We start from the raw sequence: 288358 nt of genomic DNA on the forward strand, positions 1-288358 counted from the left end.
GTGGAGTAATCCTGCCTCATGGAGTCATCACGTTAAATGTCTTCATGTTTATGCTTAGTGTAGACTCCTTAAATCAGATGATCAATCCTTCACTCTGGCAGCAAGGCTTCGCTGGCGCATGGCCCAGAATCTTGGCCTGTGGTGTCATTGCCTCCCCAGAAGTTTGGCCCACTTCATGGCTTACTGGAAGTCCCAGATTACAGGGCGGGAATTGGTGTTGGTCAGTTGTGTTTCTTTACGGATTTGCAGATGCAATAACCACAATTCAAACTTTACACTGATTTTGTGACAAGGGTCAGCTACTGCTACTACTGCTGCTACTACAGCTACCACTACTAGTACTACTACTGCACTCATTTATTTCACAGCTATAGTTGTTTTTCAGATGATAATTTTACATACAAAATATATGATTAGTTTAATATACGTACAACGTAACAATTAAGTATTGTTATAGATTAAACTACCTGACAGCATAGAAAGCAGTTAAAACCAGCTCCACCCATCAGCTACAATATTAAAGTACTGCTTTCATGTTAATGCATTAATAATAATCTAAAAATCCATCAATCACTTCTCCGGTATCTGTGAACATCCTGAGTTTAGGTATTGAGACAGAGTAGTGGGAAACTACATCCTCCATACTGTGATCAGAACCACAGCCAGGATTTGGAGGTCTTGGATGCCAGGGTAAAAGAGATACTTTCTGCTCTCTGGCTTAATACTGACACATCCCTCAGCCTCGCCCAAGTACACTGTAAAATGACCGGGTTAGTTTTAAACTGTATTATTAGTGGTCCTATTATTTGGGCTTCTGTAGTTTAATGGTAGTAAAGCTGATGACAAAAGGAGAAAGACCATTTAGGCTCTGTTTGCCTCTTGGTCTGTGACTTATGTTTTTAATCACTGCTGCTCAATGACCATGAGAATAGCTGGCAGCGTCTAATAGAGAATAGCACACTATTATTATTATTATTATTATTATTATTATTATTTTTGGAATGCTAATGCTGTTTTTTAGTAGCCCCAAAAATTGTGTTTGTCGTGTTCGTGGGAACAGAACAGACACCTGGGCTGTTGCAAATCCATAGTTTCAAGGCTTGTCAACGTGTTGCGATAAAAGGAGTTTGAAGCAGCAGCAGAGTCCAGTCGCGATGGTGTTTCATGTTTTAGGAGCCACTCACATTGTCAGATAAGAGAATTTCCTGGAACTGATGAATAATTGAGTCTCCCCCGACGGTGGAAGCCAGACTTTGCATCTTTCTTTGAGAAAGGCTCTCCTCCACCAGCTTTCCCTAACTCTCACGCTCTTCCTTTTCACCATGCTGCAGAATTTACTATTCCTCTCTTCCAGTTTCACCATGGCAACGTGTGTCATCTTGCTTTATGTGCCGGAGAACATAATCTGGTTGTCTGAAGCAACTGTTGGTTGCTGAGCACATTGCTTGATTGGGTAGGAAAGCAGAGGGGAAAGCGTGGAGAAAAGAAGCGTGGGGGAAGTGGAACCCTTTAGGTAGGGCGAGTACTCCCCTGACCTATTTAGATCACAGCCTTTGTTACTGTTGCCTCAGGTCCTCCACTGAAATATCTCTCACCTTTTTTTAGAGTGCATCTCTCCTAATGGAAGTCCGTATCAGAACCTCGCTCCACATAACTACACATACGGCTCCTGATGAAAATTTGTCAAGATGTATCTATCTGTTAAAATGTAACGTGAATGTTGGGTACAATTTCTCTGATCTGTCCTGTCTGAATGTGTTTTGGTAGAGACACGCAGATTCTCCCACTGTAGATCATCAGATCTATGCAACCCTAATGGATGCCTGCTTTATTGATGCAGTGAACCTGTTTACAAATGATCAGCCTCACTGACTGTGGCTGGTGCTAATTGCTATCAATGATTAAGAGCCTGTTGGAAAAGGCGAATGCCCCTGACCCATCGACCGCCAGATATCTGACATGCAAATCCATAATGCATTCATTGGTACGCTTGTGGGGTTAACTAATCAGCCCATGACACTGATCTAAATGTGGGAATTTTGGTGCACATACAGTATTTGTCCTCGCAGCCAAATCAGATTGTGAGATACCGAGGATTGTCCCAGAATTGCCCCGTTCGTGGGAGTTATAGCTGTCTGTTGATTGGCGAGTGTCCTCAGTGGCAGAGAGATTACTGGGATTTTAATTCATCGGAGTGTTTTGGTTTTCAGCTCACAAAATCCAACGTTCAAGAAGCTACATTTTACAGCTTTTTCTGGCAAAAAGCTTTACTGACTCTGTACAGAATAAAAAAAAAAAGACTTAATCCTTCAGCTGAGGTGGCATAATACCTCTCAGCGGCTCACGCCTTTTACTATGAGACCTCGTTAGTCAGATACTGGGTTCAGTTGTTGCCTTTCAAAGCAGCCGTGGAAATGAGCATGAGACTTTTGCATAGCCGTGTTGATTGCAGAGGACTAATGCTGAGCAGCCCCCGAGTGGTTCTCATCCTGTCTGATGGAACAATATGAAATCAAAGCTGTGTGCTCCGAGCCCTTCGCAGAGCAAAAGTGTTGAGCATCAGGGAATGTCAGAACAGATTAAAAGCCTTTCCGCCCTGCTCCTCTTTCTCTTTTTCTCCCTCTTTGTCTCTCAAACTCCCTCCCTCCTTATCTCTTTTGCGACTTAGTTAGGCTATCTGCTTTCATCTGTCCTCTGCTCCATGCCTTCCCCTGGCTTCCCCTATTGCCCCCCCCTCTCCTCTCTCTGCGGGGCCTAAGATGGAGTGGTTCAGTCGCACAGAGCTCATAGTTAATTAGGCTTGGCCTTGTCACACATTGAGGGCTGGAGCCAGAGTTGTAGCTAAACCCAGTGGGGAGGCAAGGACAGAGATGGAGATCTAGAGCAGTTGGTGTCAATCTATGGCCTGCTGCTGACAAAGCTAGCTACCATTCCCCTGCTCTCTAAACCCTGTACAGAGGAAGACTTTATCCATGTGTTTGGCGAGCATTTATCACATTAGATTAGTATTACCTGTGACTCACTGTGCTGTTTCTAAAATTGTCATTATTGATATTACATATCAGTGTGGAGCTGAAATAATTGGTCGATTAATTAGTGCTGCATAGAAAGAAATTTAATCAGCACCCATTTTGATAATGGATTATTTTTAGTAATATTTCAAGTGGAAAATGCAAATCATTCTCTGGTTCTAACTTCTCCAATGTTAGGATTTGCTGTTTTTATTACGTTAATTAAAAATCTTTTTGGGGAATTTGGGCTAGACAAAACAAGACATTTGTAGACGTTGCCTTGACATTTTTGAGATTGAACGCCTGTTGGTTTCAACAAGTGAATAATCACTGACAAATCAATAAATGAAAAATAATTGTTAGTTACAGTCATAAATTCTTTTTTTTTAATTAGATTAAAAGAAATCGGGTGGGGTTAGCCATTTGCAGTTCTCTACAGTGATTTATTGTGTTTACTCACTAAAAGAGACTGGCATGCATCAGCAGCTCATTTGTGTCTTAGGGACCCTCGTTATTTATGGAATGGACCACCGGAGGAAAATAGGGGAGTGTCATGTCTTTTTATTCTTTGTTGAGGAGAGGGTCATCCAACATTTTTTAGTCCGGGGGTGTCACTCAACTTTTGTATTCATGAAACAGCAAAATTTCAAAGTGGCTTGTTTGGTGCATATTTTTCCATGTAGCACTTAGTCTCGGTCCTCCTTCGCTACCAGATGGGTCTGACCCATGAGTTTGGCTGTGGGGCACGGGGACCACTGCCCCCCTGGTGGCTGAAACGGGTAATTGCATTGTTTAAAAAATGAGTGGAATAGAATTACATCTGGCAAGATCAGATATTTTATAAATATCTTAAATAACACAAAACAACTAAATGGTAGTAGGTAATACATCTGATTTCATATACTGCTTTAGTAAAAAAAAAATATTTCCTGGCAGACGATGGGAGCAGCAGGACGTAAACAAAAATGACTGTTGCACTAGTCTGGACATCTTACCGTGCCAAGGTTACAGTAAAGGTTTCCTAAATGCCACATTTGATGTCAGCTTACTAATTGATTGCAGGTTTTGTGTAGATTTGGACTTACGTTTATTCCACTTTGTTCAAACGGCGAAGTGGAGGAAGCCTAGTGATGAGTCCATAGCAACCAGTTTGTGGGTTGAATGTTACCCAGAGTGCTTTGCTGAATGGTCTCAATGTTTTATTGTTTTATTTCATGTGATTACTAGTTTACTAGAGGAGTAACTTAGTATTTGAAGTAATGCAGTAATGCAGGAAGTGTGCATTTAGTTTCCATGCTTATTGTTTCCACAACAACATTAGCGAATAAATCTACTGAAAAGGCCACCACACCATAACAGAGGAGTGTGATGCGTCAGATGAGAAAGCAGAGGTTTAGTCTTGTATGTCATGGCTGTAAAAAAACAATGGGAATCTGTATATATTTGCCAAGCACAAACCAGTACAGAAGGTATTGATAAATTGTTAGGGGAGGGTCGTGCCTATTTTCCAAATTGTTTTGGAGGGTCATAGAAAAATGTTACTGGGGAGGATCTATTTTGGCTAAAGGTCCTAAAACTCCTCCGGTGGCCCCTTTTTAAATAAATAACAATTTGGTCCCTTATCCCCATTTTTCTTTTACATTTTTATTACTGAAAACATTTTTTAAACTGTGCTGGTTTCAAGAGGACCTTATTCACTGTACATTGTGGTGATCGTGATGTCTTATTTCAGCAGCTAACACACCAAGTTTACATTTCATGTGTGGGGATGTAAAACCCATCTACTGCTCATAGAGAATATGGGTAGAAATTGAGCTTTTAGCGTACAATACAATCGATGATTTTGCAAAAAGCACAAGTGTAATATGTGTCTTTTAGAAAAGAAACTTCTGTGTTGTCAACCATGTTTATGTTGCCCTTTGGAGCCGGGACTCTGCAGTATAATAGGGATCTGCATAGCCTCTCCTATGGATTGTGGTAGCCCGTGTGAAATATCCCCCAGCTTAACAGTGTGTACAGCTATTCAGATAGAGAACCATTTTCTCTCTGTCTCTCTCTCCCTCTCCCTCTGTATGTGCTTGACATAAAAAGAGAAAATCCTATTTCAGCCGTGACATTCTGCCTGTGTAGCAGAAACATACAGGGACTATACATCAAAGCAAGGCAGAGTGCACAGTGAGGGAAAGGAGGTTTAATGACGACGGTGGTCTGGAGTGATAATTTAGAGCCGCTAAGGAGTGCTGAAGTTATTATTCCAAGTATAAACCCTGCACCGAATCTATCATACGACTGTGCAGGGAATATGAAGCTGACGGTGTAATATTCATTTCTTTCCACATTGTACTGGCAGTTAATTCATGCTGGTGTGTAAATTGGTTAATCAATTTACCAGTGCTTCATATCTAAATGTAGATTTTGGCCTTTTGTCTCTTGGCAGGTTCCACGTACAGCGTTCTCTCCACTATGCCATCTGACTCAGAAAGCAGCAGCTCCCTCAGTAGCGTTGGTATGTATAACAATCCAAGATACCTGACATGCAAACACATAACAAAGAAAAAGAAAAATCGGCATGGCTGTGTTATAACTTGTGTGATCCTATTCACGATCATATTAGGGTACTTCTGCTGAGTTACAAAGTTCAGATATTTTCCATCTCTCTCTTCCTTTCCTATCTATCCACTGTCACTATATAATAAAGGGAAAAGCCCCAAAACAATAATCTTAAAAAGAATAATAATTCCATATTGGGGGGGAAAAAAGACACTCACCCAATATCTTCCTCTTTCCTTAAGGATACCATGCTTGGCTTTCCCTAGTTTTGACAAAGGTCCATAATGACTCAGCAGTGTTACATAAACCTCCAAAAGGGCCAAATGTTGATTTCCTGCCGTGGGTGCTCTTTTTAAATGAAGAAAACAACCCTGAAAATGACTCCTTAATGTTTTGTCAGAATATGTCTGTTTGACAAAGTGTCAAGTAGGGCTGCACAATTTATTGTTTTTTTATTGTCATCGCAATATATACATCGCAAAAGGCTGCGACATATCGCGAAAGACACTGACATTTTTTGTTGGTTGAAAGAAAATATCAGTAGAAAACGTCATTCTTTTTTAGTGGTGCCTTTTTATATTCAATTCAATGTTCAATTTGTTCAATAAAAGAATGTTGGACATGATTTCCTTTCATCTGTTTTAAATATAACAAGAAATGTGTTAAATAGAGTACTCTGTTCTGCTGCTTTCAGTATTCTGCTAAAATACTGAAAGCAGCAGAACTGAGCACACGGTTTATTTACTTTAAGTAATATCATTATCACGATATTTAACAACGTTATCGATATCGCATATTTTCCTCATATCGTGCAGCTCTAGTGTCAAGGACACAACGAAAGAGAATGCCCTTTTTATTTTAATTAGATTTTGTTAAAATCAATCGGGTGAATAATATCTGAGTCATTACATGTAGAATGGAACCGATCTTGTTGACACATGAGGCCAGGGAAAGGAAAAGTAAGTCTCCTTGAAAACAACCACTCATGTATTTATAAAGTATTTCAGTGGGGAGCTATTATTCCTGTACAAAGACTTCAGATACCCTGGGGTTCCAAACAAGAGTGCTTAAATGTAATCCAAGGATACATGGATACCTTCGTTTTAATCACACAGAAAGTACCAGAGATACAGTAAATCACTAAATCCAACCGGTCTTCCACCTTTTATTTTTTATGTCAGTGATTACATATTGAGTAGTCTTGTAAATCCAACATAATTGTTTTTTGCAAATGTACAGCAAATAGTCACGGAAAACCCCTAGCAGATTATATAACAGCCAGTTGCTGCCCTGAGCGTTGGACAGGACTAAACTCTTTTGCTTCCTAATGCTAAAGTTGGTTGCAAGGGTACTCTTTGTACCTTAACAAGTTATCTGTGTCCCTTTTTTGGTGTGTGTAATGGCATCTGGGCCAATGTACATATATTATGCACCTCCTGAATGATAGTATGCATTGCCAGGGAAACTTTTCCAGTGTGTTTTGATTACCTCCTGGTAATGTGCTGCTCACTGTTGCAGGTTCGCCCGTTAACGGTGAAGCATCCTCCCCACCCCCCGCCATTAACGACAACCGGCCATCCGGTGACAACCTGGACACCATCTTGTTCCAGCTCCGCCAGGTGACCAGGGAGAGGGATGAGCTCCGTAAGCGTCTGGCGTTGGCATCGCCTGGGACCACCTTCGATGACTGCAGGTGCAAATCTGGGCATGCCTGCCAAGTCATTGTTTTTACTGTTTTTTTTTTTATCCTTCTGGTAACACTTTTATTTGGCTGATGTCTATGAATCTGTCTACTATAATTATAGATTATTTTTTTGTTGCTTAAATGAAATGTTACAGATCCAACTATTGACTCTGAACTAAGATTCATAGCTGTCAGAGCTGCAAAGTTTATGACTGGTAATGTTTACTCTCTATAGATTGTTAGACACTGTGATGTCAGTGTCCTCACTTCTGGCTGCCATGTTTTCATCTATTAATTATCTGCTGTCTAGAATAATGTTGACTCTTAACTTGTAGAGAGCAGGCACTAATTACCAGATGGTTCTTGTGCAACAGATGATATGAAGGCTGTTTTTTTATGTTATTTACATTTAGTCAAACATTACATTCCTATCTAATGAATTGTCATGCAAGGGGAAGGCCCACTCTGTCTTTTACATGCTCCAATCTGAGCTGTATTCGGCCGCATTATAGTACAAGGCTGCTGGATAGTGTTGATTCCTTGCTGCTTTTCCCCTTAAGGCCAAATTCCAAACCCAGTCATGACTATGAGCGTCTCAAAAGTCAGTGCATGAGGGCCATGGCAGATCTGCAGTCTCTTCAGAACCAGCACACCAAAACGCTCAAGAGGTGCGAGGAGGCTGTAAAAGAGGCTGACTTCTACCAGTGAGTATTTCTACTGCTAAGTGTCATGGTTCCTTTTTTCCCCTTTCTCTTTGCTAATGAAGGACTCTTAGACCTTCAGTTTTAAATAGTTGCCTGCATTATGTCTAAATGCAATTAATGTACCCAGTTTGCTTAGATTTTCATACGAAAGCAGTGATGAATGTGTGTCGGGACTTATTATTGAAGTGCACATGTCGTAAGCGTAGGATGAACATTCTGCTACCTGCTGCTTTTCAGTGTAGAACTAATTACATTTTATTGCATTGTTTTACTGGAATTGTAGCGAATATTGGCATGGTGTTGCAATTAACCTAATTGAAAGAACATCCCTTGGAGCTACAGCTGGCTTTCACATTGAAAGGGAATTGGCACTCCAAAAAAACAAGGATGGTTTTAAAAGCTTTGAAATGGAGGCATTTACGTGATTGAATTATTCAGCCTAACAGCTCATAAGCTGAGGCAAAATTTCTGGAGCATGGAGACTGATCATACAGGGTATTAGCTGTTTTAGCTAATTATTATATTTTCTAACTTCTAAAAAGGTAAAGTTCCGGATAATGTCCCTCTCTTGAAAACTGTCCATAAATTAAATTGCCTTTGTAATTACTTTTTTTTTTTTTTTTTTTTTTTAAGTTTGACGCGTATCACTTGCAGAATTCCGCTGCTAGGTTTTAAGCTTCTGTTTACTTAATAACATCAAAGCTTGCTTGCTGTTACCTATATATTTGCATGTGCAATGTATCTCCCTGTATATACATGTGTTTACTCCTCCTGCGTGTCTGTGCGTTTCCTCTTCCAGCATGCTGCACAGCCGCATCTTGGGCGAACAGACCCAGCTGAAGGAGGAGATGGAGACACTCAGGAGGGACGACACTCAACTTGTCCGAGAGCACAACCACCTAAAACAGAGCTGTGAGGAGCTCAAACGACTGCACAGTCAGGACCAGAAAGAGTTGGCAGACCTCCGGCTGCAGCAACAGCAGGTACATTCCACACGCACAGCACAGACACGTGTGTGGGTGTGATCTGTATCTGCCCAGATGTTTTAAGGGCAGGAGTTGCCTTTTGGAGGTTTACTGATGTGGCACGGATGCTAGAGTAATTATACAAAAATTGTGTTCCTTTTGCTACAGCATCAGATATTTGTATTGTATTGTGCTGAGGTTTTCACCGCTTTATATTTGGAAATCCTAGATTGTGGAGCATCAAACAATATTTCCTTTCTTGTTCTTAGTTCTAAACAGCGCAAGGTTGCTGTGACCCTTGCTGGACTACTATGCAGTACTGTCTCACACAGCACCCGTGGGAACACTGCAGTTGTTAAGAGCACAGGGCAACCAAGCAGAGGGAAATGCATACAGAGCACTTCTGAGAAGGGCAAGTGCAGAAGAAAAGTGCTTTGGCTTGGGCAAAGGGCACGCTGACCCAACCCATGTAGCTACAAGATCAGTGTATACGCAGTGTATGCTGTGTGGACGAGGTCAATACAGCCCTCGGGTCTCAGCAACTCTGTCAGGATTTAGGAGGACTATATCAGCAAGACCTGCAGTAATGAGACATACAGACTCACAAAGAATTAGCAGTCCATTCTGAAGGACAGACTCACTACACATAAAACAGTTAATTGCAGGCTAGCCACTTGGTTTGACTTGCATACATTAATTCAGTTTTTAAAAATGCCTTTGTTTAAGCTGGCACAGGATTTGCTGTAAAAATAGAATCCTGCCTACACATTGATGCCATCTGCTGCTAAGGTGGGGCACAGCAAATACAGGTTTAGTTCCATTTCATTTGATGGCATCGACATTTTGAACACTATAAGTAGTTTTATAATGACATATTATATGACTTTTGTTGTCCTTACCAGGTAATGAGAGAGAAGGGCTCTTCAGAGGTGTTAAACAAACTGTATGACACAGCTATGGACAAGCTGGAGGGCGTGAAGAAGGAGTATGACGCCCTGAGCAAGCGCTACAGTGAGAAGGTGGCTAACCACAACACAGACCTGAGCCGCCTTGAGCAGGCCGAGGAGGAGAACCGAAGGCTGCAGAAGCAGATGGACGCGCTGCTCAAACAGCGAGACTCGGCCATGCACTACCAGCAGCAGTACTCCACCTCGATAAGGAGGTGAAAGCATTTATCACCTGCACACATTCAGAGAACAAGAACACATGAGATCAAACCGACCGCTGTCATATTCCAGGGAAAATAAACTTTATATTGATGTGTTGTAAATATTGTGGATCATGCCTGTGCGTGTTTCACAGGCTGGAATCAGTCTAGCAGAGGCGGTGATGACCCAGCACCTGTACACACACATAGGAACAAGCGCTATATGAGCTACACTCAAGCTGCAGCCAGCACATCATTTTATATGAGCATCTCGTAAAATAATTGTTCACCGAAACGCTCACCATCTTCCTCCACCCTCCCCAGGTTTGATTCAGTGCAGCAGGAACTGAACAAGTCCTCGGCGCAGAACAAGGAGCTGCAGAGAGAGATGGAGCGCCTGCAGTCGGAGGTGACACGCTACAAGAACTTGCAGCTGAAGGCAGCCAAGGACTGCGAGAAGTACAAGGAGGAGAGGGACTCTGTGTTCAACGAGTATCGTCTCATCATGAGTGAGAGGGACCAGGTGATCAAGGAGCTGGACAAGTTGCAGACAGAACTGGAGGCAGCCGAGGCCCGACTGAAAAACACCTCTTCAGAGAGAGTGGTTGCCAGTGAAGAGTTGGAGGCACTCCGGCAGGTATCAGACTCAAGAATGTATCAAATGTACACAATACACAATATCAGTTATATCTGATGCACTCTAAATATCCAGAGAGGTGACTGGCCAGCATGGAGGCTGAACATGAAGAGTATTGGTCCAAAAAACATCAGCACAACTGTTCTTATAAATCTATCTATCTATCTATCTATCTATCTATCTATCTATCTATCTATCTATCTATCTATCTATCTATCTATCTATCTATCTATCTATCTATCTATCTATCTATCTATCTATCTATCTATCTATCTATCTATCTATCTATCTTATACACACACACACATACAAATATTTTTAACAACAATAACATCAAACGGAACGTTTACTCACCAAATCTGATTTATATTATAGACATGTTGAATAATCATTCATTTAAAAAGCTTGGATATAAAGCATTTTGAAATAAAACTGCTTTTGTCCTTACTCATCAGTCACAGCTTCCCCAGGAGAGGTTTTTAGTGTGTCTGTTGGTGACTTGAGCCAGGCATCTACTTGTCAGTCAGTGGATCAAAGGCCGTTCTCTCCAGTGACACTGCACAAAAATAGTTCAGTTCCACCTTCTCCTATTTTGAAGAATATTTCTAAACACTCTGGTTGACAGACCAAAGAGATTCATAACTACTATTGGATTACTCTGCATTGGCCGCATCATTTTTTTCACATCGCATTAATGACTCACGGTGTTGAGATGCCCTCATTCTGTTTTGCACCCTTTGTTCCCCACAGGAGTTAAACTCGTCACTGGTGGACCGCGACAGGGCCATCTGCGAGAGGAACGAGCTGCTGGAGAAGTACTGCCACGAGGTGAAGGATAAGGCCGAGGCTCAGAAGGAGCTGAGTCAGGCCTGCAAGGACATCGAGATGGTACGGGAGGAGAGGGACGTGGCCCGCAAAGAGAGGACGGAGGCCATCATTCAAAGGGATCAGTTGCTCCGAGAGTACTATCAGGCCAGACAGGTAACAAACTGCACCTTAGATTTGACAGCATAAAGTCAAAGGTTAGACCCATGATAAAGAGCTTAGTGCATCCAGTGAGCTGTCAGTTGGTGGATTACAGTATTAAGCAGATTTATGTCACACCTCTGTCTGCCCACTAGATGGCCCTCTTAACAGTCATTCTGCTGGTCACATGTACTTAAACCTTTAAGACCTTAAAGATGAGCTGTGGTTTGTTTGAAAGTCACACATCTGCACAGTCTCTCCACCGTGTCTTTTTTCACACCAGACACTGTAAACTCTCCGATGTTGTTACATATGGAAATGCAGCATGTAGCACACTCGTCTTACGAATAATCTTATTCATGTATACTCAATGTTCTTAGAAACAAGACTCGGCCACCCTGGACATGGAACGAGCCAATAAGGAGATTGAGATGCTGAGGAAACAGTATGAGGCCATGTCCCAGGAACTGAAGGAGGCCACGCAGGAGGCGGAGGTGGCCAAATGTCGACGGGACTGGGCCTTTCAAGAGAGGGACAAAATAGTGGCAGAGAGGGAGAGCATAAGGTCAGTCAGTGTATGGGTTTGTTAAAGACTCCTGACAGAGTTGGGAGGCCACATACAGTGTCGTAGAGAATCGCTGGCTAATTACTGCTTCTCCCTATACGCTTCGCTCTTTATTCTTACTTTCGCCTCTTCTTCCCCAGGACTCTGTGTGATAACCTACGGCGGGAGAGGGACCGGGCAGTCAGCGATCTGGCCGATGCCCTGCGTAATCTCGACGATATGAGGAAACAGAAGAATGATGCGTTGCGAGAGCTCAAAGAACTAAAGTGAGTCTTCACTATGTTGCTGAATCCTCAGTTATTATAAAAATGATAGGAAACACTCACATAAGCAATCCAAGGAAAATCCTCCTGCATTTGAGCGAGCACAGAACAACATTGCCTCTACTCTGTCAACTTGTCTAGCTGTTGTACTTGGTGTGTGGCAGAGCGTGAACTGTGATATTCTGCCTTTGGAGACATCATGGAGCTCAGTTGTTTGTCTGGCGCCATTTGCACATGCCCAGATTAAAAGTGTAATCCCGAGAAGCGTTAGTGTTTTGGACACACATAAACATTTGGTTTCTCACTGGCCCGGTCACCCTGCATATGAATTTATATTGCATGTAAAAGTTCCCTCTGCTGGCTAAAGTGAATATGACAGCCATTTGTCAGTCAAAGCATTGATGGAGCATGCAGTATGCTGTGACTTTGAGACTTTCTTTCTCTATCCTCTGTAAAGAACAATGTAAGATTGGGGTTTTAATGTCACATCTACCCTCAAGGCATGCCTCAGTAGGACACCATATATCTTACTGACAGTTGGGCATTGTGTGTTCTACTTTTAGTTTTCTTATAAGTAAAGATAAGTTTGATTCCATAAACCACAAAACAGAAAGTGTGAGAAAGGACACAAGAAATACTTTTGGAAAGATAAGAGAAGTTTGAGCCCAATTCCAAATAAAAAGAAGGTCAAAACGTGTATAGTTTCTGACATAATTTCTTCTAAATGTTTGGCAATGCAATGCAACTAAATGGATTGGATTGGATTCTACATCCAGAGTGGTGCAACTTGTCATTTTATTCCAAACAGAAACATATTGTGCTTTTGGTAAGAAAAATATTTTCCAGTATAAAGACTGGCTGTGTGTGTGATCTCTCTGTTGTCTGCCCATCCATCCTCAAGTGACTGACCTTTGATTCTGTGTGCGATTTCTTCCTCCGTTAAGAGAGAAGATGGAGAGCCAGCTGGAGAAGGAGGCCCGGTTCTGTCAGCTAATGGCCCACAGCTCTCACGACTCAGCCATCGACACAGACTCCCTGGAGTGGGAGACAGAGGTGGTGGAGTTTGAGAAAAACAGGGTAAGATCAGTGCTCAGCTATTCTACTTGAGAGGGATTTGGTGACACACCAGTCTCCTGAGAGCCAGTAGAGCTCCAGAACGTAATGATATTGTAATAAGTTTGTCAAAATGAAGGAATTTACTGACATTAATATTATTGCCCTTACAGGACGACATGGATTTAAAGGCACTTGGGTTTGATATCGCTGAGGGGGTAAATGATCCGTATTTACCAGGAGATTGTGGTATATTTGTTACAAGAGTGGACAAAGGAAGTATCGCAGATGGAAGGTTAAGGTATGAGCTGCTTCAAGAAGCAAGTGTTCTTTTCTTGACTAACCGTTAAATCCCTCATTGTCCATCCTCTTGTGTCTCCAGAGTGAATGATTGGTTGTTGAAGATTAATGACATGGACCTGACCAATAAGGACAGAAAGCAGGTGGTGAAGGCCTTCCTTAATGGTGGCGGATTGATCAACATGGTAGTACGAAGAAGGAAGTCTCTGGGAGGAAGGCTCCTCACTCCTGTCCACATCAACCTCGTGGGACACCAAGGTAAATAGAATGCTAAATTACTTGGCTTGCTTTGTCTTCTCTCATTACTAAGCCTTGTGGCTGTTAGTGCTTCAGTGTTATTTCACGCTTTCCCATTTTCCCTCCTATCTCTCAGACAGTGGTATTGGTCTGGAGAGCGGTGTGTTTGTCACTGCCCTTGTCCAGGGCAGTCCAGCAGCCAGGGAAGGCTCTCTCACAGTTGGAGACAGACTTATCGCTGTGAGTCTTTTCTTAGCTTCTTTGAAATCCTTCTTTTTTTATACTCCTTCTCTCAACATCTACCACACTAACAGCTCACACCGGATCCTTTGGCTTTCTAATCCAGGCCTTGTTCCATTCCAGTATCCACACTCCAAACCCAGATAAAGTGGGATTTGGTCGTGAAATAGGAGGAAAGTCTCCTGCTTTTATTAAATCCTCAGAAGCTTGCAGCTCTAGAGGGCTAGGTGGAGCTGTCTTTAAACGCACAGCTTCAATATACTCACACAGAGAATGAAAGAGAGAAGACAAGTGACAGAAATGGAGCTATGCATCTCCATCTCTTATCTTTGAAAAGTTTGTGTTAAACTTAAGCATGAAACTTGTGCATTACCCTTGAATCCCAGAGCACTTGGATATCTCTGCTCACCATTTATCAGCAGAACAGTCTCCTCCATGTAGCCAGGGAAGTGATATGCCAGATGATAGCTCAGCTGCAAGCACAATTAGCAATGGTAAGTACAGATGATGCGTTAAGAGATCTTAATCCTGGAAGAGTATCGTATTTTATCATGCCCTTTTAAACGTTAATCACATTAGTGTATCGGGTTATATATAACTTATTAAATGCTTAATTGCGTTTGCCAAAAAAAGAGTCCAAAGTGCTGAATCTTCAATGAAATATGCATGGGATGCAATTGAATGTCAGTAGCTGAACTCCATGGCTCAGAGGTGAGCTCAGAGATGCTCGTTTGTTCTAGGTTAAAGCAGAAAGTTCTTTCCTGAACTTATTTCATGATGAATCTCATCCATAATATATGCTCTTCGATATCTCTGACTCCTCAAGTCGAGCCCATTGTGACGGAAATGTGAGTGTGAGGGTTTGTCAGACTGAAATGTGCTGGCCTAGATTTCTTGTGGTTTCCTTACTGCAGCAGTGAGACATATCAAAAGCCCCAGGCAATCTCATGTCCACGAGACATGGCACCTGTATGTGTTTGTAGATGTGCATCTATTTAATAAAACTGCCATCTCACACACACACACACACACACACACACACACACACACACACACACACACACACACACACACACACACACACACGTGAATATCAAAAAGAAAAACGTTGATTGCTTTGGTGTTGAAGGACCTGTCCTTATTTCCAATATCTTTCTCTACTCCCCAGATAAATGGCATTGCTCTGGATAACAAATCTGTGACAGAGTGTGAGGCTCTGTTGAGGAGCTGCAGGGACTCTCTTAGCCTCTCTCTCATGAAGGTGGGCCACTCTCTCTTTCGGAGCTCCTTTTCTACTTCACCTATGCTAACAACAGAGACCTTCTTTCTACTTTTTTATGTCCTACATAGCAGTTTTACATCTTCAATTGTGTGTGTGGTTTGTGAGAACTGGATTATCTGATGCATTGCCAATTAATTTACCAGTGTTATCACAACATTGCTTCATCTGTCCTCCCCACAGTTCTTCCCTCACAGCACGTCAGGCCAGAACATCTTTGAGAGTCTGCGTGAGTCTTCAGAGAAGTCCAATGGGCGCATTCACCTGTCTGAGATTCACTCCCGGAACAGCCGCAACCTGAAACACAACAGCTCGACACAGACTGACATATTCTGCCCTGATGTTGGAACCACCAGCACAAGTAGCATCTCTGGGGAGAGGAGGAAGGTCAGAGGAGAATCTGATGAGGTGTACAGTGACATCAGCAAGCCGTTCTCCACGGGGTCCCTCCATGCTACTAGCCTTCGGCCGGCCTCTGACTTGGGCACTGGCCGCTATGGCCCCAGTGCTTTCCAAGAGTGCTGTCCCTACACAAAGGCGCCTTCCTCCTTGCCCTTTGACCCTGTCTCTGCCTCAGACTGCATCACAATGGAGACAACCCTGGAGAAGAAGCACAGTGGGGGCACATGGCCCAAGATGATGGTGGGAGGTATGTCGGTTGCACCAGATAACACCAGTCCAGTCACAGCAGCAGCCCAGCTCTCCATCTACAAATCGCCCAAGCAGAGGAAGTCCATCTTCGACCCAGACACTTTCAAACGCCCCGAAACACCTTCCTCTAAGATGGAGTACATGGCAGCCAATCAGATTGCAGCAGTGGCCGCCGCTGCAACTTCCCACTCCCCGCAGCCTTCGAAGACAGAGTCCCTCTCCTCCTCATCAACCCCTACCCCAACCCCTCCAACCCCACCCACTCGCAGTGACTCCTTCAAGTTCAAACACAAACATCAAAGCAGCTCTGCCTCTGACTGCACGATCACCTCAGACGGCAAGGGAGAGGCTGCCATCTCCATGGCGGCGGGAGAGAGAAGCGAGCGAGAAAGAGACAGGAATGGAAACCACTATTTCCTGGACGGCAAGGTCCTGACCTCGAGGAAGTCATGCGATGAGGACATCGGCCGAACCAGAGGGGAGGAGCCAGAGGTGAAGAGGCCGCGCCCCAAATCTGCCCCCGCCCTTCGACGGAGGATGACCCCCCAGACCATCACTCTTCCCTCCTTCCAAGTATGTCCATTTAATGCTTAAACAATTGGATCTAGAGTCTTTATGTTGTGCCTTTGATTCGGAAAGTTTCCTTTGCATGATCCCTGTGCCAATTCAAGGCGAAGTTTGTTTAGAAGTTTTCTCTAATAAAGAGATGAGAACATGATGCATTTGAGAAATGTTTGAATCTAAAATGACCAACATTTCAAATTATCCCAGTGTGCCAAAGCATCCATTTTGTAATATAATTTACAGCCCCGTCACAGTTATGCCTCAGGGACTTGCCTCTTAGCCAGCGTGTCGAAGTGATTGATGCTTCTGTACTGGTACAGCTACCCAACCTAGGAGCTGAGTCAGTGCCCAGGGCTCAGACAGCCATTCCTGGGTGGCTACCTCTTCAGGCCCTGAAGAACACAGGAGAACGTAGTGGGGATAAATGTTCATTTTGCTATTATGGGATGTTCGTGCTGTCATTTTTCTCCTATGGTACTTGTCTCTAGCGAAGGGTAGAGGATTTCTCCCAAGACATAATGGTGTTTTGTTACCCTGCAGGGAAAATGGTAACCGTTTTGTTTCTGTCATCAATCACAGAGCTACTCTAACGATGAGCATTCACCAGAGCCCAGGGACATGCTGCGTTCCTCCCCCAGCCGCTCCCATAGGCACAGCGTCGGCTTTGTCCCCACAGTCTACAATGGCTCACTACCTCCTAGTAAGTTTCTCAGATGTTTACATAAATACGCTTAGATGCTCTGACTATAATCATAGTGGTCCCACCCACCCCATCCCCCCCACTAACATGGTGGTGTGTCTGTCTTCTGTCAGATTCAGTCCACCGGGGTCTGGCTCCTTGCCCCGCTGTGACAGCCGTGATGAGGAATCCAGTGTACACCGTGCGCAGTCACCGTGTTCATACCAGCAACTGTCCATCTGTCGCCTCCCAGATATGTCACCAGCACACCCACACCAGGTTACCTCCTTTTCACACTCACCGTTTCCTTGACACCTATTTTTTTTTTTTTTTTTAAATAGCGGTTTACATGTTTCATTGTCGGTTCAGTGTTTCTGATGGGGCCTGTTATGATTACTAATATTTCACAAAATTCACAAAAATCGCATTAACTAAAATTGGGTTAGGGTGGAAAAGAATTTTCCACTGTTGCGTTGCCTAAATATAGTGCAGTTGTGATTTAGCTCAGCCCATCAATTTAATTGGCGCTGAACTGTAAAATACCTTGCACATTCAAATAATTGTATAAGCATTGTAGTTTTTTGTTTGTGTAGCCCACAACACCAGGGTCGTCTGAGCCTGGACCTGAGCCAGCAGAAGCGCACAAGTGACTACTCTGAATCCTCATCGTCACGCAGCAGCAGAGCTTCACACGGTACAAACTCACTGCCCTCCAGCGCACGACTCGGTCAGTCTGACACTCATGCACGCACGCACACACATAAAGGTCATAGGCTCGGTGCCCTTTCTCTTTTAGCGTATTATGTCACAACATTCATTCCTGTATTATCTCATCCCCCTAGCAGGTTCCTCCAATAATGTCCAGTACCGCACAGAGAGGATCAAAATCCCTTCCACTCCCCGCTACCCTCGCTCCATGCTGGGGTCAGACAGAGGTAATGCACTCACTAGTTAAAAAAAAAAAAAAAAAACACTTCACACTCACCACATAAGTATTAAAACACCTAAAAGCCCCATAGATCATAATGCACATCAGCAGCTGTTGGGTCTAGCCATATTTTCTTTATTTTACTTCAGGCTTCATTTAACGTTGTCAGTCTTACTGAGTTTTAAGATCAATGTCTGATACATTTTTAAATTGAGATTTTACAGCACCGACAGAAAAGAACTTCGTATGTCATCCTCCGATGTGGAATTGTCAACACCTGAACTGCTGTAAGCAGTTTGTCTCTTTAGCCTTTGGTTAGCCCCAAATTTTGAATTTCTTTTTCTAAATGTGAATTCTGAATGGTCAGACAGTGTTCAGAGAAATAATGATTCCAGGTGTAAATAGTCTCCATGCAATTCAGCATCTGATTACCTAAACCTCCTCCTCAGATGGTTTTTAAACCATTGCACTGCTGTAAAAACAATGTGTTCCAACTTAGCTTCTTTCATTAAACTTAGCTTCAATATACAGATATAGAAACCAAAAGCTACTAACTGCTGACAGGCAGCTCAGGTAGCAATATCCTTGTAAGCGTGTCAGTAGGTTATTTGTGGATGTGTGACAAGTGAGATGAGCTGTTTATTGTCACAAACTTGCAATTGTAATCTGATTTCAATGTGTATTCCGGATGTGTATCTTCATGTGAGATGTACCTTTCTGCTCCTCCTGCCCTAAATCCAGGCTCCCTCTCACACTCTGAGTGTAGCAGTCCCAGTCTCATCACACCTCCGCATTCGCCACTCAATCTGGAGACTTCCTCGTTTGCCAGCAGCCAATCACAAGGCTCCATTTCCACTTTACCTCGGATCTCAGTCAGCCCTTTGCCAATAGGGGAGCGCAGGAAAGACAGGTATGACAAAAATGAGTGTTCACAGATAAATTAGCTGCCCAGTCGACTGCTGCTGAGTGAAAAATGTACATTGGCAAATTGAAAGTTGCCTATCACAGACGACCTGTACGGAATATTTATCAGTTGATTGTTATAAGTGTCTAGCTATGGCCATTGTTTTAGGACAGGAATACTGAGAAAATCACTCTGCGAATGGTGTGTGAATAATGGAGAGTATGATTATAAGGATCACTTGAAAAGCTGGTATGATATAACCTACGTCTGGCCTTAGGGATCCTCTTAGGCTATATCAAAAGGCGTCGCCAGGCAACCGGTCTATCCTGGTCAGAACTGTGCAATCTCTTATTGAAATGAGGATTGAAATCCTATTAAAACTCTTAATGATTTCATGGACGCTTCTTGTTGTTTCCAAAAAAGAAGCAGTGATGTGCTGCTTTGTTGGAATTGGATTTTCTTTTTTCCACCCTTTCTGTCCCATTTTGTATTGCCGACACCTCTCAGTCTTTGACACTGTTACTGTCTCTGTATGATATTTGTCCTCCATTCTGCTCTTTATCTTCCTCCCGCCTCTCTGCAACCTTTCCGCCTCCAGATCTCTTTACCGTAACCGATCTTTTCTAAGGATACCTCTGGCTGCAAGGCCGAGGTTCTCCTCTCTCAGGAGCCTCAGGTTCGTTCTTCCTCAAAGTGCTACAAACAAGGGAATGCTCCCACCCTTCCCCCAAGCTCACGTCGTTCACACGCTCCAGTGTAGTTGGGTAGATAATATAGAGTAGCAGAACAGTCTCGTAAAGTATACATGCACTATATAATGCAAAAGGAGGAGGAATTGGGATGTTTTTCACCCTTCACAAGTGCGCTGTTGAATTTTCAGATTGATACTACTTTGCATGCCACAATATCAGTGCCTTAGGAAACCCAAAAAATAATTAAAAATAGACCTGATTAGCTACACTTGCTGAACTTCAAAGGTTCAGTGTTCTGTTTATATGTCTGCACTTGTCTCTCTCCATGTTGGAAAACCCACTTGAGTCTCAGATATTGCATGCTGTGTCCATGACCCATGATGACGACATGGTCAACATGCATGTTTGTATTTTGGCCTTAAGCCAAGTCACCTTTCAGTTCACAGTATGTATGTTATGCAATGGTATTATTATTCAAGCCTCAAGCTTCTGGGTCATGGTCTTGTTTGTACACCACCACTTTGTTTACCTCTGTCCCTGGCTGCAAATCCATTCCTCTTATCTGCTTTCATGGAATTGTATGCCATGTCCGATGCCAACTTGTTATGAAGACGCACAGTTCATGCAAATCTCCTCCATGTGAAGGGATTTCCCTTGCCTGTGCTTTTATGATGTTGCACACAGTGTCTCTGTACTCTAAACCTGTCCAGGTTCTTTTGTAAGCCAGGTGTAAAGTGGCACTGGAGAGATCAATTTACAGGCCTGGAGGGAAATGTAAGCTCAGGCTCAAACATTCTTTAAACACAAATCAGTTTTTCGATTGATAGGGTTTACAATTTGGACCAGATATGATTTTGTAGAGCAAAAACCTAGGTAGCAAGCAACTCTCCAGAGCTGTAAATAAGTTGGTCAATCCAACTGTGATGTCCCCTAACCCCTTTCAACTTGCTCCTGCGTGGTACAGTGTAACTGTTTTTCTGGGATGCTATTCATTTATACACAAACCTCTTTCCCACCAGGCCATACTTGGAGGAGCCCCGCAATGTAATTGTGCACAAAGGCGCGGAGCCTCTGGGCATCTCCATCGTCGGTGGGGAGAACGGAGGGATCTTTGTTTCTAAAGTTACTGGAGGTAGCATCGCCCACCAGGCAGGATTGGAGTATGGAGACCAATTACTGGAGGTATAACCAACCTACTGTATGTCGGAGAGGTTGCGGCTTCAAGCAGCATCAATAAAGAATGCATTGCATTGAATCGTCGTAATACTAGTCGGATACTACTAATATGTGTTTGCTTATAATAATCAGAGTAGTTAAGAGAAAAAGAAAGCAATAGTAGGATTGTTTTTGAAGAAAACAAAGTATGTGAATATGTCCTACCAAAACCTTGTAGAGACTTACAACAAAAATCATAAATAATCCCAACTAGGCATGATTGCTTCTGAATTGCAAGTCGGACTACAGATGTTGCAAAGCAAATAATGGCTGCCTAGTCTCTTTTACAGAACATGTATGTACGCACTCTAAGACTTTAGAAATGGGTGTAAAACTAATGTCTTGTCAATTCTCATGGGTATCTTCTCTACCAAGTACTACTAATGACTTAACACCCTTAATAGACTGGGCACATACCGTGTTAATATCTCTGTTCTTGGAGTAAATCCACCACTCCTAAAACTCTCACTAATCACACTGTTCTTCCTTCATTAGTATAACGGCATCAACCTGCGGAACGCTACGGAGCAGCAAGCTCGACTCATCATCGGCCAGCAGTGTGACACCATCACCATTATGGCCCAGTACAACCCACACATGTACCAGCTGGGCATCCACTCCCGCTCCAGGTAACATGATGTTTCTTGTAGAAATGTCTGTAAATGTTCAGTGTGGCGTTAGCCCCAGGTGTGCTGCTCAGCTGCTTCCTAAATCGGTTCCAGTAAGTGTTTCAGTTTAAGAATAACATTTTAATATTGTTTTATATGGCCAGGTGTTCTTCAAATGCATTTATAGTTTGTTTGTTTGTTTGTTTGTTTGTTTGTTTGTTTGTTTTGTTTAGCAGAGAGGGCAGATCATCATTCATTGCATTCACACTTTCTTAGCTGAATGAACAATTGTTCATCTGTGTGCCTGGTATAAAGATGTATATAGCTACAGTATTGCTGTTTATCTTTTATATATTCACAGTATGCACGATTGTGATACTGATAGCGATATTTGAGAGTGACAAAATGTCAGCTTATATTGACTGATATTCTTTTTTAAATTCAGACACATAACATATACTGAGAAACAAAGACCTTTGAACGACATTTTAATGTGTATGTGGTTATTGTGACCAAAATATGTAGGTATTATTATTATTATTATTATTATTATTATGATTATTAGACATTTTACAGCAGAAAGATAAAGTTGCTCTCTGAGGGACAAAGTATGTAATGGAGAAGCTGTTTTTAATTCACCTTTCTCTTTGTTTTTCTACGGGTGCAGCTCCCGCTTGGAGCCAGTCAGTACTCACTCGACTCCCCAGGGGAGCGGAGCCGCCACCCCCGACAATCACTCCACCATCGATACACTCAGCGAACAGGACGAGGGCACGCTCACTCCTTCCTCCAAACAGACCACACCCACTACAAGTCCCAACAATTTCATCAGGTAAACCTCAACACAAACATTAATAAAAGGAAAACAACCCCTCCATAATAATAAGCTGGGAGTGAGAGAAATGCTTGCTCCATGCTACACCATTAGACAATTCTCTAACTGACCACTTGTTGTCCTGTAGAATGCCGTCTGAGGGCAGCAAGAAGGTGGATGAGCCGAGGCTTGTGACGGTGCGCAGGCCTGGGGTGGAGGTGGGAGTGACACTCTGCGGAGGGAACCTACTGGGCGTTTACATAGAGAGCCTGGATGAGGACAGTCCAGCCAGAGGCCCTGATGGGCTGCTTCCTGGGGACATCATTCTGGAGGTGTGGACTCTTGTCTTTTATTCAAACACACGCCTGAGCAACTGACCAACATACAGTGCAAAAAATTATGATTTATGTGGCTTTTTGATTGTCATATTAACATATACAATACTTGAGTACATAAAGTATTTGTATTCAGTCAGATATGTAACTGGAGAGAGATCTTTTTAAGTGGGAGTTAATACATTTCACAAATGGAAAAAGATGTGGATTTTTGTAAGACAGTAAAGACTTGTAGTTGTAATATCAGTTTGAAGTGATCTCAAAGCTAAACTCTTTATAATAAGATGTTCAAAGCTTTGTGTGCTTTTGTGACTTTAGACTCAAGTGCTGCCAGAAGACGTTGGGATTATTATTTTCCTGCCAGTCATTGTTCCTCATTGATCTTCTCCTCGTCTGCGTCCTCTCTCACTTCACGTTGGCGATCCATTCGGAGCACCGCAAACTCCTAACAGACAATTCGTGGCATGCTCCCACTTAGCTCTCTGCCACAAAGGGCCTGCTGTCTGAATTGCCATGCAGCTTTGTCATCAGGCCGCACAGCATCAGTCTGTTCACCAATCTCCCATCTTGTTTGTTTTCTTCCCCCCATACATGGCACAAATCAATACTGCGACAATTTAATACAGCTGAAAGCTTGGAGGAAATGTAGCGGTTTACTAGTGGACCAAATTCCTCTGCTGCTACTGAGTTTGTCTTTGTTTATCATGATGTGTAGTGAAGTTATCATTCTCATTACCTCTTGTCTTTCAGTACAACTCGGTGAATATGAAGAATAAGACGGCAGAAGAGGTTTACGTCGAGATGCTGAAGCCTGCAGAGACGGTCACATTCAAGGTGCAGCATCGGCCAGATGACTTCAGCACACTCAAAGATGTTCCAGGAGATGGCTTTTATATTAGGTACATGCATATATACACATTGCACATGCACACAGATCATTGTTGGGCATTTATGAGTAACAGCACTGTGAAAGGACCACACAAATTTTTCCCCAAGCAGCCTCATCTCTGTCCATGTTGCTATATATAGAACCACCACTGGAGCGACACTTGGACAAGCTGGAATCTTTCTCATCTAACCAATTATGTCCCAGATCCGCAGTGTGACTGCAATTCTGCTAATCAACCCACAAATTTAGGTTATCTATATCTCTCTACTCACTACGCACCAGACCCAACACCTAATCCATTTTAGTGCTCCGTGTTTTCCAGGCCATTAGAAATACACTGTATATGAGTGGAAAATGAAGCTAGTCACGTTTTATTGTTTACTGCTGGGGCGTGTTGCCACAGCTGCCACAGTCACTTGTCATATAGGCAAGTGGGCTTGTGATGTCATCCGCAGTAAATACAGCCTGCCTGGCAGTCACAGATATGCTGCTCTGGAATGACTCAAGAGGCTCCAGCAAGAGGCAAGCAAGGCCTATACCGTCAATTGATAAACATCCTCTATACTTTTCTTACCCTCCTTCTATCTCTATTCCTAATCGTGTTCTCTTCACACCTTTCTTGTCTAATACCTCAACTGCTCTCTCACTTCATTAACTTTATGCTCCTCTGCTCCCTCGTTCTGCCCTACTCTTCATAACTCCCCATCTATCTTTGTCTCTCCCTCTTACCAGAGCACTTTACGACCGGGTGGGGGAGGCTGAGGGGGACCTCAATTTCAAGAAGGATGACATCCTGTACGTGGATGAGTCTTTACCAAAGGGCAGCTTCGGGACATGGATGGCCTGGCAGCTAGATGAGAATGCACAGCAGATCCAGAGGGGGCAGATCCCCAGCAAGTACATGTGGGTGGAGAATGCAATGCCAGTTTACACACACATACATTTTTTTGAGCTAGAGGACCGTTTGGAACAGCTGTGACAACAATCTGTGCCACACTGCTTCAGTGTAGAAATCCTAATGTCACTCCTCTGCCATATGTGTTGGACTGTCTTTTTGCACTTACTGCACGATCATGTCGTCCTCTTATCGTGTGTCTCTGCAGACATGCATTGATGTTGCTAAACAATCAATAAAGATTTATTATTAAACAAATGTCCCTGAAACTGAAAACACAAGTACTACTTCTTATTCACTGATACACATGCTGCCTTTTTATGTGTGGCTCCTCTAACTGTGTGTGTGTGTGTGTGTGTGTGTGTTAGGATGGACCAAGAGTTTTACCGCAGACACAGTGTGACCGAAATGAAGGAAGACTCCAGTAAGACTCTCTCTGCAGCGGCCCGCAGATCCTTCTTCAGGAGAAAACAGAAACACAAACGCAGCAGCTCCAAAGACAGCAAAGAGATGGTGGCTCTGGACGCCATCAGCACAGACTCCATCCCCTTCCTTGATGGTGAGAAGAAACGTTTAGATGTTTTTGGATAAAAATAGCAGGAAGCATCAAAATGGCACCGTGCCGAAAAGGATATTTGATTGATATTGATTGTGTTCTTTGTGTCAGACTGTGTGAGCCTGGCATACCAGCGGGTCCAGAAGGTGGAGTGCACGTCTCCCCGACCGGTACTCATCCTTGGGCCGCTCACTGACGCCGTCAAGGAGATGCTGGTCAAAGATTCTCCTGGGAAGTTCTGCAGATGTTTACTGGGTGAGTTCACCTGATCCAGATGGTTGGCAGTCATACACATTATGGGCATACATTGTGCATCTACATTCTTAACAACCGTTGGATATTTTTGTTTCTTAAATTAGACTTTAGGGTTCTTCTTTTTCCATTTCTTTCTTTATTCTTGCCCTCTTTCTGTCATGTCTGCAGAGGTGATGAAGGCATCCCAGCAAGCCATCGAGCGGGGCGTCAAAGACTGCCTCTTCATCGACTACAAGCGCAGGAGTGGCCATTTTGACGTGACCACTGTTGCTTCTATAAAGGAAATAACCGATAAGGTATTAGCCGGTGCTTTTCTTTCTTGTCAGATTTTATCAGGAAAGATAAAGTGGCTTCAATTTGTCTTTAAATCTCTGCTCAAGATAAGCTATCACTATTGCAGATCTTTCTTAGATATTGATGAATGAAAAGCAAGATTACTACTCGTAACAGCAAGTGGCAATTGTCAAGCCTTTTGAAACACTGTGTTGAATTAGTTTGTTCTGTTTTCTTTTCTTTTTTTTTTATACAGGGCTGTCACTGTTTGCTCGACATTGCCCCGCACGCCATCGAAAGGCTCCACAGCGTTCACATTTATCCAATTGTTGTCTTCGTCCGTTACAAAAACGCAAAGCAGATCAAGTAAGTAGCATTTCTTTGAACCACATACACTGGGTGTGTGTGTGTGTGTGTCTGTGTGTCTCTGTGTGTGTGTGTGTGTGTCTCTGTGTGTGTGTGTGTGTGTGTGTGTGTGTGTGTGTGTGTGTGTCTGTGTGTGTGTGTGTGTGTGTGTGTGTCTGTGTGTGTGTGTGTGTGTGTGTCTCTGTATGGAGCATGATAAGCCTTCACACTCTACATCCTAACATGAACTCTTTGGCGGGTCTGTCAAAGCACCCCACCAGAAACTCTTGCATAATCCCAAACAGCTGGTGAAACATGTCTGTTTTTTTTCTTTCTTTCTTTTTCAAAATAAAGCCTCTCATTGCAAGTGCTGTATCCCCTCTTTACTTTGTATTTGTTGTATGTAATAACTATTTTTTATCAAGATTTATCAGACATTGTTGTCACATATTTAAATAAGTACTTCTGATAAACAATAGACATAGTTTGCCTAATTTGTGACTGATTTTCAGAAAAGATTTCTCTCCCAAGACCCTCACTGGCAAAATAAGTAACAGGTGAATTCTAAATTTGAGCATACACTTGTATCAGTATTGGATGCTCTAAATGATGGAAAGCTTAATTAGACACAATCAAAATATAGGGAAGATAAGTGGTCACTGGTGTTGGATTCATACCTCATATGTTTTGACTTTTTTTTTGTCACAGGGAGCAGAAAGATCCGGTTTATCTGCGGGATAAAGTCTCTCAAAAACATTCCAAGGAGCAATTTGAAAGTGCACAGAAGATAGAGCAAGAGTACAGCAAATTCTTCACAGGTTTGTATGCAATCGAAACGTCTAAAAACAACAACATAGACTACAGATAATATGCCCACTAGGGCTGGGCAATATATCGATATCGTGATATGAGACTGGATATCATTTTATATTTTGGATATCGTAATATCGTGATATGACATAAGTGTTGTCTTTTACTGGTTGTAAAGGATGCATTACAGTAAAGTGATGTACTTTTCTGAACTTACCAGACTGTTCTAGCTGTTCTATTATTTGCCTTTTCCCCACTTAGACATTATGTCCACATTACTGATGATTATTTATCTAAAATCTAAGTGTGAAGATATTTTGTTAAAGCACCAATTGTCAACCCTAGAATATCACCTCGATATCGAGGTATTTGGTCAAGAATATCGTGATATCTGATTTTCTCCCTAATGCCCAGCCCTAATGCCCACTATGTGTCAGTCAGTACTTTCTTTGCACTGTAATAAATGTTCCTTCTATTTTCAGGTATTGTCCAAGGCGGCACCCTGCCTTACATTTGCACTCAGATCATGACTATAGTTGATCAAGAACAAAGTAAAGTCCTGTGGACTCCACTCGGCTGCCCCTAGAGGAGACAGTCTGCCACTACAGCAAGCTGTGGCTTTCATCTCCATTCCCCAAACACTAATTAACCCTTTCACACTATACCAATAGGTACACTACAGTGAGCTAGTTATGTAAATTATTGATATTTTTTTATTCTGTCTTTGTCTTGATTTATAATCAGAGCCTCCTTTTTATTTCTGATGTGCTCCGGAGCAGGTTAGTAGCACTGGATCTCGACGTTAAAAGTTCAGTCAGTCTTCCCTAAGGGTTTCTCTGGTGGTGTATTTGTAATGCTGCATTGTAAGCGTCCGTTTACAGTCAAAAGACGAGTCTGACTTGGTGTTCAATATTTACTTGAATGCGTATGTCCTACCCCCCCATCGTGTACACAAACCTCAACACTAATGAAGTTCAGCCACCCCCTGACCCTCCCATGTACCAAATGACGTGTGGTTTCCCTACAATTATGCACCCATTTGACGACGACTGACAACTAATTGTGTTTGTGTTTGTGCGTGAGTGTGTGTGTGTGAGAGAGCGCGAAAACATTGACGCTGTTGTTCACAATTGTAATGACAATTTCAGTTGAATCATGGTTGTTTGCTAGCATGAATTTGATGCTATAGAAATGGAATGCCAGGATCAGACATCTCATTCCTTGTGGTGTTTCATCACAAAAGTGCATAAGCATCAAACCTCTTGAAGTATGTAGCTGTGGTCCTACTGAACCTGACTGCCAGCAGTGACGGCCACGAAAACTCAAAACACATTGATGTTTGCTCTATGCATTGTGTTTCTATAGTAGCCGGGTGTGTGGACAGTTTATGGAAGTGCCTTCGGAGAAGATGCCTGATCTGAAACCAGCCTCTGGTCACGTAGCCGGGACATTTAAGAGGATTTTTGAAAGTTTCTCTTCTAAGATCCAATGCATCATTTCACCCTTCATGGACTAGATGATTTAGAGGCTGATTTGAGACCAGTACAGTGTAGAGCGCATGACAATGGTGAGGTTTTGAGGGTAGGCCAAAGTGGCGGCCAACGGGTTAACTCCTCAGAATGCACTCCAGGGCTAGACAGACCACTGTGTAACTATCATTCTATCTCTTTAACATATATTTAACAACAATATAGAGTATAACATATACAGTATGCAGATACATCTGGAAAAAAAGAAACACATATATAAATATATATTACATGTATTTTCACTAGGTCATAGGCCTAGGAATGTCTGGCGATCAAGTCATGTCTTAGCAGGTATTAGCATGTTTTTTTTTTTTTAAGAATTTATTTTTGTTTTTATGTGGTTGGTTGTCAGTCACTTATCGATGTACTCATTAAAAGAGACACTATGAAGCAACATTTGCGGGTAAAATCATAAAGGATTTTCCTCTGATCTGTTTAAATGTAAGTGAATTTTCATTGTTATTTAATTGTATTTTTTATTCAGGAGGCAAGAAATATTGACAAAAATATTCTGCCTTTCCTCGAAACCATATCCTGTATGTAATTGTGCCAAAATCCACTAAGGCAACTTTATCCTTTTATTTCTGTTTTGCACTTGTTTATCTGTTAACCTTAAACATGTAACTGTTCCTAGGTTTGCAGTAGACTATGAATAGGTACTATCATTTCTACTGTAACTAATTCATGTTTTTATCTATCACATCAGTTCCTAACATTTCATTGATGGCCTTTTTTTCTTAATTAGAAAAAAGGATCACTTCTTATTTGAATTATTAAAAAGGGATCTATTCTTGCACAGTTTTTCAAAGAAAAATTGGTCCACAAGTTTGACTATCGGGCTAAATGAGTAAGCAGAAGCAAACTGTAATGTTACTATTTTTCTGAGTAGATAGCATATGTTAGAGAGAGAGCGGGATACAACGTGAAATGGTTTTATTTTTAGAAAGAGTCTAGATGCCAGGTACTGATTGAACTTTTCTTTTATTAAAGAGAATGTGATTTGTATGTTGGGACATTAACATGAGAATAAAACTCATTTTCTGTATCACAATATGTACTCAGTCTGTGAGTTTTTGGTAGTCGTAATACTGAAACAAATGTAATGATTAAATTCAGTTTTCTCCTCTCACACCCTGTTTGGTAACCACTCTGTCTTTGATTGTTCATACAATGTTGTTTCCCGACATCTTCTGCGTAATTCAGATTAATTTACAGTGTAATATTGTCGTAATATTCAGCACATACTTAACATTCCTACTGGTATTTAAATGAAGGTACTGCGAAACAATTATATTTTAGAGGAAAGGAGAAATTACTTAAACTGTACTTGCGGGGTAAGTACTGTACTAAGGTTTACCAAAAAAAGATTTAAAAGTTAGATAATTCTCAACATGCTGCTCTGTCTCCTTTTTATCTGGCTATGTTTTAAAGAAAAGGATGGAAGCAGAGCCAATGTTCTGTAAATGTCTCGCTGAAATGTGACAGTGTCCTTCAGAGATGTATACGGATGACAGTGAATCCATTTAGCTTAAAGCAGCAGTGAATAAAAAAGTGGCAGAAGAAATTGCCATCATTTTCTGAGTTGAGATAAGGTAGCGAGACAATATCTGCCAGGATGTCAGAGAGCAATAAAGATTTGGCCTTGCTTCAGCGTTAAAGAAGCAGCTGCACTCTTGGGTTTATATACACTTTTAAAGACACTGTGGCTCTATTTGTGCTTCAGCAGCACTACAATCATACATCATGTTTTGCACTTTGATGGTGACAGGTCAATGTATGCTGTCTTCACACTAGAACATTGAGTCCAATGTGCCCAAAAAGGATTTTGGTAATTATCTTGTTAATATAATGCAGGCATACTGTATGTATGAGTCACTTCAGTGACTTTATTTAATCTTATTGAGATCAAAAGCTCTTCAGCTGGTATAGAGCCTCGATGTCTGCAGTACAGAGATGGGTGATCTTCTGAGAGACGCTCTGGAGTGATTGTACAAAATATCATTGATGATGAATAATATGTTACCTAAAGCAATAAGTGTAATTCAGCAGTTTAAGCCTTATTTCATTTAAACGTGTTTGCATGTTACACCGCGTCTTTTTCACCTTTTATTAGCGGTACATACCACACCAATAAAGTTGGCACTTATTTAGTTTGCATGTACTGTATTCTTCATTGTCTGCGCTTGTCTAATTCTCCTTATCATATGATCTCTCTGATGTACGTCGTCTATCAGCAGCAGAATTTCTTTCCTGCTCCAGTTGAGTTTTCTTTTTGTTTCAATTTCAATCAATTTTCTACTATTTATATATTTGCTATATTGCTGCTAATTTCACATGTCCATTCCTATTGGAAATAATAAATGAATTCACACAAATATAAAGAACTTTTTTCAAAAATCATGTTTTTGCAGAAAAACTTATCAAATATAAAGATTTTCTTAAAAGACTGAACAATATGGCAGATTTAGGGTGAATCGTTCTTGCTCAGAAAGTGCATGTTAGTCATATAGTTAAACATAAGCTGTAAAGAGTATTAAGTGTCTTGATAAATGTGTTTTTATTTTTTACACTTAGCAAATACGTTTTTTACTCCAAACTTGAAGTCTAGAAGTCTGATGAATGTGTGCTCGGGCTTAGGAACATGATAAACATATAATTGGTCTACACTCCAAGAATAACTTACATTTCTGCAGCATTCTAGGATAGTTGTTTCCATGCAGTTGGACAGCCTGTAGCTATACCACATCTTGCTGGTTGATTGGGCGCCTTTAGCTTCAGGTTGTTTCCCCCGAGTGCCGCATCCGGGGTCACATGGTCCTCTAGCCAATGATGTCACAGTGGATGACTAGCCTTCAGCTGCCTGTCAGGTTCATTGGGGCAAGAGAGCACCCAGTGCCTAGCAAAACATCCACCGATGCCTCAAACTGCCTGCAACTCAGGCCTCATAGTTGCACATTGGTGAAAAAGCCAATGTGATCTCACCGAATGCTCTCCAGAGAATGTCACTCAATGTTTTGGTCATTAATTGCTTCACACTGATAGACTTTAGGTGCAGGTCTGCTATGTCATGCTCCAATTCTTAATGTCCTTCAAGTCTCCTCTTGCCTGTTTTAGAAAAGGGTAGGGTCTCCAGCCCTCCTGCTGAGGTGTCTGTTTCAAGACAGCTGCTGACAGCTCAACTGAACTTGAGAAGTCTCACGTATGACAGCGAAGGATCTTTGTAGTCCACACTGGCAAGCGGTGCCATTGAGATGAATTTGTCCGGTTCGGCCTTCTGCTGGTTCTTAAGCACGTTAACTCTAGCATCTCCAAACGTCCCGCGGGATTGCCACCTGACTGCTCTTGTGTTAATCTCCTCATCTGTCAGCACTGAGACCCTCTGGTTAAAGTTCTGCTCACCCATAGGAACCACCCGCCCAACAGCTGGCCTTTCATGGGGGGGATGGTCAATTTAAGTCCCTTCTTCTGTGGCCGGCAATAAATGCCAACAAGATTTATAATGACACATAACGTAAGAAACACGTGCTGCTGATGCTCTCACTTTCTGTGACCTCTTTGGGGGCGTATTGTTGCTTTGGAATTTGGATCTCAATTGGCTTTGTAAACAGAGTATGTTTGGAGTGTTTTTATCTAAGAATATGCATCATGAATTATATGCAGATCTATATTTGTCCATTCTGTGTGAATCAACAACATACATAAATGCAAATGCTCTCAAGAGAAGGCCTTTTGGATGTACGTGTCATTTACACCCCACCTGTTTCTTGAAAATAATACTGTACTTCTTTTTAATAAAGACGAGCATTAATGAAACATTCATCATCATGAGGCATTGGAAATCTCAGCTGTAATATATCCTGACCAGTATCACCTTGGTTCAAGCAGGAATGTACTATTTTTTATTTATTTATTTTAATGAAAATGTTGCAGTGTTGTGGACGGGTTAGCTCATTTGGTAGAGAAGGTGCACATACATAGAGGTTTAATCCTCGATGCAGTGGTCATGAGTTCAACTCCCACCTGTGGCCCTTTGCTGCTTGTCATTCCCCTCCCCTTTCATGTCTTCATCTGTCCTGTGGAAATAAAGGCCTAAAAATGCCCCAAACAATTATCTTGCGAATATGTTGCAGTGTTTGAAAAAATAAAAATGGTGGCGGTTTCTCCTGTTAGGTTGCTGTAGAGCAGCATCATTTGCCTTTGATGTGACAGTTCACCATTTTACCAGCAGGAGGACAAGTTCATAGCTGCTCTTCAAGGCCCATCCTGATAGTTATCTGGCTGCCGACCACTGCTGATCAGATGCTGTTCAGAGGTACCACAAGGCATAAATCAAACTTTACAGTGTACGTATATAGCAATAGAGTTGTATGTTAAATGTTTGCATTAGGGTCATTCTAAAGCAAATAAATGATGTGGAGGAAATATGGGAAAAAAGATAATTTAAAGACAATGATTCCGAGTTTGGTCTTTAGCTCCCCCCCTCGCAGGTTAAAGGATTATGTTACAGAAGCTATTCCTGTAGAAGCAGTACTATTTCCCAGATAATAAATTACCATCACAGAACATATATCACATGTCTTCGCCACACCTTACTCAGGCATGTTTACTTTTCAAATGATCTGTGCTTGAGATCAAGTGTCAACATTTCATTGGATATTTATATGGTAACTCCGAATGAAATTTGTTATTACAGTATGTTGCCTATACTTTAAATCATACAGAGTGCAGAAGGGATCACTTAATTGAATAATTCAGAAGGACTTTTGAGCTACAGATGAATGAGGGTTTCATGCAAAACACCTCCAAGAAGTCTGGAGCCTTGTGACACAGGTGGCTGTGTGCACCTGCCTGTTCTGGTGCTCAGGGGTCAGTGGTTATTAGGGGCCCCAAGCCAGCTGTTTCCCCATATCTTTTGGTCTGGCTGGCTACTTGAGGGGGCACCCGTATGCAACCATAAACTACTGTTAGTCATGCCTCGCCGTCATCACCAATCCCCACCTGTTTTTGACCTAATATGTGAGCTAAAAGTATAAGCATATTACAGTAATTGACCGGGAAGGACATTCATAACACTCCTGTGTGTGTGTGTGTGTGTGTGTGTGTGTGTGTGTGTGTGTGTGTGTGTGTGTGTGTGTGTGTGATGCCTTTTATTAACTGCATTTCACAAAATGAAAACAGGGACGCCTACCATCCATTGATGACAAGCCACAGACTCAGTTACTGACAAAAGGGAGCACTTTCCTTAATGAAAAGTCAGTACAATAACATCCCTACAGCAACTGACAGTGTTGTTGTCAACGATAAGTAACCTCACTTTATTGTCGTTTTATATCCACTGTCCTCACTACAATTACCATGGGGACTCATCGTTTCCTGTGATGTTTATATAGTCCGCTATAATGCTTAAATGTATCACTGATCGATATAGCTTGCTTTTCAAAGCCTCCTCGTCGTTGCGACTTGCGTCATTAGCGCGCACCAAAGACGCAAAGACGCAATTGTAGCCTACCTCTTTTATACACCCAAGCAGCGCAGACCGGTCGGCACTTGGAATAAACATCGTCGCGGTATTACTGCCCTCTGTCCATCTTTATTATTAGCGCTTCGCTCCGCCCTCCTACCTGTAAATCTCCCCACTCTCCTCTGGAGCGGATCTGACAGGCGCTCTCAGCTGGCCGCTCTGTGCCAGGGCTGCAGGGGATCGAATGGAGACAGTGACATCCACCCGAGCGCGAGTCCTTTTTACGCAGAATTGACAACTAAAACGCCCGCAAGATGATGTAGTCTTCAGAGACAGCTATTCAATGGCATAATTAATTGATCTCTTTTTGTTTTTCGTTTTGTTGCAAGCCGTTCACGGTCGATTGACGCCTAAAGAAAGTGAGAACGATCGATCGAAATCTCCGCCTGCTGATCGACAGGATCCCTGAATGGAAGACGACTAGAGAGGTCGCCTCGCCGACAACAGGCTGCAAACAATTTCACTGTCGTTGTGTTTACCATTACCCGAAATATCATTGGCAGCCTCGACGGCTGCAAACGACGCCGTCTTCACCATGGCTTTTGGCGTGAAAGAGCCAGAAAACCCCTCAGGCTAAGAAGCAGTGACAATTAGTAAATATATGCGGATTTAAATGCCTCTCTCCAAGGGCCACCGACCCGCTATTTTGGTCCGGTTCGCGTGTGCGGTGTCTCACGCTGTCACGAATAAACAATTCATAGGCTGCTAAAATACAGAAAGAGACTCCATCGGGTGGGTGAACATATTCTACAGTGAGGGGGGGATTTTTTTTCCAAGCAATATGGCTGGTGAGTGGGGCTGGGGACGCTGGCACAGGCTATCCAAGGCTCCTAAATGCTAGCTGAGGCAGATGGCACCGTTCCCCATGGAAGCGACAGCTCTATGAGGACAAGCAATATCATTAATAATATAAATCCGGACTCTTCAATCTTAATATCCAAGATGGAAGACGTTGTCATCCCGTTCTCGTCTGAGGTGCCCTGCGACAATAATGGACAGCGCATGTGGTGGGCATTCCTCGCCTCCTCCATGGTGACGTTTTTTGGGGGTCTCTTCATCATCCTGCTGTGGAGAACCCTCAAATATATGTGGACTGTTTGCTGCCACTGCAACGTCAAACACAAGGTATGGCTGCTAGTTTATCCACAAATAGTTTGTAGATGTAAAATGTCTTTAAACACCTCAAACATAACCCCTGGTGCCCATATTGTATTTTTCTGAGACACTGGCCTGACTTCTTGTTCTGTATTAGCCTTCATTGTGCAAGTGGCATGCCACTCAGCTGAGTTAGATGGCTTCTTCAACATCTGCACCCACCGAAACAAATATCATGTAGGCTGCCAATAATGCAGTAGCCTACCTTTTTGAATGTAACCCTTGAATATTATCCGTTGGCTTTGTTTACCAACTCGCACTCTTGAATGAAGGGGGTGGCGTTGCATGGTAGACACGGTGGGGATGAGAGGAGAGCAGTTCCTTCATTTTATTTTGCTTCAACGTACATCAAAGTATCCTCACGCCTCATCAGCTTTTTACTTTTTTACTTCTAATGCGAAACTAGACGTACATTAGTATGTATTGAATGTACATATGATCCTACACATTCCACCAGTGAGACCTAATGAAGGCTTCTCATGCAGACCCAACGACATTGAGGCTGTCCCTTTCATGGTATACAACAACTCTGCAATATTTCCCTGGAAACAGCATTCTTCCTCACAGCTTTCTGTTATTCTATTCTTAAATGTTTGCACTCACTGGTGCTTGGGATGTGTTTTTGCTGCACATTAAATGTCTTTGTGAAATCATGAAGGTAACCTGTCTGCAGGACTGATATATAAATAGTATTTAAAAAAGGGTGACTGCCCATTACTTTGCTTGGGGTGGCCTGCTTTAACGATGAATCATGGTTGATTCACGTCTATTAAATAAAGCCTGCTTGATACATGACTCACACACTTGTGTATAGTGCAAGTGGTCCCCTGGCTGAACAGAGGGGCAGTGAAAAGGTAATGTTGCTCAGAGTGTGAAAAAAATGGCCTAATGTGTTTTTATTGTCTGCTTGAAATGATAAAATAATTACAAATTATATGCAGAAAGAATCAGGTAATGGCAAGTTCCAGAATTAAGTAGAAAAGCGTTGAAAAGAGGATGTAGTGATGGACGGAAGAAAGAGAGAGCTATGGTGAGCGTCCTCGTCCTTGATAGGTTTGGGTTGTGTCCAATTCAAATGGATGAGCTGTGTCTGTCCTTTTGGTGGCCTTTGGCCTTTTCTGCCCGTTACTGTTTGTATTGATGTGAGACGGAGAATAGAGTCATCATCATAAACTGACAATAACAGCAGAAAATAGCCTTCAATGCTTTGCCTCGCTGAATGCTGTGAGATGAAAAAACTGTGTGTTTGGTTTTTAGAGCATTTTTATATTTAACAAAATTAGTTGGTGAAGGTTTTGTTTTACAGGTTTTGTGAAGACCTTTATATAACAGTGAAACACAGTTGATGTAAATGTGATTTTGCATGCATTATACATTTATGTATGTAATAGCTGAGAGATATTCTAATACTATGGTATTCATTTCAATCATATATCACACTCGCGTATATGCACAAAAAAACCATTGTAGATAATAGTTTAATAAAGCTGTGTTACAAAGTAGATCTAGATATAAGATATTACTGACACTACGCTGATTGTCTTAAGTTAAGGCTTTCTTCATTACTTTTGAATTGTCAGCTATTGGCTGCATATTGAAAAACACTAGAAGACATTTACATTATATCTGAGCTAAAATTCAAACAGGTCTCTGGGACTCAGATTATTAAGTATTATTTTGATAAAAAAAATCGCCCCATTTACACCTCTAACTTTACACTGAGAGATAATTCTGCCCAGTGTGCTATTTAGGCTTTTACTTGGCTGTCTGCCTCCTGTCATTTTGTTTTGCTCATGGATCCCAGTATCAGAAGTGGCACCAAACCATATGCCATCCTTCTTACTTTACATCATCTTGCTAGGAAAGTGATGAAAGTAAACCATGCAAATATAATGAGGTATCCATCTTGGGCCTGCTGGTTGGTATCTGGTTGCATCTCATCCCTTTATAAATGAGAAGAAACGGTGAAAAATAAAAAGCATGTGTTGCTGTGTGCGGAAGGCAGAGCTATCCCGTTAGGTGACTTTGACACTTGGCGGCCAGAGGGAAAAGGCTTGTTAGGAGTATTAAGAAGGGGAAACTGGATCTGTGCTCAGCTGACTAGTGCGGCCGGCTAAGTTGGCATGTGTCAGAAACAGGATGCATAGTTGGAGTGGCAGGGTGGTGGGCTTTCTCTGGCAGTACTGGGAACCTGGAATTAGAGGCAAGGAAATAGAGGTGGAAACTCAGAGAGAGACACAGGAGGAAGTGGAAACAGGGAGTGTGAGGGTGACGAAGGGTTTGAGAGGGGGTGTTGCATTGCATTGTGTCCTCCTGTGCTCTGCCATTGACAAACAGCTGTGTCCTAATTCTTTTAACTGGCCTTCTTCTCTAAGGGAGAGGCCATTGGTCATACTGGAAGAAGGAATGAGATAGATAGATGCAGCAAAGAAAAATGTGTGGGGGGGGGAAGCAACTTTTTCAGACTTTGGAATCTGGACTGTACAAAGACAGTAGTCTGATGGTGACCTGTACTGATCTTATTACTGCAAAACCAGTTAGTCCAAGGAAGTGGGTATAATCACCTTTTTATTTATATCTTTTTAAAACAAGACATTGCAATTGTATGGCAGACAACAAAACTATGTTCTATAGTTCTGGTGCCGTCTCCCGGGTGCACTAAAAAAAGCAACATAAAAAAGAAAAGAAAAAAAAACATATTGATTTTTCTAACACAGTGGCAACATTTATGGCATCATTTATCTGCTGGGTGTTTCACAGTGTTCACATGTCATTTTTAAGCCACATATCAACCACATTTGTAATTCGATATTCCCTACAGTACATCCCTCTGCAAACACCAGTTCTCAATCTGCCTGCATGTGCTTCATTATATCACTCTCTTTTCACAGTGCAGTCTCGAGACTTCACACATTCTAAATAAGGGATTTCCTACTAAGGAAAAGACTCACGCAAGACAATGCTAATTGCATATGTATGACTTACAGAAATGGAAGCACAACAACTCAGTGATGCTGAAGTGGAGAAAACCACTGCCAAGTTGCAAGGCTTGTTAGCATGTAAGCCTGCTCTATTTCCCCTTACCTATGGTCATGTAGTCTTGCTGAATTTGTAGAGTTTTTGTGCTGTTTTCTGTGCTGTGCTGCTTCACTGCTGTATGGTTATCTAACGGTCTAGTTATCTACTCTGCGTCATGCCACCTCCAGGAGTTCTTATATGATGCCTCTGTTATTTGGGATGCGTGGGAAGGAGGAGTATAGAGGCTTTGCGTTTGTGGCATCAATCTCTATTCAAACATGAATGGCTTTGTAAAGACATGGCTTTATTAAAAAAAAAATAAAAATACCTGACGTGGTCTGTTTGTAGGGCTGGGGAATGAACCGCATTGTTTTAAACGATTTAAACAAGTTTAGTTATCAAACTAAACTCACAAGTATAAATAACAAAAACTGTAAATCTGATAATTAATCTTGATAACGGATTTTAATGGAATGGAATTTTAGTTATTTGTGACATAGACGATGTCTAATTTGAAAACTTTTTTTTATTAGAGCTGACAGGAAAAGTTGATCATAAAATTATGGTCATAAACAGAGTAATTACTTTGGGGTTTGAACTAGTGGTCGGACAAAATAAGTGATTTGAAGATTTAAAGTTGGCATTTGGGAAATTGTGATTTTGAAATTTTTCTTTCACATTTTTATAATATTTTATAAATTAAATAATTAATAAAAAAAAATGATCAGCAGATTAACCAATATTGAAAATAGTCCTTGATTGCTTCCCTATTTTTTGACTTTGTGAACTGGTTAATTAGACAGCAGGTTAATATCAGCTGATGCTTTTAACAATAACTTATATTATGCACTTAGCCAATGTGCAAGATGATGTGACTGACAGGTTACCCTGATTTCCTCGCTTACTTAGTGATATTTTTATGTCAATATGATGTAGCTGAGGGTCGCCACTAGTTTGTGTTACTTTACACAAGAGAGGTGTGTAGACAGCTTCATCTTGAGGTGTTAAGGGGGAACAGTCTGCAGCTCTGCATCAGTAAGATGAAGAGCTGATAGGACACTTGTGACAGAGTGATAACTGACACCTGTCATAATGCCGTAAAGAGGGAGATGGATCGCCCTTAAAAGTACCTGGAGTGGTTATCGCACACATAAGCTGCAAACTGGTCTGAACTGACAATACTTCCAAACTACAAACTACACACTGTATTACTGGACATATATAAAATGAGGACTACAAAAATACACCTCCCTCTCACCCCCCTAAGGAGCAACATGGAGTGTTTTATGTGCACTTTAGAGCCAACAGCCGTCAGGATTGTACAATTGTTTCTGTCCAAACAGCTCAGCAAGAGGGTTGATGGCGCTACAGTACCTGCACCACCGGTACAATCTACAATTGATGCTTTCTCCTCTGCAAGTGTGGAAACACTCTCAATGCTTTAAACCATAAATTTTTTTGACACATCATATTTTGGCTTGTATACTTCTCTTTAACAAATATTTTTATTCTACTGCTATTTTCCCCTTCTTTCTGAGGTCATTTGTATTTAGCTCATGTTGTTTCTCAGGTTTGTTTGCTGCTGCACCAGCCCAGTGTCTCCATGGCAATAAATGGGATCATTAAAGTTTATCTTATCTAATGAGAATTTGATGTGCTGTGCCTTGGTTCTCCTCAGTGAAGGCCAGACACTGCTCCCATAATGCGACTAATAAAGAGATACGGCGAGGACACATCTGGTCTAGGCTCCGTTTTCTTTGACCCTAGTCAGTCTGCACAGTTCATGATGAAGCAAACATATTATCACCTAACACTTCATAGCTTTAAGTTTAAAGATGGAAAAGTAAATCTGTTTTTTGAACCAAAAGTTATGAATCCATCTTATGATCAACCATCTAATGAGATATGGCAGCCTTGGTGAATTTTAAATTATCACAAAAGCATTTCCATCATAGGAGATTGTTATCGATTTTTTTTATGCACGACAGCTTTGCTTTCACTGCAGAGCAATTAATCAAACCTGAGTTTGAAACCCGCCTCAGTGCTTGCATGTGTTACATAGGCGGACACATTTGTGTGACAAGGAAAAGCCGAATCTATGGCAGAGTGAATAAGGTATGCTGCTACACCCTTACCTTTTAAGTGGAATGGATTGTGGTGGTGCCTGCAAAGAGGAACTGTTGTGAGCCTGTGTACTCCTTTTTGCTTGGCAACAGACCAGCTGCATTTCGCCAGAGCAGCATAGAGCACACACCCTGACATCAGCTGTCGCTCTTGCTACCCTCAGCCTAACTTGGCTCAGCTTGGCCCACACTAGCTTATTGAAATGCAGAGCTAATTGAAGAAATAAAAAAGTGAAACGACCTAATGAGTTGAGCACCACTGGATAACACAAAACACCTGATAAAGACTTTCTGTGCACATACTATATATATGTATATATATATATATATATATATATATATATATATATATATATATATATATATATATATATATATATATATATATATATATATATATATATATATATATATATACACACACACACACACACACACACACACACACACACACACACACATCATCTTACTTTAAAAAAGTAATTAGTTACAGTTACAAATTACTTCTCCCAAAAAGTAATTGAGTTAGTAACTCAGTTACTACATTGTAAAAGTAATTAGTAATTAGTTAGAAAAGTAACTGACGTTATTTTTTATGTTCTATAACGCTATTACGTTCTATAACATCATTAACGTCAAAGCTTCATAAGATTCGAGTTGCTTGAGGCAGACGTGGACAAAGTCTTTTTTCCTGGACATAGCGTGCATGTTACATAAACAGTCTTGCCTTTAATTTCAATGTGCCGGTACTTCCACTTCGAGAACGCTACCTTTTGAATTTCCCTGGCTCGTCTCCATTGTCGCTGTCTTGAGTTTAGTGGTAGTCAGAGCGTGCAGTGAGACAGTGTGAGCAGGGCATTCATCCAAATTGTAGTAACACGCCACTTTACATTCTCAGTAACGATAACGGCGTTGCAACGATGGGAAAAGTAATTAATTAGATTACTCCGTTACTGAAAAAATAACGCCGTTAGTAACGCCGCTGTTATACTTAAACGCTGTTACTTCCAACACTGTATACATACACACACACACACACACACACACACACACACACACACACACACACAGATACACACTTCCTTAGTTTTCCATCTCATCTTAAGAATGTGTGTGTGTAGGAAGACTACTATGTTCTTGTGGCCAGTGGTTGACTTGCATGTGTCTTGTCATGTGTTGTTGACACTTGGTAGGAGTGAGCAGGCCTCACAGCTGTCCCAGGGCAAAGCGTGACCAGTTTCCACCACAGCACGCATGCCTGTCCCCAGCCCCTGTTATCAGGAGTGCGGCTGCATCTAAAGATGTTATTCAGTTTTATTAGTTTGTCGATTAACTGACTATCTATTTAGTCTATAAAATTTCAGAAAACAGTTTGTGACATCTTGAAATGGCTATTTGTGTCCTAACAACGGTCTAAAATCCAAAGTTTTTCAGTTGACAATGACACAAAACGGATGAAATCAGCGACACAGTCGATTAAATGTAAGCTTTTTCAAATGTGCTTTGTCCAATCATCATGATTAACTTTCTTTTCTCATACTCTAATATGGAATGTGTGAATCATAAATTATTCTTCAGTGGAGATCCTCTCTTTTCAAGGCCCTAATTCTCTGGGCCTGATTTGATGGCCATCTAGGGACAAGTGTAGTGTGCCATGCTGATGTATGGTAATCCACAGACAAGGAGAGGCTATATATCTGGCCAGACTATGTATATCATGAGGCAAACACAGAGGTCAACCCCCCTGTGTACCCAAACTGTGCTCCCCTGCTGTCATGCTGTTATGTCTTCTTTGGCCAGTCACCGGACTATTAAAAGGACTTCCATGCCCCAGGAACTATTTAAAGGGTTAAAGGTTAGAGGGAACGGTATACCTGGCTCCACATGGGGGAAGAGTGCTAGACTGGCATTCCCATCATTGGAAATGTGTGATAGGGTCTAAGCCACCTGATCCTTGCCGAGTCAAACTGGCAGTGGAAAATCATTTGCATATAGATCTGCTGGTTGAGACTGGCTTGGCTAAGCTGGCAAGGGAGTCTGCAGGAGGGAGATAGCTAGCTAGTGCCCCGCTAGCCAGCGGGATCATGGCTCATGGTTTCTAGTCTACCAGCTTTCTTCCTCAGCTGCTGTTGTCCTTAAACTACTTACAATCAGAGAGTGTGTGTGTGCACTCTCCCTATAGCCAGGCCATAGAAATCATCAAATGTAATGCTATTGCAGGAGTTTAAGCGATTAGAGAGAAGAGTTAAGATGAAGTTATTTTAAAAAGGCGTTAATAATCACACTTAGATATGTCTTTGGCATGTGGGTTTTCACAGGTATTTAAGCTGTGCTTTAAGAAGGTCAATGGCATGTCTTTTCCTTAGCTGCCAATGCTTCCACTGCATACTAGTCCTTAGTGCATATAGGCGTTACTTTTTCTTTTGCAGCTTAATTTTTATGCTCACATGCGTTTCTCAAATCTGCAAATGCTTGTGTTTTTGTATGTGAGAGTGACAGAAAAAAATGTGAGTAGCATTCTTGTCATTCATTGTTCAGTATTGTTTAGAGTCTACATGCACATGCAATGTTTTTCTACAGTCTTTTACTGCTGAGATTTTCTCATCATTTTATACATTAAACTCTGTATTCACATCAAGCCAAATAGCCAGATTTTAATTTAAGGTTTGTCATACAAAAGTGTTAAAATACAAGAAATGTCCCAACCTTCCATGCCATTGCACGGAAGCACAGCAACCAACCAGACAGGCCAGCACGTACACAGCCCTAGGACTAGTCTTTTCTGGTGCGGATTATCAGGCAGAGCCAGCCATCTCCCACTCTCTCCCTCATCTTCGCTTCACTCCCCTTAGCCCACCACCCACCCTCAGAAATCAAGGAAGCCATTGGAGCACTGATATGTGGACATCAGAACATGGTTAACGTTATAATTGTTGCTTTGAGCTGTGTGCACTGATGCACATAGGAGAGAGAGAGAGAGATGGAGACAGAGGGAGAGGGAGTGTGTAGAGGACACGGCAGTGACCTTCATAGATCTCAGCAGGCAGTGTTTCTGCCTCCTATTTAGAGATCAGCTCTCTCTCTTGGCAACATGAATGGCTCTGTGAGGCCGGCCCTGTAGGTGAATATACGAGCATATATAAGATCTCAGAGACAGATAGGAACGTGTTAAGATTATGCAGAACTGACACCACAACCACTGCCCTCAGCAGTCTGTCTCAATTAACCACCAAGGGGGCTAGGCTAATATGCTAATTGTTATTGTCCTAGCAGGCTAACAGCAGGCTCTCTGTGTACCAGCAATGTGCCTTCATAGCAACTATGCTACAAAGCTTAGATTGCACCTAATTTGGCAGCATTCCACTGTCTATTAGTTAAGTGAACACTAGGCACTAATAAAATGTTTTTTATTTTAATGGGGAAATACAAGTGCGACTGACAGTGAATGGCAGCCTACAAGCTGAACCCTGTTCAGCCAAAGTGAGCGGGCCTGCTACACAATGATTTTACCTCTTGACTTCTTCTGACATTTTCCAGAGAGGCTGTGTAGAATGAATAGTCCAGCTGTCAATTACAGCCTTGTTTGATGCCTGCAAAAGTGAAATCCCAGAAGGTGCTGTCTCACTCAGGTTCCTTCTGCTGGCATTGCTCTGAAAGCTGTAAAATGTTTCTAGACATTTACCAAGCGAGGCAAGCAAGACCAATTTCAGAGTGACATGAGCTTTGTAAGATGACGCGCATAGCGTTGAGCCCCAAATGACAGCATGTGTAGACATCATGTACAGATGATGCACAGAGTGCATGGGTTCATTGCTGAATGCCTCATTAAAGATGGATGATAATATAGAGAGCTGCCATGCTGCTCTCTCTCTGACAGCTTATGCCATTGAGATTAGGCAGCGCTATAAATGGTCAGTAGTTGGAAGACTATGAAGTTGCCTTGGGTTACCATTTGGTCTCTAGATATTTCTAATCTGTATTGATAGATATGATTTGCATGAATGGGAGCTATTTTAAACATCCTGGATGAACATTAGTGACAAACAATGCAGATACAAATGATCTTCTCCACTTTGATGTGCGTTGAGTGATGATATCAGTGATTGTCACAGATAGTTGAGCCCCATTATACACGATGAATATGAAATATTTGCATATTTGTATGAACTCGGTATGTACTTTTTATCATGTGTAATTGGCATCTGTTATAAAGCCATTTGTTATGGCTTCAGTGCCAGATGTGACGTCTCATTCTTTGGTCATGTTTTGTCTGATGGACTTGTATAAGGCTCGGATGTGTACATGTTGTCTGTTAACACATTCCTCCCTTTTCTTTTCATAGATTTAATTGCAGTGCCAGTTTTCTTGTTACATTGGAAATAGTGTGTTAATATGATATCAATTCAGTGGAGGTCATGTTACAGAAATGTGGCTCCATGGTAATTATTTGAAACATTTGAATTAAAAATAGATTGCAGCATTGTTGACACTCGGCTTTGAAATGTGGCAAATGTGAGAACACAATTGATTCTGAATAGTGGGCAGATATACACATGTATGATAAGCACTGTTGGGTCATTACTACTCACTATATTATTTTAATGGCATTTTTCCCTACCATTGTCAATTAGGATTCACCCTCCTGGGTGCTTCTGGGTAGTTTGTGGTCTGTGTTGAAATGTGTGGTTCAATTATGATGTTCACCAGGGATTAGCGCTAATATTCAGACAATGCAATGCTGTCTATGGTGCTCATCTGAGGAGTGGAATCCACTGGCCACGGTGACATGCAGCAGTTGTGCTCCATCTCAGTGTTTTGGCAGGATGTGTTAAACATAATGACGGTTGGTCTTAGCTATTCTTAAGCTTTTCAGCACCATGGAGAGCTCAGAAAGGGGGACAGAGCAAGCTTTTCATACACATGTAAGTGGCTATGTTGGTGCTTTAAAAGTGCTTTGCCTGACATTTCATACCTTTTTGTTTAAACAATCTTTAAACGATGGCAAAGTTTAAACTGGATTTTACATAATAGCTTGGTTCAAAATCTAATATTCTAAAATAGGTACATTTCCTTACATATCAACTTTTACAAACTCCATGGTTTCTCTATTCAACTTGAATTGCATGAACCACTAAAGATGTATATTTACTTGTCATTCTGTAGCTAAGGAAAATGTTGAGCAATATCATTTTACAGAGCAGCTCCCAGCTCTTTAACTAATGCTCAGGGAATGAACAATAAGTTGGAGTAGGGCTAAAGTAAAGGGTTTATCCCCTTGGGAGCATTTGCTCAGCAAATTTCATGGCAAACTGCTTATTAGATTATGCATATTAGATTACATTATGTGCAAAGTTGACATTTTGGTCTAATGGGTGCCACTGGGAGGAAGCTCTTGAGTGTTCAGAATCGACAGGATTCATTATTTGGGAAGCATAAATGCACGCAGTAAATGTCATGGATATAACATTTCTTGTGTAACTAGAAATTTTAGCTTGCATAAATCAAGCAGCCAAGACGTATGATGTCACTGAATCTTGTTTAAGATTATGAGCCCAAAAACAAATCTTTTCGTCTTTTGTGAGTATGTGCCTGAAAAACAAATTGAAGCCAGAAATGCTTCACTAGTCCCACTTGGACAAACTATACAAATATGAGATTTATGTTATGTTTTACGTGCTAGGGGGAGAAAAGGCTCAAAGGATTAGAAGAAACTGATGGCATTGGCAAACATATCTTGGTTTAATTTCCCCAACTCCAATGAATATCAGGAAAAATATGCTATTAGAGCCTGACTGATGATGATATGATACTTATTAACATACACCAATATTTTGATAAAAATCCCTTACATTTTGTTATTAAAGATTATGGTGATTTTATATTTGAAAAGAAAACATGTCTTCACTTGTCAAACTTAGTACTGTAAAGGCAACACCTTTTCTACATTGGTGCATACACATTTTTGTTACATCTCTTCTGACATTTCTTGTCAGCGAACATATATGACAATACAATATATGTCACTGAATTATTAGTCTGGCTTTAGACGCAACAGTAATGCATGGGAACAGTCCTAAGCGATCAGCTGAAAGCTTTGGCAATAGGCCTTCTTCATCGCAGACATTTTGACATGTCATATCGGGAAAAACACAGGTGTAATTAGTAATGGCTGCATTCAATTTAAATGTACTAGTCCCAGATTTTTGTTAATGTGCACGTTGGCTCACTGTTGGCGTACTGGGACAGAGCCTTGATTAATGTTATTAGTTCCACCTGTGCTTTTCCTGCCATGTCAAGTCAAATCTTCTGCTGTGAAAAAGGCCAACCACAAAATAGCAAAATCGGAGTTGGTAAAATGGAAAAATGTGATTATCAAAAACTGGTTGAACAGGATGACTTCTAATCATCTTATGTTTGGATCAATGCAGTATATACTTACATTAGGTGCTATATTAATAAAAGTTATTATTATTATTATTATTATTATTATTATTTGCCTATAAACAATCAGTGGCATTAGGACATACAAATATGATTTGAAAAAAATAACACAACCACTAATGATGCATGACAGCAAGGCTTATTTATTCTCTGTTTTAAACTGTTAAAACATAACATTAAAAGAACCCATGGGGCTAATGTGTGTTAATTTCCCCTGTGGGACAGGGCTGAGAGATTTTCAATGAAAACAACCAGGAGTGGTCAGAATCTCCGGCGTGAGTGGGTTGGCACAGAGTGGGTTGGCACATCTGCAGGAATAGGCAGTAATGGTCTTGTGGGAGTGGGCGATTGAAAGATCTTTCCCACGCAGACATTTAATTAAGACTTTAAAGGGGCATTAAGACTCAGAAACACACTCTTGAGTGCAGTCATGTTATGTTGTTATGTTTTGTCTTGAAGTGAGAAGAACACTTAGTGTAGATTCTAAATCCTTCTCTAAAATTGTTGCTGTTTAGAAATATTTATATTTCTAAAATATATATATATCTATCTATATATATATATATATATATATATATATATATATATATATATATATATATATATATATATATATATGGATGACTTCAGGTTTGTAAAGTAAGTGTAAGTAATGCCAATTACTTCAGACAGCAGTCTTAACCTTTAAATTCTAATCCTTAAGATTTCAGTCTGTAGCTTATCCTTTGCATTTCTTGTAATCATAAGTACCTAAGAACTTATTTTTCTAATTTGCATGATGAATGATATCCTGATTGAATGGGTGCTTGTGATGGGCAGTGTTGGTGGACAGAGGCTGGGTATTGTTGATTAGTTTTGCTGCCCTGTGCTCTGCTCTCTGAAAGGGGCTGGAATAGGAGACTGCTGAGCTTAGCAGCTGCTCTACTGCACATTGTCTCAACTGAACATGAGCAACAGAAGTATGCTGGCAAGTTTTCAAAAAGCCACAGGCTTTCACCATGTTTCTTTCCAGTCTATCCTCTTTAATCCCCCCCCTTTGTTGAATTTATATCCTTTCTTTTTGTTTATATATATTAGTTTTTTGAATGTTTATATGTATTATCTACTCCTTCTCTTTTTCCCTTTTATTACTTGCCCACCGTTCTCTTCATCTTCCTGTCTCTCTTTCCCCAGTCCCAAAGCATCTTCATCTGTCATTGTACTTCAGGTCTCCCATAAGTTCCCCCAAAGGAGCCACTGTCTGAGAATTTGGTAGCCAGAAAAAGCCGTCTCTGCTGGGAAGCTATTGTTGTTCATTTGGTCCTCTACCCTCAGGAATATAAACACAGGGGGCAGATCATATGTGATTTCACAAATGGCATGTGGACATTGTTAAAACCCTGGAAAAGACTTAACTAGTCACTCACAGAATTAGAAAGTATCACAAGAAAGGATTGAAGGGGAGGAAGATGACAGCAGGAAGGGAAAAAAATTGATGCAATCCTCGGCTGCCTGTTTATGACAATTTATGAGAACATGAATTGTCCTTTCCCTCATCATTTAATGGGTCATTTACCCTTCCCTTTTAAAGAATTGACCCCTGCTTATAGGGGATCAGAAATGGAAAACTGTGACTTAGGCGTGACCTAAGAAGGAGCCTTTCACCTGTCTTAAAAGGGGTCAGGGTTCAATTTGACAAGGGTCGCAGAAGAAATTCGCTGTTGGCATGTCCTTACATGACAGTCCACTGAACAGAACAAAGGTGGAGTGCCTTTTGAGGTGAAACCCTACCTATGCACTGCATTGCTGCCGTTTCCTCTACTTGTGGGACTAGTCCAGGCCTGCTAACATGGCTGCTCTGTAATTACTCCAACAGGCAGCCTCTGACCATCACTGCCACGCTCCCTGTCGATCAAAGCAACCCATTCTTGGTGAGGCGTGTTTGTGGGTGTGAGAAATACAGGGTTTATGCGATTTTAAAAATGCATGCTAGGCGATAAGAACAAAGACACACAAGAAAGGAAATACATCTCCTTGTTATAAATAGATAAACAGGATCTTTCTTAGCCTTGTTCAGCCTCCCAGAGTCTAGTCGTTACGTCCATTTCCACACTCCGGTCCTATAACACAAAGAAAGAGAGCTTTTTTGTTACACAGAAACTACTTTGGATACGGACATTTTGCACACACAAACATTTAATTAAACATTTAATTAACGCAAACATTCATAATTCATAATAACATTGATGAATTCATAATTCATCAATGTTATCCTGTGATGCTTTGAGTCACTCTTTTTAGAGCAGTGAAATACGGAGAGGAGAGGAGACTTGGAACAGCAGTGGGAAGCCAGTGGGCACAATGGCAGTGGCTGTGATGTATAGAGATTGCAATGCATAAGTTGATTTACTGCTCTCTCAGGGCCAGCCTTGTCCCTGCTGTTTTATTCACACATACAGCACACACACAGACACCCACACACCCCCCCCCAAGTACACACCATAAGCATTAGGAGTCTGACATTTAGGCTGTGCTGGGCACACAGGGGGTGGTTTGCTTTTCTACACAACCTGTGTCACAGTATGCACAGTATGCCAGACTTTTCCTTGTCTGGACCAGTTGCCCAGCAACCAGCGGAGAATCCAGGAGGTTACTGGTCCTGAAATTGAATCCGTGTATTCCCCAAAAAATTTTACTTTTTAACAAAATGTAAACTTAATAATACTAGTCATATTAACCTTGGATTACATGGCACAGGGCCTCTGCATGAAAAAAAATGTGCTACTTATATATAGTATCAGTCTGAATCGTGGTAGTACTGTAGTTCCTCTAACTTTCTGTCGTACGGTGGCCCTCACCTCATGATTGCTGGAGTCATTTATTGTGACACCGTGAAAGCAATAGCCATGTTGGAGGGCTTACCTCGGACATCAGCGGTTTGTGGGTCAATTAATTTGATTTGAAATGTTTTGAGTTCAAATTTCCAAAGCACTGTTATTACATGCCAAAATGTCATATAACATTTATGTAAATATAACAATTGTATATTTACATTCCCTTCTACATACACATATAGCCCTTAATCAGTTAGCCCTCTGTGATTTGAAGGCGAAAATGAGGCAATTAAATCTTTCCAACCAAAGGGTTTGGTTATTAGAAGTCGTTCCTGTCTGTCTCAACATTGTTCAGATAGGTGCTTTCTGTCCTCTCTGTTCTGGGAAAACAAAACGACATAGAATAGCTGGGAGCTCCTTTTGGTTTTTGAAAGGGATTCTACTCTTGTTTGTACCAGATATCGTTAAACCAGAAAATGACTGAAAATTACATTCTGTGTGTAATTTTAATTTTTATGTTATGTATTTATGGACGTCATTATACTGCATCAGTGGTTATCATTAATCTTTACACATACATTTCCTTTCCCATTCATTTAGGACTGTAATGATTTATATAAGCGTTTTAGCTCCACTGGTTGAATATCAATTCTTATCCCCATTCTTTATTTGGATCCCCATTAGCTGCCACTAAGGTAGCAGCTTCTCTTCCTGAAGTGCCGCTACTGCTCAGTGCAAGCATTAAATGGCTTGTACAGAGCTGCTGCAAATCTTCCTATGAGACACATATAATACAGCTAACGTGCTACAGGTGGAATCCCTCATGAATAATGGAGGCGCCAGCGTGTTGTTCATTTGTTGTGTGGACACAGATACTGTAGCTGCATTATTGATGGGACCAAGACTTAGCTGGGAGGTGGCATTCCTTACCCTGATATTCATAAATCAATAACAAATAATCCCTCAAGCGTTTTTTGTCAATCTACTGCGCATTATACATTTACAGCACTTTTGATCCTAATCCTTGCTGAATTTACTTTTGGTCATTTCCTAACCTGGTGATTTGTGTATTACTGAGGAAATACTTTTCCTCTTCTTTTCTAACATGGGAAGTAGGATGAAGATTGGTTGAAGGAAATCATTTGAGCTGTCATGACTGACATTAGTCGTACCTGTCTTTCCTTGTGACCGTCTTTCTAGTCTTTTCACTAGAAAGCAGACGAGGAGGGGGCCGTTGTCCCCACTAGCTTGACACTCTGCTGGAAATGATCTGAAAGACCCACGCATTCTGGGAACAACTACGCGATCAGTGCCGTCTCCTGGAACTACCCAGCAAAATTTGGCCCTAATCCTGCTTTAATAGTAAACAACAGCTGTAGGGCACCAGTGCGCTCTGATTAAGAAGGAAAATAAATGACCTCAGTGTTACTTCTTACCAGTGTGCTGTTCAGCCATTCAAATATACCTACTTCTTTCTTCCATGTTAGTAGTGGAAAAATATTCTGTCCTCTAGGTGATTGAATTGTGTACAAATACAAAAAATGGAGTGATTTGGCTGTAGCTTATTTTATCCACAATGTCTACTGCAGGCTAGGTAATGAACCATGTCTACTGTAACTACATTATATAAACAATCTCTGTATAGAATCACATTCTAGTGTGCCCATTACTCTTTCTGATAGACTATTTTACACTCTGAACACAGCTATATGTAATAGGATAAGCACAAAAAAATGACACTGAGGCTACACAGAGGCCTGTACCCCGCACATACAGTACATGCACACACAGGCCCGCCTTAACCTAATGTTAGGCCCCGGGGCTGAGAGGTTTTGTAGGCCCCCAATCCCCTCGATTTATTGAGTCTCATTTAAAAAAAGTGTAATATCTAGGTAATCTACATCACAAAATGCATTAGTTTCTTTCGAGACATACAACAGTGAGTTTTCCCTCTTTGAGCCAGAAAACACCATAATATTGTTATCAACATATCACTGAGCCCACTTGAGCATTAACACAAGACACTTCATTTAACAACCACACACAGCAACTTATGGTGATAATAAAACCAAAATGTGTGAAAGTATGATTTCAAACAATATTATGAAAAACATCACCAACCATCACCTGTCTGCACAAACATTGATAATAACTGATAACCGCATAAGCAAAGAACAGCAACAGATCAAAGTAGGAGCCTCTTCTCTGGCCTCAGCGGGCCCTGTGAAGCAATCAAATGCACCATAGATAGCAACATGGCCTAATGCCAGGTAACAAAAAGATAAAACTGAGCAACATTTATAGAATGTTTGCAGTATAAATGTGCATTTCTCTTAAAACAATGCACAACCACAACTATTTAAAACATGCACAAGCTATAAATACAGCACTTTCTTACCTTTTTAGATGTGCTTTTGTCTGGTCTTCTTTGAAGAAAAGGCCCTAATTATGTCCTTAAAATCCAAATCACGAAGGATGTCATGCTCAATCAGTGTGAGATGACTGACTTGGTCTTGCTGCATGCTTGATCGCAGTCTATCTCTGCTGTTATATTATATATTATATTATATTATATTGGCGTTCCGATGCCGACACGTCAGCATCTTTATTTTGACAGGACTCCGGTCCCATTTCCGCCCAATAAGCCCGCACTTTTGTGTTAATATTGTTTCCCCAGCAGCCCGGGTCACAGTTATATGGGTCATCTGACTCGTCTCCCCCTAACAGGTTTGCGGCCTGGTCCTCTCTCTGCTCCCCCCTCCTCCTTCCCTCTATTGCTGCGGGCGGTCCCCTGCTCCTCTCCAGCTACATCCACCTGCGCGGCCTGCGCCTCCTCCGCTCCCTCCGGTGTGTGGGATAGCGATCTTCCTCCGGTGCTGGGTCAGTAGCAGCTGATTTAAAAAAATCCGGTGAGCTTTGGGATGCTCTTTAGATCTTTTTCACGCGACTCCTTCTTAATATGTTTTTTTCTTTTCTGGGCACCACTCTCAAACGTCCTCCCTGACATTTTCCCCTTTAATGTCACTCAATCATAGAGGGACACACCCAAAAACTAACTAGAGACATTCTGGTAGCCTATGGCCTGTGGGCTTACCTTTGGGGCCACGTGGGTCACTCCTAATTTGGATCAATCCGCAGCCATGTAATGTGCGATTAGAGTGATTGACAGAAAACCTGACAAGTTACAAAACAATATGACCTTTTCAGCTCATCATGAACCTGGACATGGGAGGCCCTTGAACTTGGGAGGCCCCTGGGCTTCAGCCCAGGTAAGCCTGTGCAGCGGCCTTGTGCACACACATATACACATTTACACGTGCTAGACAGAGAGAGCCGGGTGTTTGGTTTCTTTCCTTTTGCGTAATGTTTTTTCAGGCATACTGGAGTCTTTGCGGTCTGTCATTGTTGAACTGGGGTTTAAAATAGACGGGGGTATTTGGAGGCAGCTTAGTTGCAACTGCAACACACGTGATTGAATTAGAGTGCTGTCAGTTGGGTCCATTATAGAGATACCTTGGATATTTTCCATCAGCATGTTGGTCGAGAGAGTGTCTCCTGTTACACTATTTTTCTTGGAGTGTTTAGCTACGCTATGCTGATCGGTTAGCACATGCTTCCTCACAATCTACTTATTTGGAACAATACTCACCAATAATAGGTATGATGAAATACAACTGGAGACCACAATTATTGTATGTCTAGTGTGCACAATATTTTTTGATTGTGTCCTACAGGAGAGTTTTCCAAGCAGGTAATGCTGTGTGAAAAGCTTAGGACAACATTTTGACTGATGGCACATTAAAGAGATCGACAACTGAAAGACCCTCAGAATGAATGACAAAGCATGTGAAGCATGCGGTCGGTCTATATTGGCTCAAGAGGTAGAGCACACATTTGCCAGTCACTGTGGTACGCTCAAGTATGATCACGTTAAAGCTCAGTACGATTTTTATGGCATTCTTAAGTTACCCCACCACAGCTCTGTCCTTGTCATTGATATTTCCTTGAGACTTGGCTGCTGTTGGTGACATTAGACCAATGCAGGAGAATGTATGTCTTGTAAAGCCCAGGCCGTGAGGATTGAGTGTGTACCAAGGTTGCACTTGGACTATTTTTCACCCTCCACTAAGCTAAAAATAACGTGATGGTATTTTGGTATTTTGCCACCTGCATTATTAGAACACCCTTCCTTTGCCCATCGCAGCACCTTTTGATATGAAAATAAAAGATTAGAAAAGGTGTAACCTTGATTTAATTGTGTTAAAAATATGTGAATTTTTATTTGTGTTAAAAGTGTGTATCTAGACTTGGAAATGTATTCTTAAATTTGTGAATGTGTGTCTGCATTTGGAAGTATGTTAGTAGTTGAGATTATTTTTCACACAATCTGTTCTCTCTGTGTTTAATTTTCCTGTGCTTCAATCAGTGTCCAGATATTTGTCTCGCTTTAGGCACAGATTTTGCAGTTGTAGTACCATAAAGCCAACTGCTAAACTGCTTTGTGCTGCCGTTCTTCCCGACTAATTTTTTGAATGGGAAAATTGCGCGTCATTTTCAGTTGTTGATCAGTTTACAAGAATATTTCAGAAATGCTGGCTGTGGTTCCAGTTAAAACAAATTCTAGCACACACTCTTCAAATCCAGATAGGATTTCTCCACAGTTAGACACATTTTATCACAGTTTTATTAATGAAACAGCAGGAAAAAATGATATATTAAATGCATTAATATAGTGAGTTAGAATAGCAGTAAAATCTATGCATGGGCACATGCAGAGCTGTATGTCTTTAAATGTCACATTGGCAATTGGCTGTTTACACAGTGAAAGTGTTCATGTATTTTCCATATCTGCTTATTTCTAGGAATTCATGAAGATGGAGATTGGATTATTGAGTGGGAGTTAGTGAAACACTGTGGACAGGCTAACAGTGCATCAACCATACAACACATGTGGACAGTATATTTTAATAATAACAAGATTAAAGCTATTCTCTAACTATTGCAGCTGCCATGTCAACTCCTTAACCAGATTATGTTTAGGTTGAAATTGCAGCAAATATAATCTGATCAACAGACCTACGGTGCATTACTTATCAGTCTTTTGAATTGCAGTACTGTGGTGTTATGAATCGCAGTACTATGGTGTTATTCTGTGCACGCACCAGGAAAACCACAGAATGAAAGGAGTGTATATAAACAGCAGCACAGCCAGCGGTGGATAAAACAATTAAAATTTTGAAGCAACAACAAAACAGCTGAACTCAACTGAACGGGAAGTAACAGAACTTGTGTTAAGGTGGTCTGCAAATACATTCACTCCCTTTATCTTCCCAAAAATGTAAATGAACTCAAAATGGCATCAACTGGCTTGACATTGTAATTAAGATATACATCAGTGTTTACATACTCTACTTTTCAAACTTTTGAATGATAACTTTTCTGATTACCCCACACAATCATTTATTGACTCTGGCCACATTTCTCCCACAGTTGTCTTGAATTGCACCTCCTCTCAGCTTGCCTTTGTGTCTTTTCCTCCCTGTTGCTCTGCTTCTGTCCCTCTCTCTACCCCCCTCCTCCAAACCTCCCTTCCCACACACTCTGTCTCACACACCTACTGTCTGCCTGCCAGGTCTCTGTTGCTAAGCGACAAGCAATGAGGGATGGACTGCTCTTATGAGAGCGACGTTTGTCCGTCATGATCTCATCCTTGCCTGTGCTGTATGCACAAACACTGGATTTCTCTTAATAGAGTTGTGTCGGATTTCTACGGAGAAAGCTTATTGCTGTTATGCATTTGAATTACATACGTTAGTATTTTTTTATGCTTGTAGTGAACCCATTAATAAAACAACTTCAATATTACATTTTAATTGAATAAATGTGTTAGCCTTAATTTTAAAAGGGGGGCATTGGCTTCCAACATGCTGGGATAATTATTGAACCAAACAAAAAAATACTTTATAGCCAGTGTGTGAGGATTGAAATTGTGCCTTACAGATTTTATTTATTTGACAAAGATATTTTGCCTAATATCAGTGGTTCAGTATAAAGCGTAGTAGCAGTATTTGGTAGTGTTAAACTGTTTCTATTATTTGGTCATAATGTTACAGTTTGAATCACATATTTCCTGAACACAGAAAAAAAATGACACATTTATTTTCAGGATAAGATAACTGAATTTATTGGAGGATTTAGGTAAAATGACCTAAATCATTTCTGTTGCAAAATAGAAAATGTTACACTTGGAGGGTGTCTTTTAATTATATTAAAATGTCTGCAGTATGCTGTAACCTGATTCTACTGCTTAACATGTTGAACCACTACTGCACCCTTCCCCATACCTTCCCTGATTCCTTCTCATGTTACCAAGCTGTGAATTTCCCTTTTGCCTCATCCCTTTTGATTAGTCCCTTGGGCTCTTACGGCCATTATTTTGACAAATAAGCCTGGTGCTCAGCGCTAAAAAGCACTTACAACAGTATTGATTAACAGTGGCTATTAGCTTGTGAAGATGAAAGGAAGACGTTCTAACAGTAAACCTTCACTGGCCATCCAGAGCCTGTTAAATAAACGCACTAAGGTTGAGGATTAGTGATGTGGATTTCCTCATGGCTGCATTGAAGAGAAGCTCATGAGCTGGAGGTTACTTCACTACAACAGGCATAATGCATCTAGATGAGTAGATTACAAAGGCTCTCTCTTAGCTATAAAGCCCAGATGAAGCTGGAATGTAAACTGTCTTCATTATGATGTAACAAACATTGTGTAATTCACATAAAACCCTTGCGTATATGTTCACTTGACAAAAAAAGAGGAAAAGCTGTCTATATTTGCAACCACTTAGCGTACCAGGATGTCAAGCCTCGTAATGGCCGCCCTTCCTTGTCCACATCAATGGGTACATTGTTGTTGTCATCTGCAAGGACAGCAAGAGATCATCTTAAAATGAAGAGCTTTGATGAGTTCTAGCTGCTTCATGATTAATCACTCACACACACGCACGCACATGCGCTCCTTGCTTGTTGCCCTCGTTGCTTCAGTATAATTTCATAAAGTAAATCCCTCTCTCATGCAAATGCAGCCATAACACATTCTGTGTGTCACCCCTGGTGACTTGTCCTTGGGTTTGTACAGTGTTTCAGTGATCAAGTGCACACTGTGTGGACAGAAGAGAGCTGATTCAGTCTTCACATCATCCCATGTGAAAGCTGTTGCCAGCTCTCACTCTAATGCACCCTGACAACACTTTTTATTTTTATGCTGAATCTTTGGTGTTGTTTATTTGAGCTCAACAGTGCAGCCTGTACCAAGCCTGCGAGGGTCAAATTGCTGACTCTGGGTAGGTGATTTTCTCCAACCCTACCCGCAAAAACCACCCCCACATCACAGCACCATCACAGGGTAAGCCTCTCTCTACCTCAGGCGAAAGGCAATCCCGCAATACTTTCTGTCAGCTCCTCAAATCCCAAACCTGTTCCAAACACAACAACGCCACTAAAAGGAACCGGCAGATCGCAGCGGAAACCAGAGCCGACGCATGTCTCACACCGAACACAAACAAACATGGTCCGACTTGGATACAGAGTGCTTCCTCTGAGCTCTGTGTGCCTTGTCTCTGGATGTTTCATTCTACAGTAAAAATCCTTTGATATGGTAAAGTTGAGCAGAGAGGATGCCTCAGTCCTCCCCAGCAGCCCACTTTACACTTGACATCACATAGGGGCTTAATGCTGTGCAATGAAGTCCAGTGTTCCTCTGAAGGCATTGGCAATGACCTTTCCTATAAACACACAGATTGGTTTGCTGCGCTGCCATCTTGCATAATTACACAGACTCTGTGTAGGCTTCAGAACATGTATACACACTTTCTGCAATGTTTCATCCAGACTCCATTCTCTCTTAATGAATCTTGTTAGCTGAGGTCAAAGTTCTTTTTGTCTGAGGTCACAGTACAGAAACAAAATCTTCACCGTGGAACACATTGGGGGCCTTGGTGTGGGCTGAACACAAGCCATAACAATCCCCAGGGTGTCCTCCACACATTTCCTTTTCCTAACCCCAGGGTTAAAACATACAAATTCTGTATGAAGGCGTGAGATCCAAATTTAAAATGATTAAATGTGCCTAGAGTTAGAAAATCATTTGCACTTACATTTGTTAGCCTCTGAGCTGTTCTTGAATCAAGGGCAAGTCTCTGAATCATTAGACTCAGATGACTGCCTTTTTTTTTACTGCCTTAAACAAGAACATTTCCCAAATAACATTGTTGACCCCTATATTGTGTAATGCAGTTTGAGGACCTAATTGACACATTCTCAGAAATTGGGAGAATCTAAATCCAGCTTCGTTTAATCCTCCTCATTAGGCAAATGTGTGCTGTTTTTGTACAACTACCAAACAATTAACCAGGGGGACTATTGATTAAAATTCAAACCCATTCCCTCTGCTGCTATTGTTTCACATCAAACGTGTGGCTTAAGCTTGTCTCAATAAATTCACGTAGTCCTGCATGCTGGCTGGCATCAGCGAGAGTTTTGAGAGTATTATTGCATCAGGAGAAGATAAAGGTAATGAGACCTGTCTCTCAAGCAGAGAAAGCCTAATCTCCTTGGTGTCTTCAGGCTTTTCTTAAGCTGGTGGAGTGGAAAGGAGAGCAGGAAGTGAAAAATAAATGGAGAGGAACGGAAAGAAACTAAAAGAAGAACAATGACATGCATGGACATGGATGGAGATAGAAGAGAATAAGAAAAAGAAGGAATGGGGAGATAGAAGGATATACCAAATTGTATCAAGGGGTTGATTTATGTTTAGGCACAGGCAGAACATTTAGGGGCACACACCTTAAATTGACCTGCAATGCAATTTTTCACATTTCCCCTATTTTAACTGTTTTACTAATAAATGCTTTGGGGATAACTACAGAAACTACAATGTGCTGTCTTATAGTTCACAGACACATTTTAATTGAATGGCGCTTAACAAATATACACACAAATGTAAAGAAAGTATTATTGTCAATTACATTATACATCATATACGGTCTCCCTCACTCCTCTCTGTATTTTTTGTTTACTCTGAAATAACAATCATAACTAAGGTTATTTAACTTCAATGGAAAGGGGAGTAGGATTTCTAACTATTTAACACAGAGTGTGGGAAATATTGAGTGATGAGGGAGCCAGAGGCATATGAGCTCACAACACTCACACAAGCACAAGTTTTTACGAGGTTAATAGTTATATAATTAGCAACATATATATATATATATATATATATATATATATATATATATATATATATACACACACACACCAGGGGGGCGGTGCCTGTTATTCCGAGGTGGCATGAACGCAGCATTACTCACGGACCCTCACACCCTCTCACACTTGAAATATAAGATAAAAAAGTAATCAAATTTGTGTGCGAGTAGTTTTAAAAATGACTCGCACTTGATCAAAAAATGGTTGCAAAATGAGAGGGGTTTGATTAAATGATGGGTTGGAAGGAGAGGACAAATCGAAAGATCATGAAGGAGGAAGAGACTGTCGGTGTGTGCATATTTAAGTGTATTGGCTACACTGTTTATTTCTGATGTATACAGGGGTGGAAACATTTTAGGAAAACCTTAAAGAATAATACTCATAAAAATTCAGGGAATACATCTCTCTGACACCAGTGTATCATTATAGACTTAAATGGAATTGCATTAGAGTGTACATGTCTGCAAGATTTGCACAGGTTACTAAATATACAACACTACTAACTTGTGCATAATACATAAGGCTACACATATGATACAAATTAACAATACATGCATTTGTCATGAAAATCATATGACCTGTTGTGGTTCTGGACTGATTTGTTTGTTGGTATAGTATATTCACATGGTATTTTCAGCATCTGTACCTAAAGCTACCACCCACACCTACCAGATTGCTGCCACAAAAAAAAAGTATCTGCCAGTCATACTGGATGTTGCTCTGTATAGAATGGGATCATTGATTGGTGCCGGTTAGACAGCATGGAGCCAATTAGGGCAATAGCCAATACCATCTTGTTTGTTTCCCGCTACTGGAAAACACCTAAACGGCCTGTTTTGCAGAAGGCAATGGGCCCCAGATTTCAACTGTCTGTTTGTACACTGAGTCGCTTATTTACAGAGAGCTCTCCGTCTGTCTGTGTTTAGGAGGAAAGCTCATTAAAGTGTTCTGAGGGCAAAAGGGGATCAGGGCTAAGAGAGGTCACTGCTTGATAAGAGTTGTTGCTTTCTGTGCTGCTGCCGCTACTTAAATACACTGAGGCAGTGTGGAAGAAACAAGACCATGGAGAAGAAAGGCTCATACTTTAAGTCTGTGCTTAAGGTTCATTAAGAGGGTCCACAAAACCTTATTTATAGATCTCCAAAAGACTTAGTGAAATAAATACTTGAAGTTGGTTCTTGTATTATATAATCTACCGTTACAACTACTACTACCAATACCAAGAAGAGTCTTATAAAATATGTAATTTTAGCATGGCCTCCACAGCTGAGTATCACTTAAATTGAAAATCTATCCCTGTTTAACTAATTCCTTAACTAATTTTTTTCACATCAGTAATATCCCAAATTGCACATCTGTCAACATAGTTAATATCATGAGTATGTATTTTGACTGCAGTCCTTAAGTTCTAAAATTGAGGAGTACAAATCTGCAATTTTTTTCTAAATTTGTTTTGACACATAAATAAAAGAATATCAGCATTCTTAAGCATTCTTGACACTGTCAATTGTAATGTAATTCATGTTGAACATTTAAATTGAAAAGTGCCATCAAAGAGTCAAGGTCAAGGGTTGACAGTCGGGGCAGCAATCCACTAAAAAACGGTTACAATGTGCCCTCAAAAAGCAGGGAAGACCCTACCTAGCTAGCTAGCTAGCAGACATGGATATACAGGGGCACCTGGGTAGCTCACCTGGTAGAGCATGCACCCCATGTACAGAGGCTCAGTCCTCACCGCAGCTACCGTGGCTTCGATTCCGACATGCAACCCTTTGCTGCATGCCGTTCACCTTTGTCTCCCCTTTCATGTCTAAGCTGTCCTATAAAATAAAGACCTAAAATGAAAATCTAAAAAAAATAAAACATGGATATACGACAATGCTGTTTATAAAATAATTTATTTACAATAACTTTAAAAAAATCCTTTCCAATTGTTTTTTGAGGAGGTAAACATTTGTTAGCGCTCAATGAAATTATGTTTTGAATTGTAAACATTGTATAACTCCTAACGGTACCGTTGAACCTTTTTCTTATTTCGGTCTATTAGCCAACATAATGAAAATGTATTCAAGAACCAGTATCTGACCAGTATTTTTTTGTTGAACAAGCTTTGGGCTTTTATTAAAAAAAAAAAAGAAATCATTATAAAGCTGCTTACCATGCTGCAATGTGGTTAAAACACATGCAGTATTGAAAAAAATGACCCTGTTTGTGTAGTGCCGTGTGCAGCTGGGAGCATGCTGCTGCTGATGGAGCTCTGTTAGCAGAGATATGAGTTCTGCCACTGGCTCCATGGTTAGGAGGTCCAGACAGGCTGCGAGCTTGGAGGCACACTATTACCTCCTGATTCATGGGTGTGGTAAGCGATGCAGACACAAACCGAGCCCCAGTTGAAATAGAAATTAATCATTGCCCTTAACCCACACATACAGTACTCTATATACACACAGACACACAGACAAAACTGTCCAGTGCCCTTGAATGAAGGAAAGTTCTGTTTGTTAGAGCAATAATAGAAAATAGAGTCAACCTTCAGGGTATACAGTAGCTGAACAGATAGAGGTTGTTGGTTCTAAGCAGTAAGAACATCACAAGGACAACGTCATTTTAAGGAACATCACAGTCACATTTAGTCCAAGCATGACAGACAATTACTCCAAAGGGTGCTGCTTGTCTTGAATGCTGCACATGTATATTCATCCGGTAACACCGATTCACATGTACATTGGACTGTTGTACAAAATGGTGGAAATTAGCCTCAGGTGATTGTGCCGCTGATGGCTACACAGGCTGGTGTCATTCAAGCATGTTGCTTTTTTTCATTCCACCTACTTTCTGAAAGGATAAAATGGCACGCAACCCAAAAATTCTAGATTATAGTTTGGCTCAGAACACATCTTGTTCTTTTACTTGAGTGTATGTAGAATAATCTCATTACACAAAGAAACAAAGGCATTCTGCAGGTAATGTATGTAAACTGGTGGGATAACCACTGCTTCTAGATGTTTTCCATGCCTGATTTATTAAATGGACCAAAAGCTTTTCCCTTCAAGTCAGACCTCATTTGCATAGGAAATAAGAATGTGAGCCTGTGTGTATCACCATAGTAACAAGCCATCTCTAGATTGGTTAAAAAAAAAAAATATATATATATATATAATATATAAATGACTCCTTTCAAGAATTAAACAATCAATTATTGCATGCGGAGTAGAATGTGATTTACGTGTGTGGTATGTAATGACTTCACATTAATGGTGCTTTCCCCCCCTACACAGTCATTTGTTACATTTGCACTCCTCCATCTACATTAAAGTAATTACGTTGTCTCTTTTCATGGTATTTGTGTCTGAGGCCATAAATATTTCCAATATCTGGTTTCTGTGGTGATTACAGGGGCAATTATCTGTACTTGCAGTCAAATACGGTTAGAAGCAAAGATCAGCAGAAGAGCTGACGGGCATCTCGTCAGAGGCGGAGTGGCTGATTGACAGCTTTTACCTTGTTTAGGGTGAATTATTAAGGTACAAATTCCAGTGGTGTGGTATCAGCCATCTCTCTGGGTCTCTAAAAGTAATGGAGAGTGCAAAGATAATTATGATATTGATTTTTGAGGTCTGAAACTCCTGTGGTGCCATTTATTGCTCCGCCACATAGTAAACTAAGTGAAAACTGCGGTTAGTGCTATTTTGTTTGTTCTCCGACTGTTAATGCTCCTACAGCTTTCAGCTGCCAAACAACTAGATCTACAGGGAATAGAGATACAGCCGTACATTAGCTCATTCTCCGTGGTCTTTAGTCAGGCTTTTTTACACCAGAAATGTTTCATCTTTCATTCAAGTTCTTCTATTATATAGCCTACATCTTTACATATGCCCTCATTTAAGCCACTGAGCTTTATCATCTTCAAATAATAGACAGCCAAAGACGTTACGGATGACAAGCGCAGACCTTTCAATCTCCCACAATTGACTTTGTCGTCTATTTTTATCCCCAACCACTGGGGCTTGAAATGTTGTATCAATGGAAGAGGTGCAGTACAGCATTATGAATCAACAAAAGATTTTTTTTTATCTTTCATTTCCCCTCCAGTCGTAAGTAACTCACACTAATGCAGATGTGTCTTTATTCTGTCCTCTTTTGTTTGAGCAGAGGGACATGAACCCATGTACGTCCTAGACAGCATGCACTGCCAGGCCTACATTATGCGTTTTCATATTGCTGTCTTATTGTTTCTCTTCGCTAGCCGAGAAGATATCACAATTGTGACAAAAAGCTTACTTGGAGTGCAGCCATTTTGATGAATGAGTTCCTGTCCTGTTGTCCAGATTGGGTATGTTGTCCAGTGGTGATGCATAGAGATGTAAACTGTTTGAATTGTCCTGTTTGCTGACATTGTTGATGTCAACTATTTAGTTCAGTGTGTCCACAAATCGTCTAATCCTCTGGCCTGCAGTGCTCAATAGGCTTGGCACAGAGGGATAGTACATGGCTGATTCTGGAGAAACTTTTCAACGACACCGATAGCTTTGGTGTCCTTGGTGAGACCAATGATCCAACTCTGATGTCGTACAGTATTTGTCTTTGGAAAGTTTGGACTTTTGGCTTGGCTGACCTCAATCTCATAGTTTCTTGGTGCACAATGCTGTGATTTGTAATTTTCTAAAAATGATTTAGCTCCATATAAACTCAACCCTGTGAGCATAAACTGTGTTCTTAGTATAGTATTCTATACCATATGTGCAGATTTGCCCTGCAGCTTCCCAGCCTCTGTAAATCACATGAGTGGTGATAGGAAAATTGTGTTTGATAGCGGTGACATGAATGGGTGGCGTCTGGAGCAGATTGCATTCTAAACTGTACCTGTGTAATCCCTAAATCAAACACATGGCAGCCTGGGTAAGCCCTTAACCTACGGATCAACAGGCTTTGGCCCGTAGAGTCCCATTATCTCAAATCAGAATACTCATCTTTATTTTTGCTCTTTGATCTCTATGTTTTAGCAGTACTATATTATATATTAACTCAATTTATTGTTGCAGAGAAACATCACTTCCTATGGCCTGACGGTAATTAGCCTGTACCATTTGCCCCTTTTTAGTTCTATATGATTCAGCAGGCATGACCTATACACAGAAATAGCAGCTTTTGGCGTTGTCAGATTCAGCGTTGCACCTGTGTATGTGAGCATGCGCATTAGTAGGCGATGTGAAGAGGTTCCTTATTCTTCCTTCCTCTTCCCTTTTGCTGTGACCCAGTGTAGATCTGTAACCCAGGGACACTGGGTAACTGTACCGGCATTAAAATAGCAAACAGGGGAACAGAGCGTGTTATGAGATTCACTAGTTTCACGTCTCCCTGGGTGAGGCTATAAATAGCCTCTCACAGTGGAATAGAGTTTTCCCCAGCGATGCGGACGAAAGCCAGAAGAACAGCTGCGCTTAAGCCAAGTCCTGTTAGATCAGCAGAGTCACATGGCCATGATCCTGTCTCTCTCTCTTGTCTTTTCTTTCTGTCTCACTCTCTGTCTCCTGTCTCTTACTCTCACTTTCCACTTTTGCTCCCAATCTGTCCCCACTGTCTGTCTTTCACCGTTTGTTTATCTCCCTGTCTTGTAGTATCTTTGTCTCTCTGTCACTGTCTTCCCCGTCCTGTCTCTCTGTCCTGTGTTTGCTCAGTTTTCCGTCTCTCTTGATTTCTTGTAATTTGTGTCTCTCTGTCACTATCTTTGTCCCCCCTTGTTTTATCGTGCCGTAAGTCTATTTTCTTTGCCTCCTCTGACTCTTTTTTGAGTGGGTGTCCTTCTTCGTCTCCCATAGCCTGTCTGTTTCTCCCTTTCCTGTAGATTTCTCACTGTTAGTCCCTCTTTTTGTTTTTTTTCCTCTGTCATGTTTTATATGTCTTTCTCATTATTACCAGCCCTCCCCTGTGTACTCTGCTAATTGGTACAATGCTAATATTAACAGTGTTCATCTGCGTTGTTATGAAAAGGTTTCTTGAAATAGGAGGTTGAACTACATACCTTTTCTAATAGAAATGTTAACAGGTTGTCACATCAACACCTTTCACATTAATGACTGAAAGTGTATAGTTTGCAAAATGTTGTATGTACTCTAAAAGAGTGCCGTGTTTCATTTCTCATATCACATTTGTATTTTTATTAATTAAAAAGTTGAATTCCTGCATGCTGTCAGCACTAATTTATTTGTTTATTGAAAAATATGAATGCACATCTATAACAACAATCAACAAATGAGTAAAATCACCAGAACCTGAGACAATTACTCCATCATTTCCGTTCATACTGGACAGGCAAAAAAGAGGTTAAAAAAATAGGACATTAGTAGATCAAACAAGAACCAGTGCAAGTATACTATTCAAACTAGAAATCATTTTCATACTCTGCATCTTAAAGGTATAATACTTTAAGATGTTGATTTCAGTCCTGGTTGATTTGGCTATACCAGTGGTGGTTATTGGTAGTAACAGCAAGTACGGTTTAATTCTACAGCAAACTTTAAGTATTATAGTAACCTTAAGTGTATCTGTTCAGCAAAACCACACACAATTCCCTCAATCCTTGTCATTGCTAATCTCAGTGACAAATGCATTGCATTTGACTGCTTCACAATACCGTGTTTGCAGTCAAACACTTTTAATGTGAACTTGCAGCAGCGGAAATGTTTGGTTTGCATTAGCAGTAACTTGAAAATGTGAACTCTGAAATGGCTGTGGAAGACTGAACGTGCTGATATCAATGAGTTAAAAAAATGAAATGTATTGCTGAATTACATAAAAGCATAATTTCCTGTGAATCTCTCGTGTGGTGATAGGCAATTTGAATCCAGCTCGGGAATGGCAGACTCCGCCACTAACAATCAAAAACACTATAGAAAGAATCAATTACAAAATGTAAAAACATTGAATGGCCATTACTAAAACAATCCTGACCATAACTAGTATAAAAAGGGTTTTTAAAATATTAAGGATTGTTCTTCAAAGACAAAAATTAAACATAGAACTGACAAGGTTTCAGCGTTTACTGCCTTTTTCTTACGATTTAAAGGACAAATCCGGCGCAAAATGAACCTAGGTCTTAATAACAACACGTGTACCGAGTCGACCATTTTCTGGGATATGTTTTCATGCTAATTGAATGTGACCAGTTTTAGCGCAAACCGCTAATGAGCTTATAATGCTAGTCGTCGGGGCACGGATAAAGTAAAAAGAAATTGCTATTTCTATACCAGAAACAAGGCACAGAATAGCACCACACTTCCACGGTAGCATAATGAGGGTCCCTACATGTAAACCGAAGCATTGAGAACTTTGTAAGTGTACAGACAGTTTATTAAATAGATAGTTTATAAAGACAGTACCGTTCACGAGCAGTCGAACGACGAATGCCGTGCTTGAGCTATGTTACTTGTTACTGGTTACACAGCGTTCGGCTTTTATTAAGAAATCTTTGCTTCCTTCATCATACAATTTTGAGTTTGGTTAAACACATTTACTAAACCCTGCTTCTGTCTCTCTCTGTCTCTCTCTCTCTCTCTCTCTCTCTGCCTGACTTTATCTCTCTCAGTTTGACATCACAGGTGTGTATATATAGCCAGCAGATGGATTCTCCCATGGCATTTGCTTCAGTGCTTCTCTCTCCCTCGGCTCAACGTCGGCCACTCAAATGAACTAGAAGCAATTCCTTGTTTACACTGTCTCTTCTGATCTGCCCAACCATCAGTTTGTGACTGCATCCATTATTCATGTGTTCCCCTCCACCACACGCACACACAGTAAAACATTACTGCTGCTCAATGTGTTATTGCCTCCATGTTCAAGGGTGTACCTGTGAGAATTGCTATTCCCATTTCAACCTGGCATCCTTGGGGGTCTAGACACAGAGTGTGCATTATACATAAAATCTTCTTCATATCTTGAAATCCTTGTAAAGTCCATGTCTAACTATGCAGTAGTCTGTCTTTAAAAAAGAAAAACTAATTCATGAAGACATTGTTTGGTGTTTCCATGATGTGATGTAGCACTAGCAAACCTGTCAGTCAGTTAGCAGTATTTACCCCAAAATTATTGTGACAGGACTAATGTCTAAAGGCGTAATTTGGAGTACACAGTAGCAAGGAGCGCTAGGAACAGGTACAGCTACTGTGAGACGTGACTTTAGTGACAAACAGTCTTGTGTGATGTGGTGTGTTCCTACTGCAGTGTGAAGTGTGAAGTTGATGGGGCCCTCTGGCTAAGAAGTAAATGCTGAGCACAGACTAGCACATACTATGCCACGACAACATGCCTGGAGTGCTATCGAGCAGGCACACAGCCAATCAGAGTGAAACTTTAGACATCTCTCTGCACTGTCACTCGCATGCATACACACTTTGAGTATTTGCAGCATGTGATGGCGAGACGCATGCTGGCTACGTAGTCAAGAGAGTACTGAAGAAGTATGGACGAGGGGTGGTGGGTGGTTGGGAGTTTAAGAGAAGACAGAATCTTAAGCCTGCAGCCTGCGTATTAAGTTAGACATATTTAACTATTTACAGCTGAGCATATTCTCCAGCTTTCAGGCAACACAATCTCATAAGTTTTGTGATATTAGCCTGAACATTGACATGTAGATGTTGTTTACATAAGCGTTTGGGGCACAAACTGAATCGTGTGGCAATCTTAAAATATGTGATTTATTTTTTTTCAAATAGAAAAAAATGTAAAAAAATGTAATAGTTATGATTTGGAAATAAATTAGTTAAAGTTAGGATTGCTTCCAGTTAATGGCAGCTGCCATTTATAATTGGGCACAGATTTTGTGTGACTTTTAAAGACAAAACTGAATACTTCATGATAGGTACTTTAAAAGTTTGTGAGTCTCCTAACACTAAGTTATTTAATGAGTATAAAAAGCATAAGTAACTTAATTATCTACCTCAGTACTGAGTGGCCCGACAGCAGGAGCAGATAATGATCTTATGACGAAGTCAGGCTTTTTTAGGGCCAGTTTATTGGCATTGTTATGGGGTTGGAATCAAATTAGGAAAATGGCAGCTGTGTCCATGCCGTATCATTATGAAATCTAATTTGACCAGACAATCCTCTTGAAATGGACAGAGCACTCTCTTGGGCTCATCTATTATAGCACTGATCTTTAGCCCTGCAAACATACTCAAGTTGCAATCTGGTTTGTTTTTATGTTGCATGTGGGCACATACAGTATTGGTCACCGAGTGGCTGGTTGGCCTTTGGTTGTGTACTCTTCCTGGAACGAAATGTTTCTTCTTCACAAACTTGCTGTAAACACAAATCTTTTTTACGTTGTCGTTTTTGAATGTTATGGGTTCATCCAAACAAACTGTAGCAATGTGATATGTACAGTACTGGGAAACAAATTTCAGTTTGTTAACATAGCACATAATCTGCTTTGATGGCTACTTGTCGTATGTCACTGTGAGGAGGGACAATGTAAAAATCTGTCCTAAGCGCTGCATGTGTACCCTAGTGAAATATGAGCTCCTTGGAAAAGAGCAATGGGCCGCCATCAAGAGGGTTGAAGTTATTGCAATCCCAAGGATTCTTTGTGGACGCCATTTGCGGGGCTTAACAGCATTGTTTTCTGAGGCTGGCGGTGACAAATACAAACCTTCACTATGCGTCTTTGTGCACGTAATGATTGTATGATTTTGTTGCCCTAAAGGTTGTAAAATCACAGGGAAATCTACTCATTCCCCTTTTCTGCCAGAAGGACAGGGAAGTTGAGTGCCTGCTCTTGTCAAATGAGGAGTGACTGAATGGCTGGAAAGGAACAGCTGCGTGCGGTGTTTGTGCCAAGCAATGCATGTCAATGAACTGCCATGCAACTCTGCTCACTCAGTCGGACACAAAAAGGAACGTTGAAAGGCCTGCATGAGAACACTTTTACTCTCTTAACCCTGCGGAACAATTAACTTCAAGAGACAAATTTGCAAAATGGGGAGAGGGAATTGACATTCTGTTGTTATATAACATAACGGCACTCAAATTGTTTAAACACACAGATTTAACATATAGCAGATGGATGCCATCATGGCGGGATGGCTGCAATCACAGTCATTTTTTGACCTCAGAGGTTGTAGCTTGTCTTGAATGTGGACGTGCATGAGCTCAGGAGTACTGAAGCGTTAGCCTTCCACTTAACAAGATATTGTTTTACAGTAAAGGCTGATACCAGTAATTTGTTTGTTTGTTGATTATATTCAGCAAACGGTGGTTACGCACTAAAGCTTTAAATGCCCCTTCAAGTTTGTGCCTTTTTATTTCTCCCCTGTATATTCTCCTTATCCCTAAAGCAGGCCATGTTCCTGTTTTCTACCTTTAATATGCTCACACAGATTTTTTTTCTATTCTAGGAGGCTCAGAAGGTGATCAATCCGGCAGCAGACAAACCAAAGGATGAGAAGGAGGAGGTCCCAATCAGCGAGGTGGGATGGATGACTTCAGTCAAAGACTGGGCTGGTGTCATGATCTCCGCTCAAACAATCACTGGCAGAGTTCTGGTAAGTTTTCCATGTTTTAGTGGATATAAATATCTCAACCCCCAAATCCAGACTCAAATCCTTTAGCACTTTTTTGACACTGATCATTTGCCCAACCACAATTAGTTAAGTGCAGCAGTTTGGTCTTTCCTCAGGCAAATGGGCTGCAACTGGTTTTCACACCCAAGTTGGCTCTTAAATTAATCCACTGTATAATCCATTGCCATGTACACATTTACTCACCTGTTTTATACAGGTCCCACTGGAGACATACTGTAGGGCCATTAATTTGATCCCCACAGAAGCTAGCAGATGCTCAGTCCTCACTGAATCTCAGTCAGCTATTTGGCTGGCACTGTCCAGCCTTCTTTCTGCTGCAATGGCCTATGCCCGGCACGTTGTAACTCACTCTGCTGTGCCTCAGCCAGCTGAACTGATGAATGTGTGTGTGTGTGTGTGTGTGTGTGTTTGCACACATGCTATTGTGTATGTGATGGGGAGATTTATTTGTTGAGTACGAGAGGTAGCATGGTGTTTGTGCAATAGGTAAGAGGCTGTCACCGTGGCTTTTTTTCTTGGTACGAATTACAGTCCCTCTCCCCTGCTGACCCACCTTTCTTTAGCTTCATCCCTCACTCTGCTGCCAGAATCTTTCCTGAGCTCTACAACTCTTTGCAAAATCCTGATGTATCTGCAACAGTCTAACTGAATATATATGATGCTGGGCTTATATTCAGCCTGTTCCCATATTGCTTGAGTTTTCATATTTCAACTTGAATAATTTAGTTCATTCTGTCCATTGATGGTGACAAGGAAAATTGTCTCAGGAATAGAAAAAGCAACTTCAATGACTTCAAGGATTCATATTCCAAAAGCACTGCTTGTAGTAAGGACACAGTTTGAGACTGTACAACACATTGTGAACATACGATACAATCTCAAAAGTCAAGGAGTCAGGAGAGAGAGAAATGGATCCAAACTAAAATACCAACACTGTCATTGTTAATGTTTGCTGGAATGTGGCAGTACTTTCTTCACGCCTGTTGAGAATAGCTGGGAGTTGAGGATTCAGGCCTTTCATGGTGATGAAGAATCCTGAAGGGAGCTGTCAATTTACAAAATTAGCCTCTCTTTCATCACTTCCCCACTCACACACTCCGCTGGCATGGACATAGCTCCCTCTCGCTTTCATCCTCTGCTCTGACTGAGTGCTCCCAATCTGCCGTGTGTGTGTGTGTGTGTGTGTGTGTGTGTGTGTGTGTGTGTGTGTGTGTGTGTGTGTGTGTGTGTGTGTGTGTGTGTGTGTGTGTGTGTGTGTGTGTGTGTGTGTGTGTGTGTGTGTGAATTGATTCCTGCATTAAAGCTACAGTAACAACGTATGTAATCCCATAATGTCCAACAAAAACAGTGAGGATCATAACCTATGAATGTAGATATTCGCCCTATCTCTCTGTGCAGTAGATTTGCACGGCATGGTGGGTACAGAAATAGGTCAGTCCTGCCATCTTTCTTAATGGAATCTTGGGTGGCAACCAGGGACCATCTGTTCACATGGTCTGCTCCCTAAACCCTGTGGTCATCCCTCTGCCTACCCATCCACCAACACACCGCATGGCACACTGCATATTGACCCCTGTCATCTGCAAATTCAACACATCTGTCTATCTCTGCAGTAGAGTAACGGCACATGCATTCTAACAGTGATTGTAACAAATCCAGTACAATCCAGATTCTACAGTAGAGCCTCTGACCGTAAGCACACTCTTCATTTGTACTCTTTCTCTCTTTGTACACCTTTGCCTGAGATTACCGCTCTCTTATCTCATTTTCACTATTTTCTAGCTTATGTGTAAGGACAGTTGCTTACTGTGTGTGTGTGTGTGTGTGTGTGTGTGTGTGTGTGTGTGTGTGTGTGTGTGTGTGTGTGTGTGTGTGTGTGTGTGTGTGTGTGTGTGTGTGTGTGTGTGTGTGTGTGTGTGTGTGTGTGTGTGTGTGTGTGTGTGTGTGTGAGTGTGTGTGTGTGTGTAACAGAGTTAGAGAGCGCAAGAGCAAAGAAACATAGAGACAGACACACCAACAAAGGGACAGACAGGCAGATGGAGAGTGAAACAGAGACTGGTTGTGAGAATCGGTGAATAGTACGGCACTGTTTGCATGAAAGGGATTTCTAGGCATAGAGATATCCCGGTATATCACCTACTGTGATTTGTTCTACTTCTGGTGGGGCTGATAATTCTGCCAAGCAGGCTGTGTTTGCTTACCTGCTCAGTCCAATGATATGCAGCACAATATGTACAGTAGCCTTCTGATGAGCACTCTGTGTAGGTGAATGAGTACTGTATCTCATGTGGGTGGAATTTGTACATTTGTGGATGCATGTATGCTAGCATTTCTCCACATATACAGTACATTTATGACAGCTTGTGTATCTTTCTAAGTGTGTGTGTGTGTGTGTGTGTGTGTGTGTGTGTGTGTGTGTGGGGGTGGGGGGGGGGGGGAGATTTTGTGGGACTCTTGCACTCCCAACAGTGCTTTACTGCAGATCAAAATTGCAATGAGTATCCGTATACACAGAACCTGGCTGGTAACTATGGCAACTGCTGTGTAATGGCGCTCAGTCATCTGACATTAGGGGGGTGCCTGGGCATAGCAGAGCAGAATCACACACAAGCACACAGGTAGGTTTAAAGCTTGATACAACCTCCATTCTATCCAGCTGGAAGAGCCAAAGCCAAAGCAGATTGAGACAGATAACCCTAAGGTAGGCAGAAAGGCAGAGCCCTCCATCCTCATTCATTAGTTTGGCTTGATGACTTCACTGCCAGGGAAAGATCAAGTTTTCCCCCAGGCTTATTGACTCACCAGACAAATCTAAATCCAACCGTGGCAGCAGCTTGGCCCAGGAGTCCCCCATATTGTTTCCCCATGCTGGGCCAAATTACCGGTGTGTGAAGAACAAGGCCTGCTTTGTTATTGGTGCCTAATGTGTCTTTGCCAAACTACTTGCTCTGATGAGAAAGCGATTACCATAAATGAACACACATCCACCCACGCTGCATAACCATTAAGACCAGACATGTGCTGCATGAGAATCGTTCTGATCATTAAAGGAGTCCCATTGCTGAGCTATAGGCTGTGAGAGCAGAAAGCTATTACTGCTCATGGCATTGCTCAGACCATGTAATAACCATAAACAAAGAGCAGCAGGTGCACACAGGCATGTGTGTGTGTGATAATGTACGTGTTCAATACATCTTTGTGCCTTATGTGGTTTCAAGAGACAAAGGTGCTGATAATACGTTGTTTCCTCAGACTGGTCGTATGTCAAAGTCCCCTGTCTTTGTGTGATCATACCCTCTGTAACCTACATGCATGAGCCCCTCCAACTACCATCAAACCTGGAGCCATATATCCCATTTCGATTAGGCTACGTGTCACCTTATGTGCCTTATAAAATACCGGGGGAAATGATTGATGTTAGCATGAGCCCGTGTTGCTCCTATGTGTGGCTCTTTAGCTTTTTGTATCAAATATTTATCACCTCACTCACACATGACATGCCTCCAGTGTGGTTTTCAGTTGACACCAAGCTCGGGGTCAAAGAAAAAAACATGAGGGGTAATGAACTTAAACATAATCACAACACGACTCTCTGCTGTTATCATAAAAAAGAGAAGAATAAAAACAAAATTTCTAACAAAAATCCAAATATTTAAATAACGGTTTTGTAAGAACTGTTTGGAAATTGATAGATACTGTAGGTGATACGGTCAGAAGGACCTATGCAGAGCAGGAAGCAAGTAAGCGACTAAGTGCCAGCTGCAGCTTTAAGAGGAAGTGTCTCTCAGAGGCCCACAAGACAGCTGTCCACACAAAGACACTGCATGTGGAACATAGGTGAATGGCAGAGCACCTCTGTTCTGACGGTAGATGGCTCATCGCTCTTCTGACAACCGTATCACCCCAGTTGCTTTGTAGAAAAACCTCATTAAGCACTCAAGGGCACAATGTCCGAGGAAATGACTAGTTGGACAGCTGGAAATATGAGAGGGCGGAATTCTTGCGCTGCATTGCCATAGCATCTGATCTAATTGATTACTGAATTAAAGCTACAGTAACAACGTATGTAATCCCATAATGTCCAACAAAAACAGCAAGGATCATAACCTGCGAATGTAGATATTCGCCCTATCTCTCTGTGCAGTAGATTTGTGTGGCATGGTGGGTACAGAAATAGGTCAGACACTTTCTGTGTGTGTGTGTGTGTGTGTGTGTGCTTGCAGGAAAGGTGAGGTTGTGCATATGTGGAAGGACACTGGGTATGTTCCATTGTGTTTCCAGGTGTCCTCCTCAAAAGATTCTCTCCGACCCACTGTGACTGCCTGCATGAAGAACAGCTGTCATATATGGTTTTCTACTTTTCAGACTGGCATTGTTTATGTTAGTGCAGTGTGTATCTACCCCTATGTATATGAACATTTATGTACTGACAGTTCTTTGGGCTTTCATAAGCATTTTTGTGTTTTTTTTAGAGCAGCCGTTCGGTACTGCCAGAGTCTGTTTGCATCCCTGAGTTTACCCATGAACGTATGGTTCTCCGTGTGTGTGTGTATGTGTCTGTGTGTGTCTGTGTGTCTGTGTTCGTGAGCATGCATGCATGTGTAAATGCATGTCTGTTTGCGTCTGCTTGGGCTGGCTAATTATGCTTTCCCATAGAGTGTGTGGAACGAATTTATTGCTGTCAGTAAACTTCTCAGCATGGATACAGCTGTCAACACAGCACCATCTCCAGCATCACACTTCTCTGTGACAATAGCTTCATCCCTTTGCATAAAGGTAACAGGCAGCATATGTCATATGCATTCAGTAGGATAAGACATCTTGCTCATTATATTGCATGATTGCAAGAGTCAGGATTTTATTACACAGTATTTTATCCATCCACGGGGAGCAGTATGTGTTACTGATGAATGAGGAATCTGTACAACAAACACATCCACCCACACACATACAGACACATATGCAAGTGCACTCTGAACTAGGACTTGGCAATGGTTGGCTGAAATCATCACAGCATTTCTAATATTTTTATATATTGATATACACCGTGATATGGCAAAGTCATGCAAAAATCATATGAATAATCAAATTAATGTTCAAAACAATGAACTATGTTCCACTGTTATGCAATACATGAGACCAAACTCTTTATGTATACAACAGAAATTTGTAAAACAATAACATCATATGGTCAAATTTTCATGAAATGATTCGGATGAATGTCAATATAACCATATGGAATTATCAGCCAGTCCTTCCCTGGACACATGATATACGCACATACATGGACACAAACACACTCAATTCCCATAGTGTCAGTCAAAAGTATCTGTCGAAGAAAGTGCCTGTCATGTTGACGTGAGAAATGAACAATCAATAGCCGCAGAGACCATCTCTCCATGAATCATCACACTCGCTTCACAACCCAATTTCTCTGTAAATTTATAGGAGTGGACACGGACAAATCTATACATTTTTCAGCTCTGTGTTCAGCATTCGTGACATGACACTTTGCTCCTTCAGTGTGTTCCTCCATAATGAAACTCGATTTCTGAGCCAGTGGGCTCCCATTCCCTGAACTTAAACTCAGTGCCCTCTGAATCCTCCAGGCTGTCTCCTTGCCTCCCTCCCATTTTCCCAGTTGTTGAATTTTAGCTAGCTGTACAGCTTATTCATTTTGTAATTTGCCATAATTTGTTGATGGCAATTCAATTGGCATTGACTTAAATCCTCTGAATGGTGATGAATAGCTGTTTATGCTGGAGGGACCACGGGGGACAAGCACTGCAGCAGAGGGAGTGAGATGGAGTGAGCAGAAGGAGAGAGAAGGGTGTGGTCCCGGCCAAAGTCTTATACTGGTGACTATACATGCATGTAGGAGAGCAGTAATACACAAAAACTAGGCATTAGTGAAAATGTTTTGTAGAGCATGAATTATATCTTTCAAAATATGAAATAAAAGTATTAACTCAGGATGACTGATTTAGTCATTGTTTGGCTTTTAGCCTCCCTTGCAGCATAGCTCCAGGGAAACCAATTCTGGTCTGTCGGTCTTTTGGTCGGTCCACCACTTTGGTCCAAACTTGCCATGCAATTCAGACATTCCACAGTAATAACTTTGATGATCCCCTGACTCCTCCTTTAGCGTTGCAAGAGATTTATGACTAAATACCTGCAAAACTAATGCCATTCCTATCAGCCTCGGCTGTACTTCATGTTTAGTGCTAGTAAACAAATGTTACCATGCTGACATGCTAAACTGAAATGGTGAATATACTGTAGTAAACCTAATACATGCTACCATCAGCATTTTAGCATGGTCATTGTGAGCATGATGGGAGCATGATTAAGTTGGCATTTAGCTCACAGCAACGCTGTGCCTAAGTACAGCCTTGTAGCATGGCTGTTGACTTTTAGTCTTGTTATAAAATGTATTATATATTTAGGTAAATGTTGCTTTGTTTTAATTTAAGCTTAATTCTGGTGGTTAGAGCAAACTAGAAAAATACCTGAACTTTTAGCCTTTATGTGTTTAAGACAGTTAAGTTACAAGTGCACATTTAGAATTCCTACAGCTTGGTAGTGAAAGTTATTTTTCTGGGTATTTTAAGAGATATTATAGTTAAGTGATTATGTTAAGTGTATGGCAAGTATGAGTACATGTGTACGTTCGTTTATGTAATGATAAATGTCTGTTTGTATGTTTTTATTGGTTTTGGTCTTTGATTTACTGCTACATGACACTGGATTTAGTGGTTCAGCTGTGTGAAGGCAGCCCTGCTGGCTTGCTTTTTCTGGGCTGCTGCCACAAAAGAAACATAAGTCGTGCACTGAGCGCTGGAGGAGTGAAGAGGCAGGAGTAGGAGGGGATGAGAGGGAAAGCAGGGTGTCATAGGAGGAAAGACGAGCAACAGGGAGCCCTGCCATCAAGCTGCATCGTTTCAACTTGTAGAAATTTACACACTGCTTTCTCACTTTGCAAGCAGACAGTGCTGCACATATTTAAATACAGGCAAAGCGTACAGTATTATAATATCCAGAAAACAGTCCACTTCAAATTATGTCACGTAAGTATAGAAGAAGATTGCAGAGTGTGTGAAACAATGACAGCTGCAGCTAGAGTTCCTTCACCAGATAAACCAGAAAAGACAGAGATAAAGATCAATTTGTATGCGAAATATGCACCAGGGCTAAAGGAAGTAGTTTGTATCACCTAATGGATTACAGTACACCATAGTGTAGTTATAGTTGAATGTCTTCCTTTGTTTCATTTAATTTATCAGTATCCCACTGCTTTTGAATTTGCAGCATACTAGGGAGAGTTTTACAACTCTGAAATGGTTGGTCTCACTTTGTCCTCATGAATGATTTTCCCTGCAGCCCTGCTTTAGGCCCATCATAACTCTGAGCCTTTCTGCGGGATGACTCACCATTGCTTGTTCTTTTTTTTGCCTATCTATTAAGCTATCCATTTGCCACCTGGGCCTCTATCGCTAAAGAGCCAGTGACCTACACCCGTCTTTTCTCACTGCAGCACCTGTGCCCTTGTCTGTCACACCCTCTCTCAAACTGTTCTGCAGAGGAAAAGGTCAAAAGAGTAGACATTCACTTATCTGGCTATCCGGCCTTCTCCTTATTACATCAAAGTCACCTGTGACTTACAAGGCAATGTGTCTGAGACACTGTGGCAACAGTACATGTTAATTTGTTTCCTTTAATCTGGGTGAAGAGAAACAACTCTGCATATTCAATCTAAAAAATACTCACTAATGAAATTATGCCTCTGTAACTAAAATGATTTAATAAAAAGTTCAAGTGTTTGTATTTCATAATTTGTTTGTCTGGTGGCATTTCCCTTGGAGTGTGTTGTAAACAAATCCAAAATCACTTAGTTAATTACAACAAACGCACCGTAGCTTTTAAAAATTTGTCCATGCTAAAATATTGCCTTCCTTGAATCTCGGCAAAGTGACTGCAGCAATGATATTCTGTTTACTTTTTACAATATGATTATTTATGCTCTGCTAAAACCTCAGGCTGAAGAGTGAAATGAGAGTCACATTAGAATGCAGGCCAGAGACAGACAGACAGACTGACAGACAGTTTGAGGCACACAGTCACTGAGCAATCAGTCAACAGGCAAATAGGCAAATGGACAGGCAGAAAATTGCATGCAGACAGAGAGAGACCTAAGTAGGCAGTTACGGAGGATGCATGTTTGTCATTTGGAGCCCCCTGTCACTTCAAAGAAAGCACTTTCCCCGTTTCATTTTTGTCACGGCTGCCTGGTATGGTCTCGGGGAGGAGTGCTGAGGGACTCAGTGCCTCTGGGATGACGCACACCTAATGGATCCGAGCTTGCAGCATCAGATTGATCCAACCGCATCTAACACCGCTGCCACTGCCAGGCACATTTCTTAAAGCTTTCCAAAAATAGGATTAGGGACAGAGGACATTACCAAGATTAGCAAAGAATGAAAATCCATTTGGTGGCAATACTGCTGATTAAACAGGAGTTTTATTTTATATTTCCCCTATAGACACAGAAGTGCATTATTGTAGCGCATAAGAAGGACAACCTCCGTTTTTATACTTTTATTTGGTAATGAAAGGGAAATTTGTTTTATACTGCATTTGCATATCAAGGCTGACGATTACATTCAGTATGTTTACTTGCTCTTAAGTAATCAGGTTACAGTTTGCTTACTACAGTAAGCTGATTTCTTAACTGTCATATAAATGAGAGCCTGGAAACCTGGGAAAGTAGCAGTGGAGTGGGTTCATGGAGGGAAAGATAATTACCCAGAGTGATGCAACCTCATATTTGGTAGCTTCCAGAGGTCTAAATAAGTTGGTTTCCACTAATGTCTCATCCTTGTCTACAAACACATCTTGTCCTACACCTTGGCTACCTGAATGAGCTAACATCTGCCCTTATGTCTGCTAATGTCTAGCTACGTACCTGCAGCACATTGAACACCTAACAGCGTGCAGATGTCAAAATAGATCACTAAATCAAGTGGTCCTTATTCCACAATAACCGCTAACAAAATGCTGCCTGTCTGGGGCTTGTAACCTAGCTTTACGTTGTGCCTCAGCGCCCTTGCTTTCTCAGCTGTCAATCAGATTGTGCACCAGCTCACCCACTCACAGGCTTGAACGCTAAAGGATCATTTCTCACATATCCCCAAATACCTTTATTTCCTACTCAACATGATTTCAGATTGCAAAAGGGGAAGACTAATTGTGATTTTAGTTGGTGGTTCCATAGTAGGCTACAAGCAAACGATAAATCAGCATCTGCAACTGAATGAATTAACCTGGACGTTCCTGGAGAAAGAAACAAAATACCTCCCAGCTCCATGCTGTAGATGTTGCTCTCTAACTCATTTTGTGCTCTGAGCTCTCTGGAGTGGGCTGAGCATTAAGTTTAATTTCCCAGTTGGGACTGATGAAGAATCACATTTTTTTTTTCAATTGCTCTGTTGGGCAGGAACTGCCTCTTCTTCTGTCTTACCATCTATACATCAGCAGGTCTGAGTCACACAGTGAGATAGTGTGTGGGAGTGAAAGGATCATTGGAGATGGGGCTGACTGCATCCCTACCTTCGGTTAAAGGGTGGACAGGTTATTATTGCAGCATCAGTGGTTGAAGATAGATGATATGGTTCTACTCCTCCTGAAACTGACCTAAGGGGCAACAAAAAGCAACTGTCACATAATGTTTAATATTAATGGTAAACACCTCTCTACTGAGCTGTGCAGAGCCTCAGAAGGTGAATGATTGCCAGTTTTCAATGTGTAGGCATTGCTAGATGCTTCATATTGTGATGTTTTTTTTGACCTTTCTATAACTCCTGTGACAGTATGAGGCCGGTCATAGATATGGTCTCGGGTTCGTTCTGAATATGCTGTTGTCACTCGTGTCATGTTTGCGCTTCTAATTGCTTATCAGAGGAGTCAGCACAGTGGGGACCATCTGCTAAGCTAGGTTTCAGATCCGTTTACCCCCACTGGGATTCTGTTTCCTGGAATGGGACGGCCATGCAGTGTCCCTAAAACACATCACCTCCACCAGCCCGCCGCTCACAATTTCCATGAGATCATCAGGGGACATTCACAGGTGATGTAGGAGGCACAGGAAGGAAGGGGAGGGGGATTATTGTATGAGAGTGCAGGTGAAAATGAGATATGGGGGGAAATGACAATGAGAAGAAATAAAAGCAGAAGAAAAAATCCTATTAGAATTGATCTTGATATAGATTTCAGCAGAGGCTGAAATGCATATTTGCTGAAGTTTGTTTCAATTTCAATATACTTGACTTGGTTTAATCATTTTGTGTTTAATCATCTAATAATGTCTAGCTTGCTTGTGAGTAACTCAGAGGAGTGGAGACATGTTTTGGCTTTGTTACTGAAGTTCTTTCATATAAGGAGCTACTGCGAGGTGCTAATTAAATGGGTTGTAGGTCTGACTTTGCCTCTGGCCCTAAATTGCATCAGTATTGAGTTCAAAGCCTCAATGCATCAAAGAAGGACCAGAAGCAGAACTCCTCTCCTTTCCTTTCCTTTCCTTTCCTTTCCTCTCCTCTCCTCTCCTCTCCTCTCCTCTCCTCTCCTCTCCTCTCCTCTCTTCTCTTCTCTTCTCTTCTCCTCTCCTCTCCTCGGACAGCAGTGAAACACATTTTGAAGTCTTAATTTCTTATCAGTATATCCCGCATACCAGGACACAGCTATATTTGACTGCATGCACAAACGCAAGTGCTTGCATGAGTAATGTGTACCATATATGAGTGCTTGTTTGCTCATTTTGATTATATTATGTGTTACGCACATGGCTGCACTTAATGTTGTGGTCAGGCACAATCAAAGTGAAGGTAGGGACAGATTATCCTTCAGGGTAAATCAATACTAATGTATAAAAGAATACCTTGACAGCTGCAACCAGGCTGAAAATGAAATGATTTGTTTATTCTATTTATTTGAATGTCTTTCAAAATAATCACATTGATAGATTTACAGCAAACAAGAAGCAGGGGAGAGCTCCACTATGGGGCTACTTAGATGAAGTAATGAAAGCATAAAACTCCTTCTGACAGAGGGGCTAAAAGGGCCGGACTGTTCTAGCCTCAGAAGACTGAATGATGTCTTTGTTTTGTGATCCCCTTTTATTACTTTGCTGCAGCTGTATGTGTCTCCCTGGCACATTGCATTCACAGTTATTCCCACAAGTGGCATATCACCGTGGCAACATCATATCTCTTATTCACAGGAATGAGCTGTCTGTCTCTCCACCATCCCTGGGTGCTTCTATACTTTGTATCCACTTTTTCAATGAGCTTAAAGTGCCAGGCCACTCAAATGATAAATTACAGTATTTTGGTTTTGTATTAAGGTGGAGGAAGATATCTCGGCTCGCATTAAGTTCCAAGTACAACCAAAACTATCTGTATGAGAAATATGTTCTTGGTGATTTGAGACTGTCCATTAGTCGTTTCAGCAAAATCTGAATGTTCAAGTGTTAAACCCTTCTAGTTATCGTAGGAACTATCACTCTTGTCTGCCAGGAGCAAAGGAGGAAACACAGTGTGACGTTAATATAGAGCCGGGCTATAAAGTCCACAGAGGGAGCAGGTCATGGTAGATGGGACTGGGTCAATAAAATGGACTTTAGACTTCAGACTTTAACACAGGAGACTGCTGTTCCATTTCCAATCAACAGTCAATGCTGGTTTCTTTTGACCATGACCAAGGTCCTTCCCTAACTGTAACCAAGTGGTTATTATTGTAATCATGACGATAAAGTTCTCCAGATCTTAGTAGCAATTTTAACCCAAACCACAATGTTTCCCTAATCTTAAAGGTATTGTGGAGGATTTTCCCGAATTTTAGAAAAGAACCGCCCTCTGTACTTTTTGAAAAAATGCACATGCGCAACACTCTGCCTGCTCCCGAGAGGGAACGCCTATTAAACGAGAGTGCACGAGAGTGCACTGTTTACAAGTTGTTGTCGGCATGGCTCATACAAGCCTACTTTCCAAAAGAAGATTTGCAATTTTTCACAAATTGAGATGTTTACCGTGTGTGCGTGGTGCGTGACTTGTGCCAGGGCTAGCATCACTAATAGCTTACATCAACTTTTACTAGCAGTGATTTGAAATGGATTTCTCCAAATAGCATGCCAAACTTTACCTGTGGAGTAGAAACTTCACGACTGAGGCACCAGAGGGAAGCCCAACCTGTGCTTTTAGCGCACGCCAGCGTGTGAAATATTCTCCCAAAAGCTTCAATGCTTCAATGAATGGCTGAAACCGTAGCTCAAGCTCACAACACATATACACCTGAAAGCTAGGGCCGTGCACGTACAACGGCCTTACGTAAACATATCACCAGAATGATTGACAACTAGGAGGACCAATAGTCTTGATGATCCACCCGGAAAAAGAAAATCCTCCACTATACCTTTAACCAAGTATTTTTTTTTAAAACTAAACCTAACCAGGTAGTTTTTGTGCCTAACCAATCGTGACCACAGCATTGTCAGATCATAAAACAGTTTAATTTTAAAAATGACTGTGTGTCTGTCCAACTTCATCAGATTAATTTTATTTAAACAGAGACAATGCACAAGTTAACATTAACCTTGTATAAGAACAAGGAGAGATACAGTACATTGTGCCAGGTTGTAGCACAAGTGCTATTTTCCTGCTTGTAGTCCCTTTACAAATCAGTAACAACTTAGGAAGAACAAAAGTAAAGACTGGGTGTTGCAGCCACAGTTCCTATTTGAATTTATGGACACTTACAACAGTTCTGCCTCAAACCCCTTTCTAACTCAGGAATGTATAGCCTATAAAAGCGCTTGAGATATGCGTGTACACAGCAGCTTTATGTGGCACTTTCAATCATACGTCAGAATGGAGCAGTGGATTGTAAAAAGCTCGTGACTGATATTAAAACTATAAAATCCTCAGTCTTAGGGGAGCCGTCTGCCTTCCAGGCAGCAGCAGCTGAACTTTTCACTGACAAGTGTGCTGGATATTAAATATTGATAAGGGTGTCAGTGCTAGTCAACAATCAATCAAACCAGCATACTATCATCAGAGGAAAGGTGAGAGGTGTACCTGATGGACACTGAAGTGGAGTTTGGCTCAATGCCTTCTTAATAAGGGTCAGGGCTCTGTGAGAAACAGCACAACATGTTAACTGACCTAATGTTTATTCAACATGTAAGTTTGTATTTAAAATGGACTTTCTGTAACTGAGAGAGTAAAATCCTATACTTAATGTTTCTGTTGGATTTGGATTAGCTATCGTTTTGCCAGGGAGCCTATTAATTATCTACTGAATGAATAACTGTATGACTTAAGTGGAATTAATAATGTATACCCCAAAAGGCAAAGAAACTGACACCATTAGCAAATTACCCTTCTGTTCCTCTCCTCTGCCATATCTCAAACTACAGAAGCATACCGAGGGCCCAGTAAGAAGGACTGAAATTGAATATAAAATATGTTGGCTTTGTTTTCAATATTATATGAGAGACTTCAGCTCCTCACAGTGGGCTTGTTTGGTGAAAGCAACTGCCAAAGTGTTTACTGTGTTACCTTCACCCCTCCTGCTGATGGGTGAAGGTATTGTGTTAAGGTCATTCATCGCAGGTTCCAGGCATCCGGCCACCTTATTGACTGAGCCAGACCGCTGTGTGTAGGGTTTGATCTGATGTGGCAGAGAGCAAACAGAGGACGGATACACTGAGATGCTCTACACTTTACACATAACCTGCCAACAAAAACAGAATACTAATACAACTTTTCCTGCTCTGTGGATCCCAGTCTCATCTTTCACCTTGCTGCGAGCAAGCTCTCTACCTTATCAGGACCCACTACATTGTTAGCGAGCAAAAGTGGGCTTTGGCACGGATGATAAACTTCTCATTAACCTTGAGGAAATTAAACGAAACTCTGATTTAATTAGATAAAGATCATGTCTCCGCTGCGTCTCCTCTGAGATGAAACCTACGCACCAGCGCGGGGGATCTCATGGTGATATATAAGGGTCGTTTTAAGAAAGAGAACCGAAAACAGGATGTGGTCCAGCAATATTGTTTTATCATTTAGATGGTAGTCAATCCATTTGCTTTATTGGAAGGGGAAGATGAAGCTTTTAATTCCATATTTGGCAGTGCCTGGCTGTTCCTCTGGCTGCCAAATGCAGAATGACATTATTTGGAGAAGGATGAAAGGTTCTGCTGAATTCTGCAATAGGCATCAGAGAAAGTAATTGCTCTGCATGCATTGTAATAGATGATGTTGGTGTGATAACGTTTTGATTTTATTAACTATGGCAGGGATGATTTATACTATGATTAAAGGCACATAATGGAATTGTGAGTCAGTAACCGGTGCCTGGACAACATTGTAGTGACCTGAATACATTATGACCTGCAGAGCAGATGGAGAATAAGCCACTTAAAGACAACCTTTTAGTATTCACACCGCAAACTTCCCTTTCTCCCCATTTTCTCACTGTAGATAGAGTGGTCATTTTTCATTGTTCTGATGGGAAATTGTACCAGTTATGTAAATGTCAAGCTGGCTATTGGTTGATACATGGCACAATTACCTTCCCAACAATAGTGAGATAAGATATCAAGGGAAAAATAAATTTGACAAAGGTGTTCACAAACCGCAGATTGTGTATTAATCGTTATATTGACTGATTATGATTATGACTAACACAGATGATGCCTTTTGGTTATGAAAATAGGATTTACACCTTTGACCTCTTATTTTTTCAGACCATCCACTCGTTTGTTTAACATTTTTCTTTCTTGTGCTTTCCATCAAACACTGCATCAACTACATTTATGCAGCTACTGTCTGAGTTTAAATAAAACAGCCGTAAAGGCACAAATCAATAGCAGCATGGGTGGCGGTAACAAGTAATAGTGCCCCTCAACTGCTCATGGGTTAGTTTGTGAAAAAACACCCGATAGGAACAGCCCCTTTCAGTGTCAGGCTGAAAGGATTCCCTGCATGGCAGAAGTCTGAGGAGAGGCCTTATGGGAGATCAAGTATTTTTTTTATATTTTTGTAAGGGGAAGAGTAGAGAAAATCTTAAGGATATGAGGCGAGCAAGGGTTCATGAATTAACCAAATGTTCAGTAGTGTTCCATAAGACTATATATTACTGAACTGTATTCATAAATTAGCTGCAGATAGTTAAAACATATTAACACACTACAGTATATACAGCATTTTAATGTAATGTTGACATATTTATTTGCATTGATGCTCAGAAGAGGTAATTATCTTTAAATTAGTTTCTGCGTGCGAAAATCGCCGGACGACACAATCTTCTGAACATAGCCATACTGAGAAATACAGAGAGAGTTTTGTGGAGCTGATACTCTTAGTTAGCTTTGTATCAACTCATTTGGCAATGGCTTGAATGTAACGGATGTTCATTGTTATCAAAAAGTTATGCACTAAAGCTTTAAAGTTTAACATAACAGTATTTCCTAATACCTACATAATTTGTATAACATGGTCTTGTTTCCACCAAGGATTGTTTTTCTTTTGAAATATAATTTTTTGGGCCTTTATTTCCATAGGACAGATGAAGACATGAAAGGGGAGAGAGAGGGGGAATGACATGCAGCAAAGTGTCGTAGGTTGGAGTCAAACCCGTGGCCGCTGTGTTGAGGAGTAAACCTTTCTATATGTGTGCCTGCTCTACCAACTGAGCTAACCCGGCCACTCCACCAAGGATTGTTCATGGCCCAGGACCATTGGGACATTTACCTGGGACAGTTGATTGGTTAGGCAGTGGTCCAAAGGGTCATTGTTTTGACTCAAAAATACATGACGCTGCATTGGCAGATTTCCCCAAAAAGGCTCATAACCATAGCACTTGCATTAACAAGTGTAGCCTCCTCCTACTAGAATTGGAAGTGCTGCAAAAATATATGTGACCTAATCCAGCTACTTTCTCCAGAAAATAACAACACTACAGGCAAATTAGAGCAAAGGGAATTTAGTGGTGGGTACTTGAAATTGTTAAATGAAAAGGAAAAGCGTCCATAATTCACCTGGGAAGTAACAGTTTGCTCAGCTGGAAAATGGTCAAGCAATGGTGTTGTGTTTGTAATGATATGATTCTGAGTAAGGCATATTAGGCTGGTTAATTTCGTAAAGGCCCTGACAGTAACTGCAACAACACATTTACTGCCCAAAGCAAGAGCTGTGGACACCTATTTTGTAAAAATGTTACCTCATCAACAACCCCTCATTTGGTATTTTGAAGAGTTGGATTAATGGTGAGATTAACAATGTTTTATTTTGACATTACTTGCACATAAGGGCTCAAATACAATAAATGCAACTAGGGCACATCCATATTTAGAATTTTATCTGGATTGTAAATTAAAAAAACAATTTACAATCAGTTCTTCTTCCTTGTCCCTTATTTTTTCTGAATTTCAGTCACTTTAATAATTTGCATCACTTTGCATCATGAACAGTCATGATCGGAATATATATATATATATTTGTTTTTTTATAATGTTATTGTCTTTTTAACAGTAAAACCAAAAATTGGGCCTGGGTGCTGTCCTTGTCATGTTCATCCTCCACTCATGAGGCAGTGGCTCAGTTGTTTGCAGTGACACCCTAGATACCCTGAGGCATGGGGACAAGTTTGTGGACCTGTGATATCCTGCAGTGAAAAGCCACACTTTACCCAGAGTTCCTTTGTCTGTGGTGTTATGTCACAGAGCGCCTCCACTGAACGTTAAATCTTTCATACATGGCTAACTGAGTTAGCATCGCTGTAACAGCTGAACAGTCGCACTTCACTAAAAATAATGTTGCCCTCCAGCCACCGTACATATGCATAATGGGCGTTATGGCAACTCAGTGCAGTGGCATCAGCTTTATATAAAGTCCCAATTTGAAATTCTGCACATATACTGCATTTTTCAAAAGGAACCATTTATAAGCTCACGTGTTGGATGTTGGGTGGAGAATGGATATGAATTGAAGAATTTCCCCTCTGCAGGCTAGTAATAGGCATCCTCTCCTCTTCTCTATGCTGGCATAATCCCAGTAGGGGGTCCTCCTTTCTGTCTCACGGATAAACACACAGAAACAAAGGTTGAAGACATACACACATGACATACACACACAAGGTAAAGACGCGTACATGTTGTGGCATTTAAGCTCTTGCTGTGCCTTAGAGGACATGCTCTAATATTCTCCATCCCTCCACTCCTCTTTCTCCTCAGCTGCTCTCATGCTCTCATTCTGTCTCTACCACAAGCCATTTTCTGCCACCTCTTAACGCTCCTCATTTCCCACAGGGGAACTATCTCTAATAGTCTCTCATCCCTCCATCTCCTGTCATCATCACCTCCATCTTTTTAATCTCCTAGCTCATTCTCTCCATCTCCTTTGTCCTTTTGGAATTTTCTGTGAACATTCAAGGCCATGGTCACACTGTTGGTCTCCTAGATAGGCGGCCCAGGATGCTGTAGAGGGTGACCTGTCCTTCTAGTATCTAGAGCATACCGTACATCTCACAAGGTCCATCTCTGTTAGGATGGTTTAATTCAGCAGTGACACATCTCTCATAGTGCACAAGTAGCAAAAATATCCTCTTTTCATGAATAAATGATGCCCAAGAAATAACCTTTAGAGGAGATTTATCAGACAGGTTGTCCTGTCCGTCTGTAACAGATCCCCACAGGCCTCCTCTTCATCTCTCATGGACAGATGCTCATTTGAGTAGCTGTCATCCTGTCAGACCTGAGAGGCTTACCTTCACATTGACCTCTCCACCGTCAATCACTGTTTCTGTTGTCTAGGTATAACAATATGTGGGCATCTGTCTCATAAAGGCCACGAGGGTTAAATGGAGCCAATTCCAGGGGTGCAGCATATGTGGTTGTATTTTGATTTATGAGACTGCATTTATTTTATTGCATTGATAATAATGCAAACATTGTGGGGGGCCTGCCAGTTTATATACAGTCATGTCTTGTTCTGTAAGATGAAATAATGCACTGTATGCTGTCTGAACAGATTGTAGTTTTTTTTTTTTAGAATAAGTTTAAGTCCCAGACAATTGAAAGCAATGCAATTGGCCTTAGCTGTGTTTCTTAAACCTCTTTACGTATTTCTTTACAAGTACATACATAATTAGAGCTACAACTAATGATTATTTTCATTGTCGATTAATGTGATAATTTTTTTTTTTAACTAAGTAATGAATCCTTTGGTCCGGTCCTGGGGGGTTTCAGGAGATATGCTTAACCTGAGCAGAGGGAACGTGTGGAGGTTTGTGGGGCGAGGAGTTCCTTGAGGTAGAGGGGAACATCACCATGGATGCACTGTTTGAGTTTGGAGATGTTTCTGAGGTGGAAGAAGGAGGTCTTGTAGAGATGTTTGATGTGCTCCTCAAAAGTCAGGTGAGAGTCCATTTTAACACCCAGGTTGGTGACCGATGTTAAAAAAAGAATATCCCGACCAGGGAAGGTGATGCTGGTAATGACGGATGACCGGACTTGGTGTGGGGTGCTGACTAGGATGGCTTCAGTCTTTACAATCATTCCACAAAAGAACCAAGTAGGCCTGCCTTGTTGCACAATCCACATTTTCTTTAAAACATGCCATTTTCAGCGTGAAGCTTGCTAGCTTGAAGTTTGTTGTTGTTTCTCGAAACTATGAACTGTTATTGATCCAGACTATAAAAATGTTAGTGAAAAATGCCCCATCACAATTTCTTAAATTACTTATTTCGTCCAACCAACATTCCAAAACCTGAAAATATTTATTGTACAATTAAGACTAAGGAAATCCGAAAATATTCAAATTTAAGAAGCTGAATTTAAGGAGAATTTTGGCATTTAAAAATAAAACTGACTCCATTGCCAACGTACGACTTATCAGTCAATCATTTAATCATTGCAGCTCTATTGTTTTTTTTAATACATCTACGTGGTGGGGCTTCATAAACATGCAAACCAGAACATAAACAATGGATGTCTGCTTCTTGTGTCTTGTTGGTTTGCACCTGTCCCGTTGAGGTTGCCAAAGTTCATTTAAATGCAGTCAGTGCTACAGTGTTACATTTCACACCATGCTTGTATTTTAACACATCAGGCATAGTCCCAGTAGTATCGCCTTTTAATTTTTTAGTGTCTGATTCAAATAAATGAAAAGCTTTCACACCATCTTTGCATAGACAAAGTTGCCCTTTACACTTTTAAGATCTGCTCTTAGAATCTTGATTGGCTCAATGCAGTCTCTGTCTGCAGAAATGTTTAATCATTTTCCAGATGATTCCACACACTATCCCAAAGAATTTGCTTCCATGCAGCTAAATCAATCCCTCTTGCCTTAGAGAGGAAAGTAGTTAGTGGTACCTGCCACAGTCGTCATGGCTGACAGTGGCAGGAAGAGAGCGACAGGAAGTTAATGGAGTGCAGGGACATGAGGAGAGTGGGACGTGGATTCTGTTATTCTCAGAGCAATCACTAGTCAGGATATCAGCACCAGTGTTGACACTGAACATCTATAATTTTTATATAAGGAATTAAAGGAAAATTCCGGTCAATTTCAACACATAGCTTGGTTGTTTGTAAATTTGGAGTGCTGTCAGTAGTGAGAAAAACGAAAACAATCGGTGTTGCCTACACCGTGTTATCCTCCTGCTAGCGTTAGCACCCAGGAGATTGAAACAGGGCAAGTTTTAAACATACTTTTAGCCTCTTAACATGTTCGAAATGTCATTACAAGTGCCTACCCTTGTGAAGTGATTCCTTCCGAGTGAACACAGTGAATCTGACTGCAGTAGATGTGAAAGAAATGTATAAAAGTTGTGCTAATTCAGCTCTGTTTAGTTCCGGTGTTGAGACGGCAAGACTTGAGACCGTCTACAAACTACAACACCGAAAAGAGATACAACAAAAATATTTATTAATTTAATGATTAAATAAGGTAGTGTCTCCAAACTTACCTCAATTATAACTTGTCTCTTGCAAGTTGTACTGCAGCACTTACTTTAGAAAATAAGCATATGCTTATTTTTGAAAATATTTTTGTATCTCTTTTCGGTGTTGTAGTTTGTAGACGGACCCAAAGCACTCGTCTTGTCGTCTTTTCTGACAATGTTTGTGATGGTCATCTGTGATTTATCACATTGTTTGTAGCTAAAGAAGCAAAATGTACGTTTAAAATTCTAAATCTTTTACCTCAATAGGTTCATGTTGTATAGGTTAATTTGTTTGTGAAGCAGAGCCCTAACTGCACAATGAACAATGAGAAATTTGGATGAATAATAAAGATGATTCTTGAAGCACAGGGTAACGTCTGTATCCCAGAGACGGTCACTGCACAATCTTGGATGGGAACACAAAAGGAGCTGGCTGTGGGAGCGTTGGGCAGGAGAAGATATTAACAGAGCAAAGAGAGACAGGACTGTGTTGCAACTGTGGAGCTTATTTTCCCTTCTCCACTCTGACTTGACAAATCAGATATCAAATCTCAATTACCTTCTTTTCTTAAAAATAGGCTTGCATGTTTAGTAGCCACTGAAAACAAATAAAGACAGTTTAGATGTATCAGGCCATCTGGACTTGTCTAAGTGCCTAGCATTACAGATATAATCGAGACACATTTCATTACAGAAGTATACTTCATGTAGTAATTATGTCCTACATCTTATTTCTCCTACTTTTTTGGGTCCTACACTCTTCCCCAATAGAATAAATTGACTGTGAGTCAACACTGGATTTGGATGATGAAAACAACTCCGACACACATCAGTGCGCAACTTACTCAGGCTTCAGCTTGTATCCTGCCTGCTTTTGTCCTTTGCTCCTCTCATTATTTATGAATGATTTGAAGGCTGGGTATAATTGTCCCTGTTCTGTTGACAGTCAAAATACTAAATGATTGTGCTCAGGGATGCATCGATACCGATGCCATTATCGGGAATCGGTCCAATGCCGTGCACATATTCTCGTACTTGTAGTCATAAAATTACTCCAATACTACCACACCCGATACCACCTCATAGCAATGTGACAATAACTTCTCCGTCAAGCAGGTAAAGGCAACGGAGGAGGAGCTATGCCAGCCGTTTGGAGATTTTTGGCTATAAAATGCATGATTGCACTGATGACCAGCCATTGTCAGTCATTATTTATACTGGGTTTCGACGTCTTCTCAGTGTACAGGGAGAGAGAGAGAGAGAGAGAGAGAGAGAGAGAGAGAGAGGAGTGGTGTTAGCCAAATGTCTCTAATCTGCTTAACTGGCATAAACATGAAGAAAGCGATATTTCAATCTGTTCTGTCTGCATGCGGTTTCTACACAGCGCTGTTTTAACAACCACAGTGCTACTCTGTAAATAGCGATTTTTTTTTTCACAAACAGGCTGAAACGAAAGCTCTCGGTGTGTAGTCTAACTGTTTTAACTGTTATAGTTTGGACAAAATCTTGTGAACTTAGCTACTGGCGTAAACAAACCATCCTCTTCGCTGGATTGGTAAATCCACAATGGTACTTAATATGCATGTGAATGATATCATCGGACTTTGCATTCTTCATTCTTTCTAAACTTCACCCAGTATTTTGGTATTAGGAATTATATGATTTATTTTATTGACACTAGCCAAGGGAAATGTCCAGGCCCAGGCACTGAGCTTTGAATAGAAAAAAAGGCATGATACTTTGAAAATACTGCTTTGTTCTAATTGACAACAATATCATATGTGTGTCTGAAAACACCCTTGGACCCCAGAGAGAATATTAAGTACTCATATCGGTACTTGGAATCGGCAAGTACCCAAATGTAAGTACTTGTACTTGATCTTTAAAAAAAGTGGTATTGGTGCATCCCTAATTCAATCAGGAGAGACTTCGTTGCAGATATGCAAATTTTTATTGTAGATAAGCATAATATGAAATGTACATGAAATGTACAAAGTCTTTGAAGATTAGACTCCATCATTAAAATATTTAAAAGGGTAGAGAAACAGACATATTCCCCCCCAATGGAGCCTAGACACTGGTGATGGCGGAGAGGGAACCAGGAGGCCGAACGAAGGACCCATCCACCGGAAAGGGACTCTGGTTGCAGTGGATGATGACGCCCGGAGGTGGAAGGGGAGGAGGAGGGTTGCATGTTTGCCTGAGAAGCCAGCTGATAGCAAGGAGAGGGACATTTAAAGCAGGATGTCATGCTGTGATTGGATCATGAATTTGTGGCCAATTCTGATTGGTTTACTGAAGAGTGAACACCTTAACAGCTGAAAAGATTTAGGGAGAGATAGTGGTGATTGCAGTGATTAGAAGTCTTTCTGAAAGAATTTGTGCTGAGCTTCATTTGTGCTTTTATTAATAAAAATAGGGATTATTTTGATGCCACTGATAATTGGGAGAGTGTAATTTTATTGAATGGGGCAATTAGCATTCATGTAATTGGAAAGTCTGGCTACCTATCAGCAGACGGCGCCTCACACATTTTAAAGTAGAGCTTCTCTAATAGCTTGGGAATGGATTGTCTTGGGTCAAGATTGTCTTGGAACCAAAGCTCTAAAATCTTAACTAAAGCTGTCCATTTTGGTACTTATTGTCCAACTGGTAAGAGTCCCATATGAATTGGTATGCATGTGTACATCTTTTCAGTCACACAGTGGGAATCAGTAGTCTGTGTTGAGTTATACAGAGTGTGACTGGAATACAGAGTGTGTTTTTCTGACAGAATGTCAGATCATACATACACTTGCAGAGCCTGTCTAGAGCCCCCTGCCATTTGAAACTGAGGGAAAGGGGAGATCACGATCTGTGCTGATGTATGGATGAATGCCATCAAAGTTTAATGAAGGTTTCATTTGTTGACATTCCTCCAGAGAGGCTCACTCTCTCCCCTCCTGCAGTGACATGCAATTCTGTTTCCTTTTGTTGTCTGAATGTGCATGGACGCTAGACCCGTGATAATATAGGAGTATTTGTTATGAAAGCAAACACGTTGAATGGATGCAAATGTTTTCTCTTCTGTGCAAACACTCTTACAATTTCATGAGTGAAGGTATGTAGGCTAGTGACAATGCCCCCAAATTTTTGAGATACCCCTACCGGAAGTAGAACTAAACCCAACAATGTTTTTCCTCATCTCTAAGGTTCTCCATATATGAAATGGATTCTTGGCTAAAAATATTTTACTGCTAAAATTGTTAAATTAACAGATATTGTTATACACCCCAAAACCAAAAAAGGACTAAAATATAGCCTGTCCGTATGGGAGTTAAAGTATATAAATTAGTGCAAATCAATCACACAAGTTCTGAGAGTTTTGAAACTTGGCATATTTGTAGTCTGGAAGTTGCTGTACCTACTAGAAAAGACTGGATGTGAATATATTGATGTATGGAATAAATAGAGACATATAAACACATACCTAAAATAAGCGGACATGCAAAAAATGAATATCTATGCAGAATGTTTTCATTTACTTTGTGGTTGCTTTGCCAGGGATTATCATAGAAACACATGTATGGCTTGATGGAAAGGTGGGGTTGTGCTGGATCCAGCGATACCAAATATGTAAATATAGCATGACAAATCAGGTTGTTCTTTCACTCAATGAATTAGGTGTCCAAAATGAAAGAAAATGGAACACTGACATAATTTAGTCTCAAGTCCAAAGCCCATTATCAGTGGTGAGAAGAATGTTGAGAAATTCAAATATAAGATACATTTAACAATGAAACATTTCATATGGCACCTTGTACAATGGTACAATTTGACAATGGTATCTCAAAAACTAAAGCCTTTTTTGACCATTTGTCACTAGCCTAATGGTATACAGTTGCATTTGATTTCTTTTTCATATGAAGGAATATACTGACTGCAGTTTTTTTCATGAAACATGCAGATGTATGTTTAGGGATTAAAGCCAAAGGAAAGCAGAAACAGTACGCTGGTTTGGCCAGAGCTTTCCTTGGCTATGGATCTCTGAAATCCTTTCTGGCTGAGGCATCAATCGGACATTTTGGAACTCCTCTTTCTGGCTAACCCAGGGAGCCCGGCTGGATTAATGAACAAGCTTATCCTGATGCCACACAGTACTGACGGGCATTCTTGACTCCCTACCAAGGATTCCCACTCATGTAATCTTGGGGAACCCATGAGGATTCATAGAAAGTATTTATTTCTGTTTGACAGAAAGAAAACATTAAGAAAATATTCTAGTTCAGATTTCCTCATTTCTCACCTAACTACGCTACCCGCAAGGATATTTGTTTTCCTGCCTTTGATGTCGACCTCTAGAAGCTTTGTAATAATAGCATGCAAATCACAATGAGCTGCCTCATTAGCCCCAGGCTTTGGATATTACTAATTTAAAAGTGTTCAGATTAAAAGTTCCAACTTTCCTCCATATACTATGGGCTTTAATGAAGATATGTGAACAGTGAATTGAATTGATTGAATTGATGGTTGTTTAGATTAACAATAAAATGGAATATAAACCAATGGCAACTTGTACTCTTAAAAAGATGTTTGTACTTTGTACAATACACAATTCTACCAGATTATCTACCAGAGACTTTGACACCAATCCTTCACTCAGTAGTTGTGGTGACTAAAAGAACAAAAATGATTATTGAGCCCTTTGACCTCTTCAACATTATATTATAGAGGGAGCTTATTTTGTAATGTGTATCAAGGTACTGTAAGAATCCCTTTATCATTTTATAAACGTCTATTACATATTGGATTTTTGCACAACAAATCCTCTAACAAAATGTATTGCTTTTAACCTTCCTCCAGAATGACACATCTGACACCCCTATGAGCAGAACCATTTCATTTCAAAATTGTTACAAATCAAAATAATTTGATTGTATGACATTACAACCCTATGGTTACAGTTTGTTTAGGAAGGGTGTTTGGTTGTCATTAGGAAGTTGGATAAAAACAACACAGTCCTCTGTCCAAGTCACATGTTTTCTTGAGCCTCTATCCACCTCAAACCAGGTGTGTAGACAGAGAGCTGCGTCTTCAGCCCTCTCTTAACCTAACAGAGAGTCCTGTCCTCCATCTTGATTGCTTTGAACTGACACGCAGAGGAGATGGCAGGCTTTGAGTCACTGCTTTCTTGACCTGGGTAGTTGGCCTTAATGTGAAGCGATTATTCCGTACGTTGTCAGGCCACACCACCTGTCTGTGAGACTTTGCTTTCTCCTTGTCACAGGGTGCACTTAAGAGACAGAGGTAGTCATTAGACAGGATCCCTGTTGGAGGAGGAAGTCTTTTGCAAAATTCTGGCTCAGTTTTAGGGCACTCCATATTGCTTCCATGGGCAAGCTGTGATGAGCTCTCTCGAAAGTCTTTAGACTGCCAAATGAACTGAGAGCATTAGACTCACACGTGTGTTTATACATGTAACTTAGTGTTATTATGTGTAAACAATGTCATGTGAGAGCTGCCACTTTTAGCACTTGCAATACTGGAACTTGAAACCTGCATAAAAGTGCACCACACATTTACACTCCCTGCTAAAGTGCACATCGGAAAAATAATATCTGACAGATTTAGCTTTACGCTTTAAATATAGAAAGGGATACACCAATGAAAACCTACAGGGCCATTAACAAGAAAACATAGACATGCTGCTCCTCTGACATGATGCTGGCCAGTTTCTTGACTGTGACTCACTCATGCCATCTTATCACATGTGAATCATGAAATCTGCTTATAAACAGCCTCATTAAGTCCTTTATAACTACTACAGATGCAGCAACATCTACTGTCTTTGGTAGATTGTGGGTTTAAGGTCGACAGATAGCCCTCATACACATTGTGTGGAGAGAGAGAGAGAGAGAGTGTGTGATAGAGAAAGAAAGGGTGGGGGGATGGGGTAGAGTGGTGTACCAGCTTTCACAGCTGAATAACTGGGTCAGTTTAAGATGATGGCGCTTCTTATCTCCTCAGCTCATCGTTGGGTGTTCGCTGTTCACTGCTCAGCTTTCCAGTAACCAACTACTTTTTAGCCATACTTCTCTCTGCCCCTTTCTCCTTCTCAACCCATATGACCCTGCTCCTTTTCACATACGTTAGACGCTCAAACTAGCTCAAAGGAAATGTCATTGTAAATGCATCTTTATGTACTGTACATTTAAGCACAATGCTTAGGGGGCTGACAGTGTCAAGTTTCACAGAAAAAGACATATTTTATTTGTGGTCAAGAGTCCTTAGATGTGCTGATGTACACTCATCTTGTGGAATCTAGTTGTGTTAAAAAAAATTCTAATTCTACTCTCTGCAGCATTGAAAAACGACTTTGCGATTTAGCATTCTAGTCCTATAATATTGTTGGGCTCATAGCTTAACACATTTATCATAATCGATTCAGCAGAACCAGAGATATCTTTTTTTATTCCATGCATTCTTCTACTTTGTCAAAACCTGTTTTAAACCTGTCTACATTTTCCACAATGCAACACCAACCACCAATTGTTTGTTTGATGATTTATTAACTCACTAGAAAAAACATTATGCCATCTTGTGGGAAAAATGACATATTTTAATTCCTGTATTAGACAGGGAGGTGTTTGGCTCAGATACTGCCTTCCAGTCAACTGATATCCTTCCTAATCATACCAGTTGAGTGCTTTTCATTCAAAAAGCCCAATGTTATCATAGAGTTTCAGCTTGAGCCTTCTACCCATATCTTTTGTGTGGAGCATCATTGATGTCTTTGGCTTGTAAGGTTATTCCGACCCTGGACAACTCTATGACCAGGATTGCCATTGTCCTCCATTCAAGCAGCAAACCATTAAAAATGCAAGGGTATGGGGCTGTTTACGTAATACTTCAGTCACAACGCATTGGATCAATCCAAAGGACCATCACATGAAAGTAATCAAGCCTCCATCATCAATAATAAATGGCACAATCAGCGGGGACAGTGGGTTCCTATTGTGAGATGGCTGAATGGGAGAAAATATCACGGGGGAGGAACCATTGTGGATGCTACGTTGGTCAGCTGTTGCGAAGATGATGATTATGATACAAGGTGGTGATGAGGATGGTGTACTTTGTTTGCTGGAGGGGATTATTGTAGCATGTTTTCACTAGAGAAAGCTGACATTTGTTCTTAAAGACTAATATACAACAGTGTTTCCCTAGGTTTGTGGGAGACTTAGGTGCACATATGTTGCAGGGGTGTTTAGGGGTTCACTCTCAAGATTTTCTTTTTAGTTTTTCAATAAAAAGAAATGCAATTTGACATCATTTTGGACCATTATTATTACCATATCTGTGCCAGAGACATTGGAAAAGCTATAGCAGATAATAATAAATAATATTCAAAAAGCTTAAAGACAAAACTTGCTAAAGAAGTCCAATGGAGACCAACTACAATCATTAGATCTGAGAAAAGTCCTTTAGTTAAATTTATTTGACTTAGGTGCGTGTCCACTGGCAAGTGTCATTTCCACGCTTCCCATTCATTGTCTATGAGAGCAGCTGGGCTATGCATTTTGTTAGTATTGCAGCAACTTTCGAGAAGTGGGGCCTCAAGTTGCCTGCTCCTCATTTGCATAAAGTTGAGGTACAGGCTACTTTATGCAAATCATGGGCATCCAACTCGACTTGCCGCCTCTCGAAAACTCCGGAAATTCTTTTAAACTGACAGTTGTTGATCTAAAATGAAGACAGATTTAGCAACTGCATAGCTTATTTCTCACATAAAATGCTTTCAGAAACACATAGCATTGAACCATTTTTGTAAAATAAGCCAAAGTTTCCAAACGTGCCGTAATGGTCTGTTTTGAAATCGTAAGAGGTTGTAGGAGGGTGTAGCCTGTTTTCTTTTCTTGTCAGTGGTCATTGAAGAGAAATTAATAACTGCTAGTGGCAAGCCCATCAAGCCTCCAATGCTGGGAAGTGGGGTGATCCCGGCCGTCAAAAAACGCCTATGTGGACACCTACTATTGGCCTTATAATGGTAGGGAAAACACTTTACAAATAAGCCTCATTTATCTGCATCAACAGGACTAAATTTGAAAAGAATTCATGTGTTTTGTCTGTTATACTATCCTCTATAGTGAAATTTGTTTTATAAATAATTGTGTTCCTATGTAATATATTTACATTTTTGCAGTTCTCTGAAATCAAGTGATAGCCATGGATAGCCTGGTCTAATTGCACTCATTTGGTTGTTTTAAGAATCTCTACAAGATACAATAACTTGTTTAGATGCAGGGTTGCAAGTGTTGTGTCTACTATCAGTTGCCCTACCTTACTTTACCTTACCAATCATGTATAGTCACTTAAAGGTCCCATGGCATGAAAATTTCACTTTATGAGGTTTTTTAACATTAATATGAGTTCCCCTAGCCTGCCTATGGTCCCCCAGTGGCTAGAAATGGCGATAGGTGTAAAACAAGCCCTGGGTATCCTGCTCTGCCTTTGAGAAAATGAAAGCTCAGATGGGCCAATCTGGAATCTTCCCTATATGACGTCATAAGGGGAAAGGTTACCTCCCCTTTCTCTGCTTTGCCGCCCAGAGAATTTGGCCCGCCCATGAGAAAGAGAGAGACATCATGGCTTGCAAACGAATGAAGCATGGCAGTTGATCAAGGCCACACCCCCACCCTCCAGCTTGCCCCGCCCTCTCTCCTCCTCAATAGCATTTAAAGCTACAGACACAGAAATGGCACATCCTAAGGAAAGCTCATTGTGGGACTGGCTCGTAGTGGCTGTAATTCTGCACCAAGGCTGAATTTCGGGAAAGAGACTTCAGATACAGTATTAGGGGACCACTAAGGCCTATATAAAAGCATCAAAAAGCAGCATGTCATAGGACCTTTAAACATTATACAGACCACAGTCCAGCTGGATCACATTCTCACACAATGCAAGCTTTGACTCAGTGTAGAAGTTAGCATGTCAACACTTGATAACTGTCTCCCCCTCTAAGCACTTCCTCTCAACACCCCAACACATTGTGGCTTCCTTCTGTACAGTTAAGCTTACAAATGTGTATCCTTTCTTTGCTTCATATGATTGTGCTGGCTTGCCTCTGCCAGTATTTAATAGGCTGTATTTGCTGACATAAGGGTGGGCATTCATTATTAAGCACGTTTTTAGAAATTTTTCCGCAACCCACAGGATGCAAGTCACTGTTTAATTACAGTTACAGTAACTAGTGCTGCCTGTTGTGTCCACCCCAACTCAATATTGTGTTTACTATAGAGTACATTAATGAGCAGAGTAAGAGGACTTTTGCCTGTCTATACATCAAAGTAATTTATCTTTTGTCTGTGACTTTCTCTCCTCAGGTGGTGTTAGTCTTTGCGCTCAGCATCGGGGCCCTTGGAATATACTTCATAGACTCCTCAGAGTAAGTATCAATTTCATGTCTTCTGAAATAAGTTGAAATTTCTCACACGATGAAAAAAAATGTGTGTGTAATTCTTACATTTACATTGGCCTACATAATGTATCTGAATGATAGGTGCACACACATCCTTACTCATCTCCACACACTGCAATCTCTGAAATGCAAATGCTCATGTTCACTCCCCCACAAGCCTGGATGCATACACATACAGCGCATGCATACACACACGCACATACGCACACATGCACACACACACACACACACACACACTGTGGGGTTTTCAATGGGAGGCCTATCAGTTTCCATGGTAACAGAGACAGGCAGATACTGCATGTGTAAGGGAGTTGTTCTATGTGTGAGTAAGTGAGTGTGTGTATTGGCAGTTTATGTGTATCCCTGGCTGGCGGTCACCCAGAAACAGATTGCAGGCCTGGCATTTCTTATCCACTGCAGCAACTTTCACACCACCCAGACCCAAACTGTATCTTTTGAAGGGATTTTTTTTTTTTTTTTAGGTTTTAAAGTCTTGTGCGTTTCTGTCTGGTAGAGATATCTGCTCATTAACTTTGGCATTAAGACCCATGGTCAGACCATACTGGAGAGATGCTGCATTATCAGGTACAAATAAAGAGCAGGGGCAGCTAAAATAATTCTCCTTGATTGGTGGTGTGATATAGGAATGGGTCCATGTGAACTGTAGTAGTAATCATTTTTTATTCTACAACAAAACAAATGTAATGTTATGCTGTTTGCAGACTCCATCTGCTCTATCTACATTTTCTGTTTATTTAAGAAATGGCAGAACACAACAGAACACATCTCTTCCAGGCTATTTTAATTTAGAAATCAGTCCACTCTGAGCCATGTTTTGAAAATGAGGGGAACCGTCTAAGTCCGGAGGTGCAGAATTGCCGTCAGCAAACAAACAGTATAAAATAGCACCCTAAATAAAAAAGAGGCAATTTATTGTTTCCAATTATGTAAAAGTTGTTGCATGTGCCTCTGGCAATGAAATAACCAAAGATGTTTCACCATGCCCAGCACGCTAACTCTGCATGCCTTTGACTTTACAGTATGTCGTGCACTACTGAATTACCAAAATAATGCCTCAAATATTTACTGTTGTACCAGTGGTTATGGAATGTTTATTGCGAAGGGACCATAACATATATACCGCAGTACTATATCATACTTTTTCATCATAATCATTCTTCTGTTGGCTGTTGTGCAGTCCCTCCTCTCAGGGGGACTTCACAATATTTGTGAACTTTGAAATTATTTCCCTGAGGGAAACGAGAGCCTAAAACAGGGATAGAGATGTAAAATTCTCAAACTAAGTTTATCTAAAATGCAATTCAACTTGTACAGTCTTATCTTAGCAGCAGTGGGAATTTATTCACCCATTTATACCTCAGGATATCAACCTTTACTTCCTCCTCTATATCTCTATTTTTCTTTTTATATCTCTCTATCTCTCTCTCGTTGTTTTCCTCACTGCCTCTGGCATATTTTTAGCAAACCAAAAGGTGGTTGAAAGACAAATTATCTTCGTATAAAACTGTATAATCTCCTTTTAAATATTCAGATGATTACGAGGCATGCAAAGTAATTGCTTCACTCAGTCTTTGGCCTTGTGAATAATCAATGGTCAATCAACCATTACAATTCTATACACATAGCAGTTATAGTAGAATTGGTGGGGTGCAGGCAACAGGCAATTATTGCAGTTAGGGTGAACATTAAACCTCCAATATGTCATCACCATGCTGTCTCATTTATAATTTTCCTTAGTGATGCAAAACATTACCTGCGTTACCTGACTGGGAGGCCTTGGAAAATTGGACCACATATCCATATTATTGTACATCAATATTTCACATGTTACACTGCATTGGTTTTTATATATATATATATATATATATATATATATATATATATATAGTATCTATAAGAAATGCCTTGAAATGTGTAACACTTGAGCATGCTTCCATTGACATGCAAATATGCAAACTTTGATAAGCTATCCGCAAATATGCAAACTTTGATAAGCTATCCACTAGATAGACACAACAAAGTAGGAAGGTTGGCTCCGTGGGTTCGAATCTGACCTGGGACGATTTCCTGCATGTATTCCCCCTCTCTCTCCCCTTTTTCACCTAGTTGTCCGGTCAAATTAAAGGTGGAAAAGCCCAAAAAATAATCTTAAAAAAAAGCATAAGGTTTGCAGAGATGGTATTATGCCATGACATCAAACCTGTAGGGCAAAAAGCACTTTTTGTTGCAGAGCTGTAGTTTCTCTAACTGTAGTAGTTCTTCATTTTATCTTGTATGTTACAGTGCACTTTGGAGTGTATTTTGATGTGAGTCGGCTTCCCTGAGGCATTGCCCTGATCTCTCTGTGCTCCCATTAAGCTGAGGCCCTCTCTACCCTCATCATCGTGATTAGCTCAAGCTTGTCACTTGAGTGTGCATGTCCTCTTAGGGGGACTACTGATCAACCCAGAGCAGGTTGAGCCGACTCAGGGGGCTTTAACATCCTAAACAGGGCTAGGTTTGGTATAGCCATAATTTAACTACAACAGCTTGAGGCTCTTACGCCCACTACAGCCTTTTGTTACATGTCAAAGAGTCGAAATTGCACAAAATCTTTCTCAATTGTCTACTGATAAAGACCTTCGGGTTAAATTTTAAATTAAGCTAAGTTAAATCTTTTTTTTTCTGACCGATAGCTGACCCTTGTTTACCGATCATTAACCGTTTACCGAAAAGTAGTGGAGGCAGTGGAGTCCCAGTTCATCTGTCCAGGACGCTTGGATGTACTTTCCACGCTTAGCTGCGGACTTGTACTGGTAGTGCATTGGACACACGCAGACACTTCCGAGCGCATCCGACCGACCGGTAAATGCATATGTCCGAGCCTGTCTCCACCGCATTTCACAAGAAATAGATTGCATATCATATTGTTACAATGCAAAAGGTGACTTTTAAACTAGCTTACATTTATTTTTTTACATTTTTTTTTTATTATATTGTCTTTAAATGTTTAACTGATAGTATTAATCGGTCAGAATTATTATTGTCAGCTAACGGTTAAACAGTTAACCATTAACATCCCTAAAATACAAATATTAAAGTTTTCATCTCTGCCACAATCTATTTAACGTTATGTTTGCTTATGTTTTGTATGCCTAAAGATGTCTGAACTTGATAACCTCCAAATAATCCAAGATGTGTCATATGGCATCCACACTACCTGTCACAAGTAAACATTGGTATAGTCTAACAACAAAGCTAAAATAAAGCACAGGGTTGGATCTCAAATCATTCTTAAACTAATAAGTCTCCAGGAGCATTCTGCACAAGGACACTAATATTAACATGTACTCTTTCTCTGATTATCACCTTGTGTGTAGGAAGGGCATACATAAATCTGACTCACATTCATACCCTGCACTCAGATACTAAAAGTGACCTTCTCTCCATCTAGCTTTTTTTCCCCCACTAAATGTTAATGACTCAGTAAATGGATGAGCACAGATTTATAGGGCAGCTTTTTAATAGTAATATTTACTCCACCAAATATTGACAGTCTTATGGTACAGACTTATAAACGTTTCAGACTCAATGGTTTGCTTTCCCCCATTTCTTTCAAACTGCCATTTTGGCCATCAGATGAAGTGAACATCATTCTGAAATTGTCTGTAAAAAAGGCAACAGTAATGGGAAGGATTATGGTTGAGTCCCTGTGGTAACAGCTAAAAGAGATATGTGGGTTGGGCCTTGGGAGGCTGGAGCTGCACGACGGGCTTTTATGTCTACTTCAGTGAAGCAGGGTAGCCCCTTGGGGCAAGGACACACACACACACACACACACACACACACACAAAAACACACACACACATACACACACACACACACAAAAACACACACACACACATACACACACACACACACACACACACACACTGGGTAAAATGCTGAAGAAAAACGGACCTTTCTGGTGGCCAGGCACCAGTCTCCTAGGTGTTCTGTTCCTAACTTTTGACAGGTGGGGCTTTCCTAGCAGCTGTGTTGGCCAGTATCCTGCAGCAAAGATCCACAAAAAAACACTGCACAGCCTTCTGTGGAAGCAGGTAGACAGAGTTTGAAAGGAATTGTTAATTGGCTGCCCTCCCAGTTTAGCACAGAGATTTCTAGTCATTGACTTGGCAACCGTGTTGTTGATAGAAGGGCTGTTTTTTGATTGAATGGGAATGGATATGTGGCTTCGCTTAGAAATTCCATCTATCTGTTTGTTTTGACAAAGTGGTTGTTTACCACAGTTTCTGTGCACATTATAATGTATGATAAGAAGCTGCCTTTTCTGTTCCTCTGCAGCAGACTTCACTTGCCAAACTGATGCTATATTGGTAACATTTTCTATGGGAGGATACTGCGTCCTCTCCCGGTCACATCTAAATCTGTTTTAATACCTTGGCTCATCCCTCATCCTTCATCCCTTCTTTTTTTGCTCCTCTGTGCTCCCATGAAACAAATAGAGAGGAATGTAGGACAAAGTCTCTGCAGGCTGTTCTTAAAGGGATGCCCTTGTTCCTGCTCTACTTCTGGTTCTATTTCTCTACTCTCTCGACCCCTCCCTGTTACACTTACAGGCTATTGCACATGCACACATTGCACATTGTCACGTTAACTTGCAGATTTAAGCACATGTACAGACATGCACAAATTTTGTCTCTTGTCTATAAGCAGCGACCTGTGCCTGTAACTCTATCATTAGTGTGCGATCAATGTCAGCACTGAAAAAGAAACAGTGCCTAATGGCTAATTAATGGGGTAAGGTGAGAAATATGGCTGGGCAGTGAGACAACCTTGGCAGACTTTGTGGCGATGAAGGGTAACCTATATAAGGACCTCTCCTTGATCTGGATGGAATGAATCGGAGAAAATCATGTAACCATGACAAGACTTAAGTCGTAGCTAATACCAAGTGGCTTCAGATTTAAATACACAAACTGACTCATTTCAAAATCAAATTTTCAGCCATTTTCTAAAATCTCTCCCTCTTTAGACTAAATGCCATTTTATACCTTTTCACACACATTTAGGGAGATTTTCACATTCTAAATCAGCGAGAAAAAAAGAGCAAATATTAAATGTCAACATCACACCCATAATGAGCTTTTTTGTAAGTGTTACGGAACATCACAGCAGTTTTTTATGATTGTGGCGATTCTCCCTATAGAAAATAAGAAAATAAGATTTTTAATTGCTTTTGATATCTGAGCATTAGCTGAGAACGGTTCCAAATTTTGGAGTCCTGCTTACTAGCTGTGGTAAAGCTAAACATTAGTGTGATGGTAGCTACAGTATAGCATGTTGTTGTTACCCTGGCTGTCACTCTATCTGATAAATGCAAATTCAGTGTGTGAAACATTAATTGAAGTCTAATGAAAAAAATGACCGAAGACATTAGTGAAGTCCCTCTTTAATTTGATAATTTTTCTGGTGTCAGTGCATGCTGAATGGTCCTACCTCTTTTGTGTATCAAAGTCACCATGGCAATATAAAGGCCATTTGCTGTTGCTATTTCCTGATATCCCTCAATGCGTAACGGAAGGGCTATTTTCAGACCACAGCATGAGCCAAGCTCAAAACTGCAGTTAACTTAATAAACCCCAGATGAAATTAAAATGATGTAAGTGCCTTTGTGGCTTTTTTTCTGGAATGTCAAGCCACAGCTTCTACTCAGATTGTTCAATATTTTAGGAAAATAAAGAAAAGAAAACCACTTTCAAATTACCAAAAATGTGCACAGCACTTTTTTTTTATTTGAGACTGCAGCAGGACAAACAGCATACAACATATGCTATTTTGTACCCCCCACTATGGTTACTACAATATTTTGCATAATTATATACAGTAGATCCCAAATGGGTTTGTTAACTGTTCCCATGGATAGCACAAGGAACATGTACATTTAATAATATAGTTAAAATTAATAGTTAAGCTTTTGAATTCCTGCTAAGGTCACGTATCTACGGTACTATCACACAGTCTTGCTGTTCGCTGAGTTTGCACCACAAACGAACTGCATTAGGTCTGACAGACAACAACCCATTAGAGTTCAATTAACACACCAGTCAAAACAAACTGATCCAAAAGAAGACATGTTTGTGACCAAACACGTTAGTGTGTAAACACTCTTAAAGTGCTAAACTTATTAGTTTTATTTCATCCTTCATGTTAGATTTAAAATCATCTTACTTGTATCTAAAAGTGTTGAGAGATACATTTATTTTCTTTATGAGGGGATTAGGATGGGGTTGTTATAATTACCTGATTAATATAATGGGTAGATTTGTTTTTGTACTGACTGAAGCTTATTTTACTCGAGGAGGTCTAAATTCACTGATATAACGACCTGAAATAAGAACAAATAAAACCGAGCACGGAGCACCACCAACTTAATTCATTTGACAACGTTAATAATCAGTGTGCTGATAATGACTTTCTCTGTTTTGCATATAGAACATAACCTCAGCTTTTATCTCCTAATTAGTTTGTGTTTAAAAGAGGAGTGATGATGAGATGTGTGTAGTTTAACTATATTGTACTGTAACACTGGCTTCTGAAAAAATTAAACTTATAACTCTTGCAAAGATGTAGCTGTTTTTTTTTTACATTGCTGTCCTTATTTACTTTTTCATTTCTAATATATTGCCTTGCTGAGTGTACCGTTTCTTTTAGTGCTGCGCTATTTTCACTCACAAACTATTCCTTTAGACTCTAAAATAAATAACATATTTGTAGAAAATATGCTTGAAGCTGGATGCAAGTCATTTGCATTCAGATGAAAAAATTGAGTTGGCTATTTTTCGCCACGCTGAGGAGGTTTTATATGTCCATTGCATTTGTAGGTGCTAAAGTATTTCTTATTTTAGTAATGGTGCCTTGGCCTAATTCAATCATTTACGTACTAACCTCAACCTGGCCTTCTTTTAGCTTCACAGACCCCTCCCTGCTGTGCCCGTTACACGTGCATGCACTACCCTCAGAAGAAATACTGCATGTAAGCCAGACATTTAGTTGTTGTGCTCAAATCACATTCAAAATGCATTTGTATTTCTCTGTTTGGGTTGCATATTGATTGTATGGGTTGAATCCAATACCAACAAATGAGAATATGAATATGTAACTAGATTCCAAGATGCTTTTGAGCTTACTAGAGCAGAAGACATTTGTGAGATTTGAAGAATGAGTCAGATTTGGTGCCTTTCGCTGTGGTTGTGAGCATTAGTCAAGCCGGCAGCAGTGTGTAGCTGTTATTGTTGTCCCAGGGTCAACCTTGCTGTTGCTCCTGCAGCAAAAAAGGCAATGTGCGGGCTAACAAAGGCTGACTGACTCAAGGTGTTTAGGACTATTTTTAGAACATCATCATCAACATACTCCTTTGCCCTTGTGAAAAATGAGTATTACGTCTCTGGTCGTGTTTTCCAGAGGTGGTCAGAGGAGGTTGACATCATGTGGGGAAACATTTTATGTCCTGAAATAGACTTACATGCTCTGCGGCCTTGCCTTGGGCAATCTCTGTTCTCCTGTGTGTGTCTGCATGTAAGTGCACATGTGTGTGTTAGTGCTAGCTTTGCTAATAAGCAGAGTGGGATTGGAGAAGGACTAGTGTGGTGCAGGCATACACCAAGTCAAACTTAAGAAGGCTAGAGTTTATTTCAGAAGCTCAGCAATCTCCAGGAAATTTCCATGTGGCCTCAAACTAGCATTGTGGGCTGTATATATATATATATGAGACAAATTGTCTTCAGTGCCTCTGGGAGTTCAGTCCCCCCTGCCACTTTCACATCTTCCTGTCTTCCTCGCCCTCCTACTGTCACTGCCTCTCTTCTCTCCCTGTCTCTTTTATCTCTCTGTGTCTTGCTGCTGTCTTACTCTCTCTCTCTCTCCCATCTCTTCCTCTCTCTTCTTCCTGTCAGGCAGGATGTTGTAACCCAAGGTTGTGCCAGGGCTTAAGGAGTAATAAGAACTGTGGTGGGCAGATCTATTTTCTGCAGGACGCTGGCAGCATGTGGCCAGGAATCATTGGGATTGTGGAGTGTGAAGTGACATTGAAAGCAGGAAACAAGATTGTGTCTTATCTTACATGTTATTTGTGTAGGAAAGGGACACAGAAACACCTATATCGGGCATCACCAAGCGTTAGACCGCGATCTGGACTTGGACCGAGTAACGGTTCTGTCTGAAATCCAGTTAATATGCCATTATCTTCACTCAGTTGAGCCAATAAACTCGATTGTTTACCATTTGTGGACAGTTCACAAGAGAGATGTGGGAGATGACAGCAGACCCTGCTATTTTCTGTAAAGCCAAAACAATGAGCTGAAAGACACTGAAATGCTTGTTACAGCTGGGAGAAACTGCAGTGTTGAATGATATTACACTGTGGGTTCATCACTATAAGTGGCACCTCTCACACTACACAGCCATTTTTCCCATTGTCAGTATAAAAAGATTGTTTGGTGCAGCTTTGGATTAGATTAAAGTAATATGTTATTTTTCCAGATATTGCTTTGATGAGAGCAGAGAAAGGATGGCTCACTTTTAAGCTTTGTGTATATGTGGTGAGTTACAGCTCTACTCATACAGCACATCTAATTCTATCTATTTGCTTTTTTTTTTGCTCCCTCTATTTGCTCCTGTGTATGCAGAATTGTGTTTAAGAAGTATTTACCTTGACAGATGATACAGTTAAACATTATGACTTGTCATATATACAGCAACCAAATAATTATTTTTACTGTTCACTCCCCAGTGCCATTTTTTGAAACACATTCAGCAGCTCCACAAAAATAGACTATGCAAACCTCTCCCACCCTGCACTGATGAACTCTTAATTTCCTATTGTGCCTCTGATCTTAGGAGAGAAACCATAGGTCTGCCTGGTGTGTCTTCCCACTACTTTAGTTAATGATAAGCTTTACTTTCAAATAATGATTATGAAAATGACTAAATTAAAGCTCTCGGAGTGTAGCCATTGTGCTACCTTATAATCCAAAATCAAGACAAATTCAATGTACCACTCAGCCCCTGCTGTGTGCCGCCATGCTCTCTCTGTAGATGAGCAGTTATACAGAATTAGGCCAGAGCTGGGCCTGAGGGGAAATGCCACAGTGACCACTCCAAATTGCGTCTTCAGTGTACACCATCTGTGTGTGTGTGTATGTGCTCATACAGTAAGTGCTTGTAAGTGTATTTGTATTAGTGTGTATGTGTGCATTTTGGGAGTGAGGTCACTTGAGCTTGTGTAGTGTGTAAATGGATGTGAGGAATATTGTGCATGCTTAGGCCGTAGGTATCATTCATGACAGGTTTGTTTAGCATTCTTGTTTATTTTGATGCCTACAGAATCACATGGAGATCCTGGTGGTGTTTTTTGTAATTGAATATTTAGGTCAGATCAATCTTAACTCCTTCGAGGGGTCAGAAGCGTATTAGCTTCTGTCCGAAGTCTGATGGTACTTTATGAGAAAATGCCTTTAAACCAAAACAAGTCGCTTTAGGTTTTAAACAGTTGCTGCTTTACCAGATTCATTCTAATCATCTTGGACATGAGCCAGAGTTTTACATCATCTTAAAGATCACGTAACTCTTTAGAATATCCTCCAGGCAGACCACACATTCATGAATTAGAAGTTGGGTCATCCTCTTGGAGCAATACGTCCTATCTGGCATGTCTCTAGTCATCCATTATAATAATGGCTCATCATGAAATAACATGTTTGATGTTAACTGGAAGATGATTAAGCTTCACTTCTGTCTACCTCTGGTTCTCATTATGCATTAAGCTATAGTCTGGATCTCACACTGTGCCCCTATAGGCTCCATGCATACAAATGTATACTTTAATGTTTGAATTTGAACACATGGGACTTGTAACTGTGTACTCTTATAAAGGCCTGGTGTGTGTTCCCTTTCCAGTCTATACATTCCCAAAGGTTGCCTATTGCCAGCCAAACCATAATGCATATTCATGTTTTTTACCACAGTGGGATTTCCTTATTACTCAGGAGCAAAAAGCTATGGGCCCATGACCAAGTGAAGAATGGGGTGGGCACTGCACCTGATATTGTTTTTCTTGAGAGCACCCACTTGCTAATGGTTAATCATCACAAAGTAAACATCAAGATGGATTACATGACAGACCAGACAAATCACGACTGATTCATCACAATTCTATTACACTCTGTTAAATGGAGAGAGCCATGCAGTCTCTTTATTAGTGTGGAGTCTCTGTCATTTGAGGGAATATCTGTTGGTATATTTGTGTTTGACAGATGCTGAATAGTTTATGCATGTTGAATGTACAGTCACATCAAAGCTTATTTCAGTTTATTTCCAGCTGTTTTACAGTGCATCTTTTATCTTGGTCTGTTACCCTCTATGGCTCAGAGGAGGAATTACAGGGTGTCTGTGAAACTCAATAGCAAATCATTAAAGTGTTTTTTAGAGTTTTAAATCAATTTTTTGATCAGATAAATTTATAATTTCTTTTAAAATATTTTTTTCTCAGTAAAAATGTATTACAAGGATTTAGTTCAGTGGGTTTAAATGGAAAGCATTGGTCAGCACCATTTGACCTTGACAGCTTCAAGCTGGCTGTTGTTACCAGAGAAGGGTTTCTTATCAGTCCTGTGAGCTGAACTGAGGAAAGGTGATCAGGAGTAGGCCATATTTGCATGACAGAAGAACAAAAGGACAAGTAACAGCATACATTTTTTTACCCTGATATGTAGGGTTGAGTAATACTTCATTGTCTTTTGGTGGAATTGTACTGTATTGTGATGATGTGATCATATCTTGTTATTGTTTTACCAAATTCTGTTAAATTAATAACTCCAAATTAACTGATCAAAAACTAACAAAATGAGATACTGAAGTTACATGTATGCAGAGTTCTGTCTGCATAACAGGAAAACAGTTCATCATATTCAGCATACATTTGATGTGCATATATTAGGCATATTGTGACATATCGGGAACATTTTTATATTTATATTGTCACATTTATTAATTATAATTTTTTTGTATTGTGATTTCACCCATATTACCTAGTCATATTGATATGCAAGGCCCATATACCAATGGTAAAAAACCCACAAAATTCAATACACGTCCTACCTTGGAAATATGGCGAGGTCCACAGTATTTGCTATCTGTGTGTTCATGTTAGGAAAGAGATGAAAGACCCTTCTCTACAGTACGAGTTAATAAGTCTTTAACCTTGCAATAATGTTTTTTTTCTGTCTTTCTCTCTATTTCTGTTCTCTAGTCCTATAGAATCCTGCCAGAATTTCTACAAAGATTTCACATTACAGATCGATATGGCCTTCAATGTCTTCTTCCTCCTTTATTTTGGTCTGCGAGTAAGTTGCTCACACATGCACACAAACATACACTCACTCAAACATGCATATATTGTATATATTGTACACATTTACAGACATGCTGTCAAACATACTGGCACAAACAATATGCCTACAGCCATGCAGGCAGGGAATATTTCACATACATTACAATCTTCAGGATTTTTACAGGACAACCAACAATTCCTACAAACAAGCAGACGCCACCTAAGTCACCTATGAACTTAAAGGAACTCACACAGCATGCCTTTAACTGACACTGTTGTAATAAGGTTGCTAGCATGGCTGTCATGCCAGAGCAGCATTCCAGTGGTGCAAATGCAAGTCCGCCATCCTGAATGAATTAATAAATAAACTCATAAGCTGCTTAGACCACCAACCATTCGCATGACTCAGCAAGTGGGGTGAAGCTTTTGTCATTCTATACAGTATGTCAGCGTTGCCAAAAGAAGACACAGCATTCATATTCAGTATACATTGCTGATCTCCTTACCCTACATCACTCCTCCAGGAAACTAAGAATGTCTAATCAGTTCCTTTTAGCTATTCCACAGTCTTGGATGAAAACAAAGGGTGATTGTGCCTTTTCTGTTGAGGCCCCAAGACTCTGGAACAAACTTCCCATTCATATTAGGTCCTCCTCTACTGCCGAGAAAAGAAATTTTTATTCTTTGGTGTATGATTTAGTTTAGGGACATTTGTATAGAAGTGTGTTGTTTGTATTATGTTCATTGTGTCTATATTTTTATTGTTGTCCTTTGTTTTTATAACATTATATAACTCTGTACATAACTTTGTTCAGCATAGGTTGGTTTTAAATGTGCTCTATAAATAAATTGACTTGACTTGACAGTATGCAGTTTGAATGTTGAGCTATGGTGGAGAGGTGGTATTTTGTATAAAATTGTCATTTTTGATGCCATGCCTGTTTCTTTTGACAGTTTATCGCGGCCAATGATAAACTGTGGTTCTGGCTGGAGGTCAACTCAGTGGTCGACTTCTTTACCGTTCCTCCCGTGTTTGTTTCTGTCTACTTGAACAGAAGCTGGCTCGGTAAGTCCGCATATCCCTTTCAGCTGTTTCTTTTTATCTTGCTTTGACACTGTTTCCTAAATCCATTATTTTATCCTTACTGTATAGCCTTGTCTTTTCTTGCTTTCTTTCACAATTTTTCAAATTTCTTTCTTAATGCCTCCTTCTTAAAGCAACGCTAGGTAACTTTTCCCGCTTCGGTCCCCCTACAGGTTGGAAGCGGAATTTTCCATTACATTACATTGTCCAGTTCATTTGAACTACAGATCCGCTACCCAATCTGACAAACTTGCATAATGTAATGTAATGAACAATTCCGCTTCTAACCTATAGGGGGACCTAAGCAGGAAAAGTTACCTAGTGTTGCTTTAACGCTCTTTTTTTTCCATTTCATTTTTTGCCCTCTATCTTCACATGTCACCCCTCCTTTTATCACCCCCTATTTCTCCCTTTGCCTCCCAGTCCCCCTTCTGTCTCCTCATTACTGGGAGTGTGTCTTTGAGGCCCTCTTGCTCTGGGCTGTATTCAACTTTCCCTCATCAGTGAAAGTGACAGGGCTGGGTTCCTCTGATATTGCAGGGAACACAGACACAGCCGAGTGGATTGGCTAATGGGAGTGAGAGTGACTCAGGTTTGTGTGTGTGTGTGTGTGTGTGTGTTTGCTTGTGCTTCAGACTCATTGGTAATTGCCGTGTTGAGGCGTTGCACCTGGAATACCTCACAGCGGTCCATAACTGCCATCTAATGGGCTCACTCAAACAAAAAAATGCACATGCAAAAGCATATGTTATCACCATACACACATATACACGCTCACATACAGACACGCTCTCACATTAGCAGGCTGGAAAACACCCTAACCTGCATTACATCACAACCTACTTTTTTGCAGTAAAGAGTTTTTTGAGTCTTTTTGAGGTGCATTGCCACTCTACTTTCAAAAACATATACAATTTTGTACATCCTTGCTATATGAAGCTAACTATACTGATAATGACATTTCCTTATAAGACATATCACATATTTAAATACATTTTAAGAAAATCCTGTTTCCTTTCTATTTTTGTCTTATTTTTGTAGTTTTAGGCAATCACTCTTATCGGTAATAGGCCTTTTTAATGGAAGAGAATTTGACACAGTAGGAAAACAACATGTGTAGATAATAAAATGAATGATTTCTAAATTCCAATTAGGTGCTTCAGTTTCAGGATCCTACTGGCTCACAGGGACAGAACAGAGCCAGCGGTAATGGTGTTAATCAGTAACAGTTGTACTGTTCCTGCTATGACAAGTCAAAATATTTGTATTTTTTTATTTTTTTTATTTATTAATGGACCAAACAATAAATCAATTGTTTGAGAGAATATTCAGCAGTTCATTAATAATGAGAATAATCACTTCCAACTTTGGTTATATACAATAACAATGTTATTGTACCTGAATTATGAAAATAACAGCCAAGTTGAATTTGACCTTAATTATTTGTAAATTAGATGAAATAAACTAGTCTATATATAGTGTTAGAGATTCAGGGATGTAGAAGATCTGCCTTCTATCCCGTAGTGTATGCTCTTTTATTACATGCGCACTGCAATCACTAAATCTGTAAAGTAACATAAAACTGTGAAAGTCTAATCTCTGAGGTGATGAAGTTTTCTAAGAGGCTCAGTGTGGCCCATGAATTTCACAGAGAACAAGCTGTGTAATGAATTAGAAATGGCCGAGTCAAGTCATCTGGTTTCTGGTATTCGTGATGTAAGGTGTCCTCATCTCATCCCGAGAAAGCCGTTAGTGTTAGGGCCTTGATGAGGCTGATGAAAGACTGTGAAATGGTGGTCTGGCCTGACATTCTGCAGTGAATACCTGTGATCATTAAATATCCGTTGATGTGGAAAGAAAAGACACCTTGTACGTACAATACTGCTGAATTGTTGTGTATAAACAGCAGCTAAGAGTGTGAATGTATTATTTTTGAGAGATGCCCTAGATTCCAGAGCTATTAATATACATTTATTTGTATTACTGTTATTTTGGAAAGAGAAGAATCTTTGTTCCTGGCAGGGTTGGCTCTATGTTCAGGCTCTGACGAGTTAGGACAGAAATCATGATTAGCTGCTTCTATCCTGTATTTATATGGAAATTGGGACATACAGTACCATGTTGTGACAGGATAAAAAGCACAATTAATTAGTATAAAAGTCAGAAAATATCAAGATAAAGTGCCTTATTCCTGATCTGCTTTCAGATGATAACCTTTGATATTCACTTGTTAGTAAATGTCATTGCCACTTCCCTGAAGACTATTGCCCCCTTTATATGTCTTCATGTTTGACAGGTCCATAATGGTTTTCCTAATAATCAATAAACTAATCCATAGTTGGTTCTACTTTCATTTAGTTAAGTGTATATACGGTCCCTAACAGGCTTTGTTAGAGGAAGCTAGGGTGATTGTTAAGAATGTGCATTGTGTTCCTCATTTCCAATAGATTAGTTCATCTTTTCTTTCCATTCACTGCTGGAGAATACACACCACAGCCAGTTTAATAAATCATAATTACAGTACCTTTTGCTTCACTCTTTCAACTGTGGCCCTGCATCAGAAAGCTTTTAGCATTCCAGTGACGGTGTATATAAAAAAAAGACCACTAATAGGAGTTCTGCCCTGTGCTGTGTGGTAGTGTGTCTGTCCACTCTGCACCCGAGGAAGTATGCTTTATGCATTTCAAGTTATGTTCTCTCTGCTTCTGCAAATTGGACATTGATTAAGAGGAGGAGAACGATGTGCAGCTAATGCAGAGGGCATGCAGAGTTATTCCTTGGAAGCAGGAATTAATCTCCTTTAACTACTTAAACTGAGCATTGCTCTTTTAGAGAGTTCAAGCAGTGTATGATTAGCATATAGCTGTTAAAAGATGGTAGTAACTCAAGTGGCTACTGAGCCCCATCTCTCAGAACCCGCTACATAACTTCACGCTTTCCCCCTTAGTCATGAAAAACAAAAGGCAACTACAATGTTGGTTGGAGTTTTTGGGGGAATTTGAAAGATTTTTGACAATAAGGGAAATGAGTTTACTTTCTAATGTGATTGATGTGTATTGTTTTCTAATTTTATGGTAGCAACCTAAATGTTGTTGATGTGAAATGTTGTTGAAGTAGCCTTCAGGCATGGCTTTTCTAACCTGCTACTGCCTCCTAGTGGTGCTTTAGTATACTGTTTGTTGATCCCTTGTGTTTTCCTTTAAAAGAGGCTTACAGTACCTGACATGGGCATGAGTGCATCTGCCTTATTTGGCCCTTCATTCGCTGGCAGGAAGCCTCCATGTAGACTCGGAAGGGAACTAATTTGTGGGAAGTTTAAGCCTCTTTGCTGTAGCCAGGCTCCTAACGTGTCATCGTATTGCATGTTTGCGTTATTGCACAGACGATGAGTTGAGTAATGAGCTAGCACAACTGTGTTGTTGGTGTTAAATTAAATATATACATGCTGTCTATCCAGCATAATACTCAAGTAGGAACCAGTGCTACACTAGTGTGTGTGTGTGTGTGTGTGTGTGTGTGTGTGTGTGTGTGTGTGTGTGTGTGTGTGTGTGTGTGTGTGTGTGTGTGTGTGTGTGTGTGTGTGTGTGTGTGTGTGTGTGTGTGTGTGTGTGCGTGCGTGCGTGCGTGTTTGTTTAGTGCTGCGTAGCCTCATATAATCTAATCCTGGCAGGGTTGCTGTATGTATTATCCCAGATGAACCATCCCAGACTGCTGATTGATAAATGGTCACAGTAGGCTGTTCTGCTAGAACATGTGACAGATAGAACGTGCTCTGGCTCTCAAAGCCTTAATGGAGAAAGAGTGGGTACAGAACAGAAAAAAACCTTTTGAATGAACATCTGGCCAGCTGACACTTGTGTGTGTGCAAGGGGCTTAGGCATGTGTGGGAAAGAGATTTTCAAATACATGAACACGTGTTATAGGGAGCAGAATTTCATTGAGAGTTTTTCAACACATGCACGCACAAACACACACACAAACACAGATGTATTAATATACTATACTTGTGAGGACATTGTTTTTACTTTCTTTCTCGGCAGGCAAAAATACACACACACACACACACACACACACACACACACACACACACACACACACACACACATGCCTATACTTTTCAAAACCATTTGCTACAACTTTTGAGCACACAAAACACAAATACTTTTCTCTAAAGCCAAAAGGGTTTGAACTTGTTCCAAATGGCCACACTTGAAGACGGGGGAAATGCATAAAAAAGGTGTGAGGTAGGGGGTTTATATGCTGTTTGGCGATCCAAGAAGCAACATGTTTGAAGCATACTAATGCCTTTACTTTTTACATCTCTCATCTGCTGCAAGAATATTGTGCTACTACTATAACCAGTCTTTGTAATGAGTGCATACAAGCAACAAAAATTATACACAAATGATAACATCATCAACTACGAGGTATTACTTATCGCTGTGTGTGTGTGTGTGTGTGTGTGTGTGTGTGTGTGTGTGTGTGTGTGTGTGTGTGTGTGTGTGTGTGTGTGTGTGTGTGTGTTTGCTTGTGCTTCAGACTCATTGGTAATTGTCGTGTTGAGGAGTTGCACCTGGAATACCTCACAGCGGTCCATAACTGCCATCTAATGGGCTCACTCACACACATACATACAGACACACTCTTGCATTAGCAGGCTGGAAAACACCCTAACCTGCATTACATCACAACCTACTTTTCACAGTGTTGTGGCCTAATTTACGCTGCAGTAAAGAGTTTTTCTTTTTCAGGTGCATTGCCACTCATTGCAACATATAGAATTCTTAACATCGTTGCTATACTTAATGTACAACATTTACTTCTCTAACATATTTGGAACCCTTGTTAAAATTCCCTAATTCTTAGGTCTTCATTGAAAAATGTATCCCTAATCTGACAAATGTTTTTCCATGACAGACAAAAGCTGATATTACTGTAGTTTAAATGACCCCAGTCCCTGAATTGTTCAAAAACTGTAACTATTAGAAAATTGTTGTAGAGTTGTAGACGTTTTTCCTGTGGAAACGAACACTCATTTTTGAATAAGGATTATTGTTTTTGTTCTGCATCTTTTTCATTTGATCTTCATCTCTGCTAATCCCTGCCAGTGTTCAGACTTTTTTAGAAAATAGGTTCATCACAGTTATGTGTTGATTTAGACAAAGCTTCACACGGGTTAATAGTAATACACTGAAGGGGACATGAGGAAGGTAAATCTGTTTGGGTTGTGGGGATTAAATGCACTTTAACAAAAATGAAAAAATAACACCTATATTAGACCTGACATTTTGCTCGCAGAGACACAGTCCCTGGCAAGGCTGATATGATTAAGCAAACAATACAATTCTAGCTCTTCTGCCTGCAACAGTGACCACCGATTTTTTAGAGGTGTTTGCTTCACAAGGAACTTTTAACGTTGGTGGTGCTGTATCGAGGAATTCGATTTTTTTACAGAAATTTACAGTCTTAGGAATTATCTCCTGTCTTTTTCTGGAGGTGCTTTTGAAATACTAGGCTGTAAATATTTTGTAATTTGTGATTTTTAATTCACGTCTTTGCAAGAAGAAAAAGGAATTCCTTAGGACAGGATTAAAACCAAAACAATGATTCCTCCTAAGCTGCTCGTGTATCGGCGTACACTAAGTGATGCTAATTCAGAGATTGTGCGAGAAACCTGGAGGCGAAAGAAGTCCTGTGGCGATCTTTTTCAGAATGGGTACAGGGTGAGGCAGGGCCATCATGGACAAGAGGAAAAGCAAAGGCAGACAGGACTGTATCATTCAGTGTGGTCCTGTTTGTGCATCTTTTGCAACTGGGGTAAGGCCATTAGTGTCAGTGTATAGAGATGTATTATCTGGAGGTGTGCACAAAATGTAGTACCTTATTTATGCAGATCTTGTTGTTGTTTTTCAAGTTGGTTTGTCTATGAAACATGTTTGGTGACAAGCATATGGCCACTGTTTTATATTTGCAGGTAGTAAACTTATTGTAGAGATTGTCTGAATAGGAATGTAGATCACTTTATGTCACACATACTGACACACATAGGCACCAACAGAGCATAGAGCAAACCAGTTCCATGGGATCAGTCGTGTTATGTAAAAAGACAATGAGGCAGGTGTCGCATTGTTCTATAATCCCTAAGTGAACTCCTCTTGGATGCACACTGAGGCTCATGTAAAGTAGGCCACATGATGTTCCTCCTAACTTGTTTGAATGCATAAATAATTCCAACACATCATCTCGAATGAAGTTTTTTATGTGTCAACTCCTTGTGTCTGCAGACAAAATTTTTCATCAAGGTGCTGTGCTAAAGTGCTGTAGAATTTTTTTTTGGGCCATACCATCTGACTGCTCATACATGTTGTCTATATCCAGTTGTCTTTCTTCACAGTTGCCACTCTTATGTTTCTTTGGCACCACTGTAAAGATTTTTTAGAAAACACCCAATTTATGGATACATGTATGAATATGAACTTAGTTCATATATGGTAACTGAGATTACCATCAGTTCTCACTTATATGATAATTGCTCTCTTTCTATGTCTTTGTCTTTCTCTCACAGGTTTAAGATTTCTCAGAGCACTAAGATTGATACAGTTTTCAGAAATACTCCAGTTTTTGAATATCTTGAAAACAAGGTAAGAATAAAGATTTCCTCATTTATTCACAAGAATGGTTTCCGCGTAAAATAGCATCTTCACTTTAACTATTTAATGAATATTTTATCAGTTGTCATAATTGTATTTTTAAGTTATTAATCATGTGTTTTATGGTGTGACATAAATTACATTGTCACATTGTATGTAAACATAACACTATACTTAGGGTGTACTCACATTTGGTCCAGTTGCCTTGAAATGTGTCCGATCACGATTGTCATCACATTTTCCTAATTTATTTGTTTATTGATATGCCCACGATTTATTTAAGTCCCATCTCAACTGGCCTGGCTGTAGGTTATTGTTAGTCATGTCAGCTTACTTTCATTAGCTCACAAATTTCAGTTTTTCTGCCATTATGGTCTAACGTCTTTAAGAGTTTTACGGTTATTCTTCTTCTACCCAGCAACTCCATTAAGCTGGTGAACCTGTGTTCCATCTTTATAAGCACATGGCTCACAGCGGCAGGATTCATACATTTGGTAAGTGAACAGATATGAGGGCCAGTGAGGTCTAGTGATTAATAAACCAGTAAAGAAGGTAACTGACTAACTGGTACAATACAACAGTGACACGCAGCACTTTTCAAAATATAATTGTTTAAATTATTATTGTCCAATAGCAAGCAGTAAATTGAGATTTTGGACCCTTACTAATACAAATATTCATATATTCCTTTTGTGGCCTTTAGGGCACTATATAATGAGATTTTGGACAATCAAATAAAATGGCAGACAGTAAATATAGTGCACTATATAGAAAATAGGAAGTGATTTTGGCCATTTTTATGAAAAGTAATATGAGGCCAGCGATTTCTGCGGTATTAAAGATTAGTAGATTGTTCCTATTGACTGAATGACACAGTGGAAACACTATTTTATAATGACATTGATGAAGGAACTGCATTTAATGTGGATCAGTCATGTTATGTAAGTATTGGCACTGATACTGATCGGTGCATCCCAAGTATGCAGCAGAAAATAAAAGACAGGTAAATTATGATCAACTTTCAGAAGGCAAACATCCACCAATTCATGTGCAAATAAATCAACTGTATTCTCAACTAGATCAATACTTTTTAATTTAAAACTTGAAAGGCCTCATATAACTTTTATAGCAAAGATTTATTCTACAGAAAAGAGACAAAATTTGTAATATAAAAACTTAGGTTGGGTGTCCTGGGGACAGAGCACTCAAGGAACTGCTATTTCTCAGTCTGGCCAGAGACCTTTATTGTATGCCCTATAGATCCCAATTTTTTTTTTTTTAAACAACAATGATTATTGTGTGTAGCAGTGCCACATTTAAAAAAATTATTCATACACACTTGGTATATGTTATACACACTTGGTATATGTAGCTCTGCTCAGCAACTCTGTATCATCAGCATCAAACTGTTTTACCACTAGATGGTAGCCTAAGCTCGATATATAAAAATAATGCTGTCTGACTCAACAAATACGAATGCATGAGCACTTGTACGTGGCTTGAAACTTGATAAAATAGTTAAATAGTAGCAAAACTCTGTTTACAAATTGGTGGTGAGAGTCATTTCTAAGTGTCCTTCCCTCCATCTCCCATCTCCATTTTAGGTGGAAAACTCAGGGGATCCTTGGGAAAACTTCCAGAATTCCCAGTCACTTTCCTATTGGGAATGTGTCTACTTGCTGATGGTGACAATGTCTACAGTGGGCTATGGGGATGTCTATGCAAAAACCACCTTGGGGCGCCTGTTTATGGTCTTCTTCATCCTTGGTGGTTTGGTAAAATCAGGCTTTTCTTTCTCCTTTATTCCCTTTATCCCCTTCTAAATCCTGCCTGTCCCCATCAATAGACTATATAAAATGGCTGAAAATGATACATTAATGAAAAATGAATTTAAATACTTTGATTATTATGTATATTTTATGATATTTAAAGCATAGTGCTGTTTTTAAAATGTTACAACTATGTTGCTTAAACCAGTACATGTTATTGTCATAGTGAAGTTGTATCAGCCTACTGTATCTTGTCTATTGTAGTTACAATACTATGTGCTCCTTCGTTCCCTTCCCTTATGTGTCATTTATGTATTTGTTTGAAATACAGTGAGTGTAAGTTTTTGTCTGATAATGTTGTTACCGTTCTCTTAAAAGCAGTTGCGGTTTCAGGACACCCCTCCTCCCGTGTCTCTTCCCAAAATTCCAACAAACACAGGGGCAGGGAGATGAGGCTTAGGCCAGCCTGACTGTTACCATAGCAACAGCAGCCTCCCACTCCTTCCCGCTCACCTTCCTCTGATCTAGCGTCCTGTTGGTTTGCCACTAGTACAGTAACACACAAGCGTGCATAGGTGTACACACCTGTAAGCACTCATACACACATACTGAAGTACTCCTCTATCTTCTCTTACACAAAATATAGGATCTAGCCAGACCACAGTCACTGTATTCTGTATTTGGACAGCTATCGCTATGCACTGATGACCTGCAGCTGTGTCGATGTGTACCGTGTTGTGGCCATGGTGATAGGTTGTGTGTTTTTCTCAGTGCAAAGAGCTCTGGAAGTATTTAGGCTAGTTACCTCAGCCTGCTTCCTATCAGCAGCAGTGGCTAAATAATGACTTCAGGCTGGAGATATTTTAAAGCCAGGGATCGTATTAAACTCACGTCATTTCACATTATTCCTGCTAATGTATATATGCACTTTCCAAGCATGAGTTAAGTATGCATTTACATGGGCAAGGACAACTCTTTGTTTCTTATTGTAGATGTTAGCCTAGATGAGTAGTGCAAGTGAGTTGTTAGTTAACTTGAACCCAATTCTCTGCTAGGATAACAGGCTGTGAAACTTTGCAAAATGCATCCAGCTCATTTTCCAGCCCAACAAATGAGTCTTAATGTGTTTTGCAGCTGTGGACCATCAGGTAGGCCTATTCAAATCAACCTGCCAAATCATCTGTGTTTGTTGGACAAAACATGGCACATAGGTTTTTATCCTCCTTTTAAAATTCTGCTATTCAGAAAGGTATCGGGTGCTATCACAGACTACTCATAAGCTGTGACAAAATTCTTGCCCAACCAAACCTGTTCCTAAATCTTTATCTTTAAAAACTGGGGCTATTTTTTAACAGCAAAAACAATATTATTTTTTCTTTTTTGGTATATGAAGATCTCTCTCAAGTTTAGCAAGTCTCTACAGACAATGAGAGCATTTTTAACTTGATTTCCATAGTAAAGTAATATTTTCCCCCCCTAAGAAATCTGGATTCATGCACCAGTTTCCCCACCACCCTACTGCGGCGTACAGGAGTAGTCTCTTTTTTAGTCTCTTCTTCTGTCTTCTATCTTCTCCTTAGGCCATGTTTGCCAGCTACGTCCCTGAAATCATAGAGTTAATAGGAAACCGAAAGAAATATGGTGGTTCCTATAGTGCGGTTAATGGGAGAAAGTAAGTATTCCAGAAGGTTCTGCTGTTTTTCTGTGTGCGGTAGAACCCTCTCTGCATGCCTTTTTCTTTTTTCTGTTTCATGCATGTAGGCCATGTTTGCTCGCTACGTGCCAGAAATTGCTGCTCTCATCCTTAATCGGAAGAAATACGGAGGGAGTTATAACTCGACACGAGGCAGAAAGTAAGTTGAAATCCAGACAAGGTGTGGTTGTGTGACTCAAGTGCACCCCCTTGAAGTTTATAGTTACTGGGGGTTAGTTGACTTGACTTTGTTTGTAGAACAGTAAAGTTACTTTATACCGTAAATTCACACTGCGTGACTGGAGACCTTGGCCATTAGGACACACATGTCCATGCCCCTTTACTCTGTCTTTACTCTGTCTCTCTCTGTCTGTCCTTGTCTTCTTCTTTCTCTGTCTACCTATATCTATATCTGCCTCTATCTGTCTTTCACTCAGAGCTTTCCTGAAGTCATTTGTGTGCCGTTCATTTTCTTTCTTTGTCCTCCTTGAAACATTCTGTGTTGCACTTTAATTTAATTTGGAAAATAGAGCTTTCATGACTAATACACTTTATACTTGCAGTGTACCAACCTGTGGTGCTTCTATGCAATATATCTGTGCACTATGTGTTGTCCCATTTCTTATCTAGCCCCTAATTAATACGGTCTTGCCCATAGGGATGAATTAGTACATAATACATACAAATGAAAGAAAATAGTCATGAAAACCCTACTATCCGCTTCTAAAAGATTTTTTTCCACAAGAAAATAGAAAGATTTAAACATCTGCAAGTCCATTATTATTGGTGGTCTTTTGAAGCATCATCAATCTCAATGACCATTGCAGGATATACTTTCTTTTCAGGTTTCATTTTGCTTGAGTTTGTTTTTGCATGTTTTATGGAGTTACTTTTCTGTAACTGCATCATTTCTGGCATGTTCTCTATGACCTGCAGTCATGTGGCTTTTTCATCGATTGTGAACTCCATGAAAAAGCCATCTTCCTGTTGTCTGTCACCGCTAGCCCATCGCATCATCAGTGCTTGACATGACTCTGGCCTTGATCTTCAGTCAGCTCCCACACCCTGAATGCTGGATGCCTCGCTCCCAGTGGAGGCTCTCAATTGCTTTTGGCTTGCTTTGCCTGCTTGGTTCTTGGTGCTCGCCTGGTCCTCGTGTTGTGTGTGGTGGAGTTTGTCTCCAGAAACTCTTGTTATTTATATATGTGTAATTGGCCTCTCCCAGCAGAGGTTCCAGTGCACAGTGTGTGTGACAATGTGGTAATTTCACCACAGTAAGTATTGTGCTGTACTGTTCTCCTCTTCTTGTGGCTCAAACCTTATTGATATTCAGCACACAGACATATTGGTGTGTCCATAACAGGGAGGGTAGACTTCTTCCTTCTTCTCTTCTGTTTTCTTTTCATTTTCTTCTATGGAACTTAACATTTACTATGTGGCCTTCTCTTTCTCACTCCGTTTCTCTTTTCCAATCTTGCTCCCATCGGTTTCAGTCGCTCTGTTCAGCAGTGCGGATTCTAGCGGGTCAGCAGTAGAAGGAGACAGTGGAAAAAAGTCTTTGTTCGATAATGTTTGCCTGTCGTTGAGATAAGATTGATGAAATGTTATGTTTGGCCAGTGACCTCAGCCCAGACTCACAGATGGGTGTTGAGAGAAGCCCTTGTCAAAGCTGAGGATAGTTTCTCCCACACACTTTATTTTCTCTTTCCATCCCTCCCCCCCTTCCATTTTACTCTCTGGTTAGACATACAGTGCAAACATATGGTTACAATCAGAGGATACCCACCAAACACACAGGCTTAGAGTGGCACCAGGCTCTTTGCATAATCATTTAGATATGTATATGTGTTACATGTATAGGACCTGACACAGACAAAACCGCTTTGTCATGTGGGTTTAGGATTGCCATCGGGGTTCAGTTATTTAGCAGCTGTCAGCACAAAAAAAGTCCATCATGGAAATGAGATTAGGAGATTATAAGTATCAGACTGATTGCAGAGCTCACAAACAATGAGGTCATGATACATTGTGAACTATTTTAAATGTAACCCTTATTTCATCTCGCTGCCTGGCCGCTGTCGTTTGAAACAGGCCTTGAAGGTTATTTGGAAGTGAGAGGGACTCACACTGGATCTGTTCTAAATATCTGTTTCATGCTAGTGTTGCTTATAGTACTCTGTGCAGTGTAGCATACACCCGTGAGCGCAGTGACAGCACTATGCCTACGTATGCTGATAAAATAATGACAAGTGTTCCATTCAGTTGGCGCCCACTGCAGTCGAGGCTTTGTGGTTTCCATTATGGCTCTATGGTTTCCATTAGCCCCAACTTCAACAGAGGGGTTGGCATGGAAACTTCAACCCTGACTGAACTCTGACATACACCTTTAAAAGTCCTCTGTAAGGCTTAGCAACGTGAGGCGTGCAGGCCCAGAGACTCCTACACTATCAGGCATGAACACACGCTTACATAATGGTAAAACATACAAGTTTCTAAAGAATCTGCATACTACTGCACTTTAAAGACAAAGTGCATTTTATATATATATATATATATATATATATATATATATATATGTATATGTATGTGTGTATATATCTGTACACCTCTTGACATTGATAAAAGGAGATGCAATTTCATTTAAAACTAAAATAAAGTAAGTAAGTAATAAATTGCAACATTTTGACGATGATTCTTGCAGTAAGTTTCATCACTGACCTAAGGATTAGAGCAGTACCGAGTGAGTGACCTCTGTTGCTGATGTTTGAGCTCTCTGTTTGTTCATTATGTATTCAGTGCATCCCCAGTGACATCCCGGGATGTTCCCTGATTGCATGTTTTGTGTGCACGCTCTGTCTCTTGCATTTAATGTGATTGTCTGCCACACTTTGTTTTTGTTTCTGGGTTGATGTGTTTTATTTTCTTGTTAAAAAAATGTGCCCTTGAAGTGCTCTATTTTTTTCTTCCAGTTATGTCTATAGTTTAAGCTGTACCGTACAATCAGGTTAACCAGAGGGGAGGTATTTTGGTTCATGAAGCAATTATAAATGGTTGAATTATCTAAGATATCCTTTTCTTATATCCTATTTAACTAGCCAATGATCTCAGTGTTCAATTTGATGCCACTATTGGCACACTGAAAGGGGAATAACTCAGAGAAGGGCATGCCGACTTTAATGACGTCTATCAAGTGAAGCATACTATCTCAACAATATTTCCATCTTAAATACAGAGACTCAAATTAGTGGCAGGAAAAAAGTTTGATACATACAGGAAGACCGTTTTGCTTTGCTAATAAGTCACTTACTACACCTAGTGTGTGTGTATGTGTGTGTCTAAGATTCATAATCTAATGCTGGACCCACACAAACTAAATATTACAGCATATAAATCTGTATATTCCCTCTACCCTTGCAGAAGGGCATCTGGATACTGGGAATAGGAAAACGTGACTGATGTTTTTCATCTCTTGAAATGAGAGACTTCTTGTTCCAAATACTGCCGGCTGCCCACAGACATCTCAGCTCATCAGCTTGTAAGACCACACGGCCCTTTGCTCAACTCTGGCCAACCATGCAATCACGGCTGCTCATTAGATTCTCTTAAAAGGACAGAGGCGACATCTGCAAAGACCATTATGTCCTGCAACATCCACAAACTGCCATTCTCTCAATATGTCTGTCACATTACTTTGCCAAGTCCACTTCAGTTCAACCCTGCGTGGTCCATCTGGTATAGAAAGGGAGAGCACAGATTTGGACTATGGCTCTCATCTAGCATCAATAAATATCAGTTTCTTTTAAACCTGCCAAACTGAGTCGGATTTCAGTAATGTTCTACAATTTTAGACGTCAACTTTTAAAGGTTAATGTGTTCGCCACAGCCTCCTTCTTGTGTATAAGAGTATGGTAATGGATTGAAGCAGGCAAATCCAGTTTGATCATAAGAAATTGAACAATGAACACATATGACCACATTGTTGTTTTTTTTATATTTAAGGAAAGAGTAACCCAATACTCATAGTGTTAAATGCAAAGCTGTCCAGTATCCAGGCACTCAAAACTAAAGTGGTTCATTTGTCTCCTGGCACATCCTGCTGTAGTGGATAAGGCCATTGTCATTACACAGATTGCCTTACAGGTCTCCATAGGGTAATTAGGGTGTCTGCCGAGTGTCTACACTAATCCATGTCAATATAAGGGCTGGATTCTACTGGGCATGTTTGGATTTCTCATTTAGGGGTTTGGCAAAAGATTTGGTGACATTTAACTTTAACTCCAGAAAGGTAGCTCAGCTTACCACAGTGCAAATTAAGCATATACAGTGTCTTAAATCCACTAGATTAGCATGATTAAATTGCCTATTATAACCATATCGTGGCTGGGTTCCAACTGTTTTTATTAACAAACTCTATTTATTTATTAAAGGATTTTTATTGTTAAGATTTATTAGGTTTTGGGACACTAAAATGTAATATTTATAGAAACACCACAAGTTTGATTGTTGACAGAATATAAAGTTAAAAGTTTAAGACTTGGACAATGGCCATCCAATCTGCCCAAATGACTCATCTCATACAGTTGTTGATATAACTGTGAAGCTGACCTTTGAACTTGATCACTCTGGCCTACAGTGTAGTCAAAGGACAAACAGGGACACAACCTCAACTCCAAAATTGTTCCGATCTAACCTCAAACTTCCATAATCAGCCCTGTGCACCATCTGACCGATCCCTCTGCTGTAATGTGCTACATATTTTGCCACGGGACCCGTCAAATACTCCGAGGTCATGTTTAGAATTTGTGTCAACCACAGGCCTCCAAATCACTTTGAAAGTCTGTAGTAATGTTCTGTATAAAAGCACAAGCACATTGATGTACATGTCTTTGTCAACATCCATTCAGCTCACAAAGGGGTGGTTTGGCCAAAGGGACAGTTTTTATATTGAGAACGGATGACAATCCAACCACTGTGGGCTGTGTGATTATATCTTAGATTTTCTAAAATGGTTCAAAGTTGAGTGTTTGATTGCACTTGTCGTACAGAATTTAACCACTTTCATTACATGGGGGAAAATATTTCCTTTTGTGGCAAACAAGATATAATTTGGTTACTTATTTGCTTTGAAATGACATTTCTTGACATGTATGTAGTTTTTTCAGTCTATATTTGAGTTAGATGTTAGAGTGCTTTGGTTTGAATGATTATCTTTGGGAGATATGCCAGTGTCTGAAGTGATTTATGCTGCCCACTCAAGATGATTTCTTCCCCCCTTCCAGGCATATTGTGGTATGTGGTCATATTACCCTCGAAAGTGTCTCCAACTTCCTCAAAGACTTCCTACACAAGGACAGGGATGATGTCAATGTTGAAATTGTTTTTCTCCATAAGTAAGTTCATTATTTCTTGCTCACCTAGTGTAGGTTAGCAGAACACAATGCTTGGAACAATGCACAGGCATTGTATATAAGGAACGCTAACCCCTCTCCTCTTTTCTCTGTGTGCTAGTATTTCCCCTAATCTTGAGCTGGAAGCCTTGTTCAAACGCCATTTTACCCAAGTAGAGTTCTACCAGGGATCTGTTCTCAACCCTCACGATCTCGCCAGAGTGAAGGTACAGTCAGTGACGGGACTCTTGGAGAGATGAAATCACGTAACATTATAGATGGTTGTTGAATTTTAAAGTTTGACAGATTAAGAGCAAATTTACATTTAGTAAATTATTTTAAGGTTTTTCATTTTTAGTAGTTATAGAGAGCAGAGGAACAGTGCAGGATTAATTTTGTATATTAAACAAAATGGATAGACACAGAAGAGAAAAGAAAAAGGGAAAAAGAAAGTATGAGGCAATTTTATCAGAAGTATGACTTATTGGAACTGGCCAAAGTTAAACCCACTAATTTGTTTAATTGTATGTGAGAAAGACTTGTGTTAAGTACTGACATGTAAATATGTCTGCTTCTTTGGTTCTCTTTACGAAGATCGAGTCAGCAGATGCCTGCTTAATCCTAGCCAACAAATACTGTGCAGATCCTGATGCTGAAGATGCATCGAACATCATGAGGTATTGTATCCTCTGGACTTTGAAATCAGTCAAAACTGACAAGATAGGGTATTACATTGTGCCTGTTTTTCATCTTCTAGGGTTATTTCGATCAAGAACTACCATCCCAAGATCAGAATAATCACACAGATGTTACAGTACCACAATAAGGTAAGCTGTTTTGGTGCCCTATGATATATAAGATGTATTCACCTGATCTTGACTACTCTCTATTCTCTCTCTTAAGACAGAACATGTATAACAGGGGTTAACCCAAAGAACTGTGTGGTTTTAGTAGATGGTTTCATCATTGGATAACTCATAGCAACATTTGTCATTCAGGTGACCACTCACTTCATTGCCCACCTGGTCCCTTGACTTCAGAAGGACATGTAACATAAAACATGACAATTCTTGCAAATATGGACCTTTTTGATTGCTACATTTTATGGCGACTATCATGAAAGTTAAATATGTTACTGTGTTGGTTAACATTAAAGTAAACAGGTATTTATAGACATATTGTTATATAATAATTGATTTTTTGAGGAAATTTATGGTAGCATTTTTGAAAATGACACCCCTTAAATTTAGCCTTTAGCACAATTGTGACGCTCATTGACGGTTACACTGGGGCACCATTTGTTTCTGTAAATGCCAAATGAATGATTTATTATCAAATGACTGCCTTCTTAGCACATTCAACATTGCTTCATAATAATTTAAAGGAAAAGTTCAACATTTTGGGAACTAAAAATTTGCAATTATACGAGGGATTATGCCCTGGTCTACTTCTTGCCTGGGCCAAGTAACTTCCTCGCACATCTGCTGGTTCCCTGGCAACTGCCACAGAGCCAGGCTAGGTGTCAACCCATGTTTCAAGTCTTTGTGCTAAGCTAAGCTAACCGGCTGCTGGCTGTAGCTCTGTACTTACCATCCAAACATGAGAGTGGTATTGAGCTCCTTATACAAAGGAACTTTCCACCAGAAAGTGTATTGTGTAAAGTGTAAGTGTATGTGTAAAATATTCCTTTAAGAAATATGAATCATTTTGTTAGTTTTCTGTATCTTGTGACCTCCTCTGTCTGTCATGTGATGAAGGCCCATCTGCTGAACATTCCAAGCTGGAACTGGAAGGAGGGTGACGATGCTATCTGCCTGGCGGAGCTGAAGGCAGGCTTCATAGCCCAGAGCTGTCTGGCCCAGGGCCTGTCCACCATGCTAGCCAACCTCTTCTCTATGAGGTCCTTCATTGAGGTAACACAGAGGACAAGATTAACTTGCCTTGCGTCAGTCACTCCCTCTGAACAGACTAAAGTAATATGGATGAATGAATTCTCATTGCATTTTTGTAAATTAGATGATTTATTCAGGGATTGAAGGTGAGGTTACTTTAAGTGGATACTGTAGGTTCCCTGCTGACAGATGGACTAGATCTATCAAACACAGTACGTTCCCTGGCAAAGGTTTGACATCTTTGTCCAGAGAAAGGGGTCCATTAAAGTGTTTTCAGTTGTCCTGGCACATCATATTTTACTGTGACATTTCATATGGAATCTGTTCAGTGTTTCTGTGAAGAGGTGCTTGTCTTTATCAAAGCACTGTTCTCTTGTCATAAATATGATGGATCAGCTTATAATGACCAGACTGATGTTTTGCGGCGGAACATCTGCAGACCACATTGGGCCGCTATTGGAAGAAAAGCAGTGTTGCTTTTTTCTTCCTTTTTTATCCTCACGTGAGTTTTCCATGCTTGTTTTTTTTGCCAGATTGAGGAGGACACATGGCAGAAGTATTACCTAGAAGGGGTGGCTAATGAGATGTACACAGAGTATTTGTCCAGTGCCTTTGTCGGCCTCACCTTCCCCACTATCTGTGAGTAAGTATCACTCTTTTCTCACTCAGCAAGCCCACTGTCACTGGTAGGTATATCTAACAAGACGAGATGTGCATTTCAAAAGTGTTTGAACACATCAGTCATTTGCTTATACACTGCTTTCCTCTGATGAGTGCACATGTTTTACAGGCTGTGTTACGTGAAGCTGAAGCTGTTGCTTATTGCCATCGAATACAAGTCTGAGCAGAGAGAGAGCAGGTTTGTTTATCCATCTTTCTACCACTAACATCGGGTACAAATGTGTTAAAAGTAATCTATTGTGTGATTCGTTTCAAGTGGATCTTCTGATAAACTATCTTATATTTTTCCTTTTCCTTTCCCCTTATCTTTGCAGCTTTAATACCAGTTGATATTCCCATTACATTATGTTGGTGAATGACACTTGAATGCTAGCATGTCAATTTGACCATTTGTACACCCAATAACACAATGAGAACACACTCAGAGAGAACATACCTCTGCCAAGGCTGCACAGTCTTGAATTTCTGTTTCTTATTAAAGTAGGACATGAGTTTTAATGTGGTGGTACGTGAGAAATTGGCAGACATTTTCCAAAAACATTCTATCTCACCATCTTAAGAAACTCAGCAAAAAGAAATCATGGATCTGCACCAAAACGTAATAACTGAATAATTGCCCTCATGGCCTAACATTCCTCAAAATGTTATTGAATTTGCATACCTTTTTGAAACATCCTGTTATATTTTGGCAAACAAGTAACTGCTATTACTGACTGTATGTCGTTGGTGGAGATAACAACATACAGTAGCTACAAGTCTGATTTGACTTTTATCATACCTTGCAGGTATTCAGGAATAAATGTAAAAGATCTGGTTGAAATTTAAACTTGGTTTCTCAAGTATGAGATAACTGCACTGGAATGACACAAAACATGTTTTTTCTTATTTTGATTATATTGTGCTGTCACTTCAGAAATGCATTCACACCTAAATAACAAATTTGCTTCACATTATTTCATGTGTAATTTAAATTTCATGTTTTTCCTTAACTTGATTCTATTGTGTCCTTGTTCATTCTGTATAATAACCACTAACTCTACATCAGTGTCAGTCTTATCACCAATAACAACATTAAGTACTATTTCTCAGTAATCTCTCTTGCCAAATCCCACCCACCCTTCCCTATTCATGTGTCAAATATTTGTGTGTACTGGCAGGGCTGCATGGCAAATGATGGTCATTTTGACATTACAAGTTAAACCCAACATTAATTAATTGTGTACATATTTGATCCTACACTAGAATGTATATCAGTGCGCAATTGTTTTTGTCTGTGGTCTTAATTCTTTCAAGCTAGTTGATTTTGATGACGCCACAAAAAGGCAAAATTGTCCTCATACTTACACCTCTTTTCTAGAAGATGTACTGCCACAATTTTCACTGCCATTTGAATTAATCGCGCCATTGTCGAAAGATAACCACCTTTAAAATCAAACATTTGTTTTAATTAAACTAACTTTTTTTTTTAGGTGCATGGACCTCAACATCGGACTAGCATTAAATAACTGAATTGTGTGTCTGTACAGCACATAGACAATATTAATGGACAAAGCATCTGGTTCGGCAAAGTGCTGCAAATGCGGAAGTGCCTTAAACCTGTATTCTATCTGAATAGAGCAGGGGCGACACGTGCGGTTGCAAAAGGAGGTCGGTTTCTGTAGAAGTCTATGAGAAAGTGACCCACTTCTCACTTGATTTATTACCTCAGTAAACATTTTCATAATGAGTTTATGGTCTCAATCGCTAGTTTTAAGTCTTCTGCAATACAGAATGATGTTAAGTTTTTTAATAATGGTCTTGTTGATTTTAAAATCGGCGATAAAGCAGGGGTTGTTTTATGGCGTGGCTATCATGTGATTGCTAGTGAAAGTGTGTAACGTAAAGTAGTAAGTTCCCTCTCGTCTAAAATCGTCACATCCGCAACCAGGATGGCTGCGCCCGTAACGGCAAACTCAACAACTCATAGCAGATCTCCACAAACCAATGGGTGACGTCACACATGCTCTGTCCATTAATATTAACAATCTATGGTACAGCACTACATGCTGCTGCCATATAAGGTGTACCTACTAAATAGGCAAACATTACGGTCATATTCTCCTCTTCTTTTATGTTCATGATAACTGTTTGATATGAGATTCTTTCTTGTTGTTTGCAGAAGCCGAAAGCGGTATGCCCTCTACCTTATCTTACGTGCAAAGTTCCACCCAATCTCCAATCACCACTTTAAAGCTTCTGACTTTGGGAGTTTCCCCAAGGATATTTTTCCAAACACTATCTCACAGGCCTTTTTTTCCAACTCTTTTTTTATGGTGTCCCTTGTGCTTAATGCACTAACTTCTTTGCAGGCAAAGAGAGGATAGATAAATTGGACATGTTTGTAGTTCTGTTTCTTTGTCTTTGCTGTTGTCAGTGTACCAAGGCCAATCGCTCACCCTCACCATATCTACCTCTTATGTGATCTTTTCAGTTTTGTCCTTTACCAGTCCTTTGCTTAGTTTATTTCTCTCACTTTAAGTTATTTTTCAGTGTCACTCAGTTGTTACCCTACTTTATGTTTGCTTTGCCAAGCAAATTATTCCAAATCAGTACTTTATGGTTCTTGGACTTAGAATCAGTGAGGAGCTTGTATACACATACTGTATCAGATGTGGTGTTGATAAGCACTTATAATCTGTTGTTCTACATTTTGGATTTAATTTTGAAATAAATTGACTGACTATCCGCCATTGCTGTAGGCAGTGGCTGATATAATAGCATGTCTTTTTCTTCATGGTTTTATTACACCAGCAGCACCTCACCAACCTTTGTTTTTTTCCATCATTTCACACACTAGGAAAGGCATGGAATTGTTGAATTTGGATACCATTAGGTTTATCCAAACTGAAATTTAATTACCTCAGCCTACAATGTTCACAAGTGCTCCACATTTCACGTTTGCATTCCATCACCCTCATGTTCAGTGCTAAATGTATATCCATCTGTGCATGTCGGTACGTCTGGTTTATGTGTGATTACCTCAAGAGGGAGACTTTGTGTGTGAATGTGTGTGAGCGTCTATGTACAGTCATCCCTGTGCGTCTCTCGAGTAGATGTTCTTAAGTGAGGTCACTTCCTGTCAGTTTGGTGTTTGAGAAACAATCCAACTGCACAGAAGTTACTGCAACCGTCTGCATCTACGTACCTGTCTATATATCTGTACTGCAGTGGCTATGCTTTTCTGTTTGAGTATTGTCCTCTTCATGCTGTATGGTAACTGCATGCTATGACACTATCACATAAGGTGTTTGATGCTTGCCTTGTTGCTCACAATATGAGGTTTTGATGCTTTTTAAGCTTCTATTCACCAGTTTCCCCCTGGACCGAAGAAACATGTCTTGTATAGAAACTCCTGTACAATCTCAGATTTGGGCAGCAATGTTTGTGGATGTCTTGATTTGATCTGTTTCTGTCATTTATTTTCACTAAAGAGCATGCCAGGCATAACGCCTGTTTACTTATCTGGGGGCCATTCAATCTGAGTGAATGTTAGATGCTATTTTACTTATTGAAAAGAAAAATGGAAGGACAAAATCTGAACTGCATGACTGGTGCAATTTGATCACAGCCTGATAGGTTTATGGATTCAATTGCTCCCTTTAATATTTTTGTTCATTTTCTCCAATGTAGCCTTTTCCAGAGCCCAGAGGAAAGATGTAGGAAGATGTTTTCTCAGATGTACTTTACTTCTGCCCAGAGTCTATACAAATAACATACTTTTTCAAAATTAGTAACTAAAATGTAACAAAATAGTTATTAAAAATTAAAAGATTTGAATCACGTTGGTAAGAAACACGTTGCCCCAGCACCGACAGTAGTGAGCCATATGATAAATATTATAGTCACAAATTGACAAAAGTTTTAGTTTAAAATAGATTTAATGAAAAAAAGAAACATCAATTGTTCATCATCTTTCTTCTGTGCTTGTTGTATTTTGAAGAAGTGTGACCCTTAAAGGTTTGTGGGTTCACTGTTTTGATTTCTTAGTTCACACTCACATCATTGATGATTGTTGCCCACAGGTAACCATTAATGACCTGTGTGTGTGTGTGTGTGTGTGTGTGTGTGTGTGTGTGTGTGGCGTGTGTAAGCGTACAGTATGTGTGTGTGGTGTCTACTCTTTGTCTCAGTCTAATTAATGGGGAATGATACAGCCAGTCACTTAAAGTGCTTAGCGTATTAAACTCATACTCCCACTCATATAAAAATGGTTTGATTAACATATCCTGTGATATTTATTTAAAGTGCAGCTGTTGTTCAGCATGCCTTAATATTTTTTAATAGATGTGTCTTTAGATATAAATATAATTAATATAATATAACATTTTAAGTCATATTGACATTACTGGACATGCATTCTAGTTATTTTCACACTATAATTCAATGGAGCACAGTCTGTACTGATTTTAATGTGGGTTAATCCACCTTTGGACTTTAATTTTTCCTAGAGCAGTCATATAGACTATAGCAGAGTCACTGAGTAGAATCAGCCAAGTATCGGCAAGAAAAAGAGCTGTTCATTCCCTTGCATCCCACTGTCAATTACTAACCCAGATAACAACTCTTACTGTACATTCTCTGTACTACAGCCATGTCTCAGTGGCCATTATACCTTTTGTTTTGACTAGATGACTGTATTTGAGTGCTGACACTAAAACCACTCCATAGCCATAATTTTAATTCTTTCTGCCCTTGTCTCTCTACTCATATACCTCTCTGTAAAGAAAAGAATTAAAATTCAATGTGCGATCATATTGTTATACATTCTGTCCATCCATGTGAGTATCACATCAGCAAATTGCCCTAAATCAGATGAGCAGGTGTGTTTATGATAACATGTAGGACACAAACCAAGCTCTTAAAAGATTAGCAGGGATGATGTGTTGAGAATAATGCAAAAAAAAAAAAAATCAAAAAACAGATAAGCGAAGTGCAGGTCCGATTAACGGCTTCAACAAGTCTATGTACCATTCCTCTTGATTAGCATGTTCTGTGCATGAGCTGAGTGTTGTTCAGATGTTAATGAGCATGATGTGTCTATTTTTTTGATTACCCAGCATCCTCATCAACCCGGGCAACCATGTCAAGATGCAGGAGGGAACGCTGGGATTCTTTATTGCCAGTGATGCCAAAGAAGTAAAGAGGTAATCTGGCCATCCTGCTGAACAGCTGATCATTAATTATGTTAAAATAGGTAGTTTGATTATTCTCAGTGATGAACATTTTTACTGTGTCACTTTTAGGGCATTTTTCTACTGCAAAGCTTGTCATGACGACATCACAGACCCTAAGCGGATCAAGAAGTGTGCCTGCAAACGACGTGAGTAGCTGTGCCTTTATTTCGCCCCATCGATACCCCTTTTTCCCTTCCTCTCAGTCCAAAACCTTCCTGTGGGTCTGTCTGTCTCATTATACTTAAGGTATTAATAGTTTGAACACTAATACAATACCTCTCATTGTGTCATTGTTCTTCTGTACCATGACACTGTAGGTAATACAGTATATGTTGTCACACCATTGAACCCTTAGGAAAGTGTTTATAATGGTCCCATTTGAACTTCCATAACATCCATTATGGTATGATTGTCACTCATATATGTGATTTGTTTTTTAGTTAAACTATAGGTGTTGTCATATTTGAGCATGTTTTCTTTTTGGTTAATTCACTGCTTTATCTACACAAACTGCAAATGTATAGTAGTTAATGAAATTTACAGAGGTAAAAATGAATGAGAAATCTACAGTGTAAATGAAATTGTATTAGTTGACAGCTGTACAGACAAAAAAGAAAAAAATCTACAGTGAGTTTGCATACTGTAAATCCCACTATCCTATTGATGTTTGCAACACTTATTTACATGAATGCATATAATGTAAGTCCTTATCCCACTCATGCATAAGAAACCTAAATTAGATATTCAGTATGAACCAGAATACTAAGATTTATAGCTTTTCTGCATGAGGTAGTGAGCTTTTCTGTGTGATATTTAAAATGTTAGTGGACTCTATTATATTCAAATGTAATTTGAGAGTATTGAGCTCAGTCACTGTGCTCTTTGTTAAATTGTTAAATTTTAGACTTTTTTTGACAATTTGCAAATGCTCCTGTCAAATGGATAGTTTCCCCCTTTTGTTTATACAGACATAACATTACCATTAAGGCAGGGACAGCACATGAATATAACCTGACCTAGTCACTTGTCAGGACATGTTAGCTACTGGACAAATAATTCAGGTGAATATCCCATATTTCCTCAAATGTCACAGACAATTACAATAAGCAGCCTGTTACAGACAAAGCCTGGTTTTAAAATCCACACCGACCATTTCCTTCTTTTGTCTGTGTCATTTCAATTATTCAGACAATCTCTTTCTCTCACAGCTCAGTAGAATCAACAGGCCTTTCAGACTCAAGTTTTATTTAGATAAACCGTTGACTTCTGTTTGCTTTCTTTATGTCTTAGACCCGGGTGATGGACATAGAGTTTATGTTTTTATCTTATTAGTTTCCAGCAAGAGAGTTGCATTTAGAAAGATGACAGTTCCATTACTGCAATGGAAGTCTGTCTTAAAGTGATGGTTCGGAGTAATTTCACCCTAGTGTCCTTTGCACCATGACCTCGAGCCAAACACCCCCCCAGAAGCTTTTTTCAGCTGGGTCTAGCATTGGGAGAGTTAGCGTAGCAGCGTTATCAGCTGAATAGCTTAGCGCAGGGGCTAATGGACCCACGTTTGTATCTCGTAAATGACCCCACTAATAATGCCCGAAATGATACCAAACTTCTACACTAGTACAAATAGGTTATATACTCATAAAACGATGGATTGGAAAGTTTGTAAGTACGCCAGAAGTTTATAAACACTTGCCTGCTCTCTTCTGCTCTCTGTTGCTGCAGCTGCTGCTGCTACCTGCAGTTAGACGAGTGCTTAGGGCCGTCTACAAATTACTACACCGAAAAGAGATACAACAAAAATATTTATTAATGTAATGATTAAATAAGGTAATGTCTCCAAACTTACCTCAGTTATTACTTGTCTCCTGCTAGTTATACCACAGCACTTAGTTAAAAAAAAAAGTTAAATTAAAAAATATTTTTGTTGCATCTCTTTTCGGTGTAGTCATTTGTAGACAGCCCTAAGCACTCGTCTTACTGCCGGCAGCAGCAACAACAACAGAGAGCAGAAGCCAGCAGGCAAGTGTTCATAAACTTCAGGTGTACTTACAAAATTTCCAATCCATCGTTTTATGAGTACATAACCTATATGTACTACTGTAGACGTTTGGTATCATTTCGGGCATTATTAGTGGGGTCATTTACCAGATACAAACGTGAGTCCATTAGCCCCTGCGCTAAGCTATTCAGCTGATAACGGTGCTACGCTAACTCTCCCAATGCTAGACCCAGCTGAAAAAAGCTTCTTGGGTCGGGGGTGTTTGGCTCGAGGTCATGGTGCAAAGGACCCTAGGATGAAATTACTCCGAACCATCACTTTAAAGTATGTTCTGTTCTATCATGTTATGTTCTCTTCTGTTGTTTTCCCCATGTTTCTGTATGATCAGTGACACACTTTTGATGTATTTCCTTCCCTGCTGCCATTGGAAAACGCCACTTTATTTTTACTGCTCACTGGTAGTGATTTATTGTGAGTAAAAAGAAAATGGCTGTACTACCCAGAGTGCAGTGCAAGTGTTCTTTTTTTCTCCTCTTCAGCAAATAGTATACTGTATCTATGTTGCATGTAACAGTGTAGCTTCTGCATCCCTCTCCTCGCCTCTCATTTCTACACTGTGCTCAGACTAGACCAAAACCTAAACCGCTGAAATCAAACTCACACCAGCATCAGGCCTCCCCTTCATAGGCCCAGTCAGCTGATGCTCTTACTAGTTGGAAATGACAATTAAATAGAGTGTGACTTAATCGGATGTGGCCGGTGAGCTCTACAGTTTTTCCTCACTATTTGATCATCAAACCAAACTCATATTTGGCATTTGGAAGCCAATCTGCTGCAAGTCTTATGTCATTACCCATGATTATCCTCCTTATAGTGGCATGCTCCAAGAAGGTACAGAAGGAACATAATAAAAATCTGAGATGTTTTACAGTAATCATAGATTTAGAAGAGCTAACACAAGTGGAGGGAAATTAACAAGAACCACTGAGGTTTAAATTAATCTGCTTTCTGTCAAAAGAGGTTTTGTGTGTGGCTGTACTTTCAGAGAGCAGAAAATGTCCTTTTGGGAAGTTCTGCAAATCCTAACGAGCTAGGATGCCAAAACACAATCAAAACAATCTGGTCTCCCCCTCACCCCACTTTTCTGTGATCTCAGCCCCTTTCTAAACTCTGGGTGCTTGCCCTGCTCTGGCTGAGGTTTCAGAGATCATCAGTTCCTCTCAGTATTGAAATATCACCTCACCAGTCTTGTGCATTTCAAATCAGGACAGTTGTTGGGCCCTTTTTTTTTACTTTCTACACTGGATGAAGTCCACTAGCAATACAGAATTAATTGTCATTGCATTAGATTGCCACTAGATGGTGGTATCCTGCCAGAGTCATGTCCAATAAGACAGCATTTAAATGGAGATTTCTGTAGAGGAAACTTAAATCCATTGAAACCTGTTCAGCGAAAATGCAAGGATCAAATCTGTGTGTTTCTGTGCATTGGGATAATAAATGTAATCAAAAACTGAATCTGCAGTTTTACAAATGCATCTTCCTGAGTTTTTTTCATCACTTTGTAGTTCTAATGTTTTGTTTATATAATATGGTGTAGTTGGGGTTTGTTGAAGGCTGCTTGTTTGTGCAAAGAGGCTGCCTTTCCAAGGAAAAAAACATTTGTCTTATGCACTTTTCTGCACTAAGCTACTGTGCACTGTGTTTGTTATCGCTCAAAAGTTCAGCTCTTGAGAACAGTATACTTTTTCCTTGCACTCTTGCTGAATAAGGAAGCCTTGGGGGGATACATGTATATCAGAATGGTGCATTCTTTGGGACATCCTTTGTATTCAACATAGCGACCTGATAGCTTATGTTTGAGTATATTGTGCCTTGGTGGATTAGAGGAGATGGTGACTGATCAAACCCATGCAGACAGTTGATCAGGGCAGCCGTCATGTCTAATCTTTAATCAGGAGTGCCCTGAAATGGACACCTTATCATTCTAGGCCAAAATCTGGGTATTTGTGAAGTCAAAGACATTGTCGGTGTGTGTGTGTGTGTGTGTGTGTGTGTGTGTGTGTGTGTGTGTGTGTGTGTGTGTGTGTGTGTGTGTGTGTCTCTTGTGTTTTCCATTATTCCCCTTCCATTTGTCAATGATCTACATTGTAAACATACATATAACGTGGTCCAAATGCCTAGGCAAAAACTCTGATGTTAAGAAATTTCAGCATGAAGTGATAGCCTCCCTGCACCTTGTCTGCCATACCCCCAAACTGTTTCAACACTGTGAACAGTTATCTCTGTACCTCCCCTTGTTGCTAGGACCAAAACTATGTTTTTTTGCATGCGTATTACATGCTCATAAGGCACATGTGCATGCCACAGGATACAACAGTCCCTGATGCCTTAATCCCATGGTTTATGATCTGCGTTTCCCATTCTTTCCTTGGCCAGAAGCTGAAACATATTACTTCATTCAAGATGTTATTTTCCAATGTGACTCAGAGTCAAAGATGCTGAAAGTGTCTCTGTAAAGGTGCCAGACAGTATTAGTCTGCTGTCTGTTAGCACCTTGGTAATGAGAGAATGGGAACCAGGGACTGTTTCTGCCCAGAGTCACAGCAATCTAGATGTGCTACTCTGGGGACTTTCACTCCCGCTTCCCTTGGGGTTCAGAGCTTCACACATGCACACACACACACACACACACACACACACACACACACACACACACACACACACACACACACACACACACACACAGCAACACACACCACAGACAGACAGAAAGTGGCTGCTTACACACATCCACATCACATCACATCCAGTCTTACCTGAATGAGAGCACCTAGTCTCCAAACTGGCAGTTTTTTAGAACGATAATTGAAAAGAAACATCAATTAAATACTTTGATACAATCATTATGGTATTGGTGTTGATCCTTGTAAACATACTGTACAGTAACTGTGATGATGCAGGCATACTGAGGGTATTTAGTAACACATTTCATTGTGACCTGCAATCCCTGACCTCCTAGTGTTTTAGACATTACATGTGACATTTTAATCAAATGCTAAAAAGTAATGTTGAAATGCATTTTCCCCTTAATTTTATCCAATGAGAGTGAATTTGGTCATGCCAGAAGAGAGACTCTCAATTAACCTACTTATTTGCAAGTTCTTTCCCCTGAATTTATTGAGTGAAGACAATTAAAAAATAAATAAAAGTAAATATATTGAATGACCCAGTCAGTATTTTTACCTGATAAATTTGAGCCATATGGATAATATGAGTTAAAGATTAAAAATCAACATAGTGTCTGCTTCTCAACCAATCAAAATCAAAACTGTCACTGATACAAACAAACCTTCTGTTACACAGCAATATCTACATTATACATTGTTTGTTTACATTAGAACCATATGCTACTGGTCATACCAGTAGCATATTGAGTGTAATGAACAGAGCAATGCTGCATTTGATTACTTATGAATTAAAAATTTGTCTGTAAGAGGAAGAATGTTATTTCCTCTTTCAAATGTTACATAGTCTCACTTTAAATTGACATTGATTCACAGAAAAATGACACATGTACACATGATGCACATTCGATTGAAGCTTCCCTTGGGGGAGTGGAGCGGTGAAACTGCAGGCTTAATTATACAGTAGCATGAATTGGCCGGTCTAGCCAGTAGAATAGTGTAATGCCTTGGACAGAGCCGCTACAGCTGCATGGTGGATACAGGTACGTGATCCACTCCTTTTAGCCAAATTGACAGAGGATGTACAAATGTTTGAAACATTGTATGAGGTGTGCTGCTGAAGACATTGCTCATGCCTCTCTTCCCTGAATGCCTCCCTCCCGTCTCTCCTTTCTCCTCACCCCTCTTTCCCACTGTTATAGTTTTGCCTTTTGACCTGTTACAGCCTTAGCACACAGCTTGACCTCTCCAGACTATGTCAATATGATTGGGAAATAATGCGCTAGCATATGATTATTCAATTATTAATATTGTTATATTGTAATGTGTTCAAATTTTACTTTCTCAAACACAAAGTAAAAAAAATCATTGGAGGACATGTTGAGGTTAAGTAATTGGATTTTTAAATTAATCTCTGTGCTTCGATTGTGTTAATTTGGGGCTCATGTCTGTGGGAGCAGGTGGCTAAGGCTTGCACTTTCTGATGAAGTTACCTTCCAACTTCCCCTGGATGAATATTTCTCCTTTTGCCATTAACCTGCTGCTTTTCCTCTCCTCTCATCCCAAAACATGACTGTAGCCAAGATGTCCGTCTACAAACGAATGAAACTGGCATGTTGTTTTGATTGCGGCTGTTCAGAGCAAGACTGCTCTTGCATGTCAGGCAGTGTACATAGTAACATGGACACCCTTCAGAGGGCCTACCCACTTTCCTCTGTCTCTGTTCATGATTGCGCAACCACTTTACGTGCCTGTAAGTTACACCGCCCAACACATGCTGTTACATGTCTGTGGTGTGTATTGTACCATGCAGAGGTACTGTACGTGTACGTGTGTGTCTGTGACGTCGTCTATGTGAAGTGATCCGTTAACCGTGACTCCATAGTTTGTGTAGCTGTGGTGTACATGAATTTATTTATTTTGTATTATTATTTCTATCTATCTATCTATCTATCTATCTATCTATCTATCTATCTATCTATCTATCTATCTATCTATCTATCTATCTAGTTTATTTGAAGTCTTTATCCATATTTTTCACTTATTCATAATTTTCATTTGACATTATTTGTTTTATTTCACAAGTATTTTTTATTATTTCTATCGATCTATCTATCTATCTATCTATCTATCTATCTATCTATCTATCTATCTATCTATCTATCTATCTATCCATCTAGTTTATTTAAAGTCTATATCCATATTTTAATTTGACACTATTTGTTTTATTTTACAAGTGTCATATGTGTGGTGGGTAAGTGGTGGTGTGGCTCTGTGGTGCTGCTATACTGTACAGTACTGTAGGTGTTAGACATGTGGCTACCGCATGCTGCATCAGTCATGCAGTTGTGTGATAATATCACTATTGGATTTGATGTGTTTTGAACTGTTTAAGGTAAGATGTCTCTATGTATACACAAAAATGGAACGTATTTATTTTCTACATTTTTATCCTGCAATTTAACGGTAATGTTTGTTAAATTATTGTCTTCTATCTTTAACTTGAAGGTCCTTACAGACCTGAGTTAACACTGTTTTCAGTTTGTACATTTTTCAGTTAAAGCAGATTTGCTTCAGTTTCTTTTTTTCTTTTCTTTTTTACCTTTGACTTAACCTCACCGAGCAACTGTTTTGAGTTTTTTTTTAGTTTCACTTTAATGCCGAAGATAAGAGAAAATCACATTTGAAAGAGTGTTTGGAAGATTTCTAACACTCTTGCAAAGTCTGATAAATACTTATAGGAGCCCTGCACAGATATCAAAATGTGTTTTTATTGGTGACACTGGTTCAGGAAAGTAATTAATAATATCTCAAGCAAATGAAATGCCCTTTCACTCTTTCAGGCAATTAGAGAAGAACAAGAGCAAGATGAACACATTCAATTTTGCTCACAATTAACACTGTTTTTGGGACAGAAAGTCTCAAAAAGAGAGGATAAGTAGGAGGAAGGAGAACAAAAGGAAAATGGGGCTAAGAGAGGTTTTGTATGGTAAGAAAGAGGACAAGAAAATACACAAAATGAAAACTACAGAATAGCGATAGTTGGTTTGATAAAGAAAAGGTAGGAGGACAAAAGCTTGTGGAAGATCGCCCTTCTTTTAGATTTTCCTTTTAAGTGGATGGGAAATACTAAATTGTCAGTCAATTACACATGGAAGCAGTAGGCCTAGCTATCAAAGCCTTGGGTTCAGACATACAGATCTGATTTCCTTCTCAACATTCTCCCAGCGTCTGCCGACTCAGCCTAGATTAGTGTCAAACATGCCATGATGAGTTTGGTTTGGCCTCTTGTAGTTGGGCCTGCGCTGATATCCCTTGGTACCAATTACTGGCCATTACATGGTTACTGATCTCACTTCTCCCTCAACCCCCTGTAGGATTTCAGGAAAGCCTTCTTCTGTCTTAGATTTCTTTCCCTTTTTAACTCTGATTTTGTCTGAACAAAGTGAGTTTAGTAAAGGAGTGCATTGGGCTTTGTCAGTCAGGGATTGTTGGATTTCCTCTCCCCATTTCCTCTCTTTTTTTCCCCACCACACTGAGAGGATAAAACGTCTTTATCCATCATGACTCCATGCTCTTGTACATCTGAACCAGATTTTTCTAGCCCGAGCACTTGGATAATTGATTTCTTGGATAGCAGTCTTTAATTTAATGCACCCTGTGTTCTGATGCAAGTCACATTCGGACCACACAAATACACAGTGCGACGCAGACACATCATTAACAGTGACGTAAACATTATCCTCTGTGTTGATACATTTTAATAAGGACTCATTCAAGGGGTTTAGTGAGTAATGTGATGTTTGGTGAAATAGATAAACCCCTTGTGCAAATCAGTAGACCCATCTCTTGACAAATTAGATAACTAATTCATTACAGTCTTCTGTTACTCAAGATCATTCATATAAAAATGCTGCAGTTTTGTCAGGCAGTTTGGTCGAAGACTTTTGCAGATAAAAGATGGAAAAACAGAAAAGGGCAAAGGCAAGCAGTTTCTACCACTTGTGAATAGTTAAAAATATAGTTCAAAGCACACATTAAATAGGTAGGTAGGTGAGGGTACAAAATAGGCCTTCGTGTGGTTATGTATACTGATTCTTGTCTTCAACTACATAAGTTTTAAAGTATTACCCAGAAGTTATTCTGACTACATTTATTTTTGGTTTGTATATTAGTTGCATATGGTCTATTTTTGTGACCTGACCATTGTCGCACTCAGCCAGCTTCCTTCAATGAGAAAAGCTGGAGACGTGACGTGTTTTATATGATGGAGAGGCTGAAAGCTTCTTTAAAGCTGGGCTATGGACAAGGGTTGGGGACCCAGGGCTCGGAAGATGCTTTCGGCTAGTCCATGGCCTTCTGGGCTGTGTGTGTATGCGTGCATATGTGTGTACTACTGTATCTGTGTCTGTGCATGTGTGTGCATCTGCATCTCATTGCTGGAGACCTTATCTATTTTGACACGGAAATTATGTTTGCATTTTCATTTTCCCAGCCCTGCTGGTCCATCACCAAACTTGCCCTGACAGCCCCTGTCCACCAGGCAGGCTTGGTCCCCCCCCCTCCCACCCCTCCTACCCTCTGTCCTATGCCGCCTCGCTACGCCCCAGATGCTAGCCAGTTAGTCTGCCGCCTCTGTGGTGCGGGCAGATTGCTAGAGACAGATGCCAGGGCCACTGTGAGTCCCTGTTTGAGGATCTATGTCATAGGCCAGCCCTGGGCCCTTACTGTGACCTTTACTGCTGGAAGAGACTCTGGGAAAGAGTGGGGAGTGTCAGCAGCTCAGAGCTCAGTTCACGTGCACACTGTACCAGTACTTCTATCGGTACCAGTCTTCAGTACCTCCTCAGTCAAGGTCATAAACTGTAATTCCCAGATAATTAATAGTTATGGCATAAGAGGAGACCTTGGTCAACCCTTTATAACGAACAACCCAAGATATCTAAAAGTGTAGCATTGAACCCGTGATTGTAAAAATTCCCTTTTTAAAAAAAAAAAAAAAAAATATCCATTTGTGCAAGAGATGTGGACTGCATGTAATGATAAAGTGTCTTTGCATTTGTGCTTTGTTGGCGCGGCTGTTTTGAGTAGCGAGTGTCCGCTGTTTGTGTTTTGGACGTCTACATGCACTCAAGTATGTAGTTGTTGTCTTTGTTCCCCATGGTGGCTTCATTTGTTCTATCTACAGACCTGACAATGTTTATCACATTTAAATCAAAATGTAGAATGTCAAAGCATTAAATTAGTTTTTAAATAAGGAACATTTAGGTTGTTGAATCCAGTGGTAGATTCAACAAACTCTGTAACCTCAAATTGAGCTTTTTTGATGTTTTTTTTCAGCCATTAGTATGTCATTACATTTCATTACAGGCTTAGTACACTTTCCTAAAAGCATGGCTCACTCTGAGAATGGACAATACATTTAATTTACCTGTCTGCCTATGTTGTGCCATCGTGCCATACTTTAATCATAACTGCCATTTGTTTTTTCCATTATTTTGTAATATTTGTACCTTTAATTGATGGTTTATGCCCTCATGCTTTTCACTATATAGATAGATACAACCTCATCATAGTTACATTTGATATAATTTCCATCCACAGCTTATGTTGATGTCTCTATTTCCTAATGTGCCTGTTTCATTACATCCTTTCTCCCCCTGTGTGACCTGCCACTTGTCTTTGCATTCTCCTCAGCCAAATATAAGTATAATGGATATGTCAGATCACGTAAGTGTGTTTCTCTGTCCTTCTCCATTCTGCTCCAGCTCTGTGTTTAGACGTAGACCCCCTCACTATGTCATATAGTATTGATGCTCTGCTTTAGCATTTGCTTTGCTGTCCTTTATTCCTTTAGAATATTATGATGTTGTCTTGTGTCTTATACAGAGACAAAGCAAACACACAATTTAACCAGTGCTAAATTCAATGTTTACCTCAGACAGCGTTTTTATTCTAATTTAGATAATTTTCAACATATGTTGACAGGAAATTAAAATAATGAGTTCCTGGTATTAATTACAAAATTATCTTGTGTTTTTATATTACCTGTAGTTCCATAAAATATTCTGTTTGTATTGTGCTGCATGTAGCAGCAGATGGCGCTACAACACCAGGGAACAGTGGAAGTCAGAAAGAGGCTGGCGTTCGATTCAAAGCTGATTGCAATTTAGGTAGGCCTAAATCTTTGGTAAATAATTGTTAAATGCATTCCTTTTTTACTCTTCTTGTTAAGAATAAATTTTAGTTTTGAAATGCTATTTGTCACTTCTAACATTTTATATGTATATTTTTATACAATGTATTTGTTCTCATTAAGCATATTGATATTGAAGACATTTTTGTTTGTCTTTGAAATAGTGGCTGTCTCGTAGCAGAGACCTAAAAGGAATTGCAGCTGCCATAATATCAGTTTTAGTTTTATATTTAAAAATTACAACGCATGGCGTAAAAAGCTTTTTCATGCAGTTGCAATGCAGCTGAAGAAGAAAGCTTTCTCATGCAGCAAACACTGTAATGGCAAAGCCAGCTTAACTCACATACAAAAGTAAACACTCATAGTTGTTATTCCTCTGCCTCATCATCCAGTTTACATTGGGTCACGACGATCTGATAAGGCTTGCACGAAGGACAGTACCGTCATGTGATTAGCATTTCAGGAAGGGACAGTTGCCGTCTGGGTTGTTCAGGATGCACAGTGGACCTGCCAGGGCCGGTGAGCGCTCTCTAACGCTGCACGTGTTTGACAAGGGCCAGATGAATCCAGGAACTATCGGTGGCGCCCAGTAAATCAAGGAGGCAGCTGACGGCTGGGATAAACGTCTGTTTATCGCCCAGGGCCACCCAAGCATGCTCTATCCTCCAAACAACCAACCAACCAACCAACCACCCTTCTACCAAAGGGAGGAACAGGGCTCCTCCACTCCCATTCAACTTTACAACCAATTCAATACATGCAAACATACGGGTTGACTCCGCAGCCTCAATCAGATTGTGTGTGTGTGTGTTTTTGGTGGGACCGCTGGGTGAACATCAGGTGTACGTGAGTTTCTACATGCACAGAGTATTTATTCTTATATTAGACACTGCAGGTTGTCTCTGGACATATTGTAATTACTGTCAAAGTTACAGTAAAAATCTGCGTGTTTGAGAATAGAATGACTGCATCTTTAGTCTGGAATCAATTCCTATACACAATCCAAAATGAATTGTTTGATGATACAACTTTTTTAAATAAGGAATATTTTTAATTATTAGTTCTAGTTTTATATTTGTTGAAGTAAAAGCAATGTGCTACACATTATGCCTAAAATAAAACTGGATTTGAGTGGCTTTAGCCAAGCCGTGTCTCTGCTTTGTTTTAACAGAAAGTGTAGCGCAACTGAGACAGCAGAGAGACTTCTTATTAATTCATGTTTGTCACAAATGCAAAGTAATTGTCACTGTGAACATGTCAGTCAGAGCGTGTGCCAAGTACATAAGAGAATGTTGAAGTTTCAACACCATTTTTAGAAAAAATAAAATGATAAATGATTCCTGCTTTTATAGCACAATTCTTTCAGAAATTATTTAAATGAAATGAGAAAGATTGCAATCTTTTTCACAGAGACAAGTGTTTGATCCTTATACAGGCTTTTAATAAATTATCACTCATTTATTTCTCACATATTTATTTCAAGTCAAGTACAGTAAAATGATGAATTTTGTTTTTGGAGATTTCCCCTGAAATCTCTGATAAAACAATGATATAATTTAAAACAAATATAACAAAAAATAACACTAGTTCATTTTCTACAGTTTAACACTATAGTTTAATTACTAACTAATTCATGAGCATTAATACAGACTTTCTCACACTTTTTATTCTCCATTGTTTGACAGTAATGGATGAAGTTAGGCCATCTTTTCAAAAGCGATCAGTTAAAACCACCGGCTGCAACTCCACCTCCATCACCTCAAATGCATTCCTTCCCAACAACTTGCACACCAACCAGGACCCCCTGTTCAACCCTGGCAAACTCAACATCCCCCTTGTTAATAACCGTAAAGGAAGTCTGCTCCCCATGGGGCCGGGGCCTGGGGCTGACCCCTCGCAACTGCGCCTCAGTATCTCAGGTCCTGGAGACGTGATGGCCAGATCCCTGGCTGAGAGTCGGCTGAACCGCGCCCGCAGTCTGCCGGTGAAATACCGCTACCACCCCCGTAATGCCATGCTGCTCAGTCACAGTAGGCACTGTAGGTTGCCCCCTTAGCGGGATGCATCAGTCAGTAACCCCGCCTGTCTCGTCCCTTCATTTTGTCGTGTTTGCTGCATGACGGTTCACTCTGTTGGAGCTGCTTCTGCTGTTGTTGCTCCTGCTGCTTTGCACGGATTTGCCTGCTAGTGCAGTGGCTGCTGCTGTCTACATTGGGTGACTTCCATACTGAGGAGTGCTAAAACGTGAATGTAGAATTGACACAAAAGAGTTGCTTATCAGTATTTATTTTCAGAAATGTTGCAGGAGTTGTGAGTACGTAGGATACTTAGCTGAAATATAAACTTAAGTTTTTAATTATTTACTGTAAAAGATTTTATTACCCAGTGGCTGGGAAGTATTTCATTTTATTGTTGTGGGTTTAACTGAGAAGTCTTATGGTTTTACTGTCAACAAATTAAGTTTAAACCAGAAGGACTCTGTCTAACAATATGGCGAGGAATGCATATTTTCTGATGTGGTATTTTCAAAGTGCATTAGAGAAAGAATTATTTGTAAAGTGGAAAGTGCTTGTGATATTAGCTATTCCGGATGCCCAATTGCATAAAGGAAATGTCATAGAAATGATATTTTATTAGAAGGCAAAGTTATATTTCTTATCTTTTATTAGCAAAATTACGTGACAGCCTAGGACGGGTGCTCCGACAGTAATGAATTTCCACATGCTTGGAAGTCACGGCACATTAATTTGCACTAATATCATGCTGTGTTACTGATTTCTAACCAAAGGACTAATATGGGTTTGAAGTGACGTGCATTTGGCATTTGCGCTGGGAGAGTACACAGTGGATAAGAGCATCTGGGTGCCTGTCTGAAAGCTCTTAAAACTCGCAGACAATAGTGAAGATCAGACTACTGTTAGCTTGCCTGAAATCTTCAGACGATTGGGCCTGGCCTCAATCTGGCTGCTCTTTCTCGTCCTCTCTGTCTGACTGGGACTCAAGCAAAGTTTAAAAAGTAGAGTTTTTTTCCCCCACCCCATTTCTTGACACAGCAAAGCAAAGTTGAAAGGGAGTTGAACTTGAATCTGATCAAAATAATCTTAAAAAAACATTGCGGCCATGGTAGCTTACTGCAAACGCTTTACACCGAAGCGTCAAGAATGGATTATTAAATCACACATAAATAATTAATTTTTCATTTAAACTTTTAATACTGGTCCTGACCTTCTAATGGAGGACGATGTGTATTTATTAGCTGCTTTCGATATTCATAGTCCACTAATTTGTGCCTTGTCCTTAGTGATGTGTGCTGAGTGCTAAGTGTTCTCTTGGCATGGAGGTAGACCTGTAGAAGCGCCATTGTGCACTTTGGATAGAACTGGAATAATGGGGTGGGGTTCCCATAGTTTGGTTAAAAAAAACAACCCATTCGAGATCCATCTCCATAACCATCATTTATCTCATTGTCATTGCTTTTGCCCGTGCCCCACTGACAATGACAGTCTGTACCATCACATGGCAATTAATGGCATAGGTAAGCATGGTCACTCTGATGCAGACTGCTAGAGGTCCAACCACCTGCACATTTTAGCGGGTGTACCGAACAGATGCAATAGTGTATTACTTAAGGCCATGTAAAAGTGCACCTCAGAAGAGACAAAATATCGGGGTTTTGGGATGTGAGCCTTCCGTAAAATTTTCAGGTCTTACTTTTTTTTTTCTGTGGGTTTCTTCTGCCTTTCTCAGATTTACCATTGTCCGTTACTAATGCTTTTTCTATATTTTCTCAATTTGACACTGAATTATTAATTATCCTTTTCTTCTGTTCATTTTTTTGTTTGCAATGATTGATTGACTGTTGGCTTCTTTTTTTCATGTCAGGTCCACCACACTTTCCCAAACATCTGTCTCTATTCTGACATTCTGTGCTTGTGTTTGCAGTCGAAGACGAGCATCCATCAACTCTCTCGCCCAAAAAAAAGCAGCGCAACGGAGGGATGCGAAACTCACCCAACTGCTCACCCAAAATGATGAGGTAAGAGACGCTGATTTTTTTTCGCCTTCCAGCACTTCAAATGGGGAGTGAGAGGAAGTCAGATACAGGGAAGAAAGGAGGAAGGAAGGGATGGAGGGATGCATGTGAGAGATACTTCAGAGGCGGATGCTGCTGATGGTGAGATGGTGGGAGTTTGGATGGATGGGAGGGGGCAAATTAGGGGTGGCAGAAGAAGGAGGTAAGAAACTCTATGAGAGAAAGAGAAAGAAGAAGTGCCCTGTTAGGGAGTGGCTGTTTTGGATGGCATGCTGTCAGCTGTTAATGACAGAGCTGAAATAATATTTCTGTCATGAAAAGCGGCTGTGAGGAGCCGTTTGAAAACTCCTCTGGCTTTAAAGTCCCAGCTGTCATCTTCGGTCTGGTCCACATGTGCTCCTTAAACAATGCTGGCACTAATGACACCGGCAACCAATCAGAGAGACCTGCATGGTTACTTTGCCCTCAGGCTACTCCTCTATTGTGGGAACCCCTGTGAGTACTGTTTCTGGTACTTAAGGCCATATGTGAGATGTATCATTACAATCAAATATGAATTCAAATATTACCTTCCTTTTATCCTGTCCTGTGGAATTAAATGGCTCTTAATTGATTTTGAAAGATAAAAGGCGTAGTTTTTTTTTTGCTCCGCTGGTTGTGAGGCAGGATTAGAAACACGACAGAGTGGAAAATACGGGAGGCCGAGCTGTGCAGATTGGGACGGCAGGATAAAGGCATGGTGGGGAAGATCTAACAGGACAGGAACACTCATAGCTACGCTGCCCTACTCTTAATGAGAGTATATGTTATGGTTGTCAATTCTATGACTTTACAATAGGAAATTCTAAAAAGAGAGCTGTGTGTTTTTTGTCACACACCCTTGTCACTGTTAGAAGGTACGCAGTACAGCTGCACTGCAGTAGAAACTACTGTATCTGAATTGTGGGAAAATAAATAACTCAAAAACATATTTTTTTGTATGGAATATGAATCTCTACAAACAAAAATTCCATTATATATACGTAGTTTCTGTAAATAAGAATAATATACAAATATAAAATATAATATAATATAATATTAAATAGTTTTATTTTCTATCTTTTAATGTTTAAATCTATTTTTGCATTTTGTTTTTGGTTATTATTGCACTGTTGTGTATTTCCTTACATTCTACTCGAGTTCTTTGTATCTTGGTCCTGCTAGCTTCCCTTAGGCAGAGTTCCTCTTTCTGCACTCACATGCCTATGTGATTTTTGTCCGTACTTGTCGGCCTCCCCCTCAGTTCTCCACAAAACAAGCATTTAATAAGCCTTCACACTTGCCGAACCATTAGCCCAACACAGAGTCATACCCTTCAGTCTAGTTTGGAACAGAGCATCATTTTAGATGCCCTTGCTCAGAGGGAGAAAACTGCTACAAAACAACTAGACATTGGCACATTTCCAGCTAACTGCTTGTTTAATAGGCTGCTTAGGTTGCACAAAACCTTTTCTTCTCTTCCTTTTTTGCTTAGGAGATGGTCCCTGTTTGCCATGTAATATATGCATCTTTGCTTTGATCTCGCAGTAATAATAATTCTTGCAAGTTATTTACTCAGTTTTGAAAACGCTTCAAAGCGGTGTCAAAGTTTTCTATGCTTTAGGGGTGCTTCTGTATTCTGCTGGCTCTTGGGTACTGGGATGACAGGTCCTCTGTTATAGGTGTAGATTATTTTTCCCAGTCTTAGCCCTTAGCAAAACATCAAATTACCCATCACAGTCCACAGCCCTCCCCCTCACAGCTGCCCCTGTCAACATATAACACTATATATATTAAACAGTTGCGCTTTACAAGGTGGATTTTATGCACAATGAAAAGTGATTGTTTGAGGTAGCCTTAGGGATACTTTATTCTACAAGCAAGGAGGGGGGAAAACTCAGTAGAGAGCTAGCGAGAGAGCCAGCATACGTATCAAGTATGGTTTTTACAGGAGTTGCAGCCTGAAGGCCTTTGTAAATAAATAATGATCAACAGATTGGCTGTGGGCTTTTGAAAAGCATGCCTTTGTCAGTTTGCATGATGGGGGAAATTTTCAAAGCAAGAGGCTGCCTTCGTAGTCTGGCAGAGAGGGATTGGGGGAGCACGCCCATCCCCAGCTTGTGACTGCAGAGTGATACATTGGAATAACTCAACTCTGTTTGAAATATATACTGATGGAGGGAGGAAGAAAGAGAGATAGTGAGACACTGGAGTGAGACATGTTGTGAGGGAAATATTTGTCCTATATAAAAGTGTAAAAGATAAAATACTGTATGTCACCCAGGGAAAATGTTTGCTTTGCAATCTGAACTGGGAAACTTCTAATAAAGATACACTTTATAAATTAAATTAAAGGTAGAAATTACATAGTTTTGAAATGTATTTACAAATATATATTTAATATACATATAATATATGTGTATTTTTTTTAAACACTGAGGGTGACATTTAATCATATTTTGCATCCTAGCTGACCCATCCTAAGCCTGGCTGTTATTAATTTCCCATTTGCCAATCTGACGTGTCACTGTGCTAACGAGCTGCATTGCCACCATGGCATTAACACCATTTCCACAAACCTTTTTGACGGGTCATGACTGACGACATGCATCCAATCGCATAAGATGTCACAGTATCATCCGTAGCTGATATCTCTTGGGCGTGGCACTGTGGCACAGATGTCATGTCTTCTCTCCCCGAGTCTTGTGGTTGGTTCAACCCGAGGCAGGAAGAAGGCAGAGGGAGAAGGAGGTGTGTGGAGCCAGTGACAGGCTGCCAGTCACACCGCTGACAGCTCTGTGAAAGATAGCTGTCTTGGCAGAGAGAGCTGGAGCGGCAGCCCGTCTGCATGCGCCAGTCAGCCCCTGTGTGGAGGCCAGCAGAGCTGAGCAGATTGAAGTGACGGGGGCTCTGTGGAGTTGATTGGCGCAACACGCGGCTCTGGATGAAAGATTCAGGCTGAGTGTAAAAACACTAAATGCTGTCAGTGTTATTATCACCTGCACTAACTGATAGAGGAAAGAGAGGTGGAGAGAGAGGGTGGCTAATTGACAGCTTTTTTTAACTTTACATTTTCCTGCATTGGTATGCAGGCTGAAGGAAAAGGCAACATCAAAGCCTTGTCAGTGAATGACAGTGTTGATAGAGGATAGAGATAGTGATACTGAGAGAGATGTATGTCAAATTCTTGAGATGTTTTCTCCCATATTACTCAAATGTCTGTCTTTTTGCAGGTCCCTGTTTTTTTGGAGTCTGTATAGTGCTGTTTTAACCAAGGGTTTCATTATTTGGGTTGAATTGTAAATAAATTACATTTGCAATCCCGTTAAACAAGCAGTGTAATGAGGAACAGCACTAAATTTCTGCAGTTAATCCTGACTCAGTGATTTGGATAACATTTTATGGATTGCCTTTAGAGGAACTGTGAGAACACGTCTCGTAGTATAAATGCGAGAACAAGAGAAGCGGTATAACAGGACTGACAGGAGCCCTTTCATGGTCAGTGTTACACCGGATAAAACTCAGCAGCCCAGTGCTGTGGATTAGCCTGTTTGGTTGTGACATGATGTTGAAACATTAATGGCCATCAGTTGGGAAAGCAAAATGTGATTGGGCAAATTCCTGAAATATTTAAAGTGTGAGCCTGTTGGAGCTTTTACTATTTGCGCCGCATGGTGTCAGGAGCTGGAAGAGAGGGTAAAAGCGGGTAATTGGCCTTGTGTTGTCGTGCTATTCAGTCAGTAGCACTCAAGTCTTGCTGTTCTCTGCACCGCACCACTGCAAGCACCAGGGTCTTTGAGTTTTCTGATGGCTTGACATCAAGGACAAGAAGGAATGGAGGAATGATATAGTAGTTATGGGACATATAGTATGTGGTGCAGTAGAAAGTCTAACACTCTCAGAATGTGATGGACTTTTGATACATTGTATGATTAGACAGCATAGATCTCAAGAAACCCAGGTGGTATTTTGCCTCTTTCATGTTACCACCATGACTGCAGTCATTTCGCGAAATGGTCAAACAGTTAATAAATTGCTCTGTTTTTTCCAGTCGACACGACCCCCTTCAAATACCTGGAAATGAACAAATTGAGAGCATGGACATGAACGTGAAGAGGTATGACTCGACGGGGATGTTTCACTGGTGCCCGTCAAAGGAAATCGAAAAAGTTATCCTGGTGAGTGGAACATGAAACCGTGTAACTGCAAAACCTCTAAAATATAATAGAATATGCAACAACAACAAAAAAACTGAGTTAAAGTAAGTATGCTCAGGAGCCAAAGTTTCCCCTCAATATTGTAGTAACACAATCACATACTAATATGTATTGAAATTTCTCTCACTGCCTCTCTGTTGTTCAAGGTGAGTTTATTGTTGTTTTTTTTATTTATCCACCAAAGATCTGTGAACAGCATTTCAACACTTCACGCATGGGTTTGCTTAGATGTTTTAACAAAGCAGTTTGTAAGCATTTATGTTAGTGCACAGTTTGTTAGGGCTGAGTTAATCCTGCCCAAATCAAATATAAAATAGAAGGCGCAGTCATCTATATAGTGGACATTTAAGAACATTTGTTGCTGTTAATTAGCTTAAGGGGGTCTGAGGGATGTTTGAGTTGTGCCAATAAAAAAGGTTCTGGACATGTAGATACTTGAAAACATTTAATCCACCCGATCAGGCAACTAGCTGAGAGTATGTGCACATTTGCAGCAGTGGTCTGGTCCCTTGATGCTCTTAGTTTTACCTTATATCTCCAATAAACAATGATACAGTTTTAGTTTCAAACCAACTGGGATCATAGGAGCATTTAGTTTACTTAACATACACTCAAACTTGCATCGAATGCACATCAAACAGCCGCGACAAGCGACAGATCTTGAAAGCAGGGCATTGCATTGTTCTTTTTCAACACGAACGTCATACAATAGAGGAGCTTTGTTTATTTATACTTCTCTGATTCATGACAGGGTCCTACTCTGAATACTGAATGTGCCTAAAATCTTACAAACTGCATCCAGCCTGATTGAATCAGTTGCCCTTTGAAAAAAGGCGACGTTATGTTTTTGTTCTGTGAACTTCCTAGTTCTGATTATCTAATAAACTGCTTATAAACAGAATAGTGGTTAACCAAACTTTAGTTTGTTTACAGTAAATAGTAAGACCTGTTAGTAGAATGCTTTTATTGTGGAGTACATATATAATTCAGCTAAATACTTGGTTAACAAACTATTTAAAATGAGTTTATAACAGTTTAAAACAGACTTCTGTTTCAGACTAACGTCATGCACATTAACCTGTTTTCTGTTAGCAACACTCATTTCTTTCTATAATTCTGTTTCTCTCTGTGTGTCTCTTCCTTTCTTCTCTATCTGCACTCCTCCTCATCCCTCTTTCTCTGCTTTTCTCCCCCTCCCCTGTATCCCTCTGTTCCCTGCAGACCCGGAGTGAAGCCTCCATGACAGTGCTGAGCGGCCATGTGGTGGTCTGTATATTTGGGGATGTCACGTCCGCTTTAGTGGGGCTGCGAAACTTGGTGATGCCTTTAAGAGCCAGCAACTTCCATTACCACGAGCTAAAGCCTATTGTTTTTGTGGGCTCGCTGGATTACCTGCGGAGAGAGTGGGAGACTTTACACAACTTCCCCAAGGTCTCCATCTTACCTGTAAGTGTACCAGTTCATTGCCATAGAAGATGCATTCAACCCAGAATCTCTGTTTAACTAACAAGACATTGACATTTTGACTTACATGCACATTGAAATCCTGAGAGGGATTGTCAGTTTGATTTAATCTCACAATACTCAATTGAATGATCACTCCATGAGAGTGTATTCATCCCCCCCTCATCCAGCGCAGTGACACATTCTGCACAACCAAAATGGAGTTTATGTGTGTTGCAGCTGCAGTGCCCATCACAAATGGCGTGCCTTGCTGCCTTAGAGCTTGTTAGGCCTGGCTTGACTGATGATCAGAGGAGAATCCCAAACACAGCCCTCAGCGCAGGCTAGCCTTTAGATTAGTCCATGTCTCTGATTCTCCAATGCCCAGTGAGATCAGTGGAATGTCATCGCCTCAAAACAAGAATACTTGTTAACTAATTTCCCAAAGCTCCACTCCGCTCACTTCTGAAATTTGTTTTTCTCTCCCCCATGTCTGTCTGTTCTCTGCATTTTGCTTTCCCTCTCTCTATGTCTTGCTCTTTCTCTATGTTCTCCTCACCCCGAAGGGTACGCCATTAAGTCGGGCAGATTTAAGGGCTGTCAACATCAACCTCTGCGACATGTGCGTTATACTGTCAGCCAATCAGAACAATATCGAAGATACCTCACTGCAGGATAAGGAATGCATCTTGGCATCACTCAACATCAAATCTATGCAGTTTGATGACAGCATCGGGGTCTTACAGGCTAATTCCCAAGGTAAAGAACGTCCTATTACACTCCATGTGCACTGTTGCACAAAGGGGACAGGTTGTGGCAGGGAGGGAAGGCAGTAGTCAAAGATGAAAAGCGGGGGGAGAAGGCCACACAGGAGCGATGGGTGTAGATTGTCAGGCACAGTCTGCTCTTAATTGAAATACTCTGTACGTTTGTGGTAAGTGGCATCTATAAACTGACTTTACTGTACTCCTGAAGAAGTTCCCACACACATCAGGCCTCTGAAGAGTGTTTACTACACATCATTTTCTGATGATTTCAGTCTTGTCCATGGTAATTACATGCTGCTAAAACTCCTTGATAATACTTTTTAATGATGTAATCAACATGACTGTGTCATTTGATGTTGTTCCCCCTGATCTGGTGTCTGGCAGATTGTTTGGAACAGATTGTTGATGTTCGCAGACAAACACACGAACCTGGCATCCCATCAGGCCTCATCATCATTAAGCAGCTAGTACAAATCACCAGGCAGGCCAATTCAGCTGCTCCTCATTAGTCACAACAAAACTGCGACACATGCACGCACACACCTTCATGCTTGTGTGTTCGCGCACATAACACACACACACACACACACACACACACACACACACACACACACACACACACACACACACACACACACACACACACACACATCCATGCCAACACTTTCTATCCACGCACATCCTCAACAAACGGGTAATCCTCAGTTTATGATTAGCCCAGAAGGCACGACATGCCTTGGGCTCAGTACTATTTAGTGCCACCACATTGACTGTTGTAAATACAAATCAAAGTTGAAGGTCCAAGAGGCCATTATCTTTTAGTGCAGAGCACTTCCACATGTTTTAGGAGAATGCCAATTCTGTTATTTCTCCAGCCTTGAGTGAGTGATGTGCTGTCGATAGTAGTGCCACTGAGGAACAATAAGCAAGGGTAAATCTTAGAGCATGCTGCTCTGGGGAGCAGTATTCACAAAAAGCCGCCTCAATGTGGAAGCCCACTAGCCTCTCCCAGGGTCGATGGATGGAACCTATTGTCATCAATAATTAGGTCTTACATCAACCACCCATTTCAGTGATAAATACTTCACTTTAGATAACACACACACCATAGTGACATGCAATCATGCATACACAAGGAAACACACGCACATACCCAGACACTACTATTGTATCATAGGTAATGCTTTGGGGATTCCTTCCTCCTAGCGATGCTCCCATTCAGACACTGTCTGTGGAATTTAAAAAAAGGTGCAAATGAATAAGTAAACATGTGCTTTCCTGGGGGAGAGCTTCTCACGGCTGCTGTAGCATGTAGTCAACAACAGAGCATATCTGTGCCCGGGGGGCTACAGGGATAAGGGGATATGTAACCCAGATCTTACTTGTCTATTGTACATTGTAGCTGAAAAGATAAGGTTACAGCCTCACAGTAGCAACAGCCAACCAGACGAGGAGACGTAGGGTAGTGTGTGTGATCAAGGTGGTGTTCAGACTCTGGCTTCTCTATTTTAGGCAATAAGGAAATTATGTGTTAATTAGCCTAAATGTTACATAACAAGTAAATACCAATTATAATATTTTTTATATTTCCTTAATTAAGAGGATTAAAGCAGCATAGTTGTTTCAATCTTAAGGTTTAATTGCATAAAGAGATACAGGAATATTTTATCTGTCATAGACATAAAGTCTTCTGGTTTTGCAGTACTCTGGCTCCGTCTTAGGAAAATATACAGCTCTCTGTTTGGAGCTTACCAGCTCACATTGTAACTTTTGAGCTGTTTGTAACCTACATGTAACAGGTTTTGAAAGCAGCTCAGCAGCAGGCCTTATGTATCGCTGTTCTTACCAAGAGTCACTGTACACACAAAACGTAAGCTCTTCTTTTAGTGCTCTGTACTGTCTTCATTTTCACTATGATACAATAAGTGCAGTGTTTTAAAAGCTGCATCCAAAAAACTTGCTGTCACTCTCCAGTGGAGTAAACATCATCCTTTATGGACATCGACAAAATGATGTTCCCACTGTCTGAGCTCGTGCTCCCTGAATGACTTGAAGTGTCAAACCTCTGCTATTTCCAAGATCAATAATTGGTATAACAAGAGTTATGATTATCCATGCTTCAGCTCAGTGTGTGCTTCCAGCTGTGTACTAAACTATTTGGTGTCTTATCTATTGCAAAGGGCTGGAAGATCTCTTTTGTAATGTAAGCAGCTCATTGACTTCCTTCACAGGAAATGCACATACACTCTCACATACGTGGAGAATCTGCAATCCTTTTAAAACTTTGTGACCTGAATATATTCCCTGCATTATGTTTCCTTGGTGGTGGCACTATAAGCTGGCATTTTGCTGTAGTCAGCACTAAATGATGGATGTCAAAACACAGTTGATGCATTATGCATATAGCATTACAGATTTAAGGTGTTTACTTGTCACTTTGAGGAAATGCAAAAATGTGAAGTCATGTGAATTCATACTCCTGTCACTTGCACTTGTATTTCATGGTCCCGAGCCGCACCATTTCCGATAAAAGGTTTTCAGGATCCACTTCACCAATTTTATTGTAACAAAATGAACGACATATAAAATTTATGTCTGCAAGTTGATGGAGGGATGTGAATGCTAAATATGTCTTAGCTGACCCCTAAAAGCACAGTATCCGTATTGCAATTTTTAGGCAGGTGCCTTGTTTACTTAGCCTTCTCCTCCATCTTCCTCTTTTTTCTGTCAATCCACACATTTGAATGACACAGAACGCGCACATTAACGACTTCATGCTGAGTGAGCTGACATGCACTTTGTATAATGGTATTGATACGGAGTTCCAGTTCATATCCTCATGCTTATAATACATGTGCAGTAAACACCCTTAAGAGACATGCAGGTTTTTGCTTGGATTGTATTTTCCTTTACCTAGAAAAAAAAATGCAACATATAGTAGCCTATTGCCCAACATGCAGTAATATACAAAAAGACGAAATATTTACGACCAGAATCTGATTTATTGTTTTGCAAATTATTCAGTTTTACCAATTATTTTGCCATAGGAAATGCATAATTTCTGAGAAACAGCATGCCAGATTTGCAGAAGGTTACCAAACAACAAGTCAGCTACATCCGATTAAAGCTAGCTCATGAGTTAGCCGCAGCTAGCCTTAGCTAAAGATACAACTAAAATTGCTCTTATTTTGAAAAATATCCATTATGATGAACTGACACCTTGGTACTCTAAATGAAACTAAATTCAATCATGATGAGGAAAAAACACATCTTAACTCCTGCTTGAGCTAACTAGCTTAGCAGCTCTCAGCAACTGCCATTTCAGCTTTTTACTCTATTTGTTATTTGCTGATTTCTATAAATCTGTTTGTGGTGTTCAGGTTTCACGCCTCCTGGAATGGACAGGTCATCTCCAGACAGCAGTCCAGTACATGGCTTTGTGCGTCAGGCTTCCGTCACCACCGGATCCAACATCCCCATCATCACAGAGCTAGGTAAAGCTGTTTACACCTACCTCAAATGCAAATACTGCATGCCCTACCCAACAACCTCAGTTCAACTCATTACTCATGGGCAGACGTAGACTCATAGTGCTAATAATCCAAGATTTAGACATCATGCTGCTACCAAAAGTTCCAACTCATTCAAGGTCAAATGAACTTGGGGAATGCGTGGTGTGGAATTTTTGTTCACTTTCATGGCGCTGGTAGCTTTGCCCAACTCAAGATCATATTTGTGAATGATTCCATCTGGATAGCTTTTTTCAAGTGGTGATAATGTTAGCTGAAAGGACTGGAAAAATATCTTTGCTGAGGACAATGTGGACAACTGTAACTTGAGGATGTCAGACAGACATTGTGAGGACTATTGCTACATCTCCTGCAATTTGTCCACTAATGCACAAGAGAAACCTAGCCTGATGGAGAGGGTGAGAGAGAAAAAAAAGGGAAGAGAGTGAAAAAAAAACTGCCTTGGTTGCAAAATGGGTTCATTTATTAATAACAATGGCAGAGGCTGTATTCCCACTGGTGGTGGGGACTCATGAAACTTTCAGATCTCTGAGGGGCCTTCTAAAGCACCAGAGACTGGCTACTCTGTCTCCCCTGACCCAATTAGGGAGCAATGGAGCATGAGGCCAGCTAAGAAAAGGCCAGAAAGAGAAAGGAGCTACCTAATGTTACTTGTAACCGGGCCAGCCATTACCTGCGGAGAGGCTCTCCCATTAGACTGCTGACCGCATACGTAATCATCAAAACTAGATGCTATCCATGTTCGAGTCGTTGGTTGCCTTCGTCGACTCAAACTCTAGAAGCTTCAGTGTTATGTGCAAAGGGGAGAGTGGCTGCATGTCTTACTGGAACCACATACTGTAATTACGTTGTCATATGTTCAGTTTACAGCGCCAGGAGCAGATTAAGGTCTAGTTGGAACATAAAAACCCAGCTCATCTGAGTTGCATGATCAATTTTGTTTGTGTGGCGTGTAAAGTAGGTGTGTTTATAGACTATGTTTATCCCTTTCACTGTCTTACCGTGAAATAATTTATTGTTGTTATAGTGGTATAGCGGCGTGACAGCTCTGGCTTTGTATCTACTGTGCACTCTAATCCAGGGTGCTTTATTTTTAGATCCTGGACAACCATGAATGAATCGGAGTAAATCCCTGGGTTGACACGAGTAGTCTGAGACAGCGAAATGCCTTTATTGCAGTCTTTGAAACAGTTTCAATAACGACACAATTTCTCCCCTTCCCTGCACTGTCTCATCACCATTAGCTAAACCTGGCAAACTACTGCCATTGGTTTCACTCAGTCAGGAAAAAAAAAGTGGAACCAACATACAAATGATAACAGAGCTGGGTAAGCCGAGCCTTTGTCCTCTGCTGCCGCTGTTCCCTCGCTCCACTGCTCAGCTCCTCATCAGCTTGTCTTGATTTATCTGGCTGCAGTCAAGGCCCTCGCTGCTCCCATGGCTTCACTTTGAACACGTTTTTAGTCTTCGTTCTGGTTGAAATTGACTGTCTTGTTTTGGCCCCTTTTTAATGATTCTTTTTTTGTTTTGTTTTGAGGGTATTTTTTTTCCCCTCCAGTTGCGTTTGCAGAGCATCGCTAGGCTTTTGATCATGCTCAGTCTGTCCTTGTGGCTGTTTTCATAGCAACACCCCCCTGCTCCTCACCCCCGTTCCCCCAATCCAAACACACACACACACACACACACACACACACACACACACACACACACACACACACACACACACACACACACACACACCAATTCACTCCTTTGGCCCAGGCCTGTTTGCATCAGCCCCTTGTCTCTTTGACTGACATTTCTGTTCCACAGCACACAGGAAGCCTGGGAAGAAATCAGATTTCCAAAACAAAAAACTCAAGATCAAACCATCTTTTAAGCTGTTTATTTATTTTAAAAATGTATTTTCCAGTTTCTTTTTTTCTTCTCCAGACCATGTCTCTGAAGCTCAGATATCGGGGAAGTCAAACAAAAACTTATGTGATGCTGCTAGAAACACAATCTAAGATAAAAAGACAAGCGCTTTGCTGCCGGGAGCACTTTGTGTTTTTAAATCAATTATCAACCAATTATGCCATACATGAAAAACAATAAATATTAGTTATTTCAGTTTTGGGTTGTTTTCATTCACACTGCAATTTATTTCATTTAGCAGACTTTATTATTAATCATTAGATTACAAAAAAGTGTGTTGTCACCTGGCTTTAATTTGATTTTCAGGGAAAAGGTAAATATTTGAGAGGTATTTCTATAAATGTGGAAAACTCTGGAAAACATAGCATGAATTTCAAAGTGCATGGTTTTCTCATGTGACATATTAGCCATTGTTGAAGTCTGACTTTTTTACCTTATTTATTGGATCAAGACCAATACCTATATGCAGGTTACACAGTCCACAGACTGGTTACTATCTCTTGAGAATTTGTCTGTTTTTGTGCTTTACGTTATATCAAGATACAGTGGCTACTGAGGTGCTAATGCAGAATAAGTATATCATTTATTCAGAATTGGGGACTTCTACAATGGTTAACACTGTGTATGCAAATTATTTTTTTCTTAAGTTGTGGTTTGTCTTTATGTATCAAATGCATGTGATATACAGCAGATTTAAGCAACTTTGAGTTCGTGAAAAGCGCTATATAAATTCAATTTATTATATTATTTAATATTCAAAATGTTGAATACTTTCTCAAGTTAGAAACACCTTTTTCACCTTCTAAACAAATTACAGAGAACATATTTCGATTATTTTTATTATTATTATTATTATTTTTAGACTGAAAGTAATCTTCAAAAACACGTCAATTGTTTGAAGAAGAAATGTCGTTAAAAATATGTGCAGAAGTTTAGAAGCAAAATATAATGTGCATCTAATGTTGCATTATATTGCAAGTCTGGATCAATACCCATATACCTGAGATGTTTCTGTTACATTACCATGATATATATACACATCTTTTTAAATGTAATAAACAAAGAACTCTCAGGTGTGTTGGTGTATGTGTGTGTGTGTTTGGCCCATGCCTCTTCACAGTGCCTGTCTCTAACTCCCTCCCTCCCCTCTCTCAGTGAACGATTCAAATGTTCAGTTCCTGGACCAAGATGATGATGACGACCCAGACACTGAGCTGTACCTCACTCAGCCCTTCGCCTGCGGCACCGCCTTCGCTGTCAGTGTACTCGACTCCCTGATGAGTGCAGTGAGTTCTCAAACACACTTTACACTCGCTGTGTTTTTGAGTGTTTTTCAAAATCACTTTTCAAAATTATACATTTTGCAAACAAATTCTGATTTTCCGTGTTTGGATCCTATAACAGAGTCATATTAAAAATTTCAAAAAGATAAAGTTAAGAGTTTCACACAGAGCACATAGGGAGGCTGTGCCCACTGGGTAACAATTGCATGTTGTTGCACTGGTAGAAACATCAGGATGAGCAACTTTGAAGTGAGTCAGACTCGAAAAATGGACCTGAGAAAACTTTAGGAGTTTTTTTTTTTTATTTAGTGCCCCCAGAATGAACATTGCTTTTGCTTTTTTGGTAGTGGTGACTCTACAATTCTGTTATTTCACATTCAATTAGAAACTCAAGTTTATGGTTACTAAAGAAAACAATGTCAGACATATCAGTAGTTAATATTAAAGAGTAGCTAATCTTAGACTATGAGATGTAATGCTACCCCAGTAGAGAAAAAGGGGTAACCTTATCAAAGAGTTTCAGTTGATGCACAATTTTGTCATTTTAAGTAGGCAGAAGTTGGTAAATGAAATGGTACAGTACATTCATCAAACATGCCAACCAGCTCCACTAACATCAATATGTAAATTGTTTGCATCACTTCTCAACTAAAGTATTATGTATTCAACTTTTAAGAGCCTATTTACATCTTTTAACAAAGTAAGTGTTGAAGGTTAGCGTAATGGCGATGACACAAGCTTAGCTGTAACAGGCTAAAGAAACATCCCCCACCCCCTGTCATGCCCAACTGTGGTTTTCCCTTTGGTGCTGTGATGGCTTAATTCCAGCAGCCCTCTCAGTGAGTGAGGGGTTAGAGGGGCGTGCAGAGCCGAGCTGAGCGCGGAGTAGAGCAGGCGTCAGCTGTAGTCTGGCACTGGTCAGAGGTGAAGCCAGCTAATGGACAGTGCTCATCCATCATGAGGCTCTGCAGGCCTGTCAGGGGCCCGGGGAGAGGAGCTGCCGCTCTGGCCCGGCTGCCGAGTGACATCGGCTGTCTTCACACACAGCAAAATCAGGTCCTGATCGGCTTGAAGGACAAGAGAACCTAACATCCGCAGAGCGCAGTTAAATCGTTGTTTCAGAAGCGGACATCATACAGTGTGTAGGTCAGCGTTCCCAGAGGAAAGAATAGTTGAACTACCTGTTTTATTTAACATGATGATCCCACATCTAGTATGGTTATCAAAATGTCATTGTTTCTCTCAAATTTGATACATTTATGCATATTTGCCTTAACCTTCTACGAGATTTTTTTTATTGTTTTTATTTATAATAAGTATATCACTTATCTTAAATAAAACTGTCTCAAGAGTGTCGCCTCCACCCCGAAACAGTGGAGAGGAATGGGCATTTAAAAATGCAACAGCAACATTTCTTTCTTTGATTTTGTTACTCTGTCTGGATAATCCACAGAAAACGCTATTGTGTCACGACTATTGCTTCTGTTGTAAAGATATATAATAAAAACTTTACACAGCGAGGTCTTTGGATTATCCAAAGCAACAAAAATGCAAAACCTGCGAAGGCATGTTTCTGTTGAATTTTTAGAACATAATTAATCAATGTTAGAAATACAACAAACACATCTGTTGTAAATGGGTGGAGGAAGATGTCTCGAAGACAGATATCTAAATCCGGAGCAAATAAGACCAAAACTATTTGCATGGCTACATACCACTGGAGGTAAATGATAATAGATTTTTGTAATTTTGGTTAACTGAGCCTTTAAAGCTACTGAAAATATGGCATCCCAGGAATGGTGTACAAGACAGTGAGTTCTCTGTAGTCTTTCCTGGTGTTTTTTCTTACCACCCAGTCAGCTCTATGTGAAGAGACAGGCTGAGGGTCGACATGATAGGGGCTGCACTTTCTTCCCACATCTGCCACAACCCTACTTGTGACTCATATCCCCATAACACTGATATCCCCCCTCCCTCTTCTCCCCAGACATACTTTAATGATAACATCCTCACGCTGATTCGGACGTTGGTCACAGGGGGAGCCACACCAGAGCTGGAGGGCCTGTTGGCTGAGGAGAACGCCCTCCGAGGTGGTTACAGCACACCGCAAACACTGGCCAACAGAGACAGGTGTCGCGTCGCCCAGCTAGCCCTCTACGACGGGCCATTTGCCGACTTGGGGGTAAGTGGATGTTTAAGCGAAGATGACACGTTTTGGCACTACCCAGCAGCACACATCTGGCCGCCTCCGCTCCTCGCGGCCCTTAATCCAATGTGAAGAACAGTGATCACGCAAAGCAGGCCTTAGTGGGTGGAGAGGGAAGAGGGCTTTAGAGAGAACAATGAATTCCAAGTTTAATTGGTTCCAACCTTGTTTTTACAGGTTTTTGTTATTGTTATTCTTAACTTCCAATACTGAAGTAATTTAGTTTTTTCTTATGAATTTTGGCATAATTTAAAAACATTGCTGATTGTTACAGTCAGTATTCGCTCCTAAGCAAAGCCTTAGCAATGCAGAACATTGAATTTTCACTTCAACTTTACAAAGAATGACATTTATGGCCACTGATCCAGATTTTCAGGGTAACCTACTCACTCACTGACGCTGTCTTTGTTCTGTTGTTCTGTTGTTCATCAGGATGGCGGCTGCTACGGAGATTTATTCTGTAAAGCACTGAAGACGTACAACATGCTGTGTTTTGGAATCTACAGATTAAGAGACGCTCACCTCAATTGCCCGAGCCCGTGTACAAAACGGTACAATTTCTGCCTTTGACTTTTCACTGAATATTTAGGGTTATAGATAGAGTACTTTATTCATCCCAAAGGGTCAATTGTGCAGTGTTACAGCAGCTACTATTTCAATGTGAGCTACCTTAATGTTAGCCATGTAATATACTATAATATATATATATATATATATTCAAGATATTTCTCTATTTGCTTGATTTGTTATTGTTTTCATGTAATTTTAATTGTAATTTTTCTTCTTTGTCATGTAGTTTTGTAAGCAGATATTGTTGTATTTATTTATTTATTTTTTAAATTTCTTTTCTTTTCAGTATATGTTATGAAATCTTTTAATATTATCTAATTAAATGTTGTTTTGGACCCCAGGAAGACTAGCTGGTCATCTAGGCATAAGCTAATGGGGATCCTTACAATAAATACAAAAATAAATACTTCACATAAATCACAAAAACAAATTAGGTAGGTGAGAATTGAGGCCTAGTTAGTACAATATTATTACAATAGACTAAAATAAAATTACAATAGACTGAAGATAGAACTATAACATTAACTCTAACTATGTAGGCTACTCAATATATACGGTACAATGATGGTCATATTCTGTAATATCCTGTTATATACAGTAGTATAAAATGTACATTAGTGTAAGTCAAGTAAATATCGCTCCAAGTGCTTCTTGAATATTAAACAGAATTAAGTATGTCCTGTTAAATAAACATATATGTCTCCATCTAAACACATCCTTCATTTAATATACATGACCTCTTGTTAATTATGTTCATTTTCATTATAATGCATATGTCTATGCTAAATCCATTAATTATTTGTAAATGGAATATATGTACATTGCAGTATATTTTCTATTTTGCATAATTCACAAATTAATTTGCATGTTTATATTTACATATCAAATTCTAATTTGTCTCTTTACATTAAGTGCTTAAGTTTAACCTCTGAAATTTTACACATCTTAAAGTTTGATAATTATTTTCTTATACATTTATCCATATTGCTCCTTCCTTAAATGTTCTAGTGATGAAGTATACTCAATATATGCCTTTCTTTCTTTGATGTATCCTTCACTATTTGCTGCTTCCCCACAAGGATCATAAAAGTTTATTCTTGTCTAACATTTGTTTTCTGGGCAGGTATGTGATCACGAACCCACCGTATGAGTTTGAGCTCGTGCCCACAGACCTGATATTCTGCCTCATGCAGTTCGACCATAATGCAGGCCAGTCCCGGACAAACTTGTCCCACTCTTCCCACTCCTCCCATTCCTCCAGCAAAAAGAGCTCCTCTGTCCACTCCATCCCGCCCTCCAACCGGCAGAACCGCAACAGTAAGACCCGGGAGGCCCGCGACAAACAGAAGTATGTGGCCTCACGTGTCCTGTAGAGTTTTGTCTGCATGCTTAGTGTTTTATACATGACCTGTGTTTTTAAGATGTGTGTGTTTGTGTGCAGACTGTCGACATATAGACTGATAAATACTGTGTATTGTGTGCTGGTGGATTGTTTGTGTGATTTGTGCTCTGCTACCATGCTTAGTGTTACATTGTGCATTTACCTCATAATCATGTGCATGTGGTATTCACTCTCACATCACAGCAATCATAACATGACATGAACAAAATGGTAAACTCGCTTTGTGGAAAGCTCATTTATTGTAGTCAAAGAATGTTGAGAGTCTTTTCTTACTTATTAGGTCTGTGGCATTGTAAACAATAAAACCACTTGTTTGGATGGCACAGCCATTGTGGTTGGAAACAAGCTTACAGTAAAGGTCTCCACCACAGCCAAATAATTTGACATAATACAACACAACACACATTCAGTATGTTGTTAGGTCTACCTGTTGTATCTGTCTTAATATTTAGTCATTTTGTGTATAACTCTTAATATTTGTGTAGTAAGTAATTGTTGTTTGTTGGATATTTGAGCGCATTTACCTCACATGATCAGTACGCCTCGATCATGGATGTAATGTATTGTGATTTACCTACTGTAGCTAAAATTGATTATAAAGCACATTTGGCTGACATTACTGCTACAATGTTACTCATAAGATCACCCCTCATTAGCAGTGTTGATATTTTTTTAGTGCAGCTGTACTGCTTTATTGCATGCCCATGCTGATAGCCCTCTTTCCTGTTATTTTTGTTATACAATTATAAGATTATTTCAAATTTGGTGAAATATTTTGACATACATGTTATTTACTCCTAATCCCCCTCCCCCTCAAAAAAATACACTTTGAATTTAATTTTCATCTAGGAGAATAAAGTAATTTTGAAATCGTGATATATTCTAAAAGCATGCAGATTTGTTATGATTGTACTTAAGAAGTTTTTATATGGTAGACGGTAAGCCCTCAATACATCTTAAAATTAAGATGTATGATATTGCCTAAATACTGTAGTAGTAACAATAAGTAAGCCTTAGTTGGACTAGTCATTTGTCAGTTGTGTATTGACTGTAAATACTACTCACTTACAGTAGATTACTTACCTCTCTTTCTGAAGTGCAACAAGGATGAATAGAATGGGCCAAGGTATGCAAGTTAACAATTCTGCATGTCTTAGCAACCTTTACCTGGGGTTCTGATCATAACTATGTCCTCTGTGGATATTGTTATGACGAGGGGAGTTTGTTTTATTTATTATGTTATTTAGATGTTATTGAAACCATGCCTCAGTTTAAGTTTGCTTTCACCTGGAAAGCAAAATGTCTGCTGCTGCTCCTGCCCCCCTCCCTGCCGTGATCAGGACCATCTCCACATTGCATGAGGTTGAGACGAAACCCCCCTTTCTTTGTGCCTTTACCTCAGTTTTTCCCTTGATGATATGAGTTTTCTTTTCCTCCAGACAAATCCTTTTTTCACATTGTTTCTTCCCTTCATTTATCATGCCTTTTTATGATTTATTTCAACTTGAGATGGTTTGCATTGTGTGAGAGGTCTGTGTGTTTGCACATCTTCCCTCCTATTAAATGCTAATTATTGTAGCAGACTTTTAGATCTAATACTGATGCTCTTGTCGAGTAGGTTATTATTGCACCAGCATCGGCATAAATCACAGTAACATGTTGCCTGACTGTATAAATCAAAATCATAGCTCACATGTAGGTCAGACTGATTCAAATCCCCCTGATGCAGCCAATTGCTTACTTCTTCACAGAACTTTAAGAAAGTGTGTCCAGCCCTGTGCCATCGGTCACACCGAGAAAGTGGGAGGTGTGACCACTTTAAAGTCTAAATTGAACGGGCATATGAGTCTGTAAGTTACCTCCTTGTAACCCTGTGCACCTGATATGGTGGTTTGAGGCGACATCACTAAGTTCACCGTATCAGCAGCAGACTCTGGAGAGAGATGGCAGACATCTTGCTTCACCTCAGGCATAATTCTACACATCAAATGTCTGTGCTGTAACACACGGCCCTGCAGCATTAAGCTTGCTGACACACACACACACACACACGCACACACAGGCCCACACAAATTAATCTCCACACATGCAAGCCTGCATGTATATGAACACACATTCACCAACATATATACACACACACACACACACACACACACACACACACACACACACACACACACACACACAAGGATTGCTTCACATAGCAAAGTTAAAATGTAATATTACAACTTCACCCAAAAGGAAGTGACATCTTGAATGGCATTGCAGATGCCTGTAAAGTGCTAGGAGAGAGTTTACAGACTTCTGACAGTTTGCATACACCTTTCCATTTCCTCAGAAACATTGCTCTCATAGCCTACTTAAACATGAAGAGATTCCCTCTCAAATGACATATCCAACTCTTCCAAGTCTCTTCCATCACATAATGAGATTAAAGCCTACTATGAAATGTGACTGTTTCAGATACCGTTTATGTGTAAATTATTAGTTAGCTTAAAGGGTCATCTTATTCAAATTACGACATATTTTCTATTTTCATATATTCAAATAGTTAAATGTATTTTTTTCCAGGTTTTGAGATATTTATCTCAGAGATTTTTGCCTCCATCCCAACATAAAGGGAAGTGAATAGAATTTTGTTTGTGGTGCTAACAGTATTAAAGAATGACATTCAGCAACTTTGCTTTCCAGAAACAGTGTCTCTGCTAAAATATAGTCAAACAGAATGTGTTTGGGGCAAATAAACATGGATCACACAAACCGCTAATGCACAGACTGTACAGATGTTAGATGTAGTTTGCTAGCAACATATGCACCAACAGTCGTGTGTGTCATCTCAGAATTCACCAGGAACTCAGGCCCTTTGATTATTTTCCTCCAGTTTTTCTTCTTTGTCTATATATACATTACACACAGAATTAAGTCATTTTTCATTTACTATATGTTTATTCACCTCAATTTATGCAGCCCCAGTCGAACCACCGATTTCCGTCTCTTTGCACCTTGAAGGAAATCTAGTTTGGATAATCCACAGAACCAGCTTGAGAGCTTTTTTCATGACTATTTCCTTCGTAGAAAGCAGTTCCATTGAAAACTGTGGACACTGTTGCTATGAGCATCACAAACTAAATTTCATTCTCCTACGTTGTATTACGATTGCATCAGAAATCTCTCTCAAAAACGGCTAGATTACAGGAGGAAGTGAAAAAGTTTTATGTAATATGGGGAACCTGTAACACTTAAGAACTGAACAAGACCCTTAGGATGATATCTTTGTTATCTAAAATGAAGTATTCTGACTGATTATAGCCATCTACTTACACAACTGTACTTGATTACACAATGCCACCATGTCAGCACCATGACATTCAAATTGGCTCAGTGCACCAGAACACAGACTTAACTGGACGTCACGGTTTGATGCTAATCACAAAGAATGCCATGCAAATCTACCACTTAAACTGAGGCACTATGGTTGTAAGTAATCCAACGTTGCATACTTTTTCAAACTAATTCTGTCTTCTCTTCTTTCTCTCTTGTCTTCAGAAAAGAAATGGTTTACAGATGAACCAGAAAATGCCTACCCACGGAATATTCAGATCAAGCCCATGAGCACTCACATGGCCAACCAAGTCAACCAATACAAATCCACTAGTAGTCTGATTCCACCAATCAGAGAAGTTGAAGATGAATGCTGAACACAGGGTTTTCTTGCTGACTCACCAGGCATCTGTACGCTCTTTCAAAAGAGATGGGAGATCACCCATGGAGGATTGATGATGATGATGATGATGATGATGATGATGATGATGATGACGACGACAGAAATGTAGAAGACTGACACATTTCTCTTCACTCATTCTTCTAATCAAGGGTTGGACAGAAACCCAAACTAGAAGGGACCTCCCCTTGTGTATACCTTTAATGTTACTTCCATGCTCTTGGACATAGTTTTATTTATTAATGTATCCATAGTGATGTACATAATGACAATCAAATAAGGATTGTACAGCCCCTTCCCCCTAGCACTTTTTGGATTTATTTTAAGAATTGAAAAAAAAGAGTACTTCCTGTAATTCTTTGCAATAGTTCACCTCTTCGTGTGACCAGACCCCATTGCTAAGGTGACTGGTTATTGGAGGATGAGGGTTGCAGCGATAACATGTTAATATCATCTCCCAAAGATCCGCCCAGATGCGTCACGTCAAACCAGCTGGATTCATCAACTTCATATCCCCTGGCTTCTGTTCTATTTGCACTAAAACTGAACAAGTTTCTTTTGACAGAACAACTGGAACCATCAGATCCCCCTCCAATAAAATGTCTCTGAGGAGATGAAGGAAGGAAGAAAGGAAGAGGGAGGGAGGGCTGCTTGGCTTCGAAAGCATACTAGTCTTGTTCTTGGGTTGTTTTACATCATGTCATTGCTTAAGGTTTGCTACTTCACTATTGACTCATCATGTTGAGTGAGAGCATTCCACTCCTGCTGAACAAAGTAATCTTTCATAACAGTAGTCTAAAAACTCAAAGAATGGTGCAGTGTTGGCGTATACTGGCGGAAAGAGAACCCTGTACCTGCTGTATGTATCTGCTGATACGTCAGATCATAAAGCCTGTGACTCTGTTTGAAGCGCCTATCGCATGATATGTGCCTGAGCCCCCTTCTATAACAGATACAGTGCGGTTGATCAACCTGCGTACATGAGAAGGATGAAAAACAACTACCCTTGTCCTTCATGTGTTCAGGAGCATTTACGTTATGTGCACGCTGTGTCTGTCTGTGTGTGTGTGTGTGTGTGTGTGTGTGTGTGTGTGTGTGTGTGTGTGTGTGTGTGTGTGTGTGTGTGTGTGTGTGTGTGTGTGTGTGTGTGTGTGTGTGTGTGTGTGTGTGTGAGAGAGTGTGCATCGCAGCCACTCGTCCTGATCAGTGGTCTCATCTCCTCCATCGCCGTGTATGTGATGGTGCACCTTTAAAGGAACAGCATGTGGAAACTTTGCTCTAAAAATGAAAGTCATGGTAGACAAAAAAAAGAGTAGACAAGTCTAGAGGGTTTGGATCTACAAACAAAATTATTATGTTGCATCAAAAATCAGACCAAAATCCCAAACTATGATTGAGCCAAGCTAACACGAACAGCAGCTGCGTGTCCACCGTTGACGCTTTGCCGTGATATCTGCGGCAGAATTTGGGATCACAAAGAGTGGTGTATTTTCTGAATGTTTCGTCTGTTACAAAAAGTACATGTCTGAGGAAAGAAATGCCACATATTGCATAAAAGTGGGCTTCAATGGGTCCTCCTCTGATCAAAACAACTGCCTGGCACAGGGTTGGCACAGAGGCAGTAAAGAGCTTGGATGTTCTCTGTTGCCAATCCAGATGTCACACGCCTCAAAACTCTCAGGAGTTAAGCTGCTATGTTCGGTCCTCTCACATGGGGAAATGCTCAAACATAGATGGGTGGAAATGCAACACTGCACACAGACTGCTAATAAGGATACTGCAGAGGAACCAGTGTTCTTTATGCTAGCCTGTGTGCAACATTAGTGTGTGTTTTGCACATTTAGGCACTGTTAGATCCAAATCCAGATGGGATAGTGATGGAGGATTGAGGCGTTAGCCTTGTACTCCTAATACATAAACTTCATGCAAATATGTAGTTGAATTCATACATTTAAACATAATTATTTTGTATCCATAAACATAATCAATTTGTACTTATTTTTCTAGACAAGAACCAAGTGAAAAGTACTACGGGAGATTAAAAGACTCAAATAATCTTTTACCTACATATCAAAGGATTTTGTCTTGGACTATATCACCCCTCTGTGCCCTCTTTAACAACTGCATCACTCTGGAGCCAATAAAGCTTAGACTAGCTTGCATTGTGAAACTACCGTCTTCAGCCTGGCAGCTCAGCTATAGAGACTGTTGGGTGCTTGTAGAAATAGATTAAGGCTCATCTGACTCCTCTAGATGCACAGATGAGCCATATCTATTAAATAATGTGTCTACTGCTAAGCATCCCTAGCTGCAAACATGCAGACGGAAAGATAGGTGAAAAGGAGTTATGGGATGGTAAATGGTGTATTTAGGTGGAGAGCAGAACAGAGTGGTATTAATAACGTGAAGATCATAGAGTTGCTCTCTCTGTGTGCAGGCCGGAACTGAATAACCTTCATTAGTTCTGTTTGACCTAAATTAGGTCTCTAGTGTGGAGGAAGAGTGTGTATTTTACACCTAAGCACAGTGTGCTGGTGTTTTCCACAAAATCAGATTTCAAATATGACAGGGACACACAGTAGTTTATTGCAGTGATTCTTCTCTATAGGCTATAAAGAAAAATTAAGTGAAAAAAAATTGGAATATGAAAAACATAATATTGTGCTAAATATGTTTGTGTAAATTCAACCCATTATATAAACCACATTTCTTTTTCAAACAAAATGATCTGAGCTTCAATGTCCGTCTATTGGGTGTGTTGCAAATATACTGAAGCCTCATATACATTGTCCTGAAGTGAACTTTTGAACTGTGATTACATCGTTGACACACTTTGTAGCAAATAGATTTCTTTTCAGAAAACATGTGAGTGAAATGTATGTATAATTGGGTTGGTAATGGCATCTTGCTAGCCTGAACACTAAGGAACTATTAATATTTGATAATGGCATTAACTTATTATACATAGAATCGACAAACTGATTGTTATGTTGAAAAAAAGACAAATCTTGAAAATGAAATATCCTGGTTTCTTGTGGGAGAATATTAAGTAGGAAAAGTCAGGCGGAATTTGATCTGGTTTATCAGTCATTACAAAGAAGAAGGTAGCACCAATTCAGCAGAGGTTATCAAAAGAGAGAACATCCTTAATTTCCCTGTTTTTATTACTTTGTGTTATTACAGGGTTTACATTCCATTTTGTCAGCTTGTCATCTGTCACAATCTGTCACAACTGCTTCTTATTTGTTTACAGAGTATTTTATTAGGGTACTTAAACATAGCATTGTTCAGAAATAAAACGGTACATGCTGCAAACTGGCATTAACATAAACTCATAAAGTAATGCACCATTTGTTTTCCTTATGCTTGATTACTGTGCTTTTTCTACCTGAACCCTCATTGTGCGACTCATTCAGGCTGGCATTATTCACAACACTGGACTGAGATTTCTTTCCTTCCTACACCTTGTCATATGTCTCTGTTAGATGTTTTAGGTCTTTGCATTGTATACCTCTAAAGTTTTTTAGAGTGTTTTTTGAAGTGCCATGAAGAGTTTAGTTAAGCAAGCATCCTTCAGTCATTCTGGGACACAAGCTCGCTTTGAGGGAGCTGAGTCCAAGTGTTTTCCACTATGAGAACGGTGTAATGTACTTGCATGGAGAACATCCAAGCCATTAATGCCTCCATGCAAGTATAGTGCCAGGCAATGTAGAAGGTCAAGAGGAGGGCCCATATTAAGTCCCACTATAGCGAAAAGTGGCATTCAGAGAGACAGCTGGGGCAGATGGAAGCCCCGGTCATCATACCACACATATAGTCTGCGCATATGGATGACTGAAAGATGCACATAGAGGCACATGCCTGTAACATCAGATGTGTTGTTGTCTACTGAACAAAACAAAGACTATGATACGTCATACGTTACTGTTACAGTATGTTGCATTATTTTTGTTAATCTATTTTTTGCTGTAAAGGATGGATATAATAACTTATTTGCTGGGAATTGTACTAGATATAATAGAACATATAAAACTTATTGGGATGGGAGGTGGGTCTCAAGTCTTAACAATACATTAAAATTGCATTCAGCAATTTTTTTGTTTAAAAAAAAAAAAAGAAAAGTTGCAATTTTTGTTTATTACGTTTGGCTGCCTATCAGTTCAGGAAGAATTCAGGACATTGTTCTTGCGTATCACAGATAGGATTTGTTGGCACATCGTCATTGCAGCAAACAGGAGTTTGACATAGCAGTCTAATTAGTTTGGATGTGTTCTAGATATGATGGATACATGGATTATTTGATGGTGCTGAGTTGATCTACCTGACTCTGTCAAATATAATCTGCTGATAAATATACTGTCTTGTACAAAAAGGTTGTACATAGATTGTACATGGTTTCTTTTTGTATTTTCTCAAATTAAAATGGATGTATTTGTGTTCTAAACCTGGAAACTCTCCTCTTTTTATTTTAACTACAAAGAAATGTTTTCCTCTATTGTTGTACTCTCTCTACCACTTGTTATGCCTGAGACTAAGAACATTTACTCAATAACTGTACTTAGGTATTCAAAGTACTTGTTCTTTACATATTTACTTACTAACATACTTTAGCATTTCCATTTTATGCTAACATTTTAGAGGGAAATATAATTATTTTAAGACAAATACATATATTTTAGAGCTATAGCTTCTGGTTACTTTGCAGATTAAGATTCATAATGTATTTTGTCATAATTAAATGTTACAATAAAGTAATAAATGTCATATTATAGTATGTCATAAAAATGTCATACAAATGTTATGTAGTGTCATGAATAATTTTTTGTCGTAAGAAAGTCCTAGTATAGTATGTCACAAAAAGTCATAAAAATGCCATAAAAGAGAGTACACAAAATGTCATACTATGTGTAAAAAAAAAAGTAATAATATACAGTAATATGCCCTAAAGAAAATAATAAAAATGTCATAGTACTGTGTAGTATTTCATAAATAAGTAATAGTATAGTATGTCATTAAACAAGTACTAAATCATAGTATTGTATGCCAATAATATGTACAAAAAGGTCATAGTAAAGTATAAAGTAAAGTAAAATGTGATACAAAGTTATAGGATAGTATGTCACAAAAGTCATAAAGAAGTCATGGTGTAGTATGTCACAAAAAATCATAAGTCATAGTATAGTATGTCAAAAAAGTCAGAAAAAAGTCATAGTATAGTGTGTCACATGAACGGTCTTATAAAAAATTCAAAAAATAGTATGTCACAAAAAGTCATAAAAAAGTCTTAGTATAGTATGTCACAAAATAAATCATAGTATGTTATAGTATGTCACTAAAAAGTATAAAAAGTCATAGTATAGTATTTCACAAAAAAATCATAAAAACTCATAGTATAGTATGTCACAAAAACCCATTAAAAAGTCATAGTATAGTATGTCACAAAAAGTCAGGAAACAGTCTTACGTTACAAAAACATAAGAAATCATAGTATAGTATGTCACAAAACATCATAGTATGGTATAGTATATCACAAAAAAGTCATAGTATAGTATGTTAAACAAAGGTCACAGTATAGTATAGTATGTCACTGAAAAGTATAAAAAGTCATAGTATAGTATTTCACAAAAAAAAACATAAAAACTCATAGCATAGTATGTCACAAAAAACCATAAAAAAGTATATAGTATAGTGTGTCACAAAAAAACATAAAAAAGTATATAGTATAGTGTGTCACAAAAAAGTTCTTATAAAAAGTCATAGTGTAGTATATCTAAAAAGTCATAGTATAGTATGTGGCAACAATGTTTTTAAAAATCTTAGTATAGTATGTAAAAAAAAAAGTCATAAAAAGTCATAGTATAGTATGTCACAAAAAGTCATGAAAAAGTCATAGTATAGTATGTCACAAAAAAGTCAGGAAAAAGTCTAACGTCACAAAAACCTATAAGAAATCATAGTATAGTATGTCACAAAACGTCATAAAAACGTCATAGTTTAGTATGTCACAAAAAGTCATAGTATAGTATGTCACAAAAAGTAATAGTATAGTACGTCACAAAAAGTAATAGTATAGTACGTCAAAAAGTCATAGTATAGTATGTCACAAAAAGTCATAAAAAGTCATAGTATAGTATGTCACAAAACGTCATAAAAATGTCATAGTTTAGTATGTCACAAAAAGTCATATTATAGTATGTCACAAAAAGTAATAGTATAGTACGTCACAAAAAGTAATAGTATAGTACGTCAAAAAGTCATAGTATAGTATGTCACAAAAAGTAATAGTATAGTACGTCACAAAAAGTAATAGTATAGTGCGTCACAAAAAGTAATAATAAATCATAGTGTAGTATATCAAAAAAGTCATAAAAGGTCATAGTATAGTATGTCACAAAAAATGTTAAAAAAAAATCATAGTATAGTGTGTCACAAAAAAGTCATAGTATAGTATGTCGCAAAAAGTCGTAGTATAGTATGTGGCAAAAAATGTTCTAAAACTTCCTGACTTAACAAAAAAAAGTAATATGTCACAAAAAGTCATTAAAAAAGTTATAGTATAGTGTGTCACAAAATAAATCATAGTATGGTATAGTATGTCACTAAAAAGTATAAAAAGTCATAGTATAGTATTTCACAAAAAGTCATAGTATAGTATGTCACTCAAAAGTCATAAAAATGCCATAAAAGAGAGTACACAAAATGTCATACTATGTGTAAAAAAAAAAGTAATAATATACAGTAATATGCCCTAAAGAAAATAATAAAAATGTCATAGTACTGTGTAGTATTTCATAAATAAGTAATAGTATAGTATGTCATTAAACAAGTACTAAATCATAGTATTGTATGCCAATAATATGTACAAAAAGGTCATAGTAAAGTATAAAGTAAAGTAAAATGTGATACAAAGTTATAGGATAGTATGTCACAAAAGTCATAAAGACGTCATGGTGTAGTATGTCACAAAAAATCATAAGTCATAGTATAGTATGTCAAAAAAGTCAGAAAAAAGTCATAGTATAGTGTGTCACATGAACGGTCTTATAAAAAATTCAAAAAATAGTATGTCACAAAAAGTCATAAAAAAGTCTTAGTATAGTATGTCACAAAATAAATCATAGTATGTTATAGTATGTCACTAAAAAGTATAAAAAGTCATAGTATAGTATTTCACAAAAAAATCATAAAAACTCATAGTATAGTATGTCACAAAAACCCATTAAAAAGTCATAGCATAGTATGTCACAAAAAGTCAGGAAACAGTCTTACGTTACAAAAACATAAGAAATCATAGTATAGTATGTCACAAAACATCATAGTATGGTATAGTATATCACAAAAAAAGTCATAGTATAGTATGTTAAACAAAGGTCACAGTATAGTATAGTATGTCACTGAAAAGTATAAAAAGTCATAGTATAGTATTTCACAAAAAAAACCATAAAAACTCATAGCATAGTATGTCACAAAAAACCATAAAAAAGTATATAGTATAGTGTGTCACAAAAAAACATAAAAAAGTATATAGTATAGTGTGTCACAAAAAAGTTCTTATAAAAAGTCATAGTGTAGTATATCTAAAAAGTCATAGTATAGTATGTGGCAACAATGTTTTTAAAAATCTTAGTATAGTATGTAAAAAAAAAAGTCATAAAAAGTCATAGTATAGTATGTCACAAAAAGTCATGAAAAAGTCATAGTATAGTATGTCACAAAAAAGTCAGGAAAAAGTCTAACGTCACAAAAACCTATAAGAAATCATAGTATAGTATGTCACAAAACGTCATAAAAACGTCATAGTTTAGTATGTCACAAAAAGTCATAGTATAGTATGTCACAAAAAGTAATAGTATAGTACGTCACAAAAAGTAATAGTATAGTACGTCAAAAAGTCATAGTATAGTATGTCACAAAAAGTCATAAAAAGTCATAGTATAGTATGTCACAAAACGTCATAAAAACGTCATAGTTTAGTATGTCACAAAAAGTCATAGTATAGTATGTCACAAAAAGTAATAGTATAGTACGTCACAAAAAGTAATAGTATAGTACGTCAAAAAGTCATAGTATAGTATGTCACAAAAAGTAATAGTATAGTACGTCACAAAAAGTAATAGTATAGTACGTCACAAAAAGTAATAGTATAGTGCGTCACAAAAAGTAATAAAAATCATAGTGTAGTATATCAAAAAAGTGATAAAAGGTCATAGTATAGTATGTCACAAAAAATGTTAAAAAAAAATCATAGTATAGTGTGTCACAAAAAAGTCATAGTATAGTATGTCGCAAAAAGTCGTAGTATAGTATGTGGCAAAAAATGTTCTAAAACTTCCTGACTTAACAAAAAAAAGTAATATGTCACAAAAAGTCATTAAAAAAGTCATAGTATAGTGTGTCACAAAATAAATCATAGTATGGTATAGTATGTCACTAAAAAGTATAAAAAGTCATAGTATAGTATTTCACAAAAAGTCATAAAAAAGTCATAGTATAGTATGTCACTCAAAAGTCATAGTATAGTATAGTCTGTAACTAAAAGGTATGAAAAGTCATAGTATTTCACAAAAAAAACATAAAAACTCATAGTATAGTATGTCACAAAAACCCATTAAAAACTCATAGTATAGTATGTCACAAAAAGTCAGGAAAAAGTCTTACGTTACAAAAACCTATAAGAAATCATTGTATAGTATGTCACAAAACATCATAGTATGGTATAGTATATCACAAAAAAAGTTATAGTATAGTATGTCAAACAAAGGTCACAGTATAGTATAGTATGTCACTGGAAAGTATAAAAAGTCATAGTATAATATTTCACAAAAAAAACATAAAAACTCATAGTATAGTATGTCACAAAAACCCATAAAAAAATCATAGTATAGTGTGTCACAAAAAAGTTCTTATAAAAAGTCATAGTGTAGTATATCTAAAAAGTCATAGTATAGTATGTGGCAACAATGTTTTTAAAAATCATAGTATAGTATGTAAAAAAAAAAACATGAAAAAGTCATAGTATAGTATGTTGCAAAAAGTCATGAAAAAGTCATAGTATAATATGTCACAAAAAATGTCAAAAAAAATCATAGTATAGTGTGTCACAAAAAAGTCATAGTATAGTATGTGGCAACAATGTTTCTAAAAATCATAGTATAGTACGTAAAAAAAGTCATAGTATAGCATAGTAAAATATGTCACTAAAAAGTATAACAAGTCATAGTATAGTATTTCACAAAACAACATAAAAACTCATAGTATAGTATGTCACAAAAAAGTCAGGAAAAAGTCTAACGTCACAAAAACCTATAAGAAATCATAGTATAGTATGTCACAAAACGTCATAAAAATGTCATAGTTTAGTATGTCACAAAAAGTCATAGTATAGTATGTCACAAAAAGTAATAGTATAGTACGTCACAAAAAGTAATAGTATAGTATGTCAAAAAGTCATTGTATAGTATGTCACAAAAAGTAATAGTATAGTACGTCACAAAAAGTAATAAAAAATCATAGTGTAGTATATCAAAAAAGTCATAAAAGGTCATAGTATAGTATGTCACAAAACGTCATAAAAATGTCATAGTTTAGTATGTCACAAAAAGTCATAGTATAGTATGTCACAAAAAGTAATAGTATAGAATGTCAAAAAGTCATAGTATAGTATGTCACAAAAAGTAATAGTATAGTATGTCACAAAAAGTAATAGTATAGTACGTCACAAAAAGTAATAGTCTGGTACGTCACAAAAAGTAATAAAAAATCATAGTGTAGTATATCAAAAAAGTCATAAAAGGTCATAGTATAGTATGTGGCAATAATGTTTCTAAAAATCATAGTATAGTATGTCGCAAAAAGTCATGAAAAAGTCATAGTATAGTATGTCACAAAAAATGTTAAAAAAAATCATAGTATAGTGTGTCACAAAAAAGTCATAGTATAGTATGTTGCAAAAAGTCGTAGTATAGTATGTGGCAAAAAATGTTCTAAAACTTCCTGACTTAAAAAAAAGTAATATGTCACAAAAAGTCATTAAAAAAGTCATAGTATAGTGTGTCACAAAATAAATCATAGTATGGTATAGTATGTCACTAAAAAGTATAAAAAGTCATAGTATAGTATTTCACAAAAAGTCATAAAATAGTCATAGTATAGTATGTCACTCAAAAGTCATAGTATAGTATAGTCTGTCACTAAAAGGTATGAAAAGTCATAGTATTTCACAAAAAAAACATAAAAACTCATAGTATAGTATGTCACAAAAACCCATTAAAAACTCATAGAATAGTATGTCACAAAAAGTCAGGAAAAAGTCTTACGTTACAAAAACCTATAAGAAATCATTGTATAGTATGTCACAAAACATCATAGTATGGTATAGTATATCACAAAAAAAGTTATAGTATAGTATGTCAAACAAAGGTCACAGTATAGTATAGTATGTCACTGAAAAGTATAAAAAGTCATAGTATAATATTTCACAAAAAAAAACATAAAACCTCATAGCATAGTATGTCACAAAAAACCATAAAAAAGTATATAGTATAGTGTGTCACAAAAAAACATAAAAAAGTATATAGTATAGTGTGTGTGTCAAAAAGTTCTTGTAAAAAGTCATAGTGTAGTATATCTAAAAAGTCATAGTATAGTATGTGGCAACAATGTTTTTAAAAATCTTAGTATAGTATGTAAAAAAAAAAGTCATAAAAAGTCATGAAAAAGTCATAGTATAGTATGTCACAAAAAAGTCAGGAAAAAGTCTAACGTCACAAAAACCTATAAGAAATCATAGTATAGTATGTCACAAAACGTCATAAAAACGTCATAGTTTAGTATGTCACAAAAAGTCATAGTATAGTATGTCACAAAAAGTAATAGTATAGTACGTCACAAAAAGTAATAGTATAGTACGTCAAAAAGTCATAGTATAGTATGTCACAAAAAGTCATAAAAAGTCATAGTATAGTATGTCACAAAACGTCATAAAAACATCATAGTTTAGTATGTCACAAAAAGTCATAGTATAGTATGTCACAAAAAGTAATAGTATAGTACGTCACAAAAAGTAATAGTATAGTACGTCACAAAAAGTAATAAAAAATCATAGTGTAGTATATCAAAAAAGTCATAAAAGGTCATAGTATAGTATGTGGCAATAATGTTTCTAAAAATCATAGTATAGTATGTCGCAAAAAGTCATGAAAAAGTCATAGTATAGTATGTCACAAAAAATGTTAAAAAAAAATCATAGTATAGTGTGTCACAAAAAAGTCATAGTATAGTATGTCGCAAAAAGTCGTAGTATAGTATGTGGCAAAAAATGTTCTAAAACTTCCTGACTTAACAAAAAAAAGTAATATGTCACAAAAAGTCATTAAAAAAGTCATAGTATAGTGTGTCACAAAATAAATCATAGTATGGTATAGTATGTCACTAAAAAGTATAAAAAGTCATAGTATAGTATTTCACAAAAAGTCATAAAAAAGTCATAGTATAGTATGTCACTCAAAAGTCATAGTATAGTATAGTCTGTCACTAAAAGGTATGAAAAGTCATAGTATTTCACAAAAAAAACATAAAAACTCATAGTATAGTATGTCACAAAAACCCATTAAAAACTCATAGAATAGTATGTCACAAAAAGTCAGGAAAAAGTCTTACGTTACAAAAACCTATAAGAAATCATTGTATAGTATGTCACAAAACATCATAGTATGGTATAGTATATCACAAAAAAAGTTATAGTATAGTATGTCAAACAAAGGTCACAGTATAGTATAGTATGTCACTGAAAAGTATAAAAAGTCATAGTATAATATTTCACAAAAAAAAACATAAAACCTCATAGCATAGTATGTCACAAAAAACCATAAAAAAGTATATAGTATAGTGTGTCACAAAAAAACATAAAAAAGTATATAGTATAGTGTGTCACAAAAAAGTTCTTGTAAAAAGTCATAGTGTAGTATATCTAAAAAGTCATAGTATAGTATGTGGCAACAATGTTTTTAAAAATCTTAGTATAGTATGTAAAAAAAAAAGTCATAAAAAGTCATGAAAAAGTCATAGTATAGTATGTCACAAAAAAGTCAGGAAAAAGTCTAACGTCACAAAAACCTATAAGAAATCATAGTATAGTATGTCACAAAACGTCATAAAAACGTCATAGTTTAGTATGTCACAAAAAGTCATAGTATAGTATAGTATGTCACAAAAAGTAATAGTATAGTACGTCACAAAAAGTAATAGTATAGTACGTCAAAAAGTCATAGTATAGTATGTCACAAAAAGTCATAAAAAGTCATAGTATAGTATGTCACAAAACGTCATAAAAACGTCATAGTTTAGTATGTCACAAAAAGTCATAGTATAGTATGTCACAAAAAGTAATAGTATAGTACGTCACAAAAAGTAATAGTATAGTACGTCACAAAAAGTAATAAAAAATCATAGTGTAGTATATCAAAAAAGTCATAAAAGGTCATAGTATAGTATGTGGCAATAATGTTTCTAAAAATCATAGTATAGTATGTCAGAAAAAAGTCATGAAAAAGTCATAGTATAGTATGTCACAAAAAATGTTAAAAAAAAATCATAGTATAGTGTGTCACAAAAAAGTCATAGTATAGTATGTCGCAAAAAGTCGTAGTATAGTATGTGGCAAAAAATGTTCTAAAACTTCCTGACTTAACAAAAAAAAGTAATATGTCACAAAAAGTCATTAAAAAAGTCATAGTATAGTGTGTCACAAAATAAATCATAGTATGGTATAGTATGTCACTAAAAAGTATAAAAAGTCATAGTATAGTATTTCACAAAAAGTCATAAAAAAGTCATAGTATAGTATGTCACTCAAAAGTCATAGTATAGTATAGTCTGTCACTAAAAGGTATGAAAAGTCATAGTATTTCACAAAAAAAACATAAAAACTCATAGTATAGTATGTCACAAAAACCCATTAAAAACTCATAGTATAGTATGTCACAAAAAGTCAGGAAAAAGTCTTACGTTACAAAAACCTATAAGAAATCATTGTATAGTATGTCACAAAACATCATAGTATGGTATAGTATATCACAAAAAAAGTTATAGTATAGTATGTCAAACAAAGGTCACAGTATAGTATAGTATGTCACTGGAAAGTATAAAAAGTCATAGTATAATATTTCACAAAAAAAACATAAAAACTCATAGTATAGTATGTCACAAAAACCCATAAAAAAATCATAGTATAGTGTGTCACTTTTCTTATAAAAAGTCATAGTGTAGTATATCTAAAAAGTCATAGTATAGTATGTGGCAACAATGTTTCTAAAGATCATAGTATAGTATGTAAAAAAAAGTCATAAGAAGTCATAGTATAGTATGTGGCAACAATGTTTTTAAAAATCATAGTATAGTATGTAAAAAAAAAACATGAAAAAGTCATAGTATAGTATGTTGCAAAAAGTCATGAAAAAGTCATAGTATAATATGTCACAAAAAATGTCAAAAAAGTCATAGTATAGTATGTGGCAACAATGTTTCTAAAAATCATAGTATAGTACGTAAAAAAAGTCATAGTATAAATAGTAAAATATGTCACTAAAAAGTATAACAAGTCATAGTATAGTATTTCACAAAACAACATAAAAACTCATAGTATAGTATGTCACAAAAAAGTCAGGAAAAAGTCTAACGTCACAAAAACCTATAAGAAATCATAGTATAGTATGTCACAAAACGTCATAAAAATGTCATAGTTTAGTATGTCACAAAAAGTCATAGTATAGTATGTCACAAAAAGTCATAGTATAGTACGTCACAAAAAGTAATAGTATAGTACGTCAAAAAGTCATTGTATAGTATGTCACAAAAAGTAATAGTATAGTACGTCACAAAAAGTAATAAAAAATCATAGTGTAGTATATCAAAAAAGTCATAAAAGGTCATAGTATAGTATGTCACAAAACGTCATAAAAATGTCATAGTTTAGTATGTCACAAAAAGTCATAGTATAGTATGTCACAAAAAGTCATAGTATAGTACGTCACCATATCGTGGTGGAGAGGTTTGTGTGTCTCTGTGAACCTGAGGGCTGTGTTGTCTGGAGCGTTGTGCTCCTGGTAGGGTCTCCCAAGGCAAAGTGGTCAGAGGTGAGGGGCCAGACAAAGAATGGTTCAAAAACCCCAATGAAAAAGCTAAGCAGAGATGGAGTGACCCTGCCCGGAGGAAGCCAGGGGCCCCCGTCTGGAGCCAGGCCCAGACGGTGGGCTCGTCGTATAGCGCCTGGTGGCGGGTTTGCCACGGGCCCGGCGGGCACAGCCCGAACAAGCTACGTGGCAACTCCTCTCCATCCCATGGGCCCACCACCTGTGGGAGGAACCGTTGGGGTCGGGTGCGATGCCACATGGGTGGCAGTGAAGGTCAGGGGCCTCGGCGGACCAGACCCGGGCAGCAGGCGCTGGCTCTGGGGGCGTGGGGCGTCACCTCTCTGTGGGGAAGGAGCCGGAACTGGTGCGGGAGGTGGGCGCTACGGTTAGATCTGGTGGGGCTTACCTCTAGCACAGTCTTGGTTCTGGAACCATACTCCTGGATAGGGGTTGGACTCTTTTCTTCTCCGGAGTTGCCCAGGGTGTGAGGCGCCGGGCGGGTGTGGGGATACTCACAAACCCCGGCTGCGCATAGTATGTTATGTTACCCGGTGGAGTAGAGGGTCGCCTCCCCACGCCTGCGGGTTGTGTAAAAAAACTCTGACTGTTGTTTGTGCATATGCACCAAACAGGAGTTCGGAGTATTCGGCCTTCTTGGAGACCTTGACTGGAGTCCTGCATGGGGCTCCAGTGGGGGACTCCATTGTTCTGCTGGGGGACTTCAACGCACACGTGGGCAATGATGGAGACACCTGGAGGCGTGATTGGGAGGGCGGCCTCCTGATCTAAACCAGAGTGGTTGTTTGTTGTTGGACTTCTGTGCAAGTCATGGATTGTCTATAACGAACACCATGTTCGAACATAGGGATGCTCATAAGTGTACCTGGTACCAGAGCACCCTGGGCCGAAGGTCAATGATCGATTTCATAATCGTTTCATCTGATCTGAGGCCGTATGTTTTGGACACTCGGGTGAAAGAGGGGCAGAGCTGTCAACCGATCACCATCTGGTGGTGGGTTGGGTCAGAGGGTGGGGAAGACTCTGGACAGACCTGGTAAGCCCAAACGTGTAGTGCGGGTAAATTGGGAGCGTCTGGAGGCCCCTGTCAACAGACTTTCAACTCACACCTCCGGCGGAGCTTTCGTGCATCCCTGTGGAGGCTGGGGGCATTGAACCCAGTGGACAATGTTCAAAGTTTCCATTGCTGAAGCTGCAAAAAGGAGCTGTGGTCTTAGGGTCTTAGGTGCCTCAAGGGGCGGTAACCCACGAACACCGTGGTGGACACCGGTGGTCAGGGAAGCCGTCCGACTGAAGAAGAGTCTTTCCGGGATATGTTATCCCGGAGGACTCGGAGGCAGTTGCAGGGTACCGAATAGGGCCCGAAGGGCTGCAGCCTCTGCCGTGAAAAGAGGCAAAGCAGCGGGTGTGGGAGAAGTTTGAGAAGACATGGAGAAGGACTTTCGGTCGGCACCAAAGTGCTTCTGGAAAACTGTTCGCCACCTCAGGAGGGGGGGGAACCATCAAGCTGTGTACAGTAAGGATGGGACACTGTTGACCTCAACTGAGGAGGTAGTATAGGCGGTGGAAGGAGCACTTTGAGGAACTCCTGAATCCGACTCAATCGCCCTCTATGTTAGAGGCAGAGCTGGAGGATAATGGGGGATTGTCGTCGATTTCCCAGGCGGAAGTCACTGATGTAGTCAAACAACTACACAGTGGCAAAGCCCCGGGATTGATGAGATCCGTCCAGAAATGCTCAAGGCTCTGGGTGTGGAGGGGCTGTCCTGGTTGACACGCCTTTTCAACATTGCGTGGAAGTCTGGGGTCGGTGCCAAAGGAGTGGCAGACTGGGGTGGTGGTTCCCTCACAAAAAAGGGGGACCAGAGGGTGTGTGCCAATTATAGGGGTATCACACTTCTCAGCCTCCCTGGTAAAGTCTACTCCAAGGTGCTGGAAAGGAGGGTTCGGCCAATAGTCGAACCTCGGGTTGAGGAGGAACAATGCGGATTCCGTCCTGGTCGTGGAACAACGGACCAGCTCTTCACTCTCGCAAGGATCCTGGAGGGAGCCTGGGAGTATGCCCAACCGGTCTACATGTGTTTTGTGGATTTGGAAAAAGCGTAAAATGACCGGGTCCCCGGGAGATACTGTGGGAGGTGCTGCGGGAGTATGGGGTGAGGGGGTCTCTTCTCAGGGCCATCCAATCTCTGTACAACCAAAGCGAGAGCTGTGTCCGGGTTCTCGGTAGTAAGTCGGACTCGTTTCAGGTGAGGGTTGGCCTCACCTGAAACGAGGCCAACAAGGTCATAGTATAGTATGTGGCAATAATGTTTCTAAAAATCATAGTATAGTATGTCGCAAAAAGTCATGAAAAAGTCATAGTATAGTATGTCACAAAAAATGTTAAAAAAAAGTCATAGTATAGTATGTCACAAAAAGTCATAGTATAGTACGTCACAAAAAGTAATAGTATAGAATGTCAAAAAGTCATAGTATAGTATGTCACAAAAAGTAATAGTATAGTATGTCACAAAAAGTAATAGTATAGTACGTCACAAAAAGTAATAGTATAGTACGTCACAAAAAGTAATAAAAAATCATAGTGTAGTATATCAAAAAAGTCATAAAAGGTCATAGTATAGTATGTGGCAATAATGTTTCTAAAAATCATAGTATAGTATGTCGCAAAAAGTCATGAAAAAGTCATAGTATAGTATGTCACAAAAAATGTTAAAAAAAAATCATAGTATAGTGTGTCACAAAAAAGTCATAGTATAGAATGTTGCAAAAAGTCGTAGTATAGTATGTGGCAAAAAATGTTCTAAAACTTCCTGACTTAACAAAAAAAAAGTAATATGTCACCAAAAGTCATTAAAAAAGTCATAGTATAGTGTGTCACAAAATTAATCATAGTATGGTATAGTATGTCACTAAAAAGTATAAAAAGTCATAGTATAGTATTTCACAAAAAGTCATAAAAAAGTCATAGTATAGTATGTCACTCAAAAGTCATAGTATAGTATAGTCTGTCACTAAAAGGTATGAAAAGTCATCGTATTTCACAAAAAAAACATAAAAACTCATAGTATAGTATGTCACAAAAACCCATTAAAAACTCATAGTATAGTATGTCACAAAAAGTCAAGAAAAAGTCTTACGTTACAAAAACCTATAAGAAATCATTGTATAGTATGTCACAAAACATCATAGTATGGTATAGTATATCACAAAAAAAAGTTATAGTATAGTATGTCAAACAAAGGTCACAGTATAGTATAGTATGTCACTGAAAAGTATAAAAAGTCATAGTATAATATTTCACAAAAAAAACATAAAAACTCATAGTATAGTATGTCACAAAAACCCAGAAAAAAATCATAGTATAGTATGTCACTCATACTATAGTATAGTATGTCACTCATACTATACAAAAAAGTTCTTATAAAAAGTCATAGTGTAGTATATAAAAAGTCATAGTGTAGTATATCTTATAGTCATAGTATAGTATGTGGCAACAATGTTTCTAAAGATCATAGTATAGTATGTAAAAAAAAGTCATAAGAAGTCATAGTATAGTATGTGGCAACAATGTTTTTAAAAATCATAGTATAGTATGTAAAAAAAAACATGAAAAAGTCATAGTATAGTATGTTACAAAAAGTCATGAAAAAGTCATAGTATAATATGTCACAAAAAATGTCAAAGAAAATCATAGTATAGTGTGTCACAAAAAAGTCATAGTATAGTATGTGGCAACAATGTTTCTAAAAATCATAGTATAGTACGTAAAAAAAGTCATTGTATAGCATAGTAAAATATGTCACTAAAAAGTATAAAAAGTCATAGTATAGTATTTCACAAAACAACATAAAAACTCATAGTATAGTATGTCACAAAAAAGTCAGGAAAAAGTCTAACGTCACAAAAACCTATAAGAAATCATAGTATAGTATGTCACAAAACGTCATAAAAATGTCATAGTTTAGTATGTCACAAAAAGTCATAGTATAGTATGTCACAAAAAGTAATAGTATAGTACGTCAAAAAGTCATAGTATAGTATGTCACAAAAAGTAATAGTATAGTACGTCACAAAAAGTAATAAAAAATCATAGTGTAGTATATCAAAAAAGTCATAAAAGGTCATAGTATAGTATGTCACAAAAAGTCATAGTATAGTACGTCACAAAAAGTAATAGTATAGAATGTCAAAAAGTCATAGTATAGTATGTCACAAAAAGTAATTGTATAGTATGTCACAAAAAGTAATAGTATAGTACGTCACAAAAAGTAATAGTCTGGTACGTCACAAAAAGTAATAAAAAATCATAGTGTAGTATATCAAAAAAGTCATAAAAGGTCATAGTATAGTATGTGGCAATAATGTTTCTAAAAATCATAGTATAGTATGTCGCAAAAAGTCATGAAAAAGTCATAGTATAGTATGTCACAAAAAATGTAAAAAAAAATCATAGTATAGTGTGTCACAAAAAAGTCATAGTATAGTATGTTGCAAAAAGTCGTAGTATAGTATGTGGCAAAAAATGTTCTAAAACTTCCTGACTTAAAAAATAATATGTCACAAAAAGTCATTAAAAAAGTCATAGTATAGTGTGTCACAAAATAAATCATAGTATGGTATAGTATGTCACTAAAAAGTATAAAAAGTCATAGTATAGTATTTCACAAAAAGTCATAAAATAGTCATAGTATAGTATGTCACTCAAAAGTCATAGTATAGTATAGTCTGTCACTAAAAGGTATGAAAAGTCATAGTATTTCACAAAAAAAACATAAAAACTCATAGTATAGTATGTCACAAAAACCCATTAAAAACTCATAGTATAGTATGTCACAAAAAGTCAGGAAAAAGTCTTACGTTACAAAAACCTATAAGAAATCATTGTATAGTATGTCACAAAACATCATAGTATGGTATAGTATATCACAAAAAAAGTTATAGTATAGTATGTCAAACAAAGGTCACAGTATAGTATAGTATGTCACTGAAAAGTATAAAAAGTCATAGTATAATATTTCACAAAACAACATAAAAACTCATAGTATAGTATGTCACAAAAAAGTCAGGAAAAAGTCTAACGTTACAAAAACCTATAAGAAATCATAGTATAGTATGTCACAAAACGTCATAAAAATGTCATAGTTTAGTATGTCACAAAAAGTCATAGTATAGTATGTCACAAAAAGTAATAGTATAGTACGTCAAAAAGTCATAGTATAGTATGTCACAAAAAGTAATAGTATAGTACGTCACAAAAAGTAATAAAAAATCATAATGTAGTATATCAAAAAAGTCATAAAAGGTCATAGTATAGTATGTCACAAAAAGTCATAGTATAGTACGTCACAAAAAGTAATAGTATAGAATGTCAAAAAGTCATAGTATAGTATGTCACAAAAAGTAATAGTATAGTATGTCACAAAAAGTAATAGTATAGTACGTCACAAAAAGTAATAAAAAATCATAGTGTAGTATATCAAAAAAGTCATAAAAGGTCATAGTATAGTATGTGGCAATAATGTTTCTAAAAATCATAGTATAGTATGTCGCAAAAAGTCATGAAAAAGTCATAGTATAGTATGTCTCAAAAAATGTTAAAAAAAATCATAGTATAGTGTGTCACAAAAAAGTCATAGTATTGTATGTCGCAAAAAGTCGTAGTATAGTATGTGGCAAAAAATGTTCTAAAACTTCCTGACTTAACAAAAAAAAGTAATATGTCACAAAAAGTCATTAAAAAAGTCATAGTATAGTGTGTCACAAAATAAATCATAGTATGGTATAGTATGTCACTAAAAAGTATAAAAAGTCATAGTATAGTATTTCACAAAAAGTCATAGTATAGTATGTCACTCAAAAGTCATAGTATAGTATAGTCTGTCACTAAAAGGTATGAAAAGTCATAGTATAGTATTTCACAAAAAAAACATAAAAACTCATAGTATAGTATGTCACAAAAACCCATTAAAAACTCATAGTATAGTATGTCACAAAAAGTCAGGAAAAAGTCTTACATTACAAAAACCTATAAGAAATCATTGTATAGTATGTCACAAAACATCATAGTATGGTATAGTATATCACAAAAAAAGTCATAGTATAGTATGTCAAACAAAGGTCACAGTATAGTATAGTATGTCACTGAAAAGTATAAAAAGTCATAGTATAGTATTTCACAAAAAAAACATAAAAACTCATAGTATAGTATGTCACAAAAACCCATAAAAAATCATAGTATAGTGTGTCACAAAAAAGTTCTTATAAAAAGTCATAGTGTAGTATATCTAAAAAGTCATAGTGTAGTATGTGGCAACAATGTTTCTAAAGATCATAGTATAGTGTGTAAAAAAAAGTCATAAGAAGTCATAGTATAGTATGTAGCAACAATGTTTTTAAAAATCATAGTATGTAAAAAAAACATGAAAAAGTCATAGTATAGTATGTTACAAAAAGTCATGAAAAAGTCATAGTATAGTATGTCAAAAATGACATATGTCACATGTCATATGTTGTAAAGGGAGTGAGAGCTGAGCACTGAGGGGAACACAAATAATTGGGAGACAGTTTGGGACAACATTTTCCATTGTTCCAAGAACCCAAATCACCAGCAGATCCACTTCAACATATGTCATAGGACATACCACACTCCTCAAAAGAGATAGGTCTCTAAAGTCATTCCTTCTCCCTATTGCACGTTCTGTGCATGAGTTCTGGAATAAAACAACATCAGTAATATCTGATGTGATAGGATGTTGAACTGAACCGATTGTATTGTTACTTAATGATGACTCTATATTACACCTGCTTGGGAGACTGGCTAGCCGGCTCAACCGCAACCAAGAAAATGATAGGTCAACGCTGGCTCCCCCTGCACTCGCTTTGTATAAAACAGTGGTTGGCGTATTTTCTAGACATAGTTATGCTTGAGCTCTCTACAGCAAGGATTAACAAAGCCAAATCATCGACTATAGATCTATGGAAGAACGCAGCAGCACAAGTAAAAAAGTCATAGCATAGTATGCCATTAAAGAAATTGCCACAGCAGTTGCTCGTAATGAAAGCTGTTCTGGTGCTTTTGGGGAACCTTATCAATGTGACAGTCAGTGAAATTCCACTTCTTTGCTGGTCTTCTCATTGACAAGTCTGATGAGTGGTGCAGCGGGCACAACTATTGATATGCAAAGAGATGTGTGTTTCTACATCTAGTCATGGCTACCTGTGGGACTGGAAACAAAGCCTGTGTATGTGCGCCCAGCTCCACAATGATTGAGGTATGTAAAGCAGAACCAGGCGTTCGTGCATCTTTATAAATCTGAGGAAAAGAATTGTATCTAGTTATCAAGCAGCAGTCAGTCAGTTGGTAGGTTGGTGAGCTTGTGGTTGTTGTTTTTCAAAAATGTCAAATCAATCAATCAATCAATCAATCAATCACTTTGATTTGTCACATGAATTTGTACATGGTACAATTGCAGTGAAATGCAATCTCGTCAGTTCCTTAAACTTGTGAATGAAGCAAAATGTGGCACACAGAAAAAGAGTCACCAGGTTGAACAGGATTCAGGATTCCGTAAATAGACTACACAGAGTCCCACCATGCACCTACACAAGATCAAATTCAACTCTTTAGACGAATATGCAAATTTAAAACAAGCTCCACATTTTACAGAAATAACTCAGAAAAATGCTTTTTAATACTTTTTAAGGGACTTAATTAAGTCACTAAATTGATGTATGAACTTTTAATATTTTTTAAGACCCCTGCATTGACAGTGATCAGGCAACATAAGCAAACAACACAAGTCTCATCACATTTTAAAAGTTTTAAAATATTTTTTCCGACTGAGCCCTGCCTACTTTAAATGGAAAAAAGCACAGACAAAACACACAGACAGAAATCTCTCAATGGAAATAACAAAAACTGTATTGTAAACTAAATTTAGCAGAACATGAAGGGCCCCATTGCTCATAGTATGAAGCTGATGTTTTGCAGGGCCTTTAAATAACTGCTCTAGTACTTCCAGTCCACCTCTGGGATTAACACTGATAATACCTCACTATTTACCCAGTACTTGTGTAACACGACCACATCAAAAATCACAATATACATGTCACTTCATCACTTTACAGTGTATATACTGTACAATAGACAGGTACTGTAAAATTGCAATAGACCCGGTGCCTGACCTTGACTTTCAACAGGGGAAGCCTCAGATAAATGGATATTGTATTTTACCAATCCCCACCCTGTGGAGGGGTCGGTGACCCCGTGGTCCAAGTTGCACCGCCAATCTGCTTATACATCAAGCCTTGCATTAGTCTTGATTTACGTTTACTGACATGCTATTAGCTGCTCCATCACTTTAGCCTGTCAGACTGTCAATCAACAGGGATCCACGGTGATGGGTAGGAATAGCATTCAAATCACATTCTGTCCACATTGGCACGTCCATGGAGACGGTGAGGGGATGAGTAGAGGACATCATACCAGGCATCTCACTGTGTTGTTATCTCAGGGCTGAGAATGTTTTGGCATCACATCAGGATGTGTAGCATCTTAATGTGGATTGGGTTAACAGATACAGTTATTCCAGGGGCAAATATATTGAGAAAATAATCCTTTTTTTCCCCTGTTGGAGCTTTAACATTAACACAAGCAAAGCCTAAATGGTTAAGGAATTTTTAACCTTTATATAACACAGCAATTTTCCAACTGAAATAATCTGCTTCTAGATACACTAAACACTGTGTCGCCTGTGTCAAGGGTACTGAGCTATCTCCTGAGATCCTTCAAACATCATGAGCAGCACCTATTCTAAGGTGTTATGATGAGGCAGGATGACTTCTCAGACATCGACTCACTCTTCTTTCATAGCTAGAAATCAGTGGACATCTCATAAGTCTCTGGGCCCTGCCTGCTTCTCCTGCCCCTTATCCTCTATGCTCCTCAGCTGAAGTGTGCAATTTCACACTCCAACGTCAAACAGACGGTCAGAAGGGGAATGTATGACCCACCCTGGCATTTGTCCTCATTTCTCTCTCAAATGTGCAAACACTATTACCCTTGGGTTATCTTAAGTGGTGTGGTGAAGATTCGCAGCGTCTCCTCTCTTCCCCTTGCTAGACACACCATCAAAACACGACAAGCGGCAGGGATGGAGCGGGGGTAAAAGACAGAGCAAGGCAGAGGGGAAAGCGATGGAAATGGAGCAGATGTTTGTGTGGCTGTTGATTTGTGGCCTGATAAGGGTGCTACACAGGCAGCTGGAATTGATGGCTTGTTAGTGAGGATGGGGCCCTATGTGAGTTGTTTTCAAAATGATTGATTTACAATAAAGTGGCTCCGGGTGTGTGCATGCAGGCAGAACTGATGCAGATCGATCCCACTGAAATTGATTGATCAGCCATTTAGCTTGGCAATGTGTTTACCGAACGAAACAGAGCAGGACTCTCCTCTAGGCATCTCTCCCCCCATAAAGCAAAGGAGAAATGCCACCTCTGGGCCTGTGTCATTGCTTTGGCAGTGGCAGCAAAAACAAGCCATATCAGAATATGAACCATAAAAACGCAATCATACAGTGAGTAACACTGGCATAAACGTTTACGATTGTGTACTTTATTCTGCTATCAACATGTCCTTCTGTGACACAGAGATACTGTACCTTTAAAAGTATTGACTTACGTGCGCTATGCAAGGGGAGGAATACTGTTCGCCTTATCGCAGTGTCAAATTGAGACTTTCAGGGGGAGGCATAGAAATAACTAATAACATTGGATTTCAGTAAACAAGCAGCTCGTTGTCAGCCATACTTAAAGCTGACATACCAACAACCTTTACCTGTTTTAGCATTGTTAAGATGACTATCATACATAATGTAGAATAGCCCTTGAGTGTTAAAGTGCCTTGTCTATGTGTCTATGTCTTTCGCAATTTTTCCAAACAGTGCATTCAAGGGTCTCTGTGTACATTTTATAAGGAGTTGTATTGATGGATATAGCACAAGGACAATGTTTACTATGTGACCTCTGTGACTTTTCCTCACTTCCTCCCTTCCAAAACAAACCTCTCCACCACTCTGCTAAGGACTTAAATCACCTGTCCTCAGACGCCTCATCCTGTTATTTGGATAATTGCCAACAAGAGCAAGCTTTTTCATTCACGACAGCATGCAGTGGCCCCATCATGTTCCTTATTAACAATTTTACACACTTGGTCGCAGCGAGAAGGTGTCAGAATGCCAATAATATTTACCATCTGCTGTGCGGGCTATTCAGGGGAGGCTGAGTGTTGCTGATTGCCCTGACAGAAGCTGACAGCACCCTGAACCTGAGATCCCTGCAAATCGACTAAGCAGTATCTTCTTCTAAGGCAGCAGCAGGGTGTGCCTGTGGCCATGAACCAGGTGATGGAGCACAACACCGTTCATGTGTTAGTGCCTGAAAACAAACAAAGCCAATCTTTCTCTGCATCTTTAAACATGCACTGGCTGATGGAAGATCATAAGCCCTGACATCAGATCAAGGAGGAGAATCATGCAAATAAAAATAAAAAACAGACCCTTTTCTCGAAGCTTATAAAAAAACAATCTGCTTTATTTTTGTTTTTGCTTCTTCATTTTCCCATTGGGAATAAACTGTCCATGTTATTATGGGTCATTTAGTAAATCAATGGGCTTCAACGTTTAAAATAATTTACCAAAAGAGCCGGGATGCAGGTAAATGAACCGGCTGTCTTGGGATTATTGAGCCTTCTCAGTCAATCTGTCCAGTTTGTAATGATTTTCATAACATTGATGTGAAAGATGTTGACACCAATTGTAGCATTTCCCTTTGACCCCTGACAATTTCATCACATTCAAGCACACACACACACACACACACACACACACACACACACACACACACACACACACACACACATACACACATACTTCTGGTTACCAAATACATATCAACATCAATACATGTGGCTGTGCATGTGTGGAAAGGAGACACTGTGTTTGTGCGTGTGACAGAGATAGAGAGAACGAAAGAGAGTAAAAGAGAGATCCAAAGACTGGGCCCCCATCCCAATTCAGCCGTGATAATAGTTTCCATGACAATGAGGCATGCTCAACGGATCAGTTGTGGCCCAGATAAACAGTGATCCTTCACGCAAACAAGAAGGTCATTACAGCAGCTTGTCAAATCAATGCCCAGTGTGTCCAAGTTGATTAAGACATCTCCCCTCAGCTCTGACACTCTGTCAATAGCAGTGGGTGCACAATGCAGTGGAGGCATGGTGATGTCTGTGGTGGATTATATCTGTGTGTGTCTGTGTGAGTGTGTTGGGATGGTGTACTCCCGCTCTGTCCGCATGCACACACCAGCACAAACACACGCGCTGTACTCAGATGATTGGAGTGAAATACCCATCAGTCAGGGAGCCGAGGTGGACTAATGATTCCCTGTGCTGCCTATTAGAACTACATGACAACTCAATCCTGCTCACGGAAAGAGAAATGGAGGAGAGAGGGAGATGGGGGGTTGGCAAGGAGGGGGAGAATAAAGAGTCAGAGGAAGAGAAGAAGAAAAGAAAAAGTGACCTTGTAGCAGCATCATTTGAGGCTGAATTAAATTGGCAAGAGCAGCTAATCTTTACCTGGGGGCGATTAACAGAATTAAAGGAGAACAACAAAGGCACAGAGGTTGGCTCTTCTATTTTTTCCTGCCTGCCACTGCCATTTGAAATTTGTTTCTTCTGGAAAAGTATACAAATCTTCCTCTCTAAGCCCGTCGCTGATAGTTGGATTTTCTATCTGACACACAAACAATAACAGGCTGTCATTGTAACTGGTGCTTTATTATGAAATCACGATTATGTTCTCAAATCAGGCAGCTTGGGATGCCATGTTGCAAATCATTATTCTGATATTGCTAATAATACAAGGCCATTCATTTGATTTTTTTCATTATTCGGTCAAAAGTAGAAAATGCTCTGCTCTCTTTTAAACTCATATACAATAATTTCTTTGAAAATACAGAGTAAAACGTTTCCCCTCATTGCAAAATAACGGGATGCTATTTGTAGGAAGTGAATTACTTTAAGTTTAGCCTCTGCACTCGGTCTCATAGCCTCTCTCTTCTCACAGGCTAATCAATATGTTTGGAGAGACAGACAAGGTTAGGCCTATCAGCCTGTCTGAGAGAGAGAGAAAAAAACATTGCTAATACCCAAATGCGAAGGTTCACAGCTGAACTTTACCCACACATAGAGAAGAAGAAGTATAATAACCAATAAACCTTTAGCTCAGGGACATTCAAACTAACTTGAGTGAGAAGCTCAATATTTTGTGCTGTTGGCATTAAATCACCATATGCATATTTAAAATGGTGAATGATTTGTAGCTGTAATTTGTTTTGAGAACAACTCTGCTTTTACACAACTTCCAGCACATACATTATTGTATAAATACAAAGACAAATGATTTTTTTTTACGACATTTTGTTCAGACATTCATGGTCTAGTGCCACCAAAATGTTAACAGTTAATTTGGTTTATGACCAAATACAGTACCTGCAACTAATGACATTCCCATCAGATTTAGCTGTACTTTGTGTTAAATGCTAATCAGCAAATGTTAGCATGCTAACACTCTAAACTAAGATGGTGAATAAGAGTGTACCTGCTAAACATCAGCATTTGAAGATTGCTATTGCAAGCAGGTTATTTTAACATGTTGACGTTAGCATTCAGCAAACACAGCCTTGCTAGCTGTAGACTTGTTATAATATCAAAGAACTGATTTGCATTTTTAATTCTTAATAATATATTTAACAAAACTGTTAATTTACTGCCAATATTGAGTTTGAGTTTTTCACTTTTATCTGAAGCTTCACATAAAGCCATATCCACTAGACGTTATTTGATTGATTTAATTTTTTTAATGTGATGGTTTTTTGAGTCCATATTTACCTTTGTTGTTGCAGAAATTCAGTTTGAGTTTAGTTTAAATTTAGTTTTCAACAGTTTTAGACAAAGCGTTTGATCTCAGATTCGCTGCCTTTTTGAAACAATTTTTTTTCCCAAATGACAATTATGTGCATTACATCAATTTCACATATTACAAGTAGCCAAGTTGCTATAGTACAGAAGACAAAGGAAAGTCAATATGCCTCTTTTAAATGCTCCACACACAGAGAGGACAAATACTGTATACTTAAAACATGAGCTCCCAACCACTGACCACCAATATTACTCCCATAAAAGCAAATATTGGCTGCAGTAAATATCTGCTCTCCTTCGGAGTATTCATGATTCAAGGATTTAATTTGTGCAAAGCCATACCCCGTGGGAGGTGGGCTGGATCTCCATGTCTTTAAGAATGGCCCCAGAACAGATCTCCCTCACCTTTTCCTCACAATTAGTCACAGCCGTGTGTCAAAAAATGGACTGCCTCTGTATGTCACTGTCACCGGCCAAGGCCAAGTTGAGCAGTTTGAGAGGCTTCCCTCCGGAGGACCCTATACTGTAGACAAGATCGGAGCACCACAGGAAATACCACCAAGTCTGACACGCAACATAACACACTCCTCCCTCAGGTCACACCGCTGTGGGGCCCATAAAGTGTGTATTCAAATGAAATGTATAAACATTGTTTACAGTTCAAAGAGATTCATAGGGCATATTCTCTTGCGTTTTGAAGTGTCATTTCTGCATCCACTAAGCTTCCCATGGTGATCCAGAATGGCAGTCACATATACTGCAGCAGCCAGTTGCATGATAGAGTGCGATATCAATGGTAGTTACACATCACTTAGCTCAATGTACAGTACACTGTTTGTTCAAATATTCTTTTGTGCCTCAACAGAGTCATACAGAATTGCCCATGTGAGAAAATCACCCGTCTCTCCTGAGGGCTTTTTCTAGTTCTTGTTCATGTTCAATTGTCAGATAAACATGCACAAATGCACATATACACCACATATACTCAATCCGCATCTCCACCCTCAGGACCTGAAAAAAAAAGAAGTAAATGCCAATATTTCCAGAAATATATTATTTCCTTTGAAATGTTTGATTGTTTAAGTCAAGCGTGTAAAATCAATGGCTGATGATTTGTGTCATGTTGCTCTAGGGCCTTGGGCACGAACATTCAAATGCCAACATTGCATGTCCTCTGCCTTACCATTCAGTATAATTACAATATGTTGCCTGCCAAATAAATATAGTTGTTGTTTTAAATATGTAGATGAAGCAATACAAGAGAAAGTGTCTCTCTTAATATACATCAGATAACACGCAGCAATTGGAAAGTATTGAATTTTATGTGTTTCTTATATGTAAATGTGTTATTGTTAAAAGAAAATTTAGAGAAAGTGATTCAGGAACAAATTTCACTAAAAAAATTGCATCAAACAACGTTTCACTTCAAAACAAAAACAAAACAAAAACATTTTGCATTGTTGTTGTACAATATTTAGCACTGACACTGACAATAATTAATATTCATGAGAATGCAACTTTGCAGCCCCTCAGGATGGTTAAATTAATTATGCTAACAGGGTCATTTAACTGCTTTATTCAAAGCAAGCAATTCTCGTGCAATAAATGACACAATAATTACACACACAATCTAACAAGACGACAGTGACAAGTGGTGGAGTGACACACTAATCTCCATAAAGTACAAAGAACACATTTATACACACACACACACACACACACACACACACACACACACACACACACACACAGAAAAACGGAAGTCAAATCCATACAGGCAAGATGAAAGAACAACAAAACCCAGCTAACAGTTTTACATCCGCTGCAGCTTCTCTCTCTATGAGTAGTAAATATGATTTGTTACCACATGTTATTATTTAGCGTTATTCATCTTCTCTGTCAGTGCACACAGAGGAGTAATAGAAATGCCAGCAAGGTGGCTGATTTACTTAGTAAAATTTTCATCTCAAGGCTTGTGAGGCATGATTGGAGTCTGTAAGAGTAACGGGATATCATACATTATGTAGGCAAATCTGACTCGACCTTGAGACTTCTCAGCACAGGCCATATATTACCAACAGAGCGACCTTCCCATTCTGAAGATACATCTGATGTGTTTAAGGCTGTTTTACAATGCATTAGGAGGGCTTTACATGTGCTGAGCTCACTTTATTTGCTCATACATTTCACAGGAAGAGTTTAGTGTCAGCCTGATGGGGACCATTCACAGTGACTGAGTCACTTGTCGAGACAAATGAGCCCGTAGAAACCGACAGAGGCGGTGGATAATAAGCATTTCAAAGCAGATTCCCACTTTTCCCTTTTTTATTTCCCTTCAATATACAACACATTTACTATTCAGTGAACCCTTAATGATTCCACCTCATCGTGTATTCTCACCTGCTGCGATTGATTGACCTGCATCTTGAAGACAGAGAATGGATATAATTTTTCCCACCGAGTGATGGGGCATAAGGATCAATATTCTCACTGTTGGTTAAGCTTTTGCAACCTTTAGAATATCAGCTCCAATCGATCTCTCTCACATAATTGTCTGTATTTTCAAATCAAGTTTATTTTTCTTTTGTATGCCAATGACATTTGGAATGCTTCAAGGTCTTGTTATGTGACCCGTTGAAATAGCCGAGGTAAAGGGCACAAAACACAGATTCATTAGCATGTAACATGTATTGTGCATGTCTCCCTCTTTCTATTTTTCACCCCTGCGCTATAAACATGTGGGGAGACTGAGGCCATTGTGTATTTCCATATAAAAAGCCCCATAATTATAGAGCGGTGGGGGAGGTGGTGGGTGAAGACGGTTGTTCCCCTTATCGGAGGAAATGATAAGGGAGTACCAGGCCCTGTGAAAGAACAGAGTCCATTTTGACATAATTGGCAGTGGAATTATTTATGACATTAATTGCCACATTATCGACTGGCTGTCAGCTCCTGTGTCAGTCTGTCCATCTTTCTTAGTAGAAAGAGCCAGCTCAGCCTGGTGCTCCACTGACAAGCTAATTACTACAGCACAACCCGGAATGACAAATGTTACTCATCTAAGACCGGGCCCGGAAATAAGGGCCACTTCCCCCCCCCCACCCCGACTCTGGATCAACTGAGACTGCAGTGTGCTGCCAAAAGTCTTCAGGTGCAGGAGGAAAATAGTTTGCATGTCAGACAGAAAGAGAGAAAGAAAGGGATGGAAGAAGGGAGAGAGCTTTCTAGAGCCAGGGGGACAGTTAAATCTAAATCTCACCGCATCCTGTTTGCTGCTCTGCTATCAGTGGCTAGTTGTCACTCATAAAGACAAGTCTCTTTTTTCTCCCTCTGCCTCCTTGTAAATTTGCATTAGCTCATGCCAATCAGTCATCAGGCTGTGGGCTGATACGTAGTGACGGGGTGAGTGGTCCTTAGTTCCTTTGACAGTGAGTCACGCACTAGTGTGCCTTTTGGGGAGGTGAATTGTGCTGTGCCACCAATGTATTATCGAGCTCAGCGATTACAAAATATGTAAATACGTTTTAACATACTCCAAATCTGAAAATTGTTTGTAAAGAAAGTAGTGTATCCACAATATACAAATTAGCTTAGTATTCTTTCTCTTTACTGTTGTGTACTAACAGGAAATTAATAATAATTTTACTTTTAAATATTTCCAAAGATAGCAGCAATTTTTCTCCTTGAGCATTCTCGACATTGTATGCGTTTTGGTAGTTTTTCAATAGGTTTACTATTTCCTTATGCATTGCATTGTTGGACAGATGTGTCCATAAACAGCACCCTCAACACATATTAGTATCATAATCATCAAATTATAATTAGTATGTATTATAAAATCAAATTACAATTTATACTTTTACAAAATGATACTTTAAAATGTTTACTATTTGGTTTTATTAAGATATTACTAGTCTATATCCTTCGCGTTCTACTTCCGGGATTGCTCCGGTGCTACAGGAAATTCCGCTGGATCTATGTACTGTATTTTTCGTTTCCTTCCGCTTTCTTTGTGTTGTAATTTTAAATTCTGTGGATTTATGAGGTCTATTGTTGACTGCTCCTCAGATACCTGCATGGTAAATTGAGACATCTAGCTGTCCAATCTGAGTTTTCTCTAGCACCGCCCATGAAAATTCTGATTGGTGTAAAGAAATAGCATTAAATCAGAACACATTTTCCTCCCATCCCCGAATGTTGTGTGGAGTAGCCAGACTCTCCTTTAGCGTGCTTTGAAGGAGGGTCTATGATAGTACTAACAAATTAGAGGCAACAGCCAAAAGTCAATACAGACATTGTGCAGAGACATCCAGCTGTGGCTCACTCAAGCATGGATACACACAGAAATTATGTAGGTACAATAATACCTTCTCGTGCACGCACACACACAGTGGCTAGTAGAGGAGCCTGCAGGGCTACTATAGCAGAATGTCACTGATCTGCTCTGATGAAGTTGTGCCATTTGTTCAGCCAGGAAGTTCCCAAGGAGCAGCAGCAGTGACGGAGCTGAGGGTCAAGGAGGGCATCGCCTACAGGTAGATAGCCGTAGCTCACACCTTAATTAATCTACTCATCCCCTCACATGCACAAAGGCGCATGTCAAGCATATGTCAACCCGCACTCCCCGCCCATCCCATAATGCAGTTTGTGTTGATGTGGCAGCTCAGGATGCGTCCCTGACGAGGATAGAAAGTGACACACACCAAACTCAGTGTGTCCCCCAGCCAGCTACGGTGGCTCGGGGCCTGTCAATTCCAGCTCTGTCAGTGGCACTGGCTCAATGGCAGTGCCTGTGACACATGTCACAAAGTTTTAAATGTCTGCTCTTTTCAGCAGGATGGCTGGGCTCGCGCCGCAGCCAGGGGAAGGATGACATTTTGTGTCGTGCGGGGGGGGAACTTGTTGTGGCTCCCCTCTTCCTACCTCCTCTGGCTGTCAGCCCCAGTTTCCTCTGAGCATATCAAAACACAGACAAATAAACCTTGTCATTTTGAAACGCCGGCACTAGTGACCAGGCTCCTGAATGGCATGTCAGCTGGAATATGGTCACACAGTCGTGTAGGAAGTGGTGTATAAGCTCAGGCAAGCGAGCATGCATACTCTCACATGCACACAATCTTTAAGATAATAGATATAAGAAATAAACAGACATAGTGAACAAACATCACATGAGGCTATCTCTGACCTTTCCTTCATCGGTCTGTGGATGATTGATGCGTGGGACTGAAGCTCAACATGGCTTCTTTCAAATCCCAAATACAGCAAGCGTCTCCTTTCAATCTCATCACCATGCTTTATTCAGCTACTTCACCTCTAAAGGATGTGTTCAAGCCTAATGATTTGACCTGAGATGTGTCAGTCAGGGACATCTTTTTAACCACTCTTGAAGTTGTAATGAGTAACATAGGGCTATTCAAAATGCTGATTGGCTCTTTTGGCTTAATACAGAAACAATATATCAATGTGATAAACATTTGATCATCAGGAAAGCAGTGTATGGTGGTGGCAGAGGAAACTGATGTGAAGGAACAAGAGTTCTTTAAAGCTTATAGTTAGGGCTGGCTTGAGACTTGATTTGACACTATAAATAAAATTGAATTGAGTATCAATTCTGCATCAATTTGACAATAGACACGTTAGTTGAACCATTTTAATCAATTGAAGTCATCCCGCTAATACAATTTTATATCAGATCAAATACATCCCATTATTCATGTCAAAAATTTAGATTGGAAGGTTGCCTGGACAACTTTAAATATGATGCTAAAAGATGGCAGCATTTTATCTTGTGTGGTTGTTGTTGATGTGATAAGGTATTAAAAATCATAATAAACAAATTACTGTAAAACCACAGTGATCATAAAAGTATTATCAAATGTAAAAACAAAATAAAAAAAAAACATGCATTTCAACACTAAAACTGTTGAGACAATATTCCATTAGATGCAATTTTCTAAATATTATTACTTTGTTTGCAATGCATCACAAAACAATGCCAATTAATGAAGGGACTATTTCAGTATGATGTAGTTAACTGGTTGAAGACACAATGGCAGAAAAATGCAAAACAACATGAGAAAATGACACCTTTTCCCATAACGATATACATGGAATGCATACTTGGTTACAACTTTGTCCTTTATTAAAGCTGGTATTGGAATGTTTTTGACATTAAAAGCTGCATTTGATAAATCTTTACACATGTGCTAACATATACAGACTTGAAACAGAAACGGACCGAATCATTGCTCAGCTAACAGACAACAAGATACACTGATCATGGATCAAGTTTGGACTAAAAAGCTTAGGGATGTTTAACCAGGCTGTATAAACCTTGTTCTGTCAAACTCTTTGCAATGTCTTATGTTTTAAACAGCAGGTATGTGTGTGTGTGTGTGTGTGTGTGTGTGTGTGTGTGTGTGTGTGTGTGTGTGTGTGTGTAAAAGAGAGAATGAGAGAGATGAGTCCATGTCAGGCCCCAGGTGTGTGACCGTCACCCCTTTCACCCTTGATTAGTGGCAGTAGTGGACGGGTGATCCATCATGGCTGTCAAAGAAAAGGATGCAATTGGCTAAAAGAGAGAGAAAGAGACTGTCCTTGTTTGTGTGTGTGTGTGTGTGTGTGTGTGTTTTGTGTGTGTGTGTCTGGAATTGTGAGGTTGCTGATGCTTAGAGGTAATCATGTCAGTGGGAGTGTCATCTCTGACTCTGAGCTGGAAGCAGGGAGGCAAAAGCAGACCCAGCTCAGCATAGGAGGCCGTAACTATGGGGCTGGGATACGACCTTAAAAAACAACATTCGCCTTACATAACAAAATCTTTTGATGAAGTTTGAATATTTTTCCAGTTGGAGATTAGGTGACTCAAATATCACAAGTGCTTTTAATGAAGAGAGATTGATTTGATCCTCTTTCGTTCTGATAATATTCCTTGTCACTCATGTCCCTCTTTGTGCCTGACCAGCTGTCCATCAGAGTTGGTCGTTTCGGATGAATCTGTTGCCTTCTGAGTGCTTGCCATAGTAGATGTAGCGACACTTGGCGAATACTCCTAAAAACAGTGAGAGAGAGTCAAATGAGGTGTGGGTCATGCTTGTAGTTTTCAAAATAAACAAGAAAACATTTATTATTAAAAATTGGGAAAATATTTATCAATTTGAATGTAATGACCTCATTGTCTGACTGGATTTGTACTGTATTTCTTGGAATATTTCAGTGACAGACAGATAAACTACATACTAACTTGGCATATGCCGATCTGTAGTTTCCTGATCACAGAAATACTTGCCATATTCACATATATAATGTTGTGCAATGTTTGAGTTACAGATGAGCAGCAGTGCTCCCAACCTGTTGGGCGAGACCCTCACAGGGGATCTACAAACTGATGTAACCACAGAATTAAACCAATGCAGGTTTCAAGACATGCAAAACAAGGTGTTGACATTTTATGAGGTAGTAACTGCATTCAATGTGTTCGTGAGACCTCAAGGACACAGATGTATCGTTTCAGCAGAGGTGGGTAGAGTAGCCAAAAATTGTACTCAAGTACTGTTACTTCAGAATAATATGACTCAAGTAAAAGTAAAAAGTAGTCATCCAAATAACTACTTGAGTAAGAGTAAAAAAGTGCTTGGTGAAAAAACTACTCAAGTACTGAGTAACTGTTGAGTAAAAAAATAAATAATCACAAGTAACACAAATTTCCAAACCTTTATACTTTTTTTACCAGGCTCTGCAGGCAGAACTAGAACAAGGTAATGTAGCTGCTGTTTCGCACTTTTACTAAGGTAAACATGCTTTCATTATGAGGCCAGGGGTGTTCCTCCTCATCTCGGTTGATTCTGACATTTTTGTTTTGCTACGACTATAAAGCATAGACAGTATATAAACTGGACCAACAGATCCCATTGCTCTGGACGGAGACCAGTGAAGGATATTAGAATTTTCCGGTGAGCACTGAGCGTTACTGCGCAGCCTCCAACTGAGAGAGACGACGTAAATGTGACGTGAGCAACGTGTCTGAAAGTTGTAAGTCTTCTGGTAGCTGTGCCAAGAGAAATCTCAATCATTCCGAATCTTGCAGAGACGGAGGGCATAGGTATATGTAAGGAGATAACCTAGGCACAGGCTAATTATTGCTAACAAAAATGCTAGTTAACATTAGTAATTAAACCTAAACAGCTCATGTAAGTCAAAACTGCCTGTGAGCTTCTCCTGTACTATACGGTAATTCCCCTACTATGCGACAGTAAGTTGCGTGTTTATGACGCAATTGTTAGCCTATTTTTACAAAAACGTCTGCTACGGAGCCATAACGTGAGGTACAAGGTAATGGATCCTTTTATACATTGTCGTGTTTCTTTAGAAATAAACAATGGACAAATAGAGTCTTTAAACACTTCAGATGTAAAGTTATTCGCTGTCAAAGTGACGTCAAAATGAATGGCAGTCAATGGAATGCTAATGAGAGGTGATCGCTTTGTAGCATCAAAATGGCGCCATAGGAGGTTCGAGTTCTGAAGCAAAGCTTACCCCCTTGCTGTAAAGTTAACCCGTCCCGCCGCTGAGATTGAGTATGGTCACGTGACGAGACTGCCCAACTACGTTTGATTGGTGAAACACAGTCACGTGGTAGAGCCTTTAGCGGAAGTCTCTCTCTCTGTGTCAAAATAAAACATTAAAATGAGGCATATGCATGGGGGGGGAATAAAAACAATGACGCGTAGAATACCAAAGAGGTAAAAAAGAAAAGTAACGAGCTCATTGTAGCCTAATGTAGCGGAGTAAAAGTACAGTTTCTTCTTCACAAATCTACTCAGGTAAAAGTAAAAAGTATAGTGATTTAAAACTAGTCCTAGAAGTATATTCTTTTTCAAAAACTTACTCAAGTAAATGTAACGGAGTAAATGTAACTCGTTACTACCCACCTGTGCGTTTCAGTGAGAAACGTTCAATGTAAACATGTTTGTTTACTACTGTACAAAAACTCCACAGGGTAGCTTTAAATGGCAGGACTGAACTGTAGGGGATGAGAGGTGGTGCTGTGAAGGACGAGCATCTTGTTCCAGAGGAAGACCAGTGTGGCCTTGGGGAAGAGTCCTGACAGCAACAGGCTCACAGCCACCACCCATCACAGCAAGTCATTATTCAATTATCAGCATGCAAGGTATTTGCATATGTACATGTAATAGGCTAATAAAACACACTAGATAATACTGATCAATTTTTGAGAACTAAGACTACTACTAAGATGTGTAATACAGACTCTACAGTATGAACAGTATAAGTTAAGCAAAGGTGAGCTGATTTACAGAAATCATTTAACCAGAATCCTGAAAAAGAAGCCACATGCATTCTATGCAGCCCAGAGAAGAAATCCAAGATGGCCGGCAGTGCTTTCTTGTTGTAGTGAGAGGTGTTGCCGTCCAGTGAAACGGCTGCCCAGAGCTCTCTGACTGGTCTGCTCTGACTCTGATGTCATAGGGCTCCTACTGCCACTTGATGAATGTGGTGTGGGCTGCAGCAGTGTCACCTCTCACCAAATGAGGCAAGGACAAGTGACATTAGTGCTGTCAATGATCCTATGACAGCAGAACAGATACAGCTTTCGCCAGGCTTTCTAAATAGACATCAAGTGTATTATAGGAGTAGGGGGGCCGGGCCAAAGACAGGGCAAGAAAGGAGAGACTTATGGGAGAGGCGGCGTCGCAGAGGGATGAGGGAAGCTCCAAGCGCTAAGTCCAATCACATAATCCAAAGAGACATTGTCATGGGCGGGGAGAGAGTGGCAACTAAGTGACAGAAAGCAGAGACAGGGACAGAGATACTGGTGCCATATTAGTGCCAAGCATATTCTGATGCCACCCTCAATTCTAACCAAACCTGACACATCGCTCTCGTTCCCCCACTCTCTGTGACTCTTCAAAGTAGGCTCCACCAAGTCACACACACACACATGCGCACATATACAGTACAGACGCACGCACGCACGCACGCACGCACGCACGCACGCACACACACACACACACACACACACACACACACACACACACACACACACACACACACACACACACACACACACACACACACACACACACACACACACACACACACACACACCAATCCCTTGCAGCAGTAGTGGGTGTTCTGTCAGGCGGAGGAGCAGTACAGCAGCAGCCCACAGGCCCGAGGATAAGCTCAGTCAATCTAAATCTGGACTTTGTAGTGGAGCAGTGCTCATTTCCCTCATAGCCCAGCTACTTGAGGTGATCCAAACACTGAAGTGTGAGGAGCTGTCACCTCCGATAACATCCGGGACCAGCTCCATGCCTGCCTGCTCCCTCGGTGTGTGAGGGGTACATATACGTGTGTGTGTGCTTCTCTGACAGTGAGGAGATTGGGGCGGGGAGGTGGTGAATTTCAGCTGCCGTGATTTGCCTGGGGATATAGGTGCCACGGCTGGAGACTGGGCTTGACACCACAGGACTCGGGGTGTCTCACAGCGCTCTGATCATATGGGCACCGGGGCCTTTCACATATTCACAGCTTACCCGGCAAGAAACTCACTCTCTCCAGGAGTGGGGCCCTTAAAGAGATTACCCACTGAGGTACCAGAACCAAGACTCCTATGAGACATTAGCTAGAGGGGATATATTTGTAGGTTGCAACCAAAGCCTTTCAGAGATAACCTTCACAGATGAAGGAACTAAAGCTAAAGGCCCCTCAAGCCTTCACAATCTGCTGAGCTCGTCACTAGCCCGTGGGAACTGAGGAGGATTGGAAGGGAACACATTCTGAGATTCTCCAGCACCAATCAGAAAGCTGTGGCAATGTGTGACCTGTAACTCTCCAACAGTGCTTTAAACAAAAAACTATATCTGTGATCAAAGGAGAAATGGAAGAGTAAATTAGGGGAAAGAGCAGTACAAAGAACAGAGTTGAGGTCCCAGTGGGTGAAAAAGTCCTTGAATGTGTGTCTTAATTTTCTGTGCGACCTGGCTCAAGCTCTGGATACCTTTCAGCACTACATTAAGCAGTGTGGTTTGTGCATAAACACACTCCAGTTTCCTGTGTTCCCTTCACAGCGAGAGCCTGCTCTTATTATGAGAGAAATCAAGAGAAAGATGGGGTGGTTAGAGACCCAGAAGAGAATAACTAAGCCAAACTCACTCTTACATAACGCCTTCTAAGGCCACGCTCACGCCTGTGGGGTTCCGCCTGATGAACAGATACTTAATAACAAGTGGTTCAGTGACATACCCAGTACTCTACAATATCCTCTGTGTATCCTAAGCCATAGATGAGCACACTTGAATCAACACCCACACTCTCAGCCATAGACACATTATCGCAAACCCATACACACTTTCATCTCATGCACACAAATATAGCACACGGTGAGAACAGTGGGAGAAGCCATTAAAGTGACAGATTAACAAAGTGATGTGGAGGCTACGGTTTCCATCATGCCCTGGTGGAGGAACAATCAGGCCTTTGTTCTACATATGTCACATGGCACCTTGTTGTTTTTAAGGGGAGTAGTTAAAGCTCTTGTCTTTATTAAAAGACCGTACAGTCTGCATCTTGTATCTTCCTCTTGGTGAATGTTGTAGTGTAAGTTCATTGTCAGACAGTCTGGTCTTTTCAGAGCTGATTACCCAAAGCATGTGTCCTCTCTACAGGGGCTTGATAGGCCATTCTGCCACAGTGTGAGTAAGCCAGCTATACAAAGCCTCCTATGTACAGTGCTTGAATATCAAATTAACACATATGGTAACAAAAGTATTTTTTTGTGTGTGAATATATAATTTTTCTATATAAAGTATAAGGCCACTAAACCAATCCCTGCAGACAACTGAGGACTCAAGATCTGGCAAAGGTCGCAATCTGTGATACTTTAATGCCTTGTTGTACCAAATAACCATGATATATAAACAGAAGATTACAAGTTGTTGATCAATACAGTGTCAGTCAGTAGTTCCTGAGATTTCAAAGTGCCTAGCTGCAGCAGTCCAGCTCATGCTCTTGGTTAAATATTGAATTAACAAAACGGTCACCTGGGTATCTAAGCAGATTTATTTCTCCTTAAAATGTGCTTTCAGTGGATACTTTATACATACATTTTCAAGGACACTTAATATCAAAATACTTTACAATTTAGTAGAAAGACTAAATTATGTCTAATTTCGTCCTAGATAGATAGCAGAAGTCCTGTATCTTTTCAAGATAGCATCTGTTCAGGTCTCAGTTCCACAGTATATTTTTTCATAGTGGGGTCTTTAATATGTTTTTCTAGAAAGCCAAAAAATCTGTGTGTCAGTTCATACTTTGAAAACATTGATAAACGTTAGTAAACAGGAGCACACAGCATATCAAGCACATAATATATTGCTTCTGAAGTACTACTTCATTTGATTCATTACATACTGCTGTAGCCACCAGGCAATGTCTTAAATATGTCATGTATATGTCTAAAATAATAATAATAATAATAATAATAATAATAATAATAATAATAATGCCAGGACAGTGTGTTGTGGAGATCTACATAGTTTTCTAATTTAAATTTGTCTTTGACGGTTGAAGACATGCTATCAACTGACAAGGGAGAAAAAGTCAAGGTACAGTTTCAGGTGCAGAAGCAAATCTAAAGTAGAAATAATAATGACAATAATAATAATAATGACAACAACAACAATGCTTTCTGGTTTGTCATCACTCTAAAATAGACAGTGAGGCCACATATTGATCTTTAAGATTATTATTATTATTTAGTACAAGTCTTTTATTTGGGATTCCTAGCCATATAAACTCACATTGCCTGCTTCACAACTATGCATTTAATCAGCGCGTGCACACACACACACACACACACACACACACACACACACACACACACACACACACACACACACACACACACACACACACACACACACACACACACACACACAAAGAGGGAGAGTCAGAGAGAGAGGAGGGAGATGGAGTGGGTTTAATGATTGTTCCCTGCATAAAATCAGCTTGACTCTTTTCAAGGGCCATCAATATGTCACAGAAAGACACATCCGACGATGTAGCTTTTAACATCAAGGTTATCTATTCTTGGCATGAATCCACTCCCTCCACTCCCGTAGTCTCCTTTTCATCTATCCTCCTCTCGCCTCTCAACTGCTTCCACTCTGTCTTTCTGCTTCTCTACACTATTTACTCTCTTATTTGCTTTCTTTGATTCCTCTGTTTCACTCTCTATATTTTTTTCACTCTCTATATTTTTCTCCTCCTCTGCTTTTTTTGTCCCACCCTCTAGTTTGGCCACTTAGCCGACAATTCCATCAGTGCTGCCATCCATCAGGGAAAAAATGCAATGAAAAAAAAAGCCAATTAACAAGGCAATTACACTTTTTATATTATCTCCAAGGGCTGAAATAACACTGCCGGGCAGGTGGGGGATGGGGTCAGATGGAGCTGGGGCAAGCATCCATAAGAGTTGGTGCGAGAGTGACTTATGAGCTTGGGCCATAGGCTGCTGTGAGCCAGGGCTATTATTGTGGACACGATCCATCTCCGGCTGTCCTTTTAACAGTTCAGCCCAACGTCATGAGATGGAGTCACCACCTCCTCTCTATAGGGAGGCCTGCAGATAGATAATCCCCCTGCGTCCCATAAACCAACGGCCAGTGGACTGTGATTCAGCCTACTGAGAGGCGGGCTGGCACATACAGCACATTGCCACAGAGTGAAATTATATTGTTTCACTTAGTATTGGTATGCTGGATATGTATGTCAGTGTGTGTAGGTTTGCTAGTTTGTATTTTTTCTTAAAAGTACCTGTTAAATATTTGTGGGACTATGCATTTGCTCTATGCTTGATTTCACAGTCAGGATGGTGGAGGCCAATCAAATGCCCAATGAAATCATTTATGTGACTAAAGCTGGGCTCAATTTGGCCAAAAGATGCCAGCAGAAATGGAATGCGAGGCTGAGTTCATGCAGGACATATTCGCTCCAGAAGTGTTCTTCCACATGCCATCCAGCTGCTTCTCAACAGTAAAATGCATGACAGAAATACAGAAATAAACTATAAATACTGGCTAAACTTAACAATGTTCTCCAGCAGGCAAAGCAGCATCCAATGCTTCCCGAATGTTGTCTTTGTAAGAACAATGTTGGCAGTTTATTGTACTTTTGGTTACACTTTACTTGAAGGTATCTACATAAGAGTGACATGACACTGTCATGAACATGTCATAAACATTGTAAACAAGTCATAAACGTTTATCACATAATGCTTCTTTTAGTAAGTGTCATTCATTTTCTGTCATGACAAGTTATGGTTAGGGTTCATGTGTCATGACTGTGTCATGACAGTGTCATGTCACTCTTCTGTAGATACCTTCAAGTAAAGCAGGGGTCTTCAACATTTTTTAGGCCAAGGACCCCTTAGCTGAAAGAGAGACTGAGCAGGGACCCCCTACTACAAATATTGTATAACAATATAGTTGCATATTAAACTGGGACAGATGAAAATGGATACATGGATATAATATATTATTTAAACATCATGTTTTAATGTTAAACATACACTTGCAAGGAAAAGTAAGTCCTTAAGCTTTAAGGTAAACTTAATCTGTGGATGTAATGGCTACTTACTTAGTAAGCGTATCATCAATGTTGTGTAAATGAAATGTTTGTTTTTTGTATGAATAGGCAGATTCATCTTTGCTTATAATATGTCGGATTCATGGGAACGTATATTTTCAGACATGTTTTAATTTAAAAAACAAACAAACTTTCAAATAATATACAACAATCTACAAACAATATTTTGGTGTCCCCTCCCCTGCAGTAACTCTGAGGACCCCCTAGGGGTCACGGACCCCTGTTGAAGATCTCTGAAGTAAAGTGTTACCAAGTATTTCACTGTAATTCCCATGTAGTGAGCGGAGATAGTCACACTGCTCTATGTGAACAAACCTCAATAGGGAAAAGAACCACAGTGGTTGCTCCACCAGAGTATGTACCTACCTATTTATGTATCTAAAAAGCTTCTGTTGTACTACTGTTTTTAACATTTTCTATCACTTTTTTTTACTTAATTTTCTGTTCTACTAGGGGGTTTTTTGTACTGAAAACAGTGTGCTATAATGTTTTGTGATGGAAGAAAAAAAGTAATTTGCACATTTTCTCATACATTTCGTCAACAAAGAAAACGTGATTTATTACATTAAACTGTGACCTAGAATAATGATTCTACTGTGATGCAAACTTCTTTTACATCATACATTTTATTTAAATGATTACAGTACAGGCCAAAAGTTTGGACACACCTTCTCATTCAATGCGTTTTCTTTATTTTCATGACTATTTACATTGTAGATTCTCACTGAAGGCATCAAAACTATGAATGAACACATATGGAATTATTTACTTCACAAAAAAGTGTGAAATAACTGAAAACATGTCTTATATTTTAGATTCCTCAAAGTAGCCACCCTTTTTGCTTTTTTGATAGCGCTGCAAACCCTTGGTGTTCTCTCAATGAGCTTCATGAGGTAGTCACCTGAAATGGTTTTCACTTCACAGGTGTGCCTTGTCAGGGTTAATTAGTGGATTTGTTTCCCTTATTAATGGGGTTGGGACCATCAGTTGTGTTGTGCAGAAGTCAGGTTGATACACAGCCGACAGCCCTATTGGACAACTGTTAGAATTCATATTAGGGCAAGAACCAATCAGCTAAGTAAAGAGAAACGAGTGGCCATCATTACTTTAACGAATGAAGGTCAGTCAGTCCGCAGATTGAAGGCAAAAGGGCCAACAAGTGCTAAGCATCTCTGGGAACTCCTTCAAGACTGTTGGAAAACCATTTCAGGTGACTACCTCTTGAAACTCATCAAGAGAATACCAAGAGTGTGCAAAGCAGTAATCAGAGCAAAGGGTGGCTACTTTGAAGAAACTAGAATTATAAGACATGTTTTCAGTTATTTCACACTTTTTTGTTAAGTACATAATTCCACATGTGTTCATTCATAGTTTTGATGCCTTCAGTGTGAATCTACAATGTAAATAGTCATAAAAATAAAGGAAATGCATTGAATGAGAAGGTGTGTCCAAACTTTTGGCCTGCACTGTATATGTGTGTATGTGGAAGTGAAGAAGAGAGAGTAGTACTGAAAAAAGAGCAAGATGGAAAATGAAAGAAAAATATTGATGGCACCAACATAAGGACCCTCTTATTATCATTTTTATGATGCATATTCCTCACAAAAGAAATGAAGACTTAATATGACATGCTGAAACTAAATCCATCTTTACTAATAGACTCCCTTGTCAATTAGTTAACAATGAGGTGTCACCCATCTCTCTTGGGTCTCAAACAAAACTCCTGTGCGTAACTTTGAAAATTAAAGTGACATTTTTCCTGTCCCAATAAAAAATATTTACTCCATTACACATAAATAGCTGTCATTATGATACATGCCCTGGGCTCGGGCCTTCCCGGTTCCCCTTCTGGCTGTTTACTGCGGCCAAACAACTGCAGCGCCTGCATGTTCTCAACTTCAGCGTATTGATTAAACTTTTAAATAGCTGCCATATAACCCTGGGACATCAGGAAGATTAATTTGCGTCAATGTTCATCTGTAATTCATTAGCCATTTATACTCTCCACATCCACACAGGGAAATGCGCCCCATTTTTCACTCAGGCAGAGGCTGGGGAGAAGGTAGAGAGAAAGAGGGATGGAAGGAGGGCAGGAGACAGGAAGGAGGGGATTATACTGCCTACAACAGAAGTACTCTAACGAGCCAAGAGTGCATAGCACGGCATGCAGGACAGTAAAACATCCAGCATGAATACTAAAAAATACACACTTATATACAGTATATGGTACCCACAATTAGCTATCAATTCCTGAGATGATTATAATTTGCAGTAATAGTCTTGGCTTAACAAGCCCCCATAATGAGATGCCTTTCCATCAACCTGGAGAAACACAGCATAACAGTTGCTTTCTCAGTTGACATTTGATGAGTCTCTGACGTCAGACTTTCCAAATACTTGCCTGCCATGTTGTATACTTCCTGTCAGTCAGTTAGTGGTTAGTCTGTCACCCATTCAAACATCATGTTTCTCGACCACGGTATATATATATATATATATATATACATACATACATATATACATATATATATATATATATATATATATATATATATACATATATATATATATATATATATATATATATATATATATATATATATATATATATATATATATATATATATACACACATATATATATACTAACATAAAATGCATACAAACATATTCTTGAGCTTAATTCATTGTGATGTATTGTGTTTTTGCTTCCATTGTTGGAGTGAACTTTTATTTAATTTTACTTCAGAGACCGAGAGAGATTTAGGAACTGTGTGCATTACTTGGGTAAGAACAACACACTCATTCACGCACGCACGTACGCGCACACACACACACACACACACACACACACACACACACACACACACACACACACACACACACACACACACACACACACACACACACACACAGCCAACAATGGTTAAAAAAATAAGAGGGAGAGAGTGTGTGAGTGGGAGGTGGAGAGTTGAAAGATTTGCTATTGCCATAGGCTGAAAGGCTGTCAGGAGGAGGTTGCGGGGTCGTGGCTCAACCAGCTCTAATCAATACTAGTTTGATTTTGCCACATGATTCTTCTTAAACACATTCTATACGTTTTTATATTATATTTAATTAAACTATAGACAAAAACATAATTATCATTAGACATGCAATGAATCACATACAGTACCGTATGTATCGGCAACTTTGGTTTACATCTGAAAAATGACAATCCATCACTGTCAGTTCACTAAATGGCTATCATCAAACACTTTAAATTGAGGATGGCATTATTCATTGATGGGTGAATTACAGTTATAACCAGATAAATGCCTATCAGTCTTTGTACTTCCAACCTATGAGGATGAGAAGGAAATTGAATTCTGGGGCACATAAATTTTGACTGAAGAAAGAGATTACCGTTGTTGGGGGGGTCTAATGACATTTTTTTTTAAATTAATTTCAGTGACATTTATTCCACATAGAGCCAGTAGAGAACACTGGTTACAGTAGCTCTGGAGTCGGGAGATAAGAGGAGGGTTGTTTAAGACGGGGGACTGAGACAGTTTACAAAGTCCTAAGTCCCCTTAGAGTGCCTTTCTCAAAGCATCCACTATCATCAAGCCAACTCACTGACAACACCTTGCATACAACAAAACTCTCTCCTGCAAGCACAATAATGACAAGTTAGTTATTTACTGCTAGAGTTATTGAAAGGGTTCATCTACCCTTAAGGGCACATGAAACCACTAATGACGCCAGTAATCACAAGTGCTCATTTTCTCCGTCAACATGTGGATCACAAATCACCACACATGCACACCACACGGCCTGACACTGATCGATTGTGTTCTTCATTACAACCAGGATTTGTAATTAAAAGAAAAGCACAGATAAGTGGTTCAAACCTCTGACCGAAATAGAAAGAAAAAGTGAAAATCGCAATTAGAGGTTTGGCTGTGTTCGGTAATTGTGCCGTTAATAAGAGCGGCTAGTGAGTCACTCAATGAAGGTTTAATCACTGGGACAGGATTCAATAACAAAAGAGCATAATATTAATCACCAGAGAGTGATAACTTCACCGTTCATCTCTTTGACATTGGAGGAAGGGATGAATTAATGATGCTCTCCATCCGAACACATTAAATAATAATTATCAGGCAAAACAGCATGAAAGGGACTGCATAATGAACCCCATTGTCAGGTCAATTACAACCACATAAAACTGTTCAAAGGGAAGTAGCATGTTACTAGATAGCCATGCAAGAAATAACAGCAGTGTCTTTATCAGTGGAGGGTGCTAGGTGACCTATTCCCTCTGATACCAGGGCTTAAAATGTTTTTAAGGGGTTGAAATACAGTTTATACTTAGAGGGCACCAAAACTCTGTCAAGCTGAACAAGCCTACTGTAAAGAGCTCAAAGCGTTCAGCGAGGCGTTCAGCGTGGAACACATTGGAAATTGGTAAGCAAAAGATAAATGATGTGACAATGACAGTGTTTTGCCGGCTCTAAAGCAATGTCAGTCGCTAAGTGCCATGTTAACTAAACTCAACCACATACACAATGATGGACTTCACGCATCAGTGGACAAAATGGCACCTCGCTACCTGTCAGTGACAATTTCCATCAAATCAAAGATGGCCAGAAAATTTAGCCACAAGAGGAACTGCTGCTTGAGTTTTACACATGCATTAAAACATGCACGAATAATAAAGCATTGTGAAGTGTTTTCTTCCTTCATCACACCATAAAATTGACAATGGTTGTTTCATAAAGCTTTTGCCTTTCACTCGGCACCATGCACATCAGGTTGTCCTCTAGCTGCTGTTCTTGAGCTAGACATCAATTACCGCATGGCTGCTACCACTCTGAGACACTTTCTTAAACAAACAGCCTGGCACCTCCAGCATGACACATATCAATACTAATCTGACGTCTTGTTCCACAGTCGTTCCCCTCAGACCCTGGCTGGCTGCACCTGCCTGACCGGAGTGCCCATGGTTGGCTGTAGTCCTTCACACTTTCCTACCCTGCAGACATCAAACACTTATTACTCCCCATCCTGGCCCTGCTAACTGACTGGCCTGTCTGGGCCACACAGGGACCCCATTATTAGAGTCATTTCAGTGCCCATCCTGACGCCTGTTAGGCAGTTCTCTACCTGGGGCTCCTGCTCCCTGCCTGCCCGACTGAGTGCCTGGCCAGCCAAACAGTGATTGGACATGACATGGTGACAGAAAACAGGGGAGAAGGGCTATAGAAATAAAAGAACAGAGATGGCAAGAGTGAGGCGGACAGAGATGGGGAGAGAGGAAGGTGGGTATGTTAGCCAGGGCCCTTGTGGCATAGGGTGTGCCCATCAACACGGATGAGCGTTAGCCAAGAGCTGCATGTCACAATGATGGAGGGGCTGGATCACTCACATCAGAGCTTCATCTGACTGGAAGATATCAATCTCCAGGCCTAATCCAATAGGACATGGTAAAATATCCTTTAACATTGCTCTCCGACCCTGCCTTTTGAGTCCCCTGCTTCTGTCTCTCTCGCAGCTGTAAATGTGTGTAACCTTCATTGTTGGACCTCTATTGACCACACTCATTTTCACATCCCATTTCCTCTGTCTCTAGCACTGACAGTCAAATTATGATGGACAAAACAGTACCTTGACACATGGCATTTAGCACGATTTTTCCACTATAAGTGGCAAAAAAAAGGAAAGACAAAATGTGCAGAACACTACCAGATCTGTGCAGTGTCAATATCAGGGATTCTACATTTACAGTATGTCCAGAAACAGGGTACTGAGGAAGCAAGGTTTCTTTTAGGTTTATTAGTTAATGCATATGTGAATATACAATGTGTACTCATTAATTAATTCCTGTAACTTACTTTACTTCTCCTTTTGACAAGACTTAACAATCACTTGAATGTATTCATTTATTTATATTTATTGTATTTCCAGCATGTATATACTGTATACTTTATGATGGCATCATATTGGCTTTAGAACATCTGATCAAAGTACTGCAGTTGAAAATGATCGGATTGCCTAACACTGGCACATTTACAGAAAAGTTGATTAATATGTGTGGTTCATACAAATATACAAAAAAATACTGTTTTTTTTGTATTAGCCTGATGTGCTTACTGGTAAAATGATTTCAAACGGTTCTAAATTATTTACAGAAAAAGTCTATACTGTATAGCAGTAAGCAAGTAACCAACAAATATTGTAATTTCTTTAGAAATAAGGTTGAAGTGATGAAAAATGTATTTTGGGTGACATCATATGCTGCTCAAAATTATTGTGTCAAACTACATGCCGTCATTTCCTGCCAGAACTTAAAAAAATGAACTCACAGTAGCCAATCAGATGCAAGGCTAAGGTGATAGTAGGTTTGTGTTGTGTGTAATATTTCATACCCCTCTGGCTTCCCTGTGCCTCATTCAGACAGATGGCTCCACTGTTACTCTACTTCTCTTAATTAATATGACATATCCCCTGTTCATATGCAGAGAGTGAGGGAGGGGACATAGAGATAGAGGTATGAGGGAATGATTAACTGTGGATCTGTCCCTCATTGTGAGAAATGATCTTGCCTCCTCTGCTCTCCCCAGTCCTCCCTCCCACCTCTCTTAATTTCCGTCTCCCTCACTCCCTTCTCTGTGTCTCTCTTTGGCTCAATTCATGTCTTTCTGCGCCCTCCCCTCTCTTTCTCTTTTGCCCTATCTCTGTCTCCCTCTCTCTTTCGCTCTGCTCTCCTCTCCTCTCCTCTCCCCCTGACACTCTCGGACTGTCCCCAGCCCCCTGCACATCTCCTGACAGGTAGAATAATAACGCTCGTACATCACTGCCCCGAAAAGTCCAATAACCTAAATCTTCACTTGCCACACACCCCGGGACTCAATTACTTTATTGACATGTAATCTTCATAAGGGGAGAAATATTGAGCATGTAAGGTCAGCCGGTTATGAAGACATATTATCATATTATCTGCATGAGGGTTGTAGGGGCTAGGACCTGACAAAGCTAATTATAATGGTACATGTTTCAGAGCTCAGAGCGTATTATCTGCTTGGCTGCTTGGTTGAGCCACAGCTGAGGTATAGAGAAGACGGGGATGAGATTTCAAACCTAATAGGGGCTGGATGTCATCTCAGGGCATGGGAATTAATGAAGCCAAATATTATCGACTGCACATCACAGCACTAATATCCTTGATTTGCTCATTGTATTTGTCAGGATTACCTCGCCATAATCTAATAGCTAACAGCATATCACAATACAAGCTGACCAAGGAGGCAATTTCCAAAACTGTATAATAACAAATAAAATACCATTCCTTCAAGTGTCCTATATAAAGTGCAATAAGATGTTAGTGCTATAGCTTGAGCTGTTACTCAGCTAAAATGTCACAATGGGTTAGCGATGGTAGGAAGGACAGATGCCCATGGCTGTGTTATCGCTTCTCTCCCAAGGTTATCTTAATATCATCCTTTCTATTCAGCTATTACAATCTACTGCCTGCTACATCAAGCAAAACAATAACACAGGCAACGGTACAGCATATTCTACAGTAGATGTACCCTTATAAAACAATGCATTTACTCGTTACCATGAGGATATAATGCAAAGGAGAAAACATTTAACCAAGCTCATTATTTTAACCAGAAACACATGGACATGGATCAGAGGGCACAAAACAAACACTCGGCTAGCCCTGAGACATTGAATCTCAGGGTCACAGTGTGCAAACAAAGAATCCCACCGCCAGACATGTGAACATGTTCATTTAACTTAATCCAATTTCATGCCTATGCCCCCATCTCTGCGATCCAACTGTCCAATTCCTTCGCTCACAACTACTCCTGCAGAAGATGCCTAAAATGGTGTGGAGCGGTTGGCCAGCGATGTCAAAGGTCATGTGTTAACACTTGCTAATGGTGTCAAATGGAGAGACATATTTTTGCTTTCTTTTTCGAGGGTCTCCAGGCACTCAGCACTCCAAAGAATGGAAATGTTCTATCGATTTACACTAAAATAAGAAGTTTTCATTTTCAAAGTTTTTAGTTTCTTAATGACATTTGACTGTACTAATTCCTATGTTCTTCTGCATCTTTTTCACGAAGCACATATATTATAGCAGTACATAACACTCAAGGCAAGGCAAGGCAAGGCAAGGCAAGGCAAGGCAGCTTTATTTATATAGCACATTTCAGCAACAGGGCAATTCAAAGTGCTTTACATAAAACATTAAAGAGTTAGAAAACAATTAAAAAACAATAATAAACAAATTAAAAACATTAAAAGACAAGAATAAAATTGATAGTGCAGTATAAGAATAAAAGTTACAGTGCAGTATAAGAAATTAAAGTTAATAAAATAGATTATTTAAAGAAAAGCAACATCAAAAAGATAGGTCTTTAGCTTAGATTTAAAAGAACTGAGAGTTGCAGCGGACCTACAGGTTTCTGGGAGTTTGTTCCAGATATGTGGAGCATAAAAACTGAACGCTGCTTCCCCCTGTTTAGTTCTGACTCTGGGGACAACAAGTAGACCTGTCCCAGACGACCTGAGAGGTCTGGGGGGGTCATAATGTAGTAACAGATCAGAAATGTATTTTGGCCCTAAACCGTTTAGTGATTTATAAACCAGTAAAAGTATTTTGAAATCAATTCTTTGAGGCACTGGAAGCCAGTGTAGAGACTTCAGTACTGGAGTGATGTGATCCACTTTCTTGGTTTTAGTGAGGACTCGAGCAGAATCAGCTGCAGCTGTCTGATTGATTTTTTAGGGAGACCTGTAAAGACACCGTTACAGTAGTCAAGTCTACTGAAGATAAAAGCATGGACAAGTTTTTCCAGATCCTGCTGAGACATAAGCCCTTTAACCCTTGATATATTTTTAAGGTGATAATAGGCTGATTTTTTAATTATGTTAATGTGGCTTTTAAAATTTAGGTCTGAGTCCATGACTACACCAAGATTTCTTGCTTTGTCTGTTGTTTTTAACATTGTCGTTTGAAGCTGAGCGCTGACTTTCAATCGTTCCTCTTTTGCTCCAAAAACAACCACCTCCGTTTTTTCTTCATTTAATTTAAGAAAGTTCTGGCACATCCAATCATTAATCTGTTCAATGCACATATTTAATTGTTGTATTGGGCTATAGTTCCCTGGCGATAAGGTTATGTAAATTTGTGTGTCATCCGCATAACTATGGTAACTTATTTTGTTGTTTTCCAGCACATACTCTCAACAAATACCACATACTGTATACAAATGCACATTTCAAATATTACATCTTTCTGAGTGGATATGATATGGTTTGATTGCTACCAATTCTGAAGGTTTAGTTTTGAGTATTTCTGTCCTAAGGGAGGGGAAGGAAGGAAATAGCCTTTTAAATCACAACAATCTGGGATAAATTCATGTGTTGGACCAAAATGACTCAGTCAATCCAATCATCTTGTGTTGCAGTGACATAACATGCCAGAAACTATCTGCGAATCAAATTATGATGGTGAAATAACTTGTCCGCTCACATCATCATGACTGAGAGACCTGCTCCGTCTGTTTTAAGTGACTTCAGCAAATCAAAGTGACAGATTAAAAGGTTGTTTTGGACTTCTTAGCATTTCAGTGACCTCGATCTTTTCATTCTGTTTTAGCTGGAAAGATTCCACTACAAACCATAAAAGACCTGCTACTTCCTGTAACCGAGGCTCCCCTTTATATTTTCAGAGAGATAAAATGCATGTCAGTTCAACAAAATAGCGCTGACAATCATTTCAAGTTGACCTTCTGGACTTTAAGACAGGGCAAGACAAGCTGACCCATACGTTTGTGACACTGTGTCTGTGTTTGGTGAAGATCAAATGTTGTTCATTCAGTTTGATAGTGAGTGTAAAGTAAATAGAAGCACTGGAATCCCAGCGTATAGGATAATAGCCTTCTCTTTTCTTTACAAGCAAAAAATCCAATGCAATGAATAATCTAAATGGCACTTAATGTGAGATATGCTGATACTCTGACAATAGTTTGTGTTCAGACATCACAGCTTACGGTCTCCCAATTGTATATTGATGCCGAGGCAGTTGACAATAAATCAGTGGATTCACCAGTGAGTGAGAAAACACTTTAGACAATGGCCCAATGGAGCTTACCGTAATTGACAGATGAGTTCAGCTCTTTCCGCCACAAAAGCTTTGGAGCATTGAAGGTACCTGGGAATGTGTGTGTGTGTGTGTGTGTGTGTGTGTGTGTGTGTGTGTGTGTGTGTGTGTGGTGATACCAGCATAATTATTAATGACTATTTAGGACTTAAAAACCTCAAACCTCTATAAATGTTCAATGCAACATCTGTCCCATAGAACTTGAAATTATAACTATGCTTTAGAAGACAATTACGGTTGATCACAATTATTTTCATAGTTTATCCATCATTATGGATAATAGTAACATTATACACATCAGGTTAATTGCTAGGATCTGGGAAAGTGGCAACTTAGCTACAAAAAAGTCAGACGGAGCAAGAAATATGAGCAGTCGAACTATCACAAAGGTCCTAAAAACCAGGTTAGCTGTTGAGAGGAGAAAATGAAAGCAGTAACATTATGAACCAAACTGTATGTTGTAAACATCCATCACAGTTTCTAGACCAACTTCATTGTTGACCTACTTACTTGCCTTTATCTTACCTTTAAGATTTCCTGTGCAATAAAACATTTCAGGCTCACTCAGCTTTGGTTTTACCCCCCTAAAAAAGTGGTTAAGATAATCTGGTTAAACGGTTGCCTTGTTTAAAAGCTGTCTGAATCCCCTGTCACTCAATATTTTTGCTCCGTGGTGCTGCTAAGTTCCTAGATAACAGCAATTACTTTGGTGAGTACAATGTTGTCATAACAATCAGAAATACTCTGCCAAAACTACAAAAGTAAAACTGAGATCATTTTTGAATTTCTAGGCAAACCTAAGTCTGTGATTCTTAAATGTATGTGATTCTGAGTTTGCCTATTTTTTCAAGACAAATGTGTGCTCTCATTACTATGGCGATACACAAGCATCTGCATGTTTGTGTTCATATACTTTACTACATGGCTAACCAGGGCAGGTAGCTGTTTTCGTGTGTGATTGCCACTTGGGGCCTGTCCTCTAACAGGACACCACTTTATGTAGCTGTGTAAATGATCACTGGTGGCCCCCTTTCTCACTACACATTAGTGAATTCTTGGCATGTATAACTCCGTTACCATCATGTCTGACAGAAAAGTTCAGTGATGTAGCACAGCTGTTAAGCCATGCAGAATGTGTTGTCACCCAGCATGATAAACTGTCCACCGAGTGAATTGGATTCTAATTTGTTGGAGCCATTAACCAGACTAGCATTAAGGCATGTTTTCATCCTGAATGATTACTGTGTGAGATCAGTTACCCTAGACTTACGATCTACAGAAAATATAATTTATTAAAACACCCTGATTAAGATATATGATCCTACATACACCAACAAGACACATGCATTTAGCAGGTAGTGTATCTAATTTTGTTAACTTGCTGTATCATGCAATATAAAATATGTGACATTGTGCATCTGTGTAAACATCCCTGATAATGTACAATAATTACAAATCTACAAGGACTTATTGATGTCTGATCCTGTCCCCTTTAGCATGACAAGTTGTCCAGCATCTGCCAGCATGTTAGTAGCTATTCATCAGAATGAAGGGTAGTGAGCCCTCTCTGCCTGCTCACCAAGCAATTTGTTTCAAGGGGTACTGACACAGAAGAAAACTGGTGGACCCAACATCCATCCTGCTGTAAAAATATCCAAAACCATCTGGCAGCTAAACTTCATCTTAAATTACTATGATGGACTCCCACCTTTGGAAACCATAAAGACTACAAAAACCTGCTCCAACTTCTGACTGAAAGTACGGCTGGAAAGCACAGGCCCTATCTCAGTTGTTTAACCACTACAACAAACCATGGTGGAAAAATAATAATGTTCTGCTACTGTACTGAGAATGACCAGTGAAACTGGGAAGTACACCAAAGTCCAAAGCACCACCGGTGTGTTTTTCCAAGAGGGCTGGGCCTGCTTGGCAGAAACTCATGTCCTTGTCTATTTGTCTGACACATTTGGAGTAGAAGCTAACATATTGCTTCAAACTTGCGTCTGTAAGTTTTAACGGGTGAGTCCAGTTGGGTTTGTATCATCATAAACAACAAAGGTTTGTCTGCAGTGCTCACAGACAGTAAAGATTTAGGAGGCAGCTGAGAAAATCATATTTCAGTGGTGATGGATCAAGGAATTCAAAAATGTGATTGTTCGCTTTCAGGCTCAGTGTGCAAAACTCTTAATCTTCATTATAAAATTATATAGGTATTCCACAAAAGCTGCAGCATCAGATTCATTTGTACAGTGACTTTTGATTAAAAACAAACATTCAGATAGAAAAAGTCTAATTTGATCTGGGAACTCTTTTTGTGATCATAATGACATTGCTTAGATCACTTCAGTCAAAACAACTCCAGCATACTTTAAACTATGAAACATCCCTTATTAAGGCAGAATATCACAGAGAGAAATATTTACTTTTATACCACAGGTAAGATGAACTAACAGATAAATGTCTTGAAATGGCTCAGAAGCTGACAGTCCTATATTTTCACTTTAAGTTTTTGCTGTATACGTCCAACATCAGTTTAAGAACTCAAGACACTCAGGAGACTCTTTCAGCTACATCAAAAGGCAAGGTAAAAACAATAGTGTCACTGACATTTCCCCAAACCCAGCACAAACAGAATTATTCACACACTGTGAGCAGAGTGCCATCCGATAACGGTGAGATAATGACACTTGGTGGTAGGCAGCTTTCTCAAAGCAGTTTAGAACTGGCACGTCAGAGTTCGGCAGTTAAGCCTGTCATGGAAGTTGAGGAGGTTATCCTGGCATTTTAATCTAGCCTGCTTCTGAAGGAGAAAACGTAGAGGTGATTTCCAGGGTAGTAATAACAATGACAGGCTTGCCTCCAAAAATGAGCTCTCATCACTTTGGATGCGGACAGTGCAGTGTTATGTGAAGCTGCGGTGAAGGATTGCAGGCCCGGTTTGCCTCGTCCCCTCTCCCCTCATCAATCTCTATAGGCCGGCTTTAATGGATATTCATGTTGCCGAGCCAATCCACTCCTGGGAGGAATAATATCACATCATCTGACTCACATAAAGGAAATAGAGCCTGTCCTCATACACGGGGAGTATACACCGCTGTGATATGCAGCAGGAGCTACCTCGCAAAAGAATAGATTGATGTGACTGAATTTTCAGATTCTTGTTCATTCAATAAAGTACAAGTCTGGGTTAGACAAATGTATTATGAAACAGGTTTAATAATTAGTGTCTTATTTGTGTCTTAGTACTATAAATCACATACACAACAAATACAGGTACCTACACATGCACACACATACAGTAACATAATACCTTATTACGTATATACTTACACATTGAGGGATAAAAAATTTACGACCAGAGAGAAAGACGAATGACTTAATTTGATCTTTTTATTATAATTTTCTATTTGTATTATTTTCTGCTTGTTATTTTTTTCTTCTTTATCATTTTTCCTTAAAGGCTATATAACTAAACATGTATCAGTGTGTATAATAGATGAAAAAGCCATGCTTACTGGAAGGGTAAAAAAATATCACAACAAATATGGAGGGTGTATTGCTGAATACCCACGAAAGTGCAGCGTTGATTGCAAACTCTTGAAATCTACAGGACATATTTATTAGCAGTGCCTTATGGTTACACTGTGTTGAGAGGGGACCCCAATTAACTGTTACACCGCTGAATGGAATGCTGGGTACAGCTCGCAACAGTACATTCAAGAACAGATGAAGAAAGAGAAACCTGAGATGCTGCATTCAAGCATCAGCAATGTAACTTTTGGAATGAACGCTTTCATTCCCAAATAGCTAGCTGTTAGCAAATGACGCATACACTTTAGCATTGCTAGTGGACGCAACTATGTCATGGCAGGTGTATTGCTCAGGACCGAAAGAAAGTGCGGTGTTGAGTGTGAAGTTATTGGGATGAGCAGTTCTCGAGAAAGCTGCAAGCAGCAATACCAGAGGCCAAGCAATCGGCCCATTCTAAACAGGCAGATTTTGAACGGGCACTGCACTAGTTTTTTTAATAATACCACAGGGCTATCTGAAAGCAAGTTAAAGTGGTGAAAATATTCTGAATATAAAGTAGGGAACCATCACCTTATTGTGGTGGAGAGGTTTGTGTGTCCCTATGAACCTGAGGGCTGTGTTGTCTGGAGCTTGGTGCTCCTGGTAGGATCTCCAATGGCAAAGTGGTCTCAGGTGAGGGGCCAGACGAAGAATGGTTCAAAAACCCTATGAGTGACAGAGGAAGAGATAGAGTGACTCTGCCGGGAAGAAGTTCGGGACCCCCTTCTGGAGCCAGGCCCAAATGGAGGGCTTGTCAGAGAGCGCCTGATCGCCAAGTTTGCCACGAAGCCCGGCCGGGCACAGCCCGAAAAAGCTACGTGGCACCTATCTCTCCATCCCATGGGCCCACCACCTGTGGGAGGAACCGCTGGGGTCGGGTGCGCTACCACATGGATGGCAGTGATGGTCAGGGGCCTCGGACCAGACCCGGGCAGCAGAGGTTGGCTCTGGGGACGTGGAATGTCACCTCTCTGTGGGGGAAGGAGCCGGAACTTGTGCGTTAGGTGGAGCGCTACCAGATCTGGTGGCGCTTACGTCTACGCACAGTCTCGGTTCTGGAACCATACTCCTGGTTTGGGGTTGGACTCCATTCTTCTCCGGAGTTGCCCAGGGTGTGATATGCCGGGCGGGTGTGGGGATACTCACAAGCCCCCGGCTGAGCCCCGGTACATTGGAGTTTACCACGGTGGAGAAGAGGGTCGCCTCCCTATGCCTGCGGGTTGTGGGGGGGAAAACTCTGTTGTTTGTGCATATGCACCAAACAGGAGTTTTGAGTTATTTGGCATTCTTGGAGACCTTGAATGGAGTCCTGCATGGGGCTCCAGTGGGAGACTCTATAGTTCTACTGGGGGACTTCAACGCGCACATGGGCAATGATGGAGACACATGAAGAGGTGTGATTGGGAGGAACAGCCTCACTGATCTTAATCTGAGTGGTTGTTTGTTGTTGGACTTTTGTGCTAGTCATGGATTGTCTATAACAAACACCATGTTCGAACATAGGGATGCTCATAAGTGTACTTGGTACCAGAGCACCCTAGGCCAAAGGTCAATGATCGATTTTATAATTGTTTCATCTGATCTGAGGCCTTATGTTTCGGGTGAAGAGAGGGGTGGAGCTGTCCACCGATCACCATCTGGTGGTGAGTTGGGTCAGGGGGTTGGGGGAAGACTCTGGACAGACCTGGTAAATCCAAATGGGTAGTGTGGGTCAATTGGAAACATCTGGACGAGGCCCCTGACCGACAGACTTTCAACTCACACCTCCGGCGGAGCTTTTCGTGCATCCCTGTGGAGGATGGGGGCATTGAACCCGAGTGGACAATGTTCAAAGTTTCCATTGCTGAAGCTGCGGCGGGGAACTGTGGTCTCAGGGTCTTAGGTGCCTCAAGGGGCGGTAACCCACAAACACCGTGGTGGACACCTTTGGTCTTTCTGGAATATGTTATCCCAGAGGACTCCGTAGGCAGTTGCAGGGTACCGAAGGTACCGAAGGGCCCAAAGGGCTGCAGCCTGTGCCGTGAAAGAGGCAAAGCAGAGGGTGTGGGAGAAGTTCGGAGAAGACATGGAGAAGGACTTTCGGTCTGCACCAAGGTGCTTCTGGAAAACCGTTCGCCACCTCAGGAGGGGAAAGCGGGGAACCATCCAAGCTGTGTACAGTAAGGATGGGACGTTGTTGACCTCAACTGAGGAGGTAAAAGAGCAGTGGAAGGAGCACTTTGAGAAATTCCTAAATCCGACTAATACGACCTCTACGTTAGAGGCAGAGCTGGAGGATGATGGGGGATTGTCGTCAATTTCCCTGGGGGAAGTCGCTGAGGTAGTCAAACAACTCCACAGTGGCAAAGCCCCGGGGATTGATGAGATCCGCCCAGAAATGCTGAAAGCTCTGGGTGTGGAGGGGCTGTCTAGGTTGACATGCCTCTTCAACATTGCGTGGAAGTCTGGGACAGTGCCAAAGGAGTGGCAGCCCGGGGTGGTGGTTCCCCTGTTTAAAAAGGGGGACCAGAGGGTGTGTGCCAATTACAGGGGTATCACACTTCTCAGCCCCCCTGGTAAAGTCTACTCCAAGGTGCTGGAAAGGAGGGTTCGGCCGATAGTCCAACCTCGGGTTGAAGAGGAAGAATGTGGATTCCATCCTGGTCGTGGAACAACGGACCAGATCTTCACTCTCACAAGGATCCTGGAGGGAGCCTGGGAGTATGCCCTTCCGGTCTACATGTGCTTTGTGGATCTGGAGAAGGCGTATGACCAGGTCCCCCGGGAGATACTGTGGGAGGTGGTGTGGGAATATGGGGTGAGGGGGTTCCTTCTCAGGGCCATCCAATCTCTGTATGATCAAAGCGATAGCTGCGAGGGCTACGCTTTGTCACCAATCCTGTTTGTAATATTTATGGACAGGATATCGAGGCGTAGTCGGGATGGGGAGGGGTTGAAGTTCGGTGGGCTGGGGATCTCATTGCTGCTCTTTGCAGATGATGTTGTCCTGATAGCATCGTTGGCCTGTGACCTTCAGCACTCACTGGATCGGTTCGCAGCTGAGTGTGAAGCGGTTGGGATGAGGATCAGCACCTCTGGATCTGGACAGTGCCTACTCCAGGTAGGGAATGAGTCCTTACCCCAAGTGAAGGAGTTCAAATACCTTGGGGTCTTGTTCAGGGGACAAAGGAGTGAGGGGACAAAGGAGTGGGATATTGTTCGGAGAATCGGTGCAGCGGGGGCGGTATTACATTCAATTTATCGTACCATTGTGACGAAAAGAGAGCTGAGCCAGAAGGCAAAGTTCTCGATCTACCGGTTAGTCTTCGTTCCTAAAAAAAAAAAATTTAAGCGGGCCTTTTTTTAGGTGGCTAAAATATGTTTTTGCTGCTGACCCTGTCCACAGCAGTACAGTAGTGCTTTGCAGTGTCGGAAATCCGTTTCTCCAAACTGGGGACATGCTGACCACCATCTACTGTACAGGTTGTACTATGCCTTTCTATTTTACCGGACAAAGTACTTTACAATTTGCCTCTCATTCACCCAAAAACGCACACATTCATACACCGATGGTAGTGAGCTGCCATGCACGTTGCTGTTGGGGTTCAGTGTCTTGCTAATGGACACAGAGACACACATTTGACATACGGACAGGAGGAGCCAGGGATCTAACCGTCAATTAAAGGACAATGTATTAAATGTATTAAAGGATGATTCGCTCTCGAGCCACAGTCATCCCATAAAGATAAGTACCTCATACAACCCCACTTCAAAAAATCCAAACTATCCCTTTAAGTAAATGTACTGCAGTACAGTATTATATATCTCGGCAAAACATCCTGGTTTTGCCTGTGCAAGAAAGTTTGTATGTTCATACAAACAAATAGGACCATGTTTTGTGGTTTTATTTTTTTTGTGGCTTTATGTGGAGGAAAAGCTTACAGTGTCATTAGAAGCTAATCAGACACCTCATCATCTCACAAACTGGCAAACATAGCAAAGAAATAAAACTTGCATGCCGTGACGAGTGCTTGGGAAACATTTTTACGATCTCTATACCCGGGAAGATGGCCATGTTTTTTACAATTCAGCTCGTAGAGTGTGGTGCAGAAGCTCACTCAACACATGCTCATAGTGTATAGCTGGCAGTGAGATCTGTATATATCATTCTCTATGAAATGTTGCATCATCTGTCATTTCTCGATGTTGAACACATGCATTGTAGTTCATCATGAAAAGTTTACAGAAAGCAGCTCTGCAAAGGTTACTCTGGACCAGTGTGGAGGAAAAGCTTACATTTTGTTCTTTCCATATGCCTCATTTTAGTTGTGAGGGGGCCAGTGTAAGTCTTTGTGTTTAAGAGTGATGTTTATCAGGGGACAGATCCTGCTGGTATAATCATTACGAGGCTGAGAGAAATGTCTTGCAGAGCACGTACATGTGTCTAATGGGAAACGTCAAAAGGTGCTCTGTCTTTTCTCACCACGTTCCAGAGAGGACATTTCCATACTTATGCAACATGCAAAGGCAGTCCAAACCAGAATGGGAAGATTATCAGGAGAAAGATGAGGGTTTTATTTGAACTACAGTGTGAGATCAAACAGAAAAGAACAGAATCACTCAAGATAAGCACGGGAAACAACCCGGGAGCAACGAAACAGATGTATGAGGTAATGTATCAATTACTTTACCAAAACATTCCGTAACCAGCAGCACATGTGTTCACTTTAAATAACAGGACTTTATGAAAGGTTAATACTTGTATTCACAACAGCATCTGATCCATGCAGTTAAAAATCATATAATCAGATCTGGTTATTAAACAAGCAACAATAAACCGACATTAGGGAGCTGTATATTGGTTTTGGCATTAACATTTTTTAAAGCCGTCAAACTCACTTTTAGTTTTACTAAGTGCGTTGTGCAAAGAACATTAGTCATCAGTCAAACCAACAACCTTTCCCTTCATAATGACAACAGCTAAGTTTCAACACTAGCAGTTTAGTCATTCATTAGTCATGTATCTCATCCAGATGTCTGGTGGAGGAAAGGCAGGGAGGAGGAGATAGCAGCAGGTGTAGATCTCTCTGAGCCCAGCTGAGCTCTAAAAGGCAGTGCTTAGCACCCACAGCTCCGTCATCTGGCCTCTCCCCTGTCTCCGCCAGCCTTTCGACAGCCCATTCCTCATCATTTACCCCTTTTTGGCAAAGCCCAGAGCCCTTCTAATGGGCCGCTCTGAATGCTTCCAGATGTTTGTTTATTTGTTGTACAGCAACTATAAAACAGTTTACTCTTAGTTTGGATCTGTTCCCGTTGCTTTGTTTTTTTTTGTTTTTATTTATTTATTTATTTATTTTGGGAGTTGCGGTGCAGATCACCCGACAGCCGACAGCAAACCGCCAAACAAATGTGAGACAACCCATGGGTGTCATCAGGAAGGAGGTTTTTTTTGCTTTGAAGGCTGCTTTTCTCCTGGGATTTTAATAACAGTTGTGCACGATTTACGATACATACATACAAATTAGCTGGAAGCAGGCCCAGAACAACAAGATTAAAAGGACCAGGGCTCATACTGTAAGGCAGATTTCAGGCATTTTTCCTTGTGTGTTTACTCTGCTGGTACAAAGATATCGCTTTCATTTACCGCTGTCACTGCTGAGGGATGGCCTACTCAAATTTATTCTGATACCTGTAAAAAGAAGCCAGCATATCTATTGAAATATGAACAGGAAATGAAAGGTATTTCATTAAAATCTCCTCTGTGTACATGGATATATCAATCAAGTCAGAAGCATCTTCTATACATACCCTGAACTACAGTTATAATTAGATAAAAAATAAACCTGTGAATCCCACTTCAAAATGTGTCATCCTAAGAAAATGACAAGGTGGTAATAAATAATCCAGCACATTGTTTTACATGTAGAAATGAATCATTATGGTAAGGCACAAGAACACAATATGTCATTGGCTGTGGCTTAAAAGTATGGTATAGGCCAGTCTTCATGAAGACGCACAGTACTTTAGGCTGGGACTCCATTTTGGACTGTTAGATTTAGAGTTGAGTTGACAGTTGGACCAGTACTGAGAGTTAGAGCCAAGGTGACAGTAGTGGAGGATCCTCAGGCCCCTCTGCCAGACTACATACTCCACTCCACTCTGTGTCACGCCTTCACCAAGACACACTGGAGCCCCCACCGTCCTCCTTCACTTTGTCTTTTGTCTGGCTCTCTCTCATTTTTGTGTCTCGTCTTCTTTCACTGTTTAACACCAGTCCTTTTCCTCTCACCTTTATCTTTCCCTCTTGTTCTGTCTATCTATCTCTTGTCAGATCTGGTCTATGCAATCTTGATTTAGATTTCACTACCACAACAGCACTACTTTCCTCCCTCCTCTCCCGACCTGCTCTTCACCTCACTGCCTTGTTTTGCTCCGTCTCCTCCAGCTTGACTCCTCCACCAACCAAGACAGGAGCTTATCCTGAAGTTCTGTCCTTGGTTTCCACCCCTCTCTCCCTGGGCAGTGACCTGCCAGCGCTGCCCTCCTTTGGGAGCTCCTGGATGCTGTAATTACCTCTGGCACCCAGGCTCTGGGGCTTCCACACAGGTGACACGGTGAAAGGGGTGGGTGCAGGGGTTTGAAAGGAGGAAAGGGAGGTTCTTTCTAAGCAGCGACAGGGTGATGTCAGAAGTGCTACTGATCTGCCTGCAGGAGTCAGGATAAAACTATACAGCCTCCATTGTACCCCCATTAAAAAAGGCCACTTCATTACCCCTTAAAAAACTACTGTCACAATCACGAAATGTATAATGTGTACTTCATCTGCTTACTAAGGTTGTAAAGATTTACTAAATCCATGGTGTGTTTCTATATACTGTTAAATGTCATAATACAGTGTATTTTTAATACCGCAAAAGTGTCTTTCATCTCATGTACTGAGTATGGTTTCTTGGCATTATAGCACAAAACAAAGGCAGAATAGCAAAAACAGGATGTATGTCCTGTTTATGTTACCAGAGCACTGCACTTTTTCAACAGATTCTGAACAGATCATTGCAGTACATTTTTTAATTCACCATACGTATTGAAATGAGAATGTTGCATTGAACTACAGAAAATCGCTCAGCATATTGTTTCACTATTGTTTATATTCTGAAATTAACTCAGTAAACGCTCAGTTGAATGGAACCACTGTCTGGAAAGCACTGCATTGCCACAGCTTTGTTCTCTTTGAACGAAGAGTCCCTGTGATGGTCTCCAACGCATTAAGAAAACTCAAGCATGCTTAAAAAGTGTAAAATAAAGAAAAAAACACAACAAAGAGCTGGGGTAGGGGGTGGAGGTAGGGACATGAAGACGAGGTGAAGGGCGAAGATGAGGGGTGTGTTATCTACCACTGCAGCGCTGCATCATAAAAAATAACAAATGGAGACTGTCACTGCTGCTCAGATCTTAGACGGAGGGGAAAATATTTCACGTCGGATCCTCTCACCTTTAAATGGGCTGTTCTTCGCCAGGTCTGATTTTGACAAAGCACAGGACTCTTCCTGTCCTAACATCCGGGGAGAGCTGCCACCATGCACGCTTTGATGACATAGACTGTTGACCTGTTGTGCTACCATACTGGTGGTCAGCCCTTTACAGGTGTTTTGCATTGTGAAGACAGTGATGAATGTCTCAGGCATATGAGATGAGTACAACCTCAGCTGAGAATCTGCTACAAACGCAGGAAGTGGCCTGCACAATTCATTTAGAACATTGTGTCTTTTTAATTAAAGCTATAGTGCGTAGTTTCTGTTGCCCCCCATGAGGTAAAGTAATGACAACAAAACTGTCGGCACGTCTACATGATACAAGCCTACGTGATCGTGCCCCCACCCCTCCTCCAAGCAGTTGCTAGTAGCCAAGGAGGACACGGAGGATTAAAAAAAACATGATGGACTCTTCAGAAGAAGTAATTATCTTCACTTGAGTTTCTGTCACCAGTTTCTGAACATAGCTGTACTCAATATGAGGCCTAATCAATGTCTGGTATCAACAGACCAAGGATGTTTCTTCTTTTGTATGTGCTGTGTGCACCCACGTACACATTCAGATCAGAGTTAACCTAGATTACTCCAACTATTTATTCCCACTATCAACACATCACACCGATGAGATGAGATCAATAAGAATAGATAACATAACTTCAACTCAGTCTCAAGGCCAAATGAGTCCCACTCTTGGTAGCTGTTAGGGTTATGACTTGTATTTACATAATACGTGGGCCTAGGTTTTGATTGAATGCATGATAATATATAGTGTTGCTTCTTGTTTACTTTGAAGAATATCTGTACAGATGTATGTACAAACCATTAACTGAAAAGGTTATGGTTCTTTCTTTTTTCCTTACCTTTGTGGTTCTTGGCATCTCTGGATCCTTGGGGTAGAGGAGTGTAGGGCAGTGGGTGACTCTCAGATCCAGCCTCATTAGTTGGCTAGGAGAAAGAAAACACACAAATAGAATTCATATTTTGAAGAAAGAAAGGTTTAAAAGTATCACTGTAACTGCCTGTGAGTGTGATAAATCATTTAGGATTGGTAAAGGAAATGTTGGAAACACTGCTCCGGTTTTATGACATAATGTGGCAGGTCATGTTTTATTACTTATTGCGTGTTGTGGAGCTTCGCTCCTGTCTTTGATGATCTGATCTACAACCTGGTTAGGGAGGAGAGGTCTTAACCTTCACTCAGCCATGACCTCCTGCAGTGGTCAACTAAAGGGTAGACGTCACTCACTCTGAGCAGCCAAATGTAGCATGATTATGTGAGGGTAGTACTCTCTACAGAGAGGAAATGCAATGTGCACTTATACACATATATAAATAAATAAATCTTAATCTGGCTACCTTATTTAATGTCACAATTGAAATGTGAGGTAAATCTGTGCAAAGATCCCTGGCTGTGAAGCCAGAAAGAGCTTCGATTGTGAGCTAAGTCAGAGGTTCAGGCTAAAAGTGTGACAAATAGAAAACAGAGGCCTGAATCTCAGAGCATGTTCCCAAACAGGTCAAGAGTTTCTTGTGTTGTTGTTCTTTTGTGCATTTTCAAGGTCCAAAACATTCTCTTCCTTCCCTTAGCCTTTTAGCAAGCGGAGCAGGCAGTTTATCATGACACAGCGATATCCGATGCCTTTGCAGAAATACTTTCCTTTCCTGCAGGAAGGAATTCACTGGGTCTTTAATCATAGCAAGAGACTCAACTGACAAATACATATTAGAGATGGTTTGGAGCTGCATTTTTCCCCCTTTTATTGTTGTTCCTCTACATGCCCATGCATAACCTTGAGAAATGGAATGGTCTGCACTGTTAAATGGAACCATATTCTTCATGGGTAAAAAGAGCACTGTGAATTGAAAACGATCACATTATGTGCTTTCAGATAGCATCTCTGAAAGGCATTAAGGTCTGGCCAGCATGTGTGTCACATTGCACCAACTAGAAAAATGGCAAAATAAGCCTATTTTGAGACCTTACTACATATATGCTGGCGGATCATGCTTTTGAAAGAAAGGGCTTGGAATAGAAATATTGTTTTGACAGCAGACCTGCTGCCTCTGGAGTGGCTGAAACCTGTTTAGAAATATCACCGATCACTCATTGCTTGTATGCTGTACTTGTATGGAATGTGTAATGTAAGAAGTAAAACAACCCAAAATAAGAACATACTGTGCTCAGTAAAAAAAACACATCCCATTTGAGAAAAAACAATCAGTTATTCATACTCATACTTTCAGCACCGGCAGAATGGATATTTGAATAGGACAGAGAGATCCTGAACCAAAATTACTACCACCCATTCTGTCTGCAAATCTGTCTCTTCGTTGCTCTAATTTTGCATTTTGCTATTTAATTTTGAGGGTATACTTAATATTGTCATAATGAACATTATGAGCTAACAGAACACCTCATGCATTAAGACAGGAATTGTGAGCCCTCTCTATTTGATCTACCTCCATGCTCTTCTGAGCCACCGTGGAGTTGTGCCTCTGCTTGCCTCATTTCCTGGCCTGCTTCAAAGATCACAAGCCTGGGCCTCTTCTAGCCTGCTTGGCCCCAAAAAGCCCCTCCTAATCCTGCTGCTTGCTCACAATTAATCTTCCTAGTTGCCACATTATTAACAGCACCACCCACAGACTATGTTAGGGGGTCGCTGCAGAAGAAGAAGGAGAGGGAGGACTGCTGGGGTTAGCTGGATACTGGATAAAGCCTTGGGCTGGTTTTGGTCCTATGGGATGTCAGTCACCTTGATTTCAGTATCACCACCCACCCAGTCCCCGTTCTATGCATGACACCACAACTTCACCTCCTCAGTATCATGCCTGCTGATCAAACACCCAACCCATTCAACATCTGTGGTTGTCACGTTACCTTCCTATCCAGCACAACCATCTTAGCCCACCCACAGAACATCAATCAGCCAGCTTTCCCATGTCCTGATCCTCCTTTTTCTCCTCTAAGACCTTCCTCCGTGCCCCTCCACATCTGCACTCTTTTAATTTAGTGAAGGACCTGTCCAGAGTATGAGAAGGCAGCAATGCTTATAATGAGAAAGCATGTGGAAAAAATGAAGGAGAGATTTCTCTTTTGTAATTGTTTTAAGGAGGACTGATGGATTGATGACTGAGATTTTTTTTATATATTATATACAAACTATACAGACAGGCTATAGCAAGCACTAGTCTTTGCAGATCTATGTGATGTTGCTGTTAACACTGAATTGTCATAATAAATGGAGTGCTACACGATTCTATAATAAAATTAATAAAATCCAAAGATTGACATAAAAATGATTGACATTTAGCTCTTTTTTAACTACTATATGACATTTCATAATTACTCCTCAGACAAAAATACAAAAATAAAAGCTAGAAAGAATATGATGTGTGAGTACATCATACAACGATGTATGATGTACTCACACGTCACATTCCTTTCATGTTTTCAAAACAAGTGTTTCATCTATGCTCCTACTCTCTTTATCCCCCCTTTTCTGTAGCCTCTCTTTCTCTCCCTGTCTCCCTCTTGTTTTGTCTAGTTTTACCTACACTGAACAGAGGGAGGTGCTGCTGTGTCGTGTATTTAAGATGCTCCTGGAACCCCTTTTCCGCTCTCTCTCCCACTCTCTCAGTCTCTCTGCTGTCCAGATTAGTCTGCTCATCAAGCTGAGCATTGTTTTAATTTGCTGGGCCCGGGGCATATGCTGAGTGTTCACATCATTATTGTCTCTGTGCAATGTGAGTTATCACCACAGCTTATGATAATGCGGCACAAATTTACAGGCTGGGGAGCACCATGGATTCTGTGATAATAATGGGTGGACAGAGGGGAGTGGAAATAGGGAGAGAGAAATGAAGAAAGTGTGAGTGTGTGCCTGTGTGTGTGTGTGTGTGTCAGAGAGAGAGAGAGAGAGAGAGAGAAGGGTGGTGGCAGTGAGAGGAAGTTCTGTTGGATGTCATTATGAAAGATGATTCCTGTACCAGATAATACATCACACCAATGCTGTCTGTCTTCTCCTTTTCTGTGTTGTTATGCGAACAAATGCTGATAAACCCAGAGGCAATAGTGATTATTACTTCCAACATCTTACCATGAAAGTGGGGAGCAGGACGAGAGAGACAGGGGAGGCATGGAAAGACAAGAAAAGCTAAACACAAAGAGAACCACATAACCACCTCCACAGTGGGGTTCCTGAAAATATAAGATACCAAAAAGTGAGTCGGGGAAGGTTGATGCATATCGAGGTGTTTTTTAGATGGAACTGCAACAAAGTTTACAAAGTTTTGCAAGCCTGGCTGTCGAATTTCAAATCTTGATGGGTGTTATATTAACAGTACATTACGCTGACATCAACTGATCTAAAACGATTTTACTAGAATGCGAGTATGATGTTGGCTGCCACAGTTTTATGTACAAAAGTACATAAAGTAACTATTTTTCACCGTGCTATAAACATTGCTTTTCTCTCTCGCAGCCTGGCTCTGAGGTCTCACCCTGACCGGCTCATCCTGACACAGGTGGTTCCTGCCTGGCCTCACCTCACCTCCCTCCTTAAGACTGACCAGCAATACAATCTAATTACAGCCGCGCTACAGAGGGAGACCAGTGTAAACACAAGCCCTTTTTATCTCCTTATACATCTGGACAAGTAGACAAAGTGCTAAAAGGAAATAAATGTGGCCTGACAGCCACATCAAAGAGTTCAGCCAGAGGCTTACTGCTACTTAGGGCACAGGAATGTTGTTGCTAAGCATCAGCCCGCAACCTATCAGGGTGCAAAGAGGGCCCTGTCCTGCCTTAGAGAGGGAAAAGGGGAAAAGAGAGAAACGAAGAGGAGAGAGAGGGAGGGAGGGCGAGGGGAGGGGGGGCTGACATTGAGGGGAGGCTAGGGACTCAAGGAGATTTTTGTAGCTTAAAGCAACTGTTGGAAGAAACAAGCCTTCTGTTTTGTTTTCTCTTGACACCATTTCTGCTTTTTGTGCTTGCAAAAGACATGTATAAAAATGTCTTTTGATATGTTTTCTCTTTGGGTCTATATCAAAATATTTCTTTTGTGTCTGTGCAAGGAACTTTTTTTTTCACGTCTTGTCTCTGTAAACTGGTGCTGCTTTCTGATCATGTTGGAGATCAGAGGAGACACAACTTGTGAACTTATTTAAGTCAACATTTAATGCTGGCATGACACGTTTATTTCTTCACTAGATAGAATTTTTTATGATCCATGTGTCAAACTTGTGAAGTTAGGGGTTATGAACAATACAACACTTTCAGAAATAAACAATGAAAAAACGAATAAGTAGCGCTAGCTTGCAGCATCTTGCGACATGTAATGGCAATGATGAGATGAGAAATGCTCTAACTCACTACCAGAGATTGAATCTACCCCCAATATACAAGCACACGCACATGACTTTTGTGCAAAATTCCGTTTTTTTAAACAGAAGCCTAATTTTATGTTGTACTAATACACACAATATTATATATATATATATATATATATATATATATATATATATATATATATATATATATATAGAAACTTGTTGGTTGAGGTAAAATCGTTTAAATGCATATTTTGCAAGCAACAATCACAAGTGGCATGGTGAAAGGTAGCTATTTTATTAATTTAAAATTTATTTTTCTTTTTATATCTGACCTAAATGACCGTAGCTTAGGGTAGAAGAGAAAATATTATAACAGGTTTTAAATTGCTGTTGTGTGCATGAAAAGCATTAATTCTGTTTTCTTAGGTAATGGCAGGGGTAAGAACATTTGAAGTAATGATGCCTGCACTTGTGGATAGTACAGCAGTCTTTTGCTCAGCGGGAAGACTGCTGAGCGTGTGGTTAATGATTTACCAGTTCTACTCCAATGAACTTGCTCCGAGTAAATGTATCATATGATCACTGATCACAAGAACAACTGTTCCGAAGTTTCGCTCTGGGCACAGGGCACACAGAGTGAACCAGCAACAGTGAATATTGCCGTGTTGTGTACAGCTACTGTAAGCATCAGACAGGGAAAGGCTGAGTGCTGCTGGATGTTAATCATCCATAGCGATGATTCATAGATGGTAATAAGGCTGTATTTGTTTTTAGGTGGAAATCTAAAAAGCCATTCGACCTTTACTGTAGTGTCTTGCAGAATCAGTGTAGGTGATCTAAAGTGGAAACGTAAGCCTACATTACAGGTATGCAGTAAAATTAGCTTGAGGCTATTTCTTATTTTGGTCTAGTATGACCTTTCCATTGGCACAGATTCTGAAGCTATGAAGACAAAAAAAAAATTACAAAATGTTGTTTATATTAGTTAAAACAATGATTACTGTGTCTTATTCAAACTTTTACAAAATACACATAACTGATTGTTTAATATATTTTCATAAGTACAAACAATTTCTTTTATCTCTAAAACAGGAGAAAAAGGGAAGATGTGAATGTTCTGTTTTACCTGTGACAAAAATCATCTTTGTCAGAGTTTTGCCTTATTTAACTGGTGCAGAAAAAAATATTTTCATCTTTCCTACACAAACTACAAAAACACATACACAAAACCACAGCAACTAAGGAGTGTGACATATCATGAGGCTTTCTGTTCTGATTAGGGGCTGTAGCTAACGTCAGGGCTGTTTTCTAGAGTGTAGGATGTTTAATAATTGAAGACTCTGGGAGCGGGCCTGTCACACCAGCTTGTCTAGAATGTTTCCTATGCAATTAGACGCTGAGAGACATTTGAAGAGGACCCACAAAAAGAGCCACAAAAAGTGACATGTGAACTTAAAGGAAATTAGCTCTTCACACGAGTGAAATGTGAAGGTTACTTAGCAATGCTTAACTCAGACTGCGGCTGTGTGAAGTGTGTGTTTGACTCAGCCTCGCAACGAAGACTGCGCTTTTCTTTACTTTGAGCCGGCTTCAGTCAGTAAGATCACAGACGGAATGAAAACTAATTTAGACTCAAGGCATACGAGAAGAAAAAAGAGGGGAAAAAAACCTGAGATACGTCGAAATAATGAGATCTCTTGATGTTTTCTGGGAAGATATGGGATGATGCAGACAGAAGCACAACTCACATCTTCACCCAAGGACACAAACATGGACACACACACGGACACACACACACACACACACACACACACACAGAACATTTAACCACAACTTCAAGACACACACATTTGCATGTGTGCATGCACTCACATAAAAAGCTCACACACACATTATTTGAAATCATGAAACACTAATGCACATGTACTTACATGCTCACTTACCTTCACACACAAACTGATTTGTTTATTAGTACAGATGCAGAATTGTATGATGTAAATACAGCCCAACCACAGTTATCGAAATTTAAGAACTCTTACATTGACCTTGACTCAATGTAAAATGTTCAGTGGTATAACATTTTTATATTGTATTTATTAAGAATTTGAACTCATTTGTTTGTGTATTTACAACTAATTCTTTTAGCATGTAAAGATCACAAAACCACATATATAGAGTGATGATAATTGAGCTATTGAAAATTAAGATTCCTCTTTATTTCCATTTGAAAATATTACATGACAAACTGTAAACACAAATGATTAATATGCTCACTATCCATCTCTGCTCGCCTCCAATCCCCGACAACCTTTCAAAAGAAATTTCCCCCATCCACATCTCTGAGTTCCACATTGCAGTGATAACACTGTCATCTTCCACACCTATCATAAGTCACAGGCAAACGACCCAGATCCTCCGTCGCGAGACAGAACCCTCTGCGGGCCTGTAAGCTGTATCATTACACCATGTCATCTTTATGGCACGGAGCAAAGCCCAGCTCTCTAATTACACTCTGCCTACTCCATTTACCCAGACAGGGACAGAGCAGCAGGCAAACAATGCATTCAAAATGGAGTGCTTCCTCCTGCTCTATGGATGCCCGTGTTGTTCTACCGGTGGCCGTCGTTGTCCCCTGGTTGTTGTTGTTGTTCTGTTAAAAGCTGTGGAGGAGAGATAGCAGAGGGCCCACACCACTGTGCTTACCCCTTCTCGACCCCCCTGCCCCCCCTCCTCTGTTCTTCAACCCTTTCCTTTAGAAGGACTTATGAAGGTGAGCGGCTGTGTGACAGGCCAGGAATAAAAGAGACAAACCAGGGATAAAAATTAAATAAAAAGTAGCTGTCTTAAACAGTAATTGCACTCCTTTGCTGAGCATGCTTTCAGATATATAAACCTGATTTACTGTCGGCGTTGCTGCCACAAATCAGAGGGCCCTCTGAGAAACACTCGTGCTATGAAATTGTTTAATCTCATCAAGTTCTGCTTTCACAGCAGGCCATAAATCACATAGTCTTTGTTATCATAGACCTCCATGAGCGCCTCTGAGGCAGGCAATGGATCGTGGGTATATATAATCTTGACTGCGCAAACAGCAGGGTCTGAGCAGCCTGAAATACTTTCATATTAGCCGCGGTGCAGCTGGCGGAACACTAGCGCCCTGATGGATATCTCATTTCCTGCGTTCTGCATCTATTTCGAGCAAATTATTACTGCATAAATATCTTGTCAACAGAAACGGCCAATTAATTAAGTTAAAAATGCACTCGTGATCACATCTACACACCAAACAGGAGAGCCGGGACAATTTTCCACTAAGTGAATTTACCGCAGGGGTCACTGTAATGAATGATTTTAAACTTTGTCATAAAGTCTCAGACAGGCCAATATCTACACAGGAGCTGCGATGCCGGCTAACCCACGACATATTTGCATAAAGTGTATTTATGTGAAAATTCTGGAGGACGACAGCCGGGGCGAGAAAATAAAGTTTACAACTACAAAACAAAATGTCCGCCAACCTCTGCCTCTCTAGTATTTCATCAAAGACATGCACGGGGGATTGGATAGAGATCAGAGTAGCACCTTTTGCCATTTAAGATACAAAATATACACATTTAACAGAGCTCGCAATCTGAATGAATTATTCATAATGTATGAAGGGTTGGGTGTTTGTGGGGGTGGGGGTTGTTTATTCAGCTTGGGCCGTTTATCAGACAGTGAGGATCCCACGGCGGGGATGAGCTTGGAGATTTATCTGTGTTTGGGCTCCAAAGCAGATAAATCAAGGGGTGTAATCATGCTCTGAGTGGTCCAGCTGTGACCCCGTAGTGAACTAATGACACAGGGATATCTAAGCCCCTTTTCCTGTTCCTGGGTTAGGCCCTTAGGTTAGTCCCCTGTCAGACACCAAGCCAAAGAAAGGCACTGCTGCAAACAAAAAACCAAGGGGAAACTTAAGGCCCTTCATGTCCCTTTGTCCTGTTTACACAACACCACCAAGCAGGATTGTTCACCCAATACTAAAAATAACAGTGTTGGAAAAAAGTAACAGCAGAAAGCTACTGTATAACAATGTTTGTTCAAACAATAGCAATGAGTATCAGTTGCAAGTATACACATAGCGAGTTCACGAGCTGCTTTTCACAACAGTCCATGTAAAAGATACTGCTGTTTGGCTGAGGATGTCTCCCATTCCCTCCCAGAGCAAAGGCTTTCTCCTGTACTGAGCCGGCTCTGATTTATCATGTCTTCTGCTAGCAGGCTGTCCGCTGATTAAGCCAGTGGAACTTTGTTTCACTCTCCTCTCTCTTTAATCTGTCTCTCAGCGAGATAAATTAGCCAGTGCCGTGCCAGCTCCTGCTCTCTTTACCTCCCTCCCTCAGTCTCTTCCTCTCTCTCTGCTTTTCTCTCTGTTTATCTTTTCTGTCTGTCACACATTGAGAAGAGAGCAGACACATCTGCTCCTACGCTGCTGCAGGAGATAGGGCTGGGCTACATCCCTGGTCAGATTTAGCTAAGAGTGTCAGTGAGTGAGAACGAGAGAATGAGTGTGTTTTTCCTCTCTTTTTCTCTCCTTGACAACATTCTGTCAAACAATCTCCCTCTCCTTGGCTGGGCTTATGCTCTTTGTTGTTAGCTAATAAATCAAAGAGTATTTATGATCTGCAATCCCTATTCTTAGTCTTTTAATGGCGACACGTTTGTGGGTGAATTAAAGCAGGGTTTTATTCACTAGGCTGTGGGCCAAAGTGAGACCTGTGTGCCTCTGCCTGTGAATGTTTTCCCTTCTCCACTCTTGCCTGGGTGGTAAATCACACTCATTGTCAGGCAGTGCTAAGTTAGTGTGCGTCATTGGGGAGAGCAGGAAGCACTGGGCATAATTCTGTCCATCAGTTTAATTTATTGTATCGGTAGCTTTGTAATCTCCGCCCCATAAATTACAGGGGCTGACAGACAAGAATTTGGTTTTAAAGGCAGTGTTCATCAGGATTTTGGCCGGCTAAGGAATTATACTTATTTCTCTTTTGGCTTTCTGCTCTCATATTCAGCCATGATGGAAATCCAAAACCTCTCAGCGTAAGGGTGAGGACACTGTGTTTTTGCCTAAGCTATTTTTCCAATTTAAATACAAAGATCATATTTTTGTCTGGTTTCCATTATTACAGAGTCAAAAGGGGAAGAAGGATGAAGAGAGAAAAGGAAAGAGAGGGAAGGGAGGGTTCAAGGACATGACCTTGTTTGCAGGTTTTATTTCAGGTGAAATTTAAAGCCTAATACAAGGGCACTGCTTTGCAGATAGTGCACTTGACTCCCCTACCATGCCAGTGAATATAAATCAGGCGAGGCATCTCAATGCTAGGCTTGACTTCTAGAGGCCAACAAATCTTTAACATGAGATTAAGGCCTCAGTGGAGTCATCTATCTTTGGGTGATAGAGGAAAATATCAGAGCTCTCTATGGGCAATATGATTTCACTGAGTCAGGACTGATGTGTACTAGAATGTACAAAAATGTCATGTGTAATGGTCGACAATTCATTATTAACATAACACAGTGAATTACTTCCTACAGTGAGGATAACTAAATGGCAACGGACCATTTCAAAATAATTAGCTAATTCTGGAGAAAAAAACAACTATGCATTTAATAATATTCTACATAACAATCTATATAGAAATATTTATCTTTTCTTCACAAAAAAGGAGGATAACACCTAGAATTATAACTATAAACCTATTCTATTTTATAAAGTTAGTAAGCAAGACAAAACACAGAACTAGACTGAGACATGTGTTATGGGTGTTTTCACTTAATTGTAGTAAATGTAAATGGTGTCAGCTGCTATGTGTCGACAACAAAGAAGGCAGACCAAAGCAAAGCTGCCAATTACCCTATAAAACATGCATATCTTCCAAAGCATGGGTCTCCTTTGTGGGTTTAACCTACCAAAAGATACGGGCGGTTTACAAGATGCTCGCTTAGTGGATACAATTGTGCTTAACATGAAAGGGAACGCAGACTGTGAAGACCTAACAAAGAACCATATCTCCCTGTAGCCTTTTCAACGCACTGCATTTACATATCAAGCCACTAGCCTGATATGTAAACACATTCCATCAGATGCCGTATGAGAGCCATTTCAGTCCTCCTATAGCTCGCACACTGTGTAGCCTTAGACAAAGGGAAAGAGGCCTGAAAGAGACATCTCATGTCATCACCCAAGAGAGATAATGGAATTGTTATACATCCTTGATCACAGACACTCTCACGGCATCTTGCTCTCTTTTTCACTTATTCTTTGTCTCAGTGCTCTTAAAGTCTCTCTATCACTCTCTCCCTCTCTCTCTCTCTCTCTCTCTCTCTCTCTCACACACACACACAAGTAAAAAATTCCAGCACACTTCAGTGTGATAGCCCCTCTTCTCTTTCAGGGTTTCATCTCAATAGCTTTTTTATCTGAGGACTTCAATTTGCAAGCCTAGCTGGAAGGCAGCTCCTCCTGATATGTTAATTGCAGGGTACTTAAGCACTAAAAGATTAACATAAAACCCTTTGGAAACAAGCTAATAGTTTATGATAATTTGTGCATGGCCTTTGTCTGTCTATCATTACATTGCCTCTAGCTGTAATTGTATCAAGGGGCTGTAAAATATCATTTAAGCAAGTTCACTTTCAGATAATTAATAGTAGAAACTGTATTATTCAATTGAGCCACACTGGCACCATTAACAATATGGCAACTAAGCTATAATTAAAGTATTTTATTTTATTAACCAATTCATAATCTTGTGCAAATGATGAGACAGAAAGTTTTTTTTTTTTTCTCTCACAGGAGCACTGTCACCAGGGCAATTACAGCAACACCGGTTTGTTTCCTCAGTTAGCCAAGCTGATTGAAGCTTTTGAATTAGCAGGTGGGTGCATGGCTAGCATACCTCCCACACAGGGAGACGGCACACATGCTTAAGACTTGCACACCAGTGCAAGGAATTTGCTGAGCTGACAGATCGGAATTTGTGCTGTTTGCCAGGACCGAGAGATTTTGATCGAGACAAAGGTTTTAACCTGGATTTGAACCTGCGCTGGGTGAGATGAAAAGATCATCGCGGGACGATCTTACTTAGAAACACCTCGCAGCTCAGAGACTGAAATAATGCCATGCTGTTGGCACAGTCTATGGTTGGCACGTGCAGTGACAGTGGGTCTCTTGATTAAAATAATAAAAATGTACCATTATATCTATAATATATTTGCCAAGCAGTTATTAGTTGAGTATGTAAAAAGTCAATTCAAAGCATTGACTTTACTCATAGTCTACATGTGAAATTAAGCATGACTGTGGTCTAGGGTTTGTGTAACGGCTGATGCAGGCATGCTTGTACAATGCATGTATACTGTGCTTGTATGTGAATATATTTGTGTTTGATAGAGACACATATTTGCCCCGTCACGCACGCACGCACGCACACACTTTCTCCTCCAGACACACCATCCCTCTCATGAATAATACAAAAACTCCTTTCACCAAACAGTTCAAATAGCTATTCATTCATCTGCATACCTGGAGTCTTGCAAAATGATTGGCCCACCATTACCACTGGAAAAAAGAAGACAGAAATGTTCCCCAAACAATTTGCTTCAAACTGAGACAGGAATGATTCTGTTCTTTTCAACGACGGAGACAGGCCCCTATGCATAATGATGTTAGCGTAATGGGGTGACAGATAGACTAGGAGACCATGACATTAGCATGAGAAACGCACCAGTGAGCAGCCGCTCAACTGTGGTCTCAGAGGGCCCTCAGACATACACTCTGAACATCGTTTGTCTCACAGCTCTACGAGCCTGACAAATGAAGACACGCCATGTTTTATGCTAGGCAATATACCATTCCACTTTAGCAAACACATGACTTAATGACAGAGGGAAACCTGTCCCTGCATAACACAAACCCACTATCTCCTGTCTTATTAGTGATGAATAACCTCATTCAAGGTTGGATGGAGAGCAGGGATACAGTCTCCGCCTTCAGGAGATGGAATGACAATACTAGAGGTTAGCCAAATTAAATAATGCAAAGCAATAACCAATTAAGTAGTATGTCTTTGGACAGAGCCTTTTTCAACTGGTTGCATTCTGAGAGTAAACTAAAACCACAGCTTTACTCGGTAAAGATTTGACCTACAGTAAAAGCTATTTCTAGGCCTAATAAACTTAAGGCAAGCATGACAGTCAGGCAGAGAACACCACTGCAGGGCTTTATATCTTCATGAGTGTGACAAATTCACAATCTCACCTTTAGGAACTAAAATTACAACGACAAATTTGTTTTACTGAGTGTGAAGAGACACAGGAAGACATTGGAAGGCCAATCAGCAGTACACACTGAAAAAAAGAGACTACTCTAAAATCTAATCTCAGAAACCAGAGCATGCTAAAAACAAATGTCACATGGCCTTTACCAGTGTAGCTGTCAGAGTTTGTTAAGGCTAACAATATGTTTTATAAAACTGCGGAAGTATCTCAAAGCTTGGGGAATATAATCATATGTTTATAAGAAGTGATGCGATAGGTATAACATGCTGTCAAAATGTAGATGCTGCAGACATGAGCCACAGCCTAAAAATTGTAGAGCTCTGACAGCCATGCCGTCCACAGCACGGCACTGTCGAAGGGTGAATGCCTCCTGTAAACATTTATCTTCCTTGCGAGTGTGTGACTGTGTGTGGTACGGCCTGGCGACAGGAGCTTCTCTGAGGCTTTATCTGCGGCATGACAAGACAACCTGTAATATACGAGCATCTGGAGCTCCTCTTCAAACACAGCCTTATCTCACGCCAAACATTCCCCGAGGCCAGAGAAGAGCAAGAGTGGCCCAGACCAGACCAGACAAGACCTCACACCATCTCACCGTCTCCCACCCAACCCGTGAGCCGAGTGCCGGGCGCACAAGCTGGGAACAGTCCATCAAAGTGCATGCATGTGTGTTTACAGGGAGTGCTCTATGAGCGCAGCCACGACCGCTGAGAACAGTGTGACATTACAGTGACGGAAATCATCTGCTCACAGTTTTTCTTCCGTCCTGCTAATCGGGCTAGAGGTTAATGGTGTTGCACTCAACACAAATGGACAAGATCCCTCTTCATCCACTGACTTGAACATAAATGTTGAGACTAGAACTAAACACCCATCACTCATGTTGCTGTTTGGGGGAATTTATTTTACATCAATCTTAAGAAAAATAGTGAAGGCCATTACAGATCTTTCAGAGCGCAACTTGAATGAGTTGCATGCTATGACTTTCAAAGTGACTGATAGCAGCGTTCATAGGTTGCAACAAAATCTTTAAACAACTTTATCAAGACCACTGGGTTGTTAAACAAGCGTTAAAAATCACACAGAACCACTTTCTGAAATTGTATCCTATATCCTTAAAACGTGCAGACATTAAAACAAGTATGGTGTGTTTCTTTGCCCTAAACAATCATTCTCTCAACAAAACCACTCTAGTGTGTGAAGAGAGAGCAGCTCAGTTAGGAAGCTGCATTCTTTTCTCTGTGTTGTGTGCTCCGCTCGGACCGCTGCCTTCAGCCAGCCTATGGGGGAGATGTAGACATGCCCCTCTCTGGGGCCTGTACATACGGCCTGTGCCTCACTTCAAAGAGAGGGCATAAGGGCAGAATACTCCCCCCAACTCAGATCCATTCAGCTCACAGCTGATTCCTCTGTGTGTGTGAATGTTTATGTGTGTCTCACTTTGACTCTCTCTGGGCCCCTCTAGCTTTGATTGCAGACCGCTTTCTAACCTCGTCTTATTTATTTTTTTCTTCTGGAAGATGGATAAAAGAAGACATGGGAGTACAACCCATGGCTTTGTGTGTGGGTGAGCACATTTGTGTGTCTTTCTTTGATGTCTGATAATGACGGGCAATACCGTGCAATCTCTAAACATGCTGACACACGAGCACACATCGCGATTCACAGCTTAATGCAAAGCTTACTGAGTGATATTACTGTGAAACAGGAGCAAAAATCACAACGATGGGTTGCATGCTGACATACCTTGTGACCGAAAAAAAAACAGTGGGAAAAACCCCCAAAAAGAAACATAAGTGTGCGAGAGAGAGAGAAAGTGCATTTGAAAAGGAGAGTGAACACCAAAAAGAGAAGCTGAGCTCAGTGGCTGTGGCAAGGGGAGGTCTGGCCTTTACAAATCCCTTCTTTTTTGATCTCTTCATCCAGATGAAAGAACAGCGAGAGGCAGGATTATGTGGGACAATTGCGCTTTCTCCCCCAAAACCTGACTTGATCGGCTTTTATGAGAGCTTTAATCATTTTCAATTAAGCATATTTTCTGACATCCCGTAATAGCTACAGTGCTGGTCTTAAACTCTCCAGCCGCCCCAGCGCTCTCCTGCTGCTCAATTTTTTCGTTAAGCTTCTCATTCTCAGACAGTGTGCCTGTAGTGTCTGCTGAAAATCTGAATGGGCCTGAACTGCAACTTGTTGTTAAGGTGCCAACTAACCCATTTACCAGATGCTTGACAAGTATGTTATTTGGTGCTTTGATTGAATGTGCTTTTGTGTCAGTGAAGCATTGAATTAGTGTTGTTTGTTTGTGGAAGCCCCTGGGATCCTTTTCAGTGTCAATACTATTTTTGTGGGGTTTTAAGGGGTTCCTTTTGGTATGATAATAATAATAATAATTTCTAATCCAACTACTATGGAACACAAGGAATTATAACTAACATCCTTTTCACAAATCAACTGGTTTGCAAAATGATTAATCCTGACATTCATCCTGGTAAGAGTGCACGACAACATCTTCAAACACATCCTCTTAAGACGTGAACTGTATTTGTAATGTCACGATGATTTCATCCATGGCAGCTTAGTTGCCCCCTGTTCATTTATCAGGTGCTTAATTCCAGTCAAACAATGGAGCATGGTGTCTCTTGAGGGACTTGAGGTCTCAAGGATTTGACTCAGACAGACGGCACCATTAGCAGGCCCTGGACAAGCCCCAACCCTGACAACCACTCACAGCTGGCAATGGCAGGCAGAGGAATGGGGTTCCTTTTCTTCAGTTTAGCCACAGAGAAGTGAAACAAATGTCCATCACTCACTCACTCAGTATCCAGAATGGACGGCTGCCGTTTTTTGAGGCCAAACAAGTGAAGGACGGAGAGACAGAGGAAAAAACGATTCAGTCAGAAGTGAAACGAATTGATTTGACAGCGAGGGAGCTGGTGGCTTCCACTTAGATGTTAAAGGGCGATATGAAAAGTTACCAGACTTAAGAAGATGATAGAAGAATCCAGATGAAAGATAAAATAAAAGGCAAATGTAATCTGATTAGAAACACAGAATGCAGTTATCCTTGTTTTAGCTGTTAGTAACACACACTCATACAGCTGTTCACAAAATGCATGCTCAATTCCATACTGCATGCTATTTTTATAAGGTAGCTATTATATGCTATTAAATATATACAGTATATCTTTAGTATACTTTTCCTGCAGTAGGTATTCAAGAAACATATGTACTTTGTTTTGTACTAACAGGAAATGATGGTGAGAGGTGCACCTACTGTACAGATGCCAATCAAACGGTCAATGTGTCCAAAACTCATACCACAAACTAACTGTACACAGTATGTGCTATATAGTAATATTTATAGTACACTGTTGATGTAGTTAGTATATGAAAAATAAGCCACAAACTTGTACTTGTACTAAACTTGTTTTGTACTAACATACAATAATAATACAAAACATGAACTGATGGACATTAATCAAACTGCAACTTGAGCATGCTAATGATAGTTAAACTTCACAAAGAGAGCAGAGGGCCGTGACAAAGCGTCAGTATTTGATGATTTGGGGAACAATCTGTGAGAGCCATGTGGAGACCACTCCAGACCACTTTTTCAGTATTTCGAGCAAAGCACCTTTAAAATTAAGCAATCTTGATAGGTAGTTTTTCAATTATTTAATACTTAATTACCATCGACCACAATGAATTTTTTTTCCCACCTGTGAGCAGTTTCTAGATGTTGTTTAGCATTGCATTATGGAACAAAAATCAAGCAGATTTAGTATGAGTACTGAATACTGAATTTTGTCTCTCTTTCGGAGTGAACACACTCTATAATCAAAACAGGGATTGAATTATTATGTATCATTATTATTTTTAAAACATAAGCCTAACAATCCTAAACACACACACACACACACACACACACACACACACACACACACACACACACACACACACACACACACACACACACACACACACACACACACACACACATTTATTTAGCATAGTATTGAGTCATGTCTGTCTGCCAGTGGCTGTCTGTCATTATCAGCTTTGATAATGTCTAATAGTGCCTTCAATAGAGAACCCTACCAGGATGAGTATGTTTCCCCAGCTCTCTGCAGCTCATTGGCTGGGGCCTCTTCTTCTAATCACCTTTCATTACAGCCTTCTGATCCCCAGCTTTCCTTTGTACATTGCACTTCATCGTCTTTATTTTCCACTCTAATTGCATGTGAAAGATGCCCCCTTTGATTCTAGCTGCATGCCAAAGTGCTATCAGGGAGAGAGTGTCGAAAAGTGTCATGTGTGTCTGTCTACTTGGGAGGATGAGGGAGCCGCATATTCACCTGCTGAGGACAAACCAGTTTCTCCCCGAGATATGACGTATCTATCACCAGCTCTGAGGATATCAATGCTGTCTGTCAACATAATAGCAAAGGGTAGGGGGTAACAGGATTGGAGAGGGGAGGGGTGAAAAGAAAAACATGGAGATAGGCGCTTTGAATTGCGCACTTATAGCAAAGCACTCAGTTGTGTGTGTGTCTTTTATTTTCCGAGCAACGCGACCCTGATGAACCAGCCTTGTCAGTGTGGCTTGTTTTTACCCATTCTCTTTTGATTCTTGTCTAAAATTAAAATAATAATAATAAAAAAAAAAATAATTGACTTTTCTCCGGTGCCTTTTCTTTCTTTTTTCAAATGCCATCATTTGCTGCTGTTCAGTCGAGGTTGTGTACCCACCATGTTAGGCTTGTTCACTGTCAGTGTTTAACCTTTTCAATATGATGTCTCTAAGACCTTTGGTGGCCACTGTACGGTTATAGAACGGCTTATTTTCTGCAGGTTTTATATCCCAGTTCCTCTGCAACTACTCGTTACATGCATGACCCCCCTTTGAGCAGGAGAATATACTGCACATGAGGCACAATTAGATCATTTTGTGGCTCACCCTTTGAAGAAGTATCACTCTAACAAGGGTCTTATTTTGGTAACAAATTCATGGAAGGGCTCTTGAGTGGCCTGATAGCTGTTCATTGTTAAGCTAGTGTTCTAGGACGGAGAGGCTGGTGCAGGAGAGACACAGAAAGACCTCACTCTGACAGAATCTAATCAAGAGTTGTCCTAACATATTACTACAGACTTAAGCTCTATCTTTTCCCCCAGTTAAGTCTCACTCACTCACAATCAAAATAAGCAGGGAGACAGAGACAAGGGGGAAAAACGGGACATATAGGGAAGATTAGGTGATGGTGAGAAAAAAAAAAAAAAACATCCCTTTCTGACTGAAATGGAAGACTACTTCCGGCTCCAATTTCGGCATATGCCAGGGTGAGCTGCAGAAAGATAAATGAGCTCTCCAGTACCAAGAAGAAACTGATTCTTTATCTGGCACGGCACTATTTACTGACATTAAGAATGATAATATCCATCAGCAAGCTGTCAGCAACCCAAGTGGGCTGAGAGGAGAACAAAGGTGCCACTGTCTCTCTTTTGATACGTTTACAAGGAGATGTTGATGTACCTGCCATTCAGGTGCAAATAATGTCATCAACACACACCCAGATCAGGGCCTGCTGCTCCACCTTAGTGATGAGTAAAACTGCCCAGGGCCCTTTCCAAAAGCTAGTGTTCATAGCTAGGAAAAATAAACCTGACGGGTTAATGAGCTGGCAATCAACACAACAAGAAGAGCAGCAGAGCACCAACATGTCTGCACTCCTCGTCTCCCTGTGAAATATAGCTGTGGGTAACAGATTTTTTCCTACCTTTAGTGGTGATGAGCAGGAGAAAACACATGGCAACAGCATCAGGGAAGCGTCTGTGTAATTACTTTTGGCCATCTTTCAAACCTTTCTCTCTTAGGAGAGAGATGTGTGACAACATATGACAAGAAAGCCAACAGGCTTTCCATACAGAATAGTGGAATCCATCATCACCGAGGCAGACACACCTGTCTGGCTTTGAGAACAATGCCACACTGCCTATTTATTAGGTGCCAGAAAAGTTTATGTTTGTTCGGTGACAGTGACAGCAACTTGATCCTTTTCATTTTTGGAAGGGGGATCTCAAGCTTTGGGGGAAAGGAGGGAGGAGGGGAAAGTCTGACTCACATATTTTCCTCTCTCGGTGGTGCACAGTGAGTTCTCTTTCTTCCTGATAGCTGTCTGCTAAGGAGTCAGAAGACAAATAACAAAGACTGTCATTCTCCAGGAGGCTTTCCTAATTTTTTTTTTTCCCCCACCGCAAAAAGACACATATTATATCCTTTTGACACTTCAAGTCTAGCGCCATCTCAAGCTTCCTTGTATTTGAAGATATGGAATTGCGTAGCAAAGCAGGGAGTGATTTAATTATCCATGCTATACGTATTCAGCATGAACCTAACTGATTAATAATAAGAAGACAGACTTCATCATGACTGGCAGCCTCTGCCAGAATCCTTTCATACAAAATTAGAGAGCACCATCAATTAAATGTTGAGGTGACTCCAGAAATTACGCCTGCAATTTTCCTCAGTAATCTAATCAAAAAAACAATTACCTGATTAAATAAGAATGTATGTTTACAGCGAACATTTGATAGTTGTTTTTAGAAAAAAAAAATCATAGATAAAAAGAGCTGCAAGTTTATGCATATTAACGACCTACTTTGACATTTTCAATGTTTCTTTTATTAGGCAATTTTCATGTTGGTTTAGGATTAATTGAAATATAAAAATGTCAAAAGGGACAACATTTACAACTTTTCAACAACTTATAATTCAAACTGTCATAATATACTTTTAAGATCACGCAAATTACATTGAGCTGTACAGGTCTATGGCTTTATAGGTCTTTGGCTGCTCAGCGGGCTATCACTTCAGTCTCACTGTCAGCCAGCCATGTTGACGGAACAGTGCTGGCTGTCATCTTAACAGTTAATAATTAGGCTTCCTCCTGCCACAAAACAGAGTGTCACGGTGACAAAAGCCAATGGCAACCGAGGTGGCGGCTTGGCTGCTGCATTATAAATAGTCCGACCGGATGATTAATGAGAGGGGCCACTGAGCTAAAGCAGCAATCTCGCACACAGACAAAGGCTGCCTGCACACAAAAAAAATTAAACAAAACACAACAAGACAAGCCCTGTCCCTGGATAGTAACAAGAATTGAGGCAGAGTGGCAGGGAAAGTGGAAACATGCCAAGTAAATAAATTATTGAATTTTGACCGACAGACTATGAAGACTTTATTTAACCTCTAAGCGCTTTAGGGGGGATCCTCATTAACATTTTGACATGCTCAGTTGAATAGTGGGATCAGGCCGGTTCCAAACGCAGGGGAAGTTCAGAAGAGACAGGCACATTCTTTTGTTATGATTGTGAAGTAGACGTGGGAGAAATAGGGAAAAAGAGCACGACAGAGAACCTTAGGCAAATTTGTTTAGTAGAGATATATTAGTTGCCAAACAAAGGTTGGCTAAGAAGGGTTTTAATGACACCAATGGGGACGTTTCTACAGAGTCCTCACATCCACACAGAAATCCTAAGAAGGGGCTTCTTGTGTACATAAAAAGCTCAAACACTGTGCATATTATTTGTGGTACAATTATAGAATCAATGCATGTAATAGGAAAAGTTTAGTGCCACTTCCCATATAGTAAAACCATCTATCTGTTTAAATTATGCAATTATGTCTGCTTGTTTCTTTTCAGTTCTGAGTTTTGACAGTGAGTCATATTTCCCTCTCTGTTTGGCTGTTTTCACATACCTTGCTGTCACTCCACAGTAATAAGGGCTGAGCAATTCTACTGTTAATGTTACCCTTTACCATTTTCAAATTATATTCATCAAAGCAGACCCGTCTAATCAATCAAAAGATGACAGCGAATGGATAACAACAGTGACAATAGTGACAAATATCTGTTTTTCTCTTAAGGTAAAGTTCAACAAACAAACATGGATGCTCTATTCCGCTACCGGTCAACAATTATCTTGAATATTTGGATGTACGGTTGCTCCAAGCAGTTTCCATTTGATGGGCCTTATTCTTCCCCTCCACTTTGCTGTGCTCAGCTGGCAGGGCTCTCAGTCGTCACATCTCCTTTTAATGCCCCTGACAGGGGGTTATTTGCTCCCATATATGTTTTCTCTCCAATTACACCTTGGCAGGCTGGAGGCTGCCAAGCCTCTATGCCGAGATGCTGATGGTCACCTCTTTGACTAGTCCTTCCTGCCTCCTGCACTATATTTTTCATCTTTTTAGATTCTATTAGAGAGGAGGACTCTCTCATTTGTCTGTCCTTGGTCCAAAGTGTTGTTTAACACCTGACAAGAATCAGCACTACAATGTCAACTACTATTTGGTGAGAAAGGTAATATTGGACTTCTATTCTCAATTTTTCCTTCAAGGTGTGTCTATGGTAAGAATACGGTATGAACGTAACAGTATAGAAATATTCTCAAGAAAAAGATGCAGTGCACTCAGTGTGTGTGTGTGTGTGTGTGTGCGCGTCATATTGAAAAACGTATTCATATACAAATATTTGCCAATGCGGCCAAAGCAGCTGCAGTAGCTTGAGCAGTCATGGAGATTTAAATTGCCACACACACTTTCTTAATTATGCCAAAACGTTTCAAATTGAATATTTAATGCAAAGCACAATACTAATCTCCACCAAAAAAAGCATTAATTAGAATAATTTGCTTGATTCTTTGTGGTTGTTTAGAGCAATCAGAATGATCAAAGACAAAGTAAAATGATACCAAGGGACTGATATCTCAAAAATACAAGATGCAAACCCTCTGAATCAATAGAGCAAAACAGACAGCATTTTTGAGTATAGCTTTAAGCTAAGTGGGATGCCAAATGCAAAGGCTGCCATTGATACCACAATGAAAAATGCATGATATCAGAGAGAGCACTCTTTTATCTACTAGGCAAGATCAATAGTGGGAAGGGGTTATGGAATCAAAGTTGTTTTGCTGATGCAGTAGTTAACTGACACTCTTAAAAACATCTGAAAACAATTTGAAAGAACAAAGTGTGCTAAAAAGACAATTGGAGGAGAGTAAGGTGATGTTCTGTGGGTTGATAAACTTTCTTTTCAGATTCAGTAGGGCAATATCAAACACTGAGTGTACAGGGCAACATAAGTCAGATTAATTTACCACTGACAAGCTCTATGAAGGATCAGTAATACATTTCTTTGTTTCTTGGCTTTAACAACAATAAAATAAAAATCACAATAGTTACAACCAAAAATACTAAACCTACAAGACGCTACATTTATTTTTCATCAGAGGGACAGTGTGCTCTTCTTCTGAAACACTGACCCTTTAATCATCCATAAAGTTACAGACTATTGTACTGCTGACAAAGAAATTATCTAAAACAATACCAAAAATGTACCACAATACAAGACAACATGACAATTGCACCTTAATGACAATATTCATTTTTTTGAAATACATAAAACACAAAAGAACTCTGAGAATGTTAATCTAAAAGCAATCTTGTCTGTACTGTACTAAAATAAATCCTCTGGCCCATCCTCACACAACATCTGATCATTGACTTCAACATGACGCTGACAGAGCTAATTATTCCGTAACTCAAGCCATGCCTCTGCCCTGACCTTCGCCCTGTGAGTGGACTGAGGGAGAGCCAGCAGCTTTCAGCAGAGGCTTTGGCCTGTCTGGCCTGTAGAATGTGACAAGAGATAGATAGAGAAGAGAAAAGGAGAGAGGGTCACAGAATGGAGAAATAGAGACACAAGAGAGGAGAGAAAAGGAGACACAAAGAGAGAGGGAAACATGAGAGAGAGAGAGAGCGAGAGAGAGAGAGCGAGAGAGAGAGAGAGGCAATGAAAGTGAGCGAGAATGACTGACAGAGGATTCGTCACAGGCAAAGAGTGAAGGCTCTGGCCACAGAGGGACCTGGTGAGAAAGGTAACAGATAGCAATCTGAGTTATCACTCTGCGCCACGGCTAACAGCTAGCAGCTACCCTGTCACCGCTGCCTAAACAAGCCCAGTGTTTTCATCTCCATATACACAACGCGGCACTCTGTCTTTTCTTCTGATGGAGATAAGATGTATAAATTATGAGCAGCTGACAAAGTCTACTCCAGCGCCCCCGGCGTCTCATCAATCACTAGCCTGTGTGTCAGCAGGTAACTGACGTGGCCCCCGGAGGCACAGCCCCCTCTTTAGGTGTGTGAGTGTTTTTGTGTGCAAAAATTTGTGTTTGCTACCGTGCAAATGGGCTTTTGTACATCGTCTGAGTAGTGTGTGTGTGCATGTGTGTATAAGCTATGTGAGAAGGTTGTATGAACAGCTGATTCAGTCTTTAAAAAAAAAAGAAGAAATACACACAACTTGCACACACCAGCCATACAAAAACAACTCCTGAGAATACGTGTGTGAACTCAAGGTTTTACTGTTATACCTTGAGGTTATCTGATGTGCTGATATATTCCAAAGAGAAACCTAAATGCTAGAAAGAGGGAAAATTGTGAAGGACTGAAATATGCTACCCAAAAAAGAGTGAAACTGGGAGCTGGCTTGCTGGGTGGAGTCCTGGAGGCCTTAGAAGGCCAGTGGTAGACCACCCAGTATGATTATTGGTATTAACAATTTTCCAAGAACCTAAGTTTCCCCTTTCTGCAAATAACATGGTCTGGGCTTTGGTTGTAAGGGGAAGCCATGACAGACATACATGCAAAAATACACTGTAATATGCTGCATTTTAAGGGTACTGAATTCCTATTTAATTCAGAGACATTATAAATGGCTTGAGTGTTTAACACATCATTGCCAAAGTAAGCAACCTAATTACACTGTGTGTCAGCAAAACAGCATAATTACAAGTTACAAGTTGTCAGTGTCTAATTTCACATCATTTACATTTGCAGTCCTTTCACTGCTCATGTTTACCAGAACTGAGGCCTAATTTCATTGCAATAATTACAAGCTATAGTGTCCAAACAGTGCAGATTACATGGGTATTATACAGTGTTAATGAAAATATGATAGCAAATAAAACTTTGCACCACTGATTTGCTATTTGTACAATTTGTACATTTTTGCCTCTAACATCCATATGATAATTCCAAAAGAGCCTGTTTTAGTTAATACTGGATTTTCATTCAAGGGCAGTTCATGTGTGGAAAAACGTACGTAGAAATAACTGTATTCAATGAAACATTAATTCCTCTTAGAATGAATTGGTATACAACCTCGAACCACATCACTGCAAAATTACACAATGTTTGTCTACACGGCCTAAAGCAGGTAGCTTTTGCTCGTGCACACAGTATCGATCCGCTGTCTTGAAGTGAAGTTCAAGGAGAGAGCGAAGCAGAAAATGTTGACTCCCCATGGGGACAGGAGAAACAGCTCATCTCAGCACCAAAGAGAAGGAGGGCTGTCATGTTCTGTGTGATGAGCTGAAAGACTAGAGGCGGCCTGGAGCAGCGGGGTATTCCTTCCCCCCATAAACAAACCTCCAAAAACAAACAGTTCCACCCCACAGAGAAGGAGACGGGACAGTGAGACAAGAGGGAAGGGCAGACAGGTGTCAGGGAAGAATGACATCTGTGACAGAGGGCACTAAGACAGAAGCTGGAGGAGATGAGAGGATGATCTGAAGACAAGGGTGTTTTCATGAAACGAGCATCCGACTTGTCGTCTCCCTCTTTCTGGCCTGCTGGTTTGGTTTGGATTGTGGGCTAGGACTTCATATTTTGATCACACTCATGAATTATGTACCATACACCATTAGCATTAGTTAGAGCCAGTGCAGTATAAGTGGTACTTTTGTTTGAGGGGGGTCAAGTCCTGGGACACATTATCTTTGAAAAGCCTTCTAGAGAGACAGAAATAAGACGTCTGGAATTTAGCTGACAAAAGCACTCAGTCGTCCTGAAATCTGATGAGTCTGACAGGATGTGAGCCCATCTGATCCACTGCCATCTCAATATTCCCTCATGGGGGAATGGACAGGATGGACAGGCTGCTCCTCATCGCGCTTTTAGCACAGGTGTGATGAAAGTGGGAGCCGCCGCAGCTCGGCCCATCTCTCAGGTTACACCGAACACGTCTATTGACTGACGTTGCCAGTTGGCAGGCAAAACGCAGGGAAGTGATGCCCGTTGTGCCCTACCCATCTGTCTGCTGCATGGAAACAGCATATCAGGTGATCCCAGGGGATACCTATTATCATATCATATTAAATGCCTGGGCTATGGGTTACAGTTGTAGGTCTTAACAAAATGAAAGGTAGATCTTACAGAATGGGACAAAATGGGTTGTGTGCCACAAGGTCAACACTGTCTGACTGTGGACACCTCTGGGAGTTTATTACTGTGAGGTAAAAGAGAACAGGGAAGACAGACAAACAGTAATAAAGAGAAAGAGATCCATTGTGTCTCCAAATGGCTTTGCTTGCCAGCCTCTACCGCAGTACAGTACATCCTGTATTCACTTAATCAGACTTGATGAAATGACAAACCTTTGTGCCACAATGTCTGGAGAAGTTATGCTTGAAATAAAATATGTGTTACTAATCATGACTTACGGTACATCTCACAGGATATGTTATTACAGACCCTTACAGATCATTGGCTCTGATTCAATTTCTTAAGTATGGTACAGTGCATAGAAATTAGACCTATTCTGGGAAGAGGAATTACGAATCTGTCAGCTTGCAACTGAACACCATCTGCAAATAGAAACTGAATGAAACTGTCAGAGGTTATAACGCCTTTGATAACCAATTAAGAATGCAAATAATTTGACACTGAAAAAAAAAAAAGCCAGGCTAATAAAAAATGATCAGCCTTAATATTCTTTGTTTGAGCATGTACAGATGCTGTACTTTAATCACATGTTTCAGAAGATGGATCACTTTACTTTCACAAATTTCACAAATGTATTATTAAAAGGAAAACCCCTTGAGATGTGCCATCTCGTTTTCGAGGGGACCTCAAGAAAAACATACATCGCAAACATACATATCTACCGACAGACAAAAGACAAAAGCTCTCCATCACACCAAAACCACCCATATCCTCCCCATTCCAACCATTAGATATTAGACAATAAACAGTTAAGGTCATTCATATAGACAGTTAAAAAAATAAATAAATCAAGCATGAGGAAAACAGTTGCAGCTTGTATGCAAATAATTAAGAAGAGACATCTTAAATTGGTGAAAAGAGGAGATAGATCTAAAAGACCAAAGTAAACCATTCCAATCAGAACTTTATCTAAGCTCTCATCACAACAACAAAACCCAACAAAGATCATATGTTCTTTGCAAATTGGTGACACTGAAACATTGTGCCGTTAAGGATCTTGACCCACTTCGCTGCCCATACGTGTCCTGTAGGTGTATGCCAATCCTTCACAGCCCTCTCCAACACTCCCATAAATGACGAAGAAGAATGCTGTTTGAGTGTCACTTGAACCCTCTGCCCCCGCAATGACCTCGAGTGCAACCTGGGCAGCCCTCACTCTTTCACATATTTCCATTGCTAAACAAAAATGTCTCCCCCCACCTCCTCTGTCTCTACTTAATTTCCTCTTTATCGCTGTCCAATTTTCCCATCGTCGTGTTCATCACCATGCTTCTCTCATCCTTTTTTCTCCCTCTATTCAAAACCTGAGAAAGAAAAAAAGAAGAAGAGAAAATGCCTTTCCACCAGTAAAGAAACGCAGGGATGAGTGGCTATTCAGAGTGTGATTGTTGGAGAAAAAAGGGCTGCTGTGTTTGTGAAATGCAGAGTAGGAGAGAGTGTGTGGATTTTGGACAGATGCATATGAGAGGTGCACGGTGTAAGGGCATACTTTAAACTTACATACGAACAGAAAAGCGAAAGAGAGAAAAAGTAATGTGATAGGCAGCACGCCAAAACGCGCGAGACTGAATTCACATCAACAAGACTGCTACACAAACTTTTGACTAGTTGAATATTTAGACCAGATGCAATAAAGCCTAGCCTATATTTGTTCAGTGCTCTTTAAAACCATTCCTACTCAATACCAACCATCCTTAAACAATTTATGTAACATAAGTGCCTTCCTTAGGCTAAATGCATGTGCTGCTGACAGTATTGAAACTGTCTGTTGCCTCTCTGTCACTCAAATGTGATTCTCCTGACAGGTTGAGCCCCTAATGCTCCAGATTTGACTGGTAAATCCTGTGAAAAAACATCCCTTTTGTCTCTCAGGTGGAAAGGTTGCACAGCGAGACCCGTTTTCCTTCAACCTACAGTATTCCTCCAGTCTTAGCCTTCAACCTAAACGTGCTCTAGCCCTCATCATTGGCCTCTCTCAGCCCTCCTCAGCCATCCACCCACCCGCATGCATAAGCTACAAAGCTGGAGGTGTCAAGACTACCTGTCTCAACAGCACCCACTTTGCCTGACCTGCAGGTAGCCCTCAGGGACATTAATTATAGAGTAGTCTGACTTGTTGAGAGGAAAGAGACAGAAAGAGAGAGAGAGAGAGAGAGAGAGAGAGAGAGGGTGAAAGATAGAGAGCAGGAAAAGATAAATGCAGAGATGTTGTTACAGAGGCTGTCACCTCCTAATCCTGTCATCCTGCTGTACAGAGGCGATGCTGAGCCTTTACTCGATCAGGTTTCCCATTCATCACCAGGGCTGGTTAGAGGTGGAGGTGATGGTGGTGTTGGAAGATGTGATGGGTAGAATGGTAACTCTCATTTTTTCCCACAGAGGTCAAATTTAAACTGTTTTTGTCCAAACATCACTGTTTGTCTTAGTCATCTGGTCCAAACATCATTGAGATTTTAGTCAGAAAGATTGTAATTGTATGTTCTGACCTGATTGTTGAGCTCCCTAAACTTTGAAAAATCCATTAGCTAGTTCTTTCACATGCACGTGCAATGGAGCTGGCTTTCTACACAAAGTGCAGATAAAAGATTGCATAGATAGCGTTTCTGTTCGAGGACCACTTGAAAAGGAATACACAGCAACATAAAACCGCTGCATCCATTTCTGAGTGTTCAATACTGTGCTTGCGGGCAAAAACATGGATCCGCGATAATATGACATTTCTGTATGTGATTTATAGATGTTGTGTGGACAGCAATGTACTCGGCAAGTGTGGATAGACACTGAACTGCCACCATGTGATCAGAGCAATCTGTCCAAACAAATGGAAGCTTCTCTTGCGCATTACCTTGTTAGATTAGACGACTCCCGGTCATTTGATTCCCCACCGTCTCGACAGCTCCCGTTTCTAATGGACCGAGTGGAATTTCACAAAACGCAAAAATAGGGAGAGGTCAACATGTTTGAAGGTTACCCCTGTCGGGGAATCAAAATAAATAATGTTCAGGTGTGCTATTCTCTGTCAGGTGAGTGTCTTAATGATGCCAAGTTAACACATACTAAATAACAGTGTCTCCCTACTCACTGACAGCCTCAGAAATAATTGACCAGCATGCTCCAAACTGAGACGCAGTAGGCAGAGAATTCAATCCTGCAGCTGACAGAACCCATTGAGCATGTCACTAGATTTTGCATTATACACAAAGCAATGTCAGGTCAGGGATGCGGCGTCCTGCTAGTTATTTGCGATTGCATCTCTGAGGGTAAATTACCTGGCTCTCCATAATATGGTCTAGTTAACTAATTTTCTGACAGCACACTGTCTCATAAGAAACATCTTAGATTTACTGCCTGTCAAAAACATGGACTGTTTTTTTTTTTCTTTTTTGCAAACGCTTGGCAGCCTCTCGAAAGGCTCATATTCAATATCCTCTCTCGGTGTGCCGAGGACATCTCTAATTCCAGACAAAGACGTACGGCTGAAAATGAACAAAAAAGAAACATAACCTTATTATGTTTAAAGGCTACCAGCAGTGTGTCATTTCATCCACAAGTTCCCATGCAAAAAATGACTGCTAGGGGGGGTTGTAAAACGATGTAACATAGTTCTAAAGCAGGGAAATCCATTATCCATTATCCTACCGACCTCTGCACTCTGACAAGTACACACATACAGTATACGGTATCCTGACATTTTGTTGTTATACATGTGTAAATCATTCACTTTCTGTCAGAAAAGAGGCTTTGACAACAAAACCTCACCTCATCAACGGGGTCACGGGGAAACCGAATCCCACCGCAGACAAAGCATAGTTTTACCTGCGAGAGCACGGCCAGCGACAAAGATGACAAAAGCTCAATGATGGTGTGAAGACTGCCTTTAAGCTATACCATGCAGGGGGAACAATACAGACTCGCAGAATACTACCCACCCACCATGGAGCTTAACAGTGTCTGTTTTTAAAGTTCACAATGCAGCTCCAAGGTCTGCCTATACCCTTTCTTTTCTCCCCGTCTCTTTTTGTGTGTGTTCCCATTCAACTGGACGGTGTGGCCTATCATCGTCCCCACCACGACAGTAGGTGGAAACGCTAGCTTTCATTACACAAAGTATGAATAGTGTAATCTATCAGCCCTGCCAATCAGGATGATTGATTATGGGCTGTCAGGGAGAAGAGTGACACATTAGAAAAGTTTGGTTAACAATGCCTGTAGCTGGTGCGGGGCTGCTGCCACCCAGCCCAGTGATTAATGTGTTGTCAGCCTGTAATCCCACACCCACGCTTAATGAGGCAAGAATTTATCATCTCGGCAGAGTGGCAGATGTCAGGAAGAAAGGAATCCAAGTGGCTGGAAACAATATACTTTTTCTAGCCTGCGCTTGACATTTCTGACAAGCTCTAAAACCCACAAAGAAGGTCTGTGTAAGCACAAACTTCAGTGGAGGGACTTTCAGCTCTAGTGCTGTCCTCTGTTGAATGCTCATGAAAGTCGCTGGTGAAAGAAGACTCCATTAACACTTTACTGAGGAACCGACACAACTGGTTTAGTGGATTAAAAGAAAAGTCCAATGCCACCATGGTTGTGCATATTAAATGAGAAAAACCTGTATGGGTTTCACACTGATTAAGTACAACTTTCCCTTTGGACCCTATGGTAAATCATAAACAAAAGTGACACTTGTGTATAGACTCTATCCACCTCATCTAGCACAGATTTTAAGCTCTAACATTCATTAACTTTCTTAATAGCATATCAACATCTGCATGTCATAAACAACAACAACTTAACTTGAATTAGCTGATAAAAATCTGAATGTGAATTAAAGCAAAGCTGCCTTGAGATGATGCACGACAATCAACTTCAAAAGTAAACTATACATGTGAGTGCTGAAATAATGATCAATGTGTACTGTCAACATTAACTAAAAGAGACAGGCAAAGAAATAACTGATCTCTTCAAGAGATTTAAAGTCTGGCACATTTCTGTGCCCAGTGGAGAAGGGGGTGAAAAAATATTTTTTTTTTATAGAGCACAGAAAACACTAAGCCAGCTGTCTCTCATTAGGCTAGCAGCATCTTCCTGTCACCAAAGAGACCAACAGTGAGGATTAAGCTCTGATTGGACTGATAGGCCAATGCACTGGGACGCTGCACTATGTAATAGCTAAAAGCATCATTTGATTATAAGTGTAATTGAAGAGATGCCTTAGTGGCTATGATATTGTTGCCACAGTGCATGTACAGGGATTGTAGAGTTTTGCAACCCCTTGGCATGCAATGAGAGATAGCTCAGTTTTACAGTGGAACATAATGACTGTGAGATGTAGGCCTGCGTGTGCAGATTTTTCTTTGCATATGTCTAAAATATGATGTGTTCAATGATACTGGAAACTGGAAGTGTTTTATTTCCCTGTAGTTTTCTGTGTCTTAAAAGAAATTTGAAATCAGCAAAATCACTATAAAAACTCGGCCCTTCCCAAAGGCTAATAAAGGATCTAGTTGGAACAGTATGTGTAAAAAGCAAAAGCTTTGTAGCTTGCCAATCCCAGGCACTTAATATTAATACACTAATAAAAACTTAACAAAGACTTACATTATACAGATAAAAAAAGAAGAGAAAAGTTACGTGAGCGATTGCATGATTTGTCAAAGTTTATGAAAACTTTATATCAAAATGGGAGAGGGAGACATCTCATTATTGCTGGCCAGCCTTGGCCTGTTTTCTGACAGGCCTCAAACTCCACCGCTAAACACAAGAGACGTCGAGACAACAAATGCTTCACCACAGAGGCGTTCCTTCTCTGTACTGCATGCCAGCAGAAGGAGAGGAAAATCAGTTAATGCAACGCGGCCACTTCAGTGTCTCATAAAAGCCCTTACAAAAACATGTTTGTTTTTATGCTCTTCGTTTAGCCAAAAATGAGTAATACATCAATCATTTTTGCTTGCGAGAGCGTCGTGACACTCAGGTCATGCACCCCGTGTCTCCAGGCTTTGAAACAGGCAATAAATCAATCTTGGCGCTATTACTTACAATTAATTGTGCTTTAAAGTTTTACAGTGTGTTTATGATATGCAGGGCCTGGATGATTTATGTGGACAGTTTGAGTCACTCCCTCTAATTGCTGTTGTTTTGCCGACTTATAACCCCTGCTTGACCCCTCAGCTTAAGCTGCCAGAGTGCTCAGAACCGGGCCTGTTTCACCGGTCCAAACACTGGACAGGCGTGTACTTCAGCAGTAAAAAAAAAAACAGTCACAGAAAAACACATGGAGGTACAAACAGCTCAGATACTGACAGACAGACTCACATAGCTGAGAGAATGAACACGTGGCTCCAAGGAATTATCTGACACAAACAACGGTGTGTTTTAACATACAAACTAAACACGTCCAAATGATTATAAACAGCTGTTTTTTTACATTTAGGATATGTTGTCATTAAAAGACAGGGAACAGCAGTGTCTCAAGTGATGTAATTAACAGATAACAAGACATTAAGTAAGATGGGAGGAAGAACATTATTTGAAAGCAAGCAGATCACAATATGCCAGCGAGTTTATTTGTCTAAACATAAAGCAGACAGGCACTCAGTATGGTTTGCCTACACGCCTACACAATCCGCACTGCTGTCCTTATTCGACCTGCTGTAAACATACCGATTAAGGAATGATTCAGGAATGGGTCAGGAAAGAAAGGTGACAAATCAGGGTTCTGTATGTATAATAGCTGGTGCAAATACAGAATCTAGCAGAGAGCGAAGAGTGGTTATAAACTTGCTTCCACAGCAATTTGTTGGGTAATATTGCCTTCCCCTGTTGAGAACCATATTCTTTGAGTTTTCTCTGAGGACAAATTTGTTCGGTAAAATGATTCAGCAAACCCACTGAAGGCACATTCACAAAGCGCTATATTGCATGCCGTTTGTTATGTTTGAGAGCTTCAGGGAACTCATAACTCTGGAGAAGAGATGAACATGGCAACATACTTTACAGGGCACATTTGAGACTTTTGAAACAACCAACCTATAGCAAAATATGCCTCCTCCTTTTTCCAGAGTTGATTTGCAAAAAAGACACAATCACGCATCACATAATGCACAATCATGGGTCTAAACCCATGCAGTCTATTTTAGATTTGGCCTGTTCCCTTCGGTGCAAACTTAAAATGAACTGCTGTCTGCTGCAGAGTAAAACAGGTTAGTGTCTGGGGAAGAAAAAACAGAACTGAAAAGATCCACTTGAGGACTTTCCTGGCTCTGTCATTATCAATTCCCTTGAAGAACCGTTACCCTGTGTGCAGAGACTCATGGGACCCAGGAGCTGGCTCAAGCCACCCTGCAATGCAGTCTGCTTTACATTATACAGAAGGATGTGGGGAAAAGAACTTGTGTTCATGCTCGAAAATCAAGTCAAAAACTTGGTCCAGGCAAAATCTAAGTGACATCCGAGGAACATTTATACCCGCTGACGTAGCTACCAAGCTGTGCTTGGTGAGGGGGACCATAGACTTACTTCATTCACTGTGAAACACTCTTAAACATGTGGCAAGGGGTAAATGTTATTCTACTAGTTAAATTTGCTATGCACTTTTTTTTAGCAGTGCTTGGGATCTGAAAACAGAATGTGCTGTCATAGTGTTTTGATAGACATGGCCAGTTTAACCCAAGGGTTCGACAGCATAATGTGGGCTCCGTGGCAGAGTGGAGGGAGGTGGAGGAACCGATCCAAAAAGTACCACATGTATTTTCCGAAGGCAGCCCATCACAGTCCAAATGGCTCTACGTGGTTTAACGCCATTTCATTCCATGACCTCTAAATCCTCAAAGAGAATTATCACATTATAGCATTCCAACACGCCCAATTTCCCAAAATACAGCTCAAGGCTTTCCCACTCTGACTCTGCTTAGTGTTATGGTTTTGGGAAAACACTTCAATCGTCCCCACTGTGTTTTTTGTTTTGTTTACTTCAAGTATTTATATATTTTTCTCTCACTCACTCTTGTCTTTGTCATTTTGCCTCCGTTTCTGTCCAACTACTTGTCCTTTCCACTCAGAAATGCAGGATAACCAAAAACCCGAAAGAGAAAATGACCTCCTTCGGAGTTTGAAGCAAACACCAAAACGTAAAGACAAGTCAGAGACGGCTCAGTGTTACCCACTTATGGTATCATGCCCACTAGTGCATTAAGGCAATATATCAACAATAACAATTAAAAGAGTGACAGAATGATCCTAAGTGTATGGGGTCAGTGTAACGCTTATCAGTTCAATTTTCTAAGCACAAACGGACATTTGGAAAAATAGAAAAATAGGTTCCAATATCCAATTTTTTATTTTTTTCCGCCTTGACAAATTAAAAAATTGGATCTTTAAACTGTTTTTCCAATTTTCTGTTTATATTCAGAGGATCAGAAATTTAGAAAATTGCGTCTGGGCTCCAATTATTCAATACTGAATAACTCAGTTTTTTTTTTGTTTTTTTGGTCCATATGCAGTTAATTACCTGCATATTCCGCAAAGTAGAGGAAGAGAATACCATTGCAGTATTGAATAATTGGAGCTCAGGTGCAATTTTGTAATTTTCTCAATTTTCTCAATTTCTGATCCTCAGAAAATTGGAAAAACAGGTTAAAGATCCAATTTTTTTATTTGTCAAGGTGGAAAACAATGAAAAATTTGATATTTTAACCCATTTTTCTGTTTTTCCAAATGTCCGTTTGTGCTTAGAAAATTGAACTGATAAACGTTACAGTGACCGTATGAGCATGGCTATTCTATTTGAGGACAATGCTGTGTTTCCTCTTTGTCACAATGTTGTCTTAGCAGTAAAGGTTTAACTGTGACATCTATAACTTTTTGTTGATTCTGCACTCACAAATTTCGTCATAGGTTTTTTTGCGTGAGTGTACCTTTTCCTGCAAACAACCGGCAATTGACTGTCTGGTTGTGATTTATGCAACATGGAAAACATTGGGAATGTATGAAAAGTTATGGCGTTCAGATTGTGCTAAAGACCATAACTGCTTTATCCGAACCATGTGGCGGCGCTCAGTGCCATGCCATAATGGCATGATTGAAAAGGAGTTAAAACTGTGGTCACGATCCACTCTGATATGACTCAAGAGAGGTCTCCAAAGTTCAGCACTGTCTCTTTCATAGCGAGTCCATTAACTATTCCAATACGCACATCATGCAATGAGAATGATCTGATAGAGCAGGGGCTCTTTCTTTAGATTTATGCTGTCATAAGTAGGCATGTGTCACTGTAACCCTGCTGCAGTTGCTGCTGTTTCTGTGGTTTCAATTTATCTACTGTAAACAGCAGGAAGGAGGTTTCTCATAGAAAGGTTTTAAAGGAAAATAACTGTAGGCAAAGCAAAGGAACTTTTATAAATAAACATTTTCAATCATGTCATTTTTTCCCTCCAATACTTGCACTAATTGTAACTCAAATGGTAGCGCAAGCGACAGTGAGACAGCTAATTACCTTCCTTTGTAATGAAGCAAAAGGCAGACACTGTACTATGAGCCACTGTTATAAGCAACACCCTGCTGTACCCGACATAAAAAGCAAACACAAATATCTAATTATGCCATCATCTCTCCTCGCTTTTTCTGTTTTGTTGCAGACGTTGCATTAATTGGTGGCCCGCACTATTGGTCAGCTTACAATCACTCTGATGATGTGAACAATTAGAGCCGGGAGGTACTCATGGCTCATCAAGTCCGTGATAGTTGACGCATCACGTCTCATCTAACTCAAAACAAATGTTATGGAAACGCCGCTGTGACGTCCCAGAGCCTAGACACAGGATATGTCCTGGCAAAATTATTTTTATTGTGTAGACTCAGTCAAACACTGCTAATAAGGAACTGTGAATAGGACAGCAAAAGTATGTTTAGGTGCACAAAATACTGTGTGCAATGGGAGGTAGATGCGTTTTCATCAAAGCTGTAACCTTTTACTTTGCATAGAGAATAAATAATCATATACAGCAGGTTCAAAGACACAAAGACAGAAAAACACACACATCATGTCAGCTAGAATCAATGATTATCTCTCCTTTCATCTAAGGCTGTGGCGACAAAGGCAAACATTTCTTTTTCACTGACAAGCTATGTAAATAAAATCTTATAAAGTGACTTTACCCTGCCAAAAAGCATTGTTGAGGTCCTTAGTTTCTTTTTATATAAAGTGGATGAACAGTGTTTTCATTCCACTTTTCTCCATCTACCAAACATGCCAGACTGAGGTTAAATTATTTCAATGTTTTGCTTTCCCGCTTGCCACTTGCATGAAGAATCAAGAACAAAGCATAGCATGAACTGACACTAAAAGAGTACACTATCTTAGCTGATTGTCTGAAACAATAAATATGTTGTTTTCCTTGTGCACTTTTAAACCCGACATTGACTCACATGCTTCTGATTTGTCATTGGATGCCTTTGCTCTTGCTACTCTGGATCCATTTTTACTTCCCAGGCTCACTGTCAGAGCCCCAGAGACCTTCAAAACGACAAAGCTTAGCTGATCCACACAGTAAGTATTTCATGACCTTACAATTACATGAAATCAAATATAGGCAAAAGCCGCTCATTTATATTGCATTATCAAAGGAGTGGAAGACGGGGGGGAAGGGGTGAAGTGGGTATATCTATGAACCTCCCGAACTCTAATTAGTCTGTGTGGCACAAAACAAGAGAGCGAGGAATAAGTGCACAGGCTCGGGATAATTAAGCGATTGTGAGCGGCATGTACGTGAGCTGTCACTCCAATCGCCAGCCATGTCACACTTGGCAACACAACCGCAACCGGACAGCCGCCCGTCGTCTTTGATCTGGGCTCATGCATACGGAATCAGGTCAGGCCGTGGTCACACACATTTAATGACACACACACACACACACACACACACACACACACACACACACACACGCGCGCACACACTCAGATACAACACACACACGTACACTTTGAGCAATAGTAAAGAGAGACTCTTTACAAAAGGGCCACAGCACTAGGACCTCTATAAAGGGAGACTGACAGTCAAGCATGCACAGGAAAAAAGGACGGATAAAGGAAAAGAATAGAAAGGAGAAGAAAGGGATGAATGTGACAAATCCACTCAAGACTTCAGAGGGACTACTATTTAAAACAGTGTACACACAAAAAAACAGAGCTTAACTTACTGCTTCTGACTTGGGTTTGACCACTTTCATGAATGCTCCTCTTGCCTGCGCCTCCATCACTTCTTTTTTGGTCACTTTCCTCGTGTCCAGAAATTTCAGCTGGGGCAACTTGTGCAGAACAAAGTACCTGTGAGAAAACAACAATTTAACTTAAAACTGAACCGTACCGATGCCTTAAAAGGTCTTCTTGTAGGCCTATCCTTGACAAAGTGACAAACAGAGAATCTAAGGAAGTGTGTAAACCGTCATATAATCAAACTGACACACATTCTAATATGTAAATGCACACATCAAAAAAACTTGAAAAGAAGCCGTGTTTACTGAGATTTAATGGTGGTGCAGATTTAATGGTGATATTTTCTGTATGTAATAACCTTCAAAGCTGATAAGAATAAGTACAACATATAAATAGCACGAAAGGAGATACAACCCGTCTGCCAGAGCTGTCATTCTGGCAGCATCACAGATATCTCTCTAAGCTTTCAGACACACTCTGTCTTTCATTGGGAGGGAGAGAAACGTCAAAAGATAATGGTTGGAATACATAGATGACAACAGATCCTTTCACAGGCAAGCAGGGATAGAGGAACCAGTATGTCAGGGCTGAGCTGGTAGCCAAATAGGACATGCATGCAGCACCTAAGTGGAGGGTGAGAAAGGACGGGGGGATATGGGCACAGACAAGACCTGTGCGCAAAGAGCCGTGACAAATTGATGATGGCGATGGCGATGAGGGGAGATGGCAAAGCCTGTGTCAAGTTTTCAACACCTGAGGATTATAAGGAGGGGATGCAGGGATCACGTTTAGACTGACACGGAACGGGAAATATCTCCGTTCAAATTTAAGAAAAAAACATCAGATATAACTCAAAAGAACATAAAACAAGTTAGAGTGCTTATCTGCAAAAAGAAAACAAATTATTAAAACACAAAATATATCACATGGCCCTTAATAACTGACTATGGGACCATTAATTGAGGGTAAAATTACCTGTTCCTAACCCCTAATAAGAGCTCCTTTTTCCGGTGAGAGCACCAACACTCTAATACAAGAGGCCCCAATCTCATCCTGTGTCTACCTCCCTGTAAAAGGACTTTGTTCAGGGTATTTCCATGATGAAATGTGAAGATGCCCTTGGGAGACATGCAGGGAGGTTATTCTCCATAGGTAACCTACCATCACAGGGTCAGAGCAGATGACAAGGCTCTGTCAGCCTGTAGAGATATTAATGATTCAAACCAACCAAAGAGGGAGGATAAGAGAGAGGGGTAGTGTCGAGGAGAGATGACTGAAAAAAAAAAGTTTCTCACACACACACACACACACACACACACACACACACATATATATACATAATTTATTTAAGTTTTTTATTAATCCATCCATCCATCCATCCATCTTTGTCCGCTTATCCGGGGTTGGGTCGCGGGGGCAGTAGCTCTAGCAGGGGACCCCAAACTTCCCTATCCCAAGCCACATTAACCTTTAATTTATTTATTAATTTATTTTGTAATTATAATGTCATATATTTATTTGAGTAGTATATAGCAGTGGTTCTCAAACTTTTTCACATCAAGGACCCCTAAACTGACACAAATTAGACCACGGACCCCCATCTAATAAGACTTTGTCCCAGGGTCCGCTACCTCATAGAATTTTTGCTTTAAGATGTGTTATTATAACCTTACTCCGCCAGATGGATTGCTTCGCATTTGCTCGCCATATCCATCTGGGAACTTTCTGTTAGAGAACTTTTGTGAAGGGGCGAAAATACTGGTTAGCTGATTGGATAAACCCTCTGTCTATCACCTATGTTGGTGATAGACAGGCCAAATCAACCAATCAGATCCATGAAGCGTATGAAAATACAACCACAAGCCCGCCCCTGCTGCTGCAGGCAAAGCATAGCTCGTTAGCTCAGCAAGCAAGCAACATGTCGGTAAAGAATATTTGCCGTTTGTGTAACGAGAATTTAGGAATAAAAGTCACCATTTCAGGTTCCCGGACCATATTCCAAAAAAAAAAAAAAAAAGCATTAGCGAGCGACTAACAGAATTAGGGCTACAGCTGTCTGAAAATACTGGTTAGCTGATTGGATAAGCCATCTGTCTATCACCACCTAACCCGCCTCAAAACCAACACTGATTGGCCCGGTCGTTTGGCGAACGGCTCCAAATTTTCTCTATCTCAAGATGCCAGACTGATCTGCGAGTGGAAAACTGGAGCTCGCGAGATCAGGACGGTCTCACGAGGCTAGTGTTATTACAGAAAGTGAATGAAACCCATGAGCAAAATAGTCATACAATCTGTCAACAATTGTGTTACTTATGGATGTAATTATAGTGAAAATAAATTATTCCCCTTTTTGTTGGGGACCCCCTCGAACCCTTTCAAGGACCACCAGGGGTCCATGGATCCCACTTTGAGAACCACTGGTCTATAGTAGTTACATAGTTGGACAAGAAGAATTTCTGTGAGAGAAGTCCTTAAACCATAATGACTGGAAAAACTCACACACATACATTTAAACACAAGTAAATATTAATGTATTTGTTGGAAACACTATTCTCCATATTTGTACTGTATTTAGCAGGTAAATTCCAACTACACAGACAGACACATTTTATAGTTGTTGTTCAGCTGACCTTCTCTGCACTGTGCAATAAGGTTAAGCTAATAGTTAACTGGAACGACTTAATGTTAGGATCATTGTACAATCATTGTACTTTATGTATTACATCTATGGAAGATAAAAGCAAAAGAAGAATATTTATAGACACTGTGGGTAATTATTATGCAGCTGCATGTATGGCATTTAGAACACAAAGTACAGCTGGTGGTTGAGGCACCTCAGGCACAAGCTCTCTGATCCGCCACAAAAGGAGATCAGACAAACTGATATCTTTCCTCAAGATAAGAGGTTAAAATGTCACATATACACTATGTTAATCTTTATACAGCGTATCACAGAAACAGAGAGAAAAGACAAAGGTTGAGTTATACTCACACAGACAGTTTTCTGAGGACACAGTGTCCTATAAGCACAATGCCACATAATCAGGAACCATTGTGAACATACTGTATAATATTACAGCCTTGAACTTTTGTGTTATTGCAGTACTACAAATGGCTACTGCACGTACGCATGGTCGGCTAAGAACAGGACAACATTTAACCTTCCCGCAGACTACACAATAATATGTGAATGAATACTATGTTTCTATGTCATTGCGCTAATTGGGGCACCGATGCAATGCACCAGGGTCTTTCACTTGAGAGACCAAGATCTCCCGAGGCATTGGGCTGGGTATTTATTGCCCAAGGCCAGTGCTGTCACGACCTGCATACAGCCTAACCTTGTCAGACATGAAATCTGCATCACGCTCAAATTGATGTTTTACTATGTGACACATTATGAATATTACATTACAGGACCCTAGACGTTGTCAGTCAAAACAGAACAGCTTTCCTCAACAGCAAGATAAGCATGTGAGGAGAGGCGGAGAAAGGGAGAAGGGGAGGGAAAGGGAGAGAGGGGGAGAAAGGGAGACAAAAAGAGAGAAGAAGGATTATTCAAGAAAGGCATGAGTGGTAAATGATTAATAGGCAACGCAGAGTCAGAAACAAGCACTTAGGGCTAAAACAGACAAAAGAGAGTATGCTTTTCGCCTTTTATTGCATTTCATGTAAAGGAGCCTGACAAATGGTGGTCATATTGCATGGCTTGAGGCCTAGCTTGATGTTTAATGCATCATCTGCTCTGGTAAGGCAGGGTAGTAAACACTCATTTGTGGTGGTGACTAGTCACACATGAAATCCATTTTGCAAACTGGAGTGTAGAGGGGCCAGTTGACAAAGCTTTTAGAGTGATGTGGTTGAATCCAGTCTGCTTGTGAAATGTAGGGGGCTGAATGTTAAAAAAAGGGAACAACTCCAAATCCATTACTTACAAAAAGCTATCACTCTGAATAGCTTAGCATCAAAACTGTCTGACTGAAAATATACACACACACACACACACACACACACACACACACACACACACACACACACACACACACACACACACACACACACACACACACACAATCTACACACACACACACACACACACACACACACACACACACACACATTATCTATCTATCTATCTATCTATCTATCAGAGTCAGAGTATTATCTGTTCCTTATCTATGTGTAACATCATCACAGTCCATGTAGTAACTGACCTGTATCTCTGGTAGTCATCCTCATCCTTATCCGGGCTGACCAGCTGGTTGGGGCAGGCCTCATTTCCCAGCAGGCTTAGGTACTCCAGTGACGGGGTCACATCAGCCAAGTGTTCCAGCAGAGCCTCGATATCAGTCAGGTGTCAAAGGGCGGATGTCAAGGACCTAGCGCTGTTAATTACATTAGCATTTACTCCCCACACAGCCCCTCCCATGCCTGTCTGCACTAAAACATGTCACTGTCAAATTTACTGAGGTGCTCAAAGGGACTAGTCACTGGCTTTGTGAGACTGGGCAGACAGAGGGGCAATTTAAGGTGCAGGCTTTGGCATATAGTAGTGATACAATTTGGCTGCTGCTCTCTCTCCCTTTCTCTCGATCTCTTTCATTTCCTAGGTGGCCGGGTGCAGAACAGTGACAAAATGATGGATGCCCTGTGGTTCAAACAGTCCGTGCTTCCCAGAGCCGTGCTGTGGAAAAGTTTTGCAAAACGTGGTAAAAACAAACAGCCCCTAAGCAGGCACATTCATCACTAATACATTCACTTGGAAAATTGAGCCCCAAAGTGTCAAACTACAACTGCACTAATGCAGTGCTCGAGCTTTAAAATGGCACTGTGCCACGACAGGATGTACATAATTGGCCTATTAGCATGTGCCGACCACTTCACAACCAAACTCAGCACACAGTCCCAGACGCACACTTCAAGGAGCCCCAGTTTTAATGTTGACTCTGGAAGTCTGTGTGTATGCATGTGTGAATGTGTGTGAGAGAGTGAACATCGTTACCCAGTAGGATCTGCATAACCAGAGGAAAACAGGACACATTGCAAGCTTCGAAGGGAAGTTCACACATTTTTGACTGATCCTAAACAGCCTAGCAATGTGTCTATGTGTTGAATTTAGGGTGGCTGTGCGGAGCTCTGGTTTTTGTCGTTTACTTTGGGTGGCAAGTAGAACACACAGGGCCGTTATAATCAATGAGGGAAAATATGAGCATGTTCTTGTGCTTTTAGTGACAAATTAAATAACTGATTAATTTTTATTTCAGCGAGTTAAAGCAGAGTAATAAAGCATGAAGCAACTGATTCAAATGTGAAAAACCCTGATTTGATTCTCTAAAATTTTAAATAACTGATATCACCAAACAGCAAATACATCACACTAGATAATGTCTTATTCTTAGGGTGTAGTTTTAATTCAACATTATTTCATTCCCTGCGAAAACAAAATCACACCTCTTATGTTGACTCTAAAATCTGATTCCACTAGAGGTCCCTGTGGTTCAAAAACTAGTCGTGTGTGGAGCTCTGTGACAGCCAAGTTCCTCCACTCTCTTGTGCAACACACAGTGCTCCCTGCAATGGCACAACATTAAAAACTGGTGCTCGGAGACAAAGGCAGGTTGTACAGACATATGAATGTAAACAAAATGCACTGTTGATTCTGATACTGATGCCTGTGATATATGTCTGCTAAGTTGGCTGCAAATTAAAATGAGAAATAGAGTGAGTGATTAGTTTGAAAGGATATGTGGTTCTTATTGAGTGTTAGGGTGTGGAGGTTGGGTAACCTGGGCAACCGGAGGTCGTTTCCAAGCAGATTGTTGTCAACGACCAGCTCTTCCAGCTCAATGAACATTTTGAGGCCCGCCAGTGACCTGCAATGATAAGGCAACAGTAAACTGTTATGGCTCTAAATCTGGTCAGCCGTTATTGTGCAGAAATAAATATTTCAGCCTCCCTCTTTCATACACTGGGAGAGTATGGGTCTGGGCCTGTCAGGGAAGTGAATGACAAGAATTAGTGGTGCTGAGCTCCCCTGGCATGGTGAGGCATCCTTCAGCAGCTGGCAGGATGAGGGATGGGGGTCACTTGTGAGTAGCCAGGATTCAAAACAAAAGGCTTCAGAAATGCGGCGGGCAGGATGAATTTGTCAATGTCTTGTGCCTTGAGGCGCCCAGTTTCGCCTGACCCTAACCCTCCATTCCCAAGACAAATCACTCTGTCACAGTTCACCTTCACTCCCCAGACACAAATTTAACTTGTCATCCATCATTTTCACAGAGGAACCGGAATACACTCGCAATCACAGATGGAATGGAAGGGAAACTTTTTTTGCAACTCTACCACGATAGGGGTTAGTGTTGGTATTTTGACATCAAAGGACTTTTCTTTCTTTTTTTTCAAAGGAGGCCTTTCCGCTCTTTTTTTATGACAAATTGCAAAGAGGGGTGAAGGGTCCTCTCAACTCTTTCCCTCTCTGTCTCTTTCACACACACATACACATTCACACAGGCATAAAAATGATGGAGGGTGATGTTAGGAGTAATGTTAGGGCTCTGCAAAGTTCAAGTCATGGAAGGTGCACATAGGCAATGTGTGTGTGTTGTCTAATCCTTCACACTGTCAGCATGCCATGTTAAAGTGTCCTGGGTGACTTCATTGACATTTAAATCTGCCAGAACCTGACACATACTGAGTGTATACCTCTTAAGAATTATTCCTTACAGTTCACCCAACAGGTACTTTTAATTTAACACAGGCTTTTTCAATTTATTCAATATATTTCAGTATACAGTAATAATTATTTACTCCAAGCTCTGAATTTTATAAATTGTACATTATAAGTATAGTACAGAATGTTTCAAAAAAACCTTAACATTAGGTTACATAAATATAAATTCCAGTGAAAAGTGTCACATCGCAACATGACAAACTGCAGCGTGAACTATTGCTCCTCGCTGGATCTGCCTAGTGTCAATGGCTGCCATAATACAAACCAACATAGAGCTAGGTAAATTTATCATGACAATCTGCATATGCATGGCAGGGACGAAGAAGCTTCGTAGGTCAGGGCATAATGTACAGTCACATTCACTACGGAAAAGTAAATAGATACTGAAAAAGAAAGGAAGGAGTACTTGCAATATAATGTAGTGTACAAAAATACACCTGGATCTATTAAGATGCTGACTTGTCCAACTAATTAGTCAGTAAGTAGCCATTTATTAGGCACTTTAGTTAGTCACTCCATCTGCTTTGTCTTGTTTGCTTTTTCTGGCCAATCAGCTTGTACTCCACCTAGACGTAGTCCTTTGGCCTGGAGTGGACACACTGGCAGCAACTTTGAACTACAAAGCAAAATGTTGAAACTATCTTCGCAGGTGAAAAACAACAAATAGGCAATTCACTGTAGACTTGCGAGAGAGGCTGACTGTGCTGCCTTATTTCAAAAGACATCAACATTTTGCAAACACGCACACTTGATACCCACAACAGCTTAGAGCACCTAGCCAGTGTGCTGGCAAAGCCACTAACTGACAACCTCTTATCAGGTCTGATTAATGCACTGGCAAGATGGATGAATAGAGAGATGTGCCAGTTTCATGAAAACTACTCTGTTTGCTTGTTATTTTCCCATGCTGCTTCTCATTTATGAAAGCAAAAAGTTCCATTAAGCTAGTATACTAAATCTATAGAGATGGCAAAAATTATGAATTTCATTATAACTTTTTGCTTTTTTAATTACTCTTTGGTCAACTTACTGTACTGTTGTTTCTCTTGGACTTAAAAAAAAAAAATCCTTCAAATCATGAAAAATCTAGTAGAAGTATGGCCTTATGCTACTGTACCATACTTTTACTTTTAGATTTTCCATGATTTTAGCTGGTATATATATATATATATCCGTGTAATATATTACACGGCTGTTTGCCCAAACTAGCTATTAAAAAACAACTTTATTTTTCTAAGCACAGTTATTGTGTTTGTATTGACAGGGAATTTGAATAACAACATGCAATTTATCTGCAAATATATTCTTTGTCAATGTGTAGTTAGGCACAAACCCTATTGGATAAACATTATTGCATTTTCAGTGAACAGAGATTGCTAACTAACTATTGCCACCTGTAAGTGTGTGTGTGTGTGTGTGTGTGTGTGTGTGTGTGTGTGTGTGTGTGTGTGTGTGTGTGTGTGCGCGCGCGGTGCGCGTGTGTGTCTGTGTGTGTCTGTGTGTGTGTGTGTATGAAGGGCTGCAGTCCTGTGGGTTATGTTATTAGCTGCTCGGTTAAAGGGAGCCGCATGGCACAGGAGGGAGCCTTATTAATTGTTGTTTTCATGTCACCACTGCTGCGTGCACTGGCTGATTTAATCAGTTAAATTCACAGCCAGGGGAGAGCCACTGAGTCCCATCCAGCATTAACTACAGTGCAGGGATTGAACTTCTAATACTTCAGCTTTCTGTGCTCCCTCTGCAGATTTCTATAGCTGGTTTCATTACTTTTTATAAGCTTTCTTGTTTTAATGTGTGGCTTGGAAAACTAACAAAGTTTAACCACTGCAGTAAAAGTCCTTCACTTCTTAAAAAAGGGGGGCAGCTTTGCTTTTAACAAAACTAATGAGCATAATTGACTTGAGTCCCAATGCTGTACAGGTTTGGTAAATAGCAAACAGGCAAAACACACAACACACAGTTTTTACAGGAAATAAATTTTTTTCTTCTAATATTAGCATTATTTTGATGTAATTCACCTCGATCAAAAATGTTTTGATGATAGTGATAATGGAAATATTTAGTAATGCATCTTAAGTTCAACTGCAATGGTCAATACTACTACTATTACTACTACGGCTACAATTTTGGCTTGTTTTATACATCTGCTAATGTAATTCCACAGATAAAAACTGGCAGTCACTTATCTTCATGTATATTAATTAGGGCTGTCAATCGATTAAAAAAAATTAACTAATTAATTGCACAATTTGCTGTAATTAATCGCGATTAATCGCTTTTTTAAATTGAGACTGAAGCTTGTAATAATGGATATTTAAATGCTAAATCACTTAACTTTGCAAATATGAAGAAAAAAAACAAACAAGGAAAGGTTCTGCTAAGTTCAGAATGTTTAATATCTTTCAGAACAACAGCAGCAACAATTTGGCTTAGTCCTGCTGAAGGCTGCTGGAAACGGCTAGAAACTGTCTGACTTGAGAGCAGTTTTTTGTCACCGTCCCCGGCTGCTGTCGCCTGCTCTCGTCTACTTTACAGGCGAGGAGCAGTTCATCTCCAACGAGCCAAGAGTTCAGTTCATCTCCAACGAGCCAAGAGTTCAGTTCATCTCCACCGAGCCGAGAGTTCAGTTCATCTCCACCGAGCCGAGAGTTCAGTCGGCGGCAGGGCAGTCGGGACTCACCCGGAAATGGCGAGCGCAATGAGGTGACTAGAGTCTCAAAATCTGACGAAAATCTTCTAAACTGACCTTTGTTGAGCTGAAATGAAGACAGATTCAGCAACTGCATCACGGCCTATTTCTCGCTTAAAATGTTTTCAGAAACACGTTTCAGTGAACTATTTTAGTACAATATGAGATCGTATTCTGAACGGCCGCCATGACAGTCTGGCTCTCAATATCCGGAGAAAACAAACCCATGTAACGCGTTCGTCCAATCAGCTGCCGGTTTTCATTACTTGGGCAACAATACAGAGTAGCACCGCCTGCTGTTATGGAGACGTATTACGTTTCTCAGCCGCCACATGAAGTAAACAAACGTAATTTCGTTAATTTTTTAAATATTAAAAAATTACCGCAAAAATGAACGCGTTAATTTTGACAGCCCTAATATTAATAGCTAAAAACAATAAGAGACATTCCTACAAATATTATAGGAAAAATTATTTACTCTCGCATCATATTGCATCACATCGTTGTACAAATTTAAATTATGATTCCTATAGTAACGTGTGATCAAATGCGCTTTTATAAACCTCTAACTAGCAAGAGAGAGAGACGGAGACAGGCGATAGCTCTAACGAGGTGAGGCAATGAATCCTCTCCTTGTTAAGATAATTATGATCAGCCTCATTGTCAGAGCTAATACTTCACCCTGGCTGTCTTTACACTTTGACTACCACTTAGCCTGTGTAAGCTCACCATCATACATCATACGGCCCTGTGTGTATTAGTGTGTGTGCTTTCGAGCTTACATAAGTAGTGCATGCATGTGTTGAAATTTCCATTATTTGCTAAGAGCCTGTCTACTGAACACACAAGGTACATATACCAATATTTAGCTGGAGCAGAAACACAGCACAGGAAGCAGGGGAGGATGTGAGACACCAGACAAGGACACTGGAGAGGAGACACTGACCCAAAGAGCAGCCGTGCCAGATCAATACACTAATACTAATGCAGACATAGTGATTGATGAACCACTGCTGACAACAGACGGAGGAAAACTCTTGACTATTATTGGCTGAAATGTCAGTCACTCCTGCCAATGGTGTGCGCTAGTGTCATGTCATATATCCTCAGGCAGCAGATGAAAAATGGAGAAGGCCAGCCTTGGCTCTTTTACATGTGTTGCACAGTCTCCCTTCTTATGTCTGTTGCTTTTCAAACTGTTGCCTAGATGAATCATAGTTTTTAGAAACTCTGAAGACGATAGGCCAAATGTGGAGTTTGTCTCAGCTGTATATCACAGAGCCATAACGTAAAACAACCTTGAAAGTCTTCCACATTACTGAAATGGCGATAAAGATCACAGAGGCAACATCCCTGGAGCTAGCACTGCAATACTGAAAAAGTTCCTGAGTCTAATGTATATCAAAAAAGAACAAACACTTTGAAAAGCTGGAGAGCCCTCAGCTGCAGTCTACAGTTAAAGGGCTGATGTCCTCTCAAGGGTGGGAGTGATGCAGAAAAGCAAAGCACTGTTTTTCTAAATGGAGGGCCAGAGCTGCAGAGTGACAGGCATAATGACGTCCTGTTCAGAAGGCAACAGATAAATGTTTGATGAATTGACCAATACTGGTGCCATGATGGCCTTCATAGGTGCATAATGGACTATTCAGAGCACACATCAGATTGCCTGCCAGGATAAGGTACTGTAATGAATGGGAAAAGGAACTGGACCTGGGAAAGCCAGTATGCGGACTGGCTTTAATAAACTTAATAAGAAAGGTGAATGGAGGAGGGCTGGTTAGAGAGGGAGGCAGGAGGCGGGAGAACTATGCTGCCTGAAATAGTCAAGAAATATTCTGATGGTTGTTGCCAATCTGTACACTGAAACATATATCTCAATCTTAATCAGTAATTCAGGAAATAAGCTATATACACCATATATTCCCAGATCGGCATTTTTTTTTTGTCTTAAAACAATCAAAGTAATTATCTGATAGTTTCCAATAGAAATATACTTATTTTCAGAATTAAGTCTAAATACCATAATACAACTGGAATAATGTTCATATTTATGTCGTTTACTGACACTTAAAAAAAAAGGACTAGGGTTAGAAGTAGCCAAGAAGTAGATGTATTTCACCCAATGTTTTGATATTTTATAGTTTAACAAAAACAAACCTCAAAATGTTAAATAGTGTGTAGACAGAACTGATGTTTTTGCAGTGTAAAAGAGTGGTGGTGAGTGTGAAAGGATAATAGTTATTCAGCTTTGTGAAAGCAAAATAATTGAGGATAACATATAGACTATTAATACACAAAGTATCCATTAGTTAGTAGTTATTTCATCACTCTAACACAAATAAACATAAAAAAAATACCAAAACACAGCATCAAAACATTATCAGGATTAGCTCGTGGTAAATAAGATGACATTATCTGTAAAGCAAATGAATGCCCCGCAACCCCTCAACATCCCTCCTACCACCTCCACACAGAGCTGATCAGGTCTTTTCCAGCACTCTTCCCTCCAGCTACAGTTTATGGCCTATACGCAGCTCTGTACATGCATCTCTGATGGCAATGGTGAATTAGACTGTCATTATCTGTCTCTATCTCCCCAACAGCTCTCCCTTTCTCACCCCCCTATCTCCCTCACATGTAGACAGTCACTGCTAAGTGTGGCACTCCTCTCTCTGTGTTGCCAGGCCTCAGGTGGCAGTCATTTAAAGATCACAGGTCCAGGACACACATAGCCTTCCCTGAATGCATGTCAATTCACACATGAGAAGGGGATTACACGTCTCCTCCTAGGCAACTGCAAATTACTATTAATGGCAATGCAAATCATTAGAGTACGTTTGGCGCCGCCAGCAAATCTCTTCTTTATGTGGGTTCAGTCTTAATCTGTTTTGAATATTGCGCTATGCTTGCTCCTGATAGCCTACAAAGCTGTCAATTGGAGGTGGTATGTCAGATAGAACTTTACACAGGGTTACATCATTTGCAAAACAAAAAAATATCTTTTTAGAGAGCATAAAAAATTCAAGCAAGAAGAAATCTGTGAAATATAATTAGCAAAGTTCTTTGTTGATGAAGCAGTTAAATATTAGCAATCATTACTTCATGCTATATGATGTTATTATGTGAGAAGTGCAGACTAAATTGTTGAAAATGTCTACACCATGGTCCGTCTGTTGAACATTTAAAGCTAGCTTCGGTGTGTTTGAATGATAATACCACTGTGGATCCTGCAGTGTCTGATTTATAGACTACCCCTGTGGATATTTCCTGCTGAGTGTGTGAGGTTAATATTCTCTCTCAATGTCATTAGCGCTGACAGAGGGGCTGAGAGCACTGTGAATCAGACAGGGAATAGTCTATATCCTTGACGTTCCACTTCCGGGATTGCGCCGTTGCCGACGGAAATTCCGCCGGATTTCACTCATTTAGGCTGGTTTTCCGTTGCCTTAGGCTTCCTTTATGTTGGCATTTTAAACTCCGGTGGATTTATGAGGACTTTGGTTAACCATTTCTCAGATCTCTGCAGGGTAAATCCAGACAGCTAGCTAGACTATCTGTCCAGTCTGAGTTTTCTGTTGCACGACTAAAACAACTTTTGAATGTACATGTTCCACCAAAACAAGTTCCTTTCTGAGGCTATTTCGCAGCGGCTCCCCCCCGAAGACGATTGTGATTGGTTTAAAGAAATGCCAATAAACCAGTGAACGTTTTTCTCCCATCCCGGAATGCTGTGTGGACTAGCCAGACCCTCCTCCACAGCGCCACGGTGGAGGAAGGTCTGGCAAAGCGAGACTAGACAAGGACTGATCCTGTCAATTCACACACACATACACACACACACACACACACACACACACACACACACACACACACACACACACAAAACACACACACACAAAGAGCCAGGGCCAGGGCCAGACAAAATCAAAGCTACTGTACTGAGGTCAGCATCACCTGGCCTCATGCTTCTTCTTGCATCTCCAATCCCTGTCTGATTAATGACCCTGGATCAACCCTGACCAAGGGATAAGGACTTGACAGACATTCCTGTCAGGTCCAAACTCATAAGCCTTGCTTGACCCTGGTTTTGCCTGGGATGAAGTCTAAGCTCCAACAATGACCTGATTGAGAGGTAGGAGAGAGTTGCTCCTTTCCCAGTGAAGAAAGAAATGAAGAGCTCACTGCAGAAAGGTGGACATCTCTTTTAAAGTTCCAGCAAGTGAGGTTTGTTACATGGCCAGACAGAATGACAGCTGCTTCCCATGTACAACACTAAATTGTACACTGTGAAATACATCATTAGACAAGGGAGGCGAGCAGTATTGCTAGTGAAGCCAAGCTCCTTCAGAGCCTATACAACACTTCCCTCATAGTGCCTGGACTGTGCTCACAGTATGGCCATGCGTCTTGTAAATGTTTGTATTGAAAGATTAGTTGTCTATCCACATGACAAATACCCGCCTCTCTCAGAGAGCAGGAGCTGAAAATCAATTCACTGATGGCATCTCAGTCAGTGAGGACATCAATGCGGCACAAACAAGCTATCATGCATTCTACACAGCCTCACTTTAAGTGTATATAATACTACAACATTATAGTGACAGGGTCAATCAGCCAAGGTCTATTGCTATGAGTACACTCCACATTAAACAAAGTTTTCATATGTAAAAAAAAATGCACAAATATAAAATATATTTATACAGAATATCTAACTAGAAATTAACCCATGTACTCTTGCAATAAAATAAAGGGACCATTAAATAATATATGCTGTGATCTGTGATGGAAAATCCCTCAGTGCCCTGTCTGCCTGTACGCTCTGTCATTACAGTGTTCAGGCTCAGTGCTTGTCAACATTTCCCTGAGAGGGGGAGCCATCCCGCATTACGTTTGAGTGAGTTCAACTGTCAACTGCCAGCCATTTGTATGCCTCAGCATCCACCTAATAGCAAATAATCACTACCCCGCGCTCTCTTCATGGCAAATGATCGATGTTGTCTTGAAGTCTGATGGATGACCCTGCCACAGTGATGTCCAGGCATGGATTAAAAAACCACCTCTATGAAATGCCTGTCAGTCTGATGAAGCGGTGCACACAAAATCACAGGCGTTTGCACATACTGACACTGAGGAATGCATGCACACAGATAAAGGAGAAAATGAACAAAGTGAGGGAAAGCCATGATTCAATTAAACCATAAAAAAAGTTAATTTCTTTATATTAGTGGAAAATTTTATAATGTGACGGGACCTGTGGTGTGATCGGTAGACAGCATTACTAGAGGTAGACTGCTCAAGTACCACCTGGGATGCTTCGCTTCCTCCTCTCACCCTCTCTCCCTCCTTCCCTCTCTCTAACACACAAACAGCTCCCTATTACCCCTCAGTGTTCAGATTAAAATGCACAGCACCACAATCTTTGATCTCCCACTTGCTGACACAAATCCTTTCAAGCCTCAACATTTTCCTGCAAAGGTAATTAGTGCTAATTAAAAAGTTTCGAAAGCAGTCTACGGCTGCTGTTGATGCTGCCGCTGCTGGTGCTCCGGCGCGCCCTCCGTTAGATCACCCATCTACCCCCTCCGCAGGTCCTGCGGATGCATGTGTCAGCTGTGCTCCTGCCTCTTTTCTGCAAAGGATCCCATAACTAGATGACACCAGTCAGCCTAGAACGTTTGTCGAAACAGGATGAAATCTGGAAGCCCAGTAAGGGGTCTAACTAGTGGTTCTTCCCCCCTGACAAACCTGTGCTCTGCAGGAGAACATGTAATGACACACGTAACAAATACAAATCCCACAAATAGAACAGGTGTAGTCTTTAATTGGGATACCCTAGCTTGGGGGGCTTGTTAACATGGAGTAATTAACTTGATAAGGGATTCAATTTGCTGAAAATATCATTGCAGAGAAACATATCATTTAGTATGAACCGCGATTTGCATAACGATAACAAATGCAAAGGCTCCAAATTCTTTTGGCCTAATGAATAAACACAGGCGTAATTAAAGAACTTCCTGTTTAGTGTGATTACAATTATTTGAGATAAAGATATAACTTGAGCAGTCTAACAGCGCTATCATTCATTCACCGGCCTGCCTTATTGCTTTCATCAAGCCATTATTATGATATAATTAGCTGCCGTTCTAGCATATTATTAAGTGGCTTGCTGAGTGTCAGGTACAGAGGCATCTCAGAAATGACACACAAAAAAGCAATATCGTTCCACAATGTTTCAAAAAGATAATTACATAATCTCAGCATGAAGAGCAAACAGAAAAGTGATAATTAGACAAGTATTCCTGCCAATTAAAATATCAAGCCTTGTATTTTCCCCCGTCTGAGTTAGAGCTTGCAGCACTCCCACGTACAACATAGAACATTGCTAAAATCATCATAGAGGAATGAATATAAATGTAGTAACGTATCAATATTGTCATATCATATGTTTTCATTGCAGCTTGCTACTCCATTTACTAGAAGCTCCAAGGTTTTCAGGGCCTTCGAAATCTGGTAATGTAACGAGGATGTTGAGATCTTCCAAGATGACAATAACAAGGAGTGTGCTTTGGCTCTAACATGTCTATTAATATGATTAGTGATTGACATGTAGGTGTGCCAACAAGAAAAAGCAGAGAAACAACAAAGTTATTGATTTGACCTTTGGGATAGTTCCTTCGTTCATCGCTGTTGTTTTTGCCTCGTCTTACACCTCAAAAGGAGATAATAGAACATGTCACCGCACAAGGCAGTTTGAAATTGAATGCCATCATTTTAATTTAAATGTTACATTCTCTGTGACATCTCTGTCAATGCATAATTGCCACTGAATCCCAGTTTGGATGTACATATTTATCATTCAGCGTGAGCCATTCAAAGACACAGACAGATATGTTACTTTGATGGGATGACAGCAGATATGGATAAAAATAGAACTGCAAATCAACAGTCGCGCTGTCAGTTAAGCTTTTTGTCACAAACTTGCACATAAACATGCATGATTAAAAACAGCAAACGAGCTGCAGGCAGGAATCAGTGTCCTTGCTCCAGAAGAATGTAAATAGGCTTATTTGATCCAAGCAAATTAAATTCAGAAGACAGAAGAAAACCATAGTAAATGATGGACATTTATTGGGCGAACACCCTTTACATTATGGCAAACTTCACAATGGCAAAGTGCAATTGCAGACTATCTGAATGCAAGTTACGCACTATCCAAAAGTTACTTTTATATAGTATGCACCAGTCACAATGCAAAAAGCAAGCAGGACATTTATTTTAACAGTCTATAAAGATAGAAACACAGCTTTGGAAACATCTTAAGAATGGAGATCAGACAACCTTGCTGCACTAGCAGTCTCTCTTTACTGAGGATGGCCTTTCTGTCTCTGTAGTTCCCTGACAAGACAGCTTAAAGGGAAGTATGTGATAGCCTATCAGCCCAGCGTAAACCACGGCAGCAGTGGAGCTCCCTGAGAATAAAAAAAAGAATAAATCCCTCCCACTCTCTCTCACTTTCTCCCCTCCCAGCCTCTCTCCGTGTCTTACCGCTGGCCCATTACCTTTACAGAGTGAGGCTCATTAAAGAAGGCAAGTTGAGTCAAATCTTTCTGTAATTCAGCAGAGGTGAATTGCTGTCAACATCATTAACCGTCATTTCTCCAACTCACTTCAGTACTTATGAAGTGTTCTTTATTGTGTAATGATCCAAATCTCTTCTCTAAATCAGCCCTCTTCAAAGGCCCTGGAGGACATACCACCCATGCTGCCACCTGACATGCTAAAGGGCCAGATTAAACGTGGCTCCATCATTACGTTCCTCTTTGCTCTTAAACAGATCCAGCATTTCATCCTGCGCCTCAGCTAGCAGGGAGCGTTCCTCAAAAGGCACAGAGTGGAAGAGAGATCAGCAGACCCAAAGATTTCAGCAGACAGAGGTATATGCTTTTCAAGCATGGCTGTCTTACCTATGTAGGGCCTTATACCACTCGTTTTTATTTGGTTTGCTGCATCAAAAGACCAATTTTTTGCCAATAACCCTCTTCCCTCCCTTTCTGTTTT

At 40.0% G+C, this 288358-nt stretch overlaps 3 protein-coding genes across 11 annotated transcripts in view; 2 read left to right on the forward strand and 1 right to left on the reverse strand.

Moving 5' to 3' along the window:
* Positions 1 to 29672, forward strand: part of dlg5a (discs, large homolog 5a (Drosophila)) — a 35888-nt gene extending 6216 nt beyond the window's left edge. The window contains exons 2-34 of one of the 6 annotated variants that reach the window (XM_028603402.1): positions 5449 to 5517; positions 7080 to 7254; positions 7806 to 7949; positions 8749 to 8932; positions 9817 to 10076; positions 10386 to 10698; positions 11449 to 11679; positions 12045 to 12229; positions 12370 to 12495; positions 13437 to 13569; positions 13719 to 13846; positions 13928 to 14103; positions 14219 to 14322; positions 15491 to 15583; positions 15785 to 16825; positions 17396 to 17516; positions 17630 to 17774; positions 18089 to 18222; positions 18338 to 18430; positions 19165 to 19333; positions 21039 to 21201; positions 21730 to 21863; positions 22510 to 22674; positions 22805 to 22988; positions 23742 to 23890; positions 24613 to 24783; positions 25144 to 25334; positions 25443 to 25586; positions 25755 to 25882; positions 26116 to 26225; positions 26717 to 26761; positions 26913 to 27022; positions 27497 to 29672. In XM_028603402.1, coding sequence (XP_028459203.1) covers positions 5449 to 5517; positions 7080 to 7254; positions 7806 to 7949; positions 8749 to 8932; positions 9817 to 10076; positions 10386 to 10698; positions 11449 to 11679; positions 12045 to 12229; positions 12370 to 12495; positions 13437 to 13569; positions 13719 to 13846; positions 13928 to 14103; positions 14219 to 14322; positions 15491 to 15583; positions 15785 to 16825; positions 17396 to 17516; positions 17630 to 17774; positions 18089 to 18222; positions 18338 to 18430; positions 19165 to 19333; positions 21039 to 21201; positions 21730 to 21863; positions 22510 to 22674; positions 22805 to 22988; positions 23742 to 23890; positions 24613 to 24783; positions 25144 to 25334; positions 25443 to 25586; positions 25755 to 25882; positions 26116 to 26225; positions 26717 to 26761; positions 26913 to 27022; positions 27497 to 27600 — 5822 coding nt within the window. In that variant the 3' untranslated portion in view covers positions 27601 to 29672. The remainder of the gene's footprint in view (positions 1 to 5448; positions 5518 to 7079; positions 7255 to 7805; positions 7950 to 8748; positions 8933 to 9816; positions 10077 to 10385; positions 10699 to 11448; positions 11680 to 12044; positions 12230 to 12369; positions 12496 to 13436; positions 13570 to 13718; positions 13847 to 13927; positions 14104 to 14218; positions 14323 to 15490; positions 15584 to 15784; positions 16826 to 17395; positions 17517 to 17629; positions 17775 to 18088; positions 18223 to 18337; positions 18431 to 19164; positions 19334 to 21038; positions 21202 to 21729; positions 21864 to 22509; positions 22675 to 22804; positions 22989 to 23741; positions 23891 to 24612; positions 24784 to 25143; positions 25335 to 25442; positions 25587 to 25754; positions 25883 to 26115; positions 26226 to 26716; positions 26762 to 26912; positions 27023 to 27496) is intronic. The other 5 variants (XM_028603403.1, XM_028603404.1, XM_028603405.1 and 2 more) reach the window with 5 other exon arrangements.
* A 4443-nt stretch (positions 29673 to 34115) lies between these two features.
* On the forward strand, positions 34116 to 171727 carry kcnma1a (potassium large conductance calcium-activated channel, subfamily M, alpha member 1a). 3 transcript variants are annotated; one of them, XM_028602955.1, is made up of 29 exons: positions 34116 to 35189; positions 69269 to 69415; positions 98809 to 98870; positions 110212 to 110305; positions 111247 to 111358; positions 117942 to 118017; positions 118445 to 118520; positions 119631 to 119801; positions 121376 to 121467; positions 126768 to 126878; positions 126997 to 127102; positions 127470 to 127552; positions 127633 to 127702; positions 128633 to 128788; positions 129301 to 129410; positions 129558 to 129626; positions 134545 to 134631; positions 134731 to 134807; positions 149486 to 149579; positions 153646 to 153772; positions 155033 to 155257; positions 155821 to 156013; positions 159402 to 159515; positions 162621 to 162751; positions 164736 to 164930; positions 165387 to 165505; positions 166648 to 166872; positions 168024 to 168052; positions 170473 to 171727. In XM_028602955.1, exons 1-29 carry the CDS (start codon positions 34899 to 34901, stop codon positions 170622 to 170624), a joined length of 3594 nt encoding a protein of 1197 aa, XP_028458756.1. In that variant the 5' UTR covers positions 34116 to 34898; the 3' UTR covers positions 170625 to 171727. The 3 variants fall into 3 exon arrangements, with proteins under 3 accessions (XP_028458756.1, XP_028458755.1, XP_028458753.1); XM_028602954.1 differs by lacking the exon at positions 168024 to 168052 and having other exon boundaries at positions 170473 to 170575; XM_028602952.1 differs by lacking the exons at positions 168024 to 168052; positions 170473 to 171727 and having other exon boundaries at positions 166648 to 167213.
* Positions 171728 to 203415: 31688 nt separating this feature from the next.
* The window catches only part of lrmda (leucine rich melanocyte differentiation associated), a 215525-nt gene continuing 130582 nt past the window's right edge, over positions 203416 to 288358 (reverse strand). Inside the window, exons 3-8 of one of the 2 annotated variants that reach the window (XM_028602683.1) lie at positions 276628 to 276754; positions 275096 to 275235; positions 270866 to 270992; positions 234543 to 234627; positions 204738 to 204827; positions 203416 to 204325 (exon numbers count right to left, since the gene is read on the reverse strand). In XM_028602683.1, coding sequence (XP_028458484.1) covers positions 204748 to 204827; positions 234543 to 234627; positions 270866 to 270992; positions 275096 to 275235; positions 276628 to 276754 — 559 coding nt within the window. In that variant the 3' untranslated portion in view covers positions 203416 to 204325; positions 204738 to 204747. Of the gene's footprint in view, positions 204828 to 234542; positions 234628 to 270865; positions 270993 to 275095; positions 275236 to 276627; positions 276755 to 288358 lie in introns of both variants that reach the window. The other variant, XM_028602682.1, reaches the window with a different exon arrangement.

The sequence above is a fragment of the Perca flavescens genome, chromosome 17 (genome assembly GCF_004354835.1).
Source record: "Perca flavescens isolate YP-PL-M2 chromosome 17, PFLA_1.0, whole genome shotgun sequence".
Taxonomy (NCBI): Eukaryota; Metazoa; Chordata; class Actinopteri; order Perciformes; family Percidae; genus Perca; species Perca flavescens.

Excerpts from the sequence above, each read along its gene's own strand:
- kcnma1a (XM_028602955.1), top strand. The coding sequence starts at position 34,899 with ATGCTAGCTGAGGCAGATGGCACCGTTCCCCATGGAAGCGACAGCTCT. Across the intron at positions 110,306-111,246 it reads TCCTTTATTTTGGTCTGCGA|TTTATCGCGGCCAATGATAA; the intron begins GTAAGTTGCTCA and ends TTCTTTTGACAG. Across the intron at positions 134,632-134,730 it reads GATGCCAAAGAAGTAAAGAG|GGCATTTTTCTACTGCAAAG; the intron begins GTAATCTGGCCA and ends TGTCACTTTTAG.